This window comes from Mirounga angustirostris, unplaced genomic scaffold, assembly GCF_029215605.1.
Source record: "Mirounga angustirostris isolate CCGP_5_RB_7025 unplaced genomic scaffold, mMirAng1.0.hap1 SCAF_2, whole genome shotgun sequence".
Lineage (NCBI taxonomy): Eukaryota > Metazoa > Chordata > Mammalia > Carnivora > Phocidae > Mirounga > Mirounga angustirostris.
The window spans coordinates 38,345,123-38,633,480 of record NW_026991710.1 but is presented as its reverse complement, the minus strand read 5'-3'; the positions used below and the strand labels follow the sequence as shown (position 1 = coordinate 38,633,480).

General features: G+C 36.8%; 1 protein-coding gene across 3 annotated transcripts; it reads left to right on the top strand.

Moving 5' to 3' along the window:
- Positions 1–132,674: 132,674 nt before the first annotated feature.
- On the top strand, positions 132,675–250,028 carry GABRA2 (gamma-aminobutyric acid type A receptor subunit alpha2). 3 transcript variants are annotated; one of them, XM_045879463.1, is made up of 10 exons: positions 132,675–132,745; positions 135,320–135,435; positions 180,251–180,318; positions 198,620–198,840; positions 201,460–201,542; positions 207,106–207,249; positions 208,271–208,423; positions 237,814–238,016; positions 244,092–244,271; positions 249,732–250,028. In XM_045879463.1, the coding sequence occupies exons 1-10, from the start codon at positions 132,675–132,677 to the stop codon at positions 250,026–250,028; spliced, it is 1,536 nt and encodes a 511-aa protein (XP_045735419.1). The 3 variants fall into 3 exon arrangements, with proteins under 3 accessions (XP_045735419.1, XP_045735421.1, XP_045735420.1); XM_045879465.1 differs by lacking the exon at positions 244,092–244,271 and adding an exon at positions 239,815–239,817; XM_045879464.1 differs by lacking the exon at positions 244,092–244,271.
- The last annotated feature ends 38,330 nt before the right edge of the window (positions 250,029–288,358 follow it).

Here is a 288,358-nt window from a genome sequence, read left to right as displayed (position 1 = left end):
AAGTTAAAGATAAATCATGGCAATATGCTTTGTTTTCCCTTTTATTGGGCATATATTTTATATTATATTTTAATAACATTAAAGTATTATAAGCTTTACTCACATAAGTTTTGTGATATATTTGTCATATATGTCACTCCTTTTTATGGCTTCCACATATCTCTTGAAATTTTCCATTTCTTCATTCATGCTGTATACTTTTTCCATTAAAATTTTTGGACTTTTATCACATTTAATTTAAAATCCATCTGGGCTATCTCTGTGTCTGCTTTCATTGACTGTTTCCTCTCTTGATCAGGAATCACATTTTCTTGCCTTTTATTGTTTTTGTTGCTCTGTCTTGTATTTTGTTAAGGATAAAACAGATATAAATGTTTTCTCTCTTATAAAGGACTGAGTAGTTTTTGAAGTTTATTTCATGTAGGGTTCCTGTATTGTCAGCTCTTCAATGATTTTTTTAAGTTATAAGTTTATAACAATTTTCTCTTGAAACTTTTATATTCAAATGGGAGCCTGAATCCTGTAAATTATTCTGAAAAATTGAATTTTGAAGGCAACATGTATTACCTACACATATGTAAACATGTTTTCACCCTGAAAACTGGTGATGCCTATAGTTTTTGTAACTTTTGAGGTAGGATGGGATGAAATAGACAAATAGATCAGTGTGAGATTAGCATCTGTCCCACAGTAACAACATGAATGCCCACAGCAATTTGAAAGAATGATATTATACTGATGGTACAGATTGTAAAACAGCTTGACAGAGGATTTGCCACTAGAGATGCAAGCAGTTTGTGCTTCTGTTCATAAGAGTTCATGTTCATAAAGGTTTGCTTCAGGTTTTCAATATTACAAACAGCAGTTGGAGCTCTTGATTGTATGCAGTTCTTAAGTATCAAAGAACTGATGTTGATTTGAATAATATAGGGAAAAATTTTAATAGATGAAAAAAACCTATGCATAAATACTTATTCTGTAAAAATAACACTTTTAATATTAAAAAATCTGAGTCAGAGAAAATTACAGCATTGGTGAATCATGTGTATATCATTCTTTTATCACAACCCAAATAATGGCCTTCTAAGCTCTTTCCAAATGCATCAGCGATATATGTGAAATTGGAATTAAAATAAGGGAACTTAACATAATTACATACTTCAGCTAGTTCAGTGAGCAGAAATTGTTGGCACCCTCTTGCTAGATTTTCCCAAACTGAAGCTGCCATGTTTTGTATTATGAGCAGTTCAGCAGCTTTGTGCATCTGTCCCTCCCCTCCAATTTAATTAGACTGTCTGTTGCAGACAAATCAGACTGTGGCTTTTTTTTTTTTTTAACCCAACTGCTATAAATGCCAAGTCAAAATATGAATAAGAGGAAAACAAGATGTTCTGCAAACACATGGGCCACTTTATTGGGTAAAAACATGATAGGTGGGTCTGCTCAGATTTTTCTCTTGGGCTAGCCAAACTCCCAGGAAAACTCTTTCAAGGGGCTTATGGGACATAAATTATGGCTTTCACCTCTGGGATCCTGGAAAGATAATATATTTAGTGTTTAAATTTCCCTTGATTTCTTTGTTTTTAGTATAGTACTCTGGTCTTCAAATCGGATCAGAGATATTCTAATTATTCCTCCCCTGTTAATAAACCACCAATCATCTGCCTAGTTGGGGTGTTCATGTGTGTATTCATGAATGTGTATGTGTGTGTGTGTGTGTGTAATGTAGCCGATCCTTAGCTATGCAGAGGAAGGGAGGTGATCTGGTGGTCCAAAGTTTCAACTGACCTTCCTGATATTATTCTGCCACATTTATTCCATGAGTACTTGGTACTGCCAATTCCTGAATCATTGATTCTATGGTGTGCATTGGGTCATCCAAGAGATTCTCAGGTTTCATTATTGCATTAGGATTCAGCTTTCTTAGATCTATTTAATCAATTACTACTTCTCCATCTGGTTTCAGCTTCCAGAATTTTTCTCCCTTTGTTTTCTGAGCTTATTCCTCTTTCAAAAATAGTTTTTTAAAAATAAGCTTTCAAGAAGGCATGGAGGCTATTGCTTATGTTAAACTTGTCATCTTTAACCAGGTGTCACATAGTTATTTTTAGAGTTATTGTATTTGAATAAAAGTTAAAGATAAATCATGGCAATATGCTCACATATTTGATTTGCATCATAATAGAAAGAAAAATTAGAGGCATTATTATTTCCAAGAGGCCATTCACTTTAAGAGTAAAAACATGAGGGAAGTGAGGCTTGCAGAATGAGGTTATAACAGGGTCAGATTGATGCTATTGTCTTTGTCGGCTCCAACAGAGCAGGGACTTGATTCTTTCCCCAGTGTAATCTTGCTTTGACAGTACAGCCAACACCGACTTATGATTACACATTCTCCTATCATGAAGGGAGTGAGAATCACAGCAAAGGAAACATAAGAGACAAATAAGCTAGAGATTATTGTAGAAATTTATAGTCTTATGTGCTTTGCATTCCTGTGGATAGTTTGAGCCAATATGCCCTATTAGGACACTATAATGTTACATTTTAATCATTTTAATAATCCTGTAATAAGGTTGAAAAATAGTTGCTCTTACAGGAGAATGTTATCTATAGGCAACCGTTAATTATAGTCCATGGAGGATAATAGATGAATTCTATGGAATGCCTTTCTCTAGATTATTGTCCAAGTTAACAGTGGTCAGTAGAAAAAACTTGGTCCTAAAGTGTCACCCCAGGAGTAATGCAAAGGTAAGGCAATAAAATGAAAAAACTCTCAACAGGTAAGTAAACATGTAGTGTCAGGTAGGTAGGTGAGTGGGAGCAGGAACTTAGATACAACTATGAGTGCAGGATAAATGAAGTCAGATAAATGAAGTCCAAGGCTGCAGGCTGGAGTGGAAAGCAAGAGGGGATTAATTACTCATGAATGGATACACGCAAGTTGTAAACACAGTTCTTCAGTAAGTCTGGGAAAAAGATTCACATTTCCTTTGAATTTTATTTAGAAACCCTGAAAAAGTGGATCCTCCTTTTTGAGAACACAAAGTTATACTTGACTACCAAATTATCCCACTCGTCTCTTGAAATTACTTTTTTCCCCCCTAATAATTGTAATGTACTGCATGAAACTATCCAAATGTTTCTTAATTTCCTAAGAAATGGAATGTTGATAAGGAAGTTTATTGAAATTGAGGTTTCAGTTTGCATTCATGGGGAAAAATGTAGATAATTTGTTCATCTTGAAACTTATGAAGTCTAATTTGGCTTTAGTATTTGTTTAATGCACTTAGCAGATGAGCTCTTTGGACCTGAAATATGCCTCCTCACTGTTTCTTCTTGGTAAGCTTCTCATCACCAAACAATATGGTACTTCCTCTTTTGAGCCTTTCTAATCCCTAAAGAATCAGTTACTCCATAGCAACTTTTGCACATACCTTTATAGAGGCATTATTATTTCCAAGAGGCCATTCACTTTAAGAGTTGTGATACCAGTATCGTTCTGAGTATGTGAAGAAGATAGATATCTGAATGGCTATTGGCATTTTGGAGACTGAAAATTGCACGCCCCAAGCCCAACTTACAGGAGTAGATCTTTTATCCAATTATATAGGCCATGCTCTTGTGCAGAGAAAATATCTTCTATAACCTCCCTATCTTATCCCTCCTCTAGTTACCATGACAATTAGGGTAAAGGTCAATAGAGGCAGAAAGGAAGAACTTTTGACATTTCTCTTTGGGAATTCCATCTTATTTTCTGTCTTTTTATTCTGTGGGAACTTGGCTTCTTATTACAGATAACACTTGGACTTACACTACAAATGTTTCCAGGGGACCGTATAATCCCAGATCTTGGAAACAAGTATCAAATTGAAATACATTTGTGTCTAGCATACACTTATAAAAATTCGAGAGTGTACTCACACAAGCCTTCATAGCTAATTGAACAAAGGTAAAAATTTATAACTCAAACAATTATACATATTTGATTTGCATCATAATAGAAAGTTATCAAAATTCCCTGAGTCAAAGGAAGATACAGAGTGCCACCAATGGTCCTACCCTTAGATAAGGAAATGAAGATATTTGAGAAGAAATTGTCTAAAGGGTTCTTCTCACCTGGAAGACAGAGTAAAGTAAGTCTGAGTATCCTCCTTTTTAAATCTGCCTTGCAATTTCACTTAGTGTGGTGAATTGAAATAATATTTGTAGGCATATGTCCTGGGAATGTAGTAGTTTTTAAATAAATCTTTGTGGGATGGGGAAATTGATAAATCTAGACAGGAAGGAGAATTAGGAAACTTCAGACATATTATTCTTTATATCAAGGATGTAAACAGTCCTATTATTTTCAATTTGTAGGTGGAAGACTTTGTAAATTATAAAGCTGTTGACCTGAGACCAATTAAAAGTAAAGTTACAAAGATTCTTTCTATCATTAAAACTATGATAATAAATGTCAATCTCTTTAACAGACCAAAAAAAAAAAAAAAAAAAAAAAACCCCAAACCCCCTGAATTAATAAAACCTAAATGTTAATAGCTCCATACTTGAGATAAAAGGTTTAATTCTGCTAGGTCCATGGACTTGCTCATTAAAATCATGTGCTGGAATATTTGAGATAATTATATTATCAGAATTCTGGCACTTGTTCTTGAACAAGAAAAACAAAGCACATATGCTAGGCAATGTGCTAAAATTCCAAAGTTTTGTGGCTAATTTTTGCATTTTAAGTATATACCACATATTCTTCATATACTACCTATGCCACAAAATTAATCTATAGGATTATAAATGAATGGAGACTTTGTCACTCTTCAGAGAATTCAGATTTGTCTCTAAATCCAAATTTTTAAGAAGGCGTCTCCATTACATGGGGAGGTTTCCTACAAAAATTGTGTACAAGTGAATGATCTCTCCTTGAGTGATTGGTGTTAACTGTGTTTGCACCACGCCATAAAAACTCTTGAAAAAAGATATTACTTAAGAGAAAGATTATTGTATTTTAGAAGGCGTAAATAATTTTTTGTGGATACTGAAAGCTTAATTCTGTCTTCAGGAAAACCCTAAGAAGAAAAGAGGACTATATTGGAGAAGGAACCTTATCGTATTTGCTTTTAAAAGGTTTCTTTCATGTGTTCATTTTAATGACAAGAAACTTCTTTTAACAGTGACATTAGAGCATTGCACAACTGATAATACCTCAGTATGTTTTTCCTCCATCTTTTGATGAATATTAAATAAGATTCTGTTTTCTTTTTGATGAAAGAATCCCAAACTTTGACTTTCCATCTCTCTTTTTTTTTTTTTTTTAAGATTTTATTTATTTATTTATTTGAGAGAGAGTGAGAAACAGCATGAGAGGGGAGAGGGTCAGAGGGAGAAGCAGGCTCCCCGCCGAGCCGGGAGCCCGATGCGGGACTCAATCCCAAGACCCTGGGATCATAACCTGAGCTGAAGGCAGTCGCTTAACCAACTGAGCCACCCAGGTGCCTGACTTTCCATCTCTCTGGATACCAGATCCTTCTATATGGCTTGCTTTGACACATAACTTCTCTCACTAAACTCCTACCATTTCATTAAACTCCATTGCATTTTGCAATATTTTTTTTTTCCTGGATAGCCTAGTATGATTCTCTAGATTCACTTTTATTTCCTTGCATACTTCTGAAATGAAACTGTGTGGGTGTTTCAATTCTGAATTCAACTTTCTATAATGGACCACCCAACTTAAAAATATTTTCACTGATGACTAACTACGTGGACCTTTTGTCTCCCAACTCCTCCTCCCTCCCTCCCAACACATGGTTCACCAGATTTACTCATTATCTTGCATTGTTAGGTCTAAAATGTATTTACACATGGAAACAAAATATGCTGTAGGTATTTGGATGAGAAAATGGAAAGATATGAGAATTTAGTCTTATACCTGTTACTCTGAAAGTTACATTATAAAAATAGAGCAAATGCTTTATGCATTTTTTAAATGTATTATATCTTTCATAATTTTTGTAATATTGTTTTTCTGTTCAAGATCTATTTCCTTTCTTTTATTTTCAAGAGCAGCCTCGACGACTTTCCACACAAGTGAGCATGAGATCTAGGATGCCCTTAGCACATGCTTCAAGGAAGTCAAAGTAGAACATATTGTGGAGATTGACATTAGATATGTGGTAAGAATGTTCTTCTAAAGCAGAAGTGCTGGGGACCATTTAAGCCACAAGTTTCCAGAAGACAACTTTGCTACCACATGGACAGAATCAAACATAGAATGAGGCCAAAAGGAAAGTAGAACTGAGAGATGGAGAGAAAATATCAAGGCCTTGCTGACAGACTTACTTTGAATCTCTGGATTCAGCTTTATTTGAAAACTATTCTCGAACTTTTCAGTTATATAAGCCAAGTACTTATTTTTTTGTTATTGTTTAAATAGATTGCTGATGTGCTTCTGTCACTTGCAACTCATATTTTAATAATCAAGACTGCTTTAATTGATAATGATGAGGATGCTGATGATAAAAGCAACAAAATAATAAAGATTTGCTTAAGGAATCATTTTTCTTCCCTTGCTGAAAAAATAAGATTTACAGAAATCTTTTCACTTTTGTTATATTAAAATCATTTTTTCCTAAGCTGATCTTCAGAGACATTGCTAATGAGTCCCCATACCAAGGAAACACTGTACTAAGTACTAAGTAATAAGTTCTCCCACAGCAGGATTATCTGTAGCACAAATAAATATTTATATTTATTTTGATTACGATAGCATTGTGAATTGTATGATTATTCTTGTTTTAGGTCAAATTGGTGTATAACATATTAGTTTTAGGCATTCAACATAATAATTTGATATTTGAATACACTACAAAGTGATCACCACACTAAGTCTAGCTACCATCCATCACCATATGATTGACCCTCTACATCCTTTCATCCAACCCCCGAACCCCTTTCCCTTTGATAACTATCAATCCATTCTCTATATCTATAAGGTTTTTTTGTTTATAGTTTTGTTTTTATATTCTACATATAACTGAAATCGTATGATTTGTGCATACACATACATTCACAATGGAATACACACACACACACACACACATTTTCTTTATCCATTCATCTGATAGACACTTGGGTTGTTTCTATATTTGGCTATTATAAATAATACTGCAATGAACACAAAGTGCATGTATCTTTTCAAGCTAGTGTTTTTGTATTCTTTTAATTTTTTGAGGAATCTCCATACTGTTTTTCACTGTGGCTTCACTAATTTACATTCCCACCAATAGTATACAAGAGTTCCTTTTTCTCTACATCCTTTCAACACTGTTATTTCTCATCTTTTTGATAATAGCCATTCTAACAGGTATGAGGTGATATCTCATTGTTGTTTTGATTTGCATTTTCCTGATAATTAGCAATGATGTAAATCTTTTCATATGTCTGCTGATCATCTGTATGTCTTTTTTTTTTTTTTTTTTTTGAAACATGTGTTTTGATCCTCTGCCCATTTTTAAATTAGATTGTTTGGGTTTTTTTTGCTATTGAGTTGAGTTCTTTATATATTTTGGATATTAACTCCTTATTGGATATATGATTTGCAAGTATTTTCTCCCATCCAGTACTTGCCTTTTCACTTTGTTGATGGTTTCCTTTGTTCTGCAGGAGATTTTTAGTTTGATGTAGTCCCAAAGATGTTTATCTTTGTTTTTGTTGCCTTTACTTTTGGAGTCAGATCCAAAAATTCAGTGATAAGACTGATGTTCTCAAGGAGCTTAATACCCGTGTTTCTTTCTAGAAGTTTTATGGCATGAGGTCTTAAATTCCTGTCTTTAATCCATTTCTAGTTGATTTTTGTGAATGATGAAAGGTAATGGTCTAGTTTCATTTTTTTGCATATGGCTATCCAGTCTTCCTAATGCCATTTATTGAAGAGACTGTCCTTTCCCCATTGCACATTCTTGGTTCCTTTTTTGTATATTAATTGACTATATATGTGTAGTTTATTTCTAGACTCTCTGTCCTGTTCCATTGATCTATGTATCTGTTTTTATGCCAATACCATACTATTTTGATTACTATAGTTTTATAAAATAGTTTGAAATCAGGGAACTTGATGCTTACAGCTTTGTTCTTCTTTCTCAAGATTGCTTTGGCTATCTAAGATTGCTTGTTCTATTTCTGTGAAAAATACCATTGGAATATTGATAGGGATTGCATTGAATCTTCAGATTGCTTTGGGTAGTGTAAACATCTTAATAATATTAATTCTTTCAATCTGTTAAGCATGGAATATCTTTCCATTATTTGTGTCTTCAAATTCTTCCATCAATGTCTTCTAGCTTTTGGTACACAGGTCTTTCACTTCTTTTTTTTTTTTTTAAAGATTTTATTTATTTATTTGAGACAGAGAGAATGAGATACAGAGAGCATGAGAGGGAGGAGGGTCAGAGGGAGAAGCAGACTCCCTGCCAAGCAGGGAGCCCGATGCGGGACTCGATCCCGGGACTCCAGGATCATGACCTGAGCCGAAGGCAGTCGCTTAACCAACTGAGCCACCCAGGCACCCACTTCTTTTTTTTTGTTGTTAGAACAACTCAACAAAATAAAATTCCAGTTTATTGTTGGACAACCTTGTTTCACACATACATCAAACAGGCCAAAAAATAAATAAATAAATAAACAGCAACTTCATAGACAAAAAGGGAAAAAAAGAAACCTTTTATCTTTGGCCTTTTTAACCATCTCATACAAACCAACTACTTATAGTTCAGTTAAGTACATACACAAAAAAAGTTACTGGAATGCTCAGAATAAGATATTTTTTGTTGTTGTTTTTGCTTTTTTTTTTTTTCCCTTTTGAGATTATAATGAACATGGTCACACCACCAGTAAAGTCAGAAGTAGGACAGAGAATGCTCCGAAGGCTGGTTTGGTCATCTGAGATCATTAAAGATGGCTGACCCCTAACAGTATGTACAAAAATACAAAATGTAAATAAAAAATACAAACAAATTTTCCTTTTTAAAGTACTTTTAAGAAAAAAAAGCAGGGCCTTGGAAGTTTTATTTCTTTTTTCCTCCCGTTGCAAATTCACGTTTTGTTTCTGGTTGGGTGGCAGAGAGTGTGCGTCATCTGCGGGTGGTGGTGCCCATGTTGGGCAGGTGGGCGGGACTCTCTACTCGAAGGTGACCACGTTTAGATTCTGAGATGGGAAGTGGAGGGTGAATAGGTCATGGTGGGCTTTTTTTGGTTAAGTTTAACTTTTCCTTCATCTTTATGACTGTTACTTTGAACTTTTTTATCAAGTAGATTAGTTCTGTCCGTTCAAGTCTTTTTCTGAGGTTTTGTCTTGTTTTCTTATTTGGAACATATTAATTTCTCTGTTTCTTTATTTTATTTGGCTCTCTGTGTTTGTTTCTATGTATTATGTGAAACAGGTACCTCTCCTCAATGTGAAGGAGTGGCCTTGTGTAGAATATGAAATATTGTTCAAACTTGCCTAGCACTTGGTTGTCTCTTGAGCCTTTGTGATTGTCTCAGTAGCTTGATTTATTCTTCCTAGGTCTTAACTGTTGAGGGTGTACCAAAAGGAAGAATCTCAGTCAACACCTAGTTTCAGGCTGACTGAAAGCCAGATCCTTGGGCAACTGCTTTCAGCCTATGTAAATACGTACAGTCCTGTGGGACCACAATCATAGACTCTGCTGATCTTCAGATCAAGAGTTCTGGAGGTGTCTTCTGCACCCACTTGCAAGAATTGGTGTTTCAGATGAGTGTATAAGTTTCTTTCTGGGAGGTACCTGTTTACTGTGGTGAGGCCAAGGGAGGACACAAAGGTGGTGGCTCCCTGCCCATGTTCCCTGAGAGCACCTCTGTAGCCTCTAGATGTGTGGCATACCTGAAGCTTATATCTTCAGACCGAAGCTTCAACAAAAGTAAATGGGCTTTTTTATAGACCGACTAAGGCTGCATTTCAGTCTGCTCTTTGTGCAGGGCACTGGTGTGATATCCTGTCCTGAACTGTATTTCTTTCTTTCTTTTTCTTTTCTTTTCTTTTCTTTTCTTTCCTTCCCTTCCCTTCCCTTCCCTTCCCTTCCCTTTCCCTTTCCCTTTCCCTTTCCCTTTCTTTCTTTCTTTCTTTCTTTCTTTCTTTCTTTCTTTCTTTCTTTCTTTCTTTCTTTCTTTCTTTCTTTCTTTCTTTCTTTCTTTCTTTCTTTCTTTCTTTCTTTCTTTCTTTCTTTCTTTCTTTCTTTCTTTCTTTCTTTCTTTCTTTCTTTCTTTCTTTCTTCTTTCTTTCTTTCTTTCTTTCTTTCTTTCTTTCTTTCTTTCTTTTCTTTCTTTCTTTCTTTCTTTCTTTCTTTCTTTCTTTCTTTCTTTCTTTCTTTCTTTCTTTCTTTCAAGGTTTTATTTATTTATTTGACAGAAAGAGACATAGCGAGAGAGGGAACAAAAGCAGGGGGAGTGGGAGAGGGAGAAGCAGGCTTCCAGCGGAGCAGGGAACCCGATGTGGGGCTCGATCCCAGGACTCTGGGATCATGATCTGAGCCGAAGGCAGACCTTAACGACTGAGCCACACAGGCACCCCCTGAACTGTCTTTCTGATTGTAACAGTTGCATGGGGCCCAGGAACACAAGCCCCTCTGACCTCCAGAGCATGCAATCAAGAGGCATCTCCTGTGTGGATGGCATTTGCCCACTAGTTTTAGCAAGTCTTTGGGAAAGTGATGGTGGTCAGGCATGTCTGAGGCTTTAGTCATACAGGGGAAGAGTGCTAGAGTGGGGGACACCTACTACAGAGATGAACACTGAGCTAGGCATGCCTGCCGCTTTAACAAGGCTGTGTCTTGGGCACCAGCACTAGCAAGGGAGAGGGAGAGTGCAAAAATGGCACTCACCAGCATCTTCATCTTCAAAGTTCTACTAGTCCCACCCCTCCAGCAGATACTTCAGAATTGGCAAGTGTATCTCCTTCACTTATAATCCAGTCACTTCTCAAACTACTGCCTTTGTGTTGAATCCCAGGACAAATGAGTCCATGCACAAGTCCCTCAAAGGAGTATTTCAGGGGGACCTGGGTGGCCCAGTCAGTTAAGTATCTGCCTGTCATGATCCTGGGGTCCTGGGATCCAGCCATGTTGGGCTCCCTGCTCAGTGGGGAGTCTGCTTGTCTCTCTCCTTCTGCCCCCTCCCCCATTCCTGTGCATGCTCTCTCTCTCATAAATGGATTAAATCTTTTTTTTTTTTTTTTAAGGGAGTATCTCAGAACTCTCAGCCCCTCAGACCCTGTAGATGTAAACCTGTTTGTTTCCAAAGCCAGACTTGTCTCTCAGATGTAAGTCTTAAAGGTTGGGGTTCCTGATGTGGGGCACAAACCTCTCACATCTTGGAAAGAAGCTTCTTAACTGTGAGCACCCTCCTTATTGTGCGTCTGTGTGCTGGGTTGGGGTTTTAGGCAAGACCTTATCTCTATATCTCCTCCTCATCTCAGTGTGGTCCTTTTATCCCTAGTTGTGGAAGGAGCTGTTCAGCTAATTTTCTGTTCTTTTTCAGTGGGAATTATTCCATATGTAGCTATAAATTTGGTATGTCCTTGTGAGGAGGTGAGTTCAGGCTCTTCCTTTGCATCCATGTTGGAACACCCCTCCCATGGTTATTTGTAAAGTTCAAGAAGAGAGTGTCAAAAGAGCACTACCTTTTTTTAGATGTCTCAGCAGACTGCAAAGCAATTTTTATGAAAGAGATAACCACACAGACTTAATTGTGGTTAATTTCTGCAAACCTTTATGTAAAATCCTCATATTTCAGTTCTTGTCGATATTTGATATTAGATCCAATCTGAAACAGAATTATAGAACAAAAAATAATGTGGGTTTTTAAAATATATAGCTAATGTCTGGGTGATAGCTTGTAATAAAAGGATGGATTTATTTTTCCCTTAAATGATCTTTATTCTCAACTGCAAACACAAAATACTCCTACACTGAAAGATGACTAACACATCATTCTTAACGGCAGCTATGTTGTTGCCCCTATAGGTTAACATGTAGGTTTCAAAATGATTTATCCATTAGGACTTTGCACACAGGTGAGAAGAAGCAAAACAGAAAAGCAAAGCTCTTGTTACACCCAAAAGTGTGCTATGTTAAATGCACATAGAATTTATAAACTTTAAAAATACTTAGAGACCAGCTAGTAAATTTCTTCCTCACTTCCCACTCCCTACTACTATAATGAATCCTATCTATTAAAACATAAAATAATGTATCTAGTGCCCTGACTTCTGAAAAAATGGAATAGCATCCTAAGTAAATTAGACTCTAATGTGTTTTTAACATATTGGGCCATTAAAACCCAAAGAAAAACTTTAAGTCCACCTGTAAACAATATCCCAGGGTTTACAAAAAGTCTCATCAGAAGTTAAACAGGGGCGCCTGGGTGGCTCAGTGGTTAAGCGTCTGCTCTCAGCTCAGGTCATGATCCCAGAGTCCTGGGATCAAGCCGCGCATCGGGCTCCCTGCTCAGGGGCGAGTCTGCTTCTCCCTCTCCCACTCCCCCCTGCTTGTGTTCCCTCTCTCACTGTCTCTCTCTCTCTGTCAAATAAATAAATAAAATCTTAAAAAAAAAAAAAGTTAAACAGATTCTATTTTCTTACTACCTCTGAGAAAATGCATAGGGAATGAGATAGTATTAATGAAACCAAGACAAATAATTCAGGTTATAGGTTCACCTTGTGTGAGCTTGTACATTCCTTGAAGTCAAATATATAAATGTAAATGTAAATGTAAACCCCAGCTCAGGATTTTTCTCACAGGAGCTAGGTAAACATAGATCTTTACCAGAAGAGATTTGCTCTTCTGGAGAATGTTAATAATGCCCCCTCCCTGATCCCTCACCTATCAGAGTCTGGCTGAACACATAGAAATGTAAGATTATCTTGTTTTTTCCTACAGATGGAACAGTGATTTAGCACTTTACCAACTTGCGTGTGTATCATATGTACTGTAAATCACTCTTTTATATTACTGTAACCTTGCAGGATATAAAGTAATGTTAAGGTCAAAAATAGCACTCACATAAGTACTTTCTCATTTGCAAAGAGTGTTCACATGTGTTACCTCACTTATTTATAAATATATCACAACTAGTCAAAAACCTCCACAATGTTCTCCAGATTTTTAAAAATAAAAGGCAGTTAATTACTGATGTCCCACTATTATATCAGTGCCATTCAAACAATATTGATATGAACTTACTCAATGCTGGGAATTATGTATTTGGAGGTTGTGTTGTGATGATGATAATGATAACTGGGATCATATAATGATGATCATGATGATCATAAAGATGGTAATGCTAATTGTAGCATTTTAAGAATGATTTTCATGTGCTATGTTCTCATATATATCAAGATCTATTTCTGCAATCTCGAGTTTGTTTTCACTGCTTTACTTTCCATTTCAATGCCAATGATGTCTTCTAGAGTCTTTATAATGTGTTGTGATATCTGATAAGAAAGTTTTTGTTCACTATTCTTTTCCAAAATTTTCTCAGTGATTCTTAAGCATTTATTATTATTTTCTATTTTTTTCCTTTTATTTATTTATTTATTTATTTATTTATTTATTTATTTATTTATTTATTTGATGTAGTGTTCCATGATGGATTGTTTGCATGTAACACCCAGTGCTCCATTCAATACATGCCCTCTTTAATACCCATCATCAGGCTAACCTATCCCCCCAACCCCTCCCCTCTAGATTATTTTTTAATATAAACTATAAGGTCTTTCTTACTTGTCAATTCCTCTCACACTCCTCCTTTCCTTCCCCAGAAGTCCAGCTCTATTGGGATTCTATGAGAATGGTATTAACATTCACTCATTAATTTTGGAACAACTGGCATATTAATGGTATTAAGGCTTCCTGTTCAAGACTATGATATGGTTTTAATTGGTTCATTGTGTTTTATGTTTTTCAGTAAGATGGTATACATGTAGATCCTGTGCCCTTACTAATATATGCATTCACGTACATTTTATAATTTTTGTAGCTAATATGAATGGAAGATGTTCTAAAATGGATCAAAATCATGTATTAATTAAACACAACCCAAGGCCACTCAGTCCCCAAAGTCTGACTCACTCTCTATTCTCTTTCTCACCCAATAATATTATGCCCAGCCACATAATATAATTTATTAGAAACTGCAGTGAGATAAAATGCCATTAAGATACTCCAAGGTGCCAATGTCCATCCAGATGCTAACATTTGAATACACACTCCTGTGAACTTTGCAAAAAGAAATTTAAGTCTATACATAATCCACTTTCTTACTCAAGAAATCAAGTTATTCTTACTCTTTTATTTTTATTTTTTTTTAAAGATTTTATTTATTTATTTGACAGAGAGAGACACAGCGAGAGAGGGAACACAAGCAGGGGGAGTGGGAGAGGGAGAAGCAGGCTCCTCGCAGAGCAGGGAGCCCGATGCGGGACTCGATCCCAGGACCCTGGGATCATGACCTGAGCTGAAGGCAGTCGCTTAACCAACTGAGCCACCCAGGCGCCCTATTCTTACTCTTTTAATCAAAATTTGAAGAAACAGAAGCGCATCCTCTCCAACTTCTTTAGTTCAGTCTGAGCTAGAATGATTCTTCATGCTTGAGTAAACCTGGGTTCTATCAGCAACTACAGCTTGCACTGTTTCTGTCTGGAATAAGTCAACTTCTTTTCATGGTCTGAGAAGTTGTATTAGTTCGCAATTTGTAGGGCCTCACTTATTAAACAATTCAAAATATTAATAAGACACAAAAATCATCATACTCCTCAAATTAAGGTAACAAGCCAATCCTTACTTCTAAAAACAGTTCTCCAGAAAAAAAAAAAAAAAAAAGAAAGAAAAGGTCCCAGAACCCAGTATTTAATGATGCCAAAGACCAGAAAAGAAGCTCCTTTTGAGTGAATGAGAAAATTTTCTTGGTTGTAGACTTGCCAGGACACCAGTCATTCTGTTCCAGGTGTTCTAAATCCATGACATGTGAATTTAAACTCAGTTGGGAGAACTCTTCCAGGAAGAAGTTAATTTTGGTGCTCTGCAATCACATTTCTGAGGGGATAATCCATTTATGCACCCAGGCTCCTGTCTCTGACAGGGACACTTAGCCTGCTTACAAAGTTTAGAAGTTTGCAAAGGTGGCAGCTCAGATGCCAGGTGCATAATCTCTTGTAAATATTCATTCTCAGTCCTGTGCCATCGTGGACATTTCCAGTGCCTCTTGCCAAGAAACCTGTCCCCTAGCAAAGTTTTCTTTCCCAACCTTGGAGTTAACCAATTTAGTGTCACCCTGAAACTGTGAAGTAGGAAATGATTTTGAGTTTGTGGACAATCTTCATGATTTGTCTTCCTACACTTATTTTCTTGGTCCTATGTGCAGAAGGGAATGTGGTTTATCTGGTCCAGAGATATCTGGCAGTAACAATTTAAAGCTAAAAACCTGGTAATGCTTAGAGACATATGCAGAACTTCACTACCTGGCAATTTAGAAGCAGCAAATAACTGTATTTCCCACTAATACCTAAGAGGACTGTACTCTTCCTTGTGATGGAACATTTGCCTCAGCCAGAAAAAGAAAAAGAGGAGGCTGCAGCTTCCTGAATCTGGAACTCTGCCCTTTCTAAGCCCTGGAGCTTTGAGTCTTTGCCAGACTCTGCACCTCTGCTGAGAACTGAGTGGCCCCATCCCAGTTTGCTGAGGCTTCCACATTCTATCTCTGATTTCATCTCTCACAGGCCCCTCTCATTGACAGCCCTCCTTGAATACCTTCCCTGAGGCCCACGGACCTTTGTCTAAATTTCTGCCTCCAGGAAAATAAAGCCATTTACTTTTGGACAAAAAACCCCTGCAAACTACAATCACCTACACAGCCAGAATACCATGAGGTTGGGCTAAAATATTTCAATTTATTCAATCACAGAATGTAAAAACTCATATGAACCTAAAACTGACCTCTACAAATCACCACAGTCAGAGCACCAAGGCCCAAATTACATATCCTTAAACCACCAAGGCTTTCCATGTATATGCTTTGCTCTCCCCAATTCCATTCTTTTGGTTTTAATTTTCAATATTTCTGGCTGATACAATTAATTTTGGGGTTTTAACAAAGCCACCACAAAATGACTATTGTTCCTCCCTTATCCTGGTGCAATCCAAGGAAGCTGAGGAAAAAAAAAAAAAAAGTCAAGGCCTCAAAATGGAGGTTAAAATAATAATAGAGACCTAGTTGACAAGAGTGGCTCTCAATAGGTAAGCCAAATGCTCCTGCTAATCCTGAACCTCAGAGCTAGGCAGATTTACCCTCCTGATTATGGGCAACAAGAGGAATGGAGGGAAATGTATGCTCTTTGAGGACAAGCTTAGTAGCAAAAGAGAAAAGCGTGAAATTAAACCAAGCATGTAGATATTCTTCCCAAGTAACTAATTAGTTATGTCAACTTCACCTTTACTAGGGTAGAATGAATGAAGAAGTGGAGAAAGGCCAGAGTATGCAAAGGGAAGATACCTCTTCTTGAAAGCCTGCAGTGGGAAATGGCATTCCCCTCCAGACAAAAAGGTCAGTAACATGCCCAATGTTAAATAACTCACATATGGAAACCATAGATGTCTGGTTCTAAGACTCCTGCTGTTTTCATAACGACCTGCTGTCTTTGTAACTTCACCACTCAGTCTGATAGCCTTATTAGAATTATTAGTTGTCATCACTATGGTGATGAGATTACATTTCAAGTATGGAATTCTATGTATCTATTTATATCTCAAGAAAAGCCTTGCTAAGATTACTTCATTTCCTGTAACAGTGTGCTCTGAGACCACTGGCATATTTTTAACTGAAAGGCAGAATTATCCATTTAATTATTTTATCATGTGTTTTTGCTCATTTCATTGACTAATAATTAAAATCAATTCACTGGGGTTTGGGCAACATACTAGAACTTCTTAAAATGATTGAAATTATCTGCGATTACAGTATTCCTTATTCAAGAGTTTTTTTAGGAGTCACCAATTCTAAAAGTTTTGAAATATATCAACTTTAAATTTTAAAAAAATACGATTAAGGTATTGATCTTATAACACATAAAACCTTAAAAAGTGTGTCCATACACATAAATTTCACTTAAAACTTCACATCATTCTAAGACATAAGTATTATCATTCTCTTCGTCAGGGATGAAAACTGAAGTTAAAAGGTGGTGAGTGACTCTCCAGGGTCATACACTTAAGAAGTGGCATAAGGCTTGAATCTAGACGGTTATGACTTCTAAGTGAGTGTTTTTTCATGACACGGCTTTCTGTATGCCACAGACAAAGAGGAACCCTCACATTATGATTACTGCAGAAAAATATAACGACCACTCATTATCTCAAGCATCATTGAAAATAAGATGAAAGAATGATGTGGGCTTTCAATTATTCATGTGAAAAGAAAAATTTCCAGATAGGGAAATCTATATTCTCTATACTACTATGCAGTAGCAATAGAGACAGGAAGATTGTGTCCCTTCGTGAGAGAGGAAGGTCCTCTTGAAAAGGACTCATCATCCCTGATGGTATTGAATCTGCTTCTTTTGCCATCTTTGAGGCTTGGCCTCTAAAGATTTTTTTGTTTGCTTATGTTAAGGGGATAATAATGACATTTTTCTTGGGATATGATTGGTAGTTTCTTTTTTCATCAAACTTATTTTCTGGAAGTCTCTGCAGAAAGCATGAGGCTTTTAAGATTTCTAGAGCCCAGAAGAAAGGATTTAGAGGGGTATTTATCTTTCTTTCCCACCTTCTTTCGCCTGGATCTATTCTCTTTTCTCTCTCAATAAGGTCTTCTCTCACTTTCCTCAATGAGTGAATAATGAATGAACCAATGAATAAATGAGACTATAGAATGGAATGGGGAGAAAGCAAGTAGGAAAAAAAAGTTACCCTAGAAATGGAGGTAGATGTTGGCAGGGATGCGGAGAAAGGGGAATCCTCCTACACTGTTGGTGGGAATGCAAGCTGGTGCAGCCACTCTGGAAAACAGTATGGAGGTTCCTCAAAAAGTTGAAAATAGAGCTACCATATGACCCAGCAATTGCACTACTGGGTATTTGCCCCAAAGATACAAATGTAGTGATCCGAAGGGCTACGTGCACCTCAATGTTTGTAGCAGCAATGTCCACAATAGCTAAAGTATGGAAAGAGCCAAGATGTCCATCGACAGATGAATGGATAAAGAAGATGTGGTATATATATACAATGGAATATTATGCAGCCATCAAAAGGAATGAGATCTTGCCATTTGCAATGACGTGGATGGAACTAGAGGGTATTATGCTAAGCGAAATAAGTCAATCAGAGAAAGACATGTATCATATGATCTCACTGATATGAGGAATTCTTAATCTCAGGAAACAAACTGAGGGTTGCTGGAGTGGGTGGTGGGGTGGGAGGGATGGGGTGACTGGGTGATAGACATTGGGGAGGGTATGTGTTATGGTGAGCACTGTGAAATGTGTAAGACTGATGAATCACAGACCTGTACCTCTGAAACAAATAATACATTATATGTTAAAAAAAAAAAAAAAGAAGAAGATAGGAGGAAGGGAAAAATGAAGGGAGGGAATCGGAGGGGGAGATGAACCATGAGAGACTATGGACTCTGAGAAACAGAGGGTTCCAGAGGGGAGGGGGGTGCGGGGATGGGTCAGCCTGGTGATGGGTATTAAAGAGGGCACGTATTGCATGGAGCACTGGGTGTTATATGCAAACAATGAATCATGGAACACTACATCAAAAACTAATGATGTAATGTATGATGATTAACATAACATAATAAAATTAAATTAAAAAAAAAGAAAACCACTTGATGGTACCAATACTATGAACAACTGATGACCAAGAGTTAATGAAGAAACAGACTTTTCTTATTTTAGCATGGTATAATACAGACATGTATTTGTATGCATCCTATGAGATAAATATCAGCTAAACTCCAGTTTTATAAATGTATAATTAAAAACCAGTGTATTTCAAACAGAATTCCTAGATAGCAGATCAAAACAGGAAAATACTATTCTGATCTATATACACATATATCAACTTCAAATATAAATCTATTTAAATTCCTCATAGATAGCAATCCTAAAAGAGTTATTTCTAAAATAGAACTTAGACGTTACTTTTATTTAAATGTAATATCATAAATCTTGCTCAAGAAGCTGCTGTTGGTTTTTTTTTTTTAATCCATTGGCTATTATATGTGAATTTTCCATATGAAGTACTGAATGTGGTCCTTAAAGGTGGATTTCTCTAGCTCATTTCTTAAAGTTATTAAAGCATGTATGATTACTTCAAAAACAAACAAACAAACAAAAGAAATGGAGCTAGAATGCTAGGTATTAGGAAGAAGGGAAATCTGTACACAAAAAATTATAAATCAGATAGATCAATGCAAAGTACTGAAAAGTTCCCATGAAAAATAATAACACCAGCAGCCCGAGTTGCCAAATCTATCTATCTCCATAAAAATAACTAGAAATGACAATGTAAGCAAGCATATCATTTCATATTTATACTTGCAATGCCAATGACATCAATAAACACCTTATTATTTATCCTTCACATCATTGCTAAACACAAAAAAGCAAGAGAAGAATCATTATTTTCTTCCCAGTGTTGGCTGTTCTCACTCAGTCTTATTCAGCATACTGTTATCCTCTCAGGAGACAGGTTATACACCTGACCTGCATTAGAAAAGTTAGCAAGTGAAATGAAATTTCCCCTAAGCCCCTAACAGTGTTCTTTGGAATATATTTGAAAGCTTATCCTTTAATATAGTAATATTCCTTTCTCTACACTTTTATTACTTTGCAATTGAATCCAATCCCCACAGTCAGCACAGAGGCACACAATGAAGCAGAATCTCACTACCTCATGGAGAAACTTATTGGTGTTCAGACACACACACACACACACACACACACACATTTTCTGTATACTGCCAAGGGGTTTATATGGCAAACATAGAAGGGGGGAATTAGATCCAGACCCATATTTTGATGGGATTAGACTTCAGCTGCACACACACTACTATTTTTAGTGGAGCTCCATTTATAATATTTATGCACCCATCATTAATCACAGATTGCCCTCCTCTAGATCAACCTTCCCAATCATATTCATTTACTAAATCCTATCTATCTTCAGAAACTAACTAAGGTTATTTACAATCCATGAGACAGTTCTAGACCAATCCAGACACAGACATGTCTTTCTTTTCTAAACTTATGGCACTTCTAGTTATTATCAAAATCAGTCATTTGCAAATGCACCAGGCACATTCTTGTGATACCATGGAACTTTCTTTCAAATCCTGTTCTATTTCATTTCATTTTGTATAAATTGAAGCTTATTGGTTTCTTCCTATGTATATTAGTCTTTGTATAAGATCCACTGCTAAAAGTCAACTGTCATGTCATGAGTAATAGCCCCAGAAAGGTGTTTTCTAAAGCTTCATGAGGTATTGAACTTTGCATTTTTCACTAAGGCTGCAAAGGGGAAAGGAAAGAAGAAAATATTAATAATGCAGAAAAAGAGACTGAAGCAAAAGAATAAAAGTATGCTCTAGATAAGATTCAAACTTCACGTAAAGGCAGCACTCAGGAGAGCAGGGCACGGAGCTAAGAATGTATGAAGAGAATGGAGTCAATAATGGGTCCCTGAGAGGCAAAAATTGAGCCTCAGTGAGAATATAGCTTGGTAATAGGGACACAAGTGTGCCAACAGCTCTGGAAGTAAAACTGGGTTGAATGAATCTCTGCTTCTCAGAAACTGTAAGTGACGAAAACATGGAGATTTAGCTAAACTTGCAGTTTGCACATAAAATTTCTTGAATTAATTTCTGAATTTTTTTTCTCCTAACCTTTTTTCTACCTTATGTTAAGACCATTTGCAAAAAGGGATTATTTTCTACTCAATATGGCATATTTCCCAGACACACTGAGTACTATAGGCTCAGGCTTATGCAGTAGGATCTTCCTCAAGCAACTTGAGGGTTATGGTTCCAGAGTTATGCCTTACTTATCTATAACTCAATAGTGAAGTCCTTGAGATCAACAACTATTTTTAGTCATCTGTCATAGACTGAATATTTGTGTCTCTCAAAAATTGATATATTAAAATACTAATCCCAATAAGATAGTATTTGGGGCTGGGACCTTTGGAGATAATTAGGTCACGAGGGTAGAGCCCTAATGTTACAGGATTGGCGTCTTTATAGGAAGAGGTCAGAGAGCTAGCTAGCTCTCTTTACGCCATATGAGGATACGATGAGCAGTTAGCCATCTGCAGTGTGGACGAGGGCTCTCACCAGAACCTGACCATGCCTGGCACTCTGATCTCTGACTTACAGCCTCCAGAATGAGACACGTTTTTATCGCTGATAAGCAACTCAGTTTATGGTATTTTGTTATAGCAGCCCAAGCTAAGACATTATCCTTATCTTCCCATAAAACCTATCACAATACTTTTCATATGGTAGATATTCTATTAATGCTGATTAACTTGTCCTTCTTAATTCCACATGCTTAACATTTAACTATTATGAATATTCAAAGATCTTTTTCTAAAAGATGTAACCCTGTCCAATTAATAAAAAATCATTAAACATGCAATCACATCATTAATGTATCTTGAGTGCAATGAAAAGTCAGGTGAGTGGAACAGATAATATACCAAAGGATTCTTTTTTATCATTATTTCACAGTTTTGAGCTGTGATTGGAGTTGCCTTTGAAAACATTTGTACTTCTCATTTAGATGAGCTCTGTGACATGCAGAGAAAGATGAAAAACAATCTCTGTGTGAAGTCACATATGAGGGGTTAGTTCTAAATTTACCAGCCACTAATTCCTTTGAGTGATCATATTTGTTCTTTGATTACACATAACCTTACTGATTTCAAAGCAAAAGAGCCGGAGGAGATGAAAATGCTTGAATCACACAACAGCCTCAGGTGGCGCCGTTGGCAGTGAAGAGCTAACGTTCCATTTCCAAGTCTTAAAATATATGAGACATAACTAGACTTTGGGCAAACCTGATGCAGTAGCAATAGCCTGTAGCAATATAAGGCTAACGACCAAGCAGAAAACAGTACATTTAGTGTGTACAGGAGCCCATGCAGCCCAGACGAGGAGCACTAGGACCTCCCCGACTAATGGTTGGTTTCCTGGGGAAAGTTTAATGGTGTCACACAGGAAGCACCCTGGTGGCAATGCCTCTGCAACATGGAAAAGGTTGCCAAGCAAGAAGGGATTCTTTCTTCAGAAGGGGGATTAAAAACTCTTGCTTATTATTGATTGACTAAAATAGTACATTTCCACAGAGTGGCTGGTGATGACCTAGAGCAATCCGGTAAAAGAAAGAAAACTGCAGAATATACTAGAGAAAATAAAGTATCCCTTAGGAATAAAAGGTCAAATAATAAAATCTTATGTTGAGAAAACACATAAAATTAAACATTACATCATTTTATTCTATAAATACGTAATTATTCATTTTTGGTTTTTATACTACTTCATTTGTTAAGTGATTACTATATGCTAAGTACTGAATTGAGTATTTCACAATATTATTGCTTTTAAGCCTCATTGACAATCAGGAAATACATACAATTATCAACTGCATTTTTTAAAACAGGGAACTAGAGCTTAGAGAAGTGAAGTAGAGATGTAGTAATTTCAAGAACAAGACTTGAAGTCAGTTCTGACTAACTCCAAATCCCATGTTCATAATTACTAACATGGACAGTCCCTGAAGCAGGAAACAGACATTTTAACATGGATTGTGATGATCTATAGCAAAACTGTGCACTAAAGAGAGCATTCAGATGGGACAAAATTTATTTCTTAATAATGTGGCACTGGAGCCCTCTATCAGAAATCAGGAATGACTGTATATCCCCCTTCCATTAATTATATGCATATATAGTGTGTCTCAGTTAGACATATTTGATTATAGTGTGCCTCAATTTAGGTTGTCATTCTCAAAAAAACTGTTATTTTTATAGATTCCTGAGTTGAAAGAGACCTACCAGATAGTATCATATCTGCAACACTTAATTTTATGTGTTAACTCGATTGGTCATGGGACGGCCAGATTAACCATTATTTCTGGGTGTGCTTGTGAGGGTGTTTCTAGATAAGAATAGCATTTATCTATCTATCTATCTATCTATCTATCTATCTATCTATCTATCTATCTATTTATTTATTTATTTATTTTAAAGATTCCACTTATTTATTTGACAGAGAGAGACAGTGAGAGAGGGAACACAAGCAGGGGAGTGGGAGAGGGAGAAGCAGACCTCCCGCTGAGCAGGGAGCCCATCGCTGGGCTGGACCCCAGGACTCCAGGATCACGACCCAACCCAAAGGCAGACTCCCAATGACTGAGCCACCCAGGTGCCCCAAGAATAGCATTTAATCAATAAACTCAGTAAATAGCCCTCCCCAATGTGGGTGGGCATCATTCAGTACCTTGATGGCCTGAATAGAGTGAAAGGTGAAGGAAGAAGGAATTCACCCCTTATCTTTTCTGGCTCACTACTGGAATGGGACATCTCATTGCATCTTTTATTACTCTCAGACTATGATTTACATACTGGCTTCCCTGCTTCTCAGGCTGTTGGACTCCAACTGGAATATACCACCAGCTTTCCTGGGGCTCCAGTTTGTAGATGGCAGATCATGGAACTTCTAGGTTTCCATAATTGTGTGAGCCAATTGCTCATTATCTATCTATCTATCTATCTATCTATCTATCTATCTATCTATCTATCATCATCTATCATTTATCTTCTATCTATATATAACTGGTATCTTCTATCTATACATTTTATAGATAGACTATAGTCTCTTTCTCTCTCTATATATATGTATCATTTTATATAAGACTATAGTCATATATATATATATTTATGTGTGTGTATATATATACATTTTTTTCCTTGGTTTTATTTCTCTGGAGAACTCTGAGTATTATGGACACTTAGGTTAGGGGATAAAGATTTTGGTACCCAGAAAAGATAAAGTTAAATAAATAACAACCTGTGCAGAATCCTGCCTCAACAAGATTTGGTGGTGGGGGGGTGGTGCTGTGAGCTACTCTTACAAATGTGAGCAGTTAGTCAATAATGTTGTAAACAAAGGCTGCTGTGTTTTGTAGATCATGGCAATTCAATTAGAAATAAATTTAACATCTTTTTCCCCCTTGTGAAAACAAGTTGCCTGTACTTTACTAAACTTAATACTGGTGATCCTGTGGTATACAAGCGTCTTGACATTGGTGAGTGGTACTTAAGTCTTCAAATCTTCTTGCCAAGTCTTTGCAGAATACAATGTACTCATATACTAACTCATCTCTTCATTCATTTAGGCATTCACAACAACATGTGGAATGCCTAGTCCATGCCAGGCATGGTTTTCATGTTAACAAGGAAGTGATATACAAATGGATAAATTCCTTGTGCTAAAGTTTTAATCATTCTTTAAGATAGCTAATATTCTGAATGCCTTGAATTTACTGTAAATGTCATCAATTTAGAATTTTACTGATTATTTTTAAATGGAAACCTCTTCATTCACAAATGGAGTAGCTTTCTAAAAACAGTTAAAAACTGAAAAGAAAGGATAAATTATATAAGCTTATTTTTACTAATTCTGTTCTGGAAAAGCTCTAGGAAATCACATATAAGACTTCTAAGTACTGAATTTAAAATTATGTTTCCTTGAAAAGAAATGCAGACTTTTAGCATAGTTTTTACAAAGTATTTTTTTGTCATTTAGAAGTAAATTTAATACTGACTATAAACCAATGTAACCTGAAGAAGAGAAAATTTTGTATTCTAATTTGACACTTGACAAAAGATCTTGGAGATAACACTCATATTTGGATGAAATGTGTTTACAAGGTTATTTCATTCCATTATGAAAATTTTTTTTCTAACTTCATAGATAAGGGAGAATAAGTAACTTCTCTATGTCACACAGCAAATAAGTAACAGAGATGGACCTCAAACATTCCTAACTGCTATAAATATTCTCAGATGACTCATAGCATCACTAAAACCTCTTTAAATCTTAGTCCTTGTCTAGTTGCTATGCTCTTCCTTCCCAGTATTTCCTAATAAAATTTCTTGAAAATGAAAGAGTAATGCCTTCTTTGTGAACTTCCTCACTTCCTCTCTTCCCAGTATGAATCACTAAGAAGCATTTATATTCCCAAATTTTTGGCATTTTGCAAAACTAAACAAACAGACAAATAATAACTTAAACCAATGGGTAAAGATATTAAAGAATAGATTCTTGCTTTAGCTGAAGGGTTGGACAAAATTATTTCAAGATCACCTGCCAAGTTCAATAGTATACAATGTTATAACTATCTTCAAGTTGTTTTGGTATTAAAATAAATATTTTTAAATATTTTGAAAATAACTGTACAACATTTTATAATAGTGATTTTTTTCAAATATATGTAATGTTAATGTGCAAATTACTTTAAACATTTTTAAAATTTATATAAAAACCCCATAAAACTCTAGGACTATTTTCTCTTTCTATTTGCCACTTACATGTCTATTTTTAAATGTATATAATTTGTTTTGCTATAAATAGTCTATCTTTTGAGCCCAGCCAGTATAGTATCTGATAATGATTGTCTGACATCAGTCAGGAGTGCATTTCCTCTCAAGAAAATGATGTAGTCTATGTGTAATATGTATTGTCTTTGTGGTACATTAGTATCTATGCGGTAATTAAAGCAAGCAGCTAGTGCAATTGTGTGTTATTAGAGTGAAATGCTTGTGATTAGAATAAAAGATGATTATTATATTAGTATTTCAGGTGGCAGAGTCTGTCTGAGGAAAGCTATTTCTAGAAGGACTCTGGGACTCTGTCTTTCAGATGCATATGCTAGATGCAAATTCCATAACAAAAACCTAACTACATTTATCTAATATGAACCTGCATGACTTTTCCCACAGACTACTAGAGATTCATTGGATATAGAGAGAAGGGTAGAGTATGATACTATAAGGAGAGCATCAAATCAAATAAATAAGGTACACTTCCATCTATACTCAAACAATAGGCTAGATGCTATGGGTTATATACAGAAATATTGAATGCTCCGCCTGACCTCAGAAATTGCTCCGCCCTGAATTAGCAAGAGGGCAAGAGTATGCACATGCTTTTTAATTGAATATAACAATATAAGTGTATTAATTTTTTATTGCTGCTGTGACAAATTATCACCAACAGTGGATTAAAACAACACAAATTTATTATCTTACAGTTCTGTAGCTTTGAAGTCTCACCAGGCTAAAATAAAGATGTCTCTCATGGTTTATTCCTTTCTGGACGCTCTAAGGGGAGAATTGATTTCTTTGGCTTTTCCAGCTTCCAGAATCTGTCCACATTCATCCCCTAGGGGCTCCATTACTCGATCTTCAAAGTCAGCAACATCAGATTTCTTTCTTACCCTTCTTCTATCATTACATCTCCATCTGACATCAGAAGAGAAAGGTTGTCCACTTTTAAGGACTCATATGCTTAGATTGGTTTCAACTGGATAATCCAAGGTAATGTATTACAATATTCTTAACCTTTATCATAACTCCAAATTCCCTTTTGCTGTGTAAGGTAACATATTCACAGATTTTGAGAATTAGAGTGTGGACATTTTGGGAGGGCCATTATTCTGCCTACCATAATTACTGAAAAGGTAGTTTAAAAATGAAGCTTAGTTACAGTTTAGAGAAAGGAGCGAGCTATGTGGGCAAGGTGCAAGGGAAGAGTTTATCAAGGAGGTAGAGGATAAATTGATTCTTGAAAAGTAGATTATTTGCTTTTTGATATTTTTTTCGGCCTCTTGAGTCAATTTTACTCAGAAAAATCAATTATTTTATCAAGGTTTTCCAAGTTATTAGCATAGATGATAACATTATTTATGTTTTCTCAATTTATCCTCAGAACAACCCCCACTAGAGAGGTATTATTATTATCCCTGTTATGTAGATAAAGAAAAATTAGATTAAGTAAATTACCCCAAATCACATATCTTGTATGTATTGAAACTGAATGCAAACCTACTTGATTTGCACACCTGTGACCATAGTTAACCACCATACTCTATACCCTTGTTTACATTTTCTTTGAAAATCTAATATTTGTTGTGGTATTTGCCTCTTTAAAACCACATTTATATTTATTTCTTAAAGCATAAAATATTACATTTGATGCTCCTTACATGCTATTTTTGTATGTTATTTTCAAATGTATTGATTTCTTCTTTCATGTGTATAATTTTCTTATTCTTTTTTTCTTCTAATTTATTTTTTCTTCAAGTTTATTTTTTCTTCAAACATCTGGTGTTGAATGCTTAATTATATTTTCTTCAAAAAGTGTAAGGCATGAAATTAACTTCTGAGTATGAATTTTACCATATCTCAAAAATATTGAAAGGCAGTATTTTCATTTTAATTATTTTAAGAAAGTTGGTAATGGCATTGTTGAAGTTTTTCCCCCATGGCAATTCATGATTATTACAGACAAATAAAAATCAAGAAAACAAAATAAGTAAGTAAATAAATACACCATCTCATCACCTAAAGACCTAGAAATCTCAAGACAGTTCTGGTTAGTCATTTGGTGCCAGGGTTCAAGGACTCATTTTTTTTTTTTAATTTTGTATATACTCACAAAAATAATATATTAACTGTTTATAATGTTTTATTTCCCTTATAGAAACATATGAAAGAGATGTTATCACATCAACAAATCTATCTTTTCGTGATTTTTGCTGATTGCATAGTAGGCCTTCAATGAAGATATCATAATATATTTAACTAATCCTTCCTAATTTTCCCAATTCTTCATTAGTGTAAACAACACAGCAGTGAACATCTGGCTCTGTCTGTCTATCTACCTCTCCATAGATGTTATTTGCCTCTCCGATTATTTGCTTTGTATATAGTAGTATATAGTATCTTGCTAAGTATGTGAGTTCTCTTCTCCGTTTTCCTGGAGTTGAATCTCTTTACCAAAATGTGAGTTTGGGCTAGTCATTTAGGACCTCTGTGATTCAGTTTTCTCATGCGTGGCTAAATAATATTGCCCTCATGGGATTGTGGTGAGAATTGAATATGACAATTCATGTAAACGATTTACAAAATTGCCTGACATACATTGTCAATAAATGTTAGTTCTTATAATTTGGATTTATTCTTAGAAATGAAATTCAAAAGGTCGAGGGAATTCATATTTTCTGGTGATCTAAGACTGCTAACATACCATTTGAACTCCGAAGATGTTTAAAAGATAGCTTCTCCTACAGTAAACAGGCCCTTTTAAAAAAAAAAAATCATTGAAACATAAGCTGTTTTTCCTTTCCTGATTTTAGACATTAAATTCAAAAAAGCAATTCTTTTTTTTTTTTTAAGATTTTATTTATTTATTTGACAGAGAGAGACACAGCGAGAGAGGGAACACAAGCAGGGGGAGTGGGAGAGGGAGAAGCAGGCTCCCGGATGAGCAGGGAGCCCGATGCGGGGCTCGATCCCAGGACCCTGGGATCATGACCTGAGCCAAAGGCAGACGCTTAACGACTGAGCCACCCAGGCGCCCCTCAAAAAAGCAATTCTAAGGGATTAGTTTATATCAGGGAAAAGTATCCAGAGAAAGAGATGGAAGAGTCTGTCACTTTGAAAATGAAAGGAAAAGCAATAAAATACAAATCTAAAAACAGGTCATTAATATTCAATATGCATTTCTAATTGTTCTGTTGTTCTCAACCCAGTTAGTGCCCATATCATAAAATCTGTATAAATATTATCTTATAGAGTCATTTCATCTGCCTGTAGGAGTAGTAGGAGAATTTATATTTAAGAAAATGAAGCTTTACTTCAAATAATAAGACTGTTGCATCTGATCCTGCCAAACAAAGACTAAAGGCTTATATTAAAGAAGTGTAAAAATGCCATCTGTCTTTATTTTGTTAATACTGTTAATGCACTCAGTTAGCCCTTGAATATTCTGCTGGCTAGCTTTTCTGTCAGAAAAAGATAGAATCATTTCTGTAGATAGGATATGATGTTTTCCAAAAATTCACTTAAAATGCATACATTTATGCCAAGAGTCCTAAGTAATAATTTAAATAAACATTTTTTGGACTGAATATAATTCATCACCAAATGGTTAATTGGTCTATTGTTGTGGGAGAACCCCCGATTACTTCAGGGGCAGGGTGACTAGTTGACATGGGAAGGCTGTGTAGCTAACGCTGTTATACCCATATGGAGTTCTTATCAATTTCAGAATGTACTAATGATACCATGACACAAAGTCTTTGTGGTTAGACCATAGTATAATTTAATTTTAGTTAATTAACAAAACATAAAAAAATAAATATATTGTGAAATGAAAGACATTTAGGCTAAAAGAGTATAATCAAAGAGCATTAAACCTAAGTTTGCTTACTAAATAGCACAAGTGAAACTTGGACACAGGAAAGACCTAAGGTTCTTCTCCCTTGTGTTAATGTTGATAAGTAAAATACAAGAATCCTGTGGAGGTAATTATCTTTTTATTCCTAAGTATAAAATGAACTCTGATTACTTGCTTTGATGAGCTTAAATATATTCAGGTTTAACTATTGGAGATCACCAGTATATATTACCATCACCATACTGTCCTGCCTATCTTATTTAAAAACTGATATCATATGACATCTGCCACCAGCTGGGATGGAGTAACAGGGATTGCATATACCCTCTTTCTTGGAACAACTGAAAAGCTGTACAAAATATAAGAAACGATAGTGTCATGGTAGAGTATCAGGCAACAAAAGACAACGATCCTTGAGCATGGTGAGACCTATATTTGGCCCAGCATAATACCTGGAGAGAGTTTCCAGGCTACAGTACAGAAAGGGAAAACCAGGAAGAAGCCAGTCATTTCCCTGCCTTGAGGACATGGGGCTGGAAGTTGGTTTTACTCACTAAATGGGGAGCACATAGAGTTCACGGGATAGAGTAGTGGACAGGAGAGATGCCCAGAAAAGGAACTCTGGAGATCTGTTGAAGGTTCTGGACTCGAGTTTTCAGCTGATACTGATCAGTGGCTTTATGTCAAGAAACTGCCCCAGGCTTGGGAAACAAGAAAATACCCAAACGGTAACAAAAAACAGTACCAAGAATTCACATGGACCAGGAAAAGTGCATGTTCCCAGCAACCAAATTGGATAAACCTCATAATTCATGAGGTGTCGGGTAGCAGACTCAGACAAACTTTGCTTCCTGAATGGGGCAAAATTAGCCTTAAACTAAATGCTTTTCTGATCCTGCCAAACAAAGACTAAATATTTTGAACTAAATTAACTGTATTGTAGGATAAATTTCAAGAATACTTATAGATAAGTTCAAAAATATATTTTCTATGTACATACATATATACACACACACACATACATATCTACACTATAAATGTAGTCCATATATCTACACACACATATATGTAGCATATATAGACAACGGATACCACGTTTGGATGAATAATATATTTTCAAGTAGAGAACCACATTATAGGTGAGTACTTCATTAGAAGTATGAACTTGTGTTTAAATATGCTGATTAATACTATTTTAGGATTCTGACAAAAGGAAGGACAAATATGTGAATTATACCCTCACAGAAAATGACATCATGATCCAACACACAAAGGGTTTACATTATAAAATGTATTTTGGCAGAATTATATTTTCATCTGGCACACTGAAGCAAGAACACATTGAAGTAAATCATTTTGTATAGTGCCACCATCATATTTTATCATATTAAATTAATAATTTGCAGTATAAATTCAACTGGGCCTGCCATTTTCTTTGCAGTTGACTTTAAAATGTTTATAGTTTTAAAACAGTAATAAGAATAATGAGTTTATACCTAGTTTTATATTTCTGCATGTCAAAGAAGTAATTTAACTGAGACAACATGAGATTGTTTTTTGGGAAGAACTTCATATAGTAATTAAGCTAGATTTTTACATGTGTATTGTGTTACATGGAAAAGAAATTTCTAATAGATCCAGGGGACTGAAGTCATGTCTGGAAACATTTTAACTATTGACTTTGGACAAGACTCTTGAATTCAAAGTTTAAAGATGTTAAAAAAAAAAGTGGGGGCGCCTGGGTGGCTCAGTCGTTAAGTGTCTGCCTTCGGCTCAGGTCATGATCCCAGGGTCCTGGGATCGAGCCCCGCATCGGGCTCCCTGCTCCACGGGAAGCCTGCTTCTCCCTCTCCCACTCCCCCTGCTTGTGTTCCCTCTCTCGCTGTGTCTCTCTTTGTCAAATAAATAAATAAAATCTTTAAAAAAAAAAAAGTGTAAAAGATGTTATCTAATTTAGGTCTCTTGATAATTTTCCTCTTTTCCTCCATTAAAATGCAACTGGTTTGCATTCCATTTACTTTGGGTATCTGTGCTATCTAAAGTAAAACAAACAAAAACAAAACAAAAACAAAAAAACTTGTACCTTACCAGAAATTTCTTTTTTTTTTTAAAGATTTTATTTATTCATTTGAGACACAGAGATACAGGGAGAGAGAGAGAGAGCATGAGCAGTGGGAGAGGCAGAGGGAAAGGGAGAGGCAGACTCCCGGCTGAGCCAGGAGCCCCATGTGGGGCTCGATCCCAGGACCCTGGGATCATGACCCGAGCTGAAGGCAGACGCTTAACCATCTGAGCCACCCAGGCGCCCCAGCTTACCAGAAATTTCAATCCAGTATCTGCAGGAGATGGAGGTTTGGGGGAGGTAGACCTCTTGTTTCCTCTTGTTACTGGAACCATACTTCCTTGCCTGTGTATTTCACTAGTGTAGTATCAGTGCAAAGAAATATGGAATCAGCTTGTATTCATTGGTGGCAAACAAGAAAAAACGGCCTTAGGCAAGTTAAAGGAAAAGATGATTTATTAGAAGTCTGTGAGATGACAAAAAGCTAAAAACCTGGCTTTAGAATAATAAAAAAAAGGGAACATCCCCAGTGATCTAGGCAGTCAGTGGAGACAATCACTTAACAGTACCCCATTTGAATTGAATGGGCTTCATCCATGTGCTGGTTATTATGCCTTCATAGAAAAATTATGCCAATACTTAGCAGCTTAAAGCAGCCACTTTTTCATGCTCATAGAGTCTGCATGTCAGAAATCCCGACAGGGCCCCTCATATTGAGGCCTTAGCTAGAAAGACTCAACAGCAGGTTAAGGCAATGTATGGCTGGATGCTGAAATTATTTCTGGGCATCTTCATTCTCAGTTGACAGTTGATGCTAGCTATAAGTGAAGGCCCTCAACTGGAGCACTTTCACAAAGTCTCTCTGTATGGTGTGGACTTCTTCACAACATACTGGCCTCGGGGTAGTCAGAAATTTTATGTGGTCACGCTGTGTGCCATAAAAACATGTCCCAAATACAAGGTAAAATTTTCACTCCTTTTTAGGACCTAGTCTTAGAAGTCAAATAAAGTCATTTCTGCCATATTCTATTGGTTGAGTTAGTCATAAGCCAATTCAGGTTCAACAGGAAAAGATAGATTCCTCTTTTCAAAGGGAGTGTAGTAACATTACCTATTAATGTAGAAGACCGTGTTGGTTGGGAGATGTTGTGGTCACCTTTGGAAAATATCATCTGTCAATATCTTATTTCTATTTATACACAAGCACACATTTGATTCCAGTGGGCATCTGAATGGACAGGTTTTATGTCTATATTTCTGCCTAGAATCTCACCTTCCTTACCAGGAAGGGGGTGCTTTGTGGAGAAGAAGGTCTTCTAATTTAGAGAAAGGGGAATATCTGAAGGATATGGAAGCTGGAGGAGAGAGGAAGAGTCCAGTGTGCCAACATGGATTCTTGGGAATAGCAGTGTTGCGAATGAATGTTGCTATACTTACCATTCACGTGTTTCCTAGTATACGAGACTGCCTTTCCAGCCTAGCTTGAGGCTGAGGTCCCAGACAAGGAAAATTACGAAACTATCAAAAGGTCCTCATGTCAATTTGAGCTCTGTGGGGAAGCTGATGGCAAGACAGAACTAGAAAGGCATGAGATTTTTTGGGGGGAGGTACGTATGTAGAATAAAGAAGAATAAAGGAGAGGGAGAGAGGCTTCAGATCACAGTGCCAGTCTGACACCCTGAAGGAGAAGGTCAAAGAAGGAAGAGACTCTGATTCCTATATTGTTCTGAGAAAGTGTCAGCAGGATTGATGGAGTGTCCAGAGTGAAAATTAATCATTAGAGGAGTCCCACATTGGACAGCAATGTCTCAGATCTAAAATCACTAGTCATTGTTCAGGATTGGCTGAAAGCAGCCTGGAGGTAGTGGGAGGAGGAGTGAGAACACTGCAGTGGATCCCAAAAGTGTGATAGCTGCAGACTTTGGTTAACTACACTCCTTGCAGCAGATTCTCTCTTGAAGCTGTTCTGAGTCATACCCTCTAATGACTGCCTCAGTTTGCTTCTGCATAACTTATTTCAAGTGGGCCTGTGGTAAAGTAGGTAAGCGAATTAGTTGTCTTCTGCTGTGTAACAAATTACAACAAACATAGTGGCTTAAAATAGCATACAGGTATTAACTTACAGTATCTATAGGTTAAGTCGGAGCACAGCTTATCTGGGTCATCTACAAGGCTATAATTCAAATGTCAGCCAGGGCTGGGTTCTCATCTGAGGCTCAACTGGGGAAGGATATGATTCCCCAAGCTCATACGGTTGTTGGCAGAATCCAAGTCCTCACAGATTGTCCAATTGCAAGCTTCAGTTTCTTTTTGGCTGTTGACCAGAGACTATCCTCAGTTCCTTGCTATGTGGCTTTCTCAATAAGGCAGCTTGCCTTCTCAAAGCCAGCAAGGGAGAGATTATTCTAGTAAGATGGATACAATAATCTTATGTAATATAGTCATGTACATATAATCATGTATATCCCGTCATTTTTGTTGTATTCTCTTGGTCAGAAGCAAGTCACAGGTCCCACCTATACTCAAGGGGAGGGGAATGAAGAAGGCATAAGTACCAGGAGGTGTGGATAATTGGGGCCATCTTAGACTATCTGCTACAGTGAGAGGCTGTGTTTATTGGATGCAAAGGGCTACTGAGCTTCTGTATACATGAACATTTGAGTTCTCCCCTCTGAGAGCAAACCTTGGGAGATTCAAATATAGTGGTGTTCATGATCTCAAATTATTTTGAACATTCATGAACAGAACAAGTTTATTCACTTGTTGTAGGTTATATACATTATCAGAATGGGTTTTATGGGAAAGTGGGGAGACACTAAGTATCTGAGTGTCCTAAAGACTGAAAATATTCCCCCCACCCTGTCCATTTTACTCCACACTGCCAAAATACCCTTTCACTTAGATTCATTCAAACTAGATCAAGTCACTTAATATTCTTGAACATCAGTTTCCATACTCATCAATCTTCTGCTCCCATCTTAGGAGGCTTAGGCACCTGAAGTTATTCCTTCAGGTATGAATGCTCTCCCAAGACTTTGTAATCACCTTCTCTAGGCCATTGCTCAAGAGGCACTTTCTCAGGGAAATCTATCCCACCAATTTATTTTAAATTGCAACCTGCCCCTTCCTTCAGCACTCCTGACTCTTTTTACCCTGCTTGACTTTTATTCTTTCCCACAGTATTTATGGCTTGCAAGTACACCATATATCATTACTCATTTATTAGATTTCTTTTTTATTGTCTGTGTCTTTTAGAATATAAGTTTTGTGATTGAGAAATTTGCCACTTTTGTTCATTCATGTAGCTCAATACCTAGAGAAATAATGTAGATAGTAGGCACTCAACAAAAAATACTTAGAGAATGAATTAATGTTTTAAAACAACTCTCTGTGACAGGTATTATTATTATTATCTTCAGGTTACAAATGAGCAAACAGATGCACAAAGAGATAAGCACTTTCCCTGATTGCTTAAATGATAATTGACAGAGCCTAGAGTCAAATACAGGTAGTATGACTACAGAATCTGAGCTCAAAAAACCATGCAATATTGCTTTGCACTGAGAGAAAGGAAAAACAACATGTAAACCTGAAACTTTCATATTGCCTGTAAAGAGAGATAACCCTTCTTAACAATTTTGCTTCTCTGTCCCATTACTATGTCTCCAGAAGTTTAAGCGCACATTTGCAGAATTTTCAGAAAAATGCAATATAACAAGAAATGAGTCCATCACACAGATGCAAACTTTACATTTAAGTATTGTTAAAATTTCCCCTCAAATAATATAAGCAATATTCCCCCTCCCAGAATTCTAACATTTTTCCTTAGCAATTGAAAATCTCAACAGTAGAAAGGAAGCAAATACTATTAATAAGGTTCCTTTTCCTTCATCTTTCTAGATGAATCCTTAGCAAGGAGAATAACTGAGTAGATTTAAATTAATGACTGTTTGGAGGTTTTCAAGCACTTTATAGATCTCAGTATTTGGTCTAGTTCATTATTCTTCATGGATCTTACTCTCACTAAAATACACATTAAAGTTTTACATCAAAATCCGGGTTAAAATTATCTAAGCTTGACCTTGAAGGAAACTACAAAAAGAAGATAATTGCATGATATAATCAGGGAATTCCTGAGCAAGTTCATTGCCACTATGAATGCTTTCAATAAAAATCTTTCAGAGATAGTTTTCCTAATCGTCAACTACATTGCATGAATCATAACAAAGAGTACTGGATTAGGAGGAGGAGAGGGGTCTAACCTTGGTGTCATTGTTTTACAGTGTGGCCTCATGTAAATAATTTTTTTCTCTCTGGGTCTCAAATATTTCGTCAATTGGAGAGAGTTATGGTGTGGCTTCTACTGTGATTTCCAGCCCTAATAAGACCTATGAATCCATGAAAAGTGAAAAATCCATCTTTGATAATAAGGTTACATGAAGCAGACTTTCCATGCTAAGACTGATTTAAAGTCTCCTAAACTGAAATCTGGGATCTGAGTGTATCTAAGGAACTGATGAACAGATGGCCCCCAGTTGTCTATTGGCTTCATTTGCTTTATATGAATGATGGAAGGAACCTCAAGAAGGACAGTTGTACACTTTCCTTGGATACTGTATCAGTCAGCTATTATCAACAATAAAACCTATAACAAATCACCCCAAAATACAGTGGCTTGCAACCAACATACATTTATTCACATGCTCACAGGTCAGGAGGTTGAATGGCTTGTTGATCTAAGCTGGCACCATTGGGCAGTCTACTTTAGGCTGTGTATAAGCTAAGCCTGGTTCTAGGTTATCAGTTGGGTTTAGGGCTCATATTTACTTCATGTGGTTTGTTCTAGGGACCAAGTTGATGGGATAGCAGCTATTACAAAAAATCATCATGGCAGATTTCTGGAGCACAAGAAGTAAGCCAACCATGCTAGGCTTTTGTTTCTGTTACATATGCCAATATCACATTGGCCAAGGCACGTCATGCAGCCAAACCTAAAATCAAGGAGTAAGAAAGTATGCTTTCTTGGTGGAGGTATCTAAGTGGCATCACTGTGGGCTGGGAAGCAGTGCCATGCAGGACAAAAGCAGCATCAGTGATACTGGTGGTCTGTGACTCTCAAGTGACTCTTTAAGTGATAGCCCTCATTGAAGAATATGAGGACTTGAGCAGATTTATTCATAAATGCATGCCTCAAAATTAAGTGGGGAAAATAGCAGGTGTTAGGACTGACTTATATACTCTGCAAAGTCCTATGTTGAAGTCCTAACCCCTAGTACACCCTAAGATGTGACTGTGCTTAGAGATAGAGCCTTTAAAGAAGCTATTAGGTTAAATCAAATCATAAGGTGGGGCCCTAATCCAATAAGTCTGGTGTACTTATAAGAAGGGAAAGAGACACCAAGGATGGACATTTATAGAGAAAGACCATTTGAGGACACAGCCAGAAGGTGCTGTCTCCAAGCCAGGAAGAGAAGCTTTGGGAGAAACCAAACCTGCTGATACTTGATCTTGGACTTCCAGCTTCTAGGACTCTGAAAAAATAAATTTCCGTTGTTTAAGCTACCCAGTCTGGTGGCTGGTATTTTGCTAACACAGCCCTGGCAACCTAATGCACATTTTGATATTGAAAAGTAGGGAGCTGCTGTAACAAATACCTACAAATATGAAAGTGACTTTGTGGAAATGGGATGGGGAAAGCCTGGAAGAGTTTTTAGGTGCATGTTAGGAAAGCCAAGATTGACTTGAAGAGACTGTTGGTAGAAGTATGAACCTTTAAAGGTGATGCTCATGAGGTCTCAGATGGGAATGAGGAACGTTGTTAGAAACTGGAGGAAAGGGGGCGCCTGGGTGGCTCAGTTGGTTAAGCGACTGCCTTTGGCTCAGGTCATGATCCTGGAGTCCCTGGATCGAGTCCCGCATTGGGGTCCCTGCTCGGCAGGGAGTCTGCTTCTCCCTCTCCCACTCCCCCTGCTTGTGTTCCCTCTCTCACTGTGTCTTTCTCTGTCAAATAAATAAATAAATAAATCTTTAAAAAAAAAAAAAAGAAAAAAAAGAAACTGGAGGAAAGGTTGGGACGCCTGGGTGGCTCAGTCGGTTAAGCGTCTGACTTCGTTTCGCTCAGGTCATGATCCCAGGGTCCTGGGATCGAGTCCCACATCAGACTACTTGCTTGGTGGAGAGCCTGCTTCTCCCTCTACCTGCTCTGCCTGCCACTCCCCCTGCTTGTGCTCTCTCTCTCTGACAAAAAAATAAATAAAATCTTTAAAAAAAAATTTTTTTAAAAGGGAAAGAAACTGGAAGAAAGGTGATCCTTTTTATAAAGTGGCAAAGCACTTGGCTGAATTGTGCTTAGTGTTTTCTGGAAAGTAGGACTTGTTTGTGATGAACTTAAATATTTAACTGAGGGGATTTCTAAAAAAAAAATGTCAAAGGTGCAATCTAGATTTTTCTTACTGTTTATAGTACAGTACAAGAGCACAGAGATGATTTTAACAAAGAATTATTAAGCAAAAAGGAAACAGACTTTGTATATTCAGAAAATTTTCAACCTATCCACACTGAAAAACACAAGAAAAGCATGTTCTGGAGAGAACACCAAGGACTGTTGGCTGGAAGAATACTTCAGTAAAGACATTATGGGTGTAACTCCTGGCCAGCAAGACAGGAAAGAGTAATGCTGAGATTTGAACCAGGGATCCAGTTCTAGAGTTGGAGTTTCTAACTCCAAGGCTCTCAACTTTCACACTTCGTTATTCACAGAATCTATCTATCCTATATACTATGTGTGTGTGTATATATATTATATATATTCACTACATTGGATACAAGTTTGGTAATTTCTCCATCCCCCTGTGGAACAGATTTTGAAAGACAGGACATGTGTGAAGTTTAAGAGGAGTGAGAGTACTATAAAAATAATAGTACCATATGATTTCACTTATGTGTGGAACCTGAAAAACAAAACAAATAAAAACCAAACAAACTCTTAATACAGAGAACAAACTGGTGGTTGTCAAAGGGGAAGTGGGTAGGAGGATGGGCAAAATACACAAAGGGGATTAAGAGGTAAAAATTTTCAGTTACAAAATAAGTATGTCACAGAAATGAAAAGTACAGCATTGGGAATATAGTCAATAATATTGTAATAGTGTTGCATGGTGACAGATGGTGACTATGTTTATCGTGGTGAGCATCAAGTAATGTACAGAAATATAATCACTATATTGTACACCTGAAACTAATATAACATTGTATGTTAATCATACTACAATAAGATTTTTTAAATTTTTTCAAAATAATAAAATAAAAAGAACAGTACCAGTGCTAAGGGTGATTGGAATGTGAAAGGGACATTTTTTAGCATGAAGAGTTTTTGTCTATAAACATGATGTGGAAATATTTGGGATCTTGTGTTTTCTGGAGTGAGTTGAGCAGTAACTTACATTTGCTAGAAAGAGGGGGGAGTCTCCCCATCCCATTGTCAATATTTCATGAGTTTTAATATATGAGGGCTAGGTATCATTGGAAAATGCTGTAGATGTCTAAAATTAATTGAAAACTGGGAAGAAACATTTTGTCTGTAGTAAGCTCATTGACAGCTTCTAAGAAAGGCATTTATTTCAGTTTAATTAAAAAGAAGCTCCAGCTGACTAGAGCCATGTATTAAAAGACTCTTGTCAGATTTTCTTTCTTTCTTCCTTTTTTTAATGTGTTTTGTGGGGCGCCTGGGTGGCTCAGTTGGTTAAGCATCCGACTCTTGGTTTGGGCTCAGGTCATGATCTCAGGGTTGTGAAATCAAGCCTTCTGTGGGACTCCCCGCTCAGCACCATGTCTGCTTAGGATTCTGTTCCTCCCACTCTCCCTCTGCCCCTCCTCCCACTCGTGCACATGCACGTCCTCTCTCTCTTTCTCTAAAATAAATAAATAAAATAAAATCTTTAAAAAATGTGTTTTGTGTTTTGTTTTTGAGATTTTACACATCTGGATTGTTATGTAAAATTGACATTTTTAAGTGTTGGGAAGTAGTTAAAATTGAGTATGGTGAAGGCAAAGAAAAGTGTATATGCACTGAACTGAGACTCAAGACTTCATTTGTAAGCTCTGGCCTACACAAAATGATGAAAAAGAAAAGAATAAGCAAGTCTCATTACAGACCAGCTAAGGCTGGATAACAAAAATGTATAGTGCAACCAGTACGTTTGGTCACAATTAGTGGTATGGGATTGGAGGAAAGGAAATAGAGAGTTCTGCCTAACGGGGAAGTTTTGTTAAGTTTTGTTATCTGGCAGGCGGTCAAGAGATGGAAAGAAATCTGTATATGAAGGGAGGGGAATTCATGACCCTATGGTTGGCAAGCTGAAATATCCTCTCTTTCAAGGGTAAGTTTATAGGAAGAATAAATGATGGAAAAATTAACAGAGACACCAGAATGAGACAAGTGAGGCCCCTAGGGTACAAAATTTAAGGAGTCACTCCCTTGCAGGGTCATGAAGTTTCAGGGTCAAAGCTTGCACAAATCTTGGAGTGAATGCCTCCTGACATCACGTGCCCCGGATGCATCAATTGCCTCACCTTAGTGCTGGTCCTGGTGCTTATATTATCTCAGAAATCATTATTCTTTTCTCATATGATATGGCTATGTTTCAGTTTTGGGAATAGCAAATCTCAATGAAAAGTAATAATGAAAGAGTATTAAAAAGAAAAAAATCTGGACACTAATGGCCCACTTTGTGATGACAAATTTGCAACTATTTGCCCCAGCAAATCAGTTTTTATTTTTATACTTATAAATTTTCAATTATACTTCCAAACTCTGTTACAATTTCACTTTCTTGGTTTACATATTTATTCATTCAAAGGTATTTATTGAGGGGCGCCTGGATGGCTCAGATGGTTAAGCATCTGCCTTCAGCTCAGGTCATGATCCCAGGGTCCTGGGATCAAGCCCCGCATCGGGCTCCTGGCTCAGCAGGGAGACTGCTTCTCCCTCTCCCTCTGCCTCTCCCCCTGTTCATGCTCTCTCTCTCTCTCTCTGTATCTCTGTGTCTCAAATGAATAAATAAAAAATAAAAAATAAAGGTATTTATTGAGTTCCTACCTAATGTGCCATTGTGCTAGGCAATTGATTATACATTGGTGAATAAAACAGAAAAGGTGACTGCCCTTTTGGAGTTGATGATAAGTGAGAGAGAAAGAGACATTTAACATGTACATAACTAAGTTAATAAGTACTTGTCATTGTAGTAAGGACAATAAAAGAAACAACCACGGTGTAGGAATGTCTACTATTATTGGTTCATATTAGATAAAACAAAAGATCACCTCCAAGACCTAAATTATGACGGGAGATCAGCCATATATAAAAACTTTGGGGATGCATTGTGGTTGAGGAGAATTCCTGCCAGAAGTCCTAAGACATTTGAGAAAGTAAACTATATAACATTTTTTCTTTAAATATTAAAGATAAAATTGAAATAATTCATGCATGCTTTAAAAAATAGGAAGATATTTTTTCAAGTATGTAGAATAAAAACAAAACACATTTGGTCACACCACAAAGATACTACTAATAAAATTATTTATTTCTTTCTAGTTTGTCTCATGCCACACTTTTAGAAAAATTCATATTACTCCTTGACACTCTTCCTCTGCTCTTCTCTTTCTTCTTTCTCTTCCTTCTCATACTCTTCCTTTTTCTTACATATTTAGGCTTGATCTAATTTTAATTTCTTCTCATTTAAAGCTACTCTTGGAGGGGCACCTGGGTGGCTCAGTCATTGAGTTTCAGTTCAGGTCATGATCTTTTGGGTCCTGGGATGGAGCCCCGAATTAGGCTCTGTGCTCAGCAGGGAGTCTGCTTGAAGATTCTTTACCTCTGCCCAATCCCCCACTCACACACACACACACACACACACACACACACACACACACTCTCTCTCTCTCTCTCTCTCTCTCTCTCTTTCTGTCTCTCTAAAATAAATCTTAAAAAAAAAATAAAGCTACTCTTGGATATTTTAAGTTTTTGCTGCTGTTGTGAATGAAGTCTGGTCTCTATATTTTCTTTTCATAATTTTCATAATCTACATAGTCTAAATGTTTCACTGTAGAGAAATTATAAAAATAGAGAAAATTCTAAAGAAGAAATAAAAATCACCCATAATGTGTTATCTGGTTAATGTTTGCAGCGTAGTCTTTCAGGTGTATGTTTATATTTATAAAATAGAGCATCTTTGTTGGTCATATGTAATGTTTACATTTTGTAACTATCATTTACTTATGTAAAAGAAAGTATTGAATTTTTCTATATGTAGCTTGCATATGCCATTATCCCATTGTACCTAATTACTAAGACTTTTAATCAAATGCTTTATCTTCATCTATTGAAGTAATTGTTATTTTCATATTTCACCAATTGATGAATAACAGAGTAGATTTATAGATTTTTTTCGAACAGTAATGTCCTTGTGTTACTGGGATAGAATTTATCTATTCATGGTATGTTATTTCCATTTATTTTGTGTAAATTTACATACATACAATACAAAATTTACTACAATTACTCATTCCACATGCCTTATATATCAAAATTATTCCTCTTTACTTATGAGAGAATCCTCTGGTAGAAAATAATGATTCCCCTATTTTCATCACTTTCTTTCAAAGATTGTTATTTCTTTGACCTTTCCATTTCTCACTCTGAAGTCCACCTATATGACATTAAAGACATAATTTTATACTTTTAGCCATTTTAATAGTGGAATTGTATAGAACTCACTATTACAAAGAGTGATGTGCTAGAAAATGTTTATCAATTGACTTTACAGAAAAAAAAAAAAAAGAAGCTGTAATTTGTAACATTTGTTTGTTTCCATGATGCAAATACTCCCACTACGGCTTTTTTCAGGCTACCAATGTGACATCACTGAACATGGATTTGAGACTTCCAGTAACTTGTAGAATCCAGCTCTAGCACACTACTGAAACTGATAGTGCAGGAATTAGTCATTGAGATGCTGAATATAAGAAAAGTCTTAATAGTCCTAATATCTATAAATGGAAATGGCCTTATGCAATAAGATAGGATTGTCCATATTTTATGTGAATAATTCAAGAAGGTTTTGAAGGCTTGCTCACTCAACATATTGCAGTAAAAAAGTACTGGAACAAGAGCAGAAGACCTAGACATCAGTTTGAGCTTTACCACTGATTAGTAGTTAAATACCTGAGCAAGCAACATAAATTTTCTATTCATGGTCTCCATATTAGAGAAAGAGGGGGAGAGAGGGAAAAAGAGAGAGAGGGATTGTGTGTGTGTGTAAGTGTATATATGTATTTAACTCCAAGTTTCTGTGAATGAGACATAAACATATTCATTCTTTCATAAACTATACAAATTAACCATTTCCCAGCTGTTACAGAGATTATAACTGCCTTTCAAGATCATACTCAGGTCCCTAAGTCCTTTACCTAGCCTTTTCTGACTACATTAAATTTTCATCTTTATTCATTTTCTTCTAATTCCTATATTCATTTTCCCTGTTATACAATACATGTGTCAATGTATCACTTACATTATTCACAGCTTCAAGACGTCCTGATCTTTCCTTTTCAGATAGATTTAAGCCCCTTAATGTTTGGAATCATAAAGCCCCCAAATATTTATCATATTGCTACACATATAGCAGTTGTCCAATTAATAACTGTTCATGAAATATGAAAATAAAATGTAACTCGAAAGAGCAAGAAAATAAAAACAAATTCTTATGCAATGTAAACTTAGACCTGTGATGTTATTTTTCAACTTGAATTATTACCCTGTTTATTGTTGATTGATTAAAATAACAGTGTCTGACAAATTAATATACTTATCATTTATTAAAGTCTTCTTACATTGCCAAGAGCCCTACTAGGAGATTTTACTATCTTTTTCATCCTTACAGTAATTCCAATAAGATAGGTCATTTTATCCCTTATTTTTGAAATGAGGAAATTATGCTTTAGAGATATTAACATGTTCAAGGTTATAAAGCTTGAATGATAGATCCAGGAATCAAATCCAGGTGTGTCTGACTTCAAAGTCCGTGTCTTAAAGTATTGCATCACAAGTTCCAAAAGTATGTCCCAGAAGTTCACATTGAATTTAAGAATATATTCAAATTTATGGAAAAGAGAAGTGAAATGCTCTGGGTCTAAATAATACTAATGGTTGGCCATATAGGAAATTATAAGAGAGCTACTTGAATTTACCCTCACCCTAGAAAGAGCTCTAATTCTAGCCACCAAACTGAATCAGCCATTAATAATGCAAGGTGACATGCAGAGAAAGACGCTTAGCCCATAAAAGTGATTCATGTACCCTCCTTCCGGAAACAACATTCCATTGGGGCAAATCAAAGCCACAAGCTGCTACTGAGGACACTATCTACATGAGCCAAAAACCACTAAGGTTCACTTTTATTTTTTGATTGTGATTCTAAAAGGTACTTGGCAAATGTTGCAGGATGTTCTGTACAAGAAGGCAAACGATAATAATTGGGGAAATTGGGTATCGTACATGAATGGACTTCTGAAGGATCTCTGGCATTAATTTTCCTTTTATCCCCTTTTGTAAGTTTTATTTGAAGGTTAGCAATAAAGCAATTTTCTGGAAAAAGATTGTGTTGTTTTAAATTCTAACCATAAATACCTGGAAGAAAGATAAAATATATATTGTAACAAGATACACATGTAAAACAAAAACTTCAAACTCCTGGGATTATATTATGCTTAGTTCCTTTTCATAAACAAAGATTTCTTTTACACATAAAATTAGGCATTGAGGTTTATTGGTTCCCAATTTTTGATACTTTGAGCTAACAGAAAAGATGGAGCTAGGTTCACATTTGTAAGTTGCTCAACTTACCTATACACGTTAGTTATTCAAGAAGTATTTGTTAAACGGGCGCCTGGGTGGCTCAGTTGGTTAAGTGACTGCCTTCGGCTCAGGTCATGATCCTGGAGTCCCGGGATCAAGTCCCGCATCGGGCTCCCTGCTCGGCAGGGAGTCTGCTTCTCCCTCTGACCCTCCTCCCTCTCATGCTCTCTGTCTCTCATTCTCTCTCTCTCAAATAAATAAATAAAATCTTTAAAAAAAAAAAAAGAAGTATTTGTTAAATGAACAAACAAACCTCTGTGAATATATGCATTTGTATGCATATATACACATATGCATGTACATATATTCATATTGCTAGTGTTTCACACAGCAATGGTTATAAACACATATTTACAGTCAGTCAGGTATATGTGTGTATGTCAGTGCGTGTGTGTATTATTGAAATATAGGGCCCGAGGAAGAAATATTCTAAATCCTTGGCTCTAGTGTACTCTGTGTTACAGGAGAATAACAGATTTTAGAAGCAAACACACTTGGCTTTGAATCCTGGTTCTACCATTAACCACTCTCTAACCTTGGGCAATCTCTTTGATGTTTCTAAGTACTGATTGTCATCTGTTAGTTCACAGTAATGCTACTTTTTCAGATTTTTCAGATTTGTTGGGATAAGGATTTCAAATACGAAATGTAAAAGAATCCTGATGACCCCAACATTTTATGTTATGTAGTCTTAAGTTTTAGATTCACCTCTGAAATATTTCAACATTTAACATAGCTATCTGGGGCTTCAGTTCCCAAGTAGGCTGCATCTTTCAAGAAGGATATGATGTTTGTGATTCCTTATATAATGACATTTTTAATGCAATAGATACATGATTATGAGAAGAAAATGGCAAATACTGAAGCTATGGATCAGTATAGCTGAAATATTTTCACTTCGAATTTTAACATAGATTATCATCTTATGGGTTGGATGTATATTGTTTGTGTTAAAATACATAAGCTCACTTACTTGGTTCTTTGGTTAGCATACAACCTAGGAAGTTCCAATACAATTTCCTTTTTTTTAATGTTCATGGACTAATTAAGTTGTTTTCCTGATAGAGTTTAGGCTGCCTTTATTTTATTTTATAGTACAGTGTGATTCCAGACATTCTATCAAATTAAGTAGACTTGGAGAGAAATCAAATGTATAATTCAATGAGAAAAAAAATCTTTACAAAAATCTAATAAGCTCTTAGAATTTTACAAGTAAGTAGCAGAAGTTTGAAACCAGTAAGCACATACCATGATTCCACATTTATAGAAAATTGGAAATAATCTGACTGAAAAACTGACTCACCATATGAGTGGACAAAAATAATTTTAATTTTTAATTAGATAATAACTTTAATTGGGCAATGCTTTCCTTAATTAATCTTTTATTTTGAATATAGTGGCATTGACAAAGCTCTAGTTCTCACCATATTTAATGAATCACTTCTAGGTGTATGTATATTTTCTTAAGATTTCTAAATCCAAAATAATATACTACTGTCACACTTTGTCTCCTCCATATCTGTCAAACTCAGAAACAATAGAACCATTATTAAAATAAATAAGTATATATCATGCTAGAAAATAAGAAAGGGAGCTATCAACAAACACGAAACTGAAATGAATTTCCCACCAAAGAGAAAGGAAAGTAAGAGGGAAGTAGCGTGTGTAATTCATGACTACCATTAGAAATAGAGCGAACAGAGGTAGTTGAGTTCACCTGGTGAGGCCCATGGCTGCTTCAGGAAGCTGCAGTCCAAAAACTGTAGGTAGTGCAGCAAATATATGTTACAATAAATTTAATCACCATATATTTAAGAAAATCCAAGCTAATGAAAGACTAACAAACTCAACAAATAGAATTTGCACTCAAAGAAACAGTTAATAGAATACTTAGATCCTGTCTGTATAATACACATATTTAGTGTGTCACAGAAATAAAGCAAGGACTTATACCCTTGGAAATAAAAACAGGAGACTGTAAAAGGTAGAAAGGTGATGCTGGGAAAGAAGTCAATTCAATGTGTGCGTGTAATTGCTGAAATGTACTTTTCGTTGTTTTGAAGGTAATGTCAGAGAAAATGGTACTCACCGGGCTTCATTCTTCTCTTCCTTCTTCCCCTTCTCCTTCCCCTTCTTTTAAATTCCAAGTTCCTCTTTTTGTTGTTTTTTTATTTAGGTTTTGTGGGGTTTTTTGTGTTTTTTTTTTGCCTGAAACTGAAATCCTCTTTATTCATTCATTAGGAGATTCCATGAATTTGCATGATTACTTTGCCTCTGTGAGTTATACGGATTTTGGCTCTGTTATCCTATATTCTGAATGTATAAATAAACAAAGGCTAAATATAGCAAATCAGACCCAAATGCTTTAGGTTGAACATTCTTCTACTTCCTATGTGGCACAATCCTCTAACTCTTTGATGTCAGCCTCAATTTTATGTAGATATTGCATTTCCCTATTTCCTCCAACTTGCTCTCTTGAAGACACTGCTTCCTCAGCAGTCGCCTTAAGTAAGTAATTTACAAAATGTAGACTCCTTTTGGCACTAATTCTCACCTATGAGCTTGTGAAATCCCGTTTTATTTCCCCAGCTATACTGCCCTCCATGCTTGCTTCTGTATAGTATTAGCTCATCTTAAGAAATCCACATTCAGTGAAGACTTTGGTGTGTGGTCCACAGGCTCCTTCATTTCTGCTGCATCTCAGTGCTAGTAACATCTTCTCCAGTATCGCTCATCCATCTAATCACACCCTCTTGCAGCACCCGAATGGCCCCTAACTCCTCCACTTCCATTCGAAACATCCCATCCTCCAGCCCCAACATACTATCTTCCAGACTGCTTGTTTAACTATTTCTTTTCTTTCTTTGGCCTCACTGAGATTCTCATTGAGATTTGAGAAATCTTACTGATTTCTCATTTTTCTCATTACCCATCACTACCCCCTTCCTTCCCTTCCTTCTGTATTTGGCTTAGACCACCTATTCCCTTATTTCAGTCACTGTCTTCCAAACTTGAAACTCTTTGCCTCTATCACAATGAGCCCTACTGTTCTCTGTGTCTCCACCTGGGCAAGTGACCATTGTTGAAGGAGACTACACAACCAGATTGGAATGAGACTATCCACAATTTTTGTTCACCAAAATAAACACTGTTTAAATTTTAAATGACATTTTCCTCTTTGGCTAATTGTCCTACTTTCCACAATAACAATTTCAGTTCTTTCCATTCTATCCCTCCCAGTCTCTCCTACTTCACCATACTAAGCAGTTTCAGAAGCCTCTTACTTCCTGTAGAAAGTAAAAGCCAGCATTCTGGAACTCCTTCAACCTCCCACCACTAAACATAAATACCTCTCTGAATCCTCAGCCATCCTCCTTTTCCCCATGTTTAAAATAGAGAAAACATCCTTTCTCAAGAGCTGCCTAGTACTTCCATTTTCTTTACATTTCTTCATTCTTTAACCCATTCCAATCCAATTTATTGAATTCAAAGTGGCAGAACCACTTCAATAAAACTATACTGGCTAAGGAAACATTTGGAATCTTAATTTAATATGTTACTTAATTTTTCAGCAGTATGATCCTGCGTTCCATAATATACCCATCTTGGTTTTCTTCTTACCATTTCTTTACTACTCAGCCTTGTCTCTTGGCTGTTTTTATCTACAAGATCTTTAAATATCATAGTTCCTAAGTATTTTCCTACTTTCTTCTCTTAGCCTAACCTCCCCACACATATCCCTTTCCAGAACTTCAATCAATATCTATAAACTGAATGTTTTCATATTTATATAGTGAGCCAAGACTTTTTTTTGGGTTATAGATCTATACAATTATCTGCCTACTTGACATTTATACTTGGATTTTTTAGAAACATTTCAAATTTTACAAGCCCAAACTGAACTCATGATTCCTTATTTCCCTGGGACATCTTGCTTTCCATAATCTCCCATACAGGAGGACTCTAAACAGGTCCTCAAGTCAGAAATACTGAAGTCCTTCTTGACACTGTTTCCCCAAACAACATTATTGTGTCTTATCTATTTTACTTCCCTATCACTGGAAGTCATCATTTCTTCCCACCTCTACCCTACTCATCTATCTCCTGAACTACTGCAATAACTTTGCAAACAGTTTGCTTTTATTCAAATATTTGTTTCATTAATGCCATAACAATTGAAGGAATGTATGAGTTATTCCAATTATCAATGTTGGAACAACTTATATCCTACCTAGAAATTAATTCTTACTCTCAAATCTGGGACCAATTTATTTCTTTGGACACTTAACAGATATTGAGCCGTAGGCCCTCCCTTTTTTTTTTTGATATTATGTAACTGTAGGGATGACTATTAAGTTAATTCATGAAGTTCTTCCCTCTCATATCTTCACACACTCTGTATAGTGAGAGACAGCCCCGGACATCTGTGTAGTATCAGGATGGAGACATTTGGCATTTGCCAAGGTCCGTTGCTCTAAGTTTCAGGATAACCTCTTCTTCTATTAGAGAAATAAGAGTTCTAAGACCAAGATTAGTGAATTGGTCTAGTAGAAATTGTGTAGGCGAAACAAATAATATCCTTTCACATAAATTCCATCTCTGCTTCTCACTGTCAGGGTTTCCATATAGGTGTTTGGAACTGATGGTTACTTGTCATTTCTGTAGAGATCTTAATATGCTCAGCTGGAGCAGGATTTAGCAGTTTGACAATTATTGAAATTTGGCTATCTCTAACTTGCTTTCCTGAGATAATTCCTGGGATGATGGTCCTGTTTTACCTAGTCCTCACTCCCCCTGAAAAAAAGAGTCATCTCTGAGACCTGTGCTTGGTGCTTGTGTCCTTGATTCCTGCTGATACTTTTGGTACTAAGTTCTTGCTAGGCTGGTTTTATATTCCATGGTACCACCTAGTTTCTCTGTCTTTATTTATTGTTGAGAGCTTGCTCAGAACTTTTTCTGATCCTGGGGTGGTTAGCTTTATTCATTTTTTCATATTCTTATATTAATCCCCATACATTACATCATTAGTTTTAGATGAACTGTTCCATGATTCATTGTTTGTGCATAACACCCAGTGCTCCATGCAGAATGTGCCCTCCTCAATACCCACCACCAGGCTAACCCATCCTCCCACCCCCCTCCCCTCTAGAACCCTCAGTTTGTTTTTCAGAGTCCATCGTCTCTCATGGTTCATCTCCCCCTCTGATTTCCCCCCCTTCATTCTTCCCCTCCTGCTATCTTCTTCTTTTTTTTTTTCTTAACATAGATTGCATTATTTGTTTCAGAGGTACAGATCTGAGTTTCAACAGTCTTGCACAATTCACAGCGCTTACCAGAGCCATCAAAAGGAATGAGAGCTTTATTCATTTTATCATGGAGCCTATGTTCCAACATGCCCATGGAATTGTGTGTCTGTATTTTGATCTGATTAAGATGATACTTACTCAATATAGAAAATTTGGAAGGTCTCCTAAAGCATTCAGCCACAAGTCATACAGCACAAATATACATATGTACTCACACTCACGTAGAGGACTAGTATTAAATTGAGGTCAAAATGTTAAAATCTTGGATTTTAGGAAGATTCTGAAATCACTTGATGCTTCGATAAATAAATACACTGATACAAAGTTTGATATCTCATTATTACTGCTACTTTTTGACCAAATGAAATGAATATGAACTTAATCTGCAAATGAGTCTTTCTAAGGGGAGAAAAGACTCATTTGGTAACCTAGTCAATATACAGGTTATAAAATCATAATAAATATTGTTCATATTTTATCCAAATATTTTTCAAAATTAATTAATTATCTATCTTCCAAATTTTTATTTAAATTCCAGTTAGTTAGCATACAGTGTAATATTAGTTCCAGGTATAGAATTTAGTGATTTATCACTTACATAAAACACCCAGTCCTCATCACAAGTGCATTCCTTAATCCCCATCACCTATTTAACCCATCCCTCCACCCACCTCCCCTCTGGTAACCATCTGTTTGTTCTCTATAGTTAAGAGTATATTTCTTGGTTTTCTTTCTTTATCTTTTTGACTGAATACAAACAGTTCTACACTTTACAAAGATGGGCTCTGTATATAAATAGAGTCTAAAATTTAAAATACATATAAAATGGAATAACAAAATCCAAAGCAAAATAGTATAAACCAATGCATAAAAAACAAATTCAAATAATACAAAAGTAAGTGAAGGAATCTAGACAACAAATTGATATTGTATTGTTATTTAAAGAATGAAAGAATATTTTAACTGAATCCTACAGTGGCATTTTAGGAAGAACTTTAGGTTAACATAGAATATTTGTTATTGGGAGAACTTATTTAAGGCCAAGGCTTATTTATTGAAAGAATGTTGATCTTCCTGTCAAATACTGTCACATCCCTTAACCGACATGGCATAAACTTACTGGGTTTATTCCATGCATTTTCTTACAGAATAAAAAGTACTCTCCCCGCCCCCACCCCACAACGCCAGATCCCAAGCAGGCAGTAGAATCCAAGTAATGAAGTAAGTCTGCTTCTGATGGAATAGCACAGATTTTAGCCATCTCCCTGTATTATATTTTTCTTCCAAGATCTGCTTCCTCAATACATTTTCTGGAACACTTTACTATATATCTACTTTGCTAAGAAATGACTCACCTATTTCTTGAGGTAAATTATGTTTCCTCTTCTACTTCACAACTGAGACTAACTGGACATTGAGCAAAATATCCCAAATGGAGCTTTCAATGTGAATACTCCTTTGGAATTATGCCAACTTTTCCTGAGTATTAACTGCTCTACTAATGGTTGTCTAATTCTTCAAATTGCAGTTTGAATTATGGCTATTTTAGACCTACAGTTAGAAAAATTCAGATGTTTCACACAGGAATTTGGAGAATTAATTTTCCGAGCTAATAAGATTTACTATGTCCTAGACGAGGACATAAGTTAAATATTTTGTATGGTGTAATAAGACCCAAAGAAGAGAAATGGGGTCAATATCTATATTCTCACAGAATTGTCTTTAAAATAGTCTTAAAAATTATAGTTTGATTTCTAATTTCCCCAATAGTTTACTTGCTTTATCTTTCATTCACTTACCAAAAGAGGCAATATCTAATCCATTCATTGGACTGTGTCTTTGGGTCCAGTGGTGGGGAGAAAATACTAGCCCTGTCACCTTCCTTGTGAACCTCAGAGCAGCTTCATTAGAATTCAGTAATGGTTCCAAGTTCATTTTACTTCTTTAAGGCACAAAGTAGGATATAAAATGGGGCCATGCCTCCCTCTCAATGGAATTTTTAATGAGTAGTTTAAATACCGCACTAATTTGTGTTTTCTTTCTGCCCTTGGAACAATGACCTAAAAACAGGGAAGAAAGAATCTGTAACTTGATCTCATTAAACCCTGTAGAAGAGCTCGTGATTGACCTCCTCTTCCTTTTTTTGTTGTTGTTTTTATTTGTTTGTTTTTGGCTCTCTGTTGATGGAAAAGGAATAGAGAGGTGCAGTGCTAAATATGGTTTTAGGGGGCGCCTGGGTGGCTCAGTCGTTAAGCGTCTGCCTTCGGCTCAGGTCATGATCCCAGGGTCCTGGGATCGAGCCCCACATCGGGCTCCCTGCTCGGCGGGAAGCCTGCTTCTCCCTCTCTCACTCCCCCTGCTTGTGTTCCCTCTCTCGCTGTGCTTCTCTCTGTCAAATAAATAAATAAAATCTTTAAAAAAAAAAAAAATTTAAATATGGTTTTAGACTTCATTTTCATTAATGGCTTCATTTTCCTATTTAAAGAAGTAAATTGCTGGGGATAAAAAAAAAAGTGCTGACCAAGATTTGTAGCATGTTCAGCAAACTTTTAATTGATGTATGATAGTGTATTAAAGACACTGAGTACATAACCTTGCACATTTCCTTTTTTGTAACTATAAGATTAAACTTCAGACTGACACAGCATTCTCTTGCAAGAGAACTCAGCATGAACCTCACCTTTTCCTAGCAACTCCATAGGGAGAAAGCTGTTCTTCTACCTGTATCTGTCAGGATTCGTACCTAAGTAGGGTGACCGTGTGATTATTGCTCAAATAGAGACACTCTGGAGAGGAAAACAGAATGCTATTAATAATTAAATCCAGCATAAATAGAGATGTTCCAATAAAACCAAGACATAAAATGGCAGTAGAAATCAGAATAAAGTAGGCCAAATAAGTCACTGAACTTGAATTCCAACTTGAATTGAAACCTGAGTTTCGTGATCACCAGATCTCTCTAGAGATCCTCTGTGTAAATATATGTAAATGTATTTCAGAATTACTTAAGCAAAGCCCCAGTTTACCATTCCGCACTTCCAACAATGAAAAATATGCTCTGAAGTTGTCAAGGAACATAGCACACTTTTGCTTGACTCTCATGGGTTTCTCTGTGCTCTTTTCCAGTAAGGGTCTTTATTTTGTTTGCTCGTTTTATTTATTTATTTATTTTTTTAAAGATTTTATTTATTTGACAGTGAGAGACACAGCGAGAGAGGGAACACAAGCAGGGGGAGTGGGAGAGGGAGAAGCAGGCTTCCCGGCGGAGCAGGGAGCCCGATGCGGGGCTCGATCCCAGGACCCTGGGATCATGACCTGAGCCGAAGGCAGACGCTTAACGACTGAGCCACCCAGGCGCCCCATGTTTGCTTGTTTTAAATCAAGGACATGGGGATGCCTGGTGGCTCAGTTGGTTAAGTGTCTGCCTTCGGCTCAGGTCATGATCCCAGAGTCCTGGGATCGAGTCCTGTGTCAGGCTCCCTGCTCAATGGGAAACCTTCTTCTCCCTCTGCCTGCCTCTCCCTCTGTTTGTGCTCTCTCTCTCTGGCAAATAAATAAATAAAATCTTTAAAAATCAATCAATCAAGAACATGGAGGTGTACTTACATTCAATATACTCTTAGGTGTACAGCTGCATGAATATTCTCACCACATCATCAAGACATAGCATACATCCATCACACGACAAAGTTTATTTTCTTTAGCAGTCACTTTCCTCTGCCCAAAGTCAGATACTGGCAACCACTTATCTACACTTTTTCTAGAATGTCATAGAAATGAAATTATATAGTATGTAACTTTTAGAGTCTGGCTTCTTTCACTTTGCAAAATACATTTGAGATTTGTCTATGTTATTGCCTGGATCAGTAGTTTGTTGTGTTTTTATTGATCTTTCTGCTGAGTGGTATTCCACTGTATAGCAGTATCACAGATTATTCATTCACCAGTTGAAGGGCATTTGTGTTTTGGGTAATTGTGATTATAACCACTATATCTCTGGCATCCAGATCTTTGAGTGAACATTGTTTTTATTATTTCAGAAAAATACCTAGGGGCAGGATTGTTGGGTTGGATGGTAAATGTATGCTTAATTTTATAAGATACTACCAATTTGCTTTCCAGTCACCAATTTGGCGACTGGTTTTCATTCCCACCAGCAATATATGAGAACTGTGGGTGTTTCGCACTCTCACCTGCAGCTGATATTGCCATTGCATCGTTTTTATCCATTCTTATAGACGTGTGCTGCTATCTCATCATGGGTCTAACTGGCATTTCCCAATTAGTAGTAATGTTGAACATCTTTGCATGTGCTTATGGATCATCTATTTATTTTCTTTTGTGAAGCAGCTGTCCAAACCCTATTTTTAATTGTGACCAAATTTTCTTATTGTTAATAATAACAAGGGGGAAAAAAAAAGAAAAAAGAAAAAGAAAAAAAGAAAGGGCACCTGGGTGGCTCAGTCAGTTAAGCAACCTACCCTTGATTTTGGCTTAAGTGATAATCTCAGGGTCATGAGATCAAGCCCTGCTTCGGGCTCTGTGCTGGCCATGGAGCCTGCTTGGGATTCTCTCTCCCTCTCCCTCTGCCCCTCCTCATTTGTGCTCTCTCTCTCTAAAAACAAACAAACAAACAAACAAACAAAAAAAACCCCACAAAACTTTCTTTATGTATTTTGGGCACCATTCCTTTGCAAGAGGTGTGTTTTGCATTTTCTTCCAGTAGTTTATAGTTTTCCTTTCATTATCAAAAACATTTTGAAGGAAGAAATGTTAACTTGGATGGAGAATAATTTACCATGTTTTCTTTTATGATTCACATTTGTGGTGTCCTATCCAGGAAGTCTTTGCTTAACCCAAGTTTGCAAAAATTTTTCTTCTAAATTTTCCTCAAAAAAATCTTAGATTTTTGCCTTTTACTTTTATGTCTATTGTCTACTTTATGTTAATTTTTGTATATGGTACAAGGTATGAGTTGAGGTAGGTTTTTGTTTTGTTTTGTTTTGTGTTTTGCTTATGGATGTCCAATAGCTCCAGCACTATTTGTTGAAAATAACTTCTTTTCTCTATTTGATTGCCTTGGCTCTTTAACTGACCATATATATGTGTATCAGTTTTTGGACTCTTCCATTCTCTTGACCTAAGGGTCTATGCTTTTGCCAATACTATACTCAGTTATAGTTAGTCTTAAAATTAGGTAGTGTGATTCTTCCTCCAACAGTTTTTCTCTTTCTTCTTTTTCTAATGGCTACTCTAGTTCCTTTGCTTCTCTATATACATTTTAATATCAGCTTGTTGATCTCTACAAAGCAAACAAGCAAATAAACAAAATACCTTGCTTGGATTTTTAAAAATTTTTTATTATGCTTGATTAGCCAACATATAGTACATTATTAGTTTTTGATGTAGTGTTCAACGATTCACTAGTTGCATATAACACCCAGTACTCATCACAACATGTGCCCTTCTTAATACCCATCATCCGATTAGGCCCTCTTCCCCCCATTCCTGTAACCCTCAGTTTGTTTCCCGGAGTCCAAAGTCTCTCATGGTTTGTCTTCCACTCTGATTTCTTCCCATTCAGTTTTCCCTCCCTTCCCCTGTGGTCCTCTGTGCTATTCCTTATGTTCCACATATGAGTGAAACCCTATGATAATTGTCTTTCTCTGCTTGACTTATTTCACTTACCTTGCTTGGATTTTAATTAGAAATGAATTGAATGTGTAAATAAATATGGAGAGAATTGAAATATTAACAATTTTGACTCAATTTATGAACATAGTACATTTCTCCATTTAACTATGTCTTTGATTTCAGTGTTTTCATTGTTTTATTATATAAATCTTAAATATATTGTGCAAATGTATTTAAATGTGAAAAATATTTCTAAATATTTTTGCTACAATTGTACTTGGTAATTACTATTTCAATTTCCAATTACTATTACTTAAATGTGAAATAAGATTTTTTTTCATATGGCATTATATCTCATATCTGAATTTCTTTATTGAAACTAGTAGCTTTTCTTATAGACTTTTTAAGCAATTTCTGTGTAGAACATCATATTGTATATGAGTTGAGTCACTTTTCTTTCTTTCTTTTTTTCTTTGGTTTTCTTTCTTTCTTTCCTTTTTTCTTTCTTTCTTTCTTTCCTTTTTTCTTCTTTCTTTCTTTCTTTCTTTCTTTCTCTCTCTCTCTCTCTCTTTCTTTCTTTCTTTCTTTCTTTCTTTTCTTTTCTTTTCTTTTCTTTTCTTTTCTTTTCTTTTCTTTTCTTTTCTTTTCTTTTCTTTTCTTTTCTTTCTTCTTCTTGCCTTATTTCACTGGCTAGGACCACCACTGTGATATTGATTAAGAACAGTGAGAGAAGAACACTTGCTTTGATCCTGATATAAGAGGGGAAGCATTTACTCATTTATCATGAAGTATGGTTTAGCTGTGGTTTTGTTGTTGTTTTGTTTTGTTTTTGCTTTTGTAGATGCTCATTATCAGGTTGAGAAAGTTTCCTTCTATTATTTGTTTGTGAAGATATTTTTGTCATAAAGGAATTGTTGAATTATATCAGAGGTACTGTCTGTTTCTGTTGAGGTGGCTGTATGTTTTTCTTCTTCAGTGTATTAAGCGGCAGATTAAATTGATTTGTTGTCATATGTGAAAATGCATTCCTGCATTCCTAAGATAATGCCCTGATGTGTTATACATTTCTGGATTTGTAGTATTTTTTGAGGATTTTTATGTCTATATTCATGCAGGATGTTGGTGTGTAGTTTTCTCTTCTTGCAATATCTTTGTCTGGCTCCTGTATCAGTGTAATCCTGGAGTTGTAAAGTACACTGGGAAGTGTTCTTTACCCTCTACCTTCTGGAAGCTTCTGTACTGTTGATGTTATCTTCTTTAAATGTTTGGTAAAATTCACTAGTGGTGTATCTGGGCCTCAAATTGTTTTTGTTGCTTGTTTTTGTTTTTTTGGTTGTTGGTGGTACAAAGTTATTAACTTATATTTCAGTTTCTTTGATAAATAGAGAATTATATTATAATAAGCATATAATAAATATAGAATTATAATAAATATAATAAACATAATAATTATAGAGTATTATAATAAACATAATATAATAAATATAGAATATAGAATTATATTCTATATATAGAAACATATGATTCTAGTAATATATGTCTTCTTGAGTAATCTTTGGTACATTGTGTCATTCAAGAAATTTGTCCATTTTATCTAAATTTCAGAATTTATTAACATCAAGTTGTTTATAATATTCCCTCATTAACCTGTTACTCTTAGGGTAACCTTGGTGTGTCCCCTTCTTTCTTGCTAATATTGTTTATTTTTACGTTCTTTTTTTCTTAAGAAATATTGCTAAAGTTTAGTGACTTTATTGATCTTTTTTAGTAATCAGCATTTGGTTTCATTCATTTTATTGGTCATCTTTTTGTTTTCAAGTTTGTTGTTTGTACTTTTGTGTTATTATTTCTTCCTTTTGTTTGACTTGAGTTTCATTTTCTCTTCTCATTCTAGTTTCTTAAGATGCAAATTAGTATCATTTTGAGACTTATATTCTAATATCATCATTTAACAGTATTATTTTCCTATTCATTAGCCACATCACACAAATTTTGATATGTTATTTTTACTTTCTTTTTTTAAGGGCTTATTTATTTATTTGGGAGAGAGGGAGAGATGGAAAGACAGAGAGAGCATGAACAAGAGAGAGGGGCAGAAGAAGAGAGAGAAGCAGGCTCCCTGCCAAGCAGCGAGCTCAACATGGGGCTCAATCCCAGGACCCTGGGATCATGACCTGAGCTGAAGGCAGATGCTTAACCAACTGGGCCACCCAGTTGCCCCACATTATTTTCATTTTCAATAAAATATTTAAAATATTTTCTAATTCTTCTTGTGACTCCTACTTCAACCCATGGTTTATTTAGAAGTGTGCCATTTAGTTTCAGATCTACTGATGAGCTGAAGGCAGATACTCCTGTTCTTTGACATCAGGTTTTTATATTTCTATCATTTTTACTTGGTTCCTTTCTATAGTTTCTAATGCTCTGCAAAAATCCCCATATGTTCATTCTTGATATCCATCTCTCCTATTATAACCTGTAACATATTAATCATTGTTATTTTGAATTCTCTACCTGATAGTTCCAACATCTGGTCATCTCTGAGTCTTTTCCTATTGATTGATTTGCCTCTTGAAAATGGGTTGTTCTTTTTTTAAATTTTCTTTTCTTTTCTTTTCTTTTCTTTTCTTTTCTTTTCTTTTCTTTTCTTTTCTTTCTTTCTTTCTTTCTTTCTTTCTTTCTTTCTTTCTTTCTTTCTTTCTTTCTTTCTTTCTTTCTTTCTTTCTCTTTCTTTCTTTTCTTTCATTTTATTAACCTATCTTGTGGCTTCCTGAAGGACCACTGCAAAGGGCTTGCCTTTAACTCACCTAACTCAAATTCCCCTTGTGTTGAGGCAGCTACACAGGGGACATTTGTTAAAAACTTTTATAGGCAATTATGTTAGTTGTTGTTACCTTGGGAAATAGAGAGCAGTTGGAGCAAACAATAGACTAACCAAAAGTTTGGAAGGAAAGGCTGGGTTTTGAGATGCTTTGGGCCATAAGGCCTTGATAAGCTCTGACATACTCCTGGACATCTAGAAGGCAATGCACATTCCTATGGCAATGCTATTATTTTATGATTGGAGTGACAGTTGTTCACTGGTGGAGGGTCTCCCTCAAAGTTTGCATTCTGCTCTCAGTTTTAGCCATCCTGTAAGCCTGTGCTATAGCGGTGTTCTCTTAAGCCACTCTTGTTTCTCCCCCAAGGTTAGACTCTTATGGCTTGTACTTGGTGCTTGCTCTTATGTGATGTAGTTCACCTTCAAGTCAGGTAAACTCTGTGTGGCGTCAGAAGTAGGTTTTTCTCAATGTACTTGCTCCTCCTTGCCATGGTAGGCAGCCAAACTGCGAGTTGTGTTTGTGGTAAGTCTTATGCAGTTGAAAGTTTTTTGCCTTTCCCCAGACGTAGAAGACCTATCTATTAGTATTGGTGTAAGATGCTGTGCTCAGAGCTGTTAGATGCCCCTTCCCCTGGGGTAGAGGGCTTTTGCTAGTGTCTGGGAGTGGATAGAGTTGTCTGCCCCTTCTTCAGAGACTTAAGGCTTCTGAGAGAAAAAGATGGGACTTTGTGACTTTCCTAGGGGGAGCCAACACCTTCCTGCATGCCTGCCAATTAAAAAGGAGACCCTATCTTGTATCTCCACCTGACCCTAGTCTTTCTTATGAACACTCATTGGACATCCATGGATGGGTAAAGGCCTACCTGTGGGTAAAAATTTCCTTCTTTTGACAGTTCCAGGGGTTCTATGGACTGATGTTAACCTATACCCAGCCTTTATACATTGATGAAAAATTTGGCTGATATCTCCTTACTTGCTTGTGTAGTGGCATGATCTGTTCTCATACTCTGCCAAATTGTGATAAGCCAGTCCTGTTCTTTTCTTGGGGGGGCCCATCTCTCCTTGGATTTTAGGTTTCTTGTCTGATTTGGGAATTCAGCTCCCTGATGTGCTAAGGAAGAGTTATTTTGTGGCTTATCTGTCTAGTTGTTTCTCATAGTTATCAGGGTAGTGGCAACACTTTCTCCAGAACTCCACATCCTAGGCATAAAGGGAACAACCTCCAGTGAATTTTTGAATCCTAAAAATATATGAAACAATTAAATGAGGGAATGGTGGAGCCAGCTCTTCTACATCATGGTTTCTGTTCCTCAACTGTGGAAATTTATGGAGGGAGTCTCTTCCTGCCTTAATGATATATTTTTCTAAAATATTCTTCATGGACAAGACATTTATGACACAGTCATTTCTTTCATGTGATTCAAGTCACTGCTAAATTGATTAAAATGTAGTTACCCTTTAGCATGGGGTATTTTTATTTTTATTATTTTATCAAATTGTAATGCTTTCCTTAGGAATTTTTCTTAAAATGTTTGTTCCATGCTTACAAAAGACATTTGGAGAGTAGAAGAAAGAGCTGTGTCACTGTATACATTTTTGATTTAATAAAAAATACTAAAATATTAAAATAATAGACTTTCACACATTGAATTGACTTGTTTGCATTCCTCTCACTTGATAGTTTTGGACAATTTTCACCTCCAACCAAATAGAAACATTTTTATTATGAAACAGCAAGACTTTTCAAAATTATATGCCAGACTCCATGTACATAATACTCATATCATCACCCTCAATTACTTTCCTTATTATGTTATCATTTGTTGAATTATTTCTTGATTCATGTCCTTTACTCCATCTAAGCATTTGTTTGAATATTCACCTCTACAGAAGTCTATTCCTGCCTTATCCAATCTAAAATATCTATCCTCCCCAATATCACCACCTATTCTGCTACATTGTCCTTCAGTTTTCCTCAAAGAATATACAACATGAGATTATATTTTTTTTCACCAAGGAATGTGGAACCTTAATTTTAACATAATTACTCTATGTTAGGAATATGAGAATATATATATTTTTTTACAAATAGAAATGATTACTAGAAGAAACAATGACAAAAACAACTGGTATTTTTATGTGAATCCATAGGAACTTAAGTTTCAACACCAGCCAGAAAATTTGTTTCAATGTCTTTCAGTTTTGCATCTGACTGTTCTGAGATCTTTCTTTCAGTTTTGATGTTGCCCAACCAGGCTTGGTGATGGCAGACAACATGAGCTAAGAAAGCATTCTCAGACATTGTTATTTTGCCAGACTCCAGTTTATCAAGGTCCCTATTTACACCAGCATAGATGACAGCTACTTGTTCATCACCAGCCATGGGAGAACACTGTACTTGTTTCAAGAACTCGGTCAGATATACACTAAGACTCAAGAATTGTGAGTGGCAACATTGAGGTCAGAACTGAACTGGGTAAAAGTAGCGACCTCAGGATAATGAAGCAATTCATCATAACTGCTACCTGGTTTATAGCTTTGGTTTGGGCAGCAGCCCCAATGTGTAGAATAGACAAACCAACATTAATGAAAGGTGGATACCTTTGAAGAATAATTCTGTCTCTTTCACATGAATGAAATTACAGAGGGCTGAGATTTGTTGTGCACATTGACACATCTTGATGCTGCAGGAATGCCTGGTAGACAGGCAGATTTTTTTGAGTGGATGCTTAAAAAGTATTCATTGAATGAATGAATGAATGAAAAAATGTACAAATTCTTAGCCAAATTCATTTTTTTCTGTGTATCTTGATATGAAAATGCTGAGAAGCATCACATCATTCTGCGTTTCCAACAAATTTTTTTTTAAATTAAGCATAAGGAGCTGAAGAAGCAAAATCTGGCTACAAAGTATATACTAATAGATAAAAAGAGAAGAGATGGGTTGTAGACATAATTAGAGCAGGAGTATATTTCAGAGATACAAAGAAGGTAGATGTCAGGTTACCAGATAGCAACAAATATAAACTGAATGAGCAGAGACCTCTAGAATGAAGAGGAGGTGAGAAATCTGGGACAAACATTTACTAAAAGATCAGGTAATAATAATAATGTTTGGAGGCGCCTGGGTGGCTCAGTTGTTAAGCATCTTCCTTCAGCTCAAGTCATGATCCCAGGGTCCTGGGATCGAGCCCCACATCAGGCTTCCTGCCCGGCGAGAAGCCTGCTTCTCCCTCTCCCACTCCCCCTGCTTGTGTTCCCTCTCTTGCTGTCTCTCTCTGTCAAATAAATAAAATCTTTAAATAATAATAATAATATTTGAAGGGACAGGATTAAGATTTTAGTCAACCTGTAACTAATATCAGGATCCCTAATTTCTATGTGCATATTACTATTCTAAGTGTTAAACATTTGCTTTAAAACTTATTTACACTATAAATTTGTCTTGCAGAGTTTCCACCATACATGTATACAATAGAAAACTAATTACTGTTACACATTTCAGATGATGATGTCTCAAAAGAATGAATGAAAGGAAATGTTAATTCTTCCAATGAAAATCTATTCTTTCCATATCAATTCAGGCCTCCTTATCATACTCTGGTCTTCAGTGATACACAGAGAGGACAGTCTGGCTCACAGACTCCAGGGACTTCTATACATGCCACGAATCCTGGAGGCCCTGTGAACAGGCTGGCCATTGATTCAGCTCTGACTTGGAAAATAATAAGACTTTCATACAGATGATGGCAATGAACTTCAACCCACCAAGACAGCACTATGTTCAGGCTTGCAGCAGTTACTCTGTTCCTGCTTTCAAAATAACTGTTATCACTGGAAAAACTATTTTGCATAGTGGTCAATGCACACGCTATAAAACCAAACTTCCGGGATTGGATCCTGGGTGAATAACTCTAGGCAGATTAGTTAATCTTTCTTTGCTTCAGTTTCTCATCTCAAAATGGGAATAATAATATTACATACCTCAGTGCTATTACAGGATTAAATGAGTTAATATATGCAACGTGCTGAGAATTGTGCCTGATGTATAGTAAACTTTCAACAAATGTGAGCTATTATTAGTATCACCTTACAAGAAACAGCTAGCATCTGGCCCTTCAGGATATGAAGTAGTAGCAATTAATTTAGACTCCACAATCTTCCCAGGGTGCTTGGCATCTCATAATATCTAAAGTCCATGTATGTTTTTCTGGTGCATAATATGCACATATCAAAACTCTTCAGTTGTAGACCAGCTTGATAACTTTCTCATTTCTTATATGCCTTGCCCACAATAAGATGTTAAACTGGAAAGTCTCCACACCATCTTAAAATATGGCAATACCCAGAATATAGAGGAGATTATATATGTGTTATATAGTAGAGAGCAGAATAAAACTAAGGAATGTCATTAAGAGATAACACAGCTGTGAGAAATATGAACTTTATGAAGACTCTAATTAGAAGAGAAAATTCAGATTCACAATCCATCTGCCTTGCAGTGCAATTTGCTCTAAATTCCACTGTAGAGTATAGTCTTTGTACTATTAACAGTTCTTGGGGTGGTGGGATGGCTCAGTTGGTTAAGCATCGGACTCCTGATTTGGGCTCAGGTCATGATCTCACAATTGTGGGATGGAGCCCTGCGTCAGTCTCCGTGCTTAAGATTCTCTCTCTCCCACTGTCCCGCTCCCTGCTAAAAAAACCCCAAACCAAACCAAACCAAAACAAAAAGCAATTATTAATGTCTTTCTCACAGGATTGTGTGGGGAGACAGTTTTCTATGCTATATAAGTGGCCAGAAGTATTGTTGATGGTATTCTTGAGGAGGTCATAAATGGCTCATTGTCCAAAATCATCTCCTTACTAACACAACCAAACATAATTACTTCTAAAGTATTCTCTCTTTTCTAACTTCATATAAGTGCATATAGTGACCAAAGAACTTAAAGGCACACCTGCTTATTTTACAGCTTTATTTAGGCCTGACTTTAATAATCACATGAAATTTTCTTTACTCAAAGAGTAAAGGACTCAAAACAGTCGATTATGTCACCTTAGGTCGTCTCATGACAACTTGGGGACAGTGAAGGGTAGAGTATAATTTCCCCAATCTACAAATGGAGCCCTGGATACAGTTATTAGTTCTCAAAGTCACATTAGAGGGTGAGGGCCAGGCAGGTGCTAGGACAACTGGCTGCTGCTGACCATCGCTAGGACTTCCCTGTACCAATATCATCTCCATAATGAAAACATAAACAAAACGCAGGCCTGTAAAAGATGCATGAAATCAAGAGAATCACAGTCAAATGGCCATGTCTACACTTAAAAAAATGAGTATCAGCCTATTACATACACACTTGCACCCTTTGTTACCTGCATAATTCTTATAAAGGTGTGACTCTTGAAACTCCTTTTGGTGGACTAGCTGATCCTTAGGAAGGGTCAGCCTGAATCAAATGGTCGTGTCTTTTTACTGTACTTTTAGTAATTTGCCCTAAATGCTAGTACATGTATTATTATGCTTTGGCAACACTGTTAAGATTCAGTCCCACTAAATTAAGGAGTTATAAATTGTTTAGAGCGATAATATTAATATACATGAAATAAGATCAGAATGTTTAAAATAAACATACAAAATGTGATAACAGTTATTACTAGTACTCCATGAATTCATAACAGAAGCAAGTCAGTGTGCCCTGGAGAAGACAGGGAACAGTGTACCAGGGAGGTTCTCTGAAGGAGTAGACCCAGGGTCTGATTCAGAACTCACTTCCTGTCCAGGGTAACACGCCTCACAACTTCCCTCTAGCAACTTTTGAACATTACTGTTGGCCCATCACTGCCGTATGCTGCTTATTTTTTCCTTTCCAAATGTAAATATTTCCCAGTATTTTTATGTCCCTGTACTACCGTAGGGTATGTGGTCAGCATATAATTTGCCTTTTTAGTTCACAAAAATGTAAATCAAGAGCAACCATAGCCTGACCCGATATAGATATAGAATATCATAAGATTAGGGTGTTGATCTTATGTGTTGAGTTTTCTTTCTTGAGGAGGGCATGAGTATATTTTGTGGGCAAAAGAGAGAAAAGTAAATATTTGTGACAAAGAGAGTAAACTGTAGTAGACTTCATAAAATTTCAAAATATTAGCTGCTCCTCTTTATGGAAGTACATCCCAGTTCTGTGACATCAAGCTTGGCCATGAGATTTTCTCTGCCTCTTCATGTGAAAAGGCATCCTTTTCATGTTGTAATATGCACACATCGAAACCCTTCAGTTGTAAACCAGCTTACTGACATCAAGCTTCACCAAGTGACTTGCTTTGTCTAGAGAAATGTGAACAAATATGCAATGCTACAATTTGAGCAAAAACTTTAACAACCTCTACCACTGTGTTTTTTTGTGCCCTCCAGAAGAAGAATGTCATTGTCACAGGTAAGACTGCTCTCTCAGTTTGAGACTAGCATAGAGATTATGTAGAGAATCACAGAGCAATTGATATTAGCTCAGCATGAGTGAGAATTTTTTGTTGTTGTAGACTACTAAGAACTAGGAATTGTTTATTACCCTAGTATAACTTATACAAAGCTGACTGATATAGAGTGGTAGAATTTGTACTGGTGGTAGGAAAAACATATCCTCATATAACAGTAGCAGATATGAGTAAAGAATGCTGCAAAATGTTTTTGAGGGGCATTAAAGAGGTAAGCCTGAATAGAACAGAAGTGTTACAAAGTAATGAGGTATGAACATTTGTATGCAAGTCTTTTTTAGACAATGGGAAATCTGAAAACTAGGCACTGGAATTTAGAATTGATACAGTAACAATGATGGACATTTAGGCTTTCAGTCAGGGGTTCATAAGATGAAAACCCATGTAATGATAACTAATTTGGCTATTAATTATAATCAGAAAAATTGGATGAGAAAGCAACAGAAATTCTGGAAAAGCTAAAGAAAGGGCTGTAATTATCATTTGATTATGGTTGAAATGAGGCCCATAACAGTGGAGCTAGAAGAAGGTGAGGAACAAAATAATTCTTTATAAGTAAAAAAGGGAGTTCTCCATATTTACAGAATATAGTGAATAAAGAAGAGGAATGAGTCAAAGGTAACTTTATAGTTTCAAATCTAAGGAGCTGGGACAATGGAAACACCATGAACAGGGACAGGCAAATTAGAAGAAGGGGCTAATTTTGAGTGAAAACTTGGGGTTTGGAGTAAATATTTTATTTTTTTTATTTTTGAGATGAACCATTAAGTGAAAAGTTGGATGAGAGATCAGGCCCCATGCTAGAAATTTTTGAGTCATCTTCATAGAGATTATCACTGAAACCAAGAAAATGAATGAGTCTTCTCAAATAAAACAGAGCAAAAATAAAAGAAGATTAAGAAAGAAGTTATGGTTAGGGGGCTGGAAGGAGGCAGAGAAGTTATAGAATCAAGAAGTTGGATATGCATTTATACTATACATAAGTATTATCACAAAAATAACTTTTTTTTCCCCAAAGATAGTTTATTTAGGATTATCTGAGGCATGAAAAAGCAAGAATAGAGAGGATAGAGAAAGTTCATTAGATACTCAATTCTCATGGTCTGTCCAAAGAGTTGTTCATTGATGAAGAATTGAGATTTATGAAGTTTAAAGACAGCATACAATAAACATTGAAAATCAAAGGTCCTCAGAAAAGAGAAAAGGGAGAAGTATAGGAAGAAGCAAGGTCTTTGAAGAAGGAGAAATGCATGGGCTGGGGGACACAGGTGTAGGATTAAGTTGCCTTTAGGCAGGATAAGTGTTTCTGCTTTATTTGCTTCAGTGAGCTGGTGTGAAAATAATAAAAATAGACAACATGGTTGGTTCTTGTGTGTAAAGTGTTGTACTGAGAACGTGACAGATATTATGTCATTTAATCCTCCAAATAACCTCACTGGGTAAGTGGTATTAATATTATCCACATTTATAGGGAAGAAACAAGGCAGTAAAAGGCAAGGTGAATTAACATAGGTCACTAGGAAGTGTCAGAATTGAGAGTCAAACTCGTGAGTTTGGATTCAGAATCAGTGCCCTAAACCACTACATTTAGAATGGAAGTGATAAGTGTTGAATTTGAAACAAAGAAAAGTAGATTTGGCCATTATAGCAAGCAGATTGAAGGGACTAGCAACATTTTTAACAAAATATCATTAGAGGGGCGCCTGGGTGGCTCAGTCATTAAGCGTCTGCCTTCCGCTCAGGTCATGATCCCAGAGTCCTGGGATTGAGCCCCGCATCGGGCTCCCTGCTCAGCGGGAAGCCTGCTTCTCCCTCCCCCACTCCCCCTGCTTGTGTTCCCTCTCTCGCTGTGTCTCTCTGTGTCAAATAAATAAATAAAAAATCTTAAAAAAAAATGTCATTAGATACATATATCCCTTCTAGTTCCTACCATTTCAAATACTGGAACATTTCACAATAAAATAAATACTTTAAAAAATCCAGTAAGGGATTTAGCCTAACTCTTCGCCATTTATGATTCATTTGTAGTATCTCATTTGATTCTTACAGCAAACTATGTAAAAGGTCTTATTGGCTTTTTTTTTTTTCTCAACAAGTGAGATAAACTAAAGAAGAGCGGGGGAAGAAGGTAATTGCGGCAAAGTGACTCTGGTAGAATGTGGCCAAGCTGGAGCTCAAAGCCAGACAATCCTTTCACTCCAAACTTGGTGTTCTTCTCACTTTGCTAACTGATTTTCTACCAAGCACCCATTCTTTTGAAAATAACAACATCTATACACACTTAGCATCTGATAAAGTCCTCTAAGTTTCTCTAATTATTCCTGAAGAAAGCATAACATAAGAATCAGAGAAATCTAACTCTCCAAGACACACGCCTCTGCCCTGGACTGACTTCTTGATTTCCCCATTCTCTGCACAAAGTCCACTCACTGTATTGAACCCAGAACCACTAGTAGTTTGTTCACAGGGAATGCTTCAGACTTATTTCTCTATTGCTTTTGAGAACCCGTTCCCCGAGGCGGTAACAAAGCTCTTGTGCAGCCCTTTCATCATCCCATCCAAAATATAAAGCATCTTTTAGCTTTGAAATTGAGCATCACTAGGGCTGGAAAGGCGTAATTTATCCCATGTTCCTATGAGTCACATATTTTAACAAAGCCCAACTTGTAATCTTTTCTTCAGTATTATTCCTGTTCTTGCTTAAGTTATTAGGAATAATTTAAGCTATAATTTTCTTCAGTATTATTCCTGTTCTTGCTTAAGTTATTAGGAATAATTTAAGCTATAATTAAAAATAACATTTTAGCTCCCATTCTTCCAGTAGGCACTTTACAAATTATTTTTGTTTACTTCAATCCAGCACAGTGAAATTACCAGCAAATGTTTGGATTTTCGTCAAAACATAATACATTATTTATTAAGTACAAAATAAAGAAAAATGAAATTCACTGCCATTGTTCTTAGTTGTTTTCTTTTCCCCAAGATTACCTAAATAATTTAGCTTCATAAACTACCATACTTCACTTTGGAAAAGAAGGCCTGAAGAGTTTGTTGAATTGAATCTAGATGTTCAGGTTTCCTGATTAACGATCCACGAGAGTGAACAGCCTATAAGCAGGTGTTACGTAGTAGTATCTTGTGCAGAGGTCTGCTATGCTGATTGTCCAGTTCTCCAGACTCTAGCTCATTTCCCAGGAGATGGTAGATAAGACTCCAGCAGATTCCTATTGACACAGTTGATTGGAACCAAAAACTCTCCATAGATGCATAGCATAACCCCTGGGAAAAGAAAATAATCTAAGGAGAGCTGGATTTGAGAGGAGCTTATGAAGCCTGGAATTACCTCAGCATGTCTAGAGTCAGCTGTGATTTTAAAAAAATGTGGTGCCTGTGGTTCTTAGGCTTCTGGATCAGTAACTTGGGAGTATGCAGGAAGATGAACCATTTCATTTCTTCTGCAAGGTAAGAGATATTTCTATCCCCAAATAACTCCTTTAACTTAAATAGCAAAGTCATACCAACTGAAACTCCTCTTCCAGCTTCATTTGGAGTAGCAGATCATCTTTTTAAATGCAGATATCTCCCCCTCCGACTGGGGGGATGGGTTAGACTGGTGATGGGTATTAAGGAGGGCATGTACTGAATGGAGCACTGGGTGTTACACACAAACAATGAATCATGGAACACTACATCAAAAACTAATGGTGTAATGTATGGTGATTAACATAACATAATAAAATTTTAAAAAAAGAGAAAGAAAAAGAAAAGAAGAAAATGCAGATATCTTGGACCACTTAAGGGGTTAATACTTTAGTGGAAAAATCATTCAGATTCCTTTTTTTCCTAACATTGAATAAAATCCATCTACTCCAAGGACAGTTAAAGACCAGACTTCTGAGGATCTTGAAAGTCAAGAATCCTTTGTATTGGCTGTGTTAGGCAAGCTGCACTTCCCTGCACTTCTGCAAGAATGAAAAAAATACTGTTTGAGGAAAATTAGTCAACAAGATGTTTGCGTATGGATAAGATCATCACAAAATAATAGACAAGCACAATCTCAGACCCATGAGTCAGTGGATAGTCCCTATTACCTGTTTTGTCACAAACCTACTATGTGATCATGGACAATTCATCTTATGTTTCTTAGTTTCAGCTTTTATCACTTTTAAAATAAGAGTATTAAAAAAAAGGCAGAAACAGACTCATAAATACAGAGAACAAATTGATGGTTGTCAAGGGAAAAGAAGTGGAGGGATGGGCAAAATGGGTGAAGGGGAGTGGGATTGTCTGGCTTCCAAATATAGAATGTGTATAAATCATGGGGATGAAAGATATAGCATAGGGAACATAGGCAAAAGTATTATAATATGTTGTATGGTGACAGGTGGCAACTACACTTGTGATGAGCAGAGAACAACTTATAGAGTTATCAAATCACTATGTTGTTGCACACCTGAAACTAATGTAACACTGTGTGTCAACTATAGTTCAATAAAAAAAAAAATCCTATCATTTCTCTGAAAATTACTGATTAAAGCCCATTTCACAAGAAAAAAACAAATAAACATTTAAAAAAATAAAATGAGGGTGTTATGTTAGTTTTTTGTAGGTTTGTATATACACATTGATTATTTTATTGAGATAGAAATGACTGACATATAACATTTGATTAGTTTCAGATGTCCAACATATTGTGAAGTGATCATCACAATAAGACAAGTTAACATCCATCACCACACATAGTTACGCATTTTTTTCTTGTGAGGCGACCTCTTAAAATCTATTCCCTTAGCAACTTTCAAATGTGCAATACATTGTTAACCATAGTTACAATAATTATTAACTATAGTCACCATGTTCCCCACAACAAGATATCACCTCACACTTATTAGAATGGCTATTATAAAAAAAGACCATAAATAACAAGTGTTGGGAAGGATGTGGAGGAAAGTTAGATTATTTTGAGATTCCTTCTAGCCCAGATTAAAAATGAAAGCAATCATCACAATCATAAAACCATGGGAACTTAAAGTTAGAACATGCCTCAGCAATCACTTTTCCTCCTGTTCAATTCAGGAATTCTTCTTTAGCATCATTGACTAAATAATCTATAGCCGAAGAGTAACTCTGAGAAGAAGCTCTTCATCTTATAAAGCAGATTCTTCTAAGATACAGGTGGAAGAGCTCCATTATTGACTGTTGGAGCTCTACGGTTATTGCATTCTTAGTCTGAATCCCAGCTCACTAGGTGAGTGACCTTGGGAAGTTTAACCTCTGTAAGCCTCAATGTCATCATTTGTTTAAAAAGAGGATATTATTACTAACATTAGTATTACTATTATTGACAAAGACTCTCTCTTTGACTAAACTTTAGTTAAGCTCCTTTGAGCCCTTTTCTCAACTAGGTCTCTGTACCCATCTCTGCTAAGCCCAGTTTTAAGCAAGAATTCTGCTACGTCAGTTTATCAAGAATCCGCCATCCTTGATGGATGCCACCCTGATAGATCACCCTTGAGAGCTGATCAGATTCCTCATCCCCACCCTTTATATCTAGTCCCTTTGGTCTGCCTTCTGTAAGAATCCTATTAAGTAAGGTTAGTAAGAATCCCCCTATTCTTGATGTCTCCTCTTAGTAATTTTCCATCCACTGACCCCTCACTCTGCTTCTTGGCTATAAATCCCCAACTGTCTGTGTTGTATTTGGAGGTGAACCTAATCTCTCTCTCCCCTGTTCAGTACCTCCTTTGTAATAGTCTTGATGAAAGTCTCCCTTACCATTTTAACAAGTGTCGAGATAATTTTTCTTTAACATTAATTATTAGAAAGTTCTCCTTCATGTTGAGCTGAGAACCTATTATCACCTCCTCCCCACTCATCCTAGCACTTTCCATTTGGAAACATAAATAACATTTCTATTCCTTCTTTCACATGAAATCTTTCAAATACATGAAGAAAGAGATCACATATATCAAACCTTCTTTATTTCAGGTTAAATATGTCCATTTTCTTCAGAGTTCCAGATGATTACCATTGTGATCCCTCTTTATGAACATGGTTGAATATGTCATCGTGGCAGTCATAGTAGTTCAAAAGTGAACATACAACCTGAGGACACACTGACACCATTATATTTCTTGGTCTAGGCCCTACAGTTCGATGAAGTTGACCTGAGATGTAGCTCACAGATGCACTAAATGTTGGCAGCTGCATCATACCTTGGCACACAAATACTGATATCAGTCTGGATTTTCTCTAACCTTGAATTTTGCAGTTCATTTTTTCAACATATAGGATTTAAAAATAGGATGGAATTATTCAGGGTAGACTTCCCAAAAAAGGCATTTCTACTCATCTCATGAAACAATGATGGACATGTGTTGTGGGAACCGAGACTCAAAAGAGGTGATGGATACTAATGAAGAAGCATGAATATTTTCTAATGGTAGGGTGGAACACAGCAAGGCTTGGAGAAGGGAATTAAAGAAAGTAAGATCTCAGCTAAGAGCTGATTTATCATTACTCACTGCTTTGCTTTCTTCTTTACCCATACGCCATTTGCTAATTTCCCATCTCCAAGCCTTGCACCCCTTTCTTCAATGCTGGGGGATTTGTCTCCAAAGCACCTTAGACCCTGATTATGCCAGTTTTCAAAGTGTATTTTTTCAACATGTATTACTATTTTTCTGAAACAAAAAAGCAATTTAGTAGAGAAAGTTTTGAAAGTATAGAAAAACACCTTTGATCTGAATTATATATATAGTTATTCATATATATATATTTATATCACTGAATTACATATATAGATATACATATATATTTATGTCACTATATAATATATATATATAAGTTATTTATATATATAGTAAAATTTTTCCCCTCTTCCCTACAGGTTCCACTTTCCAGCAATAACCATCGCAATTTATTTGTCTGGGTCCAGCCTTTAAGGTACAGATTCCTCAAATATGTAAACTGAATTTATTCAAGGTTGTTAAACCCATGATCAAAGATAAAGTTTTTATGAAGATGAAATCCATTAGTATTAACGCTTACCAGGCAAAATTTCAATATGCAGCCCATACTGCATATGACATATCATATAGAAATAATACATAACTGTGAAAAGGAGAATCCTCTACTCCATAACACAGTTACCAGATAAGTGAGAAAATATTTTTGTCTGAAATAAAACTGGGCACAAACTAAGCATTCTTGATGCCATTTAGACTTTTAAAACTTATTCTGGGAAATAAGCTTAAGTTGTACCCTGATAGAGGAATTTTGCCTAAAAACACAGTGTTGTTTGCCTTTTGTGCATCTCAGCAGCATGCAACAGCACTAAAAATGAAAGTTGGATTTAACTATAGCAACAAACATTGTCACACAGGGTAGACAGAACAAAAGTAACCAGGAGAACGAGCGTTAGAGATGATAAAAGCTCAGTATCTTGGCAACCTTTTGTGTTGCGTTATTTTTAAAAAATGGGTAATATTGTGCTCTATTCCTAATTTATTCAGCCACTTGCTGAGTGATAGCAACGTTATAACTACAGAAACTGTATGTCATCTTGACATTATAAGTATTTCTTCAATACAGTAATACTTGTTTTATTTTTTCTTGTTTAGTTTTGCTGCTGTGGGAAGAAATCCTTAAAGAGGCACTTGCTGGATTAACTCAACTATGCTGCCTGGCTGACAAGGCACTATTTTGTCTAATTTTTTTTTTTAATTTTGAGAAATATTTCTTAATGTTTCTATTGGAGAAAGACTGGAGACAATATGACTTCAGCCTCCTCCTGTTAGCTATTAATATGTTTGAAAGAAGACTCTGGGACTTAATTTATTAGTCTAAGTGTATCTTTGAAATACATTTACAAAGTGTGTGGTAGAGGCATAAGTAAACAGGGTCACTGAAAGACAAACAGGTACTTCGTTAAGTTCCACAAATACTAAATGCCATTTCTGCATAGGGCACCGTGCTGGGTGCTAGCTCTGTAGGTATAGATAAATACGAAAAAGTCCCAGCCCTCGTGTAGTCCACAGACCAGTAGCAAATAATAGCCTCTTATAATTTTCATGATTTATATCTTTCAAAGGTCTTTTACATTGAACATGAAGTGAATAGCTTGAAGTTTATTTACGCATCATTCGTAACTAGCTGGCCTCTTAGACATTGTTCAGAAGGAGCACTAACCATTGTTGAATTCATACATGTCTGCTCCTCCTCTTCCATCGAGGCTATGAACTGTGGATGCTCAAAGCAGCTCAAAGGCAAATCAAAAAGGCTCTGTGAAGCGTGCCTCCCTCCCTAGTCCCCAAGTGCGACTGGCAGGTTGAGTCAGACCGACTAAAACCTTCTCTCGCATTTGTGAAAATCAGACCAGGAACTTCACACGAGGCCGTGTCATATACGTAGCGCCCTACATTCTTCTTCCTCTTTTTTTTTTTTTTTTTAATAAAGGCATGAGCACCTTTTGTTTTTTAAAAGTGAACTTTACACCCAGAGTGGGGCTTGACCTGAAAGACCCTGAGATTGAGAGTCACAGCCAGGGGCCCCCTAAATTTCTGGATATAAATTCTTACCCTCCTATAATCACTATCTGGCATATCATAATTTAATTAGTAAAACAAATGTATGTGGTGCTCTTAATTTCTTTTTCTATGTAATTTCTTTTCCCTGTCAGTTCTTTTAACTATTTCACTATGCCTAGCACAGTAAATACTTGTCAAATCTCTGAGGGAATGAATGAATGAACGAATGAATGAATAATATTTTACCCTTTCTGCTGTCTTCTGGAGAGCCTTTCCCACCTGTGTTTTCTCTCTGTGCTATTCTCTTTGTTGTTGTTGTTTTTTAAGATTTTATTTATTTATTTGACAGAGAGAGACACAGCGAGGGAGGGAACACAAGCAGGGGGAGTGGGAGAGGGAGAAGCAGGCTCCCCACGGAGCAGGGAGCCCGATGTGGGGCTCAATCCCGGGACCCTGGGATCATGACCTGAGCCAAAGGCAGATGCTCAGCGACTGAGCCACCCAGGCGCCCCTGTGCTATCCTCTTTGAATCATGCCCCAACAAAACGCTGTGATTGCAGTTGAGTCATGCCCCCAACCCCCAACCTGTGGAGCAGTGTCCTCAAAAGATGTCTGTTGTCTGTTGTCTCCTCACATTTCTCATGCTTGGGAGGTGCTTTCTGTGTTTTTGTTTTTTTGTGAAATACTCCACATCACAGTGATTTCTAATAGCTACCTAGAAACACGTCTAAACCTTTCAACTTTAAATTCTTCAGTTTGTTTTATTATGTCAATGCTGTCTTCCCATCCCCCCTTCTGAGTCTTAAGATTTTAAAATTCTACTTCCACTAAAATCTACCAACATATTTGAGCACTTTGCATATATTACCCTGTCTAATTCTCACTGTCACTTTAGGATGCAGACATAAGAAAACGGAGACTCCAGTGGGGTGAGTCAGTGGCCCAGCGCTGCAGCTGAGATGGTAAAACCTGATCTCAGAGGCGCTCTGTGCCTGCCAAAGCGGGTGCTTTTCCACCCTGCTGTGCATCGTCATCTGGCCCAGTTTTTGCCACCTTCTGCCTTCGTGTATTTGAAAGACAAATACATTGACTGATGAAATACTTTGACATTGATCATCCTCTCATGAGAAATACGAAACCTCCCCGTTAAGTTTTCTTGCCCCTGTTGTGCTATGAGGACTTTGAATGACTCCTTAATGAAGGAGCTGCATGCAGTGGTGGGAGCTGTAATGTGCAAACGAATTGGCACTTGGCAACGCTTAGTTACATGTATCCTGCTTCCCAATAATGTTCAGATCCCCTCTGTTTATTTTCATCTTCTGTTCTCTTATTTTTGTTGCACGAATGCCATTCTGCGTCTTCTTCCTCTCCAAAGCGCGTCAAGCATTGTCAGTGGCCCAGCCTGCACTTTGAGGTCTTCAATATTATCTCCTTCTGTCTCATTTGATAGCACTGTGCCTCTTGCTACAGCTTTCCTGGAGTACCCTTTATAGATTTCAAATATTCTCATCTTTGGTTTGTCCGCTATTGTCAAAATGATGTTATCTGCATAAGGCACCTAGGCTTATTAACTAACCTCCGATAGCATCTCTTTTTTTTAATCATTTCCATTTGTCTTCTCTCCGATTTGTTATTTATTTTCTTTTGAGAGTGTCTACAGAGCACACACGAAAATAAAGGACGGTGTGGGTAGACTTGCCTTCCCCTCCTTGTCACATTAATTTATTTCTTCCCCCACCCATTGAGCATTAGAATGTGGGTCACTTTGATAGATAACTTCCTTGCTTATTTTAGCAGCATATCTGGCAAATGCTATTTTGGATCCAGATTTAAAGAAAGAATTATTGTAGTTAATCATCAAAGCCATATTTTTGAATAAACTAATTGATAATTTTCCCACCTCTCTATTTTGGCCTGCTTCAGATCTCCTCTGAAATTCACAATCAGCTATTTTTGGATCTCTGACATACCATTTGCCCTGTGTGTCATGCCGTCTGCCAAGCTTGCCAACCTTTGCAGCAAGATGTCTACGTAAGTCTTGTGATCAGTGTTCAGTTATGTTCGTGGTCTCTGGGTTCTAATGCTTTTCCTCGCTCCTTTGTAATTATTATTGGTAGTTTTCCTTGTGCTGGCCTTTTGACCTTTTATTCATACACCTTTAATCCAAAGGCTTTTTAGAATTCCTTTTGTTTAAAGAGCTGAAAGACTCAGCAGAGAACCATCAAATATCAAATTCTACCTTAATCATTCTGTGCAATTTTTGAGTTGGTATGTTTGCCGTAGAATAATTTTTAACTTCTTGATTAATTGCTTGGCTTTGGCACACATTACTTCTGTTTTATGTGACTTATCATTTTCTTTCCTTGATTTCTAATTTCTCTTTCTGTACCGCCTTATTGTCTATTTTATTATGTTAACATCAATCCTAATTTTCTCTTCTTTGCATATTCCATGTTTTCTGTCTGATATTTTATTCTTGTCTGACTTTCTTAATACTTTCTACTTTGATAGTATAGACAGATTCTCTCACCTATATTTAGATTTTTGCTAGGTTAGCTTTAACTTACTTTCTCTCCTTTGCTGTTCTGTTCTTGGTCTCTCCATCAAATGCTTCTGCAGTCTTATAGAAGACTTTACTTTTTTTGTCTTTACTCAGCCCCTTTTAAAATCATTCTTCATATCACTTTTAACTTTTTCACTCACTCTCTGACATCCTAAAAGGGCCATCCAAGCTTCGCCTCTTAATCAATCCTCGTAGAAATTCTTCCTGTTCTAGCAACTCGTTCTCTGTTTACCATTATAGGTTAATTCCTCTAGCTCTAAAACTATTCTACAAAAACCTTTATAGACTTTTTTCAAAGGAAAGATTGTCTGCTATTGGTTATAAGAGAAGGCAAAGGACTGAGGTAGAGAGGTAAGTTTCCCATGAAATCTGCCTGGAATGGTTCTGCCTGGCAAGGTTGTGGCCCAATCAGATACGCATGCACTTTTTATTACAGTTGGGACTTTGGAAAGTGAATCAGACATTACCTCTTTGGACAGACCTGTAAGAGAAGAACAGGGTCTGCAGCTCTGGCATCCTGACTTTGTTACCTTACATCGTTGGCCTCATCCTCATCATCTCTCCCCTTCCGGTCCAATGAACTTTATGTCATTTCTCCCCCACTGTAGGTCCTTCATGCTGTTTCTTCTTCCTGGAACATTTTGGCCTCTCATCCCAACATCCAGTCATTACACGTTAGATGGGGTCTTTTCTGTTCTCATTCCTTGGGTTAGATGCTTCTCTTCTGTATTCTCATAACACCTTAAATATACTCCACCAGTGTAGATTTTATTGTGCTTTATTATAACTATTTAGTTCCTTGTGCCACTCTACAATTTTCTAAGAGCACATGCTCATCTCAGAGACATCTTCAACGTGGTGGCCTCAGGTACAGACTAGAGTCATGCTAGCTAGGACATTTACTGGTTTGCGGGCCTAGGAGAGTTATCCACCTCTCTGGGCCTCATTTCCTCACCTATAAATCAGGGCTATTATTATACTTGTCTTGTAGTTTTGTGTTTCTGATGATCAAATACTTAGAAAAATTCCCAGCCTGACTCATAGTAAGTACTCTGTAAAGTTTGCTATAAAGTTTACTATAATAATAGCTCTTACTAATTATTATATATAATTATATATCATTATATCATGTTATTGTATATAATATATGTTACTGTATGATTTTATATTATTATTATTAGTCACAGACACATTTCCAGGATATGTAGCACAATATTTGCAATAGAATAGTGCTAAATCAATGCTTGTTGGACAAATGAACTAATGAAAGAATGAATGATATTAAAAATACTGCATTCATTCCAGAGGGGAGGGGGGTGGGGGATGGGTTAGCCTGGTGATGGGTATTAAAGAGGGCATGTATTGAATGGAGCACTGGGTGTTATACGTGAACAATGAATCATGGAACACTATATCAAAAACAAATGATGTAATGTATGGTGATTAACATAACAAAATAAAATAAAAAAATTAAAAAAAACTAATGATGTAATATATGGTGATTAACATAACATAATAAAATAAAATAAAATAAAATAAAAATAATGCATTCAGATAAACTACCTAGCAACACAAGAGAGTGTATATAACCCAGACTATGTGAGAATGGGAAACTCCCAGAGGCTGGGGATTGCTCTCTTTTTTTCCCTTCTGACTGGCAGATGTATCTACAAAGGAGCAGACCTTCCAGGGAAACTTCGCCTAAAAATAACGGCACTGATAATTAGTATGTGCTTTAGTGATATCCTTTGTTATCTCAAGAAGCTTCCTTTCTGGCCTCTTTCCAAATTATACTTCCGCCAAATTTCTCAGCTTATGAGAAATTTCTGCTTTTCCGATGGCATTATAAGAAGAGGGAAATTCTTTCATATTTTACAGGCTAAATTCCTTCTTACACACTAATCCTATCAACTCTGTCACATCCCCCTTTTTACTGGCTTTGTTACAGAGGGTTAGCATGGGCATGCAAATAAACATCCCACAATCCTATGCTCTTCCAAGTTTCCAGCTACTTTTTGTATAGACTTTTTGTTGTTGCTGTTTTTCTTTCCATTCCTATTGCCTTTATGGATAAGCAACCAAAATCTTCTCAGTTGGTTGTATGCATAAAAAAGCAGGGTGTTTGTACATTCCTCATTCTTCCTTTTTCCTTTTGAAATATATATACATTCACGTGTCTAATCACACATCAAATTTTCCTTGATATTACTGTATCCAAATCTTAATTTTCCACAATCCACTTTTTAAAAAAAGATTTATTTATTTATTTATTTATTTATTTATTTATTTATTTATTCATTTTAGAAAGAAAGAGAGTGGGCAGGCGCACGTGAGTGTGGGAAGGACAGAGGGAGAGGGAGAGAATCGCAAGGAGATTCCATATTCAGTGTGGAGCCGGCATGGGGCTCATCTCACCATCCTGACATCATGCCCTGAGCCAAAATCAAGAGTCGGATGCTTAACCACCTGAGCTTCCCAGGTGCCCCTTCCACAATCCACTTTTGCATTTTGCGTTTGTTGACTTGATATCAATTGAAAACTTACAATGTGGTATAAGGAAGGTATAAGCCACAGGTCTTTTAAAGAAGTGTTTTGTCTTTTGCAATGTTAATTTTATGGTGTTTTGCATATAGTAAACATAAATGATAATAGTAATAAAAATTCTAGTGAAAAAAATAACATTTATTTAGCCTTTCCTATGTACCAAGCATTGTTCCAAGCATTTTACATATATAAACTCACTTAGTTTTCACAAAAGACTGTAAGTACTATATGTAGCTTCACTTTATAAATGAGGAAACTGAGCAACAGATCCTAACAATTGCTTATTATTAAACACACATTGAATAAAAAAAGTAAAAAAAAGTAAGCAGCATATTATAATTAATCTAATGAGATAAAAATAGTTAATTTTTTATTTAATTATGTTACGTTAGTCATCATACATCATTAGTTTGTTTTTTTTTATTATGTTATGTTAATCACCATACATTACATCATTCGTTTTTGATGTAGTGTTCCATGATTCATTATTTGCATATAACACCCAGGGCTCCATGCAGTACGTGCCCTCCTTAATACCCATCACTGGGCTAACCCATCCCCCTACCCCTTCCCCTCTAAAACCCTTAGTTTGCTTCTCAGAGTCCATAGTCTCTCATGGTTCATCTCCCCCTCCGATTTCCCCCCTTCATTTTCCCCTTCCTTCTCCTAATGTCCTCTGTGCTATTCCTTATGTTCCACATATAAGTGAAACCATATGATAATTGACTTTCTCTGCTTGACTTATTTCACTTAGCATAATCTCCTCAGTCCCATCCATGTTGATGTAAAAGTTGGGTATTCATCCTTTCTGATGGCTGAGTAATATTCCATTGTATATATGGACCACATCTTCTTTATCCATTAGTCTGTTGAAGGGCATCTTGGCTCCTTCCACGGTTTGGCTGTTAATTTTTAATATAGTAAGTTATACAAGCTCCAAGGAGGGAAAGAGAGTTATAATATGTGATGTTCTGAAGTAAGTTTTGAATTAAGTTTAGTTTGGGCATTGGAGGGCAGAGAAAGTTTAGAGCATGAGGAAAGAAAGAATAAAAATGCAAAATTAACTAAGTGTGGACTTTGACACTGTCTAAATACTTTATCTCATTATGTAATGTAAACCTCACATTATTCTCATGAGATAGTTCCTATTATTGCCTCCGTTTTATAGAAAAGGAAATTGAGGTTCAGAGAGAATCAATATGTGACTCAAGGTCACAGACCTATAAACTGAAAAAGGAAATTCAAGAGACCAATAACAAACATGAAAAGAACTCAACCTTACCAGTTAAGAAATGCAAACTAGTACAAAGAAATACCATTTTCATTATCAAATCAAACAAGATTTTAAAAACAATATTGACTAATGATAATAAAATGGTTGTAGAACAGATATAGCTGACAAGAGTTTTAAATGTCACAAACTGTATGATGACTAATTTGGGTATATATATATAAATGGTCCTTAAAATATTCACTACTGTATCTCAATGATTACATTTCTAAAATTCATAAATAAATGAAATTGAAATACAAGTTCCCCTGCTACCTAATAGTAGAACACGCCTATGAAAACTTTTGTAAACCAAAGGGCATAAATCGAAGAAGCAATTACCACTAATTTACATGGAAAAAATTATGAGAATTCTCAGACCCCACAAAATAATCTCTCCGAGGCTTTTCTGATACCTTAGGACACCTCTTGCTCACAGATGCACAAAATAAATCGAGATAAAGCACAGATGCTCACAGACACAGTTCAAAGCTATGGCAGCTTGTTGCTGAGATGATGAGTATAGTTCCCAGGGAAGATGCCTAGCAGGGCCCTTCTTGCTACTGGAGTGTGCACTGCTTCCATAACAGCTTGCTGCAAAACAATTGTTGACCACTATTTTCACTTCTCACCTTGCATCCTAAAAGCAAAAATCCTCTCCGGATTTCTTTTGGTCAACAAAAACAGGTAATAATGCAGGTCTTTTATGAAAGCGCAGTGGTGTGACACAAAATTTAAAAAAGTGGGGGATATCTAGGGGCGCCTGGGTGGTGCCGTTGTTAAGTGTCTGACTCGTGGTTTCAGCTCAGGTCAGGATCTCAGGGTCTTGAGATCAAACCCTGTGTCCACGTCAGGCTTTTCTCTCAGTGGGGAGTCTGCTTAGGACTCTCTCTCCCTCTCCCTCTGAACCCCCCAACCCCCCATTCCCTTTCTCTTTCAAATAAGTAAATATCTTTAAAAAGTGGGGGATATCTGTATGAATATTTACTTCAAGTCTTTGCACTGTGGCTGAATTTATGTTGGGAAAAAATCGGAGAATAACTCAAGCCTGAAAACTAATTAAATGGTTGGTTATATATATTATAGTGTACCTTTATATAACAAAATGTTATATTGCTGTAAAGATGGTGCCTTCCAAGATGATCTTCCAGAATGCATTATTAAAGGCTAGAAGTCAGATATAAACAACATTGTGCTATTCTGATTAGGCTCTGCTAAAGTAACAAATAACAGCTTAGGGCTTAAAACATAATAAAGATTCATTATTCATTCGTGCAACATCTATTGTGGGTTCAGCAGGGCTCCATGGCAAGTGGTGACTTGGGGCCTCAGTTGGCTTCCATGTGGTGGCCCTGCCAGGTCAGCCTGAGGTTTCAGGGTTCACCCCCAATCTTCAGTTCTTCAATCCAAACCTCAGTTAGCATTGTGGTTCTCGGTAACTCCAAAAGAGGTGGGAAATGCATTCCTTTCACGTGCCATAGAACGAGAAAATTAGTGAGATAACATTTTCTAAAACAGGTATATAGTGTTGGTCTCAATTTTTTTTATTGTTTATAACAGCATTATATGTCTATAGATGGATTTAGCTATATCACATACCTATGGTGTCTAAACCAAGGGTCAGCTCAATATGGCCCTTGTCAAATCTGGCTTAGCTGCTTGTTTTTATACGACCAACCAGCTAAGAATGGTCTTTAACATAATTAAATGGTTGATTTAATTAATATTTGGTGATACATGAAAATTATCTGAAACTCAAATTTCAGTGTCCATAAATAAAATTTTATTGGAAACACAGTCATGAACCTTCATTTACATTTGTCTTTGACTGATTTCAGATTCAGCAGAAGAGCTGAGAACTCACTACAGGATCATGTGACCCACAGAGCCTAAAATGTTTATTATTTGGGCCTTTACAGAAAGAGTTTGCTGACTCACTGCCCTAAATACTCAGGAAAAGTAGGCATAAAAACAAAATAGTCATAGTACTTACTTGAATGTTTGGGGTTTAAGAAATTTTTTTAGTTTTTAATACTTTCTTCTATTCTCTAAAATTTCCACAGTGAATAGATATTATGGCCATATTTGGGGAAAATTGGAAAAATTAATAAAAATAAAAGTAACTCATATGTAGAATCACTAAGAATATTCTTACACAAGTAGTTGCAAATAGCTGCCTTCTCTCTGGAGGCCTCCAGCCTAGCACAAGAGATAGGGAATCATTACCAAAGATTGGGCTGGCTTCTTTTCCAGTCTCGTGTCCCAGTCTTCTCCCCCTCATTCCAGGCTATAGACACACTCCCTTTCTCTCTCTGCAAATAAACCCAACTTATTCTGTCATCGTGGCCTCTACACTTACGTCTCCCTAGAGAGCCCTTCCTCCAGATTTTCACATGGCTGACAACTTTGTCATTCAGATCTTAGCACAAATGTCATCTCATGAGAGATCTCTCCTGACTCCTCTGGGTAATGTTGTACACTATTACAGTCAGTCTAGGTCACATTTTCCTGTGTTTTTTCCCCCTCTATGCACATACAACTATCTGCTTTATTTCGTTTGTCTATTTATGTTCTTATTGTCCATGAGAACTAAAAATCCATGAATGCAGGCTCCTTATCAGTCTTCTGTCACTGCTCTGTCCTAGAACATTGGACAATGAATAGCAAAGGACCTATATAGAGAGACTGAATGAGTAGTAATTGTTTCAATTATAACATTAATGTGTAATTGTTATATACACACTGACATCTTGAAGAATCCCAGTGGAAAGCCAAATCCCTTCTGGGGAAAGCCTCTCTAGTCAGCAAAATCCCTAACTTTGTGTTAGTCATCTGCTGACAATTGAATTTTGAATTTAACTGTGCCAGTGATGAAAAAAGTCAGTGGTTCTTATATAAGACATGATAATATTGCTGATTGAAGGAAAATATGCAACTGTAAGCAAATTTAGTAAAAATAATTAAGAAGAATTTTTTGAAAAATCATGACTTATGGGTCCACTAATAATGCTTTATTTTTCCAGCCATATGAGGATGACTGGATAAAATGTGTGAATGCATACCTAACCAGCACCAACAACATACATTTATTAGATATCTGATTTGTGAAAAGATACACGAGAAGTGTTTTTAAGAAACAAAGAAAATGAGATCTGTGTAATCAGGTTGTAAAAGCGAAATGTTATAAAGATAAAATTCATCATCAAAATAAATTTAAGATACTGTAATAGCCAAATTTATGTTATAAGAATCATATCCCCAAGTCTTAACTGCTAATGGGAGAAAGCCAGATATTCTTGGAGGTCAAAATGAAACCAAATTTTTGCAACTTAACCTTTCTTCACTGTTAGAGGAGGACAGATAAGACTCAATGGCTTGGGTGCCTGGGTGGCTCAGTTGGTTAAGCGACTGCCTTCGGCTCAGGTCATGATCCTGGAGTCCCGGGATCGAGTCCCACATCGGGCTCCCTGCTCAGCAGGGAGTCTGCTTCTCCCTCTGACCCTCCTCCCTCTCGTGCTCTCTCATTCTCTCTCTCGCAAAAAAAAAAAAAAAAAAATTATTAAAAAAAAAAAAGACTCAATGGCTTAACCAAAAGGGAAGTTTCTTATGATCTGTTATTCTTAAGGACTAAGACCTGATCCTCTTCTTCATGTTCTAGTCTTGGGAATGCTGTCTCTGATTCCTCCATTTCTTTTTCTATAATATGTATTCAGATAATATCTTTCAAAATATATAAAACCAGCTATTGTCAAAAATTAGTTTACTGGATTTAGGCATTCAGAAAAATAAAAAATGTGCGGAGGAAGAAAACTTCATAGATGTAGGGCAGTGATAGAATCTTACCTTTTCTCTAAACGTCTTTATCTGTCCCATGCCTTTACATTTCTTTCAAATCATAATTCTCATCTATTTTTTTTTTGCATACATCCACTTAGATTCAACATCAATCTTCTTTCTTAAGGGGTACATATTTTAGTATTAGTGTCAATTGAATGACACTCCCATGAAATACAGTTGGTGGAGGAGGGGTGCATTCCATGTCCAGAAGCAAAAAAAACCTCATTTGGGGAGAGGTGGTAACTGTGACCTGCTCTCCTTGGAAAATGTTTGGATGCTTAGTGCAATGCAAACAAACGTGGTCTGTTATGTGGAAAAAGATAAATCTCACAAGCTGTTATTTATCAAAGAAATATTAAAACCCAACTTGGTGGTCCCAGAAGGATTTTTAAAGTCCTGTCATTATTACTTTGACAGATAAGATGTTTTTGTCTATGTTATTTGGAAATGTCTCTCAAGGACAGCATTCACAAGACAATTTGCCGTAATGATTTTTATAAGCCAGATGTTACAGTTTCTCTTCTGCCACTGTCACAAAGTCAGCTACGCCTGTTAAAATGTATTTCCTGTTCTTCCTGTGGATAAAATAAACAACTCTACCGTATTCCCTGTCTCCACTGTAGTTGGCTGGAGCTGCGTGACTATGCTATCAATGTGAGGCGAATAAATATTATGTGCACCACGTCTAGGCCTGGACCATACATACCTTCACCTCTCTAAATGCCGCCTGAATGTCGACCCAGGCTGCAGACGGCTTAGCTATCGTCAATGCCTTGCTCCCAAACTACCCAGTCTGTGAATGAGATGTGAAGCAAGGTGGCGCCCATCACTCCCACTGCCTATAAAGTTCAGCTGACTGTAAACGATGAACTACTCTTCCCTCACTTAAATTTTCCGGGTTATGTTTTATCTTAGTGACTAATTTGCAGTAAATAATACAGAAGTCTACAACAGTATGTATAACAGTATTGCTCTCCAGCTTTCCTTCAGGGTCATAGTTAAGTCTTTTAATTCTTTTAGCCATCTCACAAATGCACTTGGAGCATAAAATAGAGAAGAAAGAGTATCTGTTCATCTCGTCAGTAAATATTCCTTGAATATGCCCCTCATCCTGAACACCGTGTCTGCTGGACACACAAAGACACACACACAAAGTGTGTATTGTAGCTGAGGGTGGGTGGTCCTGGAGTCACTAGTTGTGTTATCAACTCCAAGGGTCGCCCGTGTGTGGTATAGCAGGAGCTTCTTTGGCTTCTATTTCTGTAGCATCTTTGCCACAGAACAAAGATATTCTTGCTCAGACATATTTCTTTTGACCTCCCGGTGATTCTGCAAACCATTTAATAATTCCTTGTACTAAATTGTCTTTTGTTGTTGTGGTGTTTTTTTGTTTTTTGTTTTTGCTTAAACTAGCTCCGGTGGATTCTGTTGCCTGAAACCGAAACCAGGACCCCAAGTATTGAGCATTCCAACAATACACCTTCAGATGTCTCAGCCTTTGAACTCCAGTTTGAGAAGCATTGCATTTAATGTTAAATGTAATTATTTTAGGGTCTCACTTGGGTAAATAACAGATGATTGCAAATCTAAATTCCAAAGCAGGAATGGAAACTTATGAGTGGTCAGTTATGTGATGATCACTCAGATAATTCACAATAAGTTCATATTTTCTTATTAACAGAATGAAATAGAAAATTAAAAAAATAGTTCTGTGTAAATTTGTAGACACCCAGGGTGCTACTGATCCAAGATGAAAAAAAATCCCGATTTAAAGCATATAGCGAGACAGTGTTTGGCATAGTCATGAGAAAGCACTCCATCAAATGTTCACAATTGTAAACATAACGTTAATGCTAAATACCAAATGAGAGAATAACGTGGAAGTACTCTGTAAAGTGGTAAAGGGCTGAACCCGTTGTTGAGAGTATCATCTACGTAAATGCCTCACATTGCTTTGATCCATAGTGACAATAGTCCAGTGTCACATTATTGTAATTGAAGGATAATTCTCTGGATATTTTGTCTATTGAAGGCATGGATAGAAACTACATAAAGGACCCTTCACTCTACAGCCAAGACTCAAGTTAAGCAGCATTAGTATAAACAAAAGACGAGTCCAGTAATTGATGCCCATAGCGATTCTCTAGGTCAAGATAGAGGCCTACGTGTAGAGCAGTTTAAATTACTGCTTCTCATGTTCTGCTTTACTTTGGGGATCTCAAGTTGCCATTGTAACACCTTTCACTAGACTGAACTCGCAATTGAAAATAAATCAATCTTGAGGTGATTGCAATTACTATTGCCTGACTTCTCTTACTTTGTCATTCCACAGGAAGCTAGTATTGGCAGCGGATGGGGAGGGAACTGACATTTTTTTCTTTCATTTTGTGGCATCGCAGGCTTCGAGAAAAATTAATCATAATGCTATTTTTTCTATGAACCCTACTACATGAATTATAAATTGTAGTATGTTTTCCATATTTATTTGAGATATATTTTCCTCAGTTCATATGTCCTCTGAACTCAATATTGAAATCTCCTTTGAGTTCCAGACCTTACAATTCAAAAACAAAAGAAACTTGATATAATATTTATATGTATATATCAATATATATTGATAGGGTGGATTTATATACATGGAAATAGTGCAGACATATAAATATGAATCCCATGGATGACCCACATTTTATAGATCATTTTCTTGATTAATTTACTCATTAACAATATTCATTTTCTTTGAATTCATTAATTCTACTTTTATTCTGCATAGCATTTAGATATTTACTCCTAGAACTTCATTTTTGCCCCCACTGACTTCTTTAAGCCCTTTCTGCCTTTTAAAGACAATGAAGAGAAAAAACTAGTAAGTAGCTCTTTTTGTCCCTCCCTTTTGTTCATTCCTTTATATCCAAGCAACCAATATGTTCTTTTCTTTTGCTTCATTGTCTCTCAGATTCTACCTCTTATTTCCTCTGCACCATGCATGTCTCACCCTCACTACCTCACACCTGCCGTAAGGCTTTGGCCACCCTGCCTATTTCCTGATACCATCCTCTTTTCCCCTCTCCACCTCCACACATTTTTTTGACCAGGTCCCAGCCTCTGAAGGATATTCACCACGCCGCAAAACTGTTTAAGAATCTGTACTCATTCCCACTATCTCTACAAATGTTACCAAGCCCCGATATTGTTACTCTTACAAAAGCGTTCAGGCACTAAAGTGAACAAATGTAAAGATGTTTCTTTGCTACTCAACCCCTTAGAAACTGCAGTATGCTAATATTCACTACAAATTGCCAGGAGGGCATGGAGTCTGGGTATAGGGTATAGAGGGTATAGAGCAGTTCCCAAGTAGAATATGTTATTATTTTGGAAGGGAAGGGAGATAGGATTAATATCCAACAGAATGCCAATGTTTTTCAAAAACAACCATTAAAGGAAAGCTAATCTGTGAAAATCATTTTCAAAAAGCCTGTTGTTAAAATCTGACCATCAACTGACCCATTTTTCAAATCTCAATAATTGTCAAGAGCCATAATCTAGGTGCTCTTCAGACATGGTCTACACAAGGCTTGCTCGTTTCTGCTCCTGTGGAATTGTTGCCACTTTGTGTGTGAATCATTCCTGGCAAAGATCATCTTCCTTTTCCTCTTGCCTAGTTATTGCCAGACTGCTATGATTTTGGTCAAAATCCCCCGTCCCAAAAAGCCTTTCTTAATGATCTCCATTTTAGGCTATTATGCTTCATTTTATTTTATTATTTTATTTTTAAAGATTTTATTTATTTATATGAGAGAGAAAGAGAAAGAGAGATTGAGAGAATGAATGGGAGGAGGGGCAGAGGGAGAAGCAGGCTCCCCACTGAGCAGGGAGCCCCATGCGGAACTTGATCCCAGGACCCTGGGATCATGACCTGAGCCAAAGGCAGATGCTTAACCAACTGAGCCACCCAGGTGCCCTATTATGCTTTATTTTAGAGCCATGGTAGATATGCAAATTTTTATGCCTCCCTCTAAGAATTATATCCTCTTAGATATCAATCTTGTCTTTCTGATTGCAGTGTAAGCTTCTTTTTGAAGTGTGAAATTTCTTTTTTTTTTTTTTTTGCTTAATCCTTGCTGTTTATGCCTCTAAAATGAGTTGCAAGTTGTAATTTTTTAATGTGATATTTTCCTCATAATATATTAGTATCTACAAATGTAAAATATCCTTCTGGCCGCTAAACTGAGCAAGCCCCTGTCAATATCCCTGGATACATTTTAAATGGGAGGTAGCAGCATGGAGAGCGAACAGCTGACAGCGACAGGATGGCAACAGACATTCAGTGCTTTCATGTACATGAACATCATTCCTGACAGCTTATGCATGACGCAAGAAAACATCTTGCAACATACTATAAAAGAGGAAAGAACTCAGCGGTTTTCAACAGGGACTTCATCTATAATGTTTTATAAGCTAAGGGACACTATATGCATATATCCTATGTGCAATACCAATTATGTAAATTTAAATATCAAGGGATTCATGCATTTAAGCATGAGATATATTAAAGTATTAGCATTTGTTAATTCTGAGTGATGGATATATGGAGTATTATGTTCTTTGTAACTTTCTATATATTCATATTTCTTCTAAAAATGAAGATAGCTAACCATTCTGCATAATTAACAAGCTGTTTTTTGTGAGATCAATTTATACCTTGATGTCACTTTATTTGAATCCTATAAATCATTTTGTAGGTAGTTTTCTGAGTATAATTGCCTCCCTTGGTGACCTAAGTGTACGGCTTTGCGTGAGTTATAGTTTTCATTTTAATTAATACTTTAGCATTCTGTTATATAATTGAACAACGTGGTGATTAAGGATGCTGACGTCCCATGCAGTCGAAATCTGCATATAACTTTTGAATCCCCCAAAACCCAACTGTTGATAGCCTACCATTGACCAAAAGCTTTACCGATAACATAGTCAACTAGTACATATATCATATGTATTATATACTATATTCTTTCAATAAAGTATGATAGAGAAAAGAATATGTTATTAAGAAAATCATGAAGGAAGAAAAAATACATTTACAGTTACTGAACTATATTGAAAAAAGTCTGCATATGAGTGGACCCGCACCATTCAAACTGCATTGTTCAAGGGTCTACTATCCACTGCTTTCTGTGCACATGAGTCTGCTCCAGACAGATACGTCCATACTTGATGTAGTGGTAGTGGTCAAAGGACAACCTACAGAAGAATCATCTGGGAAAGGGTCCGGCTTTTAGGTCTGGTGAATGGGAGTCTTCATGCGTGGATCCCAGGCATCTGTGTCTGTATTCTCACGCACATGAGAAGGAACTTAGTCCCTAGACCACTGAGTCGAGGCCCCGTGCTAGTTTCTTAATACAGGTATCAGGCTTCTCTTAGAAACACTTCTAATCTTAGCAAATTATTTTTTATTGCAACTACATTAAAACTTCCTACTCCATGGACACACTGGTGCAAAATTTCCTGTACAACTTATTGTCAACTAGTAAAAATAGAAAACTCTTCTTAAGAACAGAATTCTATGATTATAAATCATAATTTTACAGGGAACACATGACTCCTTATTATGATACTTGTGGTATAATAATTTCTTTATAATTTTTGTGCTTAAGCAAATGCCTATATTCACTGTATAAAATCTATTCTGTGTCATCTCACTAAAATTATACAGAAGCACGGTTAATATTTTTTTAAGAAAGAAGACAATAAAAGTAAGACAATAACCTAAGGATTAAAGCATATTAATTAATTTTGCCTCAGTGCCTTAGACTCTATGTAATTATCCAGACATTGTTTTAAATTTGACTCGTCCCCGAAAATGTTTTGGCACTGTGTCAAATTGCAAAATTTTAAAAATATTTTAAAGTGATATTATTCAAAGTATGTTCTGGGGAGCATGAGTGACCTCTCTACACTCTGAAAGAGAATATTTAAGATTTTGTTTTGACTAACATGTGAGAACCAATTAGCATTGCTCTGTGTTCTCAGTTTCTTGTCTCCTAGATGCTAAGTGTTAAAAGGGCAGCATAGAAAAAAAGCTACAATGGAAACTCTTCTCAGAAATATTCTACTACTGTCCCTGTATATACACTCCTTTTCTGCTGAAAGGTGAATCTTCAATAATTTTAAGTAGAGTAAAAGTCTAGAAGTTTATTTTTATAAAAGTGATAAATGAGGTAATTTTTATCAATAGGAGAATGTAGATCATGGATGTTTGGCTTTAAAAATCTTAAAAAGATATGAAATAGCATCATTGCTACATTTTACATAAAATGCATTCTTTTTTGGTTCAAAATAATCTTAATTCAGTGCCCACACCACTCTGATTGCCATGATAACTTGCTTTCCCCATTATAAACAAACAATTAAACTCCACTAAAACTTATGACTTAAGTCCTTAAAAGAAAGTATTTCCAGTCTTCAAGTCATGGTAGATTTTTAAAAATATTTTACATAAGTAGAAATTCTCTTTTGTGATGCAATCAATACATTTCACTCTGTAGTTTAAAGTCCATGTTTAGAAGACATCATTATTTTCCTCAGTAAAATTGATGTACACCGTTGTTCAGAGGAGGCTGAAGTAAGGTTTTGCATACATACCATTTGTGGGAAAGGTGGAAGGTGATTGTCAAGCCTGAAGAAGCTGTACAAATTTAAAAAGATCGTCATTTGAATTCCATGTGTTACTCACCTCCAGCAGTAGCATGGACAGCTAGATAGGTAGATAGTTATGTACCTAGGTAGCTGGCTAGTTAGATAGCTAGACAGCTCAACAGCTAGATAAAGAGCACAGAGAAACTATATAAATTCTTTTTTTTTTTTAAAGATTTTATTTATTTATTTGAGAGAGAGAGAATGAGAGACAGAGAGCATGAGAGGGAGGAGGGTCAGAGGGAGAAGCAGACTCCCCTGCTGAGCAGGGAGCCTGATGTGGGACTCGATCCCGGGACTCCAGGATCATGACCTGAGCCGAAGGCAGTCGCTCAACCAACTGAGCCACCCAGGCGCACCGAAACTATTTAAATTCTATAAACACATGTATTTACTATCTTTACTCACACACAGATATGCAATTTTTTTTTTTTCCTTGGTGCCTGTAAACAAGATGAATGCATTTTTGGTTTTGCTATTGTTTGTTGCTTTTCCAGTTTCCTCCCTAGTTTCTCAGGAGCAGAGGTTAATTTAATCCTAAGGCCCAGGGACAATGTCATCGTTGGTCAGTGCAAGGTCCCTGTCCTCTTTTATGATCCCTCCATCCCAGATCCTCATTTACTTCCTTCTCTCCCTTTCCAAAAGTACCTTCCACAATGCATTTGATATATTTTTCTGAATATACGAGGTGAACAAAATTTATTTTCATTTTTTAAGCTCTAATTTTTTTAAAGATTTTATTTATTTGAGAGAGAGAGAGAGAGAGAGAGCACGAGCATGGGGGAAGGTCAGAGGGAGAGAGAGAAGCAGGCTCCCCACTGAGCAGGGAGCCTGACATAGGACTCGATCCCAGGACTCTGAGATCATGACCTGAGCCAAAGGCAGACACTTAACTGACTGAGCCACCCAGGTGCCCCTAAACTCTAATTTTATTAAGGAGTAAGAGAAATGAATGGCTACGTCTAAATAGATAATTTATTTGACCATTTTGATGGAACTAACCAGTTGTTAACATGCAGTTCAGCATTTGCCAAGGTCTTACCCAAGGAAATGCAGCAACCTCCATGAGCTAAGAAATTTCCAGGCCATGTTTTAGGCCTCTTCCAGAAATTTTCTCATTTAATTTTCACTGTAATTGTAATTCACTTTGATAGGCCATATATGAGGCATGAGAAAACTGAAGCTCAGGGTGTCTAAGAGACTTTTTCTAATTTAAAATAAGAAAAAGCTGTGGTAGTGCTAAATAATTTCATGATAATAAATCCTTTCTGAATGAATGAAATGATGACCGCATGCACGAGTAAATGAATTAATATGACACATCCTGCCTCTAATGAGCTTATATTTACCATCTGGGGAATATTTACTATCTGAGAAAAGAAGAACAATTGGGATACAATTGGGAAATTCAAATCTGACTAATAGTAAAGATCACATGTATTATTTAGATAAATTGGGCTATATGAAATCAGGGGAGGTGAGAGCAATGTGAACCATTTTGCAGGTCACAAACATACACACAGTTGTGAATTTGTGAATGAAGCTCTTGAGGCAAGGTTAGAAGAGCTCAGAAAATATTAGAGAAAAGTAAAATGCTGTTTTCTTGTTTGCTTTTTGCTCTGTTCAACAAGCACAAAGCAAATATCTGCTGATTGAAGCTCACTTATGCCTAAGTCAATAAAATGGATGGCAGGACAGCAAGCAAAGCCTTTATGGTTCACGATGCCAATTTCATAATCAATAGCAGTAGCAAAAGCTGCAGTGACTGATATTGACTATTAAGATGCACAGAAATGAACCACAAGGTTGTTTTCTATACATTATCTTATTTTCTCTCCCTCACATAGGCATGTCTTCATGAAGTGGGTTCATTCAGTATTGGTCTGGCTGGATTTAACCTTTATTAACCACCCAATTTTCAAAAATTTCTATGAAGTGATTTACAAAGACAAAAATATGTGCACTCAGCTCTGTTATAGATAAAATTTAGTCCATTTATAAACTTTCCAACAACAAGCTTCCTACACAACTTCTGTACATTACTATGTTTGTATGAGCCTTTGTGTAAAAAATAAAATGATAATATTGGTTTTGCTACATTAGAGTTGAATGAATTATTTGGACAATTTATATAAAATGGGAATATGCTGTGATTAAACTGTGATTATATAAATACGGATTATTTATAGATTAACATTCACATACATGTTTGAACCCCTGTGGACATGCTTTTATACCATTCCTCTCACCTGTATTTTAATTTTTATTAGTGGCCCCCATTGGGAGGTGAAATTTTTTTCTCTACCCTTAAAGATTCTTCTGGCTGATCTAAGAATCAAATTGACATGAGACAGATTAGCAGAAGAAAATCAAATTTAATTACATTATATATGCACAGGGAATCCGTATAAACATGTGAGCTTCCAAAGATAGGCAGGCAAAATGAGATGTATATGGATGGCATCCTGAACCAAGGAGAAGAGATAGGGGTCTGGGACTTCAAAGGGAAGGAAAACAATTCATAGGACGAAGAAAAAGAGTAAATGTTTGGTAAACAAATGTTTGCTGGGTCATACAGAAACAATGGGACATAGAGAGAAATTTTAACAAACAAACTTGGCTAAGTTCTTCCCTGTCTACCATTCTTTATTCATATTATATTTTAGGTACCTCAGATGATAACTCCTATCCTGAAGCAGGTGCTCTATCTAAATTCTTTTAGGCAGTTAGGGGGACTTGCAAAGGTTCTTCCTGAGTCTTCCTGAGTCTTCCTTGATTCTGCATCCAAAATCTGCATGCCAAAATGGCACATCTTGGGGCCACTGATTTTGAATGCCTTGAACCCCACAACCTTCATTAAATTGAAATAATTTTTTCTTAGACATGCTGAATAGTGCACTAGTTTAGAGATGAAATCTGGCATCAGACAAACCTGGGACTGAATCTTGACTATGTTATTTACTAGCTTTCTGTAATACGCCATACTATTTTGTTTTTTCACCTGAAACAAAAACAAAAACAGAAACGAAGAAGAAGAAGAAGAGGAAGAAGAAGAAGAAGAAGAAGAAGGAAGAAGAAGAAGAAGAAGAAGAAGAAGAAGAAGAAGAAGAAGAAGAAGAAGAAGAAGGAAGAAGAAGAAGAAGAAGAAGAAGAAGAAGAAGAAGAAGAAGAAGAAGAAGAAGAAGAAGGGGAAGAAGATGGGTGCCTGGGTGGCTCAGTTGGTTGGGCGACTGCCTTCGGCTCAGGTCATGATCCTGGAGTCCCGGGATCGAGTCCTGCATCGGGCTACCTGCTCAGCGGGGAGTCTGCTTCTCCCTCTCCCGCTCCCCCCTCTTGTGCTCTTTCTCTCTCTCACTCTCTCTCTCAAATAAATAAATAAAATCTTGAAAAAAAAAAAGAAGAAGAGGAAAGAAGGATAAGATTAAGAAGTTTATATGTATTTCTTTTAGGTTTAAAAGAGCTAATGCCTGTAAAGTCAATTATCACAGTACCCGGCATAAGGAAACGCTAAAAAATGATAGCTTTAAAGCTGTCTGTATTATTTTTCTCATTTACTAGAACCTGCCTCATTCACAACTAATAATCAAGTCACAATTTACAAAGGGGTGTTTGAAATTGAAACAAACTATCTGGACAATTCAGATTTTACAATTTGGATATGAACAATGGAATTGAAGTACTGACAAAAAAATCAATTATCTATTTCAATTTACTGGCTGAGACATGCTCTAACTTTGTTAAAATGTAGTCAGACAGACAGACGAAATATGTGCATTTATAGAACAGTTATCACTTTGGTTTTGCATTATTCATTCTCCTTCATTTGTTCTCTAGTACTTGACATGGCTTTAATGCACTTTTAGTTTGGGTATTTTATTAATTGAAATTTCAATTAATCTAAAGTTATCCAGAAAGATTGGAAGCTGCCAAATTTGTTTTTTTTCTTTGAAAACTTCATTGTGCAGTAATATTCATAGCTACACCCACTCTCTAGCAATTTTGAGTTGTGTGGAATGAGTCATGCAGACATATGCATGTGTATTTTTATCTGGCTAGAAAATGTCATGCCCATCGAATTCTCAGTCTTCCAAATACATGCATTTCTGGGCTTCAAACCTCTTTCTCACATGCATGGAATGCAAGATAGGGAATGCTGTTCTATAATGTATGTAAGTTATTTTTTAAATCACCCAATGGAAACCATTTGGTGCTTTGAAATATTCTTTTAATGAGAACTACCATTGTGTTTAAAATTTTTTAACAAACCATTTTTGTAAAACCTAAGAGAAAAATGTGCACAGGTCATTATTTGGAACACAAAATGTAAGGCTGCCTAATAATTAATAGACATATTTTGTTATTTTTGTTTGATATCACATACTGTATGAAATAACACAAAATGTGCAAAGATAGGCATCTTATGTTTGGATATTTCTAAGAAAGTTGAATGAAGGCATGATCAAATTGATCAAAAATATTTTTGAATGATAAGAATTTCTTAAGTTAAATTTCCACACTGATTAATTAAATATCTGCTATGTTTACTATCATTAAAGACCCCTTAATAGGTTGGTCTGACTGTCTTATCTCAACAAAACAACTACTTCTACTTATTACTTTCATCTTTTGGAGATAATTTTATATGATTAGCTTTGTTTAAACTTCTTTTGACATTTCCCTCACCCTCATACTTCTTAAAATCTTGAGAAAATCAAATACTTTGGTTCAAGATTGTCTTAGAGTCCACATTAAACATTGAGTTATTTGAAGCAATCTAATCTTACTGATCTTGCTGTATGTTCTAATTTCCTTCATCAGGCTGATGCAGACCAAAAATAAGCAAAAATAGCTTGTTTTTTTAGATACAATATGATCAAAACATTGCAAAAATAGTGACAGTGTCCCTCAACACACACAGACCCCACCTATCCACCCCCACCTGCACCAAATGTCAAACTTACTTGACTCCAGGCCAGAAGTCAAACTTATTTGCGTGAGACACAAATACCTCTGCATTCTGGCCACAACCGCCTTTTCAGCTTAGTCCTCATACACTGCAGGCATGACTCACCCTTTCCTCAAGCACTCAACACTTCCCAGCTTCTGTGCATGCATGGTCTTCCAGAGGAAACCCGAAGTTGTAAATTGGCTGGAGGACTGGTTATATGGCTGGAAATGGGGGAAGAGAGGGCTGAAGAGGTGAACTGGATTCAGAATATGAAAGGTTTTGACCCTTTGGCTGAATATTTTGAGTTGCTTTTATTAAGTGATGGAAAGATATTTATGATCTTATAGTAAGAAAGTGCTGGAGAAAGATCAACTAGGCACCAGTCTATAAGAAAGTTTAGAAGGCATAAAAAAGTGATAAAATACTGAAAGAGGAGACTGCATCTACATGGAAAGGAGGTGGACTACAGTACATTGGCAAGAGCATAAATTTATATTCTTGCTGCCCTCTTTACCAGCTGCATAGATTTGGACAAGTTACTCAATTGCTCTGATCTTCACCTCATTTTATCAATGAGGATAATATAGCTACTACATTTGGATTTGTATGAGGATGGGGACTGAACAAAATAATACAAAGTATTTAGCATACAGCCTAGCTCATAGAAAGTCCTCAAAAAATATTGCCTATTTCATTATTATTATTGTAAAGTCAAATGAATTTGATAGCATACCGGCTATGAATCCCAAGACAAAAGAAAGAATAAAAAATCATTCTAAGATTTCTATCTTGAGTGACTGGAATAAGAATGACGTCAACAGAATTTGAGAATACAGGAGGCAAAAGAGCTATAGAAGAGAAGATAATAACCAAATATTTTGTTGTATCTTTTATTTGAAGGGTTGGTGGGATGGCAAGATAGAACCTATTCAGTAGACAAAACCAGTGGCCCTTGCGGTTAGGAATGAACTGCCAACCCACCATGTTGTAAAAAGGCTATGACAAGATCCAAAGAGATAACCATATTTTTAATTGTGCTTTTGATTTTTATCCAGTGAATTAGTTTCCATTAAACTGATCATCATGATCATACAGGAATCTAAGTCTGCCTTGAATGAAATCTAATGAAAGAGATACATTATTTCATAATCAAGGCTTATAGTCTCAGGGATACAGACTCTGAGTCATTTCCTACACTTATATAATCATATTGTATGTTTGTTTTTTTTTTTCAGAAGAAGAATGCAGACATAATTTTGTGCATTTTTATCTACAAAAAAAATGTTTCTATTCCCTCAGGAACACTAAAGATGACTCAGGGAATCTCCCCATAATCAAATCAGGGAATTTTCTCAATGTTGATGACTCCAAGAATTGAACTGTGCTGTTTGGCTTTAGCTGAGTTCTCAATGAAAATAACATTATTCATATCCTGGTGATTTGCCAACACGTTCACTGTAACAATTATTCTAAAATATTCCTTGTTTCCTTCACCTGCCCATTCCATTCCTTTACCTGTCTCTTTCAGATTATCACATTTCCTCTTTTTTTTGAAAACTAAGTTTGTTTTATCAATCTTGTCTATTTTATGTAGAAAAATTGGTATGATCTCTCTCATCTTCTCCAATCTTTACCTTGCTCACTTTATGGGGTGCCTGGGTGGCTCAGTTGGTTAAGCATCTGACTCTTGATTTCAGCTCAGGTCATGATCTCGGAGTTGTGAGACTGAGCCCCATGTTGTGCTCCATGTCAGGCATGGACACTGCTTGGGATTCTGTCTCTCCCTCTGCTGATCCCCCCCCCCCATGCCACTGCCCCCACTCTCACTCTTTCTCTCAAAAAAAAAAAAAAGAGATACTCACTTTATTTTTCTCTTTTGCCGATTTATGAGGTACACATTTTGAAATTGTGACCTACCAGAACAACTCCAAGATCTGACCCCCTGGTTATCTTTTCATTTTAGCATCTTCATTCTCACTGCCTCTGCCCTTAAACATATTGGGTCTATAGTTTCTTAATCATTGCACAATGAATGTGTATCTCATAAAAGAAAATAGTAAAATCATTTCCCCCCAAAGATTGAAATGCCCAGGATAACTTCAATAATGAAGCAATGCAAATAAGAAGTTATTCACATCTTTCTCTGCAACCATAAGAAAAAGGTGTTTCTTCTCTCTGCTTAGCATCTTTAATTCCTATTTTCTGCATGCCTCATAAGATGTTGGTTCTACAATGTCTTATGTTCGACTTATTTCTACGCTGTCTGTCTTTCTACATAGCAAACACCTTGAAATCTCACTTAATTTTTCATATATTCTTATATGAGTCTCGATTATAATATAATGATTGAAGAAAATTTATTTGAAGCAGAGTTGCATTAGGATCCTTATTTTAAAAAGAAAACATAAAAATGAAGGCTATCCATAAGGGTAATAGTTGATCTTTTATGTGAACAAAGAACACAGTAACTCCCATCATCTTGATATTTTCAGGCATGCTAGGTGAAGGGAAAGAGAAATAACTATATTGCATTCATTATTCTTATTGAGTCCTATCATCTGATTACACATGCCACCTGTTTAGTTATTCCATAAACACATTAAGATGGAGCTGAGGACTTGCCCTTCCTTCCTATCTCCATCAAAGACTGAATTTTTATCATTGAAAACGATTTTCTGAGGGGAGAGGAAGACGAGGGAATTGCTGTTCAATGGGTAGAGAGTTTCCCCAGATGGAAAAATTTTAGAGATTGCTGTATAACACTATGCTTATACTTAACAATGCTGGACTTATTTTTTAAGTCTTTTTTTTTTTTTTTAAGATTTTATTTATTCATTTGGGACACACAGAGAAAGAGAGAGAGAGAGAGAGCATGAGCAGGGAGAGAGGCAGAGGGAGAGGGAGAAGCAGGCTCCCCGCCGAGCCGGGAGCCCGATGTGGGGCTCGATCCCAGGACCCCGGAATCATGAGCCGAGCTGAAGGCAGACGCCTTAACCATCTGAGCCACCCAGGCGCCCCTTTTTAAGTCTTATTAAGCCACTTATTTGTTAAGAGAGTAGATCTCATGTGTTCTTTGCCACAATAAAAAATAATAACTTTTCTGAAATATGTAGGCCTTTGAGTCTTCACCAACTCACTTCTAAAATGCAAATGTCCCTAGAATATCATACATTCCACCTCCAGTGTTCTATAGTAGTGCTATGCAAAGTGTGGTCCAATGACTGGTGCTGGTCTATGAACTATTGTTACTAATCTGTAATAAGTACAAAAAAATTGAGAGCATGAACTTAGAAAATTTTACAGAAATTTGACATCGTTGCATTTTAAAATTTTATTTTTCAACGGTGTGTCTCTACAACAGATTAGAGGGAAATAGAAAGGAAAGAAAGGTCTTTCTTCACAGATAATTCGCTTCTCACTGGGGACTTGTTCCCAAGATCCTGTAATGCTAGAACTTATGGGTATAGCCTGATGCTTGAAGGATTTTTAGTACAAGAAAATGGAAATAATTACTTTCTATAATAGAAGTCCCCTTGTGGAATTCAATGCCCCAGAAGTTACCACAAGCTGAAAACCTAAATAGGTATAATAGATATGGAAATGAATTTATAGCTGGTAGAAAATTATGCTATATCCACAGTTGTGGTAAAGGGTGGCCCAAGATTATCATTAATTTTTAAAGTGGATTTTGGGGGATCATAGACCCCTTTGAGAATCTGATGAAAAACATTGTGCTTGAGGAAGAAAAAGTTTAAAAGATGCATATGGACAAATATTTGCATATAATTTTGGGATATTTGTCCTTTGAGTTGGAGGTAATCTGGTTACAAGCATTATACAGTAGGAGAGTAGACTTAAAAGTTCCCATCACAAGAAAAGAAACTCTAACTAGGTATGGTGATGGGTGTTAACTAGACATGGTGTGGTGATCACTTCTCAATATATACAAGTATCAAACCATTATGTTATATACCTGAAACTAATATAATGTTATGTGTCACTTATACCTCAATAAAAAAGAAAAAATACACAGAATGACTTTGGGCATTCAAGTGTCTACCCAATGGGAGTTTGGGTTAACTTTGAACCAGAATTGCTTTCTTACCACATAGTGAACTGGTGAAACATGATTTGGTGGCCCCAGCATGGTGAGACAGAGAAGTTGGTGCTTGGGAAACAGGAAACACTAAGATGAGGAGGAGGAGGCAACAAGCTTCAAATTGAGAGCAAATGCTCCTGCTGCAAGAATTAATAACAGATATCATAGAAGAACTGTCCTCTGCTTATAAGTTCTGCTCTTAATTTCCCCCATCCCCACCCAAGACGTAGACCCTCTCTTTTATCTCCCTTCCTTACTGCTTCATTTCTTTGGTGACCCTTACTCATTTTCATGACTCAGAATAATAATGATAATAATGATAAAATAGTGACAATACTGATAATAACTGTTAACATTCATTGAGTGGTTTGTTAGGTAACAATCACACCCCCCCCCCCAGAGGCATATGAAATTTTCTCTTTATAACAGCTCCATAAAGGAGGTACCATTTTACAGATAAAGAAAGTGTTGCACAGAGGGATTAATTAATTTGTTCAAGATAACATAGCTATTAAGTGATAGAAATAGACTAGAGATATCATTTTTGCTGAGAATATTTCTGGGATAGGTTTATTTCCTTTCTTGCATGCTCTCAAGTTGATCACATTATAAACCTAATCAAAGTTACAGTTTATCATAGCCTAAAGTTCGTGGGATACTTCCCTAACTAGACTGACTTCCAGAGGGGGAGGAAGCTGTCTTGTTCATGTTTTTAAGTATTTCTTGTAATAAGCACAGAATAGCTAGCACAGAAGAGGCAATCAATAAATATTTGTTGGATGTAAGTATAAATGGGTGAATAAGTTCTTGGGTGAATGAATAAATGTCTGGATGAATAAATGAACCTAATAATTAAAGATGGTGTAATCAAAGGCTGAATAAATAAATCTCATAATTAAGGACTGTAAGTAGTAACAAAAATCCTGCTAGAAGAATTGACATCCTTGTTTTCCAACTTGGTTAATGAAGGTTATTTCTGTTGTTTATGGAACAATGAAGCTACATTTCCCTTAACTACTCTGGGCAGATCCTACAACCACAAATTAACAACAACCATGGAATGAGGGACCATAAGCCATTGATCTCCATTTCTCTCTCTGTATCAACTGGAGACTCCCACATTGAACAGGAAGCTCTATCACAATAAGATTGAGAGAAATCAGTCAATATCTTGTTTATTAATCTACATGGTATCAAATATCTTGCATGGGGTTTTCTTCTTTTAGTGAATTGTCAATCTCAAGTCAATTTAGTTCTGTTTAATGACAACTGTGCTTCATGATGTGAATTATGAGGATAGCCTTTTCTCAAGAGAAGAGATTTTTGCAATGGCCTGTTCACTGCATCCTGCTTCCAATTCTTCCCTTCTAATCCTTCACATAAACATCAGATTTTTCTTTAACTATTGTACTTCCCTGCTCAAAATCTTCAATTACTTTCTCAGCTACAGGATCAAGGTCAGACTTCTTAGTTAGCCTGATGTTCAAGACTTCCAGAGTTAATCCAAACTTCTGTGCTTCTCTTATTTTTGACTCCTTCCTTACACCATCCTTCTGTTTTATGTTCTTCTGAACAGACCTTGTTCAATCCACATGGTACTATTGTGGAGTGAACTGGGGACACCCTGGGACCTCACCACAGCCAGGATTCCCTGGAAGTTCTTGGTCTTGTCACGAGAATTTAAGGACAGACATGCAGCACAGCAGATGAGTAACACAAGTGGGAAAGTTTACTAAGGGAAAAGTGCACTCTGGAGATGTGAGAGCCAGTGAGCTCAGGAGAGAGCTGCGCCCCCTGGGGGTTGGGTTTCTCTCTTTGCTAGATAGTTGTGAACTAGGGGGCAGAATATTTATTACTTGGGGCAGGGATGCAGGGTTTTGCGCTTTTTCTTGATAATTTGGTCAAGGGTTTTCTGTCATGGTGTCTGCCATCCTGGGCCTGTCTTGTTTAATCCAGCTTCTTGTGGAGTACTGCCAGGACAGGCCTCTCACCTTCCTGAGAGCTGGTCATATCTCCTCGGTTCTGGCCTCCAGGTATCCTGGTCAAACCTAACCAAATGCCAGCTCTAATAGTATCATGTAGAGTTAAATAATAACACTGAAAAATCTTCCCTCTTCCTTTTTGAATCTCCCTATTCCACTTGTCCTAATAGGCCTAATATAAACTCCATCATCTCATCTCCATCTACCCAAATGGGAGTTTGGGTTAACTTTGAACCAGAATTGCTTTCTTACCACATAGTGAACTGGTGAAACATGCTTTGGTGGTCCCAGCATGGTGAGGCAGAGAAGTTGGTGCTTGGGAAACAGGAAACACTAAGATGAGGAGGAGGAGGCAACAAGCTTCAAACTGAGAGCAAATGGTCCTGCTGCATTTTATATTTCTGGGATAGATTTATTTCCTTTCTTGCATGCTCTCAAGTGGGGGATAAGAGCAGGGGGAGAGGGACAAACAGACTCCATGCTGAGCAGGAAGTCCAATGTGGGGCTCGATCCCAGGATCCTGAGATCATGAGCTGAGTCGAAATCAAGAGTCAGAAGCTTAACTGACTGAGCCACCCAGGAACCCTGCCTTCTTGTAACTTAATGATGCCTCTTGAAAACTATTGCTGTGCCTGATTTTTCCCTTTGATTTTATACAGATAAAGTGGTTTTGGCTGCAAGTAACAAAATGGCTTCAATAATAAGGAAACAATCATACCAAAAAGGAAACAAAAACAAAAGAAAAAGTTCAGGTAGAATAGTTTCAGGTTTGGTTAATTTTGTAAGCCAGCGATGTCATCTGGGGCTAGGTTTTTTCCATCTTTCTGTTTTCATGCCTCCTACTAGTGTAATCCCCTTAGGCTGAGTTTCTTTTTAATTGCAAAATGGCTGTTACAGATTCATCCCTTTGTTGAAAATGCCACAGTATTCAGTGGGAGAAATAGAATAATTTCTTCTTGGTCACTCTATTTAGGCATGAAGAAGGCTTTTCCAGTAGCCCCTAGCAGATTTCTTCTGTCTTACTAGTTGAAACTGGATTACGTGCTCACTTCTACACCAGTAGATGGAAAGAAGAAGAATACACTACATTTGCCTTGGTTCTGGAAGAATTCTAATCACATGAGGTTAGCAGATGGATATTAGAACAAAAGTGAGGCTGTTAAGTGTGTTAGAAGTGGAAATGTCTGCTAGTAAAACAATCAACAGTGGGGCTTAGATTCAAACATGACTGTAGCCAATGACCACTCTCAAAAAAATGAATACTGTTCTGCCCTCTAACATTTGTTTTCAAAGGATTGAATAGGCCAATGCATATCCTGACTCAGGGGGATACCATCCAGCTGATCAGTGGTTGGAATCCTCTGCCAGAACATTTTAATAGTCTTAATGACCATACATTATATATATTGTTTGCATTAAATATTGGCTATGACTAAGCCTAGGGTTCTCTAGGTCACCTTTTTAAATAATAAATTTTAGACTAGATGACTTCCTAAGCCAACTTGTAAATTAGAGAGATCTTATGCTCAGTTATCCCCACCTCTCCATTCTGTTTCTTTCTTTCTCTTAATTAGGTATCTTTAAACCTTTTTCCAGAGGCCCAAAGCTATGTCAAAGTCTGCTTATTAGAAGTTTTCTATTGCCAGTCAGTCATACTGGAGGGTGAACTTGAACATGTGTACCTCCACCTGGATTATGTGAATTAAAAATTAATCTTTAATGGTAGAGAAAGGGACGTTTTGGTTTTACATGCCAAAATTGTCGATATTAGCTAAAAGAGTGTGCACAATAATTTAAGAGATTTCATGAGTCTTCTAGCACCCCAAGCTACTCATTGTAAGTTAAAACTTGTTGGAAACACATTTTAATTAACCAGATAAAATCTGTGTGGGCACATGCCCATGTGCCTGTGTATGTGTGTGCTGGAAGTGGATTGAGGAAACAGTTTTGAGATACATGTTTTATACTGTGATCCTGATTAGGTTCATATACACTATCTCCATCAGTTTATAGAAATTTTACTTTAAACACATAAACAAAGTAATTAAGTTGAGTATATAGGAAAAAAATATATATATATAGTATGGTGGTGTTTTCAAACCACTTGGAAATAATTTTGTTTCTGACCAATTGCTTCTAAAAAAAAAGCACTTTTTCAAAGATTATAAAAAAGTAATGTCATTAAAATATTTTCACTCTTCATTTCTTGCTTTTTAAAGTCTGTTTCAACTTATATCATCTGCTTAATTGAGCTGAATGTTATGCATACAATACCCAAAGTCACCAAAGTGTTCAGAATTGCCTAGTGAATTTTGTGTAAGCATTAAAAAAAGAACAAAAACTTAAACTCTGATGATGTAAGATTTCTGACATGCTTTCTGCCGCACTAACTACAGTACTCTTTTTCTACATTTCCTTTGGATAGAATGATAAGAAAACTATTTGTCTCTAATCTGTTAAGGAGAAGGAATACTAATTAGAATAAAGTTTTCAATAGAACAAATTATAATTTCTATGAATAAATTATGATTTCTTCATCAAGTCAACTTATAAGAAGTTAAAAGACACACATTTTATACAGGGTTTTAGCTAAAAGATTAATTTGGAACAAGAATCCTTTGTGAAGTCTTCTGCAACTCAGCTATATCGGGCACAGAATGAGCTCTTCCCAATTGGGGCCCCACAAAGTATTTACAGGGTTCATACTTCTATTTTACTTACCACAGTGCAATGTATTTATTTCTGTGTTTTTCTCAACCTCAAACTTTTGGAACACAGGGACCGTTTCTAAAAAATCTCTGAGTGCCCAATACTCAGCCAAGTATCCAGCTCACACTGGGTGCTCAACACCCACTAGAAATGTATCACTCATGTTTGACTCCTTACTTTGGACCACTCAGTATACGCAGTTAGAATTGGAGTTATGCTGGACCCTCCATATAAGGGGATAATAGTGAGAAGCCAAGGCCATCTTGTTCATGGTTTTTCCTCTTTATAGTCTGAGGCACTATTAGAATAGTCTTATATTCTGCCTTTTCTCATGTCTGGATTCATTCAAATTATATTTATTAGATATCTAGTATATGCCATCTACTGCTTCAGGTTCTGGCATTCATCTGTGAATGAAGTAGACAAAATCCTGTTCTCATGAGGCTTACATTCAATTTGGAGAGCAGACACTAGAAAAATAATCAAATGGATATAAAACATAATGTCAGGTAGTGATAAATGGCATGAAGAGAAGTACAGGAGATAAAGGGACAGAAAGTTTCAAGAGGTACCTGGCTGGCTCAGTCAGTTAAGTGTCTGCCTACGGCTCGGGTCGTGGTCCTGGGGTCCCGGGATTGAGCCCTGCATTGGGCTCCTTGCTCAGTGGGGAGCCTGCTTCTCCCTCTGCCTGCACCCCCCTGCTTGTGCTCTGTCTCTCTCTCTGTCAAATAAATAAATAAAATTAAAAAAAAAAAGAGATACCATCTTTAGATAGAGTGATCAGGTCACTTTTCTGAGCTGATAGTAGTTGATCAGAGATAGCGAGAATCTGGGAGAGAATTTTTTTAAGACTTGTTTATTTATTTTAGAGAGAGAGAGAGAGCGCGTGCGTGCTAGTGGGGGGAGGGGTAGAGGGAGAGCTGAGCACAGAGTCCACATGGGGCTTGATCTCACAACCCCTGAGATCAAGACCTGAGCCGAAATCAAGGGTTGGATGCTTCATCAACTGCACCACACAGGCGCCCCATCTAGGGGGAGAATATTCTAAGCAGAGATTAGCAAAAGCGGACTAGAGGCAGAGCAAGTGTGGTATGCCTGACAAATAGTAAGAAGAATCTTGTGGCTTTAGAAGAGTAGGTGGAAGAAAGAAGGGTAGGGATTGAGGTCAAAGAAGTCTTGGACATCTGATATTATAGGATTGAAGGTAATGGTAAGGATTTTATTCTTATCTATGGACACATATCCATCTATTATTATATTTGGACATTATTTTATTTATTTTTATTTTTTAATTTTTTAATTTTTTTAAAGATTTTATTTATTTATTTGAGACAGAGAGAATGAGAGAGGGAGAGAGCACATGAGAGGGGGGAGGGTCAGAGGGAGAAGCAGGCTCCCTGCCGAGCAGGGAGCCCAATGCAGGACTCGATCCCGGGACTCCAGGATCATGACCTGAGCCGAAGGCAGTTGCTCAACCAACTGAGCCACCCAGGCACCCTTATATTTGGATATTATTTTAATACAGTATGGGAAACCACTGATCGTTTTAAATAGAAGGCTATGACTTATTTTTGAAATGATTATTCTGACTTCTCTGTGAATGATAAATGGGAGGAAGGCAAGAGTGAAAACAGACAGACTAATTAGAAGGCAAATCGCCATAATCCAGGCATGCCATGGGATGATAGCAAGTGGACTAAGAGAGCAATAGTACAGTGAACGTGAAATGGTTAGTTTCCAGATTCATTATGAAGGCGAGCCAAGGGGAAATATGGATAAGATTAGGTCAAGACTGAGAAAAAGAGAAGGTAAAGAGTGGTTGTATGAGTTTTGACCTGAGCAATTGGGAGAATGACAGTGTTATTTAGTGAGCTAGGATGCACTGTGGGATGAGCAGGAGGAAGGCAGAGAAGAGTTGGTTTTGAAGCAGAGCAGGAATCATGAATTTATCTTGGGACACTAAGTTTATGATGATTATTAAATACCCAAACGCACTGTCCTGGATTTCAGAGAAATGGGCAAACCTGGATATTTAAATTTGGGAGTTATTAGTGCCTTTGATGCATAGATTCAGATGAACTCACCTAGGATTCAGTGTAGAAGAAGAAGAGATGTAAGAGCACAGAGACATGAGGTGCTCCAACATTTATAGATCACAAAGAGGAAGATAATCTAACAAAGGAGACTGAGAAGAAGCAGCTATTGAGGGAAACCAGGAGAATGTGCTGTCAGAGAAGTAGAAAAGAAAAGAAAAGAAAAAGAAAGAAAAAGAAAGAAAGAAAGAAAGAAAGAAAGAAAGAAAGAAAGAAAGAAAGAAAGAAAGAAAGAAAAAGAAAAGAGGGAACAAAGAGAAAGAAAGGAAAGGAAAGGAAAGGAAAGAGAGAGGAAAAGAAAGGAAAGGAAAGGAAAGGAAAGGAAAGAAGAGAGGAGAGGAGGGGAGAGGAGAGGAGAGGAGAGGGAAGGAGAGGAGAGGGGAAAAGAGGAGAGGGGAGGGGAGGGGAAGGAAAAAAGATAGCGATATCTAGTAAGAACCTGCTTTCCTTTTTGCTTTGAATGCTTTCTTCCCATTTTTTATAAACCCCGAAAAAGTGAGATTGATCTCATGATCTAGCCTAGTATTAGAAATATTCAGTCTGGGAAACACATTCCATCTCCCCAACTTGTGAAGCGATGTCTAAATGGTCCATTGTGGGATGTGCTGTTCCTGCTTCCATCAGTTAGTCACCTAACTTAGCTTACACTTAGCTCCTTACTTTGCAACACTGCTGAGGAGCTGTACAGTAAATGGCCTGGAGCTTTGGTCTATGTCTATTACATTTATTCAGACTCAGGCTCTGAAGGACATTTTATCTATTAAGGTCAGTTTTACTATATTTTATAAATGCTATGAAAGTAATTATATTAAATGTCTTCTTATCAGGCGTCTTAACTGGCTCCAGTGTTTCCCATTGTCTACTTAAAATACACTGACTGATAACAATAATCACCAATTGCTCCAGCCATAGGCTTCTTTTTTTTTTTTCCCCTCCCTTCTAGAACTATCAGTTTGTTTCTCAGAGTCCACAGTCTCTCATGGTTCATCTCCCCCTCCGATTTCCCCCCCTTCATTTTTCCCTTCCTGCTATCTTCTTCCTCTTCTTTTTTTTTTTTTTAAACATATAATGTATTATTTGTTTCAGAGGTATAGGTCTGTGATTCAACAGTCTTACACAATTCACAGGGCTCACCATAGCACATACCCTCCCCAATGTCTATCACCCAGCTACCCCAGCCCTCCCACCCCCCACCACTCTAGCAACCCTCAGTTTGTTTCCTGAGATTAAGAATTCCTTCTCCTCAATGTCTGAGCCCTTCTGTTTCCTCTTGGATTAGGCTGTTTCTCCAAGTATACTTATCAGTATACTTGATGAGATATTTGTAAATTGATATAACATGAAAACAAAATTTACTGCATTGTTAGGTATTGATGAATATGGGTTCCTAAAATAAGTCTGAGGCTTTGGTGTTGGGGACATAACTAAAAACTAGGATGGAAATTATAAAGATTAAAGAAGGATTGTAGCCAAGTCCTGAATTATAATCCAGTTTTGAATCCAGATTGCTTCCCCTGCCTCTTCAAGCTCTCATTAAACTGAAGGAGGGGAAGGAGGAGGGCAAAAAGGAGGAATGGAAGGATGCAAAAAGAGATCCATAAAGAAAGAAACAAAAAAGAAACAAATTGGAACTAAAAAGATGTATTTGGGATGTGATTCGTGTAAGAGAGACAATGTAAAACTTTAATTAAATCCAAAGAAAATGCCACATGTCTGCATCTCTATATCAAATATTCACAATTAAATGCACATGTATGCTTTCAAAGTTAAAACTAAAATGTTTAAGAAATGTTTGTTTCATTTTTATTACATACACTGTAAAACTAACTTTTTATACTTACCACTGATTTTCTTATATTGGTATTTATGTATGTATTTATTTCTGGCTTAGAATAACTGATGAGGTTTTTTTTTTTTTTTTTTTTTTTTTTTTTTTTTTTTTTTTTAAGTAGGCTCCACTCCTACATGGGGCTTGAACTCATGACCCTGAGATCAAGAGTTGCATGCTCTACAGACTGAGCCAGACAGGCACCCTAATAACTGATTAGTTTCATTTTAAAGGGGCCAATGTTGCTGCAAAACAACCCAGCAAGAATAGCTTATTATGATGAAAGAATTTAAGAATCAGTTGACCTGTGTCTTTGAACCTTTCATCCTATTCTTGTCATTATGTATGCATTTATTCTTGTCATTACATATTCATTTGAGTAGAATTTGAAGTTAAGTTTAAAATATGTAAAGTACACTTTACAAATTTGGCTTTAACAGCATACAGTTACCAGTATTTATCAGTTTCTTTTTTGTTATTTTTGAAAAACATAGCATAAATAATGTAATTGAATATGCTTATTTGGAAAACACAAAATGAAACAGCTGAGTCTTCTAAAAAAAAGGAGAGAAAATTGATTCAGAAGAAGAAAGAAATGGCAGAAAGAACTACAAAGGAAAAACGTTTCCTGTGTCATTTTCAAATTCTCAGAATAGAATGCATTTCTGTCTAGTTGGGTAGGGAATTGTGCAGACTTTTATGATTTTTTTTTTAATTTGAAGATCTGCGTTAACCAACTTTTACGTGATTTAGTAAAGAAAGCATAGCCCAAGCTCCAAGCTTAGTTTTATTATGTCTCCCGTGAGATCATTCCCATTTTCAAGTATTTGCTCTAAGCCAGGCACTATACTATCCCATTTAATCCTTCTAACAACCCTTCCAGAGAAATATTGTCATCCTCATTTTCTACATGAGAATCAGAGGCTTAGAAAGAGGTGAAACACACAATCAATGGCCAAATAAGGGCATCAGCTACCCGCCTGATAACAAAAGCTGCATATTTCACCACACCTCAAACTGTCTCAATTCATCTGTTCATGTCTCAATTTCTTCTGCTGTAAACTGTGGGTAAAATCATCTGCCTTCCCCAGAGTAGGTCAAATGAAATGAAAAAATGAAAAAATTCCTGGTGGTTCGCAAATGTCAAGTAGTGTTTGTGATTATTATGATCTCTCAAAGAAAGAAAACTGAAGAAGAGGAGCTTGTCTTAGAGAGATGGAGAGGTGTTCAGCTCTCGCTCTTGGCTACTGCTTGCAGTCTGCCCTGTCCTGTCACCGCCATGCTCCCCAGCAAGGGCTCTGTCTGGCTGACCAAGCTGTCCTGCATTTTTCTGCTGCTTATCAGTGGCTCAGAGACTTGTCAGATAAACTTCCTACAGAACTTCCTTTCATAATAAGGAGGAACTAGAGGTTGTGTTAAGTCCAGGTTCTCTTTTTAACAGGAGCCGGTGACCAGCTATCAGCAAGGATGGTTGCTCCTGATGAAAGGAAATGATAAAATGAACTCTGCAGAGAGTTATTTTACTGTCTGTTAGGTAAAAGGTAGGAAGACTATTTTGAAAATACATTTGAACACATGCCTGGTTGTATTAAACTATGGTGTCAATGGTGACAGCTGTGTAATATTCCTAAAAATAAAAACAGAACAAACACCCCCAGATTTACTTAGGAAACAAAAAATCCTGAGTAAGAGATAACAAAAACTTAGTGTCTTTTCCAATAGAGTTTAACAAAACAGTTTTTTAAAATTTGTCACTGAACTAAATGGTTCTTGATTATATCAGCCGCAAAAAAAAAAAAAAAAAAAAAAAAAATCCAGGGATTACAAGTTAAAATGGATGGCCACATAGAAGGGGCTTGGGGGTAATTATAACTGACATTTTACTGAGAGCAGGATTGAAGATAATGTACCTCATGAGTGAGTTTTAGGGCAAACAGTGTGAACAATAATAGTATTTAAGTGATAGTATTAAGTAATAGTATTTCTCAGGAGCATGCCCTTCCGGAAACTCCCTAATATAGTAAATCTTTATAATTATTTTTTCCAAACATGATGTGTTAGCTTTGACTTGATGCCTCAGGGAGCAAGGGGTTAGAAGAAGGTGAAGGGAGGGTTAAGATACATATTAAATAAATAATAAGAAACCAAAAGGGAACTGTTCAAATTCCCATCCTTGGGGGCCTGATTTCCCGGTGTCAGCAGATGGTGCTCCTTCTAGTTTCCCACAGTGTCCTAAATGAGAAAGTTTTCCAAAATACTTAGCTGAAAAAAACCAGAATTTTCCATCCAAAAATCAAGTCAAATCACCCAAGAAAATAGAAGCAGTATTTACAGGTGAACTTTTATTATGTGCCTGACTCATGGGAGGACTGTGATAGGATCATGAAAGAAAATGTTCTACTCATCAAATTCTCAAATGGCAGTATTCTACCAGAGTTTAGTGGGAGTGCATGCCAGTGATCAGAGAAGTTTAGGAATTTGTATTTTTGTTTTCTTTTGGATATTCACAATGCACGAGAAGTTGTGCTGTGAAGAAATCAGTCTAGCTTTGTTAGTACTAGTATTTCCTATTTTATTTCCCCAAAGTACACTTTTTTTTTTTTTTTAATTCCTAAGGACACACTAAGTGATAGCTTCCTGAATCCGTATGGATATGGTTGTCATGCACGGGACCCAATCACTGTTCTCTCTCCCTGCGTTCTTGCCTACAGGGGCTACGTGGGCAGGGAACGCTGCCTGCTCACCTCATTTATGCTGAACACCTAGCACGGTGCCTGGCATGTAACAGACGCTCAATGAATACCTGTTGCACTGCATTGAAATGACCAGTTATTCTTGGATTGATATTTAGTCAGCGATGTGGTCCTAATCATGCACTATTCACACTTAACACACACGTGTGCATACTCACACCTGGAGCTGATATTTTAATTACAGCTTAGAGTTTACAAAATAGTTGTAGGTGTATTATCAGATTTTGTCTCCATAAGCACCTGTGAAATGGCGTGCAGAAGATGGCTAGCTGTCCACCAAAATTTGTATTTCTTCATTTGTAAGAGAACATAGTTGCTGAAAAGTGACTATTGAGGTAGAAACTCTATTTCTCGGTCCGCCTTCATTTTTTATATTTGGCTGTGACTATTGTTCGCCAATGCAATGAGTAGAAGTGAGATTTATCACGTATGGGCCAAGGCTTTTAGGCGGTGTGTGCACCCTTCTCTGGGCTCCCATTTGCCTTGTGCAGCTGCGTAAATTCAGCAATGTCACGACATAGGCAAAACCTGGGTCTGTATATTGCCTAGAGGAGAGCTGACCACCAGCCTGGAAAAACCACACTGGACTGGTGTTACATGTAGAAGAAGAAAATTAAACTATGGACACTGGGTTTGTTACAGCAGCTGGTGTGACCCCAGCTAAATACAAGAAGCTATTGCTATTCTAGCCTGTGATAGAAGGTGAAATGTGGAAGAGTTAAATATCTTACTTAATGCTAATTTGTGAAAAACCCAAGTTTCCCATCCAGGTCTTTTCGATCCAGAGGCTGTGCCCCTTTGATCGCTCTATACCTACCTCCCGGCCAAACATTCATCAGTATTGGTGAGGCAGCGTTCCTGTTGCAAGAGAGCCTTCCTTGTGAAGGCTCAAACTTCGTATCTTGGATTCGTGGAGTCAGTGTGACAAAGTAACGTGAGAATGGTAATTTTAATAATGAAAAAAATAATATCATCATGCATTTTTGGTGCTTTATAGTTGATAAAGTATTCTTTCATATGGCTCATTTTATCTTCATAATACCCATACATGGTATACAGAAGGTTTTTCCTTTCTCAATGTTATATGTGATCAAATGAGTGTTAAGTAAATACTTTGTCCCAAATCTTATTATTCAGCTTAGAACAGGAGAATGAGGACTCCAGCAGGAGGGTCTTTAGGAGGGAAAGAAAAGAAGTAAAGAGAGAGACAGTCCCAGTAGAATTACTGATATCGTGAGTGTTTGAAAACAACATTTGAGGATACAGGCAAGAAAGTGCAAGATAATTAAAACTTTAGGGAAAAAGAAAATATTTTGAAAGAAAAAAAATAGAGCATTTTGAATGAATTTTTCCCAAGAGCAGACCTACTATAACATAGTAGTTGGCTTGGCTCTCTAGAGCAAAATATTTACCTAGCCATAATCACGTATATACTATTTATTTATTCAACTAGAAATAGTGATAAAACCAAATAGGGCCTATGAGATAGAGAGGTGGGGTTGAGTTGTAAGAGACCTAAATCCTCATAGCAGGAACCCTGTGGATAATATTAGGAATCAAATAATCAGAAAATATCAGTCTGTGCACGTTGTTTGTACATAGAGAAATAACCACTAGAGGAAACAGCGGGAAGGGTTAAATGCTGTTGCTTCTGAGGTGATGTAATTTAGGGGTGGAATGCAGGGCTTAGATTTTCAGTATACGTCTCTGTAATATTGGGGGTTTTAATCACATGTATATGTTATTTTAATTAGAAGTAACATTTATTTTAAATGACTTTAAAAAATGCAAAATGCTTAATACTAGTCAGCATTATATATTTATAGATTTGGTGTCCACTTCTTATCCCCTGGGGGCATCCCCTGAGGGCAGGTTGTCCTGTTAACTTAGATCCCCGGAAAGCTGGGTTTAGAAGTGGAAGCACCTCTTACGCAGAGATGTGGGTGTGTAGGGAATAGGCTGTAGGGAGGCAAGAAAAGATGCAGAGAGAACATTCAGCAGCAACTCTCATAGTCTAAGTAACAGAGTTTACGTCTGCACTAAAGAGTAGAATCAGTGATCATGGGAAGGATTCGAGAAGTTTTGAAGGCAGAAGCAATGGATTGGTAGATGGATTGGATATTGATTATGAGAAAAAGAAGAGAATCAACAAGGACTTTACAGCTTGGATCTGAGCAACAGAAAGAATGAAATTCCCATTTATGGAGAAGACTGTGTGAGGAACATATTTGGGGGATTAAAACCAGGAGTTTAGTATTGGACATGATAAACTTGCTGTGCCTATTAAACACCCCGCAGGTGGAAATGTCAAGTAAATATTTAGATATTTGAATCTGGAATTCAGGAATAGTTCTAAGATAGAGATATAGAATTGAGAGTCAGTGGATAGATGGGATTTAAAGCCATGAATGAATGGGGTCACCTAAGGAGTGAGCATAGAGAGTGAAGAAATACAGTCTGAGGGTGGAGTCGTCATCACTCTGAAGCTTAGAGGTAGGGATAAGAAGGATCCAGCATAGGAGACAAAGTAAAGGCCAGGAAAGTAGGAGGATAAGTAGATAAGGGGGTATCCAAGTAGTCAAAAGACAGCATTTCAAGGAGATGGGAATAAGCAATTGTTCCATATGCTGTCGAGGAATTAAGTGAATACTGAGGAGTAAGTGACCCTTGCATATGGCCACATGCAGGCCATTGGAGTCATTAACATGAGCTCTTTCGGTAATGTGATTGGAGTCAAAATGAATCCAAGGCAAAAAAAAAAATGGGAATATAGATAGTGGGAACTTTGAGTATAGACATCTTTTTCTGAGTATTGCTGAAAGAGAAGCAAGTTTATTAGGCAGTAGCTAGGGACACATGTAAGGTTAAGAGAATGTTTTTGGCTCTTGTTTATGTTTAAGGAAGTATGTTATAGTAGGTCTGCTCTTGGGAAAAATTCATGCTGTAAAGCAAATGGGGAAAATGAGTGGAGTTAGGTCTTTGAGTAGACAGGAGGGAATGGGGGCTAGTGCCCAATTGGAAGACATGAGTATGTGGGTAGGATTTCAGATTCGGTGGTGGGAACATGTAAAAGTTCTCTCTTAATCTCTTTGCTTCTATTTTCCCTGGGGAATGGGAAGGAAAATGATCCGCAGAGGGTGAGGCTAGAGGAACTGTGGAAATTTGAAGACAGACAAATGAAGTTACCATGTAGCAGACTGAGAGAGAGAGAAAGCTGCCTAAAGAAATACAGGATAGTCTGGAGCACCAGGGGCTCGCTTGAGGGTTTTGGTCATGACGTTGTGTGTTTCTCTCTAGCAGCTGCTCAGGTGCCTGAACATTAGACCACTATGTTGAGCGTTGGCTTCAACTAACACTGGGTGTTTCCCAAATTGGTTCAACAAGGTAAGAGGGGAGTGAGAAGGGGTCTATGCAGGGGAGTGGTGGTGCGGGTGCATCATGGAATTGGAGTCAGGTGAGAAAAGACGAGAACACACGGTCGATGACGAGGCAGTGGGGTCAGTAGGTCTCACATATTTATGGAATTATGGAATTGAGGTAGGAGAAAAGAGGAGTAAGAGGTAGGAGAATAGAGGCAACAAGAAAGGGTAAGAGGCTGGGTATTGAACACATTTGCTTCAAAGAAGCTGGGTGTTTAGGGAAGATAGTGGTCTGGCTGTTGCAATGAGTAGCAAAGAGGAGGCTTATCCCCCTTCAAGCTGAGTGGTACATGGGATATAACAGGTAAAAAGGCCCCAGTCTATGCGCACTATAGGCAATTTAGCCTTCTCTATGGATAGACAGATTTCAGACTGCCCGACAAGAGAAAGAATGCCAATTTAGCCTAGCTTCTTTTAGAATTTTTCAAGTGTGTTATATATGCATTCTAGAAATAAACATTTCTAATTTTTTCCTAATAATATATTGTAAAGTAGAAAAAGTATAATTTATATAATATGTGTATCTGTATCTATGCATTTGTTCTCTTCTATTATTTTATAAGCATGAAAGGAAAACAAAACTGGTTTCAAGAAACATTAGTATTATGCACAACCATTACTCGATTGTCAAGCTACTTTCTCTGAATTTTGTTAACTTAAATCTTATATATTAGCACAAGTTTAAAATATTCCTTCTGTCACTTAAATATGCGCCACTCAGCGTTTTGCAAATGACTTCATAGTATTTTGTTAGCAATAACTTCCTTTGGCTCCTTTGCCAAGTAGTTGATATCCAGATGCTCGTAAGCACAATAATGTGTTGGCATAAACTAATTATCTGCCATGTGCAACTATTTATACATCCTCACTACATTAGTAAGATATGAAAGCGATTTACAATTCCCTTTAAATAGCCACATGCACCTGCAGGCAGTTTTGGTTCAATAATACAGAAATAAATGATAAAGATAGGTTAGGCATCTTTGTTCTTTATGGCTTTAAGAGTTCAAATGATTATGAACAAAACATTTCCTTTCACTTTGCAGCATTGCAAACACTGTGACAACTTTCTTGGTAAATTCCTGAATTAATTCTGGAGCTTTATATCTTGGAAGCAAAGAAACCGGAGTTTTTACAGACTCAGAGAATTCCGGCAGATAAGGTTGTTACATTATTATTATTATTATTTTAATTTGGGAGAAGTGAGAAAAAATCTGAGATTGGTGATATGATGGTCAAAATGAGAGAAGTTAGTGGAGGAACATAGTTTCTGAATTCACTTCATAGGAATTGAGTTTCAATCCTGTGTCTGTGCGGCCAGTATAATTCTTAGGCACAGTAGACATGGTACGTGGGCCCACGGTTTTGTTTTGTGTGTGTGTGTGTGTGTTTTTAGAGACTCACAAAATATTTTTTTTAAAGATGCATTTATTAATTTGAGAGAGAGAATGAGAGAGAGTGCAGGAGGGAGGGGCAGAAGGAGAGGGAAAAAGAGTCTTAAGCAGACTCCATGCTGAGGACCCTGAGATCACAACCTGAGCCAAAACCAGGAGTTGGTCGCTTAACATACTGTGCCACCCAGGTGCCCAGAGAAGACTCACAAAATATTTTACTTTTAATTTCTCTTAAAATCAGAAGGAAACAATTGAATATCATAATAATGAATATATAATAGTAAACCCAGGCTGGATAATAATTGTCTTTATACTTAGGCTATTAACAAAATACGGCTTTCATTTTATTGTTTTATTACTATTATTATTATTATTTTATTGAGGAAGGGGTCCACAAAGGCAAAACAGCCTGGGGTTTATGAAGTTATCGTACAGATTTGAGTGGCTCTATCACTTTGGATGAATAACTTAGAATAATTTAACCAGGTTGTACCTTATTCTCCTAATCTTTAAAGTAGAGCTAATAGCTGAGAGGGCTGTTAGGAGAAACTGGTGAGATCCTATATACGAGGTTCTTCTTACAGTGTCATGCACAGTCAATAAATGTTTAACTAAAAATGGAGTCTTTGCCTCCATAGAAAAACGGCTAAGGAGCTCCATCTCTCTATCTCTGTCTCTGTTTCTGTTTCTCTCTTTCTTTTAACACTGCTTACTACAATGCTACTGGATGAAGTCGATTGAGAGGTTTGGCAAATTCAATTAGAAATGTTCTTTATAGGGGCGCCTGGGTGGCTCAGTGGTTAAGCGTCTGTCTTCGGCTCAGGTCATGATCCCAGGGTCCTGGGATTGAGCCCTGCGTTAGATTCTCTGCTTGGTTTCCTGTTCCTGCACTGTTCTAACCTTCCCACTCCTGGTTATTAACTCATGAATCATGCCCTCCTCCAAGGAGAGAATCTAATAGTATCTAATGATTTCTTGGTCAGTAGCTTAAGATTTGCTAACTTTTCATCTTTCTTGAGCTCTGATCTGTGGCTATAAATCTGTTATATTTCAGTTTCAATCCTACTCATGCTAGCATGTGCCATGGTGAGCTTTCTTTGGGGAAAGGCACTAAGACTTAAAATATCTTTGGCTCTAACTTGTGTACCAACAACCATGTTCAAGAGTTGCTTTCCATATTATCTGCAAGTGTTCTAGAAATAGAACACCTTTTCTGCCCCAAGCTCTCTTATCCATGTGGTAAGTTTCCTTTCCCAGGAAGACCCTGTCCGAGTTTAAGAGTCTAGACTCAGATGTGAGGAAGCCTTCCCTTCCTGTACCCACTCCGGCCAATTTGTGTCACTGTTGCTACCTTTAGCCCTATGCCAACTAGAAAGCCCTGGCAACATTTTCTTAAACACCAGCTGCTCACTCCTTGTCTTCTCATTTTCAAACTCTACAGTTCCTTTGAACAGTTCCAAATTACTCAAGTGTGCCCAAACCAATTCGGTCCTTCAGTGAACGTCAGGTTTTCTTGGTAAACATCAGTAACCACCTCTGGTTAGAGGCAATCCCCACCCTGCAACCTCCCTAGCAGATGTGAAGTCACCGTAAAAACACATCTTAAGCCAAAATCTGCCAAATAGAAGACATTTATTAACAACAAGCATAATATCATAACTTTTTAAAGATTAATTAAGAAAGGTTTATTCTTTTGCCCTCAGGTTCACAGATGAGCATCATCCACGAAAAACACTCCCTCTGAGCAAGGCACAAGAGGTTGTAATGGCAGGATCTGCAGGCTGTGTCACCAGGACCAGTGGCAAAATGCCTCCAGATGAAAGGTCCTAGAGATAGGTGTTGCACTCAGGGCATTGGTTGTTGTTGAGCATGGTCTTCTCTTACTTCAATCCTGCAAGGACCTTAAACTCCCCTTTACTTTTCACATATCCCCAATCGCATCACTATCTCCAAGAAAAGGTTATTTCCTATAGGTCTAATGTAAATTAATTAACCCAAAGGGGCTGATTGATAGTGACTTCTTAGGCTAATTAACTCTCTCTAGAGTGTTAGTTAAATTTAATTTGTCCATAAGTACATGTCATAGTACTTATACTGAATTATTTGAAGTTAATTACATCCAGAAACTGTAACAAGCAAACCAGTTGGTGGGATGGTGGTGGTGGGAGGATTCTTCAGTAATGTCCTAGATGACTTAATAAAGTCAATGGAATCTTAAAGTTATTCAGCTTTATAGGTCAGACATACTCCTGGTAGAAGTGGATAGTAGAATAGGTATGGAGGGCATTTAGGGTCTTGTAACACTTGAGCCTGTAATTCTCTAAAGTCAGTGACCTTCTTTATCCATTAGGCTTTGTTAGCCTTTTCTAGGATTGTGCTATTTTATGGGCCAGACCCTTTTTCACTGTTAGATAAAACCCAAAGAAAAGGCAAAGGAAGAAATTAAAGAAAAAAAATAAGACTAGAGCTAGGGGGAACAGAGTTCAAAATTGTGATTTGAGGTCCCCAGAGGAGTAGGAAGAACAAAATAGTAACTGATTCTTTAAAGAGAGGGGAATATTAAAGAGGGAGCCAAAGCAGGAGTCAGGTGTGAAATAATAAAGTGGGGTCCTACTTACTAGAACCAAGTATTGGTTGGGAATTAATCTCAACTAAAGAACTCTATTACTTACTACAACTGTAAGGACAAATGAGGAAGGCACATGATGTGATGAACACTGGGTGTTATACCCAATTAATGAATCATTGAACACTACATCAAAAACTAATGATGTACTATATGTTGGCTAATTGAATTTAAGTTAAAAAAAAAGGACAGATGAGAATGGAACCCCAAGAAGGGTGACTTGAGGTCTGTCATCATATTCTAGTTCCAGGACATTCTATATTATTTAGCTCTAGTTCTTTTCAGAGCCTAGCATGGCATCCACCTTTGGGAGCAGTTAAAGGACTACAGAAATTTTACAGGAACAAAATAACATCTCCTTGCTTTTCCCCCCAATGTTTTCCTAGTGTTAAGAATAGTTAGGTCATTACATTACTATTTTCATGTAGTCATTCAGTGTTCCTACTGTATATTTGAAGGAAATCTCTCACTCTCTCCATAGCCACTTCCCTGTTTTATTTAGATATCCATAACTTCTACCAAATAATAGTAGAAAAGTCAAAGCCCAAGAGTTCACATTCATCTGTAGAGAGGCCAACCTATTAGAATTTGATTTTAAAAAGAATCAATTGCTTGACAGTTGGCAGGCAATGATATCTGAATAAAGAATTCAATGCTCTTGTTTAATTTAGTTTAGTTTTATCTCTGCTTTCAGATACTTTGATAAAACTTCAATTGATGTGAATTGTTGTTATTGCTTAGTTTATTGCATTTGTAAATTAAATAGTAGAAATATTTTAGGACAATCCTGTGACAAAAGACGAACTGTGCTAAAACACCAGGAAATTTCTACATTGAGTATAGGTAACAATGGACAGGTGACATCAGCATGAGTATTTATAGAATTATCAGGTAGGAAGATGTTTATCTGCACAAAACATGTTTTTTCACCTGTCAGGCCAACTTGTTTCAGGATCTTATGACTGATGGCTGGTATAATCATGCAGAATATCAATGTTGATTTGACCTAGTCATCCATCTATATATCCATTTATCCATTCTTTCAACAACTTTTTATTGAGAACTCATTACTGTGCTATACAGAAGGGGACACAGAAATAAATCATTAGCTTTTGTCCTCAAAGAGCTCACATTCCACCTGGGAGATGGGTGAACATATTTTGGCAATATAGTGTGATGATTTGAGCAGAAGATGATATGAATGGGAGCACAGGGGAAGGGCATGCACCAATACAGAGGATGTACCTTTTTAGTTTTTGGTACAGATCACACATTCTTTCATCACTATTTCTTAAAGAGGTGGTGAACCTGTTTTGTTTTGTTTTTAATTTAAAATAAGACCGACCATAGTTGGCTTTACATTTTATAAATTGTATATATAAATATTTTTAATTCTTCTTTTGGAAAAACAAAGGTAACTATTTAATTCTCTAAGTCATTTTTTTTGGATACTAATTGAACAATATTCCCACAGGAGCTAGAAAGGAGCCTTCCAAATAGTAATTGTTAAAGGAAGGTGTAAAAGAACCACCTTGTCATGCAGCTTAATGTGAAACTCTCTTACTTAGTTCAGAGATTGGTAAGCTTTTTGTCTTAAAGGATCAGGGAGAAATGTTTTGGGCTTTGTGGGCCACATGGATCTATTGCAACTACTCATTTCTGTCACTGTAGCACAGAAGAGCGAAATACATAAATGAATGTGCATGGCTATGACCCAATAAACTTTCATATACAAAAGCAGGTGGCAGAACAGATTTGTGCAACAGCTATTTACTGACTCCTGAGTCTTAATTGACTAGTTCAGATCATGCTATAAATATATGTATATACAAATGTGGAAATATTCAGTTAGTTATATATTTATGCTTGGTAAAATAAATTTCTCTGAACATATACTTGGATTGATAAAGATATAGAACAGATGAACAGTTCATTTGACTCAAGAGCTTAGGATTTAGTAAAAATTGAAACAAAAAGATAACTGCCATTTGTAATAAAATTCCTAGGGAAATTAGTTAAGGAGAATGTTTATAAAATAAGAATATATAAGTAATAAAAGGCATCTTATAGTTCATCTACTATAACTCCTTCATGACAAAGATCTTAGTGAATACTTGTTGAACTTGAATCCACATGGTTCACACGGGGCTGCTAATTAGTCATGCAGTCTGGCTAAATAAGGATAGATCACCCCATTATAAGCAGAGAATACTAAGGCAAGATTTATTGGAATGCTCAATTCTTGAACACTGGAAAACACATGTATTTGGTCTTATCTTTTGAAGTCAAGAATCTACTGACCTCCATTGTTACCACAGGGTTATCTTTCTTATTTCCTTTTTCTGGTCTACCTTGATTGAATTACCTCCCACCCACTTGGTATCAACAAAGTGTGCCCTCTTCTTATTCCTCATGACATGGTCTTCAGACATTAGTCCTCCATAGACTCTATGAATGTGGCAACAATCCAAATTACTGAACTGCAGTATTTATTTTTAGGGATATGAGATGCTAATTTTGAAAGTGACATTATACATCTAATCCTGTTTGTTATACATTCACTTATTCCTTCATTTTCACCCCAACAACTATTTATTGAGTGCTTTCTCTAAGTCAGGCAGTGTACTAATTGCAGGGGATACAATGTTAAGTAAAAATAAGCATGGTCTCTGAACTCCTGGAGCATATAGCATAGTTGGGTAACAGATATTAATCAAATAATCACACACAATGATTAAAAAAAAAAACTGAGACAAATTCTTGAGGAGAAAGCCCATTTAATGAAGAAATCTAATAGAGACTGGTGGGTGGGGGCTATGTCAGGGAGTGCTTCCTAATTTTTTATATGAAGGCTGAACAGGTGTGTAGAGAGGGCAGGAGCTTTCCAGCAGAGAAAACATATGCTACAATGTCTTATGGCAGGAGGAGAAATGACAGTAGGAGGCCAGGCACATTCCAGGAATTGAAAGGCTGCTGTTCATGGAGCAAGGGGAACAACGGTTCAAGGCCAGGCAGGAGTCAAGGCATCCACGATGATGTTCATGATAAGGCTCTTGGTCTTAACTTTATGAGAAATGGGAAATGTCTGAAGGATTTTAAGTTATGCGGTGACATGAACAGATCTGTATTTGGAAAGATCACTCAGACCACTCCATGGATACCAGGCTAGAAAGGTCAAAATGTATAAGGGGAGAACAGATGAGCTACAGTGAACAACATTTATGAACTCTTTGACACATCCTTGCATTAATTTATTAATTTACTCATTTATTTATTCACTCATTTATTCTTCCTTCAATTAACACTTACTGAGCACTTACAATATGAGAAGCCTGGTAAGGGATAAAAAGAGAGACAAATCATAGTTCCTGCTCCCTTGAGAGCTTATTAAAAACTTATATATTTTTCTTCTCACAATTTGAATGTTAAATTGTTGCAAGGGTTGGTATTTGAATGATGTTGACTGACAAACTAAAAGCAGTTTGAACCTAGAAAATTTTGCTCCAGTGACTTGTGTAATGACAACAACATAATTTGTATTAAAATCCATGACTAACTGGCCTTTTCTACCTTGTTGAAAATCTCTGAAAATGGCTTTAAAATTTTCACACTCTATATTTAGGTCAGAGTCAATTTCTTTTATCTTTCTTTATGTCATAGACATAGGGAGATAAATCCCTCACATGGGTTTTTATTCAGAACCAGTCTTCTTACCCATCTTTCTTCAACCTTAACATCTAGCACTTGCTATCCAGTTAGGCCTCTTTTCTCATCCCTTTTCTTTTTATCATTTTTCCATTTTATTTCTGGGATCTATGGATGTTTTGGTTATGGGAGTTCCTATTAGAATTCAATGAATATCATCCTGTCTACCCCCCAACCCCCCATCACCACTGCCTTCCATATCTGGCCTCTATGGGGAAGGATGAAGTAGAGATTCAGAACTGTTTGTCAAAAATAACCTCAGACGTTGTCTCAATCCCTCTGGATGCTTAGGTGCAGAAAGAAAGCAAAGGACCATTAAGAGATGGACACAAAGCACAGATATTACCAAAGACTATTCGTTCAGACTTAGGCAAGCAACTATTTATATGCTGTGATTTCAAGATCTTTAAGAAAGTCTCCCCTGCCAGAAAATATTTTCTGTGCCACTCCATCATTCCAGAGTTGGTATTAAAAAAAGACACACAGCAAAACTTCCTTTTCATCCTTCAGAAGTCAAAATAGACCAAGTTTTTTGTGATTAAATACAACTCCAAATTTTAGAGACTTAAAACAAATATTTATTTCTAGTTCATGCTATATGTCCAGTACAGGTCAGCTGGGAGCTCCAATCTTTGTTGTCCTCACTCAAGGTCCCACTGAGTGATCACCATTTAGAGTTCTCATTGGCCACAAGCAGACAGTGGGGAAGGAGGCAGCATGCTGAGCCTGACACTGGCTCATTCAGCCTCCATCTAAAAATGGCCCCTCCTCTTTCTTTTGCTCACATCTCATTGATCAGAGCAAGTTTCATTGTCACCTGTAATTTCACAGAGAGTAAGGAAATTCAATCTGTTCACACACCTAGGCTGGAAACTGGCAATATTGGCTGGATGGCACTAATGTCTGTCATAAGTCTCTTTGAAAATATCTCTATTAAAAAAAAATTTAAAAAAAGCAACCTTGAAGGATAATTTGTTATCTCCTAACTCATAATGCAAAGAGTTCCCTTATTTCTTATTTCCAACTGAATAGCATACTGGAATACCTGGAAGTCACACACAGAAAAAAAGGAAGAGCAACTTATAACCATATTTTAATCTAGGATATGACTAGGAGGATAGCTGGAAGTTTCAATGTGGATTACTGGCTTTGGCTCTCTGCATATTACAGATGTGGATCTCTTTTAAAGAGAAGATTCAACGTGTAGCAATTTCTTTGTTGCAGGCAAACCAGTAGCCAATTCAAAGGAGAAAGTCATTTTACTTTTTTTTTTTTTAAAGATTTTATTTATTTATTTGACAGAGAGAGACACAGCGAGAGAGGGAACACAAGCAGGGGGAGTAGGAGAGGGAGAAGCAGGCTTCCCTGAGGAGCAGGGAGCCCAATGCGGGGCTCGATCCCAGGACCCTGGGATCATGACCTGAGCCGAAGGCAGACGCTTAACGACTGAGCCACCCAGGTGCCCCGTCATTTTACTTTTCTATTCAGTTCATATAATGAATCAATAAAATACACTCGAGTGGATTTGATGGCATGACTTACACAGAGACCTACACACAGAAACACAGGCAGGGATGCCCAGGCCTTTGCAGTGCTGACACTCACATTCCTATGCCTAAATGGACACTTTCTTTTCCATGTCTACTCTTCTAACACACCTTCTTCCATATGACAAAAGACAAATATACAGACAAATGGAGATTTATGATATATATGAATATTATTGAGAAAGGGAGAAGGAAAAGGGAACAATAGAGAACTAATAAAAGGTGGAAATGCAGGCCAAGCTGTAATAAAAAGGAGGACATGGTATACTAAAGAAGAGGATGGGAAAAAAAAGAACAGGAGAGAGAGAGAGAGACAATGTATTCATGGGAAAAAAAAAAAAGTCACCATAAGAGAATGTGGGTATTTGTGGAGAGTTCTGACTGGTTATTCTGCAAAGGCAGGAACATGAATGTTAGTAGGAAAGAGTGGATGGGAACATGTGGAAAAAGATGAGTCAAAAGATTCAATAAATTTAATGGCAAGGAGTGCAACTCATCTCATCCACTAAATGTCGAGGCAGCGAATCAACAGCTTTCAAATAATTCAGTAATATCAGCCAACACTGTGTGGTATTGTCTATGATCCAGATGTCATCCTGTGCGTAAATATCAACTCACAGAGTATTCACAAGGATCATGTGAGATAGATTCATAGATACCCCTACTCTACAGGTAAGAAAACGCGACATAGCAAAGCTGAAGAATTAATCTAAAGTTGCATAGCAAGTAAGTAGTAGAACTAGGATTTGAACCTGTGTTTACCCAGAGTCCGAGTGCTTATTCTACCTGCTCTTTTCTATTGCATCTCATTTCCTTGGAAGAAAGAAAGTACTGTGCTTCTCCTGTACATATGGAAGCACAGATGCTCATGTATCCTCTCATTTATTCAGTAGGTTTTTCATTCATTGATTCTTTCTTTCTTTCATTCATTCCTCAAGAATGTCTTGAGATTATATATGCCCGGTTCTGTGCTAGACACTTGGTAAGAAAAGATAATTAAGATGAGGCTCATTGCTTTTAAAGGGCTCACAGGCTAATAGGGTAAGATAGAAAAGTTAGTCAATTCAATTGGATAGTCTAGGTTTCAGGTTACTTGCCTGTGCTATGTTCAGCAGGAGTACAAAGGATGGTGTGGACAATTTTATCTGTAAGTGTAAGAAATCGTTTATAGGGCTGAAGCTTGAAGTGTTGCCAGGTAGAGGTAGACAGTATGAGAGTGGCATTCCAGTTGAAGGGGACCATGAGAACCAAAAGCATAGAGGCATGAAATATTTGGTTGTTGAGAGAAACATAAACAATTTCATTTGTAGGGAGCAAAAGAGGACAGGACGATGCTGAGACACTACTGCTGATACTGGAGGGGGTGTGTGTACATGCACATGCATACGTGTGACAACATGTGTGTGCAAAGAGGGGTGGCTCAGTCGGTTAAGCGTCTGACTCTTGATTTAGGCTCAGGTCACGATCTCAGGGTTTTGAGGTGGAGCCTCACGTTGGGCTTCACACAGAGCATGGAGCCTGCTTAAGATTCTCTCTCTCTCTCCCTCTCTCCCCCTCCCTGCTCCTCTCTCTCCCTCTCTCTAAAAAAAAAAAAAAAAAAAAAAAAAAAGTGTGTGGAAAGAGCAGAGTTGAGGCTGGAAATATAAACAGTGGTCAGTGGTGATATGCAAAAGAGTTCACACCCTATACTTTTATCAAGAAAGGGTTTTAGATGATTGAATGACACTATCAAATTGGTTTTGGGAGATTGATGTTGGCTCTGTGGAAAGCAAACCTCAGAAAGCAGAGATTGGAGGCAGAGAAACTAATTAGTAGGCTACTGCTTATTGGGAATGCCGTAGTCCAAGTGAGGACAGAGCTAAGGCCATGGAATTGGTAATGGAGAGAATGGATCGGAAACACTGGATAGATAGGAGTCATTTTCTTGGCAACAGCAAATGTGTGGTGGTGTTGGTGGTGTATGTGTATGTTGAGAAAAAGAGTCTAGAATGACCCCCAGTTTTCAGGATTTTGGTGGGGGGATGGTGGTAAGTTAGACAACACTAGAGGAAATACTTTCTGAGAAAAAAAAAAGTCTACAGGGAATAGTGACCTGTTAGACACAGAGAGCTTTGAGACTTTCCAGTAGATATTATAGCTGAGACGGCCCAAGGTCATGCCATTTTTAACTCTAGTACCAAGGCTCCCAATTTGTATTCCGAAGTGCTTAACTCTATGAAGAAATCAGCAATTATTTATTGTGCATCTACGAGCAAGTTCCTTTGGCAAATACAAAGAGGTCTCTAGCAAAGAGAAATGATCTACCTATTATTATTTAAAATCATTTGATATCCATAATTAATTTGCCATGGCATTATTCACTTTTTCTTAGAAATAATTGGTTTCTATTTTCTCTTTCATGTCTCTTTGACTGACCATGAAATACTCATAGCCTGATTGTAGTTTTCATTTATTTCTTCACAATACATATATTCTCTCTTCCTCTCAAGATGGAACAGTTTTGATGCTAAAAATAATGATATTGAAATAATTCTTCATTTGGGACCAATCTTAGCCCACTTGAAATGTATGTAAATGGGCCCAAATTAGGTACTGGATTCCCTCTATTCTCTGGTTTTGTTGTTGTTATTGTTATTGGCTGCTTCTGCATAATTTTACCTGATGAGGTGTTAGTATTCAGAATGTATCCATATAAACTAGAAATTTTTTCATTCTGGACATAAACTTTTCCTGGTCCTGGGAGTCCTTAAGTGGGTTTTGTGTCATAGAAAGTGCTTAATTATGTTCTTAATAATAATCCATTTATTAACTGTTATATGGGGACAACTAGATTTATAAATTGTTAATTAAATGTAAAGCTCCCTGTGTTGCATTCTTTTTCTTAAGCTGCATGTTACCCCTTGTAAAGATAGTACTGTTTTGGAAACATTTAAAAGTTTTTAGAGCATACGTATAAGCCCTGGTTATTAATTTGTTTGCAATTAACAACATACGTTACTTCATGCTTTCTGAGGGTAGGGACCATGGCTTAATCATCGTTATATCCAGAGTGGTACCTAACAGAGTGTCTTGTAAATTGCAGACACTCAGTAAGACTTGTTGAATGAATATATGGCTGTTATTCACAGATTTACACTACCTTCATAACACTAACACATTAACAGTTAAATATCTCATCCAAAGCTTCAGTGGTGAGACTGCACATAAGAAGTTAGAAGTTTGGCTGCCATGGAGTAACACAGAAGCAATACAGTATATAGTTAAGCATGGAGACTAGGGAGCCATATTACTGGGCTCTACTCTGGGCTCTACCAGTAGGAGACCTTGAGTCAGATTAAGCTTTCTGTGCCTCAAATTTCTCACTAGTGAAATGAGAACAATAAAAACCTAATCCTGACTTGTGAACATTAAGTAAATTAATACCTGCAAAATATTTGAAATGGGATCTATTTTGTTATACAAGTGAAGACATTACAGGTTTATTTTTATTATTTCCATTACTATGATTATTATTTATAAAACATGCCTCCCAGGCAAAGCTGCTAATCATGTAGCTTCATGAAATGCACTGTATATTTTTGTTTTGCATTACTGGACTATTATCTTTGTTTTAGGAAGTAGTTCAATAACTTGAAAATAAATTTTATCTATAATTTGATGAAAAGAAGGCAAAAGGATTTCCTTACAAATCACTCTTTATAAGTGTTTGATTTAAGTAGTCTTTAAAATCTCAGAAACCACCAGGATATCCTGAATGCATGATATACTTGATTTGCAAGTTAGATCAGGATTTGCAAAATTACTTTATAAACAGAGTTACTCTGTTTGAAGACGGTAATATGCATAGTTCATCCAAGCTAGTGTACATGATATATTTAGTTCTAATGAAATGTGACCTAAATACATTAATGTAACAGAGTAGTTTTGGAATTATTTGTTTATAAGGCTAGTTACTCCCACTTTCCCGCTGTTTCTTCTTTCAGAAGCTGGGAGCCTAGCGAACATATTAGAACCATCCATCTAAATGCAACTCCCAGGGAAAAATGGAGCTTGATCAAGCCACGGTTTTGACCAAATGGGTACTTGTTCTAGTGTTTGTTTGTTTTATTTTTTAAATTTTTTTATTTTTTTTTAAAGATTTTATTTATTTATTTGAGAGAGAGAGAGAGAGCACAAGAGGGGGGAGCAGGAGAGGGAGAAGCAGACTCCCTGCTGAGCAGATAGCCCGATGCGGAATCGATCCCGGGACTCCAGGATCATGACCTGAGCCGAAGGCAGTCGCTTAACCAACTGAGCTAACCAGGCACCCTGTTTGTTTTATTTTTAATGATAATGTGGTGAGTATATAAGAACAGACTTGTACTCCAAGTAAACTTTGAAATTAGTAAAGCATCTGGGGAAAAGTATAAGATACTATTTAACTCTGTGAAGACAGGAAAATTTATGCTTTAGTTCTTAATTTTTCACAAATTTATATTCTCATTAGAATTGATGACTCAGATGGGAAGGTGCAAGTTAAAGTATATATAAAGTTATTATATAGAATCCATGCTGATATTTTTTTAAATTTGTAAATACAGTGAGAGGCTATTCTTGTTGAATTCTTGTACTTCTCTTCAAAGTATATAAAAATCACTATGATTAAATTGTTAGTGAGGCCAAATGCATTTTGTAGAGATGTAGTATATAAATGCTATTCTCATTAAAATCCGTATGCCTATTTTTATTAGTTCAGATATCTTTCTACAGATAAATATCTGTATATCTGTATGCATGTATGTGTGTATATAATATATATAGTGTATATATTATATATATAATATATACATATAACCATATAGAACTTTAACATTTATGAGGTCCCCTAGGGCATATAGAGTAACAGTTCTCTGGAACAGTAGTGCTAAGTCTATGTGCCTGGGGGGCGCCTGCGGGGCTCAGTCGTTAAGCGTCTGCCTTCTGCTCAGGTCATGATCCCAGGGTCCTGGGATCGAGCCCTGCATCGGGCTCCCTGCTCCGCGGGAAGCCTGCTTCTCCCTCTCCCACTCCCCCTGCTTGTGTTCCTGCTCTTGCTATCTCTCTCTCTCTGTCAAATAAATAAATAAAATCTTAAAAAAAAAAATTCTATGTGGCTGGCCCCTAAAAAGGGAAGTTCTCCAAAATATCTGTTCAAAAACACAGTTTTATAATGAATTTTAAAAATGTGCAATATTGTAAGATACCAGGAAAGAAAAAGTCAGACAAAACCAAGATCTTCCCCCCCCCGCCCCCCGCCAATTCCTTGTCTTTCTTTTATTCTTGTTCCTCATGTGGAAATCTTCTTAGAGACCAGGGTGTTAAGGATAAGGAATTTATAAGTGACCCCCCCACCCCCAGTTCCCAATCCCATTTGTGGGAGAATAATCCAGACAAATTCAAACAGAAGGTTTTGCACTGCCCTAGCCTGGGCAGAAACAAATTTAGATTTACTGGCAACTAATTAGTTGTCAATTCTTCTACAGGATTGGTTGCCTTAGGACATGCACCAAAAGGAGTGGGTAGGAAGAGCTTAGTCACGACCTACCCAGGCTGGCTCTCATTTCACAGGCAGTGCACTGTGCTCCATCACAGAGAGAGAAGAAAGAAATCAGACTGGATTTGTCGGATATTTGTGGAAGCTGGATGATCCTCGAAGATACTTGGCTGGACTAGTAACACAGTGAAATATCAGAATAGATACAGCAATAAAAGTAGAGGTCCACTGCCTGCAATAAGCTTTTCTGATTTCCATTTCCTTTAATGTGCTTTGAAGTCAAATCACAGTGACCCAACTTCAATAACATTGGAGAATGTTTTGTGGGGAAGAACTAAGAATTATGGCTTATAATGAATTTTTGGAATCTAGTTTTTACTGAAGTCTGTCTCAAGTAAGTGCACACCCAAGTCTAGAGACTGTTCTAACATGTAGTTTAAAAAAATGGTGAAAATCATCGCAAATAGCTTGAATTTTGTGAAGTTCCAGGTAAATGGGTCATATGACAGTGAGATTACAAGTTTATTAAGGGTGCTAATGGGAAAGCCTATTTTTTTTAGAACAAATCATTCAAAAAGATACAAATTTTGAGGTAAAACAAACAAACCTAAAATCTATAATTCAGCATTGGGATCCAGAAAAAAATAACTACACTGGTAAATATGAAAATAATCTATGAGGATATTTACAAAAATTGTGACATTCATAAGAGAAATTTTGTGGCGCATACAGTTAAGGTCGAGAAGAAACCATGAGCTGTTCAACTTCCATGATCAAAATATAAACAATTTAGTGGTAATATAAATGGCAAAGTGATAGAGATCTTAATGAAGATTGACTCACAGAAACGGAAAATAGGATATTACAGTAGGAAGTAAAGTGTTCACACCAAGAGATGTTTAGATTCCCTAGTTGCAAGGTTTTAAATGGCGTGCTTTTTATCTTGGTGAATTTCAATTAGACTCTGCAATGGGCAAGTCAGGAAGGGAATATTAATGATGGGGGAGAAGGCTGGGGTGGTGTTCCATTCTTCACAGAGCCAGCTAAATAGGAGAGCAAATGTTTGTTTAGGTTGTAGCCCATTAAATGCTCATTCAGAAAGTGGTGATTAATAGGTTAAAAAGAACAGCTTGAAATATTTACAATGTAAAGGTTTTACTCTCCTCACATAATCTTCAAGGCAAAGCTAAAATTTACTGTAGATTAGCAGTGTCTGTTGTTAGGAAAACTGCACCATCTAGGAAAAACATCTGAATTTTTGGTTCATAACTAACGAAATTGAAGTGTTTGGCACATATTGACTCTGAATGTAATATGAGAAAAACATATCAGCATACTTATCTTTTTCCCCCTTTTAAAGTGTCTAACGTTTATAACAACTTCTTGAAGAGATAAACACCCGCTCTGCCTCGCCTTAGTGGGATGTGCGTAACATTCTGTCTTACGTGCAGTACAAAAAGGAAAATATCTTTTCTCTCCTTTTTTCTGTTCAAGTTGCACGTTTGGATTTTATCGCCTCAGATAAAATAGAAGATAAATGAGACAGATCAAACACAATACTGAAAGTGTACTATGGGAGTGGAATTACAACAGGTCCCCTTTACCAGCAAAAAACCCTACAGGGGGACAACCTCAAACCCTGCGAGACTTCATCTGCCCTCCGCCCCCCCTCCGTGCCCCCACCCCAAGAACTGCAGAGGTAGTAGAAGCACAGCATGTACCTTTTTGCTGGGGTGGGGTGGGTGCGGGGGTGCGGAATGTAAACTTTTTTAGAGCTTTGTTGGTTGAGTTTGATCATCACGTAGGGAGGACGCCGGTGAAAAGACGTTGGGGAAAAGAATTGCCGGGAGTGAGCGGGAGGTTTCCCCAAGGTGCAAAATCTGCAAATGGACTGGAGAGAAGTTTCCAGCCCTCTGAGCTTTGAGGGGAAATTGGTCCTGATTGCAGAGTGTGAAGGAATGAGTGGTATACCAAGAGGGCTCAGGAAATCAAAGAAACTTCCTGCTGTCTGATTCCACGCAACATGCGTTGAACTCGATCCTGCGTGGATGCGCTGATGACTAAGTAGAGGCTGATTAGAGTCCCCTCGCCCTCCAGCGGGAGTGGTACCTCTTTACCTCTCCTCAGCAGCCACGTCGCTCCAGAGCCAGGGGGTGTTGGGGGGCGGGCGGCAGGGCGAGGCCCCGGGGATCTAGGGCCGCACAGACACGCTGCGTTCGCGACTCCGCACCAACACCCACTGGCAGCCCCCCTCCCAGGAACCTCGGGGCCTCGGGGGAGCCCCGGCGGGCCGCCGCGGGGAGCAGTCGGGGCGGCGCGTGGGCTCCGCTCCTCCGGCGGGGCGTGGGCGCGGGGAGCAGCGCTCGGGGCGCACCGGGGAGCTTGCCGCCGCCCCGGGCTGTGCCGCTGCAGGTGCCCGGCGGGGGGTGGGCGGTTACCCCGGATCCGGGCGGGGGCGGGGGTCCCCGCGTTCCCGGGAACCTCGTTAGCCCTCCTCCCGGGCCTGGCTCCTCCTCCTCCAGGCGTGGGGCTCGTGCCCGCCACAGCCCGCGCGCACCGCGCCTCGGCTCGCGTCCCCCCACCCCGCCCGCTCCTGCCAACGCTTCCCCTCCTCCTCTTCCTCCTCCTCCGCGCATCACCGCCACTACGGACGCCTTTGCCTCCGTCTACTCCTCGCACCGCGGCCGCCGCTCTCCGCGCTCCCCTCCGGCTTCCACGAGCCCATCGCTCCCCGCTCGCTCGGCTGCTGCAGCCGCCCGCTCGCCCTCTCACCCGCGCTCTCTCTCGCTCTCCCGCAAGTTTCCTCTCTCCTCAGATCGGGGCAAAGGGAGGAAAACAGCCGATTCTGCTTGCTGCTTCAGGTAAGGTCGCTCCCGTCGGTCCCCGGAGGGACCCCTTCCCATTTGCCTTTGCCTCCGGTGCGTGCCTCGTCTCCCCCACCCCACTCTCCGAGGCTCCCTGAAGCCCGGCAGGTTCGGGTCCGCTCCTCCTCCACAGCACATCTGAAAACATAATTTCGATACTCATCACCAGCAGCGTATCTGCCAACTGCAATGAGACCCCAGACGCCCGCCCGCGCGGCAGGCAGCACGTCAGCCTGGCTCTTCTCTCGTCTCAACTTTGCACGCTGTGCTCGGCGCTGCGTGCGGGCCGCGGCGGGACCCGGGAGCCTCACGCTCCTGCCCCGATTGCGGTCCTCGGCTCCGGAACAGCTGTCCCACGCGTCGTTTCGCAGCACTTGATCCGCGCCCGGCTGCCTCCACGACGTGGTCTCGGGCAAACTGTGCCCGGGCAGGGAGGGAGGTTCTTTTCTTTTCTACTATTTTAGAGGGAGTGAAGAAGACAAGACGTGAGGACTGCAGTTCCCTGTAATGAAAAGAATAATCGAAAAAGTGGGCTGGCCGCCCCTTGCTTTCCACGCTGGGGTTGCGGGGGTGGTCTTGGTTGTTGAGGAGGTTTGGCACCAAGTACCCATCTCTCCTCCCCTTTTCACCCTCCCCTCCGACCCGGTCTCTTCTCTAGCTCCTGTATCAGTTCAGGGTCCCGTGTGTCATTATTACGTGTGTGTGAGCACAAAACAGTTTGCTGCCGAGGGGGCTGGGTGTAAGTTCCTGGCAGAGCAAAGTCTGATTATCTGGTCATCTTGCTGTCAAAAGAAAAAAAAAAGAAAAGACAAGAGACCCCCGCACCCCTCCCCCCCCACCCCCCATCATCACACCCTACACTCGCTCCGTTGGACTAATTCTATAGCTTTAACTCCGATTCTCAGTTGAATTGACATTCTTTGGGGCTATTCGGATGGTGGAACTGAATGTAATTTTAAGTGAATTTTATTTTTCTTCCATGGCTTTACAAAGAGTGGCAATGAAGACGAAATTGAACACCTACAACATGCAGTTGCTGCTGCTGCTTTTCTTGTTGTGGGACCCAGCCAGGTGAGACGTTGATTTATTGTATTTGATTTTTTAAATTCAGGGTAACGGTGTGTTTCTTGAATGCTATCAATGCTGAGGTGGCCTTTGAGAAGCTGAAGTATTTTGAAGAGTCAGTTCTAATGAAAAAAGGTTGTATCAGGAAACTGAACCATGAAGTGGCAGAGGCTATAAAAGTTCACTGCTTCTTGTTTTTAGTGCTAAAATACAAAAGTAATCAGAAACATTTCCTTAAAAAAAAAGACAAGGAAAGAAAAGAAAATCTCCAAAGAAAAGACTTATCTTTTGAACGGCACATTCTTGCAAGGAATTGAACTGGTTAATTTATATGCGTTTATAATAACACCAAGATTCAGTAAAATAGCCAACAGTTTTTCTTTAAGCTAAACAGAAAAGCACAAGCTAAAATGATTTGATTAACTTATTTTTTTCTTCTTTTCTTCTTTCTTTCTTTCATCTTTTTTTTAATGGTCTTGGCTCTTTTAGTCAACGTAGAAAACCCAAAGGATGTGTGAGTCTTTAACCTCTAGGTGGAGGTAGTATACAACTTCAAAATCACAAACAAAAAACAAAAGCTTGATTTATTAATCAACTTTTCATATTATTGATTTAGAGATCTTTTATTCCTAAGATGGTTACTGTCATAAATAGTACTTATTTTAAGCATGTAACTAATTTTGTTTTGCCTATGTTCTACAAACATGAAATTAATTCTTATTGCTTTCCATAACATCATCTTAATTGTAGTCTTTTCTGATTTTTCTCATCACTGGGCATTTTTTATTTACGGTCTAAATTTAGGAAATGATTTTCAAAATATTAGGGGACTTAAAATATAAGAGTTATAAGAATGTTCATGTAACCATTCCTTTTAAAAATAATGTCTTTATTATATCTTTATTTCCCTTTTAATTTTTCATTTTCCTGTCCAAGTAATTGTCAAAGTATGAAAATACTTTCTAGAATTGAGAAGAAATCTCTTCATTAGGCTTATTTTTAATTGGAAAATAGCTCCTCATGTAACACCTTAATACTGAATTTAGAAAAAGAATATGACAGGTGATCAAATAACACTTTTCAGTGAAAACCTCTATGTGGAACTTTATAATTATCATAGTGATTGGTTTTAAAATGAGCTTAAGGTAATATAGAAACTTTTGGTGCTGGAGTTTTGATGAACTAATTTGCTTACATAATTTTTAAATGTTTATCTTTATATCAGTGTGTTAATATTTTCTCTGCCCTCAAGGTAATATTTGTTTGAAGTTGGTTACAAATTTTTTTAATGTATCATGACTATTTTTAGTTACTAGCTGTGTAATCATTTAAATGCAGATGGACTCTGTCAATCATACTTCATACAATACACCTTGATCAGAATGCAATTACGTATAATCTTTGATTTTAAAGGAGTGAACACACCATGGTCAATTATTAATCATTGACGATCCTAAGTGCTTAACCATATTTCCCTCTACTAGTTTTCTGTTCTATATTTGACCAGTAATGCTCATGCCAGTATTTTATTCTATTATATAAATGATTCTTTTTTGGGGCCAGTAATTTAAATCTCTGAATCATTCTAGGGGAAAAAAATGGCAGTGAAAAGGGACATTGTGTTTTATGCATCCAGTTCCTTCTGCACCAAATTGCTGGATGTCACAAAATCAGGTCTCTGGCTTTCTGATGGAGAAATAATGGAGGAAATCATGGTTTCTAACCCCATGCTGGCGATATTTTAAGACCATTTGTTCTTTCCGCAAATTTATCACGCACAGACACAAAAGTAGCGAGGCATTTTAATCTTTAGGCAATCCCTATCGCTCTCCTCAGAGACCAGTCAGGAGGGGTACTCCTCCAAGGCTCTCTGCAGCCCTGTGTGTGTTCCTGTTCCTTTCAGACCCCACCTCCACTGCCTGGCTACAGTGGAGTCTGGAATACAGCCAGCGGAGTTTCCCTGATGTCTATATTGCACTTGGCCATTGGGTGGAGGTATACCCAAAGTAAGAAAATAATCTTGGTTTAAAAGAGAAAAATGACATACAGAAAAAAAAAAAAAAGAAGAAAAGAAAGGCATTTATTAGGAAGATAGAGAAATTTTCTGCCTCCAAGGAGGCGACTTATTTTCCAATTAATATTCAGAACACTGAGTATTATTTCAGGAGGCATTTTGGTTATTGTACCTTTCTTAATGCAGAATAACATTACTAATAGTGTCTGCATGTGATCATCTACAGTCATAATATATTCTAGGGGTTGGCGTTTAGGAAAAAAATGAATATTCCACACTGAATGCTCAGTGGTAGAAACCTGAAATAATTTTGACGTTAAACTTCCTGATAATCTTGTATTTAGTGTCCATTTTCAGCAACATGTTTATCTCCTCCACAGATATTCTGGTATTTATAGAAGTGATAAAAGGAGAAAATGGGTGGCCCTAATCTCTTAGAGAGACTTAAAATTCAAACCAAGGAAGAAGAGCATGTTGGCACTTGTACAACCTACATATGTGTGTGTGTGTGTGTTTGTGTGTGTGTGTGTATATATATATATCAGCTTGTAAAATTATCTGTCTAGGTTGGTGCTGGCTAACATCCAAGAAGACGAAGCTAAAAATAACATCACCATCTTTACAAGAATTCTAGACAGACTCCTGGATGGTTACGATAATCGGCTTAGACCAGGACTGGGAGGTAACAGTAGTTTTACTTTTTTTAAACTCTCATGAAATAATGCTTTAAAAAGTTAAGAGTAATATTCATAGTCTATTACATTTTATATATGAATTCATGTATTAAAAAACCATAAATAATAGAAAGGTATATGAAATAAACATTATCTGGGATTCCTTTTTACGCACGCACAATGTACTTAACATATTTTTTAAGACTGCCTAAAATCACAGAGAGCCCAGACTTCCTGCATGAAGAGTTCTTAAATTAGTTTATTTATAATAGGTAAGTTTTTCAAACTTAAAGTATATTAAAATGAAACGTTACTGGGCAGCTATTCTTGTGTGGTATCCTCACATTTTACAGATGCCTATTTTCACAGCAGTATAGATATGAAGAATTGAGACGCATTAAAAAAAGTATCTGGGTTATAGTTCAACAAATACACAGTTTAGGATTCTATGATGGTGTTTCTTTACACATACATATGATATTTCTAAAATTAGCACTGGCTTGGCATTCTTGAAACTTGCAAAGATATTTTAGCTACACATTAGCTGTAGACCTAACTTTATTGGACTGTGGCACAGGTTGATTTTGAATTTAAATGTTAATTTTCAACTCAGAAAAACAAATCTGTTTTTATCCATAATGATAAAGGAAACAAGACTCGGCTAAAATGTTAATTTTTTTTAATATGTTAAGTTTTAACTATCCTCTAATTATCCTTAGCTAGGTGATACTAAGGCGATTAGGTGAAGGTAAAGTAGGTGTGTAATTCCTAAAGGAATCAAATATTTGATTTGATGCCTAAAGGCATCAAAATATTGTTACCCATCATTTATAAATGAGATATATATCTCCATACACACATTTATCACCTGTATGTTAAACTTACTTGGATGTTTAGTTTAACCATTAATTAAAAATTAAGAAAAAATAGTTGAACAGTTGATACTAATCGAAGATTTATATAGGTCGCCAGGTTATTACTGGCAACTTTGTAATATGAAATTGCTTATAAAGATGTGCATTTACTAAATGCCTAGATGTTTATATACATACTTTCTTTGAAAAATGTAGGTGTTGGTTAATTCTATGTATATTTGCCAGTGTATGGTTTGGAGTGTCTAGGAGTCCGAAAAAGTCAGAAAAGACCCAACTTATTAAATAAGATGCCATTTAATGCTGTGAGTTTTTACTGGAATCCCTGTGAGGTGTATCTCACTTTAAGAGAAGTACAGGGAGGAATAATATTCAGAAATATGGCCCACTGTATCATTCAGATCAAAGTCAGTTGTTTAATATACACTTAGTTTTCTAAAAAGAAAAACTAAAAGGAAAATAATATTTCTTTAGTAATTAATATTTCTAATGAGCATGAATATAAGGAATCAGTCTCTATGTTAGCATATGACAGTGAGCTTTTGCCAGACTCATACTGTAGAGGTATGCCCAGCATAAATCTGTCATAATTCATGATGGTGGTTTAAGAGGTAGATTGCCCGAAGGCAGATATTTTTCCTAAGTCATAGATTTTATTTTTTTTAAATAAATAATGTGCTGTCAAAAATCTTAATATTTGAACTAGACCTTGGGTTTTGTGTCTGTGAGTTTTTAGGGGAAATATCTACACTGTGGGTGTGAAGCTGGGGAGTAGAAACTACCTGTTTCAGGACGTGGGTCTTGCCATTTAGCTCTTCATATTTCTTTTGTAATGTCTCTTACATTCTTTTTTACTTCTACTGTCACCACTCAAATATGGATCCTTGTCACTATATTACTTGTGTTAAGTGGCTCTTCTCTTGTCTAGTGTCTTCCTTCCCCAATCCTTCTCTGATGTTGGACATATGCTAATATTTCCCAATCAGATTAGTTTTCTTTTATTCTTACAATGCTTTCCACATATCCCTCACTTTTCTTTTTTCTTTTAAAGATTTTATTCATTTATTTGAGAGAGAATGAGATAGAGAGAGCATGAGGGGGGGAGGGTCAGCGGGAGAAGCAGACTCCCCGCCGAGCAGGGAGCCCGATGTGGGACTCGATCCAGGGACTCCAGGATCATGACCTGAGCCGAAGGCAGTTGCCTAACCAACTGAGCCACCCAGGCGCCCCCTCACTTTTCTTGATCATATACCTTCAGGGGCTTTCCTTTGCCTTCAGCAGGTGGCAGGAATAGAAAAATATAGTAGAAGGAATATAGGCCTTGGAGGCAGATAGGTCGAGGTGGAATTTCAATTCCATCCACACACAAAGCTGTGCCTTGGCCAGATAATCTCTGTTTCCTTTCATTTAAAATGGCCGTGGTCTATCTACCTTTCTGCATTACAGGGTTGTTGAGAGGATTATATAAACAAAAAGTGTATACAAGCCCGGTGCCACATAGTAGCAATTCAACAAAGGTCTAGTTCTTCCCTCCTCCCTTAGATTCCTAATGTGCCAGTCAAGTTTTTCTACATTCTATTTCTTGGGCTTCATTTTTATTTTGCCTCCTTCTCATCCTCCACTTCAAATGCATTTGTTCACTTTCTCTTGATAATCCATCCCTATCTGCTCCCTTGGCCTTTGCTCCTGTTGTTTCCTCTCACTGGAAGAATTTTTCTCATCCTCTTTGATGATCGAAACCTTTCCTTTTCTATGAAGACCACCTCAACACCTCCAGTAAAGATCTTTCTTTTTTTTTTTTTTAAAGATTTTATTCATTTATTTGAGACAGAGAGAATGAGAGACAGAGAGCATGAGAGGGAGGAGGGTCAGAGGGAGAAGCAGACTCCCCGCCGAGCAGGGACCCCGATGCGGGACTTGATCCCGGGACTCCAGGATCATGACCTGAGCCGAAGGCAGTCGCTTAACTGACTGAGCCACCCAGGCGCCCCAGTAAAGATCTTTCTTAACTGAATTGAAGCACCCAGATTCAGTTTTCTCTCTGTTGGATTTCTTCAGCCGTTGTGGGCTCTGTGTCTCATTTGGTACTTGTTACGTGCTAGCTTGGATTATTTATTACCTTTTTGTGTGTCTCCTGTTACCTTAACAAGATTGTAAGCTCGTTGAGGCAGGATATTGTATCATAAATCCTCTATGCTCTCAGCAACGAAATGTTGATTTGCATATTGTGGCTATCAAATAAATGTTGATTGCTTGATTAACTTTTCTATGACCAGTTAATCATCTATAAAATGGGGCTACTCCTATTTAGCTGACCTTTTAGTTAGAAGTGTTGAGGTGTTATGTCGGGCATCATGCTGCAGGATGATAGTGGGGCTTAGTAAAGACCTACCTAATTTTAGATGGTGAAGATTTAGGTAAAATCCCAGCTCTGGTACTGAGGAGTCCTATGACTTTTAAATACTCAGCCTCTCTGGGTCCACATCTGTCATTGATAAAGTGTGGTTACTCATACTATTCTTAAAGTATTTGATGAATATGAAATACAATGGTATATGCAAAGAATTTAGCACAGTGACCGGCATATAGTAGAGAGTTAATAAATAACAAAACCTAAAGGACTTTCAAATACTCTCTAAATGTACTGTTGTAAATTTAAATTATTAGGATTACTTCTGCACCCCACATTCTTAGCCTACATGTTCATATGTCATTTCAAATAGAAAGTCCAAGGAAATTATTTGCATCATTATGTACCAGAAACTAGTAAGAAGGAAAAAATGGGTTTCATTCAATTTTAATATATCAAGCTGAACATCTCTATTGATGAAAAATCTGGGTAATTAATCTCAATTATTATTTTCTTTCCCTTATAACTTTAATATAAATGAGTATATAGGAAAGAACAATCAGTTTTGGACTGTGAGTTAGAAAAACTTCTTTTCACTTGGCTCTTCCACTTACTAGATTATACCCTTGCCAAGTTACTTAGGCATTCTGCCCCTTGATATTTTCTTTGGGAAAATGGCAATAATGGTATTTTATCTTGAAAGAAGGAGGGTAAATTGAGATTCATATATATGATGAGGATTATACAGTACACTGAGTGATAAAATTTTAAGATATTTTATGACTAATAATAGTCTCTTACATCATGCCACTCAAGAGCTCAGAATTCTGCAATCGTTTCTACTTCATTCAGAATAAAAATCAGGTTTCTTGTGGTGGTCTCCAAGGCCCTATATGATCTGTTTCCTTATTCTTTCTTTGGCCTCACCTCACACAACTCACCTTCTTGCTTACACTGCTGCAGTCACATTGGCTTCCTCTCTCTTCTTTGAACGCACCAGGATACTCCTTAGAACTTTTCCCCTGGCTCTTCCCTCTTTCCTGCATAGCCTTTGATCTCACCTTCTCAACGAGGCCTACCCTGACCAACCAAATAAATACTATAACCTGTCTGCCTCTTAATAATTCTGATCCCACTTACACAGCTTCCTTTTTTCCCTTTTTTTCTTAATACATATTATCCTTTAATATCTAAGATAATTTATTTCCTTATCACTATTATGTCAATTGCTTATTTTTGTCTCTTTTGCTAGAATGTAGGCTCATTGAAGTCAGGGATTTGTGTCTGTTTTGTTGCTCGATTCACTGATACATGATTTATCCCAAGCATCTAGAACAATACCTGGCATATAGTAAGCACTCATATATTTCTGGATTGAATTTTAATTTTATTCCTTTGTTTTATTTTATTTTTACTGTGCTATCATGAAAAGAATTGACTGTAGAACTTACCTGATCCTTAAATTAGTGGAGCAGTTATCTTTTAATTAACACACTGGCCTTCCACTATTAGCATCAGCATATTTTAAGCTGACATCTTGGTGAATTAGAGCTATTATTACACCAGTTACTCAAACCCTGACTTAATGGTTAGCTGTGATTCTGCCCTGAACGGTGTGATTTTGGGTGATTCATTTATCCCATCTGTGACTTAATTTACTCATCTGTGGAATGGCAGGAGAGGATCTACCTATTCTATTTATATCTCACAAGGATATGATGTGGTTAAAGTAAATTAACATTCTCGAGAGAGCATAATGTGACATACAATTGATGAGCGTTAGTATTGTCAAGAATATGAAGAGAATTCTTCCAGAAGAACATCTTGGGAGGTAGTGTCCTTTGAAAATATGCCATGAAAATACTGGTAGGTCTTGTACATTGGGTAGGCTTCCTTCTTTGTGAGCCTGGAAACTTGAGGTGGGCTTGCCTTGATATCTACCAAGACCATGCATTTAGATTAGCTAGAACTAATAACTGAATTAATTTTTCCTCTTGTCTTCATTTTAGCCATTAGAGCTAACAACTTGGAGTATCACACATGGATTTTTACATTCCATAAGAGGCTTTCAAAATGTTAACTGAATAAAAAGAGCAGCATTTGTTTTTTGGACCAATTTTATGGGGTCATTGGAGAAATGAAGGTGTAGACAGGCCTCGTACATTTATGACAGCTAACATCCACAGTGCTCAACAGTGACAACTATTAGAAATGACAAGGCTTGGTATCTAAATTATAGATTCAATCTGGAAAATCTAGATTGAGTACCATGCTTAACTGCATTTTGAAAAGCTGTTTCGAGGAGGATGTCCAGATAGATTTTTTTTTCCTTCCATGCTCTTGTTTTATACTCTGAAACTTTGAGGAAACTTTATGCTTAAAGCCATGAAAAATATGATGTCAGATCACAGGCTTAGGGTCTGAGGGTCAGTTTCCAACTTCACTCTTGGATGTTTACCTTCAGGCTGTAGAGAGATGGATGACAACACATTTCTATGAATGTTACTACTCTCAAATTTACAAAAACAAAATATAGTCTATTCAGTAGGAAAAATTAATATAGAAAAATCTGATCTCTTCCAGAACCTAAGAGGAATTCTGATCTCAAAATAGCATCATATTACCTTATAAAGTAATGCTTAAGATCATTGCCTCTGGATACCAACACCTTTGGGTTTGAATTCCGTTGCCACCATATGATAACTACAAAACTTTCAGCATGCTACTCAATCTCTCCTTGCTTTGGTTTATTTTATTTGTAAAATGGGAGTAAAAATATGGGACTTATTGGTTTGTTGGGTATTTAATTTTTTTTTTTTTTTGACATTCAAATCCTTTGGACAGTATATGGCAAGCAGAGTAGGAACTCAATACATGTAAGTGTTATTGCTCCTGCTATTGCAATAGAATGCAATAGAGAGCATCAGCCAGTGTTTCACTTATTGTATAAAAGCTAAGACTTCTTAAAAAATGATAAATTTATAGTACACATAACCCAGTCTTATTTTATTTTTTAAAAGATTTATTTATTTATTTGAGATAGAGGGAGAAAGAGAGAGAGAGAGAGAGAGAGAGAGAGAGAGAGAGAGAGAGAAGGAGCACGGGGAAGGGGCAGAGGAAGAGGGAGAGAGAGAAACTTAAGCAGAGCCCACGCTGAGCGGGGAGCCCGACTCTGGGCTCCATCTCAGGACCCTGAGATTACGACCTGAGCTGAAACCAAGAGTGGGACGCTTAACCGACTGCACCACCCAGGGGCCCCCACATAACCCAGTTTTAAAGAAAGGAGAAGTTGTAATATTTCTTATGTCATTAGGTTCATTTTGTAGACACACCTTTGTATATGTACAGAATCTCTGGAAACAAAGCCAGTCACCAAAGAAGTATGACATATGTATTGCTCTTTATAATTATTATCATGGCATGTAATAATTTGGCATCGTCAATTCATGGTAATAAATTTGCCTACAGGAGAAAAGATATAGTTACAGAAGAAAACCTTATTATATGACATTAATGATGATTTTAGGGACATACAACTGAAAGCGTGGTCATCAACCTTACCTGGGATTGGGCTAGGTCCTTGAATGGCAAAAACTCTGGGTCTTGCAGCCACAGAGTATGTGCCTGATGCTTTACAGCGTCTTTAGAGGTGATGGGTGATGGAGGCATTGGGACTAAAAGAACGTACAAAGAATAGTCAGAAATGTCTACATAGAACTGGGAGTGAGGAGGAGGGGAAAAACGGGTTGCAAGATGAGCCCGGAAAGAGACCTTGAGTGTTAAGAAGTTCTGGTCTCAAATGGAGGCAGGATAAACTCCAGGGGCAGGCCGCCCCTTCTCTGTAAAGCTGTGATATTTGGCATTCTGCTCCTCTTTCAGCAGCTGTGGTTGGGGCTGACGTTCCCCAAGAGGCCTGAGGCAGCTGAGAATATGGTCTCCCTCCCCTTTCTGACTCAGCCTTCTGGGGTTCCCTGCAGTGTCTGGAGTAGGATAACCTTCAGAATAAGCTCTAGTAGGGAAGAGAAGATTTCAGAGCCTTTTCTGCTCTCAGCCACCATCTAGTCCACCCACTTGAGTTTGCCCAAAGGTCCCAGGGAACGCTGCATTTGATTATTTCGTGAGTGAGGAAATGGAGATCAGCTGGGGAGATTTCACCCAAGTATGCAAAAGAGCTTTTGATACAAGTGTAAAGGACCATTATCATTTGTCATTTCCTGTCTATTTAAAATGATTTTGTGGGAGGCACAAAAGAAAAAGCAGAAAGGTACTGGCTGCCTGAAGTGGGGAGCTTTGGGGAGGCTGGAAAACTCTGGGTCTGACCTCCAAAAATCAGTTCCTTCAGTTTTGTCTGGGACCTGTTGTACTACTCTCCCTCTGGCATGGAAGTAATAGGGCTTCATCACAGTGCGTGCTCGCTTAAACTGGAAGCATGGGAACGTTAGGTACAGTTTATTGGATTCTTTTAATATTTTGACGCAAGACTAAAGAAAGTGTTAGCGTTTCTGCACACCCTCTCTAACGCTGTGTTGTTTGTTCACTCCCCGTCAGATGATGGCAGTAAGGCAGGCTTCTTCAGAAATGGTTAGATTGAGGTAGTTTTGCAGAATTCTTTCTCAGTTTGTTGTTTGAAAGGTACATAGCTTGTGATTTATTTTATAGGAAAGGCAGACTGTATACATGGTAGCAAGGGTATGCATTAGATCAGATGGTGGCACTTTCTTCCCAAATAGCATCTCTCCAGCAAAATTCAGGGTGACATCATTGAAATGCATGACCAAAAGAAAACTACTTGGGTTTTCATAAACTAATGCTAATGCTTTGTTTTCACCTTAAAACATACTTGGTTAGCCATTTTTTCTTTCAACCATTGCTGCTAGAAAAGCATCGCCCTCAGTCAGGATTCTGAGGGATTATTATTTTTGCTTTTTCAGGCACAAGCATGCCTCACTCACTGCATTTTCTGGCTAACATTTAAGCTCAGGTGCAATCAGCATTTCTCTTTTTACCCCCTTAACACAGTGGATAAATTGGACCATAGGCATGACCGATCCATTTGTTTTAGTGTTATTTTTTGATTGCTACAGCTCAATCATATTATAGAAATCTATATTGGTAGTGGAGATGGCCAAGTGAACAGCTTGGCCAGTCAGCAATTCATTACTTTTCAATGCGTTAACATGGAAAGAGTCAAATTAAATTATTCTAGTAATCTGTTTCTTAACACATGTCTATTGAAGGCTTATGATGTGCCAGACATTCTGCAGAATATAAAGATGTACAGGGTGTGGTATTGGTCTCTGGTGGTTGAAGTCCCTCAGAGGACAGATAAGGTAGATACACTATGATTCTCAAAATAACTTGAAATATTACAACATGTGTTCCATTATGAGAACATGCTATTGAAGTTTAGAGAAGTAAGAATGCATTTTTCTTGTACCATATAACCGTTCTGTATCTATAATCATGTTTCATGCATTCGACTATTTCTTATTAAGGGCCAAGTATTTGCTGAGTCTTATTTTAAATGCTGGAAATATTTTGATGAATAAGACCCAGACTTTGCAGAAATTCATGTCACACCATATTTTGGTTCTTTCTGCCTTTCAGGTGTCCTAGATACTGGTTTCTTCTTTCCCTCCTTAATTAAAAATACCATATAACCACCCTATGTTTTTTTTTATTGAACATTATTGATGTCTTTTCTCATAATGGGAAGAGTGATTTTTGGTATACTTACTGTCAGGCTGAAAATTTAGTCTGTAGAGGAGTATAATAACATCCAGAGAGCATGTCTTTTGGGCTCTGTGGCAGAGGCGTTGAGGTTATTTATGTTAAGAGTAGCATTCTCAGAAGTAGTAAGGTAAGTGTTAATTCCAGTTGAAACTTCTAGACATTTCTCAGTTCTCTTTTTAAAGAAAACTTGTTTGGCCTTATTTTAATTTCTTTTGAGCTAGAGATGAGTTAAATAATAACTAGACATTCCTTGTGAAATAAAACAAATAAATTACATGATATGTAATGTAATGAGTATTAAGTTTATTTCTTTTGAATTTTTAATGGTCTTGACACCATACAGAATTCTGAAAACTTGTTTTTAACTTGAAATACCTCATTGCTTGAGGTACAGATCTTATCATTTAAAAGTAATGTATAAGAATAACATTAATGTTTAAATCTAAACATATTTCATATAGAAGTTCATCATATCAGAGATATCACTTATGATGAGATATAAATTCTCAAATTCTCCATAGTTGTTTGCATTTTAAGAAAGTTTGAGCAGTAGTTTTGATATCTTTGTATGTTTTTATTATACCTTTTCAAAAAATTTAAAAACTAGTATATAGAAAATATGAGTCCCTTTCCATCTTAGTTTGACGTAAGTTATGTTGTCAATTTTTATTTTATCTTTCTTATGTGCCTTCTTGTTTATTTCAATATTTAAAACATGTTAAAACAGAAGTTTTCACATAAAATTAAAAAAATAGCATTCCATCATAAGAGCATTATTTTAAAAAGTATCTTTATTAGCATTCAGAATGTTAGTTTTTTTTAGGGGAATGAATGCAAAATGTAGCACAAAGATTGTTACAGGAGCATTTGTGATGACATTCTTTCTGCATAAATGTATTTCAGTATTCTTGGAGGATATGTTTAGTTAGGACATTGTTAATTTGATTTAAAACACAATGAAAGAAAACGTATGGCTCTTCTTCTGATATAGTACCCACAGGAAAAATATGTCAAAAAGAAGATACTGCTATTTCAAATATTTTTATGGCAATGGTTAGTAAATTTTAACAGATTTTAGGGATATTTCAGGAATATGATATAACGAGTAGTACAATTGGATTTTGTGTCTGAAAAGAAAAGTCTTTGGGTCACAAGATTAAAGAAGGTTGAAGAGAGGATAAAAATTATAAATGTTTTTTCATAGCATTCCCAAACCTGTATTTAGACTATGTTTTGTGGGGATACCTATGGTATTTTTGTAAGTATTAGGGAGACATTTGACTTTTATTTAAAAAGTAAGAAGATTGGGTGCTTTTAGAATGGTATGTGTTAAAAGCTTTCCAAGACAGAAAAGATCTCCAGACTTGAATTGGAGGAGTGATTTGGAGAGGAAGAGGAATGTCATGGGGGACTTTTAGAAAAGGATGAAAAAAAGATAAAAAAGCGAGAGGTCCACTTTACCTCTAATTACTCATAAGAAGATTTTAGCGTTTGAAGCAGAAGATGCCAAGGTACTACTTAGATATTTGGGTTGGAGAGTCCAGATGTAGTCAGTTATATGAACTCTTTAGAAGCCTTTATGATAGAAATTAAGCAAATCAGCCATAGTCAGAAAATTAGGGTAAATGGAACAAATTCATTTTTGTTACCACGATTACATAAACTCTCCAGTTTCTCAGGAAAGGAAACAGTGGGCTAAAATGCCAGCCAGATTTACATGGAAGATTAAAGTTTGGGTACCAAGAGAGAGGGAGGCTTAATTAAAAGAAAATGGAATTGCAAGGCTGGAGTTCAGGTCGGGTAGAGGGGAATATGGGAGGGTAGATTTAATTAGTTATCTAGGGCATGTAAGAGGATAATCATCGAAGCAAAAAATGTGAGGCTGGCTGATGGTTGTGCTTTGTAGAATAGCATAAGAATTGTCCAACAGATATCGGAGGAAGAGAAACTGTAGACCCTTAAGAGAATAAGTGGGGTGGCTTGAGGTGATGAAAATGTCATAAAGGAATTGGAGTGAATGTAGAGCCATTTTAAAGGAAGTCGTCATTGGAGCATTCCTGGGAGAACAGTAAGTCTCTTGACAACTAAAATTAAAACTAAGTATCCTTTCATCGTCTTGAGTAGCTTCTGCCTTAATAATGATAACAGAATTGCAGGATCAAAGATAACTAACTAGAAACTATATATAGAACCACATGATTAGTGGTGCTTATATTAAAGTATGTCGGCATTTAAAATAGATTAAATGTAAAAAAAAAGACTCATTATTCTTAAAACATACAAAATCGAGTAATAGTGTCTGAATTCTTAAAGGACCAGGAAGATAAAGTAGCGAGGAGAGTATTTCTGTAGCAGAAGTCTTTTCAACTGCCCTTCTTTCAAGGTTCCCAGATAATCTGAAGGGCTCTTGAAGGTGTTTTTGGCTGCCACCAAACTGATGGTATGACTCATAACTTCAGTGGGCAGGGTGGGTCATTTAGGATTTACATTATTATCTGTGAAATACGGGGCTGTTGGAAAGTCCCATGGGACCCAGCTGCTGACTCAGATTTATACATTTAGATGCAGTTCTGCTTGTTACACTGGTGTTGCCTGCCTTTGTCACTCTCCTTTGACTGCTGCCACACCCAATCTAGATGTTGTCATTTTTGGTGATAGCTTCTAATATAGGCATCTTACTCTCAGACATCCGATTGCCACCAGGTGCCGAAAGCAGTTGCAGGTCCTGCCTTGGAACAGCTGGGGGGTTAAGCAAAACCTACCGGCAGATAAGGAAAGTGGGCAGGTGCATGTTTAAGTGAGTGGATATGAAAGTTAGTGGGGAGGAAAGCACATGTCTCCTCAAATCCTTTCCTTTTAGGGAACTGTGTTGTCATCTGTCGCTTCTATAATTTTCCCCACCTGGTCGGAGAGGGTGGTATAACACTTTACCTACTTCTGTTTGAAGACATTAGAAGAGGATATAGTAATGCCAAGTGGCTTTTTATAGTGCAAATTTGATGCCAGTTGGAAATATAGGAGGGAGCAAGCCTTGGAATAAAACAACAAAATATAGGTGAAAGAATATTGTCATAGCCTATATCCGTTAGGGATGTGTTTGTCAGAAGCTAACAGAAAAACCTATCGACAGCGACTTCAATTGGGGTCAGTTTTTCTCGTAAAAAAAGGTCCGTAGGTAGATGGCTTCGAAGACTGAGCTTTTAAGTGATGGCACAAAAATTTCAGGAACCCAGACTGTTTTTATTTTTCCACTACCTCTTCCTTAGCATTGGCTTCTGTCCTTATGCTGTCACCTCATGATCCTAAGGTGGCTGCTGCAGCTCCAGCTATCATGTCCACGGTAAAGCCTGGAATATAAGGAAGGGATGGCACTAGCTCTGTTAGTTCCTTTCATTAGAAAAATAAACCTTCCCAGCTCTTGCAGCTGATTTCCACTTTTAACTCAGCTATTTCAAGCTAGGAGAGCATCTGGGAAAATTGGAGATCTATTAGAAAGAAGGAAGATGCATTTGATATTCAGTAGGCTTCGAGCAATGCCTGTCACATCTACTGATGCTAATAGAAAAATTACTTAATCTCTTTGTGCCTCAATTTCCTGCTCTGTAAAATGGAAAATATCAGTTCCAATGGTTAGTTGATTTATCCGAAGTACTTAAAACTTTAATTTGCATATGAATAACCTGGATAGTGATTGTCAAAATGCAGATTTTGATTCTGTCTGTGACTGTGGAGCTCAAGATGCTGCCTTTGTAACAAGCCCCCAGGTGATACCAGTGCTGCTGGTCCTTGGGCTACACTTTGAGTAGCCAGGAAGTACTCAGCTAAGGCTACCATGTTGTACAACCTTCAGGGGCCTCCATAGAGAATATAATGCAATGGAGAGGTTCTTTGAGTGCTCACTAAATGTTGTTGTTGTTGTTGTTATTATTATTATTATTATTATTACTACTACTACTACTAGTCATGGTTTACTCTGACAATTAGGAATTCATAATTTCTGTTTCTAAAGGTTGTGGTAGTAAACCTTATTTTGATCAGAGCGTAATCACAGACAAATTTATTCCTTATGATATGCTTTTACAACATTGCTAGTAAATATTAGATTGACCATTAATTCCTTTGAATATGCTGCATAATATTAAATATAATTTCTTTATTTAGTTATCAGTATGCTCTAATTCTACCATATTCTGTAAATAAGAACATATCCCTGTAAAATTGAAAACACTAATCTCTGACAATGCCATGGTGGTATTTGAACTCTGCTTAATTAAAATATGTTGGATATTGTAGCTCTTACTAGTTGTGGCAAAAATAATATTGACATGAAGGTTGTAAACTAAACTAGTAAAAATAATTGATTATAAAAAACGAATTTAATCCTTAAATATAGTATTGTGGTAAATAAAATTTTGTCACGTGTGTTATCTCCAGGGTAGAAAAATAATAGAACTCTCTTCTTGTATTTTCTATTTAAGATGCTTCAAAGTTTTCTTTTTGGACAGATAAAAAATGTGATTTCCTTTAAAACATATTATACCTGGTTTGTATTTGAGTACCTGCCAGAGACCAGATTATAAGTCTGGAGGATCCTAAATTCTTAAATAACTGATTCTATTTTAATTTTAAAAGACACTGGGTGGCTCAGTCGGTTAAGCGTCCACCTTCGGCTCAGGTCATGATCCCAGGGTTGTGGGATCGAGCCCCACATCGGGCTCCTCGCTCAACGGGGAGCCTACTTCTCCCTCCCCCCGCCACTCCTCCAGCTTATGCTCTCTCTCACTCGCTCACTCTCGCTCTTGCTCTCTCTCTGGCAAATAAATAAATAAAAGTCTTTAAAAAAGTAAAATAAAATAAAATAAAATAAAAGACACTAAGAGGGAAAGGGCCTTTGCTATGATCAGAAGAGGCTGTGATGGCAAAGCAGTGTATAAAAGCATGAAAACCACTATTTATATACGAAAAACCCCTTTGTTTTTATAAAAGCTCTATGACCTTGAGCAAGCTTGTTAGCATTTCAGTGCCTCCGTTTCTAAAACACGAAGAGGAGGAGATGTAGCTAAGGCCTGCGATGTTCCTTCCATCTAAAATTTCTCTCCTCTTTTGTGGCTTGTTTCAAGGTAAATAGAGTAGAAAATAAGGTTCTTGGAATAGAAATCTAAAACCAATTTTTTCTTCATTGTAGAGAGATAGAGTATGGGCCTGAATACAAGCAAGCAGAATAAGGCGGCTAACCCTCTAAAGTCTGGCCTGCCAAGGAAAGTACAAAGGCTGTTTGGTCTTCCAACTGCCAGCAATTAGAGGAGTTTGTACAAAACTAGGTAGTTTCAGTGCCTGAAGATTTCAATTAGGAGCTTCTCTTAAAGCTGAGTAAGGTTTGATTAGGAAGTGATTGGTACAGTGAGGTAATGATAAATGTACAAAATTACATTGACCAGTATCAGGGTTTATGTTCCTAAACATTGTTCTACACTCTTGGTGTAGGTGATGTGAATGGCAGCATCTCTTCAAAGCTTACCCTCTGTGACTTCTCCACTCTGTTTGATATTATAGATCTACCCCTCTTGAAACTCACTCCTGTTAGCTGGGTCTTGGTCTTTTTCCCCTTCTTTATCTGTCTCATTCTTTGGTTTCTCTTTATCTTCTCTCTTCTTAAATGTGCTCCCCCAGGTTCTGTACTTTCAGCACTTACCGCTTATCACCTTAATGATTTTCTCAGAACAATCTCATTCAATTCCTTATCCTCAAATATTGACCCATATGTAGACTAGCTCTGGTTCTGAAGCTGTTTTCTGATGTGGATTTGCTTATTGTTGTCCAGATGAACTCCCTTCTATGACCACCCACGGCTTTCAGGAATAAGTCCAGAGCACTTAAGATAGTCTCTCCGGACTCTGGCCTCTGCTCACTTTTCTCTCCTCGTTTCTCGCTCCTAATCACTACCTTTCACCAGGTGGTTTAGATCAACTGTCCTTGTTTCAGTTTTTATTTTTATAATGCATTTGGCTTTCTCTAGCCTTTACACAGGTTTTTGCTTCTATTGGGGATATACATTATCCTTTCTTCAGGTTCTAGCTTAGACGTCACTACTTTCTAGCCGCCTTACAGGACTGTCACCCTTACACCCACACACACAAACACACACCTCTGTGGAACAAGTCATCCATTACTACATTTGGCATAACATGAGTGTGATGTTTTGTAACTCTGTGTTCCATCTATTGGAATCTAAGATCTCTACAGGCAGAGATTTGTGACTCCTTGTCTCTTGTTCTAGCCCCAGTACCACGTGTAGGAGGTAGGTAGTAATCGTAATACCTGTTGAATAGATGACAAACTAATGATGAACTGTATCCTTTCATAGATGGATTTCTTAAATTTCCAGAGACTAAATTCATAATTTTATCACCTAAAACTGCTTTTCATCCTGTGGTCCCTAATGGAGTCCGTATTTGTCAATCCATAAGGGCTAAAAATCTATTGAGAAAAGAATGAGTTGAATTATAGAGACCAGACCTGAGGCACGGATATGCCTTGTGCGAAGGTGGCTGAGTTTTATCTGACTATTACCATATAAGTGTTTGAGATAAGAGTTGCCAGATATTCCACTTATTTTTCAAAAGTGGAAATACCAGTTTTTATGAGAAGTTTCTTAATTTTTAAAGGCCAACCAATTCTAATTTAAATCAAAACAAACAAAATCTTGTGCATCCCGAACAAAATACACCTGAGTATTATTAGTTTACAGCTTCGGGGCCTAAACCAAGATATTTTATAAAGGTTATGAAGGAATCAATTGGAAACTTGTTAAATACAAATTTAACCAATCCTCAAAAATTTGGGGGGCTTTGGTTTGGGCCCAGGAATTTGCATTTCATCAAATGTTCTTGATTCTGATGCAGGTGTCTGGATTCACTGGACGCAATCACGTGTCTTTGAGTTTCTGTTTAAAAATGATGGTGTCTTCTTCATTCTCTCAGAGTACTTTATTTGTATCCTTTTAGTTAAAAGTGAGAAATCAGTGTGTATAGTAAGATCATTCTGTTACCAGATAAGTCTGGTAGCATTTTCCTCAATAACTTTAAAGAGGGGCTTTTGTGCTCTACTCTTCTGAGCTAGTTGTTTCATAAGGGTCAGAGACCTAGGTTTGTTTATTAAGTTGATTGGTCTGAATTAATTGGCTTATGCTGTGGTAACAACTCTTAAGCTTAAAAACATCAAGTTTTATTTCTCTCTCATTTATCTTGCTTACGACCCAGCACTGTCCACTGAGGGTGGATGGGTCTGTAGGGGTTGGGCTCTCCTATACATCATCCTTACTTAGGGTCTCAGGCTGATGGATTTCCACCGTTTAAAATATTGCTGACATTGTGTTAGGGAAAGGACACATGGTCAGAAGCATAGTGTTCCTTAAACCTTCTGCCCAGATGTGACACTGTGTCACCTCTGCTCAGATTCTTTGCTCAAAGGAAAGTATATAGACATGCTTAACTTCAAGACTGAGGGGAAGTACAACTCAGAAGTAGACTTGGAGATACTTGGCAGCTTAATGACTACCATAATTAGCAAGAAGTACCCCTTTCTCAGGGGGCAACTCATCTTCGGTAGTGACAGCGAATACACCGTCTGGTGGCACAGATCATATCTTGTTTCAAGATACATAATTTATGACCTGTGTTTTGTGTATCACATACATAGCATGTTTATTAGTTGTTATGCTTCTTTGACAAATTGACTTGAGATACCTTCAGAGCCTTTCCCAGCTCCCAGGAATAAAGAGCTTTGCCCCTTGGGCTGTAAAACCATAGCCTGAATTGCAGGTATTCAGGAGGAGATAGTCTTTGAAGTGTTAGCCTGAAATCTCAAACCTCTGTGACAGTAATTGGCAGGGAGAGTGGAATTCAGTGGATGAGAAACAGAGGCTCTGTGGTTCTAGATCGCTCCTGTGTCCTCGGTGCCTGGCATAGTACCTAGAATTAATTATTTGTCAATGTGAATCCAACACTTCTATACATAAAAATACATAGACACAGCCTTCTTTAGGACAGCTACTGATCTGGGGTTTTCACATACATTTTAGGCATTTAACAATCAGTTTTATCTTTAAATTTTAGTGATTCAGACATCTGGCATCCCTTACAATGAATCATCTTTCTCAGAAACAATGTTGATTGATATATGGGTTCAGTGGCTGGGCTGAATGTGGAAGTCAGTAGCACTTACTAGAGCCATTAGGATGGGCTTGTACTTAATACAGGACAATAGATGAATGCACTGGCCCTTGCTGTTACTGGATTGGGGACTATGTGAGCGATGAACAAAAGGCTGTGTGGGTGCTGTTGTCTGTGGTGATATGGCCTGACACTGCATTCCAGCACTGAAAGCAAAGCTCCGGGAGAGCCACTGGTTGCATAGGATAGAAACAAAAACAAAATGACACAAATGCTTTTCCAAAGCCTGAGTGGCCTAAGTCTAAAATGTTTTTTTATGTTGAGATTATGCAAAACCATTATTGGCTTCATGCGGTCTATTTAAATTTCTCAGTTGTCTTGTGGAGGCTATCTAATTAAATATTATAAAATATTGCTAATCGTAATAAATTAATAATAATACCTAACAGGTTTCAAGTGCCAGGTGATATGCTAGGCACTTTACCTATGATTTAATACTCATTATTAGTGCCATTAGTTGGTAGGTAATTTGATGATCCTCACTTTCCTAGTAAGAAAAAGAGAGCCAGAGACCAATTATCTGCCCTTCGTCACATAATTATTTTGTGATAGAGTAGGCATTCCAATGGATGCATCTTTATCCAGAGACTTTGTCTGATAAATCAGAAATTAAGAACCCCCTAATCCAACAAAGGTGCTGAATAGCAATGAGAATATCTCTGTTTGTCAAGAGGTCGTTGTTTATTACACTTGTGTAACCATTAGCCTCTGGATAAGTACTTCGGGAAAGAAAAGGATGGTTTGTAACACTACTCATTTATTTGCTTGGGGATTCTTATTACCACATTTCTCAGTCAGCCTTGACTTTGACATATATCTGGGACTTGGATCTGAGTTGAGATATGAAGAGACAGAAAGAACATTTATTAGTAGAAAATCTCTTAGGGCATTGGTGAATTAAAGCCAGGCTCTTTGATTTTCACTCGGCTGGTTTTACCCCTTACTTGATGTGAGTCAGAATTTTTACTGTTACTGTGCTCAAGAATAACTAATGAGGACACAAGATGACCATGTGGTTTAGGTAGATAATTAAACATTGTTCGGTACGTAATATATTGGTCCTTAGATTATTTGTACAGTTAATAATGTACTGATGCGATCATTCATATAAATTTCAGCTTTGATTGGCTTGTTGTAAGTTAAACTTAAAGAATAAGACATGTGAAAAGGTATAAGTCTATGGAAGCCAAAGAAATGAAGGATTATTAAATGTAAGAGATCTTTTTCTTAGATGCATTTTCTTTTGCCACTATTTGACTCATGTTAGTCTTATGAGGCAGCGTAGTATACTTTGGAAAGAGATCAGGCTTTGGAGTCTGATAAACCTAGGTTTGTATTCTGGCTTTAGAATGTTCTCTTTATGCAGTTTTTGTACACATTAGTTACCTTCTCTGAGCCTCAGTTTCTTCAGAGGTAAAATAGGTATAAAATAACTACTGTTCACAGGACTGTTAAAAAAATTAAATGACAACGCGTGTGCAGTGTTCCCATGAGTATGTGGCATGTGGTAGGTATTCATTAGTGGTCAACTTCCCAGTTGCCCTTTGATTTTTGCTCACATGTCATAACACGGAAATTTGTTCACAATTTAGGAAATAATGAATTTAAATGAGAGATCCTTTAAAAATAGGACACGAGTAGCTATTATAAGAGCGTTCATGAAATTAGATGCTTTTTAACTACTTACCTTGGGGTTAGCTGTATTAAACTTACCCTTTATGGGATGCCTTTTCAGTAGAAGTTTGTTATAGAATCAAACTTCAGAAATTTGTCAGAATCTGTGAATCACATGGTATTTCTTGTCACACACTGGAACTAAAGGAAAGAATCTGCCTTTCAAAACTATGTCTATGGAAGTGCAGAACAAACCAGGAAAATAAGGTGTTCTGGGAAAACATGAGCTAGCAGGGAAAAGATAGTCTAGTTTCTTCTGGCTTTTCTTTAGAAATTCAAATTCCCATAAATACGTTGTATCCCCTGTGTATAAATATAATTAAATACTAATGGTATGACAACAGAAGGGGTTTTATTGGGTTTCTAATCATAAGTACCTGTTTCTTCTAATCTTAAAAATGATACCTTTTTAAAATGATTGAAAGTATTATGCAATAGACAATTATTAAGACTGCTACCACAACTACTGTGGTGGATAGATTCTAAGTTTCTAATTCTAAGATGTCCCCCATGATTCCTGCAGCAAGTTTTACAAGTCCTTTAAAATCCCTGGGGCTGTGAATATATTTAGTGTCATGAGTAGGCTTTGTTATATGGCACTTTGCCTTTAAGAAGGAGAGATTATTCAGGTGGGCTTGACCTAATCTTACAAACCATTTAAATCTGGTTCTGGAGGTCAGAGGTGGAGAAGTCAGGGAGAGTTGAAACAGGATAGGGAGTTAACGTGAAGGAGATTATCTACTGCTGGAGGGGAACACGTGGCAAGGAATGTGGACAGCCCCGAGGAGGTGAGACATGGCAGCCAGCAAGGATGTGGAGACCTTAGTTTTACAATTGCGAGGAGCTGAATTCAGTCAACAATTTGAATGAGCATGTCAGCTGATCTGTCCCCAGTCTCCAGAAAGGAACAGAGCCCAGTGATACCTTGACTTAAGCCTCAGACCCAGAGCAGAGAACCCAGTTACACCAAGCTGGATTTCTGACCTATAGAACTAAGAAACATGTGTTGTTTCAGGCTGGAATAATTTGTTATGCATACAAATTTAATACATTTGTGATTAATTAATTAAAATATACCATTTTCTTAAAATTGTTTAACCTGTGCACCAGACACAGTATATTTCACAAACATCATTTCATTTAATTATTATAAAAAAACACTGTGAGATTAGCATTCTAAACCCATCTGTGAGAAGATTGCTAACACATACAATTTAAGTACTGTGTGCACGTCCACAAAATTCTTAGTGTATAACTCTGATCTGAACTTAGATTTCTCTGATTCCCAGTTTTGGCATCTTACATGTCTCATAATTGTGTAGGAATGGAATTTCATGGAGATGATAACATGCCATCTATAGGATGAGATATGACATTGATGTGATACTCGATCTACAAAATATCTTATTTATGAAACCTTGGCAAAAGATAAAGAAATTTCATTTTATTTTTTATGTGGCAAGATTATCCACTGTAGATATTGTAATTTTAAGCCATTATGTATGAATGCATTTTTCCTTTAAAACTGTTATGGGAAAGTTGAATTAGGTTCAACAATGTTTTTTAGATGTCAGTTGTTGCTCAAAATTGATGTTAATCTGAAGGAAATTACATATTCTGAAAGGATTGACTTTTAAAGTGCATTATTGATCATTCATAATGACTATTTTTATTTTTATCACCCTTGCTTAAATTGAATAAATGCCTTTGGAAACCATTTTAAGATTGTTAATGGTTTTGTCTCTTTATTAAATATTTTACGAAATCATCTCAGAATATTAACTTTATAGCTGAAAGGCTAAATTATTACACATTAGAAATTCTATATAATAAAGTGTATTTTTTCTTTAAGTGTTCCACTGCTAAATTCATCTTTAAGTTAGTTAAAAGTCATTATATATTCTCAAATAGGTCATTATCTTGTGTTAGTGCATTTCTGGCTCTTTTCTCTCTGATGACCTCTTCTCTGTCAACACATGTAGATAATTCTTACTCCCATTTTCATTCCTGATGGGGGTCTCATCTATTCCCAGGGATTTAGCTGCCCTTATGTGTTCACATTTCTAAAGTCTTTTCTTAGCTTGGAGACCTCACACTTGCTGTACCTCTGCAGGTGTAAACATCTCCTAGTTCTGCCCATCAGTGCTTATCTACTGGCTGTCTCCACAGACTTTTAACACTCCCCCCTGCCACCTGTCTCCTTTCTGACCTGTTGAAATACTTTATTCTTTCATTCCCTACATTCATTATCCATCCTTTGTCATCTGTCTGACCCACTGCTGCTTTACTCATTTTCAAAAACACCTGATTTTGAGTATGTCTTGCAGTGAGTGCATATATAACTTGTTAGACTAAGTGAGCCAAGGGTGGCTCAAAGGTTTCTGACTTAAGCACATTTGGTGGAAAAACACTTAAACAGGAAAATCTGAATTATTGTTATTTTTGTACATGCCTCAGCTTCCTGAAAAGATTATGAATTTCTTGACTGTAGGAACTAAGTTTTCTTGTCTTATCCCCACAGCACTGAGCACAAAACCCTGCACAGAGTGTCACTCAGTAAATGTTTAATCATTGAATAAGCTGGTTTAACATCATCATCTTTGTCCTTTGGCAAACCATAGTTTTGCTGCACGTAAGTCGGCTAAGGCTTGAATCTCTCTCTTCTTAATAATGACCAGCAACCATATGGCAGATGCTTATAACCAGTCATTAAAAGTTTCGAAACAATCCCAAATCATTTGCTTAGTAGCATTTTATGGTTTTGTTGTGATGATATCATCTAAAGATGTTTGAATCTAGCTCTGTTTCCAAACTGTGCTTTTCTTGTTGGATAGAATATAAGTTAATCTCTACTGTGCAAATTTTTTTTTTTTTTAAGTGAAGTTTCTTTTTTCAAGCTTTAAGGAATGCCATCTTTATTATTTTTGGATTTCCTGAATGTATCTTATTTAGGAATGTCTCTTTCCTAAAGAGCTATAAGGCACTGTATCTAGTTTCATTGCCCCCAGAAGTAGGAGGGCAGGAGAGGGCTTTTCATCAGTTGGTTTTCTTCTTTCCACCCCTATCTTTTCAGGGGTGTGAGTGGAGATCCCACTGCTCTTGCTGTCACTTAGCATTGCATTGTAAGTACAAATGAAAGTCACTATATAAGGAGTCCTTCCATGCTGAAAGTAATGACTTTTGAAAAAAAAAAGAATTCTGAACAGTAGGAAGACCATCAGATGCTTTCCAAATGTTACTTGGTTTATTAAAAATATATTAGAACCAGGCAATTGTAGGTATGTTGTTTAACATATACAACACATAACCAAATAGAGAAAGGTAGGACACTTATTGATTATATTTGACAGGGCTGCCAGTGCCTTTGTCTGGGTCCTATAGGGTAAACTATAATGAATATCACGAGCGGCCACAATAAAAAGTGGACCCCAAAGTGGTAGAAAATGTTAAGTCCCATTAAGGTTTAAGTTTAAGAATATCGCCTTAAATTTGGAGTGAGTGATTTGCATTAGACTTCACAACGTAAGTGGAGAGAATGTGTCAGAGAGTGTTAGGTCTCATAAGGGATTTGTTTCAGAATATCCCCTTAAAATTTGCAGTGAGTGATTTTCATTAGACTTTAGAAAATGAATGGCCAATTTTTGATAAAATTCTGCAGATCGGTGTCTGTAGTTTCATAGACTTTGGGTCAGGAGGAACATATTTTGGTTAATGCCTCCACTACTTACTATCTTTATGACTCCGTATACACTGTAATATTTAAGTTCTCCAAGTTTCGATTTCCTGTTTCAAAATGAAGATAAAATTGCAGATCGCAACGTTTGTAAATAACAACGTGTCTTGATGATTGAAAGAATGGATGAAGAAATGAGCTGTGTTTGATGGTTAATCCATTACCTGTGAACACAATTCATCAATCCTTCTATACAGAACATTAGTGTGGCTGAGATAAATAGATCTGTCACAGATGGTTAAACAGGAATTCAAATGGACAAATTCTAACAAGTAACCAAGCTAGTACATAAGATCCTCATAACTGGCATGGCATGTAGGTAAAAGGACTCTGATAGAAGAGTATGCAGAGAGTTTTGTCTGACACGAATCTAGATCAGTTGCATGGGAGACAGTGGCTATACTTGGACCTAAGGTCAGGAGTGTCCTTGTATAGCCAGTTCTATACTAGAACCAACGCAGCAGATATGTTAGCCTGGAATCCCTAACTAGCAAATGTGTGTAACTGAGATAATAATTAGAACACGCTAAAGGAAATGCCAATTCTGTGTGCAGAAGCGCTGGGTGGGGTGGCAGGAGGCCCAGGGGGTACCGAGCTCTGTGGTTGGGATGAAGCTTGTGAGGAGGAGGAGAAAATCCAGTGAAGCCTAATGACCTGTCTCTGCAATGGCAAAAACAACTTGAATGAGCCAGTAATTGTGCAAAGAAAGGCCTCACTGAGATCTTCACCGTCCCCCACCCGCCAAGCATCTTCCTTCCCTCTCTCCCTTCCCTTCCCATCCTCTCCACTCCCTCTTTCTCTGCCCATCTGCCCGGTTCCTTCAACAGTTAAATAAAATCCTAAATCGTGAATTAAAAAAAAAAAAAAAGGAAAGAAATGCCAGCTTTGTTTGTCAACATCCTCATTGACTTCATAGCTGTATTTATTTAGCAATGCCCTATTGTCATAAAGGAGACTATGAGAAAATAATTTCCTCAGTATTGCCTACCACAATCCAACTAAAAGTATGATATACAGAGCATGCTTTACTTGAATGTTGCAAAGCAAAACACACATGCCAAATGAAAGCCCTGTACTTTCAAAGTCAGAAAAAACTCCTGCTGACACAGCATGGCATATTAAACAACAGCCTCCTCTAAGGAGCTGAGTGTAGGGTTTGCAAGTGGAGTTGAGAAATCAGAAGTTATAAAATATTTTCACCTAAGAAGCATCATTACATCCTGGGGCTTCTGAAGCTCAGAGATAATCACAGAGAAAGAAGAACGAATTAGTAGCAAGAATTGTTCAGTTAGGTTCAGCACTGCTTCCCTAACTGGAGCAGAGTGTCGTCATCGTCATCATCATCATTAATTGAGTGCTTACTATGTATGCTCCAGGCATAGTGCATCTGTAAGTGCATCTGATATGCTAACCCATGTAATCTGATATATTGACCTTAAGTCATATAACCATTTCAGTTGTACAAAATGAAAGCTCTGTGAATGCAGACATTTTAGGCAGTGTGTGTCCTCTGACCCGAGAACAGTGCCTGGCACTCAGTATGTGCTCATCAAGTATTAGTTGAATGCACAATTGAGGAAACTGAGGCACTAGTGAAGTGAAACTCAACATTTTGGGTGAAAAGCATGTAGAATTGCTCCTCTCCAGTTGTTGAGGGTCTATGAGGCCAGTATTAAGATTCTTTTATTTCCTTCCTAAATCCCCAGTCAAATAGAACCTAGACATAAAAAGCAGACCCATGGAGATCAGAGTGTCGGTTTTGTTACTGACAAGGCTAGACTGGAGAATGTGACTGAGATGTTGGGTATCCTCAGTCTCCCTAATACTTCACCCCAGGGACTGTTTGGGCCTGAGGATGCAGACACATACTCCTGGCCACTGTTCCACGTGTGTAGAACCCCAAAACATAGAACCAGAAAGGGACACTGTCGGCTCTGTCTCTAGATGACAGGCATAGACTGATGTATGTTTAGCATGGCAAGAAAAAAGAACAGAGGGTACAGTTCTCCTGGGGCAGGTAGATGGTAAACCAGAGAAGGTGGCAGAGCTGTGACATGTTCAGTTCCTTCCCGTGACCTCACTTGTCATAAAAATTACTTCTCTCTCAGGGGAGGTATGAACGAGTAGTTACTGGGGCTGGAAGCGTTATTTCTTTTTTCCTCAGTGGGTTTCTTTGGATATTGTTATTATTGTTGTTATTATTATATTTGAGTATAGTTGACACACAATGTTATGTTAGCTTAAGGTATAGAACATGGCGATTCAGCATCTCTACACATTATGCTATGCTCACAAGTGCAGCTAAAAAGGGTTGTTTCAAGATTGTTCCCTCTGGGTAGGGGAAGGTCTGTGAAAATGTGAGGAAGGGGAAATAAGCATTCTCTCTAACACTAGATCAAACCTCTGCCGGGCAGCCGTGTGGTCTTGTCCTTCCATCTCCTTAGGAAAATAGACTAGGCTAATTCTGAAACCATTAGATTTGTCCCTGATTGTCCTATGACAATCTCTGCAGATCCAGGGCTCCTGTAAATCTCAGTGATTAGATATGCAGATTCTAAATCCCTCAAAGGCTTCCTTATTGTCCTACAGCTGCTGCCAACCCCCTGTAATTGCCTGATAAACATCGAGGAGAGGAGCTGGTCGAGGCCATCAATTTGGGAAGCTGGAAAGCATTGGTCGCTTTCTGCTCAGTGGGTTTGCCGTACCCAGTAGATAATTGCAAGATGCTTTGTGCCTGGGCAAGAGTGTGAAGAAGAAGAAGCTGTGGCAAAAAGATTCTTGAATGGGAGATTTCAAGAAAGTCAGAAGATCACCTGGCAGACTGGCTTTGGCAGATTTATAGAGAAGGACTGGACAGGATAAAATCAGAGGTCTTGGGAAAAGAGATTACAAGCTGAACAAAGGAAGCGGATTTTGATTTTTGGAGAACTCCAGAGTTATTAAAGTTCTGTGAGGAGCATAGTAGAACAGCGGTTGATGAAATTGATTTTAGAAACTTAAAAGGGTGCATTTGGAAGTAAGTGGTATTCTCCCATGAGGACTGATGTGGGCTGGGGCACCGAGGGCCGTGATCCAGCTAGCAGTTAACAGGGACATGATGTTGAAGCCTTATGTGAGGAAAGAGATGTTACATCCCAGCAGGTTCAATGAAGCTGGAGATGAGTGCTCATGGCTCTTGGAATGGGTAATACATCGGTGCCGTTATGAGAATAATGGAAGAGAAATGTAAACAAAACTGTTTTAACCACATTTAGTTCCAAGTGGTCTAATAAGCTGATGGCACATATATTAGAAAGAGCCTTTAAGAGTCTTACGGTTGAACCACCATTCTAATTGACCCAGTTATACTTTAAAGTAATGCAGAAAATGATAAAAAAAAAAAAATGAAAACAAGGCAGAAAACTTGTAGCGTATTAGACCATGATGTAGTTTCTTCTAATAGTGCTCTGGTAGTGCCGTGCTTAGCATAGTCCTGATTATTTGAGGGTTCTTGTGATTAGGGGGCATGTTTGGCAGTGGGAAAATCAGGAATCCTACATACTTAAATAAGCCACCCTGCAGGAAGTGCTAAAGTGAATGCTTTGTACATGTAACAATTCTTCTCTTATTTTCTTTAATTTAATGATAACTTTGATTTAAAAAGAAATTTGAGAATCCATTTAAGAAAAGTTATTTGCAGTTAAAGGGTCCACTGGGGAGAAAATGGAGCATAGCCTGACCCCAAAGGATATATTATCTCTTCACTGAGCTTGCAAAGGAAGGGACAACTGCTGTTTAAGGCACCATTTAGAAAGACAATCTGTTGAAGTATTTTTAAAGCATGATGGATGTTTAATCCTCAAAAATATTGTTTAGCTCCTTGAAATGCTAGGAGTCTATTGACTGCTGTACATTCCTCCATGTTTAGACCAGAAGAAGCAAACAACTGCAGTTAGAAGGACTATTCGGGTTAAGAAAATACGGACAAAAAAAGAAAGCAAGAATTTGGGATTGAAGCATTTAATATAAATTGCCAGTGCTGATATGACTCACCAGGCAAATGAGAAAGAAAGTGAGGTGTTGGCGTGGGTGGAGGGTGCCTCCGAAGGGAGTAGACCAGGATATTTTTATCAGAATGCACATATTAAGAGTCTACTCAGTTGATGGCTGCCTGTAAGGTATGTATAAAGCGAGTTAGTGTGTGTAATTATATCCAGGCCTTTCCTCCTCCAAGGAATTTTGGAATCTAAGACACAAGGGGTGCCAGGTCTGACATAGATGGGGCAGAAGTAGATGACAAATTCAAACTGAAATGAGCTAATGTGCAGAAGAAGAGGGACGAGTATAGGTATTGCATTAATTGAAGGCCAAGAACAGGGGTCAGGCATTAGAGAAGCTTAGGAGTAATTCCCAGGAGAAAGTTAAGAATCAAGATATGATGAAATGAATTAAAAGGATAACCAGTTAAAATTCACTCTTGTTCCTTGTGTTTTTCTTGCCTTTTTCTATAAAAAATTATGAGCCAGTATCTTCCTTTGAAAATTTTTGTAAATTAGGATTAGACTCTGGGAATAACCTACCGCTTGATAATTACTTTCTGCTTCCCAGTCTCCAAAACTTAAATCCTTTCCTACACCTAACAGAACTTATGATTATGCAGAACTGTGTAGTGCATCAGGTTGCTGTTTTCGGTGTGTCACAGTGCTAACATCCAAAGTGTTGGACTTAGTGTTGGACATGAGTTTCAATCCTGGCTCTGCCACTTACCTGCTGTGTAACCTTGGACAAGTAACAAACTTTTCTAAATGTTAGTTTCTGCATCTGCCAAGAGAAGGAGGAGTACCTATCTCACAGGGTTTTGTGAGAGGAGGCAAGGTAATGAGTGCGAAATACTTAGCAGAGCACTGGCAGATAGTAAGCATTCAGTAAAAGATAGCTATTTTTAATGCTTTCTTTCATAAATGTATTCATTGATTTAATAAGTATTTATTGGGTGCCAAGTACTGCCAGCAACTGTTTTAACCCATTAGAATGCATCAGTGAGCAAAGCAGATTACTGTTCCTAAGTTTACATCTTTGTGAGTGGAGCAGAAATAAACAAACATAGTAAATAAGTGCAATATATAGTCTGGACGTAAGTGATGAATCCTATGGAGAAAATAAAAATAAACAAAGAAAAGTAGAGCAGGGACATGAATAGTGGGGAAACTGGGAGTAAGAGAGCATTTTCCAGTTTATACAGGGTCGTCAATATTGGCCACATTGAGATGTTAACATTTCCATGAGGATTTAAAGAAGGTTGAAGGAGTCGCCTATATGGACAGCTGGGAAAAGAGCACTTTAGGATGGGGAAGGGTGCAGTCAGTTCTAGGCTTTAAGGTGAAAGTGTGCCTAGAGAAAGGAGGCCAAGTTGATGGTAGGGGAAATTAGTAGGAGATGAAGTTAAATATGGAATGAAGAGGATGGCTGCATTGCTTAGGGCTTTTTGGCCATTATATGAGCCTTGGCTTTTACTCTATATGAAATGGGTAATTATTTCAGAGTTCCAAGCAGAAGGGTGGCATGATTCCATTCCATTTTCTTACGTTTCATAAGATCCACTCTGTGTGAGGTGATGAAAGTAGATTGTCCAAGGGCAAAGATGGAAGTTGGGAGACCATTTAAGAGGGCATTATTGTTATCCAGGCGAGAGACGGAGATGGCTTGGACCACAGTGGTAACATAGAGATCGTGACAGGTGGTAGGATTTGGGATATTTTGAAGACAGAGCCAACAGATTTCCTCATGGATGGATGTGGAAAATGAAAGTCAAGAATAATGACAAGGTCTCAACCATCAAGACCATCAAGAATGGTTATAATAAATACAATAATTATTTTCTTACAGTTTGTGGCTTCTTGTTTTATACACTTAAAAAAGAACAGTGAACTCACTTGTGCTTCTTTGCATCCTCCACAGCATTGTGAAAATGATATGCCCAAAGCTGGTGCTGAGTAAATAATTGTTGAACCTTTGGGGGGCATGGGGACAACTCTATTGCTCAGAGAAAACATTAGGCATGAAAAAATAGTAGTAAGGCCTTTCAGAGAAAACTTCCTTACAGCTTGATCTAGGTCCAGCCCTGACTATTCATCCCCCATCAAATTGTCTGATCCAGGCACTCTGCTCCAGACATTCTCCAAAATCAATATGGATGCACACAGCCTTCTTGATTGCAGACAGTAGTCTCCCTTGTTAAGAGCCTTAGTGGTGATCTGACCTCATTGTTTTTTGGCCACATAGAGTCAAGTATTATGCATAGGAGTGGACACTGGATGAAATTACCTGACTAAGTAAGTCCTAAAAAGTCTAAATTTCCTCTTACAGGTGCAGAAGGAGATTCCAGTTCTTCTCTTTATGTGGTGATATATTCTTAGGCACTAAAGAGAACTGCCCAGTATTTTCTGGAAATGATGTATTTCATTTCTGCATTGGATTTATATTCTTGTGAACATTTACAGATGGGATATATAAAAACTTTCACACTGAGAGGAGAAGCAAACATTATTTCTGGGAGGACCAAAGGAAAAATAAATTATGTAGCCCACTTACTGTTTCTGTTTCGTCATCGTAATCAGTGAGTCACAAATATAAGCAGATTGTTGAAGCTCAACAGTTGTAAATAGAGTTCAGAAATGTAGTGTCCGTTCCAGACAGGAGAGCTGAGGGTGAGGAATATCAGGGCACAAATGAAATACCTTGATTTAGCTATAACTGTCCCTGTCACTATAAACTGGGTGTTTTCATTGCATGAGGTGCAAAGGCTCATTTATCAGTGGTTTTCTGCCCTTCCAGCGAACGGCTAAGAGTCCCACTTCTGAACTCAGTGAAGGCAAACATGGGGTGAATCTCTTTGATCTATTAGCTGGGGTTGTACCACAGCTGCCTTTTAAAACTGTCTGGAGAGTTGAAATAGCACTTTAAAAGACTGCCAGGAATGACCAGAAAAAGTAAAGGTGAACAGTGGGAATCATTTTCTGGTAAAATCCCAAATGTATCAACTTACAAATTTATATAACAAGTATTTTTGTAGGAAGTGGTGCTGGAATCTGAATATAGGATGGAGGGAAAATCAACTGTTCATAACATTGTATCAGAGCACAGAAGGAAAAGGGATAAAATGTAAGTGCAAATGAAAGAAGAATAAAGCAACTTGAATACTTACATTGAAATATTTATGTGAGGGATGTGATCAGAGCTGAGAAATTAAAGGTATGCTCTACACTAATAAATAGTAAATCCAATGTTGATTTCAAATATGGTCTGTAGTTGCTATTTTTGAAAGGTCAATTTTTCCTGCGTAAGTCTTGAATGTTATTACATATATATCTTTCCAAATATTCTGACTTTAAAAATTTTGATTGCAAAAAAAAAATTCTGGTATCTCTACAATTTTTTTAGTAGCAATGGTTTAAAATAAAAATATTTTCTTGTGGGGCACCTCGGTGGCTCAGTCGTTGAGCGTCTGCCTTCGGCTTGGGTCATAATCCCAGGGTCCTGGGATCGAGCCCCACATCGGGCTCCCTGCTCTGCGGGAAGCCTGCTTCTCCCTCTCCCACTCCCCCTGCTTGTGTTCCCTCTCTCACTGTGTCTCTCTCTGTCAAATAAATAAATAAAATCTTTAAAAAATGAAAAATATTTTCTTGTTTGAAAAATGTGTAGATGTAATTAGGATTCAGGGACAGGCCTAGAACAGATCGAAGTAAAACGATGCTGTGAATCGCAAAGAATGCTGAGTTTGGGAACTTGAATTAAATTAAAATGAGCATTTCCTGACCACATCTAGGTGTAGCATCCAAAACAATTTTAAAAGACTACCAGAAAATTCTGTCATCATTTTAATTTCATCATTAAATTTTTAAAAATCTTTTCATTTCTCTCTTGCATCTAGTGAATCTTTTCTGTTAAGTTCCTTCTACTACCAGTTTCATTTTGAGGTCCAAATTCTATGCTGTGATCTACTTCCTTAGGATTTTCTCCTTAGGTAAAAATCAAGGTTTACTAAAATTTCACCAAAGGGGACTATCACAAGTATAAATATTTCATAAAGGTGATAGCTATCCTGCTTTTCTTCTTAGCTTGCAACTGTGAGACTATAATAAAATGAGTTGAAGTGATGGAAGGGAAATGTTCTGAAACCAAAAGAAAAAATAGGTAAAAAGGAGCATGCCTTGTCGATAAAAGGATGGCTTACAAAGCCTTTTCTGACACCCCAGCTCTGAGTTCACTCCTGCTGCTTTTCTCCTTACCGTCCCCCACTCCCAGCCTTCTCACACCGCACTTTCACACATTTGATGATTTTTACCATTTGCGCACACTTCTATTTATTTGTTTCTTTTCCCTCCAAGACTATGGTGGCTACATACTATGGTCCTCGTCTTTTATCTAAGTGAATTGCATAGTGTACCAGGCACTCAATTATGTTTTATTTTGAAGGAAGAAAAACAGGAAGAAAGAAAGGAGAAAGGAAAGAAAATTCATTTCTCCATGTCTTTCTACAGGTAGCTCTCTTCAGAAGTACCAGATTTCAGCTAGAGTGTTATGTCTTTTGATTTAAATAAGGGGCGGTTCAACACCAAAATTTGTATATTTATATGTGTGCACGCACACACATACATATAACACCTGTTAAAATCTTTATCCCAATATAGAATACAGACACATTTATATAGGGCATGTATGTGTGTATACACATGATAAGATACATATATGATATATATGATAAGATGAAAACTATATATGTGTGTGTGTCACATACATATCCATACAAAGTTTTCATGCTGAAGTTTCAATGACATTATGTTTTGCATAAAACTAGCACTGATTACCTAACTAGATGACAGGTTTCTTTATTATTTCTGTATTATTATAGCCCTCTAAATATGTAACAAGGCTGGTGTCTGACAGGTGTGTAATAAGTGTGTATGGTTTAATTTTACTGGTACTACTGAAGATACCAAACAGTTTTAAGCTAAATGAAAAATCCTTGTATTTTTGAATAACATTTTATTACTGGAGTAGTTACAAGGATGAGATGTAAGCCAGAGAAAAATGTTTCAGTGCAGCTCTGTGCCTTATCAGCTATTGAGTTTAAATGAGGGATAAATTGAATATAATTATGTATAGTTCATAGGATGATCATAAAAATAAATATTAACTATATATATATATTTTAACCATATATATATATAATTAATCTAGTCCAGGCATACAGTAAATGCTTAATCGGCAGTTCAGTTCCTTTTATTATCACACAATGGGAATTCAACAGATAGGACAAGTCTTAAAGGTTGCTACCTAAGTTTCCAAAAGTTCCTAATTACAGGTTAAGTGTAGAGTAGTCATAACATTTTCCAGTGCACATGCCATCAGGAAATAGCATCCAGTGACAGGTGATAAAGTTAATTACTTTAGGAGATTTCTTTTTTCCTTCTATACCACTTTAAGCCAAATTTATTTTTAAGGAGAAAAGTGATACTATCATCAAATTAGAATATCAATAAGCTCTGTGTTGTAAGTGCAGTTTCTTTTGAGGCTGATCCAGGAGATTCAGGGGAAGATAGCAATGGTTTGTACCAGTGCCAACAAGGCTCCCCATGCACTTAACTTTGTAATGTTGTAGATGAAAAATGTTGGATTTTTGAATGTGAGAACTGCGTTCTACTTGAAAAAAGCAAGTGATCTAATGTTTTTAGCACATAAATCTAAAACTCTGCCTTAAAATTTTTCTATATATGATTAAAGTAATTCAGAATTTTACCACCACCATAATACTCCTACATGTAATTTATTTCGGATTATCTAAGGCATAAAGAGAAACTTGATTTATTTCATATTTAAGTGTGTCAGGATTCATAAGGCCTTATCCTTGATCATAATCTGCTGTCCATTTAGAGTTGAACAAGAGGATCAAAATGAATTTCGTACATATTTCTAAAGAAAACGTAAACTACATGATAGCAAACAATGAATGATAAATGATTGTTTTTAGGATGTTGCTTTATATCATTCTATGATTATCTGGGATGCTCCATGTTACTCATATAAAACAAAGTGCTGGGAGCTTTTGAGTAGTGAATAGAGTGGGGGGAACACAGGACCATTTGATAACTTCTCATGCATTAAAAGTTACAAGGTGATTTGATTATTTCATTCGAAGGAGTAAAAACTTCTGGAACCAACAGAAAGACTAATTAAGTACCCCAGGGATGGCAGGGACAACTTCATAGAGGATGTGTTGTCTGAGCTTACTTTTTAAGAACAAGGATTAATTGAGAGGACGCTTTATATGGAGGAAAAGAGCAAGTGTGAAAAAAACAAAGAAATGAAGGAGAATGACATGGATGGTTGTATGGCTGAGGTAGGCATTATAGAACAGCATTGGATCAGGCTGGAATTGTGGACAAAGACAGATCATGAAGGGTCTTATGTGCCATGCTCTAATCTTCAAACCTGATCTTTAGGCAAAGGAGAGTCATTGAAAAAAAGTTTGATCAGATGATCAGAGAAGAAACATCACATAATTTCTACTTAGGAGGGAATACTCTAGTAGTATCATGGAAGGTAGATAGGAGTTGGCAAAATGGGTGGCAGGAGGACTAAAGGAGGCCATTCCAGAGGCCATTGCTAGTGAGGATGGGAAGGAAAGGAAACTTCAAGAAATATGTAGGAAATGTAATCGACAGAGCCCAGTGAGCAATTAAAATGTAGAGTATGAGTAAGGAAGTCAGACTGAGTTTCAGAGTTTGACAACTGACGTGGTACCTTTTACCAAGACTAGAAATAGGCAGAATTCTGCATATTTGAAAGCCATCTTCAATATGAGCTTTTGAAATTGTTTGGATTGTATTTTCCAATAGTTATATTACATTTAAATGCTTCCCTTCTACAAAATAATAAAGAAAGAACAGAAAAGTTATTTTGCAAGATAAACATTATTTTGCTGTCGACAGCAGTATTCTGTGGGGATGGGGAAAAGATCATAAAATAAAGTCAGTTGTCATGCTTTAACTTATGTACCTTTTTATAATAAAGAAAATGAAGGGCGCCTGCGTGGCTCAGTTGGTTAAGCGACTGCCTTCGGCTCAGGTCATAATCCTGGAGTCCCGGGATCGAGTCCCGCATCCCGGCTCCCTGCTCAGCGGGGGGTCTGCTTCTCCCTCTGACCCTCTTCCCTCTCGTGCTCTCTGTCTCTCATTCTCTCTCTCAAATAAATAAATAAAATCTTTAAAAAAAAATAAAGAAAATGAATACAGTAAGGTTTTTGATCCCTTCATATTAGCAACATATATGAATTATATTTCTTAGTGCATTAAGAATTTTCAATTCCTGTTGACATAAAATAATTCATTATCTTAAAAATATAAAAGTTTATCTTTATTATATGTTGGATATGAGGATCCTTTCTTATTAATATGCATTTTGGGAGCAAAATGTAAATTTATATGAGCATAGTTTTCATTTTTAAATTCTCACAAGTTAGTTGTTAATCTGGTTTCTATCGGTACTTAGAGAACAACTAATAAGCTCCAAGTTACTAACTCAGGAATACTAGATTTGTAATAGCCTGTGCCCAGACTGAAATATGGATTCTTAGTGTTCTAGCATATCCCATGTGATCTAAATATCATCTTTTAAAATTTGAAAGAATAGGGTCACTAGAATCTCCTCACAAGAGAACGTAACTTGAAATAGTAGAAGTGATATCTTTGAGCACATCTTCTGTCTTTTGCTTGTCAGAGTCCCACACTGAGAATGTAGCAACTGCTTGATGAAACATTACCTTGAGGAACATAAATTGCTTCTGGTACCACATACAACTTTCCTTTGGAAACAGTCTCTCCCTTGTCTGTGAGGCTGTGGATGTCTCTGGACTGTACTTAGTAAACCCTTAGTAGCTATTTGTTAATTGGGCCAAATCGCCCCACTAAACTGATGGGAATCAGTGTGTATTCAGTCTCCCCTTTGCTTTCCTATTTGATTTCCTTTACTACTGCTTTGGGGAGAGAGGTGTGTCTTCAATTTCCTCACCAGAGTAAGCTGAATCATTAGATATTAAAGAAAGACATTTCAAAGAGAGAGAGAGGCACTAAGATGTTCTACCTGGTGATGGTTCTAAGGGCCAGAATAGTCAAAAACCCTTTTGGGGATAGATGAAACCTGCAGTGATTTTAATTCAGGTTCATTGTAACTCAGAATCAATGACTGTCATGAAGGGATGTATTTAGTTTATTCTTTCAGGACTTTTTGTTTCCTTTTCATAAGCATATAGTCATCTTGATAGTTGTTCAGAATTCTTTTTTTTTTTTCAGGATTCTTAAATGAGCTATACTTTTTAAATTAATCCATTTTCATTAGTAGGAAAAAAACAAGGTAAACAAACAAACAAAAACAAACAAGCAAACAAAAAAAACAAGGTAAAACAAAACTACAAGAACAAACAATATATAAAGAAGCAACAATTAAAAAGCACCAGAAATCTAACACTGAGAGGGAATGTCATATATTTAATATATTTGATATATTTCTAAATTATCACAAAGAATCTAAGACCAAAATGTAGAGCTATAATGAAAAATGATTGTACTGAAACACAGTACATACGGGTTTTATTATTGTTCTTCATTCTTCCTACTTTTATAGGCACTTTGCTGACCATTCAAATGCAGCTCTGTACTGTTCACCATTACTTTTTATCAAACACGTACTGAGTGCCTACTGGGAGGAAGGTATTGGGCAAGGTACAACAATTCCTTGTGGTAGAATGGCAGTAAATTGCATTATCAAATTCAAAGTTTCCAGCTTTTTAATAGGGAACACTAAGCGCCATATACACAAAAGTCACTTAAGTATTTTTTGGCTTTAACAAAATTGAATGATGACAAATGGCACATGTAGGTGTTATGGGAGTCATCCCAGGAAGCAAAATGTCTTTGTTGTTGCTGAGAGAGTTAAAGCAAAAGACAGCAATGACTAACTTGTTTTAAAATATATGCGTGACACTCTATTTATGATATATGATAAGCAAAATTATTAGTATCCTGATCTTCTTGAAGGGATGTCCTCCACAGTTTGATTTTGCTCTCAGGATTGTGAGCTCATGTCCTTATTAATATCACTCTTAATATCCAAATTACAGGGGTAAGGACAATATAGCTTCTTGCTCGGATAGTTAGCTCCCAGCGAATACAGTTAATATCTCTCCTGAATAATAATATTTAATTATTATCATTTTTTCCTTCTTCGAATAACTGAATGATGTTTGCATTTAGCTTTGGTTTCTCTCAGAAGCAGACTGTAAGATATGCATCAACTTCGGAAGTCCTATCAGGAGGCACTAGAAGAGGAGATGGCTAAGTGACAAAGGGAAGGGAGGGGAGCCAAAACAAGGTACAGGTATTGAGCAGGTTATTGATGAGGACTAATGGGATTTGGTCTCCCCTCCCACTGACGTCCTCTAGGAAATGTGTGGGACATGCCTTAGGGGTATCTCCATAGAGGAGAGAAAGCTGAGCTATATTTCCTCCAACACCCATCAGTCACTGATTGATGGTTTGCTCCCAGGAGCATGAGCTTCTGTGCACTTCTGGTCTGTCCTGCACAGCCAGAGAAAGCCCCCAGGCAGAGAATCAAAGGTGATTGCAGCAGAACACCGTAACAGGTAGAGCAATTGTGATTGTCAAGGGAGTATGGACAAAGAACTGGCAGCAGATGTGACATTGGTCTTCTGTGGTTATATGCTATTTTAAATGTTGTTAATATAATCACTTAAATATCAAACTTTTTACTTGAAATCATTATCTAGTATACTAAGAGTGATGGACAGATATTTTGCATGTAACTTGTAATTTCTCTCCTTTTCAAGAACTTCCTTAACTTTCCCACCACCAGACCTAAAAATATGCTTCCATTCCTTTCCACACTTTCTATTCACTCCTGATATAACCAAGGATATTCCCTCCTCCTCCTTCCTTCCATGTATGCATTGTCAGTCCCTTAATGCTTGCACTGCCTGCTTACCCAGGAATGTTCCTCTCTCACTGATCTTTTTCTCTCTACCCCAGTCCCTCCATCTGTATTGCCATGTGCTCAAACATCTTCCACCTTAAACAAGCACAGAACTGCCTCTTTTCCCTCACCTTCCTCTGTTGCTAGAGTTCTCTTCCCCTTCACAATCAAACTCCTCAAGATTTGTTTCAAATCACTCTAGCCTTTTCCTCTTCTCCCCCTTCTCTCACTCCATGCTAGTCTCTCCACACATATTCTTTCCTCCACTAATGGCTCCCAGGTCTCCAAATGCAGTGAATATTCCATACCTCAGATTACTTCATCTCTCAGCAGCAGTGACTGTCCATCACTCTCTTCTCCATAGGGGTTTAAATTGCCTTTGTAATACTCTTTTTTAAAAAATATTTCTTTATTAGTTCCATCCATGTTGTTGCAAATGGCAAGATCTTTCTTTTTATGGCTGAGTAATATTCTACATATATATGTATATGTGTATATATATCTATGTGTGTATATATGTATATATATATCACATCTTCTTTATCCATTCATCTGTTGATGGGCACTTTGGTTGCTTCCATATCTTGGCTATTGTAAATAATGCTGTTATGACCTTACAGAAATACTGTAGGGGAATACATTTGTATTGCATTTATATGACATCAAATTAAATAAACTAGATGAAATGGACAACTTCCTAGAAAGATTCAAACTACCAAAACTAACTCAAAAAGGAATAGAAACTCTGAATAGACTTAGATAAGGAAAGAGATAGAATTAATCATAATAATATAAAACTTCTATCAAAGCAAATGGCAGGTTTATATGACTTCGCTGATGAATCTTACTAAACTTTTATAGGAGAATTAATACCAATACTTCATAAATTCTCCTTAAAAATAAAGAAGAGAATTCTTAGCTCATTTTATTAGTCCAGTATTACTCTGATACTAAAGTGAAACTAAAATGAAAGACCTTGTAAGAAAAGAAAACTGTAGATGAATATGCCTTATGAACATAGACGTAAAAAATGCTCAACAAAATACTAGCAAATTAAGTACAGCAACATATAAAAAATTATGCACCAAAACCAAGTGAGTCTTATCCCAGGAATGCAAAGTTGTTTTAATACATGAAAATAAATTGGTGTAATATACCATATTAATAGAAAAAAGGGCAAATAATTCATGATCATATTCATATTCCATGGAAAGTATTTGGCAACACCTAACACCTACCTATTCATCAGTTTAAAAAAAAAAAAAAAAACCTCTCTATAAACTAGAAATAGAAGGGATTCCATTTGTATGAAGTGTCCAGAATAGGCAAATCCATAGAAACAGAAACTGAATTATTAGTTGTCAGAGCCTGGAGGAAGGGAGGATAGGGAATCTGTGCAGGGTTTCTTTCTGATGATAAAAATGTTCAAAGTTTAGATAGTAGTGATGTTGTACAGCCCTATCCTAAAAACCACTGAATTGTATACTTTAAAAAGGGTGTATTTTATATTGTGTGAATTATATCTCAAGAAAACTATTATAAAAAAGTAAGAGACTGTATGGGTGAATGGGTAGAAGCAGTGTTACTATAGAGAGATCATGGTAGCTTTAACAGTAGTAACGGAGAAAGGGTGAGAAGTTGTTGGATTATAGATATCTTGGAGAGCCAACCAGACTTACTGTTAAAAACAGAGAAGTTGTGGATGAACTAAGATTTGTGACCCAGAGCATTGGAACAACAATCAAATACAATAGGGAATCATTAGTATGATTGGTTTTGGAGAGACAAATCGGTTTTGTTTGGGATATGAGTTTAAGAATCTATCAGATAGTCATGTGGAAATGCCAACTGGACAGTTAGGTAGAGGAGCCTAGACTTTAGAAGAAAGCTCTGACTCAAAATAGAATTTCAGGAGTCCTTGACTACATGAAATAAATCATCAAGAAGTATAAATAAAGAGGACCAAAAACTGAATGTTGGGACATTCCAATATTAACAGGATGCTGGTATAGGAGTAAAGCAACCAGTAAGGTTGGAATAAAATCAAGAGATTATGGTGTTCCAGAGACCAGGTGAAGAAAGTTTCCAGGAGAGGGAGTCTTTTCTTACATGTTCTCATAGCATATTATCACGTCGGTAATTATGTATTTATTTGATTTTGCATAGTATCTCTCTTCTCTAGGCTATCGCATTATGATAGCAGAGGCTATGTCTACCTCCAGTGACTCTGAACTAATAATGATAATTCATTTACTCATTTATTTGACAAAAAATTATCAATTATGTCAGGGGTTGTTCTGTGCTGGGGTTTTACTTTTCTGAGCAAATGAAAGTCCCTGTCTTCGTGGAGCTTAACTTCTAGTGGGAGCATGTAGACCAGTACTATCTAATAGAACTCTCTGTGATGATAGAAATGTTCATCCTGGCTATCCATTGTGATAGCAATAGTTACATGTGGATAAAATGTGGCTAGTATAACTGAGGAACCAAATATTTTATTTTAACTAATTGAAATTAAGTTTAAATAGCCACATGTGTCTATCCTATTAGTAGATATGGGCAGTAAACAGTAAACATAATAAGTCAATGAACATATAGAACCAGGGAGAAATGTGAAACAGTTACACTTTAAAATAGGATTTGACAGAAATTTAGGGGGCGCCTGGGTGGCTCCGTTGGTTAAGCTTCCAACTCTTCGTTTTGGCTCAGGTCGTGATCTCAGGGTCGTGAGATGAGCCTGGCATCAAGCTCCGCTCTCAGCATGGAGTCTGCTTGAGATGCTCTCTACCCCCCCGTGCCTCCCCCCTCTCCCCACTTGCACATGTACTCTCTCTCTCTCTCTAAAAATAAATAAAATCTTAAAAAATATAGTATGGTAAGATGGACCTCGTCGAGGTGTAACGATTTCCAGTCCTCTTTCATGTTTTATGTTTTGTTTTATGCCCTTGCAAATCTACTGCAACTGCTCATTTCCAGGCTCTACGGATCACTTATACTAGTCAAAGAAAAGGGCCTACTTCAGCATCTTTTAACAATACTCCTTTAAAAAAACCCAAACTTTATTCTCTTGATTTCTACACTTTCCTTTTCTCAGTATCATTTTTTTCTTTTGCTTTAACCATTGTAACATGTTCCAAACTGGATACGTTGTCTTCAGTCTCCTCTCACTCAGTTTGCCCACTGTTACAAATGTAACATAACATTTATAGTACAGTATCCTTGCAGGTAAGATTCTCCCAAAGTCCTTCAGTGAATGCCCTGATGCCATATATAGAGAGATAGCATCCTCAACATTGTGGCACGTCAGGTCTCTTTTGATACATCTTCTCTTTCTTTACAACTTGATACCCCAACTTTCCTACATATGTTAACTGTATTCATGAACCAAACTAAACTCTTTGCAAAGGATTTTTGAAAGTGAGTTTGGTATATATACATGATGAAATATTACTTGGTCATCAAAAAGAATGAAATCTTGCCATTTGCAATGATGTGGATGGAGCTAGAATGTATTATGCTTAAAAAATAAGTCAAAGAAAGGCAAATAACATATGATTTCACTCATTGTGGAATTTAAGAAACAAAACAGAGAAACATATGGGAAGGGGGAAAAAAGAGAGAGGGAAACAAACCATAAGAGACTCTTAATGATAGAGAACAAGCTGAGGGTTGATGGAGGGAGGTGAGTGGGGGAATGAGCTAGATGGGTGATAGGTATTAAAGAGAACACTTGTGATTGTGCACCAGGTGTTGTGTGTAAGTGATGAATCACTGAATTCTACTCCTGAAACCAATATTGCACTGTATGTTAATTAAAATTTAAATAACAATTGAATTTTATTGTATGCTGCATTATCCAATGAAGAACAATTTTTATCAATTAATTTCAGCCCTTCTTGAAATTATTTATATGTTCATTTTGGATATCCTTCAGGGCCATTTATTATTTTTTCCTATGAAGTATTTCAAACATTCAAAAGAGTACAGAGAGTTGTATGATTTATTTCATGACCAGCTTCATCAACTCTTAGAATTTGCCAAAATTGAGATCAGTTTTAAAAGAAGGAAAATAATAGAATACATTAGAAACTCCCTCTGTAACCCTAAGCAGGTTATTCCCCATTTTCTTTCCCCAATGATAACTGCCTTTCAAATCCTGAATTTGATGATCGTTCCTAAGGATCACACCTTTTTTTTTTTTTTTAAGATTTTATTTATTTGTTTGACAGAGAGAGACACAGCGAGAGAGGGAACACAGCAGGGAGAGTAGGAGAGGGAGAAGCAGGCTTCCCGCCAAGCAGGGAGTCCGATGCGGGGCTCGATCCCAGGACTCTGGGATCATGACCTGAGCCGAAAGCAGACACTTAATGACTGAGCCACCCAGGCACCCCACACACCTTTTTTTTTTTTTTTTTAAGATTTTATTTTCGTTATTATTTATTTGTCAGAGAGAGAGAGGGTGAAAGCAGGGGGAGCAGGGAGAAGCAGGCACCTCACTGAGGGGGCCTGATGTGGGACTCGATCCCAGGACCCTGGGATCAGGACCTGAGCTGCAGGCAGATGCTTAACCTTCTGAGCCACCCAGGTGTCCCAGGATCACACCTTTAACTACATGCAGTCCTTATTTCTCCTCAAGTACTTATTATTAACCTCATGGTGTTTTGCCTTTGGAAAAATCTATATAGAAGATCCTTTTTTGCATATTTTGCTATTGGCATTTCTAAAGCCAAGAATTTAGCTTATAAGCAATTATTTTGAGGTAACTCGTGGTATACGTTTCTGTTAAAAGCCACTTACTGTTTGTTCAAAAGTTAAATTTTGGTTTCCACTGAAATAGTGCTTTCCCTAAATATATTCTTTCCTTTTGCTTGATGTAAAGTTTCTTCACTGGGATCCAGTCCCCTAGGCTTTCAACCTCTTTCTATCAATGGGTAGTTTGGACACTGTCTTCACTAATGACAGTACCCATTTCGCTGTTCATGGCCATTTGTAATGTTGGTGGCATATTTTGGGAAAAGGTGTATATTCTACATGAACTATAATTAGAAATTATTTGTTAATTCAAATGTAAGACACCTAATATGTGGCAGACATTGTGCTAAGCACTGTTGATAGGACAGTGGACAGAAAGGTCATAGTCATTGTTTTCATGAATCTGAATCCTGACTGGGGAGATAGATCAAACAAAACCAAAACCAAAAAGTGGATAAAAAACATTAAGGCATGAAAATAATGGCAAATTCTAAAAAGTCCTAGGAAAAGGAAGTGTCAGGGAGAAAATGAGGGAAACAGACTTACATTATACAGGGGGCATAGTGAACCTCTGCTCTGAGGAGAGGACATTTAAATAGAGACTTGAAGGCAGGTAAGCAATCAACTAAGAAGGGAAGAGAAAGAGGCAGTAGCCAAGGTGAAGGTCCTGAGTCAGGACAGTGCAAAGTTAGTCCACTCAATGTGATCAGGGCTTGAAAAGGTAACTCATGGTACTTAAAGTGAAGAGACTGAGGTTGCTGCCAGAATATCAATTCATGTGTTTACTCTGTGACAGACATCTGTCACACGGATCTGAATATTATAACAGGTATTAATTAGCAACACAATTTAACCGTGTTCTAAATCCATATGGGAAAACAACAATTAACCAGAAGATACTATGGACTTTGACAAATTAGTGTCACAAGATCCCTAAATAACCGATGTGCATAAAATCTTACTTCTTTTCTCCTCCCCTCCTCTTTCCTTCTTTTCCCTTCTCTTCTCTTATGGAAAGCCAAATCATAATCAAAGACAGCATTTTGAATATAGAACCTTAGAAAGCTGTGTTAGATGTATCAAACATTTGTAGTCATCACCCTAAAATATTTTACTAATTCATGTTGATTGTTGACAACTCTGTTGCAACAACCAAGAATCACTTCCTCAATCTCCTAGCTATTGGGTATTCATGGTCAGTGTTTGCCTTGCTGATTTTCCTTTTTTTTTTTTTTTTTTTGAACTTGCATAGCTGGAGAATATTCCTTGCAATGCATACATTCTTTCACTGTGCTTATGAAGTTGATAAACCATGAAATCATTTATTTAAAGTAATTTTGCGTGTCTGTGTTCTATGTCTTTAGGTGTTGCTCTTACTGCTTAGAGCTTTGAGGGTAATCTTATTTTTCTCTTTGGATTCTTAGCTGCCATTTCCCTGCAGCCACAAGGTACTGATAACAACCTTCCGTACCCTTTACTTGCCATTTGGCATATAATGGATATTCTTCATATCCTTAGCATGAATATATTCACACAGTTTGTCATCTCTCTTCTCTAGTTTTGCTACTCCGCACTAAGGAGAATGATTTCATTTACCTCTATTTGGGTGAAGACTACCTCGGCATTTACATTTTTCTTCCCTGGAACATTTTAAATCAATATCTATAATGACTAAAGTTTTACTCAATTGTTTATTGAATAAGTGTGACAGTATTGATTTGGTATGAATAAGAGGAAAAAGCAAACAAACCTGAGTCCCATTTTCATAATTTCTTTCTAATAGCTTATATAATTCACAACTAGGACCAGCTACATAATTTGTGAGGCCTTGTCCAAGATGAAAATGCAGGGCCCTTCATTCAAAAGGTAATTAAGACTTTTAAGAGAGAAAAACAGAACACTAAAGCAAGCGTGGGGCTTTTCTGAGCACAGGGCTCTAGGAGACAGCACAAGCTACATGCCTGTGAAGCTGACCTGTACAGGTCTTTGGGGAAGCTGGCAGCTGAGAATTAACTTTATAAACATATTTATGTCCCACATGAGTTTTGTGGTAAAATTTCATGAAAACAGTTTTTGGAATAAAATAGAATAGAAAATAATAAAGCTGAATAAATATATTTATTTGAAACACTACATGTTTTTGGTGCAGAGTATTATGGTGAATAGAAATATGTAGTTAATGAGAAAACACTTCTAGCTTTGGTTTACCATTAGGGCTTAGGAGCCAGATTGCTTGGGTTCTAAAACCTGGCTCTATTTACTCTACCAAGCGTGGGTTGTTAGGCACATTTCCTTACCTTTCTGTATGTACATAAGTGTACGTGTACAGATTGAGATGATAACAGAGAACCTACTTCACAGGATCATCATGCAGATTATTATATTTCAAGACATTTGAAGCCTAAGCATTCAAAGTCTGCTCTGTTATTTCCAAATCCTTTTGGCTTTTTATTTGGGTCTTAGTGGATACAATATCCCCAGACTTAGTTTACTCTCTCTTTTATGGTTGTGAATTAGTGTCCAGTATAGTATTAAAAATATTTTGTGATCTTGTTTCTGTGGAATTACAAATTTGATAGTAGATGAGGCATTCAGTTCATGATGATAGAAATTAATGATGTATTGCTTTTTTCTATAAGTTACATTGGAAGAATTTTTCTTTTCAATCCTTTTCTTTGAGCCTCTCCCCCATCACCATTTGGCTTATTTAAAATCAGAGATCTAAATCACCTGGTTAAAAGAGCTATCCAGGTAATTGTGTTACAGTTAATAAGTTACATAATACTTGAATCTAACTCAAGTCAATCTTAACATTTCATACATTTGTAAATACCTTTAAAGACAAGTTTGTTTGGAAGTAATCCATTGTGATTAATGTCTGTTAATTGCTTTTATTTTTATGTCATTGAATAATGAAGCTTTTTATATTAACTTGAATTATATTTATTTTTAATAAATAACAATTCATTTCTGTGCTTTACTGAGAAGATATACTAATTTCCAATCTACAGACTAAACCTCTACCATCATGAGGTACCATCTGAAATATTTAGTTTAAAAACCAAATTTAGGACTATATCAAACAGCAACCATATTAACACACTGTATTTTTAGTACTGGTAGTAAATTTATTGTAAACTAGTTCAGTTAAGAGAAATTCTAAGAAACTATTAATTCTCAGAAATATGTTTAAAACAGAATGCTCTAAATCAGGCATAGTTTCCAAGTAAGAATGCCATAATACTTATAAGCATTTAGCATTTAGGATTGTGAGAACCTATGAAATAATTGAACAATATAGAAATTTTTGTTGTTGTGAAGGTTGAAAAGAAAGTAAAAAGCCATATTCCTAAATACCACACAGCTTTCTAATCATTCCATGTACTTGACCCCTTCTCTTTCAGTGGTTCTCATTATATATTATCTATATTTAATCTTTTTTTCTCATATCAGACAGTATTACTGAAGTCTTCACTAACATCTACGTGACCAGTTTTGGCCCTGTCTCAGATACAGATATGGTGAGTTTTTCATTAAATAGTATTTTTACTTCATATTATGTTCCCATTATATGGGGGGAGGTTAGAATAAACAAGCATTTTTAGTGTTATAGAATTATGTGTCTATCTCATGCCTAGTCGAGCCAAATACTTAGAGAGTTAAGGAAACTTGTTTGTATCAATGGTATGCTATTCCTCCTTGAGTGTTTATATAACCCTTTACATTTTATATTCTTTTCAGAGCTTGCCTACCTAGCTACAGTGTGGTAAACAATTAGTTAAATACAAATAATCATGTTACTGAGAACCAGTTTCTAGGATTCAAGCACCTGGTTGGCCTTTGATAAGTAAAATCTGTATGGTTTGGAGACAGCCACTTCTTACAGAATGTGCTCATGGTCAGTGTTATAAATGCAAACCTTCCATTGGCAGTAAGTGAGGTGGGTTCCTTCTCAAATTATCTAAACACATACAATACCTACAAGCTACATACATAGTAGGCATATATAAATCAATCTAAAGAAAACTAGAATCTTGACATTCTTGGATTCAATGGAATTGGTATTTATTTTTCTCTAAAATGAGATGGGTAAAAAGAGGGAAATTGGTCTGTTGGGTTAGAAACTGGCAGGCTAGAAACATCATAGATAATTAGTGATTAAGCATCAAAGTTTTAGTATTCAGTCTTCCATTTCTACTGCAAACTGTAGTGCTCAGTAATAGAAATTTTTGTTGAAGTACTTTTCATCCACCTTCCTTATGGCCCAGGAAGTGAGAATTAGAGGAACTGCCCTTATCCTTTCTTTGCTTGGTCATCCTCCATCATGTCACTTTTCCCCAACTTCTTCCCTTTCTCTGACAACCCAAGGGGAAGGACACCAAGTTTGGTGGCTTTTCACTGGGATTAATACACAAAAACTAAGTTTTCCTTTAATGCAGACATCACCAAACATTAGCCAGTTCATTGGGACCTCTCTACCTCTTCTTCAGAAAGCAGATTCGCCTTTTCTATCATTGAAAACATTCGTTTTGTCTTCCACCAGAGTCTCTTCGCTGACTTCATGGTCCTTTTCTTAAATTGACTTGGATGGCTGAAACTGTAAGGTGACACAAGGATAATGACCCCCAACTTTGGGGACATGGTTGATACCAAACGCTGGCAGGTCTTTGAAGTTCTTTCCAATTCTAATGTGAAGACTTAAGTGTTGTATGTCCCCCTCTTAACTCTAGGCTTTAGCCACAATTCCACAGCAACAGAAAAGAATCCTGCTTTCAACATAATCCTCCATCCTCCCTTGCAGTCTTCTGTGGTGACCTGAAATATTAATCTGCCTCTTTCCATAGGTCAGTTTTAAATGTACAGGAACTTGAAAGGTGACGGAGACATATTTAGCAAGAATATGCATTCCAAACATTATTGGTTGGCTATAAAGACAATGTATCTGTGCACTGTCTCAGTAGATGCTCCCAAATATTAGAGAGACTCAGTGAGAATGAGCACCTAACCTCTATATGGAATCGAGGAGAGTTAGAATTTCATCTGACACTGAAAAACTAGCAAAATAGTGTATTCGTAGTTCTTTTATGGTGATATTTGGTGCCTCATTACCAGTCAAAACAGAAAGGCAAATAATATAGGACACCAAATATCATAGTTTTCAATGTTGTGTATCTTGTGTTGTTAATATTAGTGCTCACAGTTACTTTTAATGTTTTGGGTTTTTATTTTTAATTTTTTTTGCAAAAGAAATTATTCTACCTAAAAAATCAATAATAGAAAAATATATACCTCTTTTATACATATGAAATATTTGTTTTCTGGAGGTTTTGGACAAGCTCACTCATATATTTTTGGCAAAATGTGTAAGGTGACTTTTTTCCAGTGGTGACAATGGATTAGACTAATCCTCCTCCTCTTTGTTCTCACCATACGGTCGGATTCCTAACACACATTTAGAAAGCAGGTAGGTTCAACTCAAAATGGATTAAAATCTTGAACAGAACAACTGAAACCATAAGACCACTAGAAGAAAACATGGGAGAAAAGCCACTTGACATCAGTCTTAGTAATGGTTTTTTGGATCTGAGATCAAAGGCAAAAATAAAAAAGTGGGACTACATCAAACTGAAAAGCTTTTTCACAGCAAAAGAAACCATCAACAAAATGGAAAGGCAACCTACACAATTTGGGAAAATATTTGCAAATCATATACCTGATAAGGTGGTAATAACCAAAACAAATAAAGAACTGATATAACTCAATAGCAAAAAAAATCCCCCAAACAATCCTATTTAAAAAAGGAAGACAAACTGAACAGACATTTTTACAAAGAAGATACACAGATGGCCAAAAGATACATGACAAGTACCCAACATTACTAATCATCAGGAAAATGCAAATCTTTACCACCATGAGTTATCACCTCACACCTGTTAGTATGGTTGTCATTAAAAAGACGAGATTAAGTGTTGTTTATGATGTGGAGAAAAAGGAACACTTGTGCACTGTTGGTGAAAATATTAGTTGGTGCAGCCACTATGGAAAACTGTAAGGAGACTGTTTCTCAAAATTTAAAAAGGGAACCCATTTTTTAAGATTTTATTTATTTGAGAGAGAGGGTGAGAAAGACAGCGCACAAGCAGGGGGAGCGGCAGACAGAGGGAGAAGCAGGCTTCCCGCAGAGCAGGGAGCCCAATGTAGGGCTCAATCCCAGGACCCTGGGATCATGACCTGAGCCGAAGGCAGACGCTTAACCGACTGAGCCACCTAGGTGCCCCCAAAAGGGAACTATTATATGATTCATTAATTCCATTTCTGGGTATATATTCAAAGGAAATGAAAACAGGATTTCAAAGAGATTTCTGCACTCCCATGTTCATTGCAGCATTATTCATAAGAGCCAAGAAATGAAAACATTATATATATTATACATATATATAGTTCATATATAATTCATATGTTATATATATGCGAATATTTTTTGGCCATGGGAAAAAAAAACAAAATCTGGATTTGTGGCAACATGGGTGGACCTTGAGGGTATTAAGTGAAATAAGCCAAACAGAGAAAAACAAAAACTGTATGATATCACTTACACATGGAATAAATCTTTTTAAATTCAAACTCAGAAACAAGAGTAGATAAGTAGTTGCCAGGGGTTGGGGGTGGGGTAATAGGGAGAGGCTGGTAAAAGAGTATAAATTTTCAGCTACAAGATGAATAAGGTCTGAAGATCTAATGTAAAACATGGTGACTATAGTTAATAACACTATTGTATAATTGAAATTTGCTAAGAGAGTAGAGCTTAAATGTTCTCACACACACAAAAAGATAAATATAAGTTGATGGATGTGTTAATTAACTAGATGGGGGAATGCTTTCACAATGTATATGTATATCAATCACTATTGTGTACACTTTAAATAGCTTATAATTTTATTTGTCAATTATATCTTAGTAAAGCTGTTAGAAAAAAGGAAAAGAAACTGTGATCACTTAGGATCATTTAGTAAGTGTTTCCATGTAGAAATTCCTTGCAGGCATTTGTTGGGAAATTTATATGTTTTTACAAATCCTAAATTCTGGGAAAAAATCAAGTAAGGAGAAAATGGGAAAAGCATTATAATTCTCCAGCAAGAATGAAAGCTTAACAGTCAACATAGGAAGGAATCCACTGATGTCAAGGTGAAATGCAGCTCAGGGAATGCTGACATGTGAAGTTGAAGACTCAAAGGTTAAGGACAGCCTGCCCCAGAACTGGGACAGGATCACGTGCGGGTGAAGCAGTCATTATCAGGCAATCATGCTCCCAGCGGTTATGGGTCTGTGGTTCTGTTTGCTGCTGTCATTCTTAAAAATAGGGTACATTTTAACAAGCTGATGCAAAAAAAATAAAAGTAAAAAGCTGGTAGCTGTTGTTAGGTATGCGGTCATTAGCAACAGAACAAATTTAAACTCTTTCAACTGAATTGAATTAAAAATTTTGCCCTCTTCAGTGAATCTAGCTCAAGAACTTTAAAACATTTCAGCAGGCTCCAGATCTGCTTCATATTTGGGAGGACCCTCCTACACATTATATTGAACATTAAAATGCACTCACAATCCAAATGATATAGGTTAAATTGAGCTAAAGTAGAGTTGTAGTTGGAAACATTTAAATAAAAAATTACTTTGATTTTTTTACTTTTCCTTTTCTATTTTGTGGTGTGTGTGTGTGTGTGTGTGTAATGTGCATGTGCACTTGTATGTAGAGATAGTCCCTAAAATGAAGTACCTATTTAACATCTTGATAGGCTCTTGAGACATTTGAAGGCCCTAGACCTTTTTCCTAATGATTCATTTTCCTTGAATTACCTAGCCTAACATGGTCCTATAGAATTCTTTTGGTCATGTCAGATTTTCTACATTATTTCCATCTTTTTTTACCTTGTTTACTCAGTCTTACCAGTAGTTGGCTTGGAGGAAGTCTGGTGAATTGCAAGACCAACAAGGGGGCACATACTTTGTCATCAGAGTCCAGTCAGAGGAAAGGATCTATAACAGTAGTATGAACAGGGAAAATCTAATAAAGTGAATTATTAATTAGAACAAGGTGCTTTAATAATGAAACAGGGTAAAAGAAGGCTTTAAGTAATTCAGAACTAGTAAATGCAGAAAGCAGCATCTACCTTTAGGGGTGAAGCATCAGAAACAAGGAACACACAGACACACACACACATATTGTAAACCTATTAGGGAAAACAGAACTCAACTTAAAAATATATACATTTTATAAAGAGAAATGACTTGGTCTTCATCATCACCAAATGGAATGATTTTCAATCTTGATATTACTTTTGCTGGAAAGCAAGATAAATAATGAGGAAAAATTTGAATTTATGTCAGTATAGATAGCCAAGAAATGAAACTTATATGTAACACTCTAAAGAGGAAGAAATTGATTATATGTGGAAGGAAGACACATTATTATTAACCATACGTGCAAGTGGACATGAAGATATCTAACTCACGTCTTACAGAAGCAGTTTGGTAATGAGAAAAAAGTAAAGAATAAATTTAATTTCACTTTTAATAGCTTAGCTGATACACTCATTTCTCTGCAGTATGCATAGACCCAAACCCCTACATCCTGTTCAGGTCAGTGATGTAGATTCGTTGTGACATTAGCCTGAGAGGAAACAGCGGCATAGCAAAAAGAATTAAGAACCAAAAGAACACATGCACACACGTACACTCTGCTATCTCAGAATCATTAACTAGTGTGATTGTCCAAAGAAAGTTGCAGATCTAAATTATAAAGATTCTAATTACAGTGTCTGCGATTAAGTTTAAAAATCTTTTATTTCAACATTAAAAAAATTCATGAGTAAGAAGGTAATTAAAGCAGGGAATGTACTAGTAGACAGTTGACAAAGTTTGTAGTGGGCATGTGCATTTTAGCAATTTATAACTCATTCCTCTGTTATTTTGTTTTTTCTTTGATCCTTAGTTTCTATATAGGTCTTTTCCCATATTAGTAAACATTTTCACTGTGTGTGCATATTCTTCAGTCATAAGTGGTATGGCTACCAATAACTGCACTAAAACCTAAACTAAGAACCTCAGCCCAAATGGTAATCTCTTGCAGTGTTAGGGTTAGAAATGGATCAGTGCAAACTTTGAAATCACCTCAAGATTTCTGAACCTGAGTTTCCCATTAGGCTATTAAGAAGCAAGCAGTCAGGTCGGTGTATTGATCATTTAAATCCCCTTGGTTAATACTTTTCTGTCCCTTTGAAAACAGAGTGCATTATCTCTTAGACTTGCCAGAAGCTGTGGAGATATTATGTATTTTGGTGGTTAACGTCTTAAGGAGGTTTAGAGAGTTATTAGATCTCGACACTTGGTCAAAAATTGACACGGGACTTAGGTGTTAACCCTTATCAGAAGTTGTCATTTGTAAATGTAGCTAGATAAGGAAACATGTTATAAACATGGCAAATACTGTTTACCACAAGTAATGTAGTCATTTTACTTCAAAGTTGGCATGTAGAAGTTGATTACTGGAAAGTTATTGATATTTTGGAAGGATAGAAATTAGACTTTGAGAGCATTCATTCACTCAATCAATATTTTCCAGTATCCTCTTAGAGTTTTTAATAATGCCCCTTAAATTGTGATTCATAGACACTTGGATTGGATTTTTTCCTGGGTTCCTTCTACAATCTGTGGAATCATAATTGCTAGTTGTGGGGTATGCCAGTCTGTGTTTTAACAGGTTAAGGTATTTGACTTTATGCTGAAGGCAGCAAAAAGCCATTTTAGGGTAGGGGGTTGGGGTAATATAGAGAGCATGTGATGGAGTCAGATTTTCTGCAATCCAATAATTTGTATTAGAGGATAGGGAAAGGAAAAAATAGTTTGAAAGCTGTTTTATTACACACAAGAATGACTGTGGACTGGGCCAGAGTAGTGGTACCAAAGATGGAAAAACTGAAAAGATTTAGAAGATCTCCACATGGTAGAATTAGTTAGACTTGGTGATCTGTTGGATGTAGGGGTTGAAGGAAGCACAGGATGAAGTCTTGGGAGATTGGGTGGGTGGTACCATTCACTGGGATACGATACACAGGAGGAAAACTTTACTTTGCTGTTGTTTTGGTGTTCTGACTATGAGTACTTAGGTTTTGGATACACTGAGTTTGGGTCTTTGTGAGAGATTTGATTGGAGATGTCTAGGTGCAGACATATATCCAGAGCTTGGGAGAAAGGCTGGAGTGCAGAGGGTTTGGGGAGCCATCTGATGGTAGTTGAAACCATGGGCATGTATAGCTTGTGCAAGAAAGAGATTTCCAGTGAAATGGTCGTTGTACTTTCACAGAAACTCTAGAATACAAGAGAATAAAACAGATTTTAGAGGAGACTGAGAAGCAGCTATGGGTGTCTGTCAACATGAAAGGGGATTTCCTTCTCTGAAACAGACTGTTTTGATCCTTAACAACAAAGGTTAGAAACCACTGCTTTTCTTCCTTATCAGATGCAATGATGCACAATAGTCAGATATTTGTATCACTTACAGCTCTCTGTCAAGGTAGGATTCTGTACACTGATGGTGATATTGTTCATTTGGTAATCTACCCTAGGGAGGGGGTTAACAGTTTCAGAAAAGAGGGCAAATAAAGGCAGTTTGACGAGCTTGACTCCATCCTACCTTCCTGCAAGAGGGAGGGTTCAGGTGATAGTTCTCTTGACTTCCTATGGAGAGGGGCATTGCTTGACATTCCCCCATTCCTTTTTGTAAACCAAATAATAAACAGCTATAATTTCTGAACATGAAATGATTTTTTAAAAATTAAAATTGCAGAGGTTGTGTGTTTTTCCCCCAGGTTTCAAGGGTAGAATCTGTCTTCCGGGGGGAGCCACATAGAATTTGTTTGCCCTAGTCAAGAATAATAAATATTGTCTATTGGTGCTACTCCCGTATATTTACTGTTACGTGTAGGTTGTTGGCAGACACAAAAGGTCTCAGATCCCATGGCAAGGATTTTCCCAATGGTTTCCTACAACACCAGGAGAATATAGTTGAATACCAATGCAAGAGAGCGCTACAAAAATAGGGAGAGAACAAGGGTGTCATATGTTATGGAAAAGCCAAGAAAAGGATTCAGATGTGTCATTAGATGAAGAACACGGAGGTATTTGCTGATCGTGGTAAAAGCAACCAGATTGCAGTGGGTTGAGCATGTGGGAGGTGAGGAAATGGAGAAATCGTGGAGGCACCATTTTTAAGCAACATGGTTGAGGAGAGGAGGCGAGACAGAGGGCAGTAGCTGTAAGGCATTATAACTATCAGTGAGGTTTTTCTTTTTAAAGATTGCATTGAACTTCTCACTGTTTTCTGAACATGCCATTATCTTTAACAACTCTGTGGAGATGTTTTTCACTTTTCTTGTGATGCTTCCCTCCTCCTTTGCCAACAGATCTTTCATTTATTGAAGGCCAAGCTCAAATTTCATCTTCTCCCATGTCTTTGTCAGCTACTCCAAGTAGGGTCAGTCTTTCTTGTCCTTGTGTTCCACCACATGGTGTACTCACGTTTTTATGCCTTTACATACTGGATTATAAAAATCTTTTATGTGTCTTTCTTCTTTACTGCCGTCTGAGCCACTCTAAGGCGTGAGTTGTGTTTGTTCATTTCAACAAGACTTACTAAGTACGTGCTCTGTGTCTGCCACCATGTGGGAGCTGAAATCCCTAAGTGTAACCAGTGCTTGCCCTCAAGTTGTTCACAGTGATGTGGGGAAACAGCTAAGAAAAGTTATCAACTTTGAAACAGTGGGATCATGCTTTTATTGAAGTATTTATAGATGACAGTGTAGTAGAGGGTATGTGGGTATAGGATATCTATATCTGAGAAGGTTTCTAGGAAAAGATAACTGAAGAGGACAAATGAGGGGAGTGTTTTAGCACAAACTGGAAGGGCTGGTTGAATTTAGTAAAATGCAAAAATTCAGTGTGAATCGAGCCTACAACGCTTCAAGGGATCTGGCGGGGGGAGGGAGGGAGATGAGGCTAGAAAAGAACACAGAGCCAGATCATGAAGGCCTTATGGCCAATTGCCCAAAAAAGAGAGCTGCAAAACCATCCCCAAATGAAACTTTAACTAAAACACAGTAGATCTCTTTTACCAGAGGATTGGTTATGGCATAGCTTTTTTGATATGTGTCAACATTCTTTAAAATGTAACTACTGTAAAGAATAAAAGACTACTGTGGTTAGTTTAATATAGTTACACAAGCACACACATGCAAACATTACACACTTCACACTTGTTAAATTTAAGGATTGGGGTATTGTGTGCAGGTGACTGTTTGCCATAAGATATCTGGGAGCTTACCTACCATATGCCTTCTGCTGATGCCTTTCTCCTTATGGAATTAGAGCTCTTCTTGCCCAGAATCCTTGTTACTACATTTAATTTCTAATGATGCCTCTCTTTCATTCGTTCATTGACTAATTATTATTTCCTATGTTCCGGGCAGTTTGTTAGATGCTGGTGTTAGAGCATTGAAGAAGGTGATCACAGTCCTTGTTAGCGTGAAATAAAAGTTGGCCAAATGTAGGGACTGGCAGGGAAGAGCCTCTGCAGCAGAGATCAGTCAGTTTGGGGAGTTAGTTGGAACATCACACATCAGAGGCCCCGCAGAATCAGTATTGCTCCAGGCAGAGTGGAGTGGGAGGGTGGGGATTGCCAAACACCAGGCTAGAGAGGAAAGGGAGGGAGAGATCATGCTGGGACTTGGATGCTGTAAGAAAGTGTCTGGACTTCACCCCAAGGGCTTTAGAAATTCAACTGACCAAATTCAACAACACTTCAGTTTTGGATCTCCTTCCCCCTGCAACATCGTGACAATATCTTGAGTGTACCCTGCACCTTTCTGTTCACTTTCAAATATCAAAGAGTCCGGTGCAGGCCAATTCAAACATCAGTCTTTTATGCTAGTTAGATCTTCTTTCCTTTTTGCAGCCATGTTCACAGCTAAGGGATGTGCAGTGGGCAAAAGGCTATGATCTGCTCTTCCTCTCCTCTTTCTGGGTCTGCCAGAGTTGAGGCAAGGGAAAGAGAGATTATTAAAATGGAGGAAAATATGTTTTTACTTAGCTTGTCCTGTTGGTGGTTCTCTCTTGGCAATTCGTTCCATTTGTCTAGCTGGCAAATGCAGGCTCTCTCATGGAGCTCATTTGTGACTTCTTCTCAGCGACCTCTTTAGAGCCCAAAATACCACCACACAGGTGGCTTATTCTTTAATGGACTTTCTGTAGCTCAGCCCACGCTCTTGGCACTTTACTTTGTGACCTTTTGCTGCTGGGTGTCCCTCACTTGTAAGACGGTCCTGTGGTTGAGTATGGGGAATGGGGGGAGAAATATATTTTGAAGGTGATTTATATCAAGCTACCTTCCTTAATGTCTAAACTGTTTCTAAGAACTTTACACATATTGTCCACTTTGTCCTTATAAGAAGTAGGTTTTATTATTACCACCATTTTATAGATAAGTCAACTGCAATAGTGAGATTAAAAAACCTGCTCAAGTCAAGTACTCTAATCAACCCAACCTCAGGGCCCAAGCTCTTAACATCTCTTTTATATTACTTAATTTATTATTTTTGTTATCTTTTGATCTAATGTTTAAGTCAGTTTTCAATGTGGAAAGAAGACTTTGACAGAGATTCTAAAACTCCATTCTCAGCTCTGCACTTAAATTCTCTCTGTAACCTTCCATCGTCCGTGACTAACATCTATTTACTGGTCTATAAAAGATGGAAATCTCACTCTGACGTCCTGCCTTCAAGGATTATTTTTACGTATGATGTAACAAAAAGGGCATGGTGTTAGGAAGCACAACTGAATTCAAAGTCTGGCATTCTCTCTCTTTTTAAATGGTTACGGTTTCTGAGGTATTTTCCACCTGTGAAATTAGGATATTTTGCATATTTTAATATGGTTATTGTGAAGTTTAAAAATTATATTAAAGTGAATTGCAATTAACTAATAACTATTCATCATTTTGAATATTTTATTTAGATATATTTTGATAATCTACTATCAGATTCTGAATCTGTAGTACCAGTTTTTAATTTGTTCGTGAAACTTGCCTAGCCCCTAGTTGCAAAGAGAAAGTCTAGACGCCTTACTTGCACAATGGTTAGAGCGTGCAATAGCTGTGGTATTCTGAGTCTCTGTTTGTGTGAGTTTCTTTGCATAATAGGGTTTTATGATCTTGTATTAATTGATTGGCACTCTGCTGCTCTGTTCTAAAGCTTCTCCTTTTTTTTTTTTGCAATTTTTGCAATGCTAATACTGGGCTACATGTACTGTTCATACCCCTTTTGAGTACCAGCTGGAAGTGTTTGAGCTTAACCATTCTTGTATATTCCAAGGGTGTTTTTTCTTTAATAGCTACATACCTGCTTCATGAACCACATTTTTCTTTGTTATAGAAGAAATACACTGGTTGGAATTTACTCAAAGGAGACTAACATTTATTAGCAAAAAGGTAAAATGAAATAAATTTTGGTACTTTAAAATATGTTCAGTAAATCAAGGTAAATGAGAAATCACCCCAAGAGCAGTCCTGCAATTTGGTTATGTTTCAGTGAGTAGATCGAATTCTTCAGAAATTGGCTACATGCATTGACGTATAATTAATGTAGACAGGCACTAAAAAATACTCTGCCTTCACTAAGTTAACATGCTCTTGAAATCATGTTTATACAATGAACTGTGCAATAAAGAGTGATTTCCTTGTTTGCAATACCAATTACGGAAATAATACTTACTGGTAGTTAAAACATTGGACTGGAAATTGTATCCTTATATGGGTTCTGCCCCTACCAAGTTTGGAAACAGGAAACTGATGCAATTTATCTATAACCCCATCTATAAAAAGGAGAATTTGGATGAAGTTTCCTTTAAAGAATTTTTCAAATCTTGAGGTGTGTGGATTCTTCAACTCTTCAGTCTCACCCAACAGTCAGTCACGTCTCCTGAGCATAGAATAGCTGCATGCTGATGTCTTTGTGAATTTTTTGGTTTCTTTCTAATTTTGCTTCTTAGTTGTTTGTATATTCCCTGAGGGACTTTGTAGTTGATCTTGTAGTTATTTATTCCTTTTAGAATCTCAATTCATGGGTCCAAGTCTTAAGTTTATATGAAGAAATTGCATTATTTTTGATTTCTGGCAATTTTCTTGTAACGCACGAATCAAGCAATGACTTACTCTATTAGTACATATTCATGGCAAACCTGAGGTTTATTTTAAGGAATCTTTCAAGAAAATTATTTTCAAATGCTGAGAATATGCATTTTATATGTATTTAAAGGTGATCAAGTGCAAGTAATTTGGAAATCCTGTTATTCTTATGCAATAATGGGTATGCAATAAATATTATTTGATTGAAATACTCCTTACCCTGCCTTTTTAATCTAGAAAATAAAACCGCAAAAACTAGTGAATCAACTGTATTTATTTATATATTTATATATCTGTACACTTTTTATTAATATATTAAGATATAAGCACCAATGCAGAAATTGGAAAAATAAAAGGTAAAACGCATATTATTTCATAATTATATTTATTTATTAAGTAGATTTATTTTTGCTCTCACTTAAGATTGCTATTCATAATATTTTAGCAATTAATCTATTTAAATGTACTTTATTATTTTTTTTTTAATTTTTTTTTTTTTGGATTTTTTTTTTTTTTAAGATTTTATTTATTTGCGAGAGAGAGAATGAGAGACAGAGAGCATGAGAGGGAAGAGGGTCAGAGGGAGAAGCAGACTCCCTGCTGAGCAGGAAGCCCGATGTGGGACTCGATCCCGGGACTCCAGGATCATGACCTGAGCCGAAGGCAGTCGCTCAACCAACTGAGCCACCCAGGCGCCCTGCTTTATTATTTTTAAATATCTTTCTTAAGTACTTTAAAATAATAACAAAGATCTGATTCTAAATTTATATTTTAATACTCATTTTGATTATTTGTAAATGAAAAAGATATATAAATTCAAATTTAAAAAATGCATCATTGGCTATTGGTTACTGAACCATCATGCTAATTTTTAAAAACTCATCCACCAATTCTAGATGCTTCTCATGTTCTGAATGTTTAGTTTTTAAAACAACTTGCCATTAGCAATGGCCTTATGCCACAGTAACCAGTATTTCAAGGTACAATATGTGCTTAAGATGAATGTCATCATTAAGAAACAGTGGTTATAAATTCATATTTTAAATAGCCTCATTGATAATTATAAATTTGCTTTGCAGATTTCTTTTTAGACTTGATTAGTTCACTATTCTTTATGTGGCTAATGAAGACCTCATGTTAGGCGTAGAACTGATATTCCTTGTTTGCTGTTGTTGTCCACTTGCGCTTGTGTAATGATTAGTGTTTTCTTCAATCCATGCTGTCATTTCACAATGATCTTTTGAAGCCATTTATCTGTGTTAGAGTTAGTTTAATCAAAACTAAATACTATAACTTGCAAATTCACCTGATTCCAAATCATGAAACACTGAGAGCAAATGGAGGAGACATCACTTGACCATTCCTCTTGTGTCTTCTTCTCTTCCCATAGAATGGCTTACCTATATGACCAGCATTGACTTATGGGCAGAGTGAGAGAGCCAATATCATTCTTTTTTTTTTTTTAAGATCTTATTTATTTATTTGACAGAGAGAGACACAGCGAGAGAGGGAACACAAGCAGGGGGAGTGGGAGAGGGAGAAGCAGGCTTCCCGCGGAGCAGGGAGCCCGATGCGGGGCTCGATCCCAGCACCCCGGGATCATGACCTGAGCCGAAGGCAGACGCTTAACGACTGAGCTACCCAGGCACCCCGCCAATATCATTCTTTATATTATCTATTAACAAAGCTTCACTTCTTATATTTAGATAAGAATTCTATTTAAAGATAAAGATTCTATATTTTCTTCTTACAGCTAAAAGGATGTACATACCACACTTTGTAAACCAGTGCTCTAAGCTGAATATCCTGTTTGTGCTTGCAGTATCTCTCTTCATTTAGCTACAATACAGTTGATTACAGTTATATTTACTGACTTAAAGCCAACCTGTCCCCCTGATATTAGACCCATGTAACTTTCATTAGAGTCACATGATGAAGTAAGGTTTCATATGTTCTCAAACTCTTTATTCATTCACAAAAATCTTTAATTTTCTCTTACGAGGGCTAGTGTGAAAGGTTGCAGTCATGGCCCCCATTCTTTACCCCTTTTTATATCCACATCTTTTTCCATTTAACTATATAATGCCCTTCCACTGAGAGTGGGGTGACTTGCTATAATACTTGTCACTAAATTCAACCATGTGACTTGCTTTGGCCAGTGGGACGTTAACAGACATTATACAAGTGATGACTTGAAATGCCACTAGGGTTTGTTCTTTGGTACTTCTGCCATTGTCATGAGAAAGATAAGCCCAGGGTAGCCTTGTGGTCCCTGGTGGAGAATAAGAGGCACATGGAGCAGAGCTGAGTTGCCCCAGTGGTCCTACACAATGACAGCCTAAACCAGCCAATGGCCAGTTAACCCACAGATGCACGAGCGAGAACTGCTGAGGTCAACAGAGTCCAGGTGAGATCACCTGACCCCCAGTCTTCTGGGGTAATAATAAATGGTTGCTGTTAAAAGCTACTTCATTTTAGGTGTTTTTTTTTACACAGCAATATCTAAATGATATTAACTAGTTTCTAGGTTTTACTGATTAAACTCTGATTTCCCTTAATGCCATTTACAACCTCAGGAGTAGGGAGAGTACTTTAACTTCCCCATTTGTACCTTCTGTTCACTCTTCGACCCATTGCATTCTGCCCTCTGAACTCTCTTTTCTAAACTAAGCTCAAGATCTTTCAGCACTGTTTGACACTGTTTATTTCTACATGCTTCTTAAATTTTCTTTTTTCTTAGTTTGGTATTTTTCTTTCCTGCTACTCTGTGTGTGTGTGTATTTGTGTTCTTCAGTGGTTCATTTTCTTTAATTTTCTAGAGTTTTTTCTTCTTTATTTTCATAAGTTAATCATGACATCTATACAAGTGATCCCTTCTATATTCATAATTTTAATTGTCACTGCTAAAAACAATATAGCCTGGGGATATGTCCGATATATTAGTGATCAAGTTAAATGTAAATGGACTGAATTACTATTATCTCCAAAGCTGTTTTTAATAAATTGGAAATGGTATCTTCAGAACATAGTCTCTTATTAAAACACAGTAAAATTAAGCATCAATGACAAAAACATAATTAAGGAAACCAACATACTTGGAAATACAAAAACACTTCACAGTATTTCCTACATAAAGAAAAAGAAAAGTCATATGGGAATTAAAAATTGTCTTTGACTGAATAATCCTGAAAATACTATTAATTATACTTATTATATAGCTGTAGTAATCATGACTTTGGAATTAATGCAGGGATAGATAAACAATAGAAAAGAAGAGAAATCTCAGAAACATGTCCATACCTATATGGACACTATATTAATGAGAGAAATGCCATTACAAATCTGTGGAGAAAGATGAATCAGTCAATAAATGGTAGTAGAAAGTTGTTTTTCCATTTGAAAACAAACAAAAAAATAACATTGAATCTTTATCTCATGGAATACATAATAATTCCATGACCTAAAGATGTTAAAAAGCTGAACTTTTACATCTTTAGAAGAAATGTACAGGGATATATTTATGATATTTGCATACCTTTATAATCTTTATTATAATTCTTACTGAGTAGTATATTTAATAAAATATTTATGTGTAGAAAATGTAAATAATTTCTATAACTCAATAAGAAAAAGGCAACCTAAAGGGAAACTGAGTACATGAAATAAACAGACTCTTCATAAAAAAGTTGAGTGTTTAATAAATATATGAAAATGTGCTGAATTTCACTAGTCAATAGAGAAATCCCAATGGTAGCAGTATCAGCCATTTCACACTAATCATAATGGCTAAAATGAAATATTCTACTTATATCAAGTTGTAGAGAAACAAGAGAGTTCATGTGTATAGACCTCTAGGATTTCAATTTGAAAATATCTTGTTACGTTGAGGATGTACATATAATACATTCCGGTAATCCCACTTGTAGATTTACTCTAGAGCAGTGGTGGGCATACCGTGGTCCATGGGCCAAATCCTATCAATTACCTATTTTTATGGGAATACAGCCACTCTGACTCATTTATGTATCATCGGTGAAGGCTTTCACACTACAGTAGCAAAGTTGGGTGGTTGTGATACCACACGACCTGTAAAGCCTACAGTGTTTACTAATTGACCCCTTGTGGAGAAAGTTTGCTCTGGTTTAGAGTAACTCTTAGGTCTTTGCCCTAAAAGTGTAGTATAATAATGCTTATAGCAGTATTGCTTGCCATAGTGACAGATTGGAAGTAGAAAAAAAATTAAGAACATAAAAAAGGATGAATGTTGTGAAATATTCTTAAAAGATAATGCTATGTAGCGATGAAAATGAATCAAAGTACTAGATAGGTTGCCATGAATGAATTGTAATAATGTAACTAAAAAAGTCAGGGTTAGGAAAGTATATACACTATGTGATACCATTTACATAAATGTTGAAAATGTGACCTGGAAACACATATATTTATGCAGTAAATATTTAAGCACATGTATGGGAATGATAAACACCAAATCCAAGATAATTATTTTCCCGGAGAGTTAGGGGAATATGATTGAGGAGGAATAAATGAGAGAGAAGTCTTCAGTAATATTTGTGACGGCATTTCTACCGGTAATAGTTCCAAGATGTTTAGGATAGTCTTTATATTCTCATACATGTCTGAAAACTATCTAAGATAATACACAAATGAAAGCCACGGTGCCTTTTGTGAAGATTTGCAGGCTTGTCTGGAGACAGAGGAACAAACATAAAATTGCAGCATGTTATCTTATAGTAATAGAAGGCTTTACGAGTAATGCAGATACACAGACATCTGGCTGTGTATTTTCTGGATGTTCAAAGGACTGGGAGTGTGATTGTGAGTAGTTCCTGACTCACGCAGGCAGGAAACTTACTTTAGGTGAGAAATGGTAAGAAGTGGAGATTGTTCAAATTGCTTACCACACAATGTGAGTGCCTGGTTGGAGTGGATGGGGAAGAAAAAGGCACAGATCATTCTCGATAGGTTGACAGACACATTCGGGACACCATGGATGTTCAGAAACAGGGTTCCTGAAAACACTTTTTCAAAAGAACTCGCCTGAAACTTCCTGTTTATAAACCTTGCGTATCTCCTATGGGGTAAGTCTGCAGGAAACGATTGCCTTAGCAACAGCTTCTGAAACAGATAAAACCTATCATAATTTTATAGAAATGGAACATTTGAGTTTGATGTTTTATCAAAAGTTGTAAAATGCATTCAATTTTCCTGGACAAATAAATGTCTTATGGATTCAGATTAGGCTTGGATTTGAGGGAACCATAGTTGGAAAGAAACACTTGCATAAAAACTTAGATAGTGAAGACTCATCTCTCAATCTAGATGTTTTTTAAAAACTGTGTTATATCTATAAGGAATTAAACATTTTAAAATAGGACTAAACCACTGAGAGTGTGTCAATTCAATCATGACGTTGTCTCCTAAGGATCAGGGACACAGCCCCGAGCCATTGCTTATTTCCTGTTCATATGTCATGGCTTATGGCTGATACTCTCTTCATCGATTCTTTTTGAGAGATCACTGGAATCATTTACTTAATTAAAGTTTGTACAAATAATTTGATATTTTCATAAGTATATGGCCTTTTTAATCTGTCCTTTTTTATATGCGTAATTTTAGTTGAATGAAATTGCCATTTGTTACGGTGTTATTTCAAATGTGATGACTGACTTTGGGCTCAAAGGAAAGTTTCTGAATTCCCATTCTCAGGTGTGTAATTGAATATTTTGGTGATCTATCATGTGAGTGCACAAACACACATTGACAAAAATTTTAATATCGAATAGATTGTCAGTATTAATCACAATTGTGAATTGTACCTCTTGTCTAAAATGTATACATTCTCTTCTAAGACAGAAAGAGAGAGAGAGGAAAGCAGGGAGCAGGGGAATGTCATATTCTGTATGAATATTCAAAAGTACATTTTAACCTGAGGGCATTTACTTGCAAAATATTTGTATTTTAAGTATTACACTAACTTGTCTAAGTATTTTTATTACAACTAATTTAATAAAATAAACTCTATTGACATTATCATCCCCTAATACATTCTTGCTAGCAATATGGTATCTCACCATTTTTTAGGATTGAAAAAGAAATATGATATTTTGTAGTTCCTTTGGCAACAGCAGATGATGACTCATACAGATTTGACAGTATGTTTAATAGTTGTTTCTTTTTTCCTTCTTTTTTTTTGGCTACTGAGAAGGCTGCCTGCGTACTCTTTCTTGAGATAAACTACTTAGAACAATAACCAAGACCCTGCTCCCAAGCATGCTCCCCTTGTAAGTTATAGGATGCAGAAAAGCAGTTTAAGACCTTGTTCAATTGAAAGAAGCCAGAATAAAGTAGATTTATTCTTTTCTTTTTCTAATATGTAGCTAACTGTGTAAACACACATGCTAATCTCATTGTAAGTGACAATCTTTATTGATAAATAATCTTTCAAAACTTACTTCTGTCAGTAATCTCTCTTTTTAAACTATTTTTATTATTATTTTTGTTGGAATTTTATAGTGACCTTGTATTTGAAACATTTATTATTTTCCAAAGTATTCTATTTTATATTTCAGGAATATACAATTGATGTTTTCTTTCGACAAAAATGGAAAGATGAACGCTTAAAATTTAAAGGTCCTATGAACATTCTTCGACTTAACAATTTAATGGCTAGCAAAATCTGGACTCCTGATACCTTCTTTCACAATGGGAAAAAATCAGTAGCTCATAATATGACAATGCCAAATAAGCTTCTTCGAATCCAGGATGATGGGACTCTGCTGTACACAATGAGGTATGTTTTCAGGTTTGGTATGTTGCATTTAAATACTGAGAAATCCACGTATTAAACAACCAGCCAACCTAGCTGTCAAGTATTAGCACAAATTGAACATTTTTATAACAGATTATTGAGGTACCCATAGCATGCTTTGTAAATCCCTGGATATTAAAATATGATAAAATAGGGGCGCCTGAGTGACTCAGTCAGTCAAGCATGTGACTCCTGATTTCTGCTCAGGTCATGATCTCAGGGCCTCGAGATTTAGCCCCGTGTTGGGCTTTGTGCTGGGTGTGGAGCCTGCTTGAGATTTTCTCTCTCTCTCTCTCTCTCTCCCTCCCTCTGCCCCTCCCCCGCAACTCATGCAAATTTGTGCACATGCTCTCTTTCTCTCAAAAAAAAAAAAAATAGTGTTTATGAGATTGATTCTCATCTTAGTGTTAAAACTTAAGCATCTTAAGTTTTAAGAATTGATTGTTTTTGGCTATTTCTTTTTCACACTACTATTTTAATTAAGTACAGCTTGAATATCATGATTTAAAATGTCCTTTATACCATCATGTAATTTTATTTTTAATATTTCATCAGATATGCCATCAAAATTTTAAGTGATTTAAGCAAGGATTTACTTAATATTTTGATCCTCCTTATAAAGTTAATCTAAAGAAAAAAAACTTTTTTTAAAGAGGTAGTTTTTATTTAACAAGGTTTACAAGTACCATAAGCATATGTATTAGATTGAACAATAATAATTGCCATTTTGTAAGTCAGATAGTATCATGTAGCATAAATTTCATATGATTCAACCTTTAAAAAATTATCTAAAGAAGGGCACCTGGTTGGCTCAGTCAGTTAGACATCTGACTTTGGCTCAGGTCATGATCTCAGGGTCCTGGGATGGAACCCAGTGTCAAGCTCCCAGCTTGGTGGGGAATCTGCTTCTCCCTCTCCCTCTGCCCCTCCCTCACTCATGCTCTCTCTCTTTCTCTCTCAAATAAATAAATAAAATCTTTTTTAAAAATTAAAGAAATATACAGTTGCTGACTGTATATATAGTGTAGCAACTATTCCATTTTAACTCTTCTCATGAATTAAGCTTTTAAAATAAGTTACATATATATATGTAACTATATACATACATACACACACATATATATATAAGTTATATATAACTTATTATATATATATATATATATATATATATATATATATATGAAGGGGGTGGAAATCAGAGGGAGAGACAAACCATGAGAGACGATGGACTCTGAAAAACAAACTGAGGGTTCTAGAGGGGAGGGGGTGAGAGGATGGGTTAGCCTGGTGATGGGTATTAAAGAGGGCACGTATTGAATGGAGCACTGAGTGTTCTACACAAACAATGAATCATGGAACACTACATCAAAAACTAATGGTGTAATGTATGGTGATTAACATAACAATAAAAAATTTTTAAAAATAAGTTACTTATATAAGAAAGAAAACAATCACAAATCTAATAAAGTGATGTGTAATCTAAAATTTAAATGCTTAATAAAGGCTTTAAAGCATGGGTAACTTTTACCAGCATTAAATATAGATTAGACATGTGTTCTAGACATCTGATGTGTTATTATTTCATATGAAATGTTAGGTGGTGGGTTTCAGTTGTGTAAGTTATTTAAGAAGGGGCAAAAATACAATCTTGATCTTTAAAGAAAAAACTCTTGAGGATTCATTACTAAATGACCATTGCCTAAAATAAAAGTGCTAGCTATTCTTTGCCTCTCTCTCTGAATCTTACAATACAGATGCAGTATCCCGGTTGGTTTTACACTTTGAACATTCCTGTGGATTAAGACAATGATGGAAATTTTGACTTTAAACAAAATGTTGGCAGAGAACACACAGTTTTGGAAAATATTGCATGGAGCTCTACTTACATACTATCTTAGAAGTATATAAGTTATAATTAAATGTTGGCCACATTTGTTTTGCTCATCATAAGAGTCTTCTATAAGTTCAATTTAATACCATTTCTATCCATTTTACCTGTGTGTGAAATGGAATAATTGATGACTGTCTTTATAAAAAGTTTGCTATGATTAATCTTTTTTTTGCTATGATTAATCTTTAATCCATGTACCTGTATACAGTATGTGATATTCATTCACAGTTGACATATTTTTGGAGGGAGTTCCTGTGAGCTAGTATTGAATTCTTATATCAGTTTTGCTATATGGTTGCTGATGACATGAAGGAGGAAAATAGCATTCTTTTCATGATAGAGATTTTTTTTTCTTCTAGGATTTCGAATGTTAATGGTGAAGTTAATGTGAAAATAGCCCTTCAAAAATGCGTATATAACTTCTTTACTTCTTAATAAAAAAAACCAAACTTCTTCTTAACAAACCAGAGTTCCAAATGTTAAGTATATTTGTAAATAAATATTGTTATTTGAGCTCAATTTTGTATATGCTAATGTCTTTTGAAGGATCACCTAAATATGAAAGAGCAAAAACATTTAAATGTGAATTAGCCTAATACAATGCTATAATGAAGGTCCTACCTCATCCCTGATGCTGTTGACAACAGTAAGGAGTAATTTATCCTGACTTATCAATTTACTTAAACAAAGAGTGAAATTTTTGCTTTTAGGCTTACGGTTCAAGCTGAATGCCCAATGCACTTGGAGGATTTTCCTATGGATGCCCATTCATGTCCTCTGAAATTCGGCAGCTGTAAGTATGGGGGTGAAGTTACGTATTTTGGGTCTGTAAAATCAAGGCATAGTCAGCAGCATTGCTTACCTGTATAGTTTCTTCTAATATTATGGAATGCTTAATATTTGCCCAAAAAAAGATACAGAAGTAAAAGCCTTGCTGATTTCCCTCAAGGAACTAATTGGCTAGCCCTATCGCACTCTCAAATACCATTATATTTTAATCATGATGTTTAAATTATCACTTAACTTGGGGCGCCTGGGTGGCTCAGTCGTTAAGCGTCTGCCTTCGGCTAAGGTCATGATCACAGGGTCCTGGGATCGAGCCCCGCATCGGGCTCCCTGCTCCGCGGGAAGCCTGCTTCTCCCTCTCCCACTCGCCCTGCTTGTGTTCCCTCTCTCGCTGTGTCTCTCTCTGTCAAATAAATAAATAAAATCTTTAAAAATAAATAAATAAATAAATAAATAAATAAATAATCACTTAACTTTACTGCTAATAAAGAACATCATGTGTTTTTGTACATGGGGAAAGGTAGTCCAGGAGCTCCTTGTGAAGGTCAAGACCATGTCATTCACCTTCTTTTCCAAGGCTAGCACCTTAAAAATGCAAAATACATTTTTTTTTTTGTAACCAAGAATGAACTGTAAAGGATAGATGGTATTGTTTATTAAGGTAGTAATCAGCCTCTTGCAAATGGTAGGCACAGAAGCTGGCTCTGTGCAATTATTTTCCTACTTTCCAACTAATGGAAGGGCTTTTTTTTTTTAATTTCCTAAAATAAATTTTAAGGAGATGATGTAACTGGACTGCTATGTGCAGGCATCTTCTGCTTACATAAAATATTTCAGAAAAGGCTCTGTGCATTTGACTATTCTCTAGGTTACTGAGGTTATATCTTGTATGTCAAGCAGAAGCGTTCACTCTCCCGGAATAATTGAAAAGAGGGGAGGTCAAATCATCTCCGTAGGCTCACACTTAGGGCAAGTTCACAATAAATTCACAGACACATCTACAGCAGCTTCTCTCTGGTGTTAGCTTGTCCCATCACCTGACCTTTTCAGAAACCTTGCTCTTTCTGGTATCACCATCTCTATCCATTCGGGGCACCTTTTGACTTTTCATTCACGTGAACAGAAATGCCGTTCCCGGGCGCCTGGGTGGCTCAGTTGGTTGGGCGACTGCCTTCGGCTCAGGTCATGATCCTGGAGTCCCAGGATCGAGTCCCGCATCGGGCTCCCTGCTCCGCGGGGAGTCTGCTTCTCCCTCTGACTCTCCCCCCTCTCCTGTGCTCTCTCTCTCTCATTCTCTCTCTCAAATAAATAAATAAAATCTTAAAAAAAAAAAAAAAAGAAATGCCGTTCCCTCACCTGGTTAAAAATATGTATGATTGAATAGGTGCCCTCACCCCACAGACTGGTATCAAGTGAAAGAAAATTAAGAATGATGGCTAAGATGAATGCAAACTCCTCTAATTATTTTGATGACCATAGTTTTGTGGAATGAGAAGTTCAATCTTGTTGATTCTGTTCATTCTTACAAAAGGTATCAGCCCTCAGTTTTCTTTGAGAATCTCTTCTTTGTTTAACTACAAAACCTTCTTTTATTGTCATGGGAGCCATCACTTCAATACTGGCATTTTTCCCAAAATTATTTAACATAGTCAATCATGTTATATGACGTAAACATGATGCGGAAAAAACTACAGCAGATGCAGCAGAGAAAAACTCATTTGCATTACATAAATGGCATTAAAGAGAAAATTGAAAAGCCTTGATAACCAACGAAAGGATTTATTCAAAATGCAGTAATGGTATAAAAAGGAAAGGGATTTTTCATTGGACAAGTTAGTGCCATTAAGGCACCAAATATAAATGATGTGATGTCTTAATTCTGAATATGAAATAAATATGCCTGAAAATATTTTAAATAAAATTTAAAAATCCCTTGTAGTGTATCTACAGGACAGTGAAATACTGCATGTGTGACTTTCTGTATCTAGAAGTGATATGGACAAAATGCAAAGTTTATTGTTAGGCATTCTCTAAGTAATTGCTTTTTATTTCATTTTCTTCATGTTTATTTTCCGGCACACTGAATAAACAATTTGATTTGTATATTCTTTTATTTATCCTTGCCAGTAGTAAGTGGCTGATACGTGTTTAAAAGTATGGACTTTAAGGGCCACCTGGGTGGCGCAGTCGGTTAAGTGTCTGACTTGATTTCAGCTCAGGGTCTTGAGATCAAGCCCTGCCTCAGGGCTCCTCACAGAGCATGGAGCCGCTCTGCTTGAGATTCTCTCTCTCTCCCCCTGCCCCCACCCCCGTTCATTCTCTCTATCAAAAAAACAAAAACAAAACAAAAAAGTATGGGCATTAAGCATGGTAAAATAGATTAACAAGCCAATCCAAGCCTTAAAATGTTGGCCCAGCAGATTTTGGCAGAAGCAGCCATGGCTTTTTCTTCTAGTCTTTTATTCCTCTCTTGCTTGAAAGCCGCCTAAAATGATAGAATTTCTGGAAATTTATCATTGTTCTTTTTTTTTTTTAAGATTTTATTTATTTGCGAGAGAGAGAATGAGAGACAGAGAGCATGAGAGGGTGGAGGGTCAGAGGGAGAAGCAGACTCCCTGCTGAGCAGGGAGCCCGATGTGGGACTCGATCCCGGGACTCCAGGATCATGACCTGAGCCGAAGGCAGTCGCTCAACCAACTGAGCCACCCAGGCGCCCAATTTATCATTGTTCTTAAAGAAGCATCTTTTGTATAAGTTTATAATTTTGAATTCATTTTTGTTTTGCTTTATTTCTGTTGCCTCACATCTTCATATATTTTCTTGCTGTTTAACATGATTTAAAAGTTCCTAAAAGGGAGTCTGGATGTATTCTGTGCATTAGTCCAAAAGAAATTGTAAATCATCTTTTGGGATGAAAATTAGTAATTAAAAATGATTTGGAGATTTTTTTCTGGTTACCAAATACTAAGAATCAGTCAGTATGCATTTGATGTTTAATGCAGATTATGATTCAAAAATGGGTTATTTAACAAAATTAAATTTTTCAATGAAAATTTAATTTAGAGATGGAATTTATAGTGAAATTTGTAAAACAAACTATCTTTCTCTCCTTTATACTTTACTGAAAAACACTGCAGTGGTCTCTTGGTTTATATGTGTGTTGGTAGATCAGGAGTGCTTCTAAGCTGCATGACTTTCTGCTCTGTCTTCTCTAACTAGACTCAAAATCTAAAAAACATATTCTCATCTAACTAATGAAATGCTATAATTGCTTTTTCATAAAAGACATGGGGCATATCAGTCACCTTCTTTAGCATATTCTTGGGCTCCTGTGCAGATTTCCAACTTCCATAAAAGTAAATAACATAATTAAAATATTATGAGTTTATGGATTAGCAAAAACAAACTGAGAACTTTTTCTGGGTGACAGGCTCTGTGCCAGGTGCAAGCAGTGTAGATATGGACAAGATAGAGTCCCTGCCCCTCAGTGTCTCACTAGTTTCTTAAAAATGTCACTGCATTTGTAGGGTTCCATTTTCTTTTCTTTATGTTTAAAAATAAACATCAAATTTAAAAAGTGGAATCATTATACTTAAGAAAAGTTCATAATTTATTAATATTCACAACTACTAATGTGTATTCATAGAAAAAAAACACAAGCCACTTGATAATGTGCAAATGGATTGCTAGGTATCCATATTACTAATCTCCCTTATTTAATCGTAGCAGCAGAATCATCAATGATTAAATAATTGAAATTAATACAAATTTAGACCTTAGAGTAACTAGAATTCATTCATATACAAACTATAGGAATATATCTGCTATTAAAAAAATATATATATATACACACACATATATAAAGATACACATCTACGTATTTTTAGAGTCCTATTTTCAAAAATTGTTTCACAGAATATAATTTAGTTATGGATATAGGTGAATATGTGTATAATGAAAACAGTATTTCACTGATATGAACATTTAGTAGTAACATGCAGAAATCAGACAACACTGTAGTATATCATTAAAAGACCACACAACAGGGCGCCTGGGTGGCTCAATCGGTTGAGCGACTGCCTTCGGCTCAGGTCATGATCCCGGGGTCCTGGGATCAAGTCCCTCATCGGGCTCCCTGCTCTGCGGGGAGCCTGCTTCTCCCTCTCCCACTCCCCCTGCTTGTGTTCCCTCTCTCGCTGTGTCTCTCTCTGTCAAATAAATAAATAAATAAAATCTTTTTTTTTAAAAAAAAAGACCACACAACAAATAAGACACAAACTCATAAACATTCACTTTATTGTGACTGATGCTTAAGTGTAAATTGGTCTGTTGTCCGTAGACCTTGGATCAAGGTAAGTAGCAGGGCCACCCCAGAACAACATTATCAAACTAGAAAACTTGGTGGGTAAATGAACTTTCCAGAGTCCCGGAGATCTAGGGGCAGAGATCTCGCTGGGGACATCTACTCCTTTCTGTCTTTCGATTGAGTGTAACTGTGATGTTGAGTTTTGCTCAAGAACCAGGAGTAACTAATGCTTTTAAACATCCCCATGAGCAAAAGTACATAGAATTTCTTCAAAAGGTCAGTAATATAGCAGGAATTGTCTGTTAATTCAGCTGTGGAGAGACTTCCCACATGGAGAGGTCAGCTGTTTCCCACTGGGACAGCCATAAAGGAAATGCCAGAGCCAGAGAATGGCTAAGACAAGATATGTTGCCTGCCCTCCAGGGCTAGAATTACCTAACTTCTGCTAAGTTCTACATCTTTGGCCAGATAAATCAGAACGTTATACCTGGTCTGTATGTGTTTTGTCTCCTGTCAGTCCATAACTGGGATGCTGTGAAAGTATAGTCCAGTGAAGTCTGTGTGCATTAATTTTAAAACGAACATTTTTTAAGGAGTATTTATGTCTTGATGAAACTATAGCATTCTGATTTATTTTACATGTTCTGCAATAATTAGTTCTCATTCTTATAATGGAATGCATTGTATCATGATAGCTGTCATTTAATTCTTAACTAGGTGAAGTTTTTGAAGAAAAACTTACAAAATGAACTACAAAAATAGCACTTAAAATACAATGCATTTCATCAGTATTCTCATATGATAATAAGTTACTTTTATGTCCAGAGAGTGATACCATTTTGAATTATAAATGTTATTTCATGAATGATTGCTATTTCCAAATAAACAATTTAAGTGGGCTTTAGGCGTTTATAACCTGTGTATTACAATGTCTTCATCTACTACCTTGGAACTATGGAGGACATTTTAACCATCTCAGGGCCCAGTGATTTTTGCAGACTCCGAAGAGAAATTTTCTGTTCACTTCTCAAAGTAGTTGCAATGGAAATACTTTATGGTCATGATTTTCTCTCTTGGTCCACTTCACACTCTTCATATTGAAAATTGCAGATTTCAAAGATATTTTTTACTCTACAAAATATGATCTGTAAATATCAATTTTTATAATAAATAGTGATTCTATGCAATATATAACCTTTGATGTTGCAATTTATTGATGGTTCTTACTAAAGTGCTTGAGTTTTTTTTTTCTGACTTCCTACAGATGCATATACAACCTCAGAGGTCACTTATATTTGGACTTATAATGCATCTGATTCAGTACAAGTTGCTCCCGATGGTTCCAGGTTAAATCAGTATGATCTGCTGGGCCAATCAATTGGAAAGGAAACAATTAAATCCAGTACAGGTTAGTAAAATGATTCTTAAACTAGTTTCTAAGAAAATTGATGGGTTGAAGTCACTGAAATATGTTAGTTTGCTTAAAAAGTTTTGTTCTTGGGGTCCAAGAACTAGCAGCATAGATTGTAGGAGCTTTTTACATATTTACAGTGTCAGACCTGACCCCTTACTAAGTCAAAATCTGCATTTTAACAAGATTCTAAGGAAGTTTGCAGAAAGTTTGAGAAGCGCTGGTCTAAAATATACTGTCAATTCAAAAATGTGTGACTTTGCAGACAAGCCAATTTTATCTTCAAACAGTGTCACAGTTTTCCTAGTTTTCTAATTCTTTTCCTCCTATTCTGGATAATTTGTGACTATTCAACTCTTGATTTATGGATCATTACTACTGGCCTGTGTGGGAAAGCTGATGCCCTTTCTAAGGGCCACAGCCGCCATGTTGAACTAATGAGTTTACCTCTGGCAGATGTAACCCCAGATAGCAGAAAGGAAAGTAACTCTTAGGATCGGATAGAAATGACGGCAGTAAATTAGAGTCGACATACAACATTGAGAGATTCAGAATTGGTGACAGGGTCAAAGGTGGAAAATTTGGGCCAAAAGCCTGACCCAATCTTAGAGATGTGGCCAAAGACTGACACTTTAAAAAGCCAGAGAGTTAGAACAATCAAAGCAGAGACCTAAAATTGGTACCAGTAAGGATGAGAGACCTGAGCAAGTAAGATAATTCATGGTCAGAGAGCATTGCGAATCCTGTATCTCCTTGGTCAGTAGGCATGACCTGGAGAGAAAAACAAATGTTGTACCTTGGACATGTAGTGCAAGTTTCTTGGTAGTATTAAAATTCTCTTTTAAATATTCTTGCTATGTTAAAGAAGCATTTAAAGGCTTATGCATTTCATGTTGTATATGTGATAATTTTTTTTTTTTTTAATCAGGGACTGTTCCTTCTCAAATCTGTTCCATTTCTAAAATGTTCAAACTATTGACTATTACAGTTCCTTAAGCTTCTTAAATTTTTCTTCTAGGTGAATATACCGTAATGACAGCTCATTTCCACTTGAAAAGAAAAATTGGGTATTTTGTGATTCAGACATATCTGCCTTGCATCATGACTGTCATTCTCTCCCAAGTGTCATTCTGGCTTAACAGAGAATCTGTGCCTGCAAGAACTGTGTTCGGTGAGTGAATAGCTACACACTCTCTTGTGTAGCACATTATGTTTTGTAGCATACTTTCAAAAGCATTCTCTCTCTTGATACTCACACCAGTAATTTGTGGTGTGTGGGGCAGGGCATATTGGCTCCACCTTATAGATGAGGAAGCTGAGGCTCAGAGAGGCAAAATACAGAGTCAGTGCCACATTATTAATAAGAGATATAAACACTACTCAGATCTTCTGGAAATACATTCAGTCTTCTTTCTGTTTTGCTCCTCTTTTCATTTTGCTTTCCACCATTTGTCTTCATGTTAGTATAAGGAGAATATTCTTAGAGGTTTTGAGTTGGAGTATAAAAGTACCATATTTCAGGGCGCCTGGGTGGCTCAGTTGGTTAAGCGACTGCCTTCGGCTCAGGTCATGATCCTGGAGTCCCGGGATCGAGTCCTGCATCAGGCTCCCTTCTCGGCAGGGAGTCTGCTTCTCCCTCTCCCGCTACCCCCTCTTGTGCTCTCTCTCTCTCTCTCAAATAAATAAATAAAATCTTAAAAAAAAAAAGTACCATATTTCTAGACTTTCCATGGTTTTTTTTTGCCTTGTTTTGTTTTTAGATGGACAAAGATGATATTTGTATTTTAGGTTAGAGAGAGAAAGGGAAGAAGAGAAATAGACCCCTCATTCACTAGCACTAGTGTGTTTAATAACAAAGTTAATTCTCTTGATTCAAACCATGCAGGGGGCGGGATTCAGCTTCTTCCTCAGTCCCTCCCCGCCCTGCTCTCTCTCATGCACTCTCTCTCTCTCATAAATAAATAAAATCTTAAAAAAAAAAATATATATACCATGGAGGGGAATGACTGCATTTCAGATGAATGGACTAGGCTGAGCACATTTTGTGCAAAGCAGATTGTCTTTTTGTGTTTGGTACCCTCATTCATTTAGGTGAGTTTTATTGAGAATCCAGTCTGTTGGATATTGCACCAAGCCCTAGAGCTCAAATACATGTATAATATAGTCCTTACATTCAAGAAGTTAAGTATAGTGGAGGGCAACAGAATAGGCAGAAAAGATAATGGCAACACAGATTAATGGGTTATACAAGAGGTACATACAAGTTGTTACAAGATAACAAGAGAACTGATTAAGTAGCTTAGTTAACATTTGAGCTAAGTCTCTTTCTTTTTTTTTTTTTTTATTTTAATTCCAGTGTATTCAACATACAGTGTTATTAGTTTCAGGTATACAATATAGTGATTTAACAATTCTATACATTACTCAGTGATCATCATGATAAGTGTCCTCTTAATCCCCTTCACCTATTTCACCCCACACCCACCCAACTCCCCTCTGAAATGCTTTATTTTAAATGAGTAACTTCAGTTAAAGTTATTGGGCTAAGGCTTGAAGGATGAGTGGGAGTTTCTCAGACAGATGAGATGGGGTAAAAATCCTAGCCTAAAGAATCGATTGTGCAATAACATCAAAGGATGAAAGCACTTAGTGTGTTCAGGACAGTGAGCTGTTTCACTGTCAGTGTAGATACATTAGACAGAATCATAGTTTGAGGCCTAGATGAGAACGGCCTTGTAAGCCATGCTAATACAGTGTACCTTTATCTTATAGGCTATAGCAACCCATTTTAGTATTCTGAAGGCATAAATATGTAAAACTTTTATAACAATGCCTGCCATTTAATACATGCTATATAACATTTCCACTGAAAACTAGCAAATTTTGCCGAGAGAAATTAAAGAATACCTAGTTAAATACCTAATTAAAAACCTAATTAAATGGGAAAGACATCCCATGTTCATGGATTAGAAAACAGTACTATTAAAATGGGAATATTCCCTGAAGAGATCTATAGATTCAATTCGGTACCTGTCAAAAGTCCAGTGGCCTTTTTTTGGCAGAAATGGAAAAATCCAACCCTCAAATTCATATGGAATTATAAGAGGCTCCAAATAGTCAAAACAATATTGATAAAGAAAAACAAAGTTGGTGACTTCACGCTTCCCAGTTTCAAAACTTAGTACATTACTTACTACGTTAATCAAAACAGTGTGGTAGTGTGATAAGGATAGGCATATAGATCAATAGAATAAAATTAGGATAGAAACAAAATCAAACATTCATGGTGAATTGATTTTCATCAGATGTGTTAACATTTTATGGGATTTTCAGCAAGGATACCAGCAGCTTGATGATCACCACATTCAAAGGAATTAAGTTGGACTCCTACCTCACTCCAGATATAGCAGTGAACACAAATGGATACAAAACTTTAATATAAAATCTAAAACTGTAAAGCTGTTAGGAGAAAACATATGATAAATCTTTACCATCTTAGATCTAGCAATGGATTCTTAGATTTGACACCAAAAGCATGGGTAACAATGAAAAAATAAATAAATTGGATTTCATTAAAATTAAAAACTGTAGTGCCTCAAGGAACATTATCAAAAATGTGAAAAGACAACCTACATACGGGAGAAAATATTTGCAAATTGTATACCTGATAAGGATTTAATATCCTGACTAAATAAAGAATTCTTAAAACTCAAAAACAAAAAAACCAAAAGCTAGATTTAAAAAATGGGCAAAGAACTTGAATAGACTTTTTTTCTAAAGAAAGTATACAAATGGCATACAAGCACGTAAAATGATATGAAACATTGGACATTAAAAAAACGCAAATAAAGGAGCGCCTGGGTGGCTCAGATGGTTGAGCGTCTGCCTTCGGCTCAGGTCATGATCTCAGGATCCTGGGATCGAGTCCCGCATCGGGCTCCCTGCTCCTTGGGAGCCTGCTTCTCGCTCTGCCTCTCTCTCTCTCTCATGAATAAATAAAATCTTAAAAAAAAAAAAACGCAAATAAAAACCACAATAAAATACATTTCACACACACCGGGATGGCTCTAATAATAATAATAAAACAAAACAAAAGACAAGAAATAAGTGTTGGTGAGGATGTGGAGAAATAGAAACCCTTATATATTGCTGATGGGAATGTAAAATGATGCAACCTCCGGGGACGGCAGTTTGGCTGTTCCTTGAAAAGTTAAACATAGAATTAATTCCCATATGACCCACCAATTCCGCCTTGAGGTATATATCCAAGATTAGTGAAAATATATGTTCACATGGAAACTTGTACACAAATGTTTATAGTAGCATTATTCCTAATAGTCAAAAAGTAGAAACAATCTAGATTTCTTCCAGTAGATGAATGGATGACCAAAATGTGCTTTATATTTACAATAGGATATTATTCGCCCATAAAAGTGAATAAGTACTAATAGCATGCCACAATGTGGATGAACTTCAAAAACATCATGTTAAGTAAAAGAAGGTGGACACAAAAAGTCACATACTGTATGATTCCTTTCATAAGAATTATCCAGAATAGGCAAATCCATAGAGACAGACAACAGTTTAGTGGTTGCTAATAGATGGAGGCAGGGGAAATGGGGAGTCATTACATAATAAGAACAGGATGTTCTGCTAGGGTGATGAAAAAGTTTGAAACTAGAGAGAGGTGGTGTTTGGCAGAGCCTTGTGAATGAATAAATGCCACTGAATTGTACCCTTTAAAATGGTTAATTGTATACTTATGGATTTCACCTCAGTGAAATAATTTTAAAAAGTCATGAGTTGAAAAAAAAAAAAAGCAAGGAATGAGTGCATCAAACCTTTCCCAGGATTTAGACTCAGAAGTATCTTTTCAGATACCTACTTCAAAAATTGCAAATTTTTTAATCAAAAACCAAAAAAAAAATCATGTGGGCCAAAAATAAGAGAAAATTTCCATTTAGATGGTTTAAACAATAAAATTGCATGATTTTCAGAGCACAAATAATACAGAAGAAAATTTTTAGGAACAAATTATACAATTGATGTTGAATGGATATTCCAGAAAGATCTAAATTTATATGTAAATATATAACAAGTCCGATAAAATAAAATAATGAAGTATTTGTTTAATAAAGGTTGTGAAGAAAATAAAATATTGAGGCGAAGACAGAAATTTCATAATATAAATCACAAAGATGCATGTGTTAAAAGAGGCCAATAGTAGTCTACCTAAACACAGAGGAGAGATAAATAGATGAATAAATATTTAACTTTGAATGAATGGAATGTGTTAGTGTCAGGGTTGCTAAGTTGTACTATAACAAATGTACAAAAGGTTTTAAAGATTTGTTATAAAAGTAACATACATAAAATTAAAAATCCAGGCTATATTTGAATGTGTAAATTTTATATGAATTATTTACAATACAGGTGTAAGGATCCAAAAGTCAGATTTTCATATTGATTGAAACCAGTAGGTGGTAAGAGCATTTTTAGTATTATCTCTGCCAGTTATTCTGTGTGAAGTTTGTAATAAATGCAATTCCGTGTGAGTGTGTGTGTGTGTGTGAAACAAAAATCTTACATCTTGCCTGGAATGGGCCTTGAAAGCTGCCTATCCATTCTACTCCACACCCTCATCGCATCTTTCACTGTTTTCTGCCTCTTTTTGAGTTGAACATCATCATCTGACTGATACACAGCAGTTACCTCAGCCAAATTTCTGCCCTCTTCAAATTTCTCTCTCTGAATTCATAGTCAGGTTTACAAGCTAGTGAGAGATCATTAAATCATCTGTCCTCCTCATGCTTGTAAGGCTTTCTGTGAAATGCTACAGTTAAGAAATTAATATGCCCCGAGAGACAGCTGTCAAATTTTTCAACCTTTGAGATCTGGTTTCATGCTGTGAACAGAATAAGAAAGCAGAGGAAAAGAGATGGTAGGCATAGGAGTTGAAATTACAATGCACATCCCTTGATATCAGAGACTTTGTTCCATTATATTGGGTTTTATCTATTCAGTTTTTTGTATATTGCATTTATTTTGTGGCTGAGGAGCCTTCTTGATTTTTTTCAAAGATCTTTCTTTGAAGGGACTGCCTGTGTGTCTTGTGATGATAAAAGCCTCCTTTGGCTTTCTCTGGGTGTTCATGACCAATTCATTGAACACTAACAAAATATTTATTGAGCATCTATTTTTCAGCACTGTTGTAGATGTTTGGGGTAAGTCCCTAAATAAAAACTGAATAAAACTGTCTTAATGATGAGGTAATTGCCCTCTGTTGTCAATAGTATAAGAAAGGACTTGGGAAACTTTTACCCTTATACCTCGGGTTTTGTGCTTTCAAAACTCCTGTGAGCAGATGGTGCATTTGCAATATACCAACCTCATTTTGTGTTTGTATAAACATATATATTCCCTCATTTTGTGAAATTGGCCCTGGTTCTTTTAGTTGATTAACAATATTCAGCACTTCATATAAATGAGAAATAATCATAAGGAATTTGCCAATTATTATCTCCATATTTGAATCCAAATCATTTTTCAAAATGTATGGATAAGTTTATGAATATATGATTAAGTTTATATATGAACACGTGAATATATGAATAAGCTTATGTGTAAGAAGTATGTATTGGTATTTTTGTCTTAATATTATATTCGGTATGGAATAGAGAATTTTAGCTATTTAGAACTAAAATCAGGGGTGCCTGGGTGTCTCAGTTGGTTAAGCATCTGCCTTTGGCTCAGGTCATAATCTTGGGGTCCTGGGATCGAGCCCTGTGTTAGGCTCCCTGCTCAGTGGGAGCCCGCTTCTCCCTCTCCTTCTGTCCCTCCCCCATGCTTGTGCTCTCTCTTGCTCTCTCTCTCTTAAATAAATAAAATCTTTTTTTTAAAAAACTAAAACAAATAACAAATATCTGTTAGGGTTTAGGTTTGTCAGGTAAAAGAGTACAGGAAGTTCAAATGCTTTTTATTTCATGCATCGTTCATGGCATATGCAAGGGCCTTAGCTACTTATATGAATTTTGGAATAATTAAAATCCCAAAAGGGGTATGTTTTGATTGCTCATTTTTCTTCTTACTTCTATAGATTTCCACTATTAAGTTTGACTGTTTATATCAGGGAATCCCAAACATAGTGGCTTGAATATATGAAGTTTTTTTTCCATGTGAAAGAAATCCACAAGTAGATGGTCCAAGACTAGTGTGGCAAAACTATGGGTATCAGGGACTCAGTCTCTGTCTTTCTTCTTTGATACCCTTAGCATGGAGTTTTGCTTCATAGGCCAAAAAGGCTGTTGGTGCTCCAGCTATCACATTCATATTCAGGAAACAGGAAGGAATAAGCAAAAATGTCAAAAGACCTCTTCCAGCTCTCTGTTTGCCATTAATAAGCTTTCCCAGAAGTCCCTCCCAATAATTTATTTATATATCATTAGCCCAACTTGGTCTGATAACTGAGACTCTGAAAAATTGCCATCTGGAATAAATTCAGTGTTCTAATATTATAGACGAACTAAATATTGGATTGTTAGTTCGTGGGTTCTGCTACCATAAGAAAACAATAGTTGTTTGCTATAAAGGCTAGAAAATTAAGAACACATATTCTGGAACCACAGTATCCTCGTTCAAAATCTGGCTCTGCTATTAATCAGTTAGTTCACTCTTGGTAAGGTTTTTTTAACCTCTTTGCACCTTAGTTTCACCCTTCGTAAAATTGGGATGATAATATCTCCCTCATGAGGTAATCTATGGAATAACCACACACACACACACATACACACTCACAACACTTAGAACAGTTCTGGCACATATTACTATGTAATTACTTGTTATTATTGTTACTATTTATCACCTACTACTAAATTTTCTCTTTCTTGTCAAGATATACATTAAGGCTGGTCAGATCTTGTTTTAGTTTGAGTAGCAGTAATCTCTTCCCAGGGTGGCATATTTCAAGAGTCTTGAACTCTATAAACCTCTGGGGAAGACAGATCTGGGCAGGAATCCAGCTTCTTTGACATATTAATGTTTGGTTTGTTTGAAGGGAATTGAGAATCTTTCCTATTCCTTTATTTAAGTGTAATATGTCAGTGTATGTTCCAAGTCAAGCTGGCTTGCATCTCCTTGTTAACTTCATTCTTAATTAACCATGAGCTTGTATAGAAGTAGACAAGAAACACATCTTAGATGTGCATCCCATCTCAAAGTCCCATAATTGAGTCTTACTGGTTAGACAGGTTCACATTCTCATCCCTGATGCAACTTTCATGGCCACGCACACAGTTATTAGCAAGGCCACTCCTTGGGTCAATGGGTATTGTCAGATCCACTACACAAATGGAGAAGGAGTAGTTCCTAAAGGAAAGAAGAATTGCAGGCTTCTATTAGAAAGAAGCAATTCCTTGCACATCCTTACTCTGCTCTTTGTATCTCATTTATATCTCATTTAGCTCTGTGATGATGACCTTGATTTCTACTTCACTGAGAAAACTGAAGCAACGAGAATGAACCTCCCTAGAATCCCATAGCCTCATCTGTTCAAGCATCTACACTCACAAACTCTACTTGACTGCATTTCTATATGATGCTGACCCTTCCACCTGTGCACTAGGATACATCTCTTCTCAGCTGCTTTAAGGACATCATTCCAACAATCCTCTCCATTCTCTCTAATGTCAGCAGTGTCTGCTATCATTAATCATCCTAACAGGAAAACAAATATGGTGTTATTTACCCAATCCTCAAATCAAATTCCCATGACTCTACTAAACCCCTGGCTTCCATCTCATTTGGTTGCTCTCCTTTTCAGTAGTTTGACTTGGAAGAGTTATGTTTATTTACTGTCCTCAAGTTTTCTTCTCCTCTGATCTCTCAAACCTACTCAAATCAAGCTTTTGTCCCCAGTGCTCCAGCAAAACTACTCCTGTTGAGGTCCTTGTCATTGCTAAATCCAGTGGCTGATTCTCAGGTCAGTTTACTTGATCTAATAGCAGCCTTTGACAGGGTAGTTTCCTCCCACTAAATGAGAAGACATTTGTTGGAAAGAATTTCTGCATTTGGTTTCCAGGATAGCCACATACTCTTGATGTATCCCTTACTTTTTATGCCTTCCTAGTCTCCTTTGCAGGTCCAAACTCTTTCCCAGACCACTTAAATATCAGAGGGCTCCAGGCTCAATATTCAGCCATTCTCTTCTCTGTATTTTCTACTTTGGTGACCTCATCCTTTATCATGGCATACTACAATTTTCATGTGATAATTACCAAATTTATAGCTTCTGTCCAGACCTCTTTCCTTTAGACATCTTCATCCAGTGGTCTTTCTTACTTCTCCACTTGGATTTCCAGTATACATCTCAAACTCACTATGCACAAAATTGAAATTTCAGTCCTCCTCTCCTCAAAACCGGTGACCTTGCTTATACCCTAGACCGAACCACCATCATTTCTCTCCTTGATCACTGAATGTCTTAGTCTGCATGGGATGCCATGACATAATACCACAGACTGGGAGGTTCAAAAAACAGAAATTTATTTTCTCACAGTTCTAGAGGCTAAAGATCCTGGATCAAGGCCCAGCAGGTTTGGGTTTTGCTGGGAGCTTTCTTCCTGGCTTATAGATGGCTACCTTCTTATTATGTCCTCACCTGGCCTTCTTTGGTGTATGCACATGGGATTGAAGCAGGAAGACAGAGAGAGGGAGAGAGCTCTCTGGTGTGTCTTATTATAAGGATACTAATCCTATTCAATCTTATTGAATCAGGACCCCATCCTTACAGCCTCAGTTAATTTTAATTACTTCCTTAGAGACTCCATCTCTAAATACAGCCACACTAAGGATTAAGGCTTCAACATATGATTTTTGGAGGGACGTAAACATTGAATCCATAACACTGCACTAGACTTTTTACTGTTTCTTGCTTCCACACTTGTGGGACTTTGTTCCCAACATGGTAGCTATTGGGATACTTTCAAAATGTAAGTCAGATCATGTCATACCTTTTCTCTAAACCCGTTGGCTCACCATTATACTCAGAGTAAAAATGAAAGGCCCTTCAGAGGTCAAGAAGTCCTAATGCAGTATGAACTCCCTCTACCTCCAACCTCCACTTCTGCTACCCCTCCTGTCTCTTCCCCTTCCCCTAACATCCATACTGGCCTCTTCCTTATGAACATGGTAGTCATTCACTTATGCACTTTGTCTCTTCTCTCTGCCTGGACCTCTTTTTTCCCCAGATACCTGTGTGGCTCATTCCTTCCATTTCCTTAAGGATTTTCTAAACTCTCATTTTTTCAAAGACTACCTAACAGTCTAACTTAAAATTGTTAACTGCTTCCCAATCCTTTTTCTGTTCCCCACCCTACCCTAATTTTGTCTTCATTGCACATATCATCTTTGAATATGTTATAGAAAAATATTTTTTACGTAATTTGTCTCCCCCTCTAGAATTTAAATTTCAGGAGTGTGGTTATTTTTGCTTCTTTTTTAAAGTGATATAAAATAAGTAAGTTAAACTGAGATAATAAGTAAATGCAATTTTTTTTTAAATAGGTAAATGATAGATAAAGAGATACTAACATACATTCGTGAATTCAAAAGAGGTAGATTGGCAAAAGCAAAATCATATAAACTAAAAGGTAGTTCTCTAATTCTTTAAATTTGGAAGTCAGAGGACTATTTCCAAAAGAAGTTCGGATGACTATTGGTAAAAAAAAATAAATCCAGTGAAAATTATCCATTGCAATTGGTTAGCGAACTGTGTTTAGAAGGAACACAGTGCAGAGGGCTGCAATCATTCTGACATTAATTGTAAGATCAGGGGATTTCCAAAACTACCCTCAGGTTTGATAATTCCCTGGAACTTACAGAATATACTGAAAGCTGTCACACTCACAGTTATGGTTTATTACAGGGAAGAGATACAGACTAAAATCAGCCAGGGGAAGAAGGACATAGAGTGCAGGCAAAGTTCAGATGCAGCACTTCCATTATCCTGTTCACATAGAGCCATGGACAACATTACTTTCCTGGCATTGATATGTGACAATACATACAGAGCATTGCTCACCAGGAAGACTTACCTGCACCTTGGTGTCCAGAGTCTCTGCTGGGGCTCTGTCACAGGGGCATGATTGACTGGTCTTGTGGCCATCTGTCTCCAGCTGCTTAGGAGGATAAGCTGATGTGGCCTGCTTTAACAAACAAACAAACAAACAACCCCCCCCCCCCCCACACACACACAAAAACCACAAAACAAAAAAAAACCCCAAAACACCCTAAATCTAGTTGTTACTGGCTGGCTGTCCCATAGCTCCCAGGCAAACTAAGCCACTCCTCTCAGGTGTATCATTCCAAGGCTTTGAGATTACCTCCCAGAAGCTGAGGGCAAAGGCCAGACCTCTCTCAGGGTAAGGTTAAAATTTTTATTAAACATACAGTATACATTATGAAACCAAATGTTAAATATCTAATTATTAAATTGTCATTTTGAGTTATCAATATATCTGCTTAATTCATGTCTCTCATTTTCTCCCTCTCTTCCCACATTCTTACCTTCCCTTTATCTGGTTTCCTTCATATTGTCGAATTCTCTCAACATTTACTCCTACTGTGCCGTATTCCTTTCCCCTCACCAGCATGTCCAACAAGTCATTTAATATTAGAAACATCTTGTTTACAGTGGGACTGGTGAGTGAAAAACATGCTTCTTCATTTAGTTCTAGAAAGCAATACATCGAATGGGCTCTGTGCACCTGGTATATGAAACACAGCTGCATATGGAAGGTGGTCATAGAATTGGTACATAAGAAGAACATTCCATTAAAACTTTGAGAGACCAGTCATCTGTCGGGCAGAAAATTCCCTAATAATGAGGGGGTTGTCGCTTAATAAAGAGAATCATGATCTGAAGTAGACAAGATCTGAATATAAACTTTTTTTCCTTAATAATACAGCAGCTAACACTGTTGAGTGTTTACTGCATGTCTGAAAAAAAGTATTGCATCAGGAACAAAGAGAGCTTCTGTCAGGTCCTGTCTCCACTTCTAGATTAAGCAAGTGTGGAGCCTTTTTAAACATGATTTTCTCCACTGTAAATGGATGTAAAATGTGTGCCAGCTACCTCATCAAGGTGCTGAGAGGATCCATAAAACAGCATGTGCCACAGGGCTTATTAAGTCTTAGAGTAAACATAGACTTTCATTGTATACTTTATATATTCAACAAACAGCAAGTTTGAGTATTTCCTGAGAACCAAGGATACTGTAGGATAGTCTCTGAATCCAAGTGATGTGTGTGTGTTTCTTTCTTTTTTTTTTTTTTAAGATTTTATTTATTCATTTATTTGAGAGAGTGAGAGAGAGAGCACATGAGAGGGGGGAAGGTCACAGGGAGAAGCAGGCTCCCCGCCGAGCAGGGAGCCCGATGCGGGACTCGATCCTGGGACTCCAGGATCATGACCTGAGCCGAAGGCAGTCGCTTAACCAACTGAGCCACCCAGGCACCGTGTGTTTCTTTCTTGAATTCAAATTCCTTTAGCCAGAGCTTATAATCTCCAGTTCTACCACGTTTCAGCTACTTCCCATATTCGTATGCAAAACCATTCTCTGAACCAGCTGCTGAATACCATAGGGTTACATAGGACATAAAAGATGATAGATAGATTTTACATATAGAATATATCTTCTATGTCATAATATATGTATATATAATTGTGGGCACATATTTATATGTATAGATGCTAATAGTTTTCATTTTTTAAAAAATCAGAAAATTTGGTGAAACAGGGACTCTGTATTCTTGCATGACAACACGGAAGTAGAACTGAGTATCGACAGCCCCTTCGGACGTGCAATCTCTAGTCTGCCACAAACCCTGCCATTCCCTGTTGCCCACCTTACCTGTGTATTTTCCCCACCTAGTCCCTGTGGACACTGGAATTTGCAGCCTATGATCAAGGCGTGAAGAGATAGGAAAGAGTATTCCACAAGAACTGGACAAAAATCAAAAGCAAGGTGAAAGAAAGTTGAACTCACAGAAACAGAGAGTAGAATGGTGGCTGCCAGGGGCTGGTGGGTGAGGGGAATCGGAAGAAGCTGGTAAAAGGGCATAAACATGGTAGCTGTGGTTGATACGACTGTATCGTATTGAAATTTGCTGAGAGACTAGAACTCAAGTGTTTTCACAAAAAGGGGGGGGAGGTAAATATGTGAGGTGATGGGTGTATTAATTAACTCTGGCATGGATTCTTTTGCCATATATATCAGTTTGTCACATGGTACACTTTAAATATGTTGCAAGTTTATTTGTCAATTGTACCTCAATAAAGCTGAAAAAAATTAATTCAAAAAAAAAGAGAGAGAAAATCAGAAAATCTCTTGGGCCAGCCTTGGAAGGAAACATAGATGCTTTTAATTGTGAAATAGCGAGAAGGTGGCACCGGGAGTAGAACGCCTGGGTGGTAGCGGGACATGAAACCAAGTAATGGAAAGCGGGTGCAGGGCATGCACAGTCTCTGCAAAACGCATTCCAGATCCCTGCCTTCCACAAGGCTTGGGCTGCGCAGTGCTGACGGGAGACACACCTGGCATCCCAGAATTGACTTTGGCACAAGGTAGCACATGCTAATCAGCAAGCTGCCGGCCCACCAGCCGCCCTCCTTCCTGCTGTCAGAGACGCATCCCAGTCAGCCGCTGCCAATTAGGAAAGTGACTGAGGCAAAACACATTAATAAACCATGGCAAGGAAAATTAGAAAGCCTTGCTAGTCCTACTCTGGAGGCAGATTTAGAAGTTGTTTCGGGATTCTAGGTGGCCTGGTTAAGCTTGATTGATGAGAATGAAGTATTAGTAAGGGCATGGGAAAAGAACTAAAAGTGTATGCTAATGTTTTGTCTTTTTTTTTAATTTTTAGATTTTGTCCAGGATGTGCAAATATCACTTCAATACAGTTATAACCATTCAAGTCACGAGGGCAGGTTATCCAGTCCTATTTTCTGCACTGAAATCTCATAATAATGAGAAAAAAATTATGTAATAGCATTTATTGAGCACCGTCTATTGGTCATATACTTTCAGGCACTTCACATTTACTCATTATTTAATCTGAAAACAAAACAAAACAAAACTCCAGTTAGGAAAGTTGATTATTCCCCCTTTTCAGACAAGAACATTGGAACCGGAAGGTATAAGCAACTATTTCATTATCAGACAGCAGGTCAGTAACAAAGAAAGAATTTGACCCTGCAGCTCTCTGACTCCAATGCTTTCGTGTTCTCCTGCACTGTTATGTTGTCAACCTACTTTCTCCTTCTTTTCCCTTCTTGTTTCAGAGCCTGAAGTTAGAAATATGCTGGATAACTGCTTCTTACACGGGTAATTTCTGTTTGAGAGTCAGGCTTGTTAAAGATAGCTCAGAACTTGAGGGGAACATTCAGATTTGAATTTGCTAATTAACTATTAGGATCAGCAGCTGCTTATTGAGGTATTCCAGATTCCTTGCCCTGAAGTTGATGCCATCTGATTATGGTACGGCAACTAATACATTAAATGCCTTTTCAAAGTTCAGTCTTTCCAGGTGTCATATTCTGCATTTTTAAGCAAAATTAACCCGGTTAATTCAGGTCTTTAAAAGTATAGATTCTTAAAATAGCATCACCTTAGTCATTAGAAACTCCTGTTTAGTCTTAAGCGAAGAATTTGATTATTGCTTTTGACTGCAGTCTATAAAACCATTTCTTTGATTTACTTTGTCTTGGAACTCATCTGTGAAAGTTTGATAACCTTATAGCATATATGAGAGAGAATCCAGGTGTTTCAAGAGGAGGGTTTTTTTTGTTTTTTGTTGTTTTGTTTTATTTTTTTGTAAATATAATTTTTTTCTTCCCTTAAGCTTTGAAATAACAAAATGGAAAATAATGGTTTTTTTACTCTGATTATTTTACTGTTCATACAGGTTTAGGTCATTAAATATTTAGTTTCACTGTAGCAAAATTTTGACTGCATATTTATTCTTAGGTTTTAAACTCTCAAAAAAATTAAAGCTATTATTTATTTTCAAATATCCTAGACGTTCAAGGAAATGATTTCCATTTGGGTGACTTTTTTGTGATAAAATATTTTTAGTAATGCATTATTCATCACAAATAACATAATATCTCCCCTGTTAAATCACCTCAGGGAGCTATAAAAAATCACCAAAACTATTAACATTTGAACAGCCACCCTGCATTTTATGGCAATGCAATTACAAGACTGAAATAGTAAAAGGATTTGGTAACAATGGAGTTTATACAGGATAGTGTTTTATGTAGCCTCCTATTCTTTTATTGTCTTATTGTCATCATACTGAATATATTATTTTCTTTTAAACTCATGAAATCAGAATATTACTGTTTTAGTTCAAGCTGCTTCAACGAAGGACATAGACTGGGTGGCCTGTAGACAATAGAAATTTATTTCACACAGTTTTGGATTCTGGAAGTCTGAGATCGGGATGCCAGCATGGTGGTGTTCTGGTGAGGGCTCTCTTCTCAGTTGTGGATTTGTCAGCCTCTCATTTTTCCTCATGTGGCTCAAAGAGAGTTAGCTCTCTGGCCTCTTCTTATAAGGGCACTAATCCCACTCATAAGAGCTCCACCTTTATGACCAAATCACCTCCTAAAGGCTCTATCTCCATCACATTGGGGATCAGATTTCAACATCAGAGGGGAACACAGGACATGCAGTCCATAATAACTACTATGACCTTTAGCAGTGACACCAGAAAGGAATTTCTTGGGTAATGGAGTAGAGTTACAGGAATCCCAGAGTGATGCTCCTGGCAGGCTGTATTCAACTATTTTTAGATCTAGCCTTACTTTAATCCAGAACTTCCATCTCATTCCTGACATTATTTGAGCTTAGATGTGAACCATGCTAGGTTTCTTGGAAGTTACCTCTCAAATGTAATAGACAATGAGTTATGGGTAGTTCTTACAAGAGATTGGTCTTAAGTCATAATGACACTAGTGAATCGATTTGATAGCAAAAGGTTATCAAGGGAGCTCAATCATATCCTTTTAGAATCCTAGGAATAGGGTAGTTAGTCATGAAGAAGATGATGGGTTTAACAAGACCAGCAATATGTGGATCCACTCTGAAAAGACTTGGGGCTTTCTTGGAACAATGGAAGGATGGAGGGCGATCCAGTTCAAAACTTTCCTTTCTCTTCTCTTGTAAGTTACATTAGGCTATTTCTCAAGGTGGGAAAGGAATAACTAAAATAAAATAGCCCGAGGCTTTCTAGGCATCCATTTAAGCAGTATAATCCATGTGTCTTTTGATTTTACTTAAACCACCACTAGATGGGACTCTTGCATCCTTGGTTTGGATTCTTAGCTTCTTTATCCACACTTTGGGGGCCTAATAAACTCAGCAATAACAGGGAAGCTATAGCGCTCTTTATTTGACAGGTTCTAAATGGCACATTTGCATATATCATTTAACATTCAAGCATATAAAATATATATTATAATTCCCATTTTAGAGATAAAGTCACTGAGGCTGAGAGGGAGAAAGAAAGAGAGGGAAGGGAGAATTTAATATTTGTTGGGCAATTCTATGTGCTGGGCATATATGCTTGTACCATCCTCCCAACATCTGTAAAAACTATCATTTCCATCTGGCAGATAGGGGAGGTACGGAAGCTTAGCAAAGCCACCTAACTGCTGTGGCAGAAGCAGAATCCAAACGCTTGCCTGATTTTAGTGCACATTTGTCTGTGGATAGCCACTTCTCAAGCAATCTAAACACTTTAGTGCATGATATAACTTTTAAGTTTATTAGGATCTTAAGGGCTTCAGCAGTAGAATGCAAGGGTTAGATGCATGATGTTGGACATACATGTCTGTGGTATGGACATACAACTGACTACTGATAGATTAGGCAGTATAATTTAGAGTATGGACTTTTGAGACACACTGCTAAGTTTGTATCCCACTTCTCCTGCTTGATAAAAATATGATCTTCAGTAAGAGGCTCAACTCACTTGGCCTCAGTTTGCCCAACTGCAAATGAGGATGACAATAATACCTATAGTAGACACTTCTCAGTGACGCTTTTTATTATCCAATCTGGAGTAATATAAGAATGTAAGACTTATGTGCCAAAGATATATGCTATCTTTACATCACATTTATATTACAATGTTCTGATTAACCCTCTGTTTTATTTTAAAACTTACTAGATTCTGAACTTGCATGTTCCTTCCTATAGAACTATAAATATGGTCCATGACTGTTACTGTTAAATTTGTAAAATTTGTTTTTTTGGTGAACCAACAGGTAATGAGTATTCACTGTTGCCAGAATCTGAGTTCACCGGCAGCATTTTATTGTTTTTATTTTTCTTTCTTAAATATTTTGTCTATTTATTTGACAGAGAGAAAGAGAGAGAGGAGGAGCAAGCACAAGCAGGGGGAGCGGCAGAGGGAGAGGGACCAGCAGGCTCCCCACTGAGTAGGGAGCCTGACGCAGGGCTCGATCCTGGAACCCCGGGATCATGACCTGAGCCAAAGGCAGATGCTTAACTGACTGAGCCATCCAGATGCCCCTCAGTGGCAGCATTTTAAAAAAAGACACAATGAGCCACATGGTCACAAGCCCCTCAGAGTGTGGAGGAGTGAGACAGATGGGTAAATAAGTAAGTGAAGTAAAGGATCATGGGTGCCAAGAGAGAAATATATTAAAATGAGGTAAGAGCAAAAAGAAGAAACCATTATATCTGAGGAAGAATCCTTCAGAGAAGTCCAAAGGGAAGAAGAATCAAGTCAAGTCTTGCAAATTAGCATTATGGAAAAGGACATATTCTAAGCAGAAGGTACATAATTATCAAAAGCAACATGAAGCATATGGAGAACAACCAATTATTGACCGGTATATCTTAAGCATGGGATTCATTTATTTGTGAGGATGGTTGGATAGATAGGGCCAGTTCATGTATAGCCTTACATCCCAAGCTAAGGTCATGGAAACTGCTTAAAAGGTATTTTAGCAAGGGAGTAAAATTGACATACTTGAGCTTAGGGTAGAGTATTATGAAGAATATTGGATGAATAGATTGAAATGGTATGAATGATACAGGGTGATTGTTAAGAGATTATTGGCATCATCTGCATGGGAAATAATAAAAGCATAAAATAAGACAATGAATATTGGTGGAAAAGGGCGTGATAGATTTGAGAGATACTAGGGAAGGAAAATATGCAGGACACAGTGAATCTGAAGGGGTGAGAAATGTAGTCATTGCAGAACACACCTAGATTTCTAATTCAATAACTAAGTAAATGTAATGTTATTCCCTACAATAGAGAATTATGGAAGACATAATAGGTTTTGGTTCAGGTGTGAATGTTTAAAATTTGAGGTTTCTGTGGGATTCATCTCTGTCAGATTACTATAAAAGTTTTCTCCGGTCTCCCTGTACTTAGTCTTACACCTTCCTCCATTCCATTCTATACAGTGCAGCAAGAGTGATCTTTCTAAAACTCAGTTTAGTTATGTAACCCTCTCCTGCATGAAACCTTTCTGTGACTCTACATTGTAGCCACTGACTGAAACTTTATAGATTTTTACTGAGTCCATGTAGAGATATTCAGGAGGTGGTCAGATATTTGGGACTGGAGCTTATGAGATATATCCTTGAAGATCTTCAGGGTATGGGAGAAGGTTAGGAAATGGGCAGAAATGATATTGTCAAGAGAGAGCAGTAACATAAGAAGAGTAGAAGAGCAATACGTTGCTTTGTGGACTCTGAGCAGTTCAGTGACCACTGGTGAAGGACAGCCTACGAAAAGAATGCAGGAAGAGTGGTTACGGGATGGAATGTGCATGGAATGCTAGTAGCTGTGCAATCTCTGCTGGGATGGGACCAGCTCTCTGGAAGTGGGACTGGGGACTACCTTGAAGCTGCATTTGCCCAGCAAGCACATTGACATGGCTAGCAGTAGGCCCACGTCTGCATGTTTAGTTTAGTTTTGTTTATCAGATAGTTTGGCCTGTTAGAGAGTCAATACAAAACACTCCTCTCTTCCTTTCCTAAATTTTCATCAGAAAATTTCTGGACTGTCACAGGCCTGCATCTGTCAGAGATGATTCTCTTTCAGTGAGTCACAGAATACTAGAAATTTTTATTCTAGTAGGGTACACCAAATCAAGACTACCATTCTTTGCCTCTCTTGCTGCTAGTTGTAGTCAGATGACTAGTTCTTTAAGACCTAGGAGTAAAAATTAGGTGTATAATTTTCCCTTTGTGGCCTTCAGCTCAGAAACATGCCCCTAAAGGGAAAGGGTGTGGCTCTCCTCCCTTCCCATTCTGTTTGCTGCAATGCAGATCAAGTGTTGGCAAGCCCTCTCAAACCTCCAGAATATGGGCAATACCTTAAAAACAGCAGAGGAATAAGAAAGAGGAAGCCTAGGTCTTTGGTACCAGGGCCATCATGGCCTTGGATGTCTTATAACAAAATTGTCAAATGAAAGTTGGGGGCTTTCATTGTATTTTATCTGCTTTACTACCTGCTCATTGCAGAGAATCGTCTTTACCTGGTGTTTAGCTTAATACCTTTTCTAAGATTTAACTGTAATGTTATATATATTTACATATATATTTTATATATCCACACTAAATATACTCTATATACTATATACACACTCTTACATATACAATATTTTGAATAGGGTTATTTAGCACATAAAATGTTTACATAAAACTCTTGCAATGGTCATACTTTGCTCTAATATTAAATATTACATGGCATCCATTTCCCTAGTTATTGAATTCTAGAAAAAATAGCTGGCATCAGGCTATTTTTATGTATTTATGTATTTAGCTCCAAACACACACAGATATACCCACTCATTTCTGTGTCTATATCCACACAAATAGTTGTATTTGCTTCATAAACTATATTCATTGATTCAACTTGAAAATATGTGCCAGGCACTATGCTAGACTTTTCAGATACAAAGTGAACAAGAAAGATATGATCGTTACTCTCGTAGAGGTTACAGCCTGTTTGAGGAGGTAGGAAGGTAAACAATTGTATATATTACAATATATAATCTGGGAATATGCAGGGTGTTCTCTGATGACATGGAAGGGGCACTCAATCTAGATTTGGAATATTAACTGATCCTTATAGCTTGAGGCTCCACTCCTGATTCCCCAGAGTTCCTGAATATTCATATACATTTTCATGTATGTAATTCACATTCGTAATGATTGCAAATAAATTTTAGTCTATATCCATGAAGGTTTTTAACCTATTACTAATTTAACAGTTAGTGTACATACATGTTAAATTGGGGTCAGTACCATTATTGTACGAACTTTCTTCTTACTTTCAATCTTAAAATATAATTTTGATTATAACTATGGTGAAAATATTAAATAATTAAATAATAACTTCATAGATAATAGTTTTGCCCAAAAATACAATCAAGCCAGTTGGTGTGTGTGTTGGCGGGGGCAGTGTGTGGAGAATATTAGGCAAGCTGATTGAATAAATCAGGTACAAAGGTTTAAAAACTTGGTTGAATTCTTGAATTTTTCTATTTTTCACGAGTTATTTTAAAATGATGTAGATACAACAATGTTATAGCAATACTCCCATATTATAATTCATTTTGATTCATCTTTATATGCTTTCAAAGTTCCCCTTCTAAGATTCAGCTAGCAGGAACACGGTGGATTGTTAGAGCACCTATGTTTCAAATTTAATTATGCTGGCCAAATTCAGAGATCTATGAATTTGCCTTGTTGACTATCAGTCATTTGCTGACATCAGTTCCAGAAGGTTGCCTATATTATATTGATTGTGAAATATTCCCCAGTTTTTCTGATGATCTGTCAAACTCAACTACCCAGAACATTACCAGAAATTCAGAAGTAGAAAAAAATAGACATTTGACTATTAAAAAATCTTGTTATAAAAAATCTTGTATCAACATCAAGGCACTGGGCTTCAGGTTTCAGCACTGACACGTGAAGAGCTTGCAAACTGTCACTTTCATCCTTGCAACAAGAAAAAGCTGAACAAACTGAAAATTAAAGACTTTTATTGCATTTGTAGGAGAATCAAGATGACAGGCAAACTGTCATCCCAAATTGTGAAGAAACAGGCACATTCGGAAAGACACAGCTAAGATTTTTTTTCTTACCTGGAAGAGATGCTGCTTAAAGCATCATGCACTGGTAGAGGCACTTAAATGCTCATTCTGATGAATTGCTGGAGATGGATAAGGACATCTTCCATGAAACTCTCATCTTCTGTCTTCACACCTTGCAGGTTTCTTTCCATTCCTTTTTTTTTAAGATGTTATTTATTTATTTGACAGAGAGAGACACAGTGAGAGAAGGAACACAAGCAGGGGGAGTGGGAGAGGGAGAAGCAGGCTTCCCGCTGAGCAGGGAGCCCGATGTGGGGCTCGATCCCAGGACCCTGGGATCATGACCTGAGCTGAAGGCAGACACTTAATGACTGAGTCACCCAGGCTCCCCTCCATTCCTCTTAAATGCCATGTTTCCTCATGCCCCTGGCTTCCTGTGCTGTTCTTTCCCCAGTCTAGCATTATCCTCCTCCCTTGCCTGGTGACTGCTTTAACTTTTCCCCTTATTTCCTTAGAGAAGCCTAACTCAAATTCCCAGTCTAGGTAGATAACCTGATTACAGTTCATCATAGACCCTGCCCCATTGTGATGTTAGGTTTCTTTATGCTCTTTTAAATAATATCTTTTATCTTTTTTGGCTTTGCTCACATTCCACTTAAGCTCTACCATGTACAGCACAAAATGAGGACGAAATACATACTTGCAGTAGAAAAGAAGGAATAATTTTCTTATGGTTATCCTAATGAATTAATTCTTATCAATTGCAGATCATTGGAGAAGTAGTTTCAGTAAATATTTATTGATTCATTTCAGAACTATCTAATGACCTCCTACTCTCTACTGAGCACCCTTTTACCACTGGGGGAGAAGACAAACAGGGCTCTACTCCATATAGTTTCCTGGGGGGATACAGTCATGTAAACGAACATAAAATTCAAGAAAGACACAATTTGATAGAGGTATGTGTAAGACCAGATCACAGATGCCTTTAGGGGTGAAAACCTGCAGAATGAGCAAACTGCAGCCTTAGCAGGATGTGCGCTCCCAGGGTGCAGGAATCTTTGCTATTTTGTTCATTGGTGTGTTCCCTGTGCCCACAAAAATACTTGGCATTTAGTAGGCACTCAGTAATTTACTTAGGGAAGAAATAGGAATTAGCTAAGTTTAAAAAGAGGGATTAGTAAGAAGGAAGGATCTGAGATAGAGGAAACAGTATGTTGCCTAGACTGACAAATTACCCAAACAGAGAAAATATTCATGTCACTGCAACTTCAGCCTCTAATATGAAAATGGCTTTAGATCGTAGGTGCCTGGGACCTTTCACTGAGAAAGGGGCTTCAGGAAGAAAAGGATTGAGTAGAATGATACGAGTTTTAAATTTATTAGATCCAGGATACATTCAGGTAAGCAAAAGAAAAAAAATATAATCCTTCACAGTATTGTGCACATTAAAAGTACCCTTTCAAACACTTTCTTCTAGATTCTAATTGATAGTTTCTAAATTCTTACAAATTTTAAATTAATGGAGTTTGACTTAATTAGGTTTTATGACAAGATACGGCATCTAAGTTGTAATTTCTGTCTCTAACATGAAGTTTCAATGTTTTTATCATTCAGATGTAGCACAGTTATGAGTTAAAATTGCAACCTTAAAAATAAAATAAAACTGTAACCTTTCATAGTTCACTCATACTCTATTTGTAAGTGTTAAAAAAATCTAGCACTTGTATTACCAGAATGTCTGTTTTTTTCTGCCATTTCTAGCAGTAACCAGCAGGTGGTATCAAACAATTTTACATTTGTGTTCTATCGCAGTTTTTGTGCCTGTTTGGTTTCTGAGACTTCTAACTTCCACCCCACACCCCAACCACAAACATGCATGCACAAGCATTTGATGGGGATAAAGATCTAAAGGAGGATTGTATTTTATTTCATTTCATTTCATTTATTTTTTAAATTAACATATAATGTATTATTTGTTTCAGGGGTACAGGTCTGTTCATTTCATTTTATTTCTCTGACTTAACTCTGTCTTGACTTCGCTTTCAGGGTAATATTTCTTTTGCACATGCACTGAGGTATCTTTTTATAATAGAGGCACTGCTTTACATGCAGTAACTCATTTGGTCACTATATCAACACTATACGAAAACACTATTCTTTTTTTTTAAGATTTTATTTATTTTAGTAGAGAGAGGCGGGCAGAGCACATGTGTGTGCATGAGCAAGCGGGGGGGGGGGCAGAGGGAGCGTGAGAGAGAGAGAATCTCAAGGCCGATGCAGAACTCCATCTCATGATCCTGAGATCAAGACCTGAGCGAAAATCATGAGTCTGATGGTTAACCAACTGAGCCACCCAGGCGCCCTGGAAAATGCTATTCTTAATCTTCACTTCACAAATGAGGATACTGTGGAACAAAGGGGCTGGGGAATGTCCCCAAGATCACAAGATTAAGACTTAGGCATCTGGCCATGATGCTCACGATGTCAGTCTCTGTGCTGCAGTCACTTCCCCTGATTTGATTTTATTCTTCTGGAGCATATTTGCACCCAGCACTTAGCATTCCTTCCCTTTGGCACTATTTGCTGGGCTAGGATGAGTCGAGGTTTTGGCACCTACACTTCGAAATAAGAAATATTAACATAGAATAAAACCAGAATATCAAAAAGCTGTATGCGAGATATTGCCTGTGTATGGGGAATGGTCACGTATTTCACAAATATGCATAGAATTTTAGTGCTAAAAGCACTTTAAGATACTTGCATTTTATTTTACTGAAAAGGAAACTGAAGCCTCCCAAGGAAGCATTGAACTATGGCAGTCACACTGAGGAGATCAGGAAAGAGTCTGCTAAAGAAATGTGGGAACATTCATTTTTGGAGGCCCTAGTAGGTATAGAAAAATGCCCATTGTTGGGGGGCGGGCATGTGGAAGGTCTGTGAGCTTTCCAGGTAAGTGCACCTCTTTATTTAATGCCCAGTTTTTCTATTATAGTGTGATGGGAACAGGCAAAGCTAAACTAGCAGGCAGAAAAGCTGGAGTATGAGAATCACATCCTTCCAGTGGAAAAAAAAAGGGGGGGGGAGGAGGAAAAGAGGTAGAAGCTTATAGTCAATGTTAACAATTTTATTCCCAAGTTTACAAAATCAGATGAAAGAAAATAAAATTTAGATATGGGGAAGATTTGAATATGGTGAAAAATAGCCTCATAGTAGATAGATTGATATTGAAATTGCTATAATATTTTATTGGTTTGAATGGCTAAAACCAGATCTAATTTTAAACTAGCAGTGTAGAATTAGAATCATAATTAAATTTACGGTTTGCCATAATTTGAACTTGCATTTTTTGATAGATTTTCTTTAAATTAGCATTAATGTATCCATCAGTCATTCCCAGAAATTCACACTTGAACTGCAAATGATAAATGTCATCAAGTAGCCCTTGTTTAAATTAAAAATTTTGTATTTTTTTTTCTTATCACAAAAGCAAAGCAAGTTCACTGTAGGGAAAAAAAAAAAATGGATTCCCTTCAATGTTAATTCCCCAAAGTAACTAATACTACCATCTTAGATTATATCCTTACAGATTTTATCTTTTCATGTTTTTCTGGTAAAATACCAAAGAAATAAAACAATAAAAAATCAGTCATAAGTCCATTTTATATTTAATCCATCCAAACCACAAAATACCTTCTCCCCACGGTGATAACTGAAGTCTCCTTTTTTATTTTTTGTTTGCTAAGTTCATGCAGGTATATCTATACTGATACACAAATCCAAGTGCTTATATTTTCATGAAAATTGAATCATGAAATGTTTTTAAGCAAAATGTATTGTAGGTAGATTTGTAGTCAGTGAATAACCCTGCTTAACTCTCTGTAATATTGTTGTGGTATTACTAGTGTAGGTAATCAACAATTTATTAAACTATTTCCCAATCAATGAATATGCCAGTGTTTGCCACTTTTTTTACTTTTACAACTGTGTTCATGTAAAGAGGCTTGTGTATCATTTATCGCTATATATTTTCCTATTGTCATTTCAGTAACATAGATTTCTAATAATAGCAGTAGTGATAACAACAAAAACAAGAAGAATTAAAATAGCTAACATTTATTGAATACTTACAGTGTGCCAGGCTTTGTGCCAAATGCGTACTTAACCTTCACAACACACCTCTGAAGAAGGTATAGTTTATAATTCTGTTTTGTAGTTTAGGGAAGTAATGAGAATAGTTGAGGAACTTGCTCAAAGTCACATAAACAGCAAGTAACGGAGCCAGGATTCAAACCCAGGCCATCTGACTGTGAGGCCATCTGAGGACATAGCAACACTGTTAACCAGTATCTTATACTGCTCTGCCCCATCTAGGAGAATTGCTGGGGCTTAGGGTAGATACCAGCAAAAATGGTGGAGTAAAACATTCCAACTAAAAGTCTCCTGGTATTAGGGGAAGGAAAGTGGAGTTCCTTCACAAAGTATTGTCATCACTTTATGGTGTCTTTCTGGAAGACATTTGCAAAAAGCTTGTCTTTGTATATTACCTGACTCAGAATTCCCTAGTGCAAAAGTTGCTACGGGGGAGATGCCACTGAAAGCATTTACAGGCAAATGTTTTCCTTGCTTCTGCCTTTGCTTCTGTAAAAGCAAACACAACCCAAAGCAAAAAGAAGGGAATTAATACAAATTTGACAGAGATCAATGGAATAGAGAATACAAATAACATTAGAGGAAATCAACACACTACCGTAGAGATCAACAAAATTGACAGGGGTTTAGCTAGACTGACCAAGAAAAAAGTGGGAAAACTCAAAACTTTTTAAATTTAGGAAGTAAGAGGGGACATTACTACCGACTTTATGGAAATAAAAAAGATTCTAAGGGAATCTGTGAACAGTTGTATCCCCCCCAAATTAGATAACCTAGAATGGGCCAATTCCTAGAAACAATAAATTACCAAAAATAACTCAAGAGTCTGAGCAAATGTATAACAAGTAAAGCTATGAGATGAGCAACAACAAAAAAATCAATGGAAGTCCAAGGCCAGATGGCCTTGCTGGTGAATTTGACCAAACATTGAAAAAATAATTAACACCATTCTTTCTTAAACTCTGAAAAAATAAATGAGGGACCTTGTTGACTCATTCTGTGGGACCATTTACCGAGAAAACCAAAAACAGACGAAGAAATAACAAGTGAAAAAACAAAAAAAACAAAAACAACAACAACAAAAACAACTCTACAGATGAATATCCCCATAGATGTCTTCAATAAAATCCTAGCGAACTGAAACCAGCCACATATAAAAAGGATTACGTGTGATGACCAAATGGGATTTATCCCAGGAATGAAAGTTTGGTTCAACATACAAAAATCAGTTAATGTAAACAACAGATTTATGGGGTATGGAAAAAATACACAATCATCTCAAAACACTAAAAAACAAAACATAATATCCTTTCATGATAAAAACACCCAACAAATTGGCATGAGAAAAGGACTCTCTCAACCTGATACAAGTGGATAGAAGAAAAGCCCACAGCTAACATCATACTTAGAGGTGAAGATTAAAAGCTTCTGTGCTAACATCAGGAACAAGATAGGGATGTCTGCCTTCATCAATTCTATTCAACATTATACTGCAGGTTCTAGCCAGTGCAGTTAGGTAAGAAAAACAAATAAAAGGCATCCAGTTTGGAAAGGAAAATTTAAACTCTATTTACAGATGACATGATTTTATATATACAAAACCCTTAGTAAACCACATAAAAACTATTAGAGCTAATACATTCAGCAAAGTTGCAGGGTACAAGGCCAACACAAAAAATCAGTTGTGTTTCTATACACTAACAATGAGCAATCTGAAAAGGAAATTAAGGATATATTTCCATTTATATTAACATCCAAATAAAATACCTATAAATAAATTTAAGTTTAAAGGTTGAAAGACTTGTACACTTGTACACTGAAAACTATAAAACGTTGCTAAAAGAAATTAAAGAAGCTCTAAATAGATTACATATATATATATATGTGTGTGTGTGTAAATGTTAAATAGGTATCCCATGTTCAGGGATTGGAAGACTTAATATAGTTAAGATGGCCATCATGCCCAAATCGTAGCTTAAATACAGTACCTATCAAAATTCCAACAATTTTTTTTGCAGCAATGAGCAAATTTATGATAAAACCACGTGGAAATACAAGGGACCATGAATAGCCAAAACAGTCTTGAAAAAGAATAAGAAATTTGGAAGATTCAAGCTTTCCAATTTCAACACCTACTCTAAAGCTATAGTCCTCAAAACAGTCTGAAATTTCCATAAGGATCAATGTGCAGATTAATGGAATAGAATTTAAAGTGCAGAAACAAACCCATATATCTATGGTCAGTTGATTTTTTTAAGTGTTTATTTAAATTCCAGTTAACATACAGTGTAATATTAGTTTCAGGCGTACAATACAGCAATTTAACAATTCCATACAACACCCAGTGCTCATCACAAGTGCATTCTTTAATCCCTGTCACCTATTTAACCCATCCCTCCACCGATCTCTCCTCTGATAACCATCAGTTTGTCCTCTATAGTTAAGAGTCTGTTTCTTGGTTTGTGTCACTCTTTTTTCCCCCTAAGCTTGTTTGTTTTGTTTCTTAAATTCCACACATGAGTGAAATCACATGGTATTTCTTTTTCTCTGACTGACTTATTTCTCTGACTGACTTATAGTTCCATCCACTTTGTTGCAAATGGTAAGATTTCACTCTTTTTTATGGCCTGAATATTCCATTATATATATACACTGCATCTTCTCTATCCATTCATTGGTTGATGGGCACTTGAGCTGTTTCCATAATTTGGCTATTGTAGATAATGCTGTACATACACAATGTGTACATACACATTGGTGTGTATGTATCTCTTTCAATTAGTGTTTTTGTATTCTTTGGGTAAATACCTAGTAGTGCAATTGCTGGATCATAGTGTAGTTCTATTTTTAACATTTTGAGGAACCTCCATACTGTTTTCCAGAGTGGCTGCACCAGTTTGCATTCTCACCAACAGTGTAAGAGGGTTCCTCTTTCTCCACATCCTCGTCAACCCCTGTTGTTTCCTGTTTTGTTGATTTAAGCCATTCTGACAGGTGCGAGGTGATATCTCATTGTAGTTTTGATTTGTATTTCCCTGATGATCAGGGATGTTGAGCATGTTTTCATGTGTCTGGTGGCCATCTGTATGTCTTCTTTGGAAAAACGTCTATGTCTTCTGCCCATTTTGGGGGGTATTGAGTTGATAAGTTCTTTATATATTTTTGGACTGACCCTTTATCAGATATGTTGTTTGCAAATATCTTATCCTGTTCTATAGGTTACCTTTCAGTTTTGTTCATTGTTTCCTTCGCTGTGCAGAAGTTTTTATTTTGATGAAGTTCCAGTAGTTTATTTTTGATTTGGTTTCCCTTGCCTCAGGAGACATATATAATAAGTTGCTACGGTATGGTCTGTTGATTTCAACAACAATCCTAACACCATTCAATAGGGGAAGAAAAGTCTTTCCAACAAATGGTACTTGTATAACTGGCTATCCACAAGCCAGAGAATGAATTTGGACATCGACCTCACACCATACATAAAAATTACCCCAAAACGGGCCAAGACCTAAATGTCAGAGCTAAAAGTATAAAACTCCTAGAAGAAAACATAGGCCTAAATATTTATGACTTTGGATTAGGTAACAGTGTCTTTGCTATGACTCCAATTTGTAATTCTTATTCAGAGGGGATGTCCATTGCCCCTCAATACTACTAGTATAAATCTTTTAAAGTTTGCTAATATTTTGCTGGCTATATGGTTTTAAAAAGGTATGTCATTATCACTTTGTATTTCCTTAACTGCTAGTGAAGTATATTTTCATATATTGATTTGTCATTTGCATTGCTATACTGTGTGGGCGTGCGTATAGGGTTGGAGGAGGATATGGTTTCGGGTGTGGGTGTGTGTGGTTGTATCTGTCATGTCTTCTATTTAATTATCCTACTGTACCAAATTCTCAAAATAAAACATCCTCATGATCTAAAACCTTTCAGTTTGATGCATGAAAGGGCAATGTGTTTCTGTAGATGTGTTTTTTAATATTGACTTAGTAGCAGGTGAACTGAGTTTATTTTTCTACCTTTTGTTCCTGCTACTACTATTATATTCCTAGATGCATTCAACGCATGATTAAATAGGATTATTTTGCTGTTTTGAATTACTAACTCTATTGTAGATGAGAAGAAAAAGCTGCCCTATTTATCCTAAGGGAAAGCAAAAAATACAACACAATAAAACTTTAATATATGAATGGACATTTCTTTAACATTTTAACTCTCTTTTAATTTAATGTATTCACTATGTACATAATTAAACTTCTATTGGATCTCTGATAAAACAGGTAATTGCAGACATTTTGACAGCTGATATTGCAACTTACCTCCTGAGTTAGTGCTTTCTTTTTACTTAATTATTGTGACTTCCCTGACTACTGGCAGAAAAGCTTTACAATGAAAGGGACTAAATTACTTTCTAAACCAACAGAGGCATAAAATATTCCTTAAAGGTAGTGATTTGCATTTTTATAAAGTTTGAGGTTTAGTTGCTTGTTTTATTTTCTATAGATTCTAAGCTTCATTATGAAAGAAATTCTGTCCTCACAATGCCAAGTGATCCAAATTAAGTTCATATTTAGGTAGCTATACTTAGAATAAAGAACTTCTTAATCATAGTTCCATTGTGATCACTGGTGTGGATGATTGGTCCATTGCTGAGGATGATTTAAATAAATGATGAACAAATTCATGCCAGGCTTTGTGTAGCATTTTAAAAAAATTAATGTTAATGCTCAATGGATCAGTTTAAAGTAACTGCTTTCCTCATAGGAATTTCCACTCTCAATATCACCCGTTGTTTTCACCTTAGCAACATTAAAGAGAGAAAAAGGAGATTCATACAAACAAAAATGAAAACTGAAGGCATTTCAGAGTGATTACTTCAAGAATTATAATAGCCATTTGTGATAATTAACTTTGCACTGTTCTTCCAGTTGTTTTTTTTTAAGATTTTATTTATTTTGGGGGCGCCTGGGTGGCTCAGTCGTTGAGCGTCTGCCTTCGGCTCAGGTCATGATCCCAGGGTCCTGGGATCAAGCCCCGCATCGGGCTCCCGGCTCCGCGGGAAGCCTGCTTCTCCCTCTCCCACTCCCCCTGCTTGTGTTCCCTCTCTCGCTGTGTCTCTCTCTGTCAAATAAATAAATAAAATCTTTAAAAAAAAAAAAGATAGAACTGGCAGTGAAAGTAGCTTTGAAAAAAGAATATTTCCAATTCTGCCTTGCTAATATCTGTTGGTGTTTTTGGTTCCTGTCTTTCTGCAGGAGTAACAACTGTTCTAACAATGACAACTCTAAGCATCAGTGCACGGAACTCCCTCCCCAAAGTGGCATATGCGACTGCCATGGACTGGTTTATTGCTGTTTGTTACGCATTTGTGTTCTCGGCCTTAATTGAGTTTGCAACTGTTAACTACTTCACCAAGAGAGGATGGGCTTGGGATGGGAAGAGTGTAGTGAATGACAAGGTAAGTGAGAACTTCCTTCTCACCACGATTAAGAGAATCCCCTAACAGATTTAGCTTGTAACAGATACGTTCCTAAAAATTGACATGAAGAACATTCAAATGTAAATTGTCTATGTCTTTATATCTATGTCGTAGATATAGATGTTTATAAATAATACAGATTTCTTTTAAAGTATGCTCTTGCCTGAAATTCTTTAGGAGTGCTTGTTACAGTAATAATTCTGTTCAAACTCCCTAGCCTCTGTGGAGCTCTGACTGTGTGTCAGGCATTGTGCTAAGTTTTTTACAGATGTTCTATCATGGAACCTTCAAACTTTATGATTAGGGTCTCTTTTTAATTCTCATTGTTGTAATGAAAAAGCTAAGGCTTAGTGAAGTTAGTTACTTGCCCAAACTCACACAGCTAGCCCATAAGTATAGTTGAATGCAGATCTATCTGACCATTAAATTCATGCCCTTAAATACCACACTGCTTTAGAATTGAGAGATTTGGAAAAGAAAGTGAACATTAGCTTTACCTGTTACAGAATTTCAGGCCCTATCAGTGGATTGAGTTACTCTTCACCTACCTCCATCTCTATCGCTTGGATATAAAATTTCAGGCAACATTATTTTCTCTCCCATGTTGTTATTCCCATGGAATAAGAAAGTAGGTGCTGGAATGCCTAGAAATTTTAAGTTGCTCATGTAGTCTGTGAAAGTTATTTGTTTTTAAGTTTAATTTCTTTGGCAATTATTGGTGTCCCTTTTTAGGTTGCAAGTACTGAAGCTAATGGGAGTTTTGAGCATTAATATAATAGCTGTTCCATTTATTTTATAGATTATTATTCATCTGCATTAAGAGGGAGCTTTGGTTATGTTATGATGAGATAGAAAGTTTTCTCAACAGTTGCGTTCTACTGGGAGGGCTTCTTTTTAACAATATATCTATTAAAATACTTCTTCCATTAAATTTGGAATAACATACTTGATGATTTTACTTCTTTATCAGTTATTTAAATACAATTTTTTTCTCATTTCTAGGACCATACTGCAGTTTAAGCATATAAGTGGTTGATGTTATAATTTAAAAGTCTTGCTCTTTTTTCTTAATTTTATAAACTGTCAGATTTAATAAGTGCTGGGTTTTTTCATTTTATAAGTGATGTTTTGCATAATAACAGGCACTGAGTGACTATTAAAGGGAATCTGATTAATTTTCTGTGCTTAACTTCTAGGCTATTTCAACATTCCCATTACATTTTACTATTGATTTATGTTTTCATTTTCCATATAATCTACTGCTTTTTCATTGTTATCTATGCAATTACTTCTTTTTAGTTGTTTTAGTTATACATGTGCTTTCATACTAACTTTTCTGGAAGATTAAATGCTAGTTATATTTATAAATGCCAGACATGTTTATAAATATGTCACAAAAGATAAATAGTGGTTTGTGGTATAGATGCTCTGTATAGATATTTATTGATATGTCACTTTTTAATGCTATGAGGGTGCCAGTCAAATTGACATTGTTATTTGGCATATCAAATAAAATACCTTCTCTCTGAACTCGGAAAATAGAAGTACTTATAAATGCAAAAAACACATTCGTGATAAAGCATTCTAAAAGCAATAACCTAGTATAAGGAATATTGGATTTAAATCAAACCACATCCCAAATCACACAGAGCAAAGACAAATCTAGGACAAAATCATTGATGTTCCAACCTAATCTGCAGGAAAATAATAAATTCTATATTATTTCAGTTTTAAGTGGTTTAAGTTCATGGTTAAGTTAAAGGGAACATACATTCAGCCTGTTGCTTGTTCTTAATCACTTTTCCATAGCTAGAGGGGCCAAACACAATGGCAGGCACTTGTTAGGTGCTTCAGAATTTTTGTTGAATAAAAGAATAAATAAGTTTCTCTTATTAAGTCTGGCAGTGTAACACCAATGAGAAGACTAATTTGCCTTCATGGAATGGATTTTAGAACTTGACAATGGTGAATTTATTAGTGGGTACTCAACCCAATTTCTTGATTTCAAATGAATTTTGGGAGGTGCTTCCTAACCTAGCTTGGAAGTAGCCAGGTCTTTAGAAATGAAAGGAAATCAAGTAGAGTGCCCCAAACTAGCATATCTGCCAAAAAAAATATTACACTATAGTCTACTTTCAGCTACGTCTGCTTTAGTTTTCCTTAGATTTAATTTTTAAGTGGAAAATGATAATTTGCTTGAATTACAGAGTTTTTATCCACTGCCCATATTGGCATCCTTCCAGTTTTATCAGACAGGTAGAAGTCCTCTGCTTTTGAAGTTGGTATCATAAGCAAATGCAGTTAAATTATCTGTCAATCCAAAGAGCAAATGAAAAGTTCTTCAACATTTGTAAACTGGCAAATATTATGTTGCCTCATAAGAATAATGTCTTAAAGACACATATCAGTAGTATATGTTTGGAAAAAAAAGAAATACGTATTTAACATACAATTTTTTTTTTTTTTTAAAGATTTTATTTATTTGACAGAGATACAGCGAGAGAGGGAACACAAGCAGGGGGAATGGGAGAGGGAGAAGCAGACTCCCGCCGAGCAGGGAGCCCGATGCGGGACTCGATCCCGGGACTCCAGGATCATGACCCGAGCCGAAGGCAGTCGCTTAACCAACTGAGCCACCCAGGCGCCCCTTTAACATACAATTTTTATGTAGGTTGTGCTCTGATGATCTTTAAAGTTAGTTTATGCCAATACATAAATCCACTCAATCCATAGTCAAGCTGCATTTGAGCCCTCTGTTAGAGGACACAGCCTGCCCTGCTCTGTGATCTTGGGCAAGATGTTATACGACTTTTAGTCTCAGATGTGAAACTAGAGAACAAAACCTTATCATCCTAAAAATGTAATGCTGGATCAAATGATCCAACTCCAGTTTTTATGCCCTTCCATATATAAAAGTATCATCTTGTGAAATTCCCCAAGTTCTTTTGGAATCTTCCCTGATACCCAACATTTTTCCACATGGCCAAGACTAATTCTTCCACTCCAGCTCTTAATCTCTTTCTTTCTTGTTCTTTTCTCAGCCTTGAGAAAGTCATCTTCTACTTTTTGACTGCCTCCTTCCTTTCAGTTAAGGAGTATGCTTCTTACGCTTAATTTACCATGAGGCGAAATCAAAACTCTCCAGATCCTAGGTCACCCATTCCCCCACCTTCAGATTCTACCCTTTTTCTCCATTCAAGCTTTTTGAAAGCATTTCTTACAATGTCTCTGTTCTCACTTTCAGTTTAATTCTCAGCCCACTGTAATCTGATTTCCTTTCCATTTATTGTCCTGTTAACTGAAGAACACCAATAACCTCCACATATTCAGATCAGATAATAATTTTTCATTTTTCTCAAGGAATCCTCACTGAACCCACTGAATACTACTGTGTTTCAGAGCTCCATTACAGGCCCAAGTCAGCAACATTTTCTCTTCTTTCCCTCTTTAAAACTGGCCTCAGAATACAACCACTTGCCCTCAGATCCTGACAGCTGCCTCTATTCATTCCATTCTGAGTTTCTGCCTGTGTTCAGAGTAGATCCAATCTCCCAAACATCTGCCCTTGTTTTCCCCAAAGACAGTCATTTGACTTTATTTTATTGTTGTTTTATCTTTTCTAATCACTATGTGATTCTTACTTTAAGGGATATTTGTGGGAATGTCTGCAACACTAAGCACACTGTCCACCCATTTACTGTCCCTAAATAGATAATCCTTACTCATCCTCAGCACAAATGCCCATCTTCAGGAAGCTTCTGAACCCTGCGTCCCCCAAATGATTCGATCCAATTGTAAGTGCATGTAGTACCCTGCCCTTTTGCATTAAATCCTTTATCACAGTTTGTAATTGCATATTTATGTCTCCTTTCCTTCACTGATAATTATAACAATGACCATGTTTATTTCAATAAATCATTTATCCTTGACCCTTTCACAGGGTCTTGTATACAGTAGTTTCTCAATAAATATGGAATGAATGAATGAAATAGAACCAAATCAAATCTACAGCTCATGCCTTTATCTTACCTTCCACAGTTTTTATCTACAACTGCACCCATACCTTCCTTTTAACTTCCAGGATCATATATCAAACCTGTTCCCTAGGCATTTCTACGTGAATACGACATCCCGATCTTTATGTGTCTCTTTTTTTTAAAGAAAGAACAAACAAAAATAAAACCTTCTAAATTGATTTTCTGTCTTTCCCCTGCCCACATGTACTTATTTATTTATTTTTTATCTATAAAGTAGATAGATATTATCTACTTCCAAGTTGTTCCACAACTTGGAAGTATCCCTTAACATCTGACCTTCCATCAGATTGTGCCTGTTTTACTGTCTATGGCATGAAGTATGTCCTCACTGTCTCTCATTATTTTGAGTCTCTTTATTTCTCACTGTCCCTAGTCATGTTTCTCTCTAATCTGTCCTCCACAATAGTGCTAGGGTCATCTTTCTAAATGGGAATCTGATCATTTCATTTTTCATCTCTTTAAGGAATTGTTGAATTCTTAATGTTAACTGCTGAACTCTTTAATGAATTCTTCAAGCTCTTCAGCTAATATGGTCTAACTATATATAGCTTTCTCATAAGTTTATACATATATATACATATATATATAGGTTGAATAATAAGGAAAATATTACTGTTATTTATTGTGCACTTCCTACTATGTGCCTGGGAATATCTCTGTGTTAGAAATGAGAACCTAGGGATGCCTGGGTGGCTCAGTCGGTTAAGTGTCTGCCTTCAGCTCAGGTCACGATCCCGGGGTCCTGGGATAAAGCCCCACATCTGGCTCCTTGCTCAGCGGGGAACCTGCTTCTCACTCTGCCTGCCACTCCCCCTGCTTGAGCTCTCTCTCTCTCTCTCTTTCTCTCTGACAGATAAATAAAAATAAATAAAATCTTTAAAAAAATAGAAATGAGAAACTATAGGATTGGTTACATAAAGTTACTTGCTCAGGATCACATCTAATAAGTGGTGCATCCAAGATTGAACACAGAGCTAAAGTGCATGCTCATATTCTTCCTCTAGCCATTACAAACATCCCCAAATATCCATGCCACTACACATCTCTGTGACATTAGATGTGCTGATCCCTCTTGCTAAAATGCCCCCTCCTTCTTTCCCTAACTGATGGACTCCTATTTACTTCTTAATATCCATCTGATTTTACTTAATATTGAAACTTTTTAAATGAATGTAATTGCCACCCAACACAAATTCCTTTTGTGTAACCTTATTAAATTATACTTTTACTATAAGTATTTTTGTTTTCAACAGTAGGCTACATGATCTAAGAGGATAATAGTTTTGTCCTACTCATCATTTTCTCTATTACCTGGCATAATAGTTAGCACATAGTTTATTTGAATTAAATTAAAAGTAAATAACTCTAGTCTCTAGATTGTTTCCATTTCTAAATCTAAGTCAGTGGTTCTACACTGGCCAAAAGAAGTATATTCTATGGAAACAAACTAGGTATTAAATCACTTAAAACACAGACTTAACAACATAATATCTGAACTAACATGGAATGTTTCATTGTTTTGTGATTCACGCCGTGCAATTCATAGAAAACATCACATTTCAAGTGTTTTATTCATTTATTTGCATTTTTTAACATCCTGCCTTGTTCCAAAAGCATTTCAGGCAGTTTACCAAAAGAATGCATGTACTTAAGCTCTTATAAAATAAAACATAAGTAGAAGTAGGATATCAGGAGGAAGGAAAATAGATGCAAATATGTCCACCATTTGGGCCAGAACATTAACTGTAGTCCAGAGCTAGAGAAGCTGAGCTTTAAATTCTGAGCTTCTTGGCTATCAGAGTAAACCATGGGCCTTGGGGGAGAGGGGGGAGAGTTACTTTTTTTTTTTTTTTTTATGGAAGCATAAATTTTCTTAGGGAAAATATTTTCCTACACTGAATTATATAAAACAATATCATATGGGTTTTATATTAGGGAGAGCTGGGTACTGTTGAAAGTAATGTCAACATTTTCCCAATAAACGCAGTAATGAATTTCATATTGATGTTTCTTGTAGTCCCCTTCAATAAAAGCTGAAGGCATTACATTAACATACAACTCAGTGAAGGCAATTCTTCAAGGAGCTAAGCTAATATGGTCCAAGTATATAGCTTTCTCATGGCCCAATTTAATCCAAGGAAAGACTTTAGAGTACTTAGAGAAGTGGATGGACTGTATAACCTTCAAACAATCTTCTGTAAGTATCACTTTTCTCGGTCAGGATGGCTAGCAGACAGTTAACAGCATATTATCAGACCAAGGAGCATGTTGTTGCTTTAAAATTAATGGGCTTGGTAGTGGCCACAATAGACTAAAAAAGCAACATGGTATATATAGCAAGAGCATAGATTTGCTACTTTGGCTACCTTGGATTTTTTCCAAACACTGTTTTATTTAGTGTTATATTTATGAGAGCTCCATTTCCTTAGTCTAAGGACAATCTCTGCTATTCTTTCCAATTCTGAAACCATGTGATTATTATTTTTATTTATATCCCAGGTCACTTTGCTAATAGATGGCTATATTTTAGATAGGGCATTTGCTCAAGTTATTAACACATTATTTTATCTAATACTCTAAGGAAGCTGAGATTGGTTTGCCCCATGGTGTAAGACATTTTGATTTCTATAATCTGAATTTTCCAGACTCGAAATCTTAAATACATATTCAGACATTCTAATAAAGTAATAAATTCAGAATATTCTGAATCCTATAAAACATTGTTTAAAAAAATAGAAAAATTAATTAGTTTGGACTATATTTCATTTTCATTCCACTTCAGTAACATCATCAACAAATTCTATAGTGGCATTTTACTCTTTTCCCCAAATAATGTCTAAAAATACATAATTTACTGATTTTGTGTTTAGCCACATTTTCCCCCTTCCCACTTATATGAGTCTCAATTATAGCAAAACAACTTCCATAAACATGTGGAATAATAAAATTGAAGACTTTCAAGATCATTACATAGCAGAATTGTAGGACATACAATGGGAATCTAGTTTTTATGAATCTAATAAATAGCTACTCTATAAAATACTTCATATTTTATATATTATATATTTTCTAAATATGTATTTTTGGTCACAGCAGTCATTCTCATACATGTCATTTGCTATAAAGTAAACATTTTTTGAGCCTTTTCCATGCTAGGAACTATGCTAGGATCTCTGCATTGCACAGTCTATGCTTTCAAGGTGCTTACAATCAAGTGGAAGAAAAAATAAGTGAAAAAAGTATTTTTCATTATTGAGACAAACACTAGGGTGCTATGGAAGCACATGGAAGGAGTACTTATTGCAGTAAGAAGTGATTTTGAGCTGAGTTGGTATAAAATGGATCTGACTAGGGGGTCAGTGTGGGTTGTTTATCAGTTCCTGGCTCAATTGTGGTTTCATTCACAAGTTAGGGAATGCAGGAAGGTGTACAGAATTAGGTTGGGAGTAAAAGTAACGTGAGTTCATTTCTGGATATTTTATGTTTTAATTACCTATAGAATATGTTGATAGAGAAGTCTAGTGAAACATAATGGGTAAGAATTCTGGTGAGAAGTATTATGTCAGTCATCCGTGTATTGGTAACAAAAGCCTTAGCAGTTACTTATAATTAATAGAAAATAGCAGTGTCCATTTGCTTTCATGTCCCCCATTCTCCTTCTGTTTGGTTTCATTCTTCATGTTTAACATTGTTTTCTTTACTTACATTTTCAGCCGTTACCTGGCCTTATTCTTCATATGAAGTGGCCTACCTAAGAGACTTAAAGCAGAAATACAGAATGATCAAATTAGACTATGAGAAATTAGGTAGAAATGAGAGTTTGCCTAATTCTCAAAAGAAACAAAAACTTTATATAGAAACATGAACATTAAAAAAATTATCTTGTGGCAGTTAGTACTGGTTTGAAGAGTTAACGCAACAATAGACTTCATTGCACTATTTCTCTTCAAGGCTCTGAGGGTCTGAGTGTAGGCCAAGGGTCACACTGAATAAAGTAGAATTAGTCTAGAAAGGTCAAAATCATTGGCCCAAGTACTCAGCCTGCTGATGGTTTGCCTTGATCAGAGGCTTACATAGATATTCAAAGAGGATTTATAACACAATATATCAGTTTGGTTCTTTTTAATAGAAGTTAGTAATGAATAGGGCAAGGTAGTATCTTCTAGTAATGGCCCAGAGTCTGAATATTTTTTAATACTATCACTAGCGATCTATGTCTTACAAAGAACAGTAGTAGAATATATTATGTGGATTTAATCTGTGTACTTTGCTTTAGCAGATCTAAGAACTGTAAGTCAGCTATGAATTCAATAGTATTTTTTCTCTATATACATGATATTAATAATTTTAAATAGGAACAATTTGCTTTACTGTAGATTTGTGACAGTTACTCTCAAATGGACTGAGGGGAGTTATTTTATCCTTCAAAACAAGATTTTGTAAGATCTGAGCCAGAAAGGCTTTACGAGGCTATGGCTGGGAATTGAGAAGGTTTAGCACCGTGAGGGTACCCTGTGCTTCATTTAATGAATTGATGAGAAATTACAGGTGTCCACCACTGGGTTTTGACTACAGATAGTACTCATGACTGTTGCGCTTTTGCTTGCTGTTGGTTCTGAAAATAATCAAGTTTCCAAGTTCCAAGAGAACATTGTGAAGTCAAGCCATCATCTTGTCAGGTACTGAGCTTGCCTCTGAAGTTTATACTTATATTCAGAGATTGAAGCCATACTTTGAGCAATGAAGAAAAAATATGAAATTTTGTTCTTTGTAGTTTAAGGCAATAAAAGTTACAAACATACATTAAAATTATTTTTAACACTGCTTATTATAGTATCCACAGTATTGGGATAAAAAAAAAAAACACCAACATACAAACATGCAGGGGTGATATTTGGTCGGTACATACTGATACAGCCCTCTGGGTATTTACAGCTGATACTCATTCAGATTAGTTAGAGTACCTGTTCTGATTTGTTAGTGCATCTGCTTCAGAGTTTGTTAAATAATTTTAGCATCACCTGTGGGTTTATATACAATTGAAGGTTATTTGCATTGGGCAGGAAGGAGGTTGGTAAGAGTCAGTGCAGAGTTTCTATCCATAGATTGCTCTTGCAACAAAGGACATTTGCATTTAAGTTTCTTGTGAAAATGTCTAAGCCCTGCACCATAAATCTTAACCTAACTTAAACGTCACTCTTCCTTTCTTGATTTCCTCCATGCAATGTTTATGTCTTCTTCCAAAGATATAAAGTATATTGTCTATACATTTTATAAGCCAGTATTCTTGTTTAGCTTGTAATAGAGTTATAACTGTTACTGCTCTCCACTAAGAGGCTGTGCTTTTCAATGTGGTTTGAATATTCATTTATTCATTTAATTCTCACAGCAGTTCATTGTGGCTTTGGTATAATTATCCACCCCCCCTTTTTTCCCCCAACTGGAAGCTGAAGCAGGGAGAGGTTAAGGAACATTCCCAAAGTCCAAATTCTCTGTAAGTGCAATTTGATATTATTTTAAATGATATTTAGGTAGAATTGAAATAATGATAATATAAACACTACATGTTACATACTTTATGGTTTAAAGAGTCTTTTTAGAGGATTGACCTAGTGATATAAACTTCAATTGGAGAAATTTAGGAAAAAGTGTACTCCCAGGTTTCAAATAGCTTCCTCAAAGAGAAAGTCACACAGTATGATGTTTAAAGCAGAAGTTCAGAAGTCACACACATCTGAGTTTGTGTGCTCTTTCAGCCACTTGGTAAACAGGAGACCTGGTTATGTCATGAAACCTCTTTAGCCTCCATTTTGGAATTTATAATATAGGGTTAACAATAGAACTTACCCCCTATCCAGGAGTGAAGTTTTTCACAAATGACACCCTCAGGCTTAACATTCAACCTGATACATCCTAGTGCTCAAAAGGTGTTAGCTATCATCTGGCTATCAGTTATATACTAGGGGGTGACTCTCCATTTGTAACATGGGAACTGCATGTGTCATTACAGAATAAAAGCTGTTTTGTAGCTTTCATAATGGTGGACCCTGAACCCTTTCCTTCTGTACTCCAGCCAGGTCTGGAAGAATGCCTCATCAGCAAGGGAAAGAGGAGAGGGAGAAACCCGATGCCAGTGAAGGACAAGAAATCCAGGCCTGTTTTCAGATCCTGCTGGGCTTTCAGAGGCCCTTTCTTATCTCATTTTACCTGAACATTTTGAGAATACTTAATTGAAAATAACTGATATTAGAAATTCTGTTCTAGGCCAGTTGATCCTCTAAATCTGTTGATTTACACTCTTCATTATTTTGGATAATTAATAGGTGGCTCAATTTTGTTTGCATTTAGATAACTAAGAAGACATTTATATTAGTATAGAAATGCAGGTAAATATTATTTATATTTTAAGGTTCATTAATTCAGTTGCATATTATGTGCCTACCTGGTGGAAGGCATCATGCTAAGTGTAAGTTGATAACAAACAAAGCAGAAGTAGCACCAGCCTTTATTGAACTTAGATTCTAATGAGAAAGGAAGATGTCAATCAAATAATTACACAACTAAAAAAAGAATTTATACATTTTGAAAAATGCCATGATGGAAGTAATCTGAGTGCTGTGAAGAGTGCAGATGGCCAAAAAGACTGTCCTAGATGGAGTGGTTAGGAAGGTCTTTTTGAGGACCAAGACTAAACCAAGACCAAAGTATGAGAGGGGATTGATGACATGAAAAGCAGGATGGAAGGAAGGCCCTCCAGGCTAGGAAGTAGCATGGCCAAAGGCATCAAACAAGAAAGTATTCTTGAAAACTGAAGTTATTTCATGGGACTAGCATATAATTAATGAAGCAAAGAAGCCATGGTAAGAACTACTGATTTCATTCTCAATTCCATGAGATAGTGTTTAAGAGAGTTAAACTGAAGAGTGACATGATCCCACTGATGTCTTAAAAAAAAAAAAATCCCTGTGGCTATAGCGTGTCTAATGGTTGGACAAGGTCAAGTGAAGCTGGGAGAGCACTAAGCATGTTATTTGGTCCAGGCAGGAGATAATAGTGAGTCATATTCGAGTGGGTGGGGATTAGGAGGAGAAACAGGTTGTGGATGAGCTAGGCAAAAAGCAAAGTTTGTATTTTATCTTTGTCCCACATTTTTAATATTTATTTCACTGCCAACTGTATATGGTTAGGTTCCCATCATATGAGTAAAGCGTTTGACATGAAAGAGAGAAATCCTGTTATCTAGTTAAAGAAGTTAAATTTCTTTATTCAGAAATTGTGGTCACTGTAGATGATCATTCCTCTTGTTAAAATGTTTCTACATTTCATTTATTCATTCTCTCATCCATTCAGCAAATATTTGAATAACTTATAAGAGTCAAAATGTTGCATTGTTTATTAGAATTGTGGTTTTGATTGTTTATTTTCCATGTAAACAACAACAACAAATGGTTCTCCAAGAAAATGGTATCCTTGATTGTACTCTGGAGCTTTCCTCATGGTTTCAGGGCTCCTTTTATTTATTTCCCTAAATTTCATCTTTCTAATGGATAATGATGTTTATCAAGATACACTTTTCTTCAGAATTTGAACTGGAGTTTGGAAAATGTTAAGTAGCAGGCTCAACCCACATTGTGTTAATTCTTGTATTTCTCAATAGAAAAAAGAAAAAGCCTCTGTCATGATACAGAACAATGCTTATGCGGTGGCTGTTGCCAATTATGCCCCGAATCTTTCAAAAGACCCAGTTCTCTCCACCATCTCCAAGAGTGCAACCACGCCAGAACCCAATAAGAAGCCGGAAAACAAGCCAGCGGAGGCCAAGAAAACCTTCAACAGTGTTAGCAAAATTGACAGAATGTCTAGAATAGTTTTCCCAGTTTTGTTTGGTACATTTAATTTAGTTTACTGGGCTACGTATTTAAACAGAGAACCTGTATTAGGGGTCAGTCCTTGAATCTAGACACAGGTTATCTTTGGGATGTATAGCAACATAGAACTTTGTTTGTTTTGCTATGTACAGTCTGACTAATAACTGCTAATTTGTGAACCAACATGTACAGTATGTATATAGCTATAAAGCTTACCAGTAGACCTCTAACAGAGACACGCATTTGCTAACTTGAGGAGCTACGGGCAGAAGGCACCCCATTCCCAAAGAGCCATTGCCTTTTTTTAAAGATTTACCCTAGGAACTCGTTTAAAGTGGGTTTCACATGATCTGATTTGTTTCCTACTAGTGATGAAAGTGGGGACCCACACCACACTTGATGAACTCTTTGGTTTCGGTCTTAAATAGGACTATTTTCTACTGTTGCCTAACTATAACGTAAGGTAACACTGTCGTTCCAAGATGAATTCTTCTAAATCACAGAACCTTGTATCTGCCACATCAGTTCCCTTCATGAGTGCTCAGAATCCCTGCTAGTGTAATTGGAAGCTCAGCACACATCAGAAGAAAAACTAGAGATCTAAAATCAGCTTTTAATTACTCTGTATAGCATCTAGAGCAACATATTACCGCATGACAAGCTCAAGTAATTACGAGTCACTCCTGACAGGATGTTAATTATGCCTAGAACTTAATAACTATCGGAATGTCATTGTCATTACATTTTAGCATCAGAGTTCATTTGGGAGTAATAATTGAAATCCTACAGATTATTTTAATCATTGGAAACTACCTTAAATTAAAAAAAAAAAAAGACAAATGTGTCTTACTCTTTCCAGGTATGTGTTGTACTGAAATTGATCAGCTAAATTTTCTTGGTGCTGGAGACTGGAAAAAACATCCAGTTTGGCTGCTGTGGAGCAACATTCATATTGGATTAGAAAATTGTGCCAAAAACTCCCACCGATGAGAATTCATGGGTGTCCCAGCGTATAGATGAGCACTTACACGATTCTCTTCTTTCCTGTTTACTGCAAATTCTGCCTTAAGGCTTCTTGTCATCAGGACTCAGAAGCCACTAATTACAAAGGAAAGGGCAGTTAGTTGGCACATTTTTCTGTCTTGAAGCAGTGCTTTCAGATAAGAATTAATGTAAATCTTCTTTTGTAAATTGCGACTTTAAATTTCACTGACTCAAATTTACAACAGCTTTGTATACCAGAAGAAGTTTTGGTAAGAGTTGAACATTTTTAAACAGAAACTTTAAAGCATCACCAACGGATTCTGGATTAGTTCACATGCGCACAACATGAGCGCACGTGCGTGCACGCACACCCACCCCCCCCACCCCCCCCCACACATGCACGCTAATTAAATTAGAACACACACACGCCCACAAATAGCTAAATTAGAAACCACAGTTTTCAATTTTATATAATTACTAATTATTAATATGTAAAATTCATTTTTCTTTTAATATTTAAAATATACTCTCTATGCCCCTGAAATGTATCAGGAGAAGTTAACAGTTGTGTCTCATGCCTAGATTTAACATTTTTGGCATACCCCCAAATCCTTTTGACTCACATCTACATTAGCAGTTATTGGTTGACTTTTACTAATAGATACACCTTTATGATGGTGTTTTTGTAGAAACATAAGTAGTCAAATAGTGGCATTTCTTGCAGTTTTGTACAGTATTTCAGTATAGTGCATAAATAAGTATGTTCATAAAATCAAATAAAAGGAGTATCTTACGGAAATAAGCAAAATCACAACAAAAATTGCTATTCCTTTGCCTCGTTTAAATTTTATTTCTTTTTCATTTTCTTTGTTTTAGTGTGATTCTATTATGTGCTTTGCATGACTGTATTAATACCAAGGTCACAAATGCATCTTATTAACAGAATTTGCCGTGAAGACAGTTTTGACATTAAAAATTCCCTCACAAAAGGTAATCCATAATCCTTAATAAAATAAAATTGTTACATGAGCTAACAAATGTATTTCTTTAATTCCCTTCCAATTACAGCTTCTTTGTTATCTAAACAGTTCTAACACATACACTTTATTCATATATTGAAATAGAAGATATCCTATTTTCCTACACATTTAAATATAACCTAGATCCTCGGTAGAGTCTAAGAAAGTGCACCATGCTTGAGGGCAAGCAATAAAAATGCTTTGGTATTCATTATTAGACACTTTAAAATGTTGTTCTTGTAAGTTCTGCATTTCCCCCTTCATATCTGACTGTAAATTATTAATTTATAAATATGTACATATGTAAAAATAGTTGTAAATAGCAGTTTCTGTGTGACAACAGAAAAGACTCATCTTTACCTTTGACAAAGGGCTGCACCTACATTGATGGCAGCAGTTTTATTAAATTTACGGTAGATTGGCCGGAAAAGTTACTCTTGCTGTTATCCTTATTTTCAGTTTTAATTGCCAAAATCTTATTTGAGCTTAATAACATCCCGGCAGTTCAGATTTTCTGATAATGTAGATCAAGATTTTCTATTATTTCTCCACTTTGCTGTATTTTTTTATGCACTTCTTAATCTTTTAAAGTTTCGATAAATCAAAGGGAGCTTTTGGTCTTGCAGGAGAGAGGGAGGATGCTCCATGAAAGATGATTTTAAATTATAGAACTATAGTGTTTACAATCATTCTCCCTTCCATAAACCATTTTATTTTTTTATTTTTTATTTTTAAAGATTTTATTTATTTATTTGAGAGAGAGAGAGAATGAGAGAGAGAGAACACATGAGAGGGGATAGGGTCAGAGGCGAAGCAGACTCCCTGCCGAGCAGGGAGCCCGATGCGGGACTCGATCCCGGGACTCCAGGATCATGACCTGAGCCGAAGGCAGTGGCTTAACCAACTGAGCCACCCAGGCGCCCTTCCATAAACCACTTTAAAGATGCAAAACAGAAGTGACATGAATTTATTAAAATGAGACCAATTTTTCAGGAAATACATTTTCAATATATTAACAAAGGTCTCTTTGGCCCATAATATGATGCCTATTTCATGCAGTTGTACATTGACATAGAGAGTTATGGTATGTACGAAATGTGGATAAGAACATGCGCATATACAGAGATAGAGTCTCATTATTGTATAGCTAGTTGCTGCTCTGAACCAGCTAATATTTATTCAACAAATATTTTTTTACCTCCTACTATGTGCCATACCATGGGGATGATGTTAATAACACTCACATCACACCCACAGAATTTAATTGAAAATTAAAGTGCACCTTCTTATTCTAAAGACTTAAGATCAAAGGCTAAATGGAACACATGAATTAATTTAGCACTGACAGTTGTTCTAATGAGCTACATCATCATGAGTGTGCTTAAGATGGTGGCTGTTTTGTTTTTTCCTCCTATTCATGTTCCTGTTTTTTCAGTACAACAATGGAACAAATATAAGCATTTAGTAACGATTTTAAACGTCAGTGATTTTTAAAATGCCAATGTTACTTTTTAGCAATCTTCAGGGATCTCTCTCGAATTTATCTCAGGTTTGGATAAGTGATCCCCTTGAGTGACATTTTCAATTTTTTTCTTAAATATGTCATAGTTTATTTAAAGAGAACACAGACACTATTATTTCACTCATATTTTTCTTTGATATATAAAAGATGTAATCCAGTGTTTAGTTACGATATGGTTCTTTTTATATTCCTGGCTAAGGGAACTGAATTCTGCCATGGTATCATAGATTCTAGAGGGGCACCAAAGCTCTGTGGATTCTGTCACTACTGTACTTTAGCATGGCCTGTCATCATTTCAATGAGAGGACAAGTGAAGTAAGTCAAGTCACCTTCTGCAAAGTCATGGTTCTTCAGCATCTATTAAGACTTTTTTAAATGCTCCATTCCTGATGCCTCAGACAATACCTGTGAAACAGGGAAATGTTTATTATTTAACTTGAATCCGAGACCATATTAATAGGATTATTGATATTAATAGGTTTACCAAACACCAAACTGTATAGCTTGTTCCTGTTGTTAGTCTTCTGACATTCCTACATGCATTTGCATATTTTTGAAGCAATTTGCATAATTATTTTTCATATAAGAAGATTCAGAATTTCAAGGGAATCAAGCTGACCCATTGCTCCCGGTAATACATTTATTTAGCTTTTTTAAAAAAAATTTAATTCAATTAATTAACATATAGTATATGATTAATTTCAGGGGTAGAGTTCAGTGATTCATCAGTTGCATATAACACCCAGTGCTCATTCATCACATGCCCTCCTTAATGCCCATCACCCAGTTACTCCATCCCCCCACGCCCATTCCCTCCTGCAACCCTGAGTTTGTTTCCTATGATTCAGAATCTCTTATGATTTGTCTCCCTCTCTGATTTCCTCTTGTTTTATTTTCCCCTCCCTTCCCTTATGCTCCTCTGTTTTGTTTCTTAAATTCCACATATGAGTGAAATCATGTAATTGTCTTTCTCTGATTGACTTATTTTGCTTAGCATAATACCCTCTAGTTCTATCCAGCTTTTGCAAATGACAAGATTTATATAAAAAGATTCAGAATTTCAAGGGAATCAAGCTGACCCATTGCTACCTTATAGTGAATTTATTTTCCTTTTAATTGAGGTTTCATGGGCACGTTGGGTTTCCCTCTTATTAATTCAGAGTATATGGAAGCATACCATTTAAACTGAGGAGGGCTGTGGTTATTTTTAATATCAATGCTTGGAAACCAGAGACACTGTATCAGAATTATGCATAACAGTGTGGACAAGACAAAGTATAATCTTTTTTCTTTATTGAATTCATGCTTTAAAAGATGAAATCCAGTTTTAATGAAATTTTTAATATCCATAATCTTTTGTAACCAGCATTTATATAAAAGATACTAATATTTTCCATTAGTGTAATCACTCACATTTTTATCAAATTCAAAAACAAATTTAAGACCTCTAAAACAGGGAAAGAAATATCAAAGAGAAAAACCCACTAGAAAAAATGAGGCTGTTGCTAATTAAACCTAGTGAAGCATTTTTCCTTTTTAACTCCCAAGAAAAGGGAGAAATTACATGCATGAGTGTATACAGAAATGTTTAACAGTTGTGATTCCATCATGGTAAGCATCATGATTAAAATACTAAAATAGATGAAATTTGTGTGAAAGCATGCAGGAAAGGTAATCAAAAAATTTATTTATTATAAGAATTTGGTATCATGTTTTTCTTGAAAATTCTTAATCATTCAACATATTTATACCACTGTTTTCAACTTTATTTAGTTGAAATAGTCTATATTTGTCTGTATATATGAAGAACATTTCCTCATATACATAGTTATATACCCCACTTTAAATCACCTTCTCTGTGTTGTAATTAATACATAATATCAGTTAATATGGCCAGTAGGGAAGAACAACCAATAGATGTTTCAGTTTATGGTTCCCAAAGAACCCTTAATAAGTTCTTAGCTTTGATTAGAAGTGTGTGTGTGTGAGTGTGTGTGCGCGTATTTCCAGGTATAAAAGAACATTTTGAGAAATTCAGACAATTTTATGAAATCTGAACAATTTATTTTATTAATCAGTCCAATCTCAAATGTAGCTTTTTCTTTTATTAACTAGCCATTAACTTAGTCAATAGGATCATTTTTTTCAATAGATCCATAACAAAATTATTAGTTGGAATTTAGTCTTGAGCCATACATATGGTTAGAAATATCCTTCTTATAAAGTTGTAAACATCTTTCTGCTGTATTTCTAGTTGGCTCAAATGACTCAATTCTGCTTGTAAGGCAGGATAGGAAAATCTTTGAATTCCAAGTTTGTAAATGGAGGTTTGTGAAAGGTTTCATTAAATTAAATATCTGGTTGATCGTATGCAAATACCTAGTCATCTATATTCATTACTGGTCAGTTTCATACCTTTTTTATTGAAATGGTTCAGAGTTTATTCTTATAGAGAGCTGATCGCATCCCAGTCGATATTCTAAGCCCTTCACATAGAGTACCTCATTCAGTCCTCACAACAACCGGAAATCACTGTGTGATTCTTGAAGTTCTGGAAGTTTAGAATTTCTATGTAGTACACCAACATGCTAGTCTAACACATATTTTAGAAAAAGGAAAAAAAAAAAAGCTGTATTTTTCTCTGCTTTAATTCAAATTTATATTCATACCTTTTGGGGGGCGTCAATCATTGAAAAGTCCACCATCTGCTTTTCTATATGATAAAACCAAGCAAACACTGAACTATAAAGCAACCAAGAACCCATTTTTGGGAAACTATCTATTCACAAACATTAATTACAATTTAGTTTCTAAGAGTATGTTGCATTTTTTTTTGAGCCATAGGTAATGATAATGTATAAAAATGCTTAAAATTGATTAAGCATACTCTTTGTTTTCTTTTGGGGGGGCCGGTTTTGTTAGGAGTCAGAGAGGTTTTGTTTTGTTTGCCATATGGTTGGTTTCATGACATTTAAACTCATTGGATTTAAAGAATTACGTATTGACTTCCTCCGTTTGTTGGAAGTTACTATTTATAGAAAGAAGTCTAAATGGACCCCAAATACATGCCAGAGTTGAGATTGTTAGTGTTGAAATAGCTCAGTTGGTGTGAAAATTTCAGTTTTTCATGCTTTGTTTTAGAAGACTTACTTTACCATAACATGCTGTCAAATTCCAGCCTGTATTATTGTATAAATACGAGTACTTCCCATGAAGTTCATTTGTGAGAACAAATGATATTAGGAAAGCAAAACAAAGGATTTAGGTATGGAATTACTTAAGAAATAATGGCTGATAAATTCGTTCCCATTTATTTATTTTAAAAAATATTCAACATAGTAGTTGAAGTACTTGGCTGTGTTTTAAACTGCATAATGTGTGAAGAAGTTTAATGTATGATTAGAGTGGCTTAAATGAAACTGAACTTTGAGCCACAATTTTTATGAATTAAACTTTAGCATCCATGGGTAAGTTCTCGATTACTTATTGATCTTAGGTGCCTGCTCCATAATTGATTTAAAGTTTGTTGGTATCCAGTTTTCTTCAAGATTCTCCTGAGCAGATACAAATTCAGGTTTTGGTGTGTTCTAAAATGAGGAATGTGACCTTTCATGAAATATTCCCTTTAGAGTTGACATGCATGAAAACTTACGAAAGCTTCATATTTGTTGCTAAATTTGAAAAAAAAAAAAAAAACAGAAAAGAATGAAATGTTTTCCCCTTGCTACATATTAATAATAAAATTACATGCATAGAGAATGTATGATACAGCTCCAACACTAAACTTTGAATATTCACATTAGGTGAAATTTGAAATTTTCTGGGTGACAATATACTTGTATGCTAGGCTTTCTCATTTGAGAAAATCATTCGAGAGCTAATAATATTTGTAATTTGTGACCTTGTTGTAATTGGGAAAAGTCACTATTTTTCACATATGTAAGATAATTTGGCCTTTATTGAATGTGTCATTATGCTTGCTGTTTTAAAAAAAAATACTAATCAATCACATGCAAATTAATGCTAAACATTATCTTTTTGTACTTATTAAAATTAATTTAAATATATTTGATCTGAAAATTGTGGTTTTTTTTACTCTGGTCATTCATACATGTTTGCTGACAAGAATTGAATTTATTGTGACTTTTTTTACATTGGGATATAACAGTGATATTTTGTAATAGCGATTTTAAATGTTGTTAATTTCTTAAATTTCTTTTTAAAATAAAAAGTTATAGGGTGACAAGGAAAGTATAAAGCTACCCTGAAATTTTAGGGGGATTCATGAAGTGCTAACGCTGATTCCTTTAACACGTTAAGGTGATATGGAAAACAAGTTCATCCAGAAAATTGGCTACTTTCTATCATAAAAAGTTCACATTTACATGAAAACATTCAATAAAATAAATAAGTTTTTTTTTTTGTTAGATAGACTCAAGTTCATCATGCTGTTTGTAAATGGGGAATCTTTCAGCTTTCTCATTCTCTTAGTTGAATGCAGTATTATTTAAATGGCCTACTCTGGATTATTATTGCAAGTATCACTGAAATGAAATACTTTTAAATGTCAAAAAGATATAATAGGAAGCAATTTTTATCAACATGGTAAGTTCTCATGCAATATTTCTCAACTCTACCCACATTTTAAAATCACCTGAGGAGTTTTTTTGTTTTTGTTTTCTTTTTAGAGAGGAGGGATGGAGATGGCAGAGGAAGGGAGAGAGAGAGAGAGAGAATCTTTTTTTTTTTTTAAGATTTTATTTATTTATTTGACAGACAAAGCAAGAGAAGGAACACAAGCAGGGGGAGTGGGAGAGGGAGAAGCAGGCTTCCAGCTGAGCAGGGAGCCTGATGTGGGGCTCGAACCCAGGACCCTGGGATCATGATCTGAGCCAAAGGCAGACGCTTAACGACTGAGCCACCCAGGTGCTCTGAGAGAGAGAATCTTAAGCAGGTTCTCCACCCAGCATGGAGCCATGCTGGGCTCCATCTTACAACCCTGAGATCATGACCTGAGCTGAAATCAAGAGTCCGTCCCAAGCCACAACCCAGGCACCCCTGACCTGAGGAGTTTTCAAGAAAAACATTGGTCTACACTGCTTGCCTATAGCTCTTAGTTTAGTCTATATTAGTAAAGAAAAAAAGAAACACCCATAAAGTGAAATAAATGTTACAAGTTAATTTTTCATATAATATAGTGAATTTAAGTGACAATCTCAAACCTTATATAACAAAGTTCATTCTTGAAATTTAATAATCAATTAATTAGAATTATTCTTACTCTTAATTTGTACCCTGTAGTTAATTATGAACAATATGAGTGTGTGTATGCACACATATATATATTACAAATGTCATTTTCAGCCTGTGTTTTTAATTAAATATTTAAAAAATTATTTAGACTAACATGTTTTTGTTACTATTTTCCTGAAGGAAAGTATACTCAATTTAAATATTGAGGTGAGTATTTACAGCCCCAAGGTCACATCTCAGTAAAATTATAGCCCACAAAATACTACATTCTTCAACAGCATTCAGCCAGTTTCCCCAATATCAATTTATAGTTCAGGCTCTGTCAAATTAATGTAGATGAAAACATGCTATAAATGGAAGCATTTATGTCACCTTTGCTCTGAAGAATTCAGGTAAGAAGCAACTGAGCTTTCAAAGGGCTTACTGTAGAGTTGGAAGTTTTGTCCCACCTTTAAAATGTAAATCCAAGGAAACTGCTGAGAAAGCAATAGGACTCAAATAATAGTAGTCCCCGAAGATTGTTACACCACCACATGGAAAAAGGTTTATATTCTCAGGTCTGTGGTCAATACTAACTCTTGAAGTTTTTCCGATGCAGACAGAAAACTGGAAAAGTGGAACAACCAGAAGCAAGTAGTAAAAATAGCTCTAAATCCCTCAATTGCCCCTTGAGAAAATGTTGATTTATATCCAGTGTTCTTGGTTTAAGAAATCAAGGAAATGAATATTTTTTAAATGTGTAACCTTTCTCTAGTGCACATTTGGAAGCTTAATTAGTTGGTGTCCACTTACCTGGAAAATTCACTCCTGTGGAACACTTTATTCCATTAATGGTTTAAAATTTTATACATTTCTTCTATGAATCAACAAAAATAATAAAAATAGAGAATTTCTAAATTATGTCTTAACATGTTGAATAATAATAACATCTGAAGTTATAACTGAAAAATACCAGTTTTGAATTGCTTGTACACTTACTGTTTAAAAGTTAGCTTTACTTCCAAACTAAAATGCACGTGAAATCTCAGATAAATGTAAAAGTGAAAGAATTTGTCAGTCTTCGGAAGTCGTCATGCCTGCCCCTCTGATCAGCTTACAGGAAGACCCCACAATGGATGTGTGCTGGAGTCACCCTAAGGCTTATCTCAAACTCCACTTCATTCCACACAACGGCGTCTGTACCTGAGGAGAAAATTTTATAGTTCTCTAGTTCTTTTTCTTGTTTTAAACTTGACTTCATATTGATCATGACATCCCTCTTTTTGATGTTCTGGTATCCTATCCAGTAATTATATTGAACTTTTTAACTTCTCAAAGTCACTTGAGGTAGTGGTGAAGTTACGGTAGAGTATTTTACTGAAAGGTCTATCTCCTTACTGAAAGTCAGCATCTTCTCCGTGACTCCTTTCACTAAGAGCAAGAGCAACTTCCAGCTATCATAAGCACAAAAGGAACCTAGCAAAAGGATATATGACATCTCTGAGCATTAAAGCCCCTGAAGTCAGGGAAGGTAGGACGGGGGTTACGGACTTTATTGATGTGTTAGAGTGACAACTCAGTGCCCGCGTAGCTCCGTTCAAATTTTTGAGAAAATAATCTGATCAGAGCATTTTGGTTCAATCAGCTGTATCATCTAAGGTCAAAAAGACCGGTGCCTGGGGGTTAAGCGTCTGCCTACAGCTCAGGTCAGCATCCCAGGGTCCTGGGATCGAGCCCTGCATGTTCTGGCTCCTGCTCAGCGGGGAGCCTGCTTCTCCCTCATCCTGCTGCTCCCCTTGCTTGTGTGTGCGCTCTCTCCCCACTCTCTCTGTGTCAAAAAAATAAAATCTTAAAAAAAAATAAGCACAGCTGCTGGGCCCACCCCTCTGCAGGGAGAGAGGGCATTGAAGAGGGACAAAGTTTCACCATACAACTCAAACAGTGGCTATTACACTCAACTGAGATTTTTTTTTTATATATACTTTGGAAAACTCCAAAAATGAAAACAAAATTTAAAAATACGTAGAAAAAGAGGACAGTAAAAAGATTATCACTGTCAATGTTTATATATACCATTGTATTTTCCAATCAATACAAATCAACTACTTAAGGATGATATGATTTGTAACTGAGCTGTTAAGATGCATATGCTGGCTGCATCATGTATATGACATAAAAATACAACTAACGAACATGTAGGAGAGCAGGGAACACATGTATCTCATAGACTTTGTCATAGACATCTCCGTTGTCAAAGTTACATGTGCTTAGTTTACATTGGGACGAGAAGCCATCTACTTTATGACATTGACAACCACCCCTATCAGCATTGTCCCTCAAGAAGTATGGAGGTGATCGGTGACCCAGGTTAAGTGGGTCATGATGTAGATGTGGGGTCCTCCTAGAGGACAAATGTTTTTCATCACCAAACAAATTTATTAGAAATTATATTCTGATAGAAAAAATTTCTTCTTGTTGGAAAAGTGAAAGAGAATTATGTTTTCATCACACAATATGGGAGAGAAATGTTCCATAGCTGTTCTCTTTTTTCCAACTTTTTTATTGTGGTAAATATATGTAACATTATATGTACTACCTTAACCATTTTAAGTCTACAGTTTAGTGCTAGTGAGTTTATTCATACTGTTGTGCAACCATCACCACCATCCATCTCCAGAATTCTTTCCATCTTGCAAAATTGAAACTCTGTACCCATTAAACAATTATTCCCCACAACCCCCTTCCGTTAGCCCCTGGCAACCACGGCTCTATTTTTTATCCCCCTTGTCCCACCACATCCCAGCCTCTAATTAGCTCCCATTCTACTCTGCTACTATGAATTCAGTTTTTTTTAATTAAATTAATTTTTTTTAGATTCCATATATAAGAAGACAAAATTTTGTTATCTTTGCTCTAGAGAGGATTCAGAAAGGGGGGGAACAGAGGTATCAAAGTGCTTTCTATGGAATTAGAAGTTTTGCCTTCTCTGTTTCCAGGACTAGATAGAGACTAAAGCTTAATGTCAAACAAATTATTCTGGCAAGGAATATTATAGAAAAACTACAAACAATATATTCCAACTGCAGGAACAGTGCCAAACAAGAAGGTTAAGAGATGAGCAAAGCGGAATTGGAACATGTAAGTGAAGGAAATACAGTCCCTATTGATGACCAAGAAGGAGCTAGAAAACCTTCCCTGTCTTCATTACCCATTATGCTCATAATGCATGCTGGGTAACACTAACTTTACATAAAATAGATAAGATGAAATGACATTTTGAGAAGAGAATGCAATTTTATTTTAGTGAGACAGTAGCATAAGACAGTGACAAAATAATTACTCTTGGAATTTGAGTACAGGGAATTGGCAATCAAGATTTGAAGACTTGGTCCTCCCTGTTTTCAAAAACTAGAATTGTCCATTTACCTGATATTAAATTTTACAGTTAAATGTGCATGTGATATGTTGTGGGGCACCTGGGTGGCTCAGTTGGTTAAGCGACGGCCTTCGGCTCAGGTCATGATCCTGGAGTCCCGGGATCGAGTCCCACATCGGGCTCCCTGCTCGGCGGGGAGTCTGCTTCTCCCTCTGACCCTCCTCCCTCTCATGCTCTCTGTCTTTCATTCTCTCTCTCTCAAATAAATAAAATCTTTAAAAAAAAAAAGTGCATGTGATATGTTGCTGCTTCTTTATTCAAACATAATTACTTGGGGTACTTTTTATACCTTTTGAGAAATTTTGATACAGGAAGAGTGGTCACACCTAACATTTAATATAGACATAAGTTATTTGATTAGCATATTTCACGGTAGTACAGCACTAATTTCTGAAGGAATGATTTTATCATTTCACTTTCTGCTCAGAATGAAATTTTGTTTATACAGGGTGTCACTATTAATGACTTGTTAAGCATACATCATTATAATTTCTATAATACCAAACCCCAGTCAGTACTTTAAATTTGATGGAACTCTAGCTAATATTCTAACAATATTCTAACTGACACACTAGATAATAATTTATAATTTATCATTTGATTTGAGCACTGCATAAACAAACTTTAATAATACTTCTTAAACTTACATTGGGCAAAATTAGGCTCTGCATCATTTTTTGTTTGCGTTTCTCAGTTATTTCACAAACAGACATTGCATTGAAGGGGAGGAGTTCTGTTTTTCTATGAAGCTAGTACTGTTTCCACACTCCTCCCACTGACCGGGGCCGTGCATGAAATGCAAGTCACCTTTGTAGAAGACTTGTGAATGATTGCATGGCCCCGTGCTTATCAGTGGGCTCCTACATTGCCCGCACTTACCAATATTTGTTTTCCCCATTAATCTATAACATTCTTAATGACCGGGATTATATCCATTTTATGTCAAAGTGTTTGATTGAAATTCAGTGAGATTCTTTGAATCTGTGGGTTGTTTCTTTTATCAGTTCTGGAAAATTCTCAGTCATTATATCTTTAAAAATCATTCTTTCTCCTCTCTTCTCTCTCCGAACCCTTTCTGGAATGTTCATTAGATATATGTTAAATCTCATCGTTGTAGCCTTCATGTCCCTTAACCTTTCTTTTTTGTTTTCCATGTCTTTAACTCCCTGTGCTACATTCTGGATAGTTTCTTTTGAGATAAGGCCAAAAGACTTGCCTAAAAAAATAAAACCACATTTTTAATATTTTGAATTACAAATTCCATGGCATTGCCATTAAATTACACAGTCATTCTATAATTCTCTTGCCTTGAAAGCAATTAATATAAATATAAATACCTTACCTATTTAATAGTATATCACAGGGCGCTTGGGTGGCTCAGTCGTTAAGGGTTTGCCTTCGGCTCAGGTCATGATCCCAGGGTCCTGGGATCTAGCCCCGCATCGGGCTCCCTGCTCCGTGGGAAGCCTGCTTCTTCCTCTCCCACTCCCCCTGCTTGTGTTCCTGCTCTCGCTATCTCTCTGTCAAATAAATAAAATAAAAAAATTTAAAAAAAATAGTATTTCACAAAAATCATGTTAGCCCATGGGGAACCTCTAGGCTGAAACTCTGTGATCTGTGGCAGAGCTCTAGGGAAGGTACTCAAGGAAACTGACTCACTTGGTTGCCCTCAGATCCTAGCCTTTAGAGTTTTGTTTGCTTCATTTTCTGCATGTAATTTCAGTCATATGTAACAGCATGGGTAAGTGTATGTCACCATTTTAAAATGATGTTCTGTTTATTGTTTTTCCTATGCTCTATTGCAGACTTCAGTTCTTTGTATATACTAAATGCTCAATAAATGTGAACAGATTTCTTGACTGAATAAGTCTCTAAAAAGAAATCTGGCGGTTGACTTCAGCCAGATTTTACTTGAAAGCTCAAAGGGAAGTGACTTCATCTTGATGCCGAAGCATTCCATCTTGCATCATTGTCTGTGATAGTTGTGCCATCCATTATTCAATTGAATAACAAAGCAGACTCATCCTATTAAAGAGATAAGTGCCTAGAAAACATCTTCAGATTGCATACATCAAGATGCAGCTGGGGCCGTCATGTTAATATTTCTATTAAAAAACCCACTTCATTTGTAATTAACTGCTCATGGAAAAACTGCAAGTATCTCCATAAACATTGAAATATGAAACTCTTTAAGGATTCAGTGCCTGGAGGAGACAATTACTCAAAGCCGTAAAATCTAAGTGAATTGATTTTGATTTTAGGTTTGAAGGAATTCGAAATATTGCACATAATTTTAGGAAAAAAACTATAAGAACATGAAGGGTATGCTTATGTGATCTGTGGTCATAGTTTATAGGGTTTATACATAGTTTGTTAAAGGTGTATACTTCATAAATTAAAAAAGAAGCATTTCTTTTTTTGGAGTAAACTTATGGCACTATATTAATCATACCTCAGTTGCAGAAAACAGTCTACGTAGGTATTTTAAGCTGGAACTGTCTTATTACAGTTTTCACATTGCCTATGGAATTGTTAGGAAGGCTAATAAAACCGAATAGGGGATGAATTTTCAAAAAAAATTTTCAATATCTACACTGGAGGACCAGACCAACAAGGCTGTTATCTCTTCTATGATTAAGAAATCACTGATTGAAGATCCATACCACCATGGCCACAGTCAAGAAAACCCCTAATCGGGAAGCTAGTATGATAGTGCTTGGTCCAGAATCACCTTGTGCTACATACAGACTTTGCCAGCTACATTCTGACTTTGTGTCCTATCTCTCAACATCTATCAAGTTAGTGACTGGGATGTCTGATATTGCTACCACCATAAAATCAAGCACCATTATTAATTCTGCTTGCCTGCAGAAAGCTGAGAGAAAAGCACACATAGTCTTCATCCTTCATCCATCTCCCAACTCTCACAGAATTGCATCTGATTGATCATACATAAATCATCCAGAACTTGGGTTATGTAAGATAGAGCTTTCAAACTTCCAAAGTATAGGAAGTCACTCTCTATCAGTTTACTACATTAACCACAGTTTGGCAATACTATTTCCACAAGCACCTTTCTTCTAATACTTAAATTTACAAACATTTTTTAAAAGACAGAAATAACAATAAACTCATACAAAACATGATGAAATCATCACCAAACAGCAAAAAATACATTCAAGAACTCTCCAAAAGGAAAAAAAAAATCTTTTTTTAAATGATTTTATTTATTTGAGAGAGAGAGAGAGAGCAAGAAAGAGAGAGAGAGAGGGAGAGCACGAGCAGGGGGAGGGGTAGAAGAAGAGGGAGAAGCAGGCTCCCAGCTGAGCAAGGAGCCCAACACGGGACTCGATCCCAGGACCCTGGGATCATGACCTGAGCCGAAGGCACATGCTTAACCAACTGAGCCACGCAGGTGCCCCAGGAAAAGAAAATATTCTAGCAGCCTTTGAGTTTTTCTTTGGGAGGTGTTCAATCTCAATCTTTTATTAGTACAGTCATAATTCTATGTTGACATTCACAACTATATAAAGCCTATCTCCACAACCATAGGCTATGCGAAATATGGACAAAAGGAGGAGAGAAACAGAAAGAAAGAAGGAAAGAAAATACATGTAATAGGGGAAGAGAAATTATGAATAAATACTTCTGTTCATTTTTTGCCAACTGATGATGAAGCTATGTTTTGTAATCATAACTTTCCTCTTCTTCTGGCCATTTCATGTTTATTTTGTTCTCAGCCACATTGGAGGCACTGTCATCCTGTGCCCCTCTCAACTTATATAGGTCCCAGCTGGAGATATCTGATAATTGCAAATAACACTTTTTCCCAAGGGAATCATGTGTGTTCCGGGATTATAATTCTTGCATGGAACAAGGCACTAACTTGCTCTTCTCTTTAAAACATGGTGAATTGCGCTTTAGAGACCTTCAGGTATTTAAGGAAACACTGCCAGTAGATCATTTAGCGTTCAGACTACAGAACGCTTTCCAAAATGAGGTTATCCTTGATTATGCAAGGAGGCTTCCTGGAGAGATAACGGACTCATTATTTATATGCATCCTGAGGGCAGTTTATCCCTATAATGAGAGTCACCCAATTAGAAAAAGTAGTAGGAAATTTGTTTCCTGACTATTTGAAGTAATCAATGACACCACCTTGACCCATAAAGACATTCAGGTCACCCTCAACTCACTGGCTGGGGTTGTTAAGGATGTGAGAATAGGGGCGCCTGGGTGGCTCAGTCGGTTAAGTGGCTGCCTTCGGCTCAGGTCATGATCCCAGGGTCCTGGGATCGAGCCCCGCATTGGGCTCCCTGCTCAGCTGGGAGTCTGCTTCTCTCTCTCCCTCTGCCTGCCTCTCTGCCTACTTGTTCTCTCTCTCTATCTCTCTGTCAAATAAATAAATAAAATCTTTAAAAAACAAAAACAAAAAAGGATGTGAGAATAGCCCTAAGAGTCCTCCTTGAGGGTCAGGACAGAGTATGCAATTGTTAATACGTTCTGTTCTACATGGATTAATGCCTCAGGACAGGAATAAAGGTTAATACAAAAACTTACAGAGAAAATTTCCTGGCTTCCTAAGATGGGCCCTGATGATTTATGGGTTCTCAAGCCCCCCAAAGACCATTGATGTGGTCAGTACTGCAGGTTTGCTTCATCCTGTTTCTTAAAGGAACATTGACAATAGGCTTAGTTAAATGCTATATGAGATAAAATGAACAGATATAATCCAAGCCTCTATCAGTCAGATTTATCAGAGGAATCAATAAAGTGGTATATACTCATGGAAAAATTCACCAGAAGCCAAGACAGTATAGAAGCAAGGGGAAGATCTTTTTGAAGCAATTCCCCACGGGCCTTTCATATTTCTGCACATTTGCAAAGCACTGGCTGCCTTTGTCTCAAATTATCTTTTCAAACATGTTTGTGTAGTAAACAGCCTTGGAAGATAAAGACAGTCACAAAGTCAAGTTGTTTGCTGTAAATATGATAAAGGTAATGTCTTTCTCTGGGACAAAAGCCAGGCTTATTCCCCATACAAAAAAATAGGTTCCCTGAACTTGAACTTCCTCTCTTGTAATATAACTGGTTGTATAGGTGTCTCTTGAATCTCTTTTTGTTGCTCTGTAGGAAATGGGCTTAGGAAATGGATGCTTACATGATGATATGCTGGCTATTTTTACTGCTTTGAGTAAAAAACTGACTTTTGTCTCTGACCCAAGAATCTCATGTCTTCCACCAGAAAATTCAGAAAACTGTGGCTAGTTAACTTGTGAACAAGACTTCAGAGTTTTTGACAAAAAACAATCACCACAACAATAATAGTAACAATAACAATAATACTTAAAATAACAACAACAAAAAACACTCCTGCCAGTCATCTTCCTAGGCACTTTAAATATATTATTTTATTTAGCTTTATAACAAAGCTATAAGTTATTACTATTATACAGATGAGGAATGAGGCAGATAAATTAAATATCTTGGCAAATATCACACTGTTAGTATATGGTAGAACCTGATTTCAAATATAGGTCCTAGTTCTCCAAAGTCTATGACTTCAACCAACACATACACTATCACTCAGAATTCAAGTAACCCGTTTACCATTGCATGTCATAGACTACCCATGGTCCAACTCACGTTAGTAAGAACACTGCCTTCTTAAAGCTCAACCAGGTCACTTAACTCCAAATTCTCATTTCCTTAAGAATCTATTACTTTCCAACACTCTTGCCACCAGTTAGTTTATCAATCATTATGAAGATCCAGCCCCAAAGAATAAGAATGGATTTCTTATAGGATACGAATTGCATAAAGGTCTAGGTTAGGAAAATCTCTCAAAGATGTGCTATAGAACAGCTACCAAGAAAACTAGTTTCTCTTTTATACTCAGGAAGCCACAGATGCCAGAATAAACACTACGGCCACAATCAAACATCATAACCAAGTCACTGCTGTTATGTCCACATGCAGAAGAATGCTGTGTTATCCACAATCCAAATTAGGGAAAGGTCTGTGCCCTGCTTCTAAGTCCTGTGCTATTAGCGATGGCTAATATTAGTGGAGAAACATCAAAATCTTCCAGACTATGCTTCCCTAGAAACAACAGAACCAGGGGATGCCCTTCATTCTTCTGACGTTCCCTTTTCATATCTTGTGTGAGTCTGTCTGTTCGGCTGAATCTAGATCAAATCTAGATCTCCAGCTGTACAGGAGTCTGAAAAATGAGTATGTTAGCTAGCCTGGCTCCTTAGAGCATGATGTAAGGGATGTTAAGAACTACTCCACCAAATTATTCATAAAACATTGATTTCAAATGAATTATAAATAAACTCTGCTCCAAAGCAACCACAACATTAAAAAAAAAAAAATCACAGCTACATGTGAACAGATCTTTTCTTTTTTTTTTTTTTTGAAAATTGAAAGCTAGTAAACAGCAGGAAAAGGACTTCACGTAGATCTCATTTCCTGATGGCTTCTTGCTACTCCGAAGGTAGATGGGTTGGGAAAGCTACCTTTTGAGCTCATGACTATAAACTAGTATGAAAAAGAAAGTGATTAGAGATGATGGATGCCAGTTTTTTAAAGCAGGGACAACTTTTATCTGCCATATTGCAGGAAGACTAGGAAAAGAGGGATAATTGTGGGAAGTAGAATCTATTTGGTGAGAAAAAAATTATGTATCAGACATTAAAATATAATGTCAGAAATCAAAAGTATTTCAAATTGGTTTGTTCATTAGCAGTTATATAGATCTAGAATAAGGAGATTAAGGAGTCTAGGTCAGAATTTTTTTAGTGTAATTGTCTATATACAGACCACAATTGAATCTCTCTATAAGACTCTTGAAATTATAGAAACGTTTAGAGAACTAAATGATGAACTGCTTTAGAAATGTACCCTTGGCAAATGTGGCAGAAAAATACTCTAAAATTATAGCATTCCTCAAGCTAAAATGACATCAGCAGTGGAGTGCTGTACTGGATAAATTTCCTGTGCTGTTATGTGATAATTTTGTGGGTAGTGAAGGGGGAAATTAAGAGCATGGTACAATCTGTCCCTCAGAAGATGCGCTGTGAAGTACTCTCATGAGACTGAAAAGCGAGTGATTGAATGCATGAAAAGAGAGCAGTTTGTGAACCAAAATACCAATGAATAATGATGGGGCAACTCTTGGGAAAGAAACAAAGCCACAGAAGACAGGTGAATTTTAAACTCCCCAGTTCAATTTCTTATGGAATTATAGGAGAGGATGAATGTGAGGCAAGTCTGAAATTATAATTAGAGGGAAATCTATAACAATCACTTTTGTGAGCACTTCTAAAAGTGGCAGTGGGAAAGAGATTTTTAAACAAATAGTTTTCAGGCCAATTGAAGAGATAATGTAGTGTGTAGTTCTTTCTTGGCACGCCCAACAACTCACTCTGTCCAGAAAATTACAGGGCAAGCAATACAGAACACTGAGGCTTCATTAAGAAGAGTAAGGCACTCTGGTGACTGGGAAACAAGAAGCTACTGGAACAGAAAGCCAGGAAAGGCATCCACATCTTGCCTATTGGCCACCTCATTGTTGTAAATGTTTTAAATTATTCTTTCATCTCATTCTCTGTAGAAGAAAAAGAAAGTTCTGTTTTTTGTAATGAATCCAGCTGTTCACACAGGTTAAGGATAATGGGATGAGTGGGTATGCATATTTAAAGCTAATGTACAAAGAAAGAGAAGTTATTTATGGTATAACAATTGCAGGCTGAAAGTCAAGAAAAATGGGATTCCTCTTGCTGAGCTTCTGAGCAAGCAGACCATGGCTGCATGTCTTCTCACCTTTTATGTAGTTCCAATTATCATCCTCAGGCTATTCTAAGAATTACATAGTAAATTCGTTTATGGCACACTGAACATTTCAGTAGAAAGATATTTTACTAATCAGAAAATTGACTTAATAGTATATTTTAGAATCAGAATTTTTTATTTAACTCAGGAATCTAGGGGTTCAATTAGGTATGCACCCCAACATCTCAAAGTACAGAGAATCAAAGAATTAAATCTGCTCCCTGATAATTGAACATAAAAGTCAAAAAAGAAGTTTCAAATTCACAGGTACATGACAAAATATCTTCCAGGTCTTATGGACTAGAATATAACCTGATTACAAGTTTCAACATTTCAAACTAGAAAATTTAAAACGTAAGTGTTCTTAGCCACAGAAGCCTAATAAACGAAGATCCTTAGAAGCAAACGTCTGCAGTGCCCCTCTGAGCTCCACCAGAGAAGAAAGAGACTTAGCAAACACATCAGAATATCCTGGTCCTTGAATATGGGCAAAATCACTCCTAGTGCCAGATGGTTGCATCAGGCAAAGTAAGCTTAATTTAAACTAATATTCAAGCTATCATATTCCTTTGTTGTGATTACTTACGCATTGAGCTAACTCTTTATCGGTATCTGGGTTCTCATTTAGTCTAAAACACATTTGTGTTTAGTCTAAAAAAACACATTTGTGAAAATGTGTTAAGACACATGGAGTAGGAATGTTCTTGCTTTCATAATAGTTTTAGTGTTGTTGTTAGTATAGATTAGCATTGTGATTCTTCTGATTTTATACATCACTTTCACATTTTTATTACTTATGAGTCTGTCACCAAGAGAAGAGTTGCCAATGATCTGTTGACTTATTGATGATCTGTGTCTTATTTCTGGATCAGGTATTAGATAGAGGTAAAATTACCAAGGTCACAGGTGGACTCCTGAGAGTCTTTTTGGAGGAAAGCCTGAACCCCCCACCTCTCTATCACTGGATTAGGAAAAAAAAGTCACACATTTATTTTTCACCGGGTCATAACTTATTGGTCTCGTTAACCATAACACAGCCGTGTCTTCATTATATTTCTTCCATACGTTTAATGCTGTTTATATTCATTATCATACACTCCCTGAATTAGATAACACTCAGTTCCCAGGACATACAGATTGTTCCATAAATGTTAGAAATCATCGGCATTCTTGTGGTCATTATTATTATTCTAAATCCAGTCACCTGAAGGCCACTTTTACCACAGATCTTCCTCTCTTCATCCAAACACTTAAGTTTTGGGAATTAAGCTTTTCATGGTGCAGTGTACAAGTGTCATTTCTGTTTTCTAATTCCCATTCAACTATATGAGAAGTTGTTAATTAAGAAGGAGTAGTATTAATATTACTATATAGCATTAACATTAATTAGTATGTACAGTATATAGTATTATAGGACTTTCTATTTCAAAGGATATATCAATGGTAGAAGAGAGAATCATCCTGCATCTACTTTTAGGTGGCAGACTTGCATAACTGGTCCATGTTTTGTTTTTAAATGAAGTTTCCATCATTCTTGTAATGAGCAAAAATGCCTTATGGAGACTAGCAACAGGTTAACTGTTAGACCTTTTAATTGTAATAGTTTGAATTTTTAAATTTTTACTGTGTATACATGTGTTGATATTTAAATTTAAAAAGTGGGGAAGTGTGTTGGATTCCATACATCAGAACCATGTGTAACAGAGGTAATATGTCTACTGCTGACCTTGTTCACAGGGAAATCTCTATTTGCTCATCTCCAGTTCTACTTTGATCATAGGGTAAAGCTGGCAAGAACATGCCAGTATGCCATGACCCCCTATGAAGTTACCAGATCCACACATTCAGAGGTATTTGGGATTATCTTCCATCATCAGGTGGTTGGCTGTCAACAGATTCTGATTTCCAGGCTCTGGCTTCGGAATGAATTCCTCAAGCAACTTGGCCTTGAGTCAGCTTCTGATTCTGCTCTCAAGTCTCCCTTAATGGAGAGGTCTTCATTTTTTAAAAAATATTTTATTTATTTATTTCAGAGAGAGAGAGCAGGGGAGGAGCAGAGGAAGAGGGACAAGCAGACTCTGTGCTTAAAGTGGAGCCCGATGTGGGGCTCAATCCCACGACCCTGAGATCATGACCTGAGCCGAAATCGAGACTCAGATGCTTAACCAACTGAGCCACCCAGGTGCCCCAGTAGGTCTTCATTCTTATCAGCCTCCCCATACAGTCAACCAGAATCCGGATTTACCCATTTCTTTATTTGCTTTTCAAGTGGTCTCATTTTCTCTTCCTTTCTGCACAGTTCAGTTCTTATCAATAATTACCAGCATTATTGAGCTAGGTTTACTTTGGTAGGCACTGCACAAATAATTTTTGACAAATCCACTTATGTAATGATCATAGAAAATACAAGGCAAGTCCTAGTAGCATGCCCATCTTACCAGTGGGATGCCTGTGGCACTGAGGAGTTCAGTAACTTGCCGGGTGTCACTCCACCAGAAAGAGGGTGAGGAAGGGACATGAGGACAGCTTTGGTATTATGCAGCACTGGCTGACATTGTTTCCTGAGGGTGGGAAATCTTGCTTATGTACATGTAGGATAACATTTCTGTCTATTTATAGTCTTTGTGATCGCTCGTGAAGTAAATATCTAAAGCCTAGTGAATTACAAATGGGACAAGGGAAAATTGCCCAGGAGGAAGGATATATCAAAATCATGGAGATGAATACTTCAAGTTAACTCAGCCACAACTTATTATACTAGACTCTTACAGCCACAAATTGTACTAGATTCTTTGTCACATAGTTTTTTCTTTTTCTTTTTCTTTCTTTCTTTCTTTTTTTTTTTAAGTAGGCGCCACACCAGCATGGAGTCCAATGCAAGGCGTGAACTCTGACCCTGAGATCAAGACCTGAGCTAGGATCAAGAGTCCAACGCTTAAAGGACTGAGTCTCCCAGGCACCCCTGTTGCATGGTTTTGATATACAAAATACCCTGAATTTTACTGACTTATCCAAGCCCTGAGTAAGATAAAATCTTTGCTCCACCTTCCTCTTAAATAAAAATCTAACAAGTTGCTCATGTTCCATGGAGTTAACTCATTTAGCTGTATTTCGGAAGTGTTTTTTTTTTTTAATTTTATTTTATTATTATTTGCAATGACATGGATGGAACTAAAGAGTATTATGCTAAGCGAAATAAGTCAATCAGAGAAAGACAGGTATCATATGATCTCACTGATATGAGGAATTCTTAATCTCAGGAAGCTGTTTTAAAATGTGGTGATGCTATTAAAATGCTTGTCCTCTTATAAACAGTTTCTTAAGGGCACCTGGGTGGTTCAGTTGGTTAGGTGTCTGCCTTTCGCTCAGGTCATGATCTCAGGTTCCTGGAATCAAGCCCCGCATTGGGTTCCCTGCTCAGTGGGGAGGCTGCTTCTCCCCCTCCCTCGCGCGCTCTCTCTCTCTCAAATGAATAAATAAAATCCTTTAAAAAAAAAAGAATTAGTTTTTTACTAGATGCTCAAGATTTAATTGCATGGTGGTCAAGGAAACCTAGGAACAAATGTAAATATGAGGATTTAATTTTTAGTTTTATATTCATTAATATCATCTTACAATGTAAAGAGAAAAACATTTCTAGTACACAATAAAAAACAATTTTGGTAGTTCCTGGGTGGCTCAGTCCGTTAAGCGTCTGACTTCGACTGAGGTCACGATCTCAGGGTCCTGGGATGAGCCCGGCATTAGAGGGGTGTAGGCTTCTCCCTCGCCTTCTGCCCCCCACCCTGCTTTCTCTCAAATAAATAAATAAAATCTTTTTAAAAAATAAAGCAATTTTTAAGTCCAGAAACACAATTGCTTATAAAGAAACAGTTCCCTTGAGGTATATGATTGATCCACTTAACATCTCCTTCTCAAAGGATATTTGAATAACTTTGTGGCACTATCATTTTGGTAATTTCCAGAGTTTGTGTGATGAAGGAAGATAACATAATGAATTGATCTGTGGTTTTGTGAGGATGGTGGCAATAATTACCCTGGCACCCTTATTTCAGATTGGCAGACTTTGATATGGATTATATGAGGCTCCTTATTTACAAATCAACCCCCAGATGCCCATCTCCACGCAATCCCTAGTAAGTGTCAGGCAACAATGTAGGATAAACCAAGGAGAAACATTTCAGAAGGCTGATGTTCCTTCATGAGGTTTTGTACCTCGGTAGTCTCTGAAAGAAGTGGTCTCTGTAACTTGTGTGACCAGTTTGCAACATTTTGTACACAGGTGAAAGCCTGAGTACTATTTGTTGTTGATAAGTAATAGTGGTGGCACGTAGGGGATATATTTACAGTCAACATCTCAATTTCCCAAAACAGATCTGCCTGAGCAACATACAATTGGTTGCCAGGGTGCTTTAGTGAATGCAAAACGGTTTTGTATTTACCTTATTTGCCCAATTACTTTTATTGTTTTTTTGTTTGTTTTTCATTTTGTTCTCTCTGAAAAAGCAATTTCAAAGAGAGTAGTATCCAAAAGCTTTTGTGGAAACCTGTTATTAACACTTTCATGTGTATGAAAATTCTCACAACTACCACCGTGTGAATATCTGAGCGGTAGAACCACCCACTCAGAAAGGTATCTTAGGTACTGACCATCTTGGTGACCATCTGGGTCAAAAAATAATGCTTATAGTCACCGTTGTCTCTGTTTTTGTTTCTACTTTCATGTTCAATCCCTCATCAGTTCTTGTGTCCAGTTGAAAAGAATAAATTGCTGTTTCTTTCTCTGAAGCTTCCCTTGGATCTTTCCCCTTTTCTTTATCTCAATGCTACTGCTTTCATTTAGCCTCTGTCTCCCTCCCTTGGCCTCCTAAATGACTTCCTCACATTGTTTCTCTCCATTCCTGTTCATCTTCCACCTCCCCAGTAGAGTTTCTACCAAAATCCAGATCAGATCGTGTCAGAATACTGCTTCATAGCTAACCAATTCACAAGGATAAAATTCAAACTAAACAGAGAGTCCTTCATAATATAACCATATCTTAAATTATAGATACTATTTTTCTTTGTCCTTTCCTTCAAGCACTTTTTTTTTTTTTCAAACAAAACTGATACTTTAATGAAAGAATTTTGGTGACAACCTTCAAGCACTTTATCCTCTATCTGCAGTGGGGTATTTCCTGACCTCCCAGTGGGTTGTATGTATTCCTTCTTTGTGACTTTGTATGTATTTCCCTTTTCCCTGGCATGTACCTTATTTTCCTTTCTTTCTTTCTTTCTTTTTCTTTCTTTCTTTCTTTCTTTCTTTCTTTCTTTCTTTCTTTCTTTCTTTCTTTCTTTCTTTCTTTCTTTCTTTCTTCTTTCTTTCTTTTCTTTCTTTCTTTCTTTCTTTCTTTCTTTCTTTCTTTTCTTTCTTTCTTTCTTTTTTTTATTCTTTTTTTTTTTTTCTTCTTTTTTTATTCTTAATCTCAGGAAACAAACTGAGGGTTGCTGGAGTGGTGGGGGGAAGGTATGGGGTGGCTGGGTGATAGACATTGGGGAGGGTATGTGCTATGGTGAGCGCTGTGAATTGTGCAAGACTGCTGAATCTCAGATCTGTACCTCTGAAACAAATAATATATTATATGTTAAAAAAAAGAAGAAGAAGAAGAAGAAGAAGAAGAAGCTATCAGGAAGGGAGGAATGAAGGGGGGGAATTCAGAGGGGGAGATGAACCATGAGAGACTATGGACTCTGAGAAACAAACTGAGGGTTATAGAGGGGAGGGGGGTGTGGGGATGGGCTAGCATGGAACACCTTATTTTCCTTTCATCTCTGCCTGTTGAAAACCCTTCAAGGCATATTTTACCTGTGAATTATTCTTATTCTTCTCTTTCCATGAATCATTTTTATATTTCCCAGAGTTAGTTTTTGTATTTAAGCCTCTCATTAGAACTTTAAATTAAAGAAATTATTATGTTTAAAGAGTAGAGAACAATGCCTATTGAATAAAGTATATTCGTTTTAGTCTGACAGTCTATCTTTTGGGCTCTGTTCAATGTGTCTGAGGCTAATAGCCTATGGATGCCTGTGAGTTCCACAGCTCATTTTAAATCATGCCTTCAATTAATTCTCAAAGTCCATAATTCTTTATGATCTATACGTTATACTGATACTTTTTTTTTCATTTCTCTCTTTAATGGAAATAACAAGGAGGTTAAAGCTTATGTCTGTTTCAAGAATCCTAATTCCACTCGGAATGAAATTAATTCCCACAATCATATATTACAATTTATGATCTTTCTTTGCACACTTTCAAGCATCTGAAATTATGCTCATAACCTATCCAATTTAAATCACTTGGCGATGCTAATGAACTACGCTATTATGCTATTTCTCCCACCTGGGAAACACAAAAGAGATGCAGATGCCCATTAATAGCAGCAATCTCGGCCAAGCCTGACCACCTCTACACATTGAGCACTGCTCTTTGAAAATAACTTCTGACATATGCGGCTGTTTGAAATCTTATAAGCCATTAAGCATGAAAAAATTCAGAAACATAGATTTTTTAATGTATATTTTATGTTTTTGTTAAGATTGTCTTTTAAAACATAGCCAAATGAAATATCAAAGTAAAATGGTTTCAAAACGTTTGAGGAAGCAGAAAACTTTTAAGACTGAAGCCAGCAGGATATCACTGAATAAGTCAGGTATATTAAATGGAGATGTGAAGAATAAATGTGAAGAGCAATGTTAAAATATTTTACTAAGTTTTATTAATAATATAGTACAAAAATTGGAAATAAAAAATCCATTTAGTTTGAAGATATAAAGAAAATTGTAACATATATACCTAAATGTATCCTCTTACTACAAAAATATATGTGATTCCCTGTTTCAAATATCAAGGAGAATTGAGGTAGTAAGAGTTTGGATAGGAAAGGATATAGTTTCCTCCACAAGAATCTACAAAAAAGGGGCGCCTGGGTGGCTCAGTTGGTTAAGCGACTGCCTTCAGCTTAGGTCATGATCCCAGGGTCCTGGGATCAAGCCCCGCATCGGGCTCCCTGCTCGGCGGGAAGCCTGCTTCTCCCTCTCCCACTCCCCCTGCTTGTGTTCCCTCTCTCGCTGTGTCTCTCTCTGTCAAATAAATAAAATCTTTAAAAAAAAAAAAAAGAATCTACAAAAAAATATGTAACTCTATTAGGCTTGTCAGTTCACATGAGTTTGAGTGATGAGGGGTGCCTATATTTTTACTAGCATTGTATGTTTATACTAATTTCTAAAATAATTCTTTGTGCAGTAGTGGTTCTGTACTTCAAGACGCCCTTGTGTGTAGCCATTGGGAACATGTCTCTCTGAAGATCATTTTATTTCTTTTTTTGAAATGTTAAAACTTTCTCATTATTTATTTTTTTTAAAGATTTTATTTATTTATTTGAGAGAGCAAGAGAGAAAGAGCAGGGGAGAGGGAGAGGCAGACTCTCCACTGAGCAGGGAGCCTGATGTGGGGCTCGATCCCAGGACCCTGGGATCATGACCTGAGCCGAAGGCAGCTGCTTAACTGACTGAGCCACCCAGGCGCCCCTAAAACTTCCTCATTAAACAACGTTTATTTTATATGCAACTACAGAAAACAATTTGTCCCAACTTTTTGCCCAGTCCTGTTTTTACCAGGGCAGGGGAAACAGTATTAGAAAGAGAAGGTACAAAATCTCAAATTCAATTTCAATCATCTTAGTCTCAGACAACAATCTTCAAATTCCCCACATCTCTTCCCAAGTATCTATGCAGTTCTTAAACTTCATTAAGACCTATGGCCTACCGACCCCATCCTTTTCTTCACTTCTTACCTTTTCTTTGAGACTGATCTAGATCTTGTGCTCCAATTACGATAATGATACTGGCAAACACCCTCCACTTTTTGCCATGTTTTCCATCCTTAATACTTTCCTGATAAAACCTGTATCTGGTTGTTTCCAAGAAATTTTCCGTGTAATATTTTTCATTATTTCATTATATTATTTTTAAATTTCCTTTAAAATTTCTTTAGGCATAGTTACCAAGAAGTATACTTTTTAAAAATTTCCAAAATAATGGGGAATTTTTATTTATTTTTTGTTGTTGGTTTTCCAACTTAAGTTGAGGAAAGATGTTCTGTTTGATGCAGATTTCTTTTTAATTTGTTGACACTAGCTTTATAGCTTTGTGCGTGAGAACAATGTTTATTCTTTAAATGCTGTGTGGAGGGTTCTACATATAACTTTTTTTTTTATTCTTATGTTAATCCCCATACATTACATCATTAGTTTTAGATGAAGTGTTCCATGATTCATTGTTTGTGCATAACACCCAGTGCTCCATGCAGAATGTGCCCTCCTCAATACCACCACCAGGCTAACCCATCCTCCCACCCCCCTCCCCTCCCCTCTAGAACCCTCAGTTTGTTTTTCAGAGTCCATCGTCTCTCATGGTTCGTATACCCCTCCGATTTCCCCCACTTCATTCTTCCCCTCCCGCTACCTTCTTCTTGTACTTTTTTTTTTCTTAACATATATTGCATTATTTGTTTCAGAGGTACAAATCTGAGATTCAACAGTCTTGCACAATTCACAGCGCTTACCAGAGCACATAACCTCCCCAGTGTCTATCACCCAGTCACCCCCTCCCTCCCACCCCACCCCCCACTCCAGCAACCCTCAGTTTGTTTCCTACAATTAAGAATTCCTCATATCAGTGAGATCATATGATACATGTCTTTCTCTGTTTGACTTATTTCACTCAACATAATACCCTCCAGTTCCATCCACGTCGTTGAAAATGGCAAGATCTCATTCCTTTTGATGGCTGCATAATATTCCATTGTATATATATACCACAGCTTCTTTATCCATTCATCTGTCGATGGACATCTTGGCTCTTTCCACAGTTTGGCTATTGTGGACATTGCTGCTATAAACATCAGGATGCACGTACCCCTTCGGATCCCTACTTTTGTATCTTTGGGGTAAATACCCAGTAGTGCAATTGCTGGATCATATGGTAGCTCTATTTTCAACTTTTTGAGGAACCTCCATACAGTTTTCCAGAGTGGCTGCACCAGCTTGCATTCCCACCAACAGTGTAGGAGGGTTCCCCTTTCTCCGCATCCCCGCCAACATCTGTCGTTTCCTGACTTGTTAATTTTAGCCATTCTGACTGGTGTGAGGTGGTATCGCATTGAGGTTTTGATTTGGATTTCCCTGATGCCGAGGGATATTGAGCACTTTTTCATGCGTCTGTTGGCCATTTGGATGTCTTCTTTGGAAAAATGTCTGTTCATGTCTTCTGCCCATTTCTTGATTGGATTCTTTGTTTTTTGGGTGTTGAGTTTGATGAGTTCTTTATAGATTTTGGATACTAGCCCTTTATCTGATATGTCATTTGCGAATATCTTCTCCCATTCTGTCGGTTGTCTTTTGGTTTTGTTGACTGTTTCCTTTGCTTTGCAAAAGCTTTTTATCTTGATGAAGTCCCAATAGTTCATTTTTGCCCTTGCTTCCCTTGCCTTTGGCGATGTTTCTAGGAAGAAGTTGCTTCAGCTGAGGTCAAAGAGGTTGCTGCCTGTGTTCTCTTTCAGGATTTTGATGGACTCTTGTCTCACATTGAGGTCTTTCAACCATTTGGAGTCTATTTTTGTGTGTGGTGTAAGGAAATGGTCCAGTTTCATTCTTCTGCATGTGGCTATCGAATTTTCCCAACACCATTTGTTGAAGAGACTGTCTTTTTTCCATTGAACATTCTTTCCTGCTTTGTCAAAGATGAGTTGATCATAGAGTTGAGGGTCCATTTCTGGGCTCTCTATTCTGTTCCATTGGTCTATGTGTCTGTTTTTGTGCCAGTACCATGCTGTCTTGATGATGACAGCTTTGTAATAGAGCTGGAAGAACGGAATTGTGATGCCGCCGGCTTTGCTTTTCTTTTTCAATGTTCCTCTGGCTATGCGGGGTCTTTTCTGGTTCCATACAAATTTTAGGATGATTTGTTCCATTTCTTTGAAAAAAGTGGATGGTATTTTGATGGGGATTGCATTGAATGTGTAGATTGCTCTAGGTAGCATGACATCTTCACAGTATTTGTTCTTTCAATCCATGAGCATGGAACATTTTTCCATTTCTTTGTGCCTGCCTCAATTTCTTTCATGAGTATTTTATAGTTTTCTGAGTAAAGATCCTTTGTCTCTTTGGTTAGATTTATTCCTAGGTATCTTATGGTTTTGGGTGCAATTGTAAATGGGATTGACACCTTAATTTCTCTTTCTTCTGTCTTGTTGTTGCTGTATAGGAATGCCACTGACTTCTGTGCATTGATTTTATATCCTGCCACTTTACTGAATTCCTGTATGAGTTCTAGCAGTTTTGGGGTGGAGTCTTTTGGGTTTTCCACATAAAGTATCATATCATCTGCAAAGAGTGAGAGTTTGACTTCTTCTTTGCCAATTTGGATGCCTTTGATTTCTTTTTGTGGTCTGATTGCTGTGGCTAGGGCCTTTAATACTATGTTGAATAGCAGTGGTGATAGTGGACATCCCTGCCACGTTCCTGATCTTAGGGGGAAAGCTCTCAGTTTTTCCCCATTGAGAATGATATTCGCTGTAGGTTTTTCATAGATGGCTTTTATGATATTGAGGTATGTACCCTCGATCCCTATACTCTGAAGAATTTTGATCAAGAAAGGATGCTGTACTTTGTCAAAAGCTTTTTCTGCATCTATTGAGAGGATCATATGATTCTTGTTCTTTCTTTTGTTAATGTATTGTATCACTTTGATTGATTTGAGGATGTTGAACCAACCTTGCAGCCCAGGGATAAATCTCACTTGGTCATGGTGAATAATCCTTTTAATGTACTGTTGGATCCTATTGGCTAGTATTTTGGTGAGAATTTTTGCATCCATATTCATCAGGGATATTGGTCTGTAATTCTCCTTTTTGATGGGGTCTTTGTCTGGTTTTGGGATCAAGGTAATGCTGGCCTCATAAAATGAGTTTGGAAGTTTTCCTTCCATTTCTATTTCTTGGAACAGTTTCAGAAGAATAGGTATTAATTCTTCTTGAAATGTTTGATAGAATTCCCCTGGGAAGCCATCTGGCCCTGGGCTTTTGTTTTTTGGGAGATTTTTGATGACTGCTTCAATTTCCTTAGTGGTTATAGGTCTGTTCAGGTTTTCTATTTCATCCTGGTTCAGTTTTGGTAGTTGATACATCTCTAGGAATGCCTCCATTTCTTCCAGGTTATCTAATTTGCTGGCATAGAGTTGCTCATAATATGTTCTTATAACTGTTTGTATTTCTTTGGTGTTGGTTGTGATCTCTCCTCTTTCATTCATGATTTTGTTGATTTGGGTCATTTCTCTTCTCTTTTTGGTAAGTCTGGCCAGGGGTTTATCAATCTTGTTAATTCTTTCAAAGAACCAGCTCCTAGTTTCGTTGATCTGTTCTATTGTTCTTTTAGTTTCTATTTCATTGATTTCTGTTCTGATCTTTATTATTTCTCTTCTCCTGCTGGGTTTAGGCTTTATTTGCTGTTCTTTCTCCAGCTCCTTTAGGTGTAGGGTTAGGTTGCGTACTTGAGACCTTTCTTGTTTCTTGAGAAAGGCTTGTATTGCTATATACTTTCCTCTTAGGACTGCCTTTGCTGCATCCCAAAGATTTTGAACAGTTGGTGTTTTCATTTTCATTGGTTTCCATGTATTTTTTAAATTTTTCTTTAATTTCCTGGTTGACCCATTCATTCTTCAGTAGGGTGCTCTTTAGCCTCCATGTATTTGAGTTCTTTCTGACTTTCCTCTTGTGATTGAGTTCTATTTTCAAAGCATTGTGGTCTGAAAATAGGCAGGGAATGATCCCAATCTTTTGGTACCGGTTGAGATCTGATTTATGACCTAGGATGTGATCTATTCTGGAGAATGTTCCATGGGCACTAGAGAAGAATGTGTATTCCGTTGCTTTGGGGTGGAATGTTCTGAATATGTCTGTGAAGTCCATTTGGTCCAGTGTGTCATTTAAAGTCTTTATTTCCTTGTTGATCTTTTTCTTAGATGATCTGTCCATTTCAGTGAAGGGGGTGTTAAAGTCCCCCACTATTATTGTATTGTTGTCGATGTGTTTCTTTGCTTTTGTTATTAATTGCCTTATATAATTGGCTGCTTCCATGTTAGGGGCATAGATATTTACAACTGTTAGATCTTCTTGTTGGATAGATCCTTTAAGTAGGATATAATGTCCTTCCTCATCTCTTATTACAGTCTTTGGTTTAAAATCTAATTTGTCTGATATAAGGATTGCCACCCCAGCTTTCTTTTGGTGTCCATTAGCATGGTAAATGGTTTTCCACCCCCTCACTTCCAATCTGGGGGTGTCATTGGGTCTAAAGTGAGGCTCTTGCAGACAGCATATCGATGGGTCTTGTTTTTTAATCCAGTCTGATAGCCTGTGTCTTTTGATTGGGGCATTTAGCCCATTTAAATTCAGGGTAACTATTGAAAGATAGGAATTTAGTGCCATTGTATTGGCTGTAAGGTGACTGTTAATGTATATTGTCTGTGTTCCTTTCTGGTCTATGTTGCTTTTAGGCTCTCTCTTTGCTTAGAGGACCCCTTTCAATATTTCTTGTAGGGCTGGTTTTGTGTTTGCAAATTCCTTTAGTTTTTGTTTGTCCTGGAAGCTTATCTCTCCTTCAATTTTCAATGACAGCCTAGCTGGATAGAGTATTCTTGGCTGCATATTTTTCTCATTTAGTGCTCTGAATATATCATGCCAGTCCTTTCTGGCCTGCCAGGTCTCTGTGGATAGGTCTGTTGCCAATCTAATGTTTCTACCCTTGTAGGTTACATATCTCTTCTCCCGAGCTGCTTTCAGGATTTTCTCTTTGTCTCTGAGACTCATAAGTTTTACTATTAGATGTCAGGGTGTTGACCTATTTTTATTGATTTTGAGAGGGGTTCTCTGTGCTTCCTGGATTTTGATGCCTGTTTCCTTCCCCAAATTAGGGAAGTTCTCTGCTATAATTTGCTCCATTATACCTTCTGCCCCTCTCTCTCTTTCTTCTTCTTCTGGGATCCCAATTATTCTAATGTTGTTTCGTCTTATGGTATCACTTATCTCTCGAATTCTGCCCTCGTGATCCAGTAGTTGTTTATCTCTCTTTTTCTCAGCTTCTTTATTTTCCATCATTTCATCTTCTATATTACTGATTCTCTCTTCTGCCTCATTTATTCTAGCAGTTAGCACGCCCATTTTTGATTGCACCTCATTAATAGCCTTTTTGATTTCTACTTGGTTGGATTTTAGTTCTTTTACTTCTCCAGAAAGGGTTTCTCTAATAACTTCCATATTTTTTTCAAGCCCAGCTAGTATCTTTAAAGTGATGACTCTGAACTCTAGATCTGACATTGTACTAATGTCCGTATTCAGTAGGTCCCTGGCAGTCGGTACTACCTCTTGTTCTTTTTGTTGAGGTGATTTTTTCCATCTTGTCATTTTGTGTAGAGGAGAATAGATTAATGAGAGAACAAAATGCTAGTAGAGTAACAACGTCCCCAGAAAATATACTCTAAACAAATCAGAAATGACCTGAAGCAGTGGAACAAGAAACGGAAAGAGAGAAAAAAGAAAAAGAAAAAAAAAAAAAGAAAAAGATAAAGATAAAAACATAAACAAACAAAACAAAACAGCAACAACAACAAAAAACCAGAATGTGATCAAATATGATCAGGCTGGTATATAGATCAGTGCCACACACTAGATTTGGGGTGTATTTTGGTCTTTTAGAAGAAAGTGCCTCCCAAAATTTTAAAGAAAGAAAAACTTATATATGTACAAAAATAAGGATTGATATGATGAAGGGATGGAATATGACTGTAAAGATGGAAATTTTTAAAAATTTTATAAAAGGAATTGATAAGAAATTGTTTGAAAAAAGAAAGAAGAGGATTTAAAAAAAGAAAAAAGAAAAAAAAAAGGGAGAGAATGTGATCAGGCAGGGGAATAGAAAACACCATATACTAGAGATTTAGGGTATATTTTAATCTGTTAGAAGAAACTATCTCAAAATTTTAAAGAGAGAACAACTTATATATATAAGCCAAAAATACGGGTAACTACTATGAAGGCATAGAATATGACTCCAAAAATGAAAAATAATTTTTTTTTTTAAAAAAGGGATTGATAAGATGTTGGTTGAAAAAGGGAAAAAGAAAAATTCAAAAAAAAGAAAAAGAAAGAAAGAAAGACAGTTAAAAAAAAATTAACTTTGAAAGACTAAAGAATCATGGTAAAAAAGCCATGAATTCTATGTGTAGTAGTCCCCTAGTGCTGGAGGTCTGCCGCTCTCATTGATCGGTAAACTTGGTCTTGGCTGGCGGTTCTCGCTGATCTTCTGGGGAGGGGCCTGTTGCCGTGGTTCCCAAATGTCTCTGCCGGAGGCGGAATTGCCCCGCCCTTGCCCCCTCCCGGCTAAGTGATCTGCTCGGGTTTGCTCTCCGGGGCTTTTGTTCCCTGCGAGCTTTCCGTACAGCTTTGGAGGCGGAGAGTGAAAATGGCGGCCTCCCAATCTCCGCCCCGGAGGAGCCGAGAACTCGGGCCCCGCTCCTCAGTGAGCCCCCAGAGAAAAGCCGTCAGTCACTCCCGTCTCCGCGGTCTCCGGCCGCACTCCGTGCTCGCAAGGCCTGTGACCGCGCGTTTCTATCTCTGGCACCCGAGCCCGGGTGGAGTCTCCAAACCCAGCAGATCCCTGCGGTGCACTCCCGCGCGGCTCCTCCCGGGGGAGGAAGGTGAGTCTCCCCGGATCTGCCGCTTGTTGGGTCCCTGCTGGAGGAGCAGGGGCCCGACGGTGCCGCGGATCCCGGTTTATGGCCACCCCGAGCTGAGAGCCCGCGCCTGGGCTCCGCCTCTGCAGCCGGCTTCCCTGCTCCGATACCTGGGAGCTCTGCCGCACTCAGGCACCCCCAGTCTTTCTGTGACCCTGAGGGTCCTGGGACCACACTGTCCCGGAGGGTTCCACTCCCGCTTAGCCACCAGAGTGACGTCCCTGGGCGGAGCAGACTTCTAAAAGTTCCGATTTTGTGCTCCGTGGTTCTATCACTTGCCAGAAGCGGCCGACGGAGGCCCCTCCCCGCCGTCTATCCTCCCGAATATCGCCTCGGATTCACTTCTCCAAACGTCCTACCTTCCAGAAAGTGGTCGCTTTTCTGATGAGAGAGTTGTTGCTCTTCTTTTCTTCGATCTCCTGTTGAGTTTGTAGGTGTTCAGAATGGTTTGATCCCTGTCCAGCTGAATTCCTGAGAGGAGACGAAATCCAGGTCTCCTACTCCTCTGCCATCTTGCTCCGCTACATATAACTTTTCAAACAAAATTGTTACTTGTATTATTTAAAATTTTTTCATGTCTTCCTTTTTATTTTATCTTATTTTACTTTTTACTGAGATATAATTAACATACAGTGTCATGTTCGTTTCAAGTGTACAACATAATGATTCAACATTTCTGTACATTATTCAGTAATAAGTGTAGTCACCTTTTGTCGCCAAACAACATTATTGCAATCTTATTGACTATATATTCTCTATGGTGTGCTTTTCATCTCCATGACTTATTTATTTTGTAACTGGAAATTTGTACCTCTTAATCTACTTTATCTATTTCACCCATCCCCTCACTCACCTCCTCTCGGGCAACCACCAGTTCGTTTTCTGTATTTAAGAGTCTGGTTTTTTTTTTAATCTTTTATTTTTATTTTGTTGTTTGTTTTGTTTTTTAAATTCCATATATGAGCAAAACCATAAGGTATTTGTCTTTTTCTGTCTGACTTATTTCACTTAGTCTTATATCCTCGAGGTTCATCCATGTTGTCACAAATGGCAGATTGCACACTTTTTTATGGCTGATATTGCATTGCTTTTATCCATACCACATCTTTATCCACTCATCTGTTGAAGAACACTTGGGTTGCTTCCATATCTTGGCTATTATAAACAATGCTTTAATACACACAGGGGTGCATATATCTTTTTAAATTAGTGTTTTTGTTTTCTACAGTTAAATACCAAGTACTGGAATTACTAGATCATATGGTATTTCTATTTTTAATTTTTTGGGCAATCTTCATACTGTTTTCCACCCTGGTTGCACTAATTTACATTTCCACCTACAGTGCAGGAGGGTCCCTTTTCCCCACCGCCTCACCAATACTTGTTATTTCTTATCTTTTTGATTCTAGTCAGTTTGATACGAGTCAGGTGATACCTCATTATGGTTTTGATTTGCATTTCTCTGATGATTAGTGATGTTCAACATCTTTTCATGTGTCTGTTGGCCATCTGTGTATCTTCTTTGGAAAAATATCTGTTCAGATCCTCTGTCTTTTTAAATCAGATTATTTATTTATTTATTTATTGGTGCTGAGTTGTATTAGTTTCTACTTTCATATTTTCTTGATTCTTATTTGTCCTTTCCTTCTTATGCTTTCTTTCTCTTTTTCTACCCTCTTTTTTTTTTTTTTTTTTGCAATACCTGGCTTTTTCTTCTTTCATATTCTATTTTTTCCTTTTTTAAAAAAAGATTTTATTTATTTATTTGAGAGAGAGCAAAAACAGAGAGATCACAGAGGGAGAGGGAGAGGGAGAAGTGGACTCGCTGCTGAGCATAGAGCCCAATGTGGGGCTCGATCCCAGGACCCTGAGATCATGACCTGAGCCGAAGGCAGCCGCTTAACCAATGGAGCCACCCAGGTGCCCCTATTTTTTCCTTCTTATATGTTTAGAGGTTATACCTTCAATTTTCTTATGCATTCTATTTTTGTTCTTTTAGTGGATATCTGTCCTGTCTGTAATCGCACATCTTCTCCAAATTCATTTCCTTTTTTCCTCTTTTTCTACATTTTGTAGAAAGTCCTTTCATATAATTCTATAGGTAATAACTTTTCCAAAAACACGCTCATATCATCCTTACTCTACTAGTATGTTTGTCCTTAAAAAAATCCTCAATCTTTATATAACCAGTCCTATGTTCTCTGACTTACACAGTTTCTGGTAAGAAGTCTGATTTCAATATTACTGATTTCTTTTAGGATCATCCCTTTGTGCCTGAAAGTTTTCTGATTTATTTATATATTTTTTTTCATCTTGCTTAGACTCTTTTGTGCTTTCTGTTTGTGGATTCATGTCTTTTACCATTGTAGAGTTTACTCATCTTTTTTTTTTCAAGTATTAGATTTCTCCCATTTTCTCTAATCTCCTTTCTAATAGTCTGATTAAATGTTAGAATATCACACTCTATATCAATTCATTTTTTTCCTTCATAATTTCCTCTCTTTGCCTCTCTGCATTGCATTCTGGGTAATTTCCTGATCTTTCAGTTCACTACTACTTTCATCAACTGTTTCTAATCTGTTGTTTAACTCATCCATTGATATTTTTATATCAATATTATGTGTTATGTTTCTAAAATTATTTTGTTTTATTTTTATATTTCTGGGAATTTTTGATATTCACTGGTTTCCTATTCATTTTTTGTGATTTTATCTTTTACTTCAAAAATGTTTTCTACAGAATTACTTTTATTTTCTGTTTTCTTTTCTATTATCTAAAGTGTTATGGGGGATTTAACTTAATTAGAAATGTTTCATCAATATGTTTGTTTCTCTGACCCTACTAATTCCATGTTCATATATGCTTGATGATTTTTGCTTATGAGTTCAATAGTTTTCATTTTAATATGTGGGAATCTAGAGGACCCATGATGGGTATCTTTTATTCTAGAGAAAATTTCTATTTGTTCTCACAGGGTTCCAAGGGTTCTACTTTTCTGAGCTGCCCTTGTCTCTTGTTAATACAGGATACACAGGTTTAGTGTTATCACTTTAACCAGGATTCAAGGTTGAGTCTTTGAGCTAATATTAGTATTTCCTTCAGGCTTCCACACCTTTTAGTTTACTGACATTTGTTTGTGCTTGCTTTTTGGGGTAGAGGAAATATTCTATAGAGATTTTTCTTCCTTGTTGGATTCCCAGACATTCATGATGTTTTATGTAGGATCTAGTTATATTAAGATTCTCTTCAGATTGCCTAACTTATTATATCCACAGACGACTTTGTCCCATGGTTTGTAGTTGTCTTTTGTTTGTGAATGATTTTTTTTTCAAGTTCCTTATTTCTACTTGAATGAAGTTTATAGTTTTAGCATCTAGAAATACTCAACAACATCTTAAAATATATTATAGTTTATAGCATATTCTGCAGCATATGTAGTATGTATAGCATAAAGAACCTCCAATGGGCAGAACACTGAATACTGGTTGCTTATTTATTAAATTGTAAATAATAGTTTCAAACTAAAATATCATGTGTTCTTAAGTGTTCATTGACAGGGAG

What these genes read in the sequence shown, in the direction of transcription:
- GABRA2 (XM_045879463.1), top strand. Translation starts at nt 132,675, where the DNA reads ATGAAGACGAAATTGAACACCTACAACATGCAGTTGCTGCTGCTGCTT. An exon ending in GCTTAGACCAGGACTGGGAG is followed by an intron (nt 135,436 to 180,250) that starts GTAACAGTAGTT and finishes TTCTCATATCAG; the next exon opens with ACAGTATTACTGAAGTCTTC. An exon ending in TCCTCTGAAATTCGGCAGCT is followed by an intron (nt 201,543 to 207,105) that starts GTAAGTATGGGG and finishes GACTTCCTACAG; the next exon opens with ATGCATATACAACCTCAGAG.